General features: G+C 45.4%; 2 protein-coding genes and 5 long non-coding RNA genes across 19 annotated transcripts; 4 read left to right on the forward strand and 3 right to left on the reverse strand.

Annotated features, from left to right (window-relative positions):
• Positions 1 to 4093: 4093 nt before the first annotated feature.
• Positions 4094 to 24345, reverse strand: LOC137479134 (uncharacterized). 2 transcript variants are annotated; one of them, XR_011001979.1, is made up of 4 exons: positions 24220 to 24345; positions 22857 to 22949; positions 4887 to 5009; positions 4094 to 4198 (listed from the first exon to the last, which is right to left on the reverse strand). It is a non-coding gene; the product is annotated as an uncharacterized lncRNA (long non-coding RNA). The 2 variants fall into 2 exon arrangements; XR_011001980.1 differs by lacking the exons at positions 4094 to 4198; positions 4887 to 5009 and adding an exon at positions 8424 to 8552.
• LOC137479136 (uncharacterized) lies at positions 6029 to 7920 on the forward strand. Its single transcript, XR_011001982.1, has 2 exons — positions 6029 to 6676; positions 7701 to 7920. It is a non-coding gene; the product is annotated as an uncharacterized lncRNA (long non-coding RNA).
• On the forward strand, positions 20880 to 25502 carry LOC137479135 (uncharacterized). Its single transcript, XR_011001981.1, has 3 exons — positions 20880 to 21931; positions 22884 to 23026; positions 25440 to 25502. It is a non-coding gene; the product is annotated as an uncharacterized lncRNA (long non-coding RNA).
• An 8593-nt stretch (positions 25503 to 34095) lies between these two features.
• Positions 34096 to 193628, reverse strand: RASAL2 (RAS protein activator like 2). Of its 12 annotated transcripts, XM_068199432.1 has the most exons (20): positions 135491 to 136383; positions 111855 to 111982; positions 105148 to 105271; positions 77233 to 77339; positions 66807 to 66916; positions 57987 to 58140; positions 56387 to 56485; positions 55059 to 55613; positions 53129 to 53273; positions 50325 to 50469; positions 49188 to 49424; positions 48353 to 48554; positions 45859 to 46058; positions 43759 to 44620; positions 40288 to 40422; positions 39031 to 39233; positions 38506 to 38593; positions 36609 to 36639; positions 34650 to 34709; positions 34096 to 34548 (listed from the first exon to the last, which is right to left on the reverse strand). In XM_068199432.1, the coding sequence occupies exons 1-20, from the start codon at positions 136083 to 136085 to the stop codon at positions 34484 to 34486; spliced, it is 4245 nt and encodes a 1414-aa protein (XP_068055533.1). In that variant the 5' UTR covers positions 136086 to 136383; the 3' UTR covers positions 34096 to 34483. The 12 variants fall into 12 exon arrangements, with proteins under 12 accessions (XP_068055533.1, XP_068055538.1, XP_068055541.1 ...); XM_068199437.1 differs by lacking the exon at positions 135491 to 136383 and adding an exon at positions 193385 to 193628 and having other exon boundaries at positions 34096 to 34709; XM_068199440.1 differs by lacking the exon at positions 135491 to 136383 and adding an exon at positions 192945 to 193023 and having other exon boundaries at positions 34096 to 34709.
• Positions 59544 to 67848, forward strand: LOC137479140 (uncharacterized). The gene is made up of 2 exons (XR_011001983.1): positions 59544 to 65861; positions 65955 to 67848. It is a non-coding gene; the product is annotated as an uncharacterized lncRNA (long non-coding RNA).
• A 2380-nt stretch (positions 193629 to 196008) lies between the features above and the next one.
• Positions 196009 to 201986, reverse strand: LOC137479141 (uncharacterized). The gene is made up of 2 exons (XR_011001984.1): positions 201438 to 201986; positions 196009 to 198370 (listed from the first exon to the last, which is right to left on the reverse strand). It is a non-coding gene; the product is annotated as an uncharacterized lncRNA (long non-coding RNA).
• A 16553-nt stretch (positions 201987 to 218539) lies between these two features.
• SEC16B (SEC16 homolog B, endoplasmic reticulum export factor) lies at positions 218540 to 240778 on the forward strand. The gene is given in 27 exon segments (XM_068199444.1): positions 218540 to 219317; positions 220601 to 220636; positions 220639 to 220925; positions 221883 to 221989; positions 222514 to 222610; positions 222726 to 222840; positions 223959 to 224100; positions 224442 to 224599; positions 225196 to 225257; positions 226879 to 227014; positions 227551 to 227781; positions 228409 to 228506; positions 229473 to 229554; positions 229670 to 229787; positions 230311 to 230422; positions 230608 to 230713; positions 231681 to 231821; positions 234689 to 234802; positions 235451 to 235523; positions 237583 to 237834; positions 238302 to 238372; positions 238668 to 238805; positions 238967 to 239074; positions 239896 to 239977; positions 240080 to 240177; positions 240278 to 240346; positions 240663 to 240778. Coding segments are annotated over 27 exon segments (3270 nt in total). The 5' UTR covers positions 218540 to 219143; the 3' UTR covers positions 240726 to 240778.
• Positions 240779 to 271362: the final 30584 nt, after the last annotated feature.

Raw genomic sequence — 271362 nt, forward strand, 5'->3', positions numbered from 1 at the left:
TGGCACAGAAGGAGACAACATTTGTAGGAGACACAACATTACTCCAAATTTTGGGGCAGATGGTGAAGATACTTGGAGTGACCCAGCTGCGTAGGAAGAAAACATAGTGGCATTCAATAGTGATAAATAATCATCAGTACAATGCAGTGGATACTGGAGGAAAGAATTCTGAGTAGGCATCACAGAGGGGTCTGAACCAAAGGAAATTGTTAAAGAAATGCTCAGGCATCCTAGGCAGTGCTTCAGTAGAAATCTCTCCTCAGTTTATGAACACAGTCATGCACACAACACGTAAGAGAGAAAATGAGAAAACAAGAAGATGTTGTCTGTCTTGCCATCGTTTCATATAAAAAAGTTTTACAGAATAAGCAAGGAGGAAAATGTACATTAGACTGTGAAACTGAAATGCCCAATTCCACTCAAGTTTTATACCAGAGCCCCACATTTAGCTGCTTTTCACCTACGATTCCAAATCTTTTCCAAGAAACCACCTTCCAATACTCATTTGCCAACTCTATACACATAGCTGATGTTCCTTATTACTTTATAGGTACAGATCTTCCCCATTTTCCTAAATATTCCATTTAAAATACATTAGTAGTTGAATGTTGCAGCCGTCAAAGCACAAGAAGCAGTGAGAAGAGGAAATGACTAGATGAAAATATGTGGCAAAAGAGTCAGTTATAATGAAGAAAGCTGCTGTCAAAAATAACAGAAAACCGCTGTCCCTTGTGACTGGCAGCTTGTGAGGGAATGGGTGCAGAGGGCCAAACCTGAACCAACACAGTCATGGGAATTGCTGCGAATGAACACAGCTGAAAATCTTACAGCCCACAGGACAGCACACTTGCCATCGCCAACTTTCACCCGAGGGAGCAAATTTGGGAATGGTATTTGTCTGGCCAACTTGCACTATTCTTCTGAATAATTATTTACTGTGGATCTCAGGAGTTCTTTTTTGGACACAAGTATCCTAGATTTTATTAGGAATGATTATTTTTATAATTCACTGCCCAACAAGCTGCATCTCCCTACACGACTGTAACCAGCTTCACTGTACCCAACCCTCCCAAATTATAGAGGATATAACATTTCCTTTTGAAAGCAACACCTTGCATCTTCAACATAATCTACCAATTGAGAGGAGGAAATTTATCTGGCTACTTTCAATTTCACACATGAAAACCATTTTTCCATTAGGCAGCACTAAAGGTGTGTGCTTCCATACACAAACTGCAATATGCCTGCAGGAGTGGCTGTAATGAAATGTTGACGTTGCAATCCAGGGCACTTGTTGATGTAAATTTTAAGTCTATAAAATGCCAGCCGAGTTTATTGTACCTTTTCATTAACAGAAGGTAGCATAAGCAATTTAGAATAGAACATTCCTAATGTAAGTTACTTTAATGTAATCAGCTTTACTTGTGTAGATTATAACGCAGATTATTCTATACTATTTAAGAAAAAAGGAGAAATAGTACTTTGAGTGGACAAACCATGCTCTGGGATTAAAACAACATTAATATAAAATCAAATTAATTTTGCTGCCTTTCATCCAAGCTTCCTCAGTACTGCAGAAAAGTACTCAGGAAGTACCTTTTTCATCTTGTAAGATATTATTTGAAAAAGTATGTCTTACATTTTGGTACCTAGTTCATTAATTACTAATTGCTTGGCACTAGGTAAAGTTCTTCTATCATTGCCTGAATCTAGAAACAGTTACTATCATAAAAAATCATCAGTTAAAATCAATTTGATAGAAGATGTCCCAATTGGATGTCTGCTGAAGTCTATAGTTCCCTAAGGATTGAGAATATAGTAGAAAATATTTTATTTATATAACCTGTAATTGTTATTTTCTATTCTTACTCTTTGACTAAGTTATTTAGTGAGTCTGACTGTACTTAATTCACACAAGTTCATCAGGGTGAGAAACACTAAAGAAATGCAAAATATTGCCAAATTTACTTGTCAACTTAAGAAAAGAAAATGGTATAATTTTTTGTTGGAAGTGTGTAATCATTTCTCACAATTGGAGCACAGTTGTGGTGCCTGGCACCTTAATTCTGTTATTTCCTGATTTTAGAGTGCTTACCTATACAGGTGTTTTATAAATGCAGTGCCATTAATATTAGTTGTGCAATTAATATCCAAGTTCTTGTAAGGTGCACAGTCTGTGACATTTACACCTACATACTCCTACTTTTTGACCAGTGATCCTCTGTGATGTCTTTGCCTTCGTTACAGGGGAAAATAGGAGTGAGAACTGGATAAAGATAACATTGCTGTAACTATCACCATCTTCATCTTTCCTTTTGAAGGATATTTTTGATTAATACATAATACACATATATTAGCTTCTATCCCTTAATAAGGAGGATGAGCTTCCTGCTTCAATCATAACCAAATGAAATTTTCAGTCCATTCAGTTAAATTTGAAACCAAGCATAAAAAAAAATAATTGATAAAAAATGTCTGTACCAGAGAAATCTAGTTCAAATAGACACTAGACACCCTATGTGTTTAGAGTTTAGAGCTGGAGGAGAAAAATATTACTAATAATGTGATGCTGAAGTGTAGATGGATGTCTCACAGCTTCTCTCACTCACTGTGTTCAAATGATGTGCTAATATTTGCTCCCAAAGGTGTTGTGATTAACGCTAGAACACCTCCTTGGGCTTACACCTCTGCTTGTTTCTCATTTCTGGTAATGATAAAATGAGGAGCTGGAATTAGAACAACACAAGAGCACTCCGAACCAGCTTGGGGTTTTTCTTAATATTCAAAAAAAAATCACAACTTTAAAAAGAGCCTATCCAAGCAGCAGCTTCTGAACTCACCCAAGCATACATGTAAATATATATATATTTACATGTAAAGTCAGTATAAACACACACAGCTGCTTTAAGAGGACTTCCTCTACATCTGCAAAACATTGTTTTCCCAAGGTCAGCAAAGGCTCTTCCACACGTCTCAGCAGCGAGGAAGCTGCCCACGGATAACATGTTATTTCCTCACTGTCTCTCACACAACCTATGGATTTTCCTCAGAAGGAGAAGGCTGTTCTTCCCTGTGCTGCCTTCCCACGCTGCAGATGTAGGGAACTCAAACCGTGCTTTGCGACAGGGACACTGCTGGCAGCACCGGGGAGGGAGCCAGAGGCAAAGCCCTGACTGGCAGCACAGAGGCTGAATGCAGATGTCCTTTTTCTGCTTCCCTGGTACATCACCAGAGACAGCACATCACTACTGGTAAACTGCTTAAAGGAAGCAAGCACCATTTTTTTATGTTGTATAAATATCTATCTACACATTTTCCAAAAAGGGTGGAGATGCTGGGATGCCTACATGATTTATGCACAGTATGGAAGTAGCACAAACATGATGATTTACAACAGGTTTTAATGGCCATCTGAAGGGGAAAGATACCAAATATGGACAACAGCAACTGTTAATTGAAACATGTCATATTTCATCTGTGTAAACAAAGTAATGATCACGTCTGCCACAAGATTTCAAGAGATTTATCTTCCAGGCTCCCTAATATGGTTACATCTGTCCCCTCCTTAAATCCTGTGTTCTTGCCATCTGCTCCTATGCACTTCTTTTCACCCTCAAGCAGTGATTAAACAGCTATCTGGAAAAGAAAAAAAGTATTTTTCAAATTTTGAGCAAAATGTTTAACAACTGGAAAACGAAACCCACAACCCCTTTGGCTCTCAATTGTTGTGGTTGGGAATGTTATGAGTGAGATGCTCAGGTAAACTTCCCAGGAATCTTTACATCTCACTGTACAACAGGAAACAGTGCACCCATAGATTAAAATAGTTTTGTTATGGAGTGTAATAAATTTGGAGCAGATTAAGCTACCATTCAGTTAATCAGTCAAATTGTCACTGAGAGGTAATGTTACACGGGGAGATCAGGAAGCATTTTGCTTTAAAAAGAAGGAAACTTCCTAGAATTCTTTATTTGCACTGTGGGAAGCCTTGATCGTTATGTTCCTTTGAGATGTGCTTTGTACTTACCTCTCCTTGTCCAAACATGGAGGAGCAGGAAGGACAGAGCCACAGCTCTTTTCTGTGTGAGGAGGACAAAGAAGAGCAATTCCACAAATCCTGTGCTCCTGCCTTCTGGGTAACACTGCAGCCTGCTGGTCCTCATGTTAGGGGAGCACTTTGCTCTGCATCCATCACCCTCTGTAGCCACAGAATGGGCAGTCATAATCCATCTCAGTGTTTATTTGGAGCCTTGAAATCCTTGAAAGGTATTAGAGATGCACTGAGCGTCTTCTTGCAGGAGAGGCTTGATGCAATGACAATACTGTCATGCTAAAAAATTGCCTCATCCCTTCTCTAAGAGTTTTGTTAAATTTATTTTCTTGGGTTGTTGCTTCCTCCTATATAGAAGAAATTATGGATATCACCTAATCATTCCCTTGAACTTCATAGGAAGTACCTGGACTTGGTAACTCTGCTTTTCAGTCTTTGCTCCCTTGGTTGGTTTACTCTGCTGCTTCTATCCCCTACCATTATAATTGTTACTGCTTGCAAAGATGGGAAACGAGATTTTTTTGTACTGTTTGTTAAACATTGTGAAATATTTTCAGAAATAATGCATAAGAAGGCAAATTTACCACGGCTTTTTTATCCACAGGTAATAATCCTTGTCTGAAAATCTAGGCCTATAATTTCTACTGGTATAAATAGATGCAGCTCCATTAAACGCCTTGCACTGCTGGAGGCCTTTGCTATGAAGGATGTGAGAGTTCAGGCAGTTCAGCTTTAGAGTCAATAAACACCATTGCTTAAATTACTAAGATAGACAAACCGCATTGTTTTACAGCCAGCGTTTTCAGAACAACTTACACTATTGTCTTGGGAATACCTTTGGGATAAGCAGAGCAGCCAGCCATCATCTGCTGCAGTCTGTGCATCTTGTCTGTCAGTCTGAGCTGCTGGTAATCCCTTTGGTACCATGCTGCTGCGTGCCCCAGGGCTTTGCTGGCAGCTGGAATTAGATGAATAGGTGGATGGATGGTGTTTTGCTCCATACCTTCCTCAGTGAAAGTTAGAAAGCCAGATTACAGTATACTCACTCATTTTCAAATGAACAAAAAAAGGTAATGCCTCAGCTACTCCAAATACTGTGTTTTTTCCTGTGTATCTCAGGTATTGTCAGGATGACTGGGTTCAGTTACAGAGTCAGGACATGGAGAAAATGTTGAATGTTAGGACTTAGCAAATACTGTTCTAGACAATTTACATTAAAAGGAAAAGAAAACATTTAGGAAAACACGTGCATAATGCTTCAGTATTCTCTACCCAAACTAAGAAATCCATGTATAAAATGAATCCAGGTTTCTAGAACCAAATTCTGTCTTAAGGCATGAAAGACTTTTCTTACCAATACAAATACAATGGGGAAAGTGGAGAGTTTTCAAAATTTCATTTTAATTAGAAACAATAATAATGACATTTTCATATTCTTATAATACCCATGCTGAAAAGTCACTTTAACATTCATCAGAATAGCTTCTGATAGATGAATAAAACCACACAAATATATATATTTTTTAAGTAAATAAGTCAGTGTGTATGGAAGCAAGGCTTGTTTCTTGAGAAAAAAATCATCTGACCTGGAGCATTTGGACTAAACAGTCCAGTGTTTATAAATGTGACTCAGCTGGAGATGGTTTCCGAACTTCTGAAATTTTGAAGAGATTTTTCCTGTATACTCTGGAAAGGCTTCAAAGTACACTCAGCAAGCAAATTTCAAAAATACAATGGCTGTACTTTAGCTGGTGTTCACCTTAAGTTTTACTGAAGTCTGATTGAGTCTGTGGCCAAACCTGACATGCATAAGCTAATTATCATTTGCATAGCATCCTTTCCCATTGCAATCCTTGGAAAGATTACAAGATTTATTTAAATATTGAAATCTGAGTCTTACAAACCTAAACAAGACTTATAATGACTCTGTGAAAGGATGAAATCTCTGTTTCCAGGGTTTTCTTTTACTTTTCAAGAGGACAAGGAACCTAATCTATGATACTGATTTCTATAGAGAGTTTCTCATAGTTTGTGGTTAATACTTTCTACAGTAAATACATTAGAAGTAAACATTCAACACTGCTACAATTTAAGTTCATCACTTTAAAATGTCCTCTCCAGCTACTTCTGCATGCTATGTAATATTAGAAAAAACACATACCTGAGACTCAAAGGAGCATTGTTACACCCTGAAAAACTAGACATTCATTATAAATAATCCTTTGAGAGCTGCAGGAGAAAATACTTTCCCACCAATTATTCTGACATAATGTAGGATTGGAGTAGTTTATTCTATACCACAGTTTATGACATCGCTTTTGCCAACACGTGATCTGGACACTTTTCAGCACATTATAAACAGCAACTAAAATTGGACCAATTTATTATCTTGTTCTCCCTGGAGAAGAAGGGTAAAGAAGCCCTGCAGTGCTTTGTGTTTTAGATGTACCTCAACACACTCTTAGTTTTCAGTAGAGAAGACAAGACTGAAGAGGCAAATCCTGAACTTGAGTCAGAAATTAGAGTTTTCCAACGGTCCTTCACAAGGACTATTCTTCTGGACTTCTGCATACTGTTCAAACAAACTGAATTTGGGAACCTCTGTCTCAATCAACAGCAGTTCAGGTGGGGTTTATTGAGATAAGAGAAGTATGATCTAATGTAGATTTGGTGTTGGGAGCAGATTTTAGAAGACGAACTTAAAATCAAGCAGTTTGCTTAATTATGGGCATATGACAATAAAAATTGAATAGGATACAAGTACTATATAATTAAACAGAGCATATGGAAAACATGAAAAATACGATAATATTTTTAGCAATAGGTCCTTAGCTTAAACACTATTTTGCATTTTGCCTTCTGGCTTAAAATCCATGTAAAAAATAAAAGAGGATTATGAAGAAGAATTTAAAAGAACTACAAGAAAAGACTGTAAAACAAGAGAAACTAGAAATAATGTATTTAAGTGTTTTGTCCTATTGATGTTACTGAGAATAAGAGACAAATTTCTTCCCTCCGTTAATCATCATCATCATCCTCCAGTGACACCAGGAGGCCAATGCACTTGTAGGTACACACATCTGCAGGTAGTGACAGTTTCTACTCTCTTTAGATGCATATTAATGCAACATACTTTGGCTCTGGATCTCTGTGCCAGAGAACAAATAGTTCAGCAAAGGAAACAAAGAGCTTGGAAGATTTTTTTAATGGTTAGACACATACATGTATAATAACAATGTGCTGACAGTGCAAGCCTTACTGTTGGTGATGCTTCACAGCATAAACTGATCACTCACTAGAGACATTTCTCTCCTTTATCTATTTTACATAAAGTTCAGGTTCATTATGCCTTGCTTTTAGTATTTGGGTTTTTTATGACCAGTTATTTATAACACATTATTAAAAAGTCAGACTGCATCAACTTTGCTTGGAGGCAGAGGGAATAAGCATGTGCATATGTGAAATTTATGTCACTGCATATTTGGAAAAAGAACGTATAGGATCTTAGAAAAAAGGTCATCTCTTTCTCCCTTGTATCCTCTAATCCCATTTAAGTGCTTATGTTTGGATCCCTACAGGTAGGAAACATCTTTCAAGACTTTTCCCTTTCAGTTTAATAAATCTCTTTTGCTGGTTTCTTTCTATTAAGTAACTGGAGACAGGTATTTCAAGCAATTGCTGCACAATGAGCCATGGAGGAAAGGCAGCAGGTTGGATGGATGCTTACAGAAGTACACTGAGAAGATATTACCCAGTTCCCAGCTCTTATCTTTTGTAAGCAGAACAGAATTAGGGCAATTTGACTTCCTAGCTGGTCTACTGACCTGTGAGAATAAAGGGAATAAAAATGCCACTGTGCGATAAAACAGGCAAGACTTGAAAAGCAGTAACAGAATATGCATAATAGCTTAGAAAACATCCTTAGGAAAACAATTAAGTTACTTTATGCTTCTCTTTTTATTAGGAAAAATATAAAGGGAGAGAACTACTAGTGGCTGTGTGGAACAGAGCTAGCTTTTCAGGAAAACACACAGGACCAGATCTTCCCTCCTACTTCTTCACATGTTTTCTGCTCTTCAGGCCCATGGAAACATGCCAGGAAAAATTAATTGGCAGGGGACCATATTATCTCTTCTGCACAGTTCCCATGTAGTGTCTCAGAGAAAGACCATGCAGCTAGGGAGCTGGCTGGAAAAGCTGCCTGCCTGGGGAAAACTGTCCTTGACTCCCACAGATCCCAGAGGATATGTCAGATTTCAGCAGGACCTCTCTCTCTTGTTGATCTGAGACAATCTGAAGAATTCTCTGAGATTTCCTTCTATAGATAAAAAGCTGGGGCTCATTCGAGCATTGGGGTTTTTCCATGGGGAGGTTTTGGCCAGAAAGATGAATGCTGATTTAAGGACAGCTCTCTTAAATCAAGCAGTACTGGTGGGTCACTGATTGAATGCAAGGTCAGTAAGTCTGCAGCTGCCTCAGAAATGTGGAAGAGGATTTGATCCTGGATAAATGAAACAAGGAGAGTATAAAGTGCTGGCTTGCTCCTACATAACCCACCCCCTCCCCAACCTTTCATATTTGGAGTTTCCAGGCTCTTGGAAGAGCCTGGAGGCCGCCTGGAAGCCTCCCAGGAAGGAGGATTGATATTGTTAAAAGCAGCTATTTCTCCACTTCAATATATTATGAACATAAAGCTGTGATCCAGCCTACTGATTTACACAAGAACTATCAACCAGCCAACCTTCATTTCAGTTTCCTATTAAGTACTACACACACTTCTCCTTCATGTCCAGTGGAAAATCCTATGAAGTAGGCAAAAAAGGAGTTCACATTGATAAATTTCTTAGGCTGCCTCTCCACTTGGGGTCTTGCGAGGCATATGGAAGGGTCAAAGCCTCCATGTCCTCAGCCCCTCATCTCCTCAAGGGATTTCTGCATCCCTTCCATTAAGTGTCATTGGAGCCCTGTCCCCTCCTCCATCATTTCCTGCTCCCTTTGCTCTCCACGGCTCCTGCAGCAGGGCTCAGTAAGAAACTGTTCTGCATGAGCTCCCTCCCATATGGCCATGCACTAATCCCCCCTCCCACACACAGGCAAAGAGGGAGGAAATTATGGATGTGGAAGAGATGCTTCCCAGAGCAGCAGTGTCTGCTATCCACATTATGTCAAGCAATTAAAAGGTGCAAAAGACTCCTGCTGAACAGTACTGCCGTTTTCTTTACCATTCTTTGCAACATCTGCAGAGCTTCCAAATTCAGGAAATTTGCAAATAAAGACTTTTTTTTTTGGGGGGGGGGGTAGTCTTAGAATTGTGAGGTAGCTTGCAATCATCTTTCCCCTCCACTTACAGTGTCAAGGTACTTTCCACAGGTTTTTTAATTATTAATTTTGCTCCCTTGTCTCTTCTGATTGATCAAAAGAAAAAATCCCTGGAAAACCCTGGAACTTACTGAAGAGTGAGATAAAATTGGAAAAAAAATCACTGACATTAAAATTTGTGAGAGTTTTTGAGAAAGCTCTGCTCCTGCCTATTTACATTGAAGCTTTTTTTATGTATACAGAGAAAGGCTGTCAGGAAACAGACCATTTGTCAGGTCGGGCTACCAGCACAGTGCCCAGCAACTCCCTGTGCCTGCACAGGGATATCCTGGCATTACAGCCACTGTCACATCTCATTGCCTAATGCTCGCCCTGACGCCGGCTCCTGCCTGAGAGCGTGTTCCATCAGGCTCTCCCTTGGAAAACACCGAGCGCCACTCGGTGTCACCCGCCCCGCTGAGCGCACCTAATGACACCAATAGGAACAGCAACAGAATGGTTTCTCCAGGTGGCAGATTTACGACACTACAGAAGTCACAAGGTATTAACACAGAGTTTTATGTTCAGCAGAAACTCGGCATCAGTGTAGCGTGAACATCCTTGAAATGTCAACAGGCATTTTAAAACTAACTTCTCAAAACCCTGTAGTGATTCCTGTGAAAGAAAGTCACAGTCTTCAAACTAGGAAAAAACAACCTCCAAGCACATAAACTCCTTTTGCTTTACCCACATCAGCAGCACGGCAGTGGGGTTTGGTGATTAAATGAGGTGATCAACATTTTGTCTTGAGAGGTCCTGGGTAGGAAATCTGAGGCTGGAGCCTCACCAGTGACAGCAAGTCACCCAAGGGACTTGGGGCCTCAACTGGCTGTCAATTGCCATCAACTGTCATCTTGCAGGCCTGTTCTCCAGAGCCTCTCTTGTAATACAGTGCAAAAGGAGAACAAAAGTGAGGATCAGAACCCTGTATTACTAAAACCCTTTAAGATATAAGAAACCTTGAATTGAACTCAGTAATAGCAGCCAGATCTCAGAGGTCACAAGAACACCAATTTTGCAAGTGAAGCCCTTTGAAAAAAACCTCTGTGCTGTTTTCAACACAGCTGTGTTGAGGCCTTTTATTCCCAGATCTCAAGCATTTCAGTGAGATTGGTAACTGTGTGACAAACAGCTAATGCTTTTTTGCTTAGGTCAAGAGTTTGGAAATACAGACTTTAATATGATACTGAAGAGAGAAATTACTTCAGTAAAAAGCATTCTAAGCAAAACAGAGGTGTGTGCCTCTTTCACCAAACATAAAATAAAGAAATATACTCTAAGCTTGTGGATTTTATGCATACATACAACTCAGTGCATGTACATTTTTAATTGACTACTCATTTCTATACAACCCTATGGAAAAGAAAAATACAGAACCTTTCAAACATGCATTGAGAACAGTATCAGGAGTCATCAGGACATGAAGCATCTCTAACCAAGAGACAAAATCTGCACATTAGAACAGAAGACTGTCTGAAATAAGTTCCTCCAAGTGGGACAGGGAAAATGACATAATTTTTAGGAAGTTAAAATCTATGGAATCTTAGTTCAAAGAAATCTTCCTTCACATTAACTCTTTTGGAAATTACCCAAATAATTTTCTCAGTAAGTTGTCTTTAATACAATTATTCTGATTAATACCCTTTTCACAAAAGGATTTCCCATAAGACAACTGCTAGTGATAACTGTAACTTTTGTATTATTCAATACAGTAAAATAAGATAGTCAGTGAGGTGGTTTAATCTAATCCATTTCATTTCAGTTTGGAACAAGGCACTTGGCTAGTTATACATTATATGTACCATCACATAAGTAGCAGTTGATGATCTGTATTGTGGCACTTCTGGAAGACATGTGGGCATACCCAACTACATTTGCAGGTCACTCTGTAAGCCACCACAATTTTTTTTTATAATTTTCATTTTCAGCTAGGGGTTTTGTGGTACAAATAAGCAAGGCAGACACATTTGAAACACTCAAATGGAAGAATTATCTATGACAATGTATAATGTTTGCCAGAAAATAAATGCAAATAGTACTTGGACTCCAAACAACAGAACTGTCTCACAGATAATGCATCATTTTGTTAACCCAATAATTTCCCAATTCCATAAGTGTTGATTGGTTTTGAGCTTATTAAAGAGACCATCAGATTTAGAGTGTCTCCAATCTGATGCAACTGCATTTCACTGGGCAACCCAATGAGCTGTCCCTTCAGTGTCACTTTCCTCTGCTCAGAGAAGCAGGCTGGACATCAAGGAAGTATTTTCCACCTCTGAACCCCTTGGCATTGTAGAGCCACCCTGCTGAGCAAAATCTGAGCACACCAAGTCCATTGGCAGCTCAGTGCTTGTCTAGACACTCCTGATCCAGCCCTGCCACGTTGCCCCATGTCTGTTGTATGTGCCCACACAACAGACAGGCCAGTCTCAATGATTACTTGATTCCTTGTGTCCTGGACAGCAGATGGGACCCAAGGAGCAAATTTAAATTGTTTTAGCTGCAGTGTCCACACGGCATCTGCAGAATGCAGCAGTTCTCCAGCCATGCCCTTTCCTGTGTCAGAGAAATGAGGGTAATCCCAGCTGTCTACACAGCTGTACCCTTTCCAAAGCTCCCCAGACACCTGGGGAATCCTTCTGCAGCCAAAAAGAACAACTATTTACAACTGCTTGGCTTTATCCTGTGGTACTCGAGGGTCTTGGGCAGGATTGCTGCTGCCAAACTCCACTTCCGACCTGGCATCTTTGCAGTGGTTGCAGTGGAAGTGAAAACACCTCCACCAGAAAGGAATTGCAGCTGGGATGTCTGCCATGGTCTGGGCAGCAGCTGACAGAGGAACAGCCCAGGCCTGATCTAAAGTGCTCTGCTGCTGTGCAAGAGCTCCAACACAGCTTTATTCCCAAGGTGTAAACACTGAGCTTTGGAGGCACGGCCAGGCTCCCAAGCAGGCCCAGACCTGTCCTGGGCTGAGCATGCACCCAGCTACAGAATGGATGTGGCCATTACACTGCCAAAACTGTGCAAAAACACCTGGCAACTCCTGGCTTCTTATTCTAGCGTTACCAGAAAGAAACAAAACCGTGCATGGATTTTGCAGCTTTTTTTTTGTGAAGTTATAAAATTTTCCAATATTTTCACAAAAGGGTCAGGAAAGAGGAATCTAAATGTTCTCAAGTCATACGACAGTGAAGACTGACACTCCTTGCAGTTTTGCCACAGAAGCTCACAACCAATGTCTTTTGCACTTGCCTCCTCTGACTGCTAACAGAGCCAACAGTTCAAATTTGGAAGGAATTTGCTGCTGTTTTTTTTTCTTCCAGACTCTGAGCCCTCATGTGGGTTACTATGCTTCATCTGGCTCAGGTTTCACAGACACCTGACTCCTAAGGATTTCCAAGGATCCAGTTGGTTCTTGAAGAATCCACACAACTGGGACTACACCATGTTTAACTTGGAAGGGCAGAATGAATTTTACATTATGTGGGTCACTCCTGTGAGTTTTCCAGTTTGGTTTAATCCAGATTTCAATGCTTATTATAGAGAAAAGTACAATCATGAATAATAGGAAGAAGATTCTTTATCTCATTTCTCCTGCATTTTTAAATCCAAATTAAAACTGCACAAAGTTCTGATTCACATACCTGGAATCTATAAAAACAGAAAAACATCCAAGCACCTCTAAACCTGATCCAAAAGTGGTGTTCCCTGGAGTTTCATCCATGACAGCTTGGCCCAAAATCAGGATGGGTATTGGGTCTTCTGACAGCACCAATCTCCCTTAGAAACACAAAGATTTCTTAATTGCACACTCTTTTTAAAAAATAAAATATGTTTTAAACAAAAGATAGATGAAACACAGCAACAAAGAAGACTCAGAACGTGGTATCATAACACAGTAAGACTAGGCCTTTAGATGACCTTAAACCTGCATGGTAATGCAAAGGCTTTGACCCAGCTGTATGGTATCAGCCCTTTTCTAGGTCTGCTATGCAGCTGCAGCTACAAACAGCCTTAGAGGATGTACTGGTGCTCAGGGAAAAAAAAGAGGATTTTTGTGTTGCAGAAAAGGATATTTGCTTGGCTAGTTCTGTATTTGCCATGAACTCAAATCTGGACCCCTTGCTTACAGGAGATAAAAATAATGACAGATAAAAGCTGCATAACCCAAAAAAGTCTCTGTTTCTACATTATCAGATCATTAATGTGAAGTCAACAATTTGTCTTAATTGTTTGCTGGATTTTATACATTTTAAAACACATGAACAGACCATGTTTGTTTATCTAACCTGAAGTACTGCCAGCAGTCACCACCTCAATACAAGATGTGTAAACTGCCAGCTGCATGCCCTTTGTATGACAGAGAGGAGTCTGACACCTCAAAAATATCACAGGACAGAGAATTTGATAAAATGGGTTATCTGAAAGTAATGAGACTTTAAAATGGATATTTTTCTCTTCCACTTTTCTCATTTATACAAGGTATTGTGCAAATTTAAACACATACATTCATGTTCCTTACACATTCATATCTTACAAGTTTCTTAATAAACAGGTTAAGGTCTCCAGGAATGTTCAAAGTACCACGTACAATGTCACATTTCCTGTTGGCTCTGATCCTGCCACAGACAGACTTCAGGAGAAACTGCTGATGCGGTGGCAAGCTGGACAATCAAACGTATCTAACGAGAACCAGGAGAAAGACAGTGTACCTGGCTAAAAACACATACCAGTGCATGCAGGCAGAATGTAAGGGTAGCTAAACAGAGGGAAAAGATCTTCTTTGCAGTGGAAGTCACAAAAATTTGGTCACGCATGGAAAAGGAGCAGTACAAGGGGTTCAGTGTCAGGCCTGCCAAGAGCCAGTAATGTGCAGTAATGCACTGCACTCACTACAAATTGGAAAGGAATTTAAGACCAAAACAAATACATTCAGAACAAGTTCTCTTTATAGTAAAAAGCATTTTTTCCTGGGTATCCTAAAGTGTTTACAAATTAAAAGAGTAAAAAAAAAAGCAAAAAAAAAGAAAGTTTTATAACTATGTAAAGAAATAAAGAGGAATGAACTGAAATCTGAAATACAGCTACTGAAATGCAAGGCAAAGTAATTGTATCAAGAGTATAAAATATTACTGGGGGTCTATTTTAAAACAAAAGAAACCCTAATAGTCTTTGGAATGTGAGCACGTGGCAAGCCACGTTCCCAAGAGCACATGTAACTCCCCGGGATTTGTAAGAGCAGAACAAATAGTCCCATATGTGCTCAGGTGAAAAGCACTCCCCAGATAAAGATGATCAAATTGGTATACAAACCTGCCTGCAGAAGAGGATGCACAAGATAATCCGAAGGAATTTGATTAAGTGCTTAAGAACCTATAATGAATTCAGGAAGTAAAACACAACATTATTACAGGTACCAGTGCATTTATGTATTATGTAAACACTGCTGGCACTGAAAGCTAACCTACGGAGTGAGGTTGACCAAATGCTAAAATGAGACTTTACTAAGAAAATATTGACATTGCCCAGATGAATTAATGGTTTGATTCCTATAATAAAACATAAATAATGTTTATAGTTTCACTGCAATAAAACCAGCCAATACTGGGTGTTCCTTCACAGGGCCAAGTGGGAATACTGATATTTCTGGATAAAGAGTAATTCCAGTACATCCTTCTCAACAGAGAAGCTGTAAAAGTTGAACTCTCTAGAAGCTTAAAAAAAGGCATCTCAGAATCATAAATTTTATACAAAAGCACTGAAATAACATTATGGTTAAAAAAAAAAAAAAAAAGAAAGCAACACTAAGATCTCTATCATTTTAAACACTCATGTGCTGGGACCCATCCAGCAGGAATCCTGCCCACCAGCTTTACATAAAACTGAGGTTTCTATAATGTAGAACACTTCCTGCTGCTCAGAACTGAGGCTGGAAAAGAATGTACCAGCTGTGGAAATACAGCAGCTTCTAACACCTTATAATCCCCCATTGAAAACCTAAAGCTGCAGGAAAAAAATGGGTGTTTTTAGAAATATGACTTAGAATATATCTTTCTGAAACACAAGGTGATACCATGAGCTCAAACATGACATATGAAGTGACCCAAGCTTATCAGTGCTGGGGAAAGTTACTCCTGATGCAGTTACGGATTGCACTGGTTTAGGTGATGGGATAGAGGGCAAAACCCTCTGTGATGTGCTCTTCTACCCCAGGAAAACTGTACCCTAGAAAGGAAAGATGATAGGACTTGGCCTACCTTCTGAGCCTGCTCTGTCTTCACACTTATTTGCATTTGAGCTCTCTAGTTACAGTCACTGTGCCATCCTTTTTTACATAAAGAGTAAAAACTTACTACATCAATACCACTCCTAACACCAGCTGTGTTTGGAGAAATACTCACCTCACACGCACCTAAATAAATACAAGCTTCACACTGCTCAGGTGTTGTGGGATTGAAAAAAGAGAAGTCACTTGTCAACACCTGAGGTGCATAAAAACAAATCCAACTGATCAGAAGATGAGTCTGCTGTGTCCTGTGAGGGGCTCCCAACTACTTTTCCAGAGATGGATGTGCTGCTCGTGCAGAGATGAATGCACAGTGAGGAAGGCATGTGGCTTCTGTTTTGGTAATAAGTTGTTTGGTAATACATGGTTTGACCACAACAGGCCCACGGGCACAAATCACTAATGGAACAGGTGCAGAGGTCCTCAAGCTATCCAGGAAAAAATTAGCACATAAGGCAGAGCAATTAATTGGCTGCTATATCCATATTGTGCTGCTGTATACTGGAAAATAATTGAGTGGTGTGACTTAAACATATTTAATATGAAAAGTGGTCTTTCCTTAGCTAGAATTGTAATATATTTTTACAAATGTAAGTTTTCCTTTCTAACAGGATCACTCTTGAGAGATGCACACCCAATGTCACAATTTAGTTTTGCATTTTAAATAGTACTCTTAAAGATAAACAATATAAATGCTCTGTTGAAAGCAACTTTGAATACCCACGATTCACACTGTCAGCCTGAAGGGAGATGGGGGAATTAAAAACCGAAAGAGAGAACTATTTCAGAGCTAATAAAAGCTGCAGCAGAACGGACAGCACGAACCACAGCACTCCAACCCTTTTCAGAGCTGTATCTCTCCCAGCCTTTACAACTGTGTATCAGCCCAAGCTCTCCATACAACTACCACACCCTTGTCTCATAGAGAGGATTATGTGAGAATTGCTCACATATTTTCTTTTTCAGAGAAAAAAATTATAAGAAATAGTGTTTTAAGACCTGGCTTGGGAAAATGACTCAGAAATGACACCAATCCATGGCAGACAGCCCTGTGGAACTGCAAACCCTCTGAGCCAAAAGGAGAAAATGAAGATGACTCTTGAAATCCTCACAGAGAGACTGCCAGCACAGGAACACACAGACCAGCTCCTGTGAGTGCTTGGGGAGATCATCAGCGACCTGTCAGGCCTGGAGCAATCCTGTGTGAGAAACCTCATCAGTTACGGGCACCTACTTGTGCTGCAGAGCCAGGAGAGAAAGCATTTTCTTCTTGCTAAAAATATTTCCTTCCTCTCTTCAAAATGATAAAAGTATAACTGCACCTGACCTATTTTTGTCCTTATTCATTCTGTGGAAATCCTGCAAAATTGACACCTAATTTCCAGGTGCTGTTGCTTAGCTTCCTAAATTATTAATGAATGTAATAATTATCCCTTTTCATCATCACCTGGGTCAGGGAATAGATGCAAAGATTACAATCCCATCAGCACCCTCACATCCAAGCATTTTTATGGTATTGGAAGATCCCTCCACCAGTTTCAATCCATAAGCTGTATTACACTTGCATTTGATACCATGGCCTAATGATACATTATGTTATATACCGGGGAAATAGGGACCAAAACCACGGATGTCTTACTCCTTTAATGTGTTCAAGAGTGGTGCCAGCTGGAGCCAGAAGCCATCAAGAGTAGGGGAGCACTGGGTGTGCGGATTCTGACATGGGTTTACACAGACAAAGCGAGGAGGAGAGGGGAGGTGGGACTGGTGATGGGGTCTGACAGGGAGCTACTGACTTACAGGAAAACTTCAGACATCTTAAAAATGTCCAGAAGTATTTCAAAAGTGAGAACAAGGGATATTTCCACAGCTGTATCTGTACCTGCAGAGCTGTGTCCGCTCCTATTAGAATGTGGCCAACAGGGAGAGCTTTTCTGCTGGATTAGCTGTCCAGTCTCCCGAGGCCAATGACAGACATCCTCATCCAGCACTTCTGGCTGAGCTGGCTCAAGATGTTCTGCTTCACAGGTGCCCATCAGCACCTGCCAGCTGGGAGCTATCCCCAGAAACATGTGAGCATTCTCACACTTCAGAAAAGGCTGGACGTGTGAGCTGCAACCACTTTCATCAGCACTTTAAATCTCACCTGGGGTGGGGCAGGGCACAGTCTCTGCTGCTGGCATGTAAAGGGGACTGCAGCCTCCAGTAGAACCATAACAAGTACAAGAGGAGAATAAGGTCTTCACTGGACACAGCTGTTTGCTATGGGAATGTCATCCATGGTCACAGCTGTTGGCAATGTGTCTTTCCATGGCCTGAACAAAATCGAGGTAGCAAAAGCACAGCTGGTCACCAGTGGTAGATCTACACCTACAACTTTTCCTGGCACAGCTGACCCTCACAAGACTAGAGCTTGGAGCCACAGGCCCGGCTGGATTCTGCTCTACCCACAGGAGATGGTTTTGCTCTCAGGGCTGTAGGCATGCAGACCTTCAGCCACCGTAGCTAAATTCAACGAGGATTATGAAATGGAGCTCCCAACCACCAAAATGCTCACTTCAGGAAGCTGCTCCTCAAGGAGATGCAAGAAACAGACACAGTGCCGCCTTGGCTGGGCATCGGGCACCCTCCAGGACAGGGCAGAAGGCTCTGAAACAGTCCCCAACACGTGGCCAGCCGTCAGGAGATCAGGCTCAGCTCCGAGCCAGCTGTGGGAAAAGGGCAGTCGAGAGGAGGAATCAGTGAGATAAGGGGAGTCTGGTTGCAGGTGGAAAACAGGGAACTGGAGCCCGAGTAAGCAGGACGGGACAAGGAACAAATAACGAGCACCAAGTGATTTGAACAACCGCGTTCTCCCTCCCGCTGCTCTGCCCATCTGCTTGGAATTTGTTTTCAAAACAAGTCCTACTTTCCCTAGCCTGCCCAGATCCAAGCTCCCATCTTGTCCTTTATGGATCCAGTGCTGTCACTCAAAATCAAAGGAACAAAGAAAACTTATTGACATGCACATTCTTCACCCCGATAAGTTCCTCTCAGCTGTGTTTTCCCTTCACTTATTCAGGTCAGAGCCTTTATTACAGGCACTCAGAGACAACGATGATCTCACATGACTGTGCTACAAATTCATCACGAGTCGTGCCTGTGTCTGCCACGGAGATCCAAGCAAGTGTGGTGCCGTGTTGGAGCACCCTCAGCCCCCGAAATGCATTCCCTGACCTCCCCTAGAGCGGAATGAGGTCACCGGGATAATGAGCGCTCCAAAGGGGCTGCGAGCGGCCCGGGCCGCGGCTTTCCTCCGCCAACGCCAAGTTACGACAGGAACGGCACGAACTAAAAGGGCTTCAGCTCCACCCTGTGGTCGTGAGCAGCTTCCCAAACCATTCCTCTGCCCCTGCTCCGGGACCAGGGAGGGACACCACACTGGATTTTTCAGCTGAAGCACCGGGCGCCTCTGCATGGGCACTGCCGTCTTACAGCTCGAGGTGTTCCAGGCCACAGTGGAACACTGTGGTCTGTGCCTTCATAAACTGGGGTTAATCGTTACTCTGAGATCATATGCACCAGCCATCGCCGTCCTCTTTGGGAACTGTGAATTTTGAACATTTCACTCACCATTTTACAACCAACCAGCTGGCTGGCCTTAGCACCATGACCGTGCAGTGATTTTTGGAGACGTTAGGATGTAAAACTTTTCTAACTCATGTTCCTGCCTGCCTTTAACCACTTTTCACATTTCTCTGATGAGACACTGCTTGCTGATATAACTCTTGCAAATAACTTTTAGAATTGGGGATGCTTTTAAGGAATGTTTTACTTGCCCAAGTTTTTAAGAAGGGAATGGCTCTTGAAATGAAGTTGCAATTTTAATGACAGGAACCTTGAGAAATTCAAAGCAAGCCCCAGCTCTGTTGGTTGGCCAATAATTAAATAGTTCATGTCTGACCTAATTAATGCTCAAATACACATCAACAACTTTCAGGCTGTAAGGCACAAATTTGTGACGAGTGAGGTTCAGGCAAATACCGTCTCTTCACCCACCACAAAACCCCCTCAGTATCCCTGTCATCCAGGATGCTTTGGGGTGGCACTGAAATGCCTCTTTGTGACTCTGGGGAGCAGGTTCTGGATTAGACAGACTCAAGTCCTGTGTAAAATGTTGGAGCCCTTTATTCTAGTTCTCATCATTGCTCTGGGCCTTCCTACCTGCCCCAGGTGCTCTTCCTCAACTTTTCAGAAGGTGTGTCATATTTTTACCTCTTTATTACCCTCATATCATACTGATCCTCCCATATCAGTATCTTTACTGTGGTTCTATTTACATTTCAAAGTGTTGAGCCTGTAGCATTTGTCTGTGAGTTTTGAGATTCTAATTAGATGCAGTGCCTCATTTTTAGCTAAATACTCAAAAACATATGCAAAAGTTGAAATATATTTTAACCAATGTGTGCTGCACGTAAGCAAAGCTGTGGGTTTTTTCCAGTCTGAAAAGCATCCAGACCTGTTCACTTCAAGCATTCCCTTGTGTGTACTCTCTCACCTACGTAGAGAGGCCCATATTTATTTTCATTTTAATAATATTTTCACCACAAAACTGGTTTGATATTTTTAGCTATCAAACTATATCACATTCATCAATTAAGGCTTGGAACTGATACACAAACAACATAAAAAAAATGCAGCCATCTTTCCTTCTCCCACGCAAAATCTATCTTGTAAAACCAGAATTTCACGGTATTTTGTAGCAGTTATTTAATTTTTCAGCTCATCCCAGATCAAACTAGTTTTATATGCAGCAACAACTTGTACAATGCATTGAGTAAAGCACAGCAATGGTTTCACTTGCAGGAGAAAGGGAAGTAGCCAATGCATGGAGGCTCTAGCATACACCTACCACTGCCAGTCTGGGAAGAGGGAGGAAAGTGAAGAAAAGGTGGTTGCTTCTGTTCCATATGAATTTAGCAGGCATTTTATCATCAAACCCCTCAAAATCTGACCCCTTGTTAGCACAAATGCAATGCCAATGGAGTTTGTGAACCCTCCCTCCATCTGTGCCCATCTCCCCACCTTCTGCGTAGTGTTGGTGGTGGTTTAGGAGATTTTTGTCAACTGAAAGTACTTCTATAGTGCAGGAATTTTATTTCTATGGAAGGTGTTTTTTTTTTCCCAGGCTGTGTAGGGAAAACAAAATCTGCAAGAGACATGACAAGCAAATTTCTAACAAAAAGGGTTCACTTTACAGCTAGAACAGTTATTATTTCAGTCTTCTCTTTGCTATGTCATATAGCAAAACCAGAAGATAAATATTTTGGGGTTTGCCATTTAGTCATTAGCACAAGCACCTCATTTCTGGCGTTTCATTAAATCTTTGGCCAACTACAGCCTGATGTACTTGGAGCTCCAAATATTGCTTTAGCACTCAGGGGAATTTTCAGGGAGAAAAAGCCATTTCAGAGCCCCTGACCTTCCAAAAGATTACCACACCCACAGTTCATATTTTAATAAAGTTCTATCAGGTAGATTAAACCCTGGGTAGAAACAAGCATCCAGCTGCCAAGCATGTAACTGTTAGACCACAACAAATGAGAAAAAAATCTCTGGCTTCTACCAAAATCATGGGCTGAGGGGCAGAAATGCTTTGATATTTTTATGAAACATTAACCTTCAAACATAATTACCACAGGCACTGAGGTTGCACCTGATTTTAGCTGCTCTGTTGGGGAGAATTACTGTAGAAACGGCCTGCAGGGCAGGAACGTGGCAGGTAAACACAAGGAATGTCTGCACAGAGATAATGGGATACAGGGCAGCAGGAAGAAGATAGCTTCAGGGGATGGAAGTGCTGCCACTGACACTTTCCACATGCCAGCAGAGGTGATGGTGACTTGGTTGACATTGCATGAACAGTAATCTTTGAAAACAGACACTCTGAAGCATGAAGCTGAACTGGGGAGCATGAAACCAATGCTGTCCTTGCTAAAATCTTGTACTGCTGAAACCATTTCAGTAGCAGAAAAAAAGAATTTAGCTAGATTCACTCTGAACATCTACATTCTAGTTCTACATCTGCATTCTACCTTGAGATCAGAGATAAAAGGAGCAGGTATTTCAGTCTTTGCAAGTTTTCCATCCCTATTTTGCAGATCCATGAGTTCAGGAAGAGGCATAAGCATCCAAAATCTGGTGTGGCTACATGATCCTTATCTCCTGCCTGCATTACCTGATGTCTGCAGAATGCAGTGACAGACTGTGTGGTGTGCCTTCTCAAATTACGGTGAGGGGAGTGACAAGACAGGACTGAAAATCACTTTTTGAAAATTTCTAGACCACTGCACTATTCAGTGCCAGCACACTTAGATGTGTATCAGGACAGTATCTAGCCCAGAGTGATTTCTTCTTCTTCAAACATCTGAGGTAGACTGATCTACTCAAATCCCCTGTACTTCACCACTCAGCCTGACATTTGCAATCAGCTCAAAAGCATTCAGAAGGTGTATGCAAGTATAAAGGATGTAATTGTTGGAGCTCGTGTTTCAGGGAATGCAAATAAGAGCGGCATGGAAGGGGGCCAGGCCTGTTTGGGGCATGATTTGCAGAAGCAATTGATGTGGAAGATCCCAGCTTTAGCAGGCAAAAGAGAAATTACACACAGCCAGTTTTGAAAGGCAGCAATTTCCAAGTTCTTCTGGCCTTTCAATTTTTTCTCCCTGGGATAGGTTTTAGGGGACGTGCTAGGGATGAAGGGCCCTGGCTCACACCACTTGTGTTGCACCCTGGACTGGGTTTCTGCCACCCTAAAGCAGAAGCAATGGATTGGCTTTAGTGTTTAGTGTCTCAGAGAGAATGTTACCAAAACAGCTTCTCCAACAGTCCACTGAACCAAACATAAAGGGTTTTGCTGCTAACAGGCAAGGCTATGTGTCCCAGGATAATGCAGGGATAGCACAGTATCCCTTGGGATTTGCTTACATCATCTCACAAATCTGCATGCTCTGATGACTCTGACAAATTTGTGCTTTAAACCACTAATGCTTCAGTCAGAGCTGAGCTCAGGGGATTTTACAGCACTATTCCTGTCTGCCTCCAGCTCCACAGGGGGCTTGTCTGGCTCCAGAACTGGGAGAGAAGCACCAACAGGGAACACAGGGAAGGGACATGTCTTACCTAACTTCTTGCCTCCACAATTCACAGCATACAATCCAGACAATCCCGAGTTTTGCCTCTCAGTTGGTTTTCTGTTCCTGGCAAACTGGGCGCCTGAAGAGGGAGAGAATACACCAAATTCCATGGTGGAAGTCATCGGTTGTGGTGTTGCAGCTCAGCGTGAAGCCAAGGTAAGCCCCACAAAGCCTCTGCTGGGAACACAGTATTAAGATCCTCACATGCAGATAAGCTTCCTTCATTCGGGGCTGGATCTGTCCTGCTTGCCTAGCACACATTTTAGAGCCACAAAGGCCAGTCCTCAGAGGATCCTGCCCTCTTGGAATAACACAATCAAATGTACAATTAGCACTCTCCAAAATGTTGCCTGAGATGGCACAAAAGTTGAGTCTCTTTTTTAGCCCTCTTTGCAGTAAGCAAAGCATCCAGCCCATGTGACAGCAGTTCATTCTCCTCAGGATTTCTATTGACACATGGGAGAAGTTAAAAACCCTGCCATGTGTAACAAACTTTGATTCCTGCAAAGGAGATGCAAACTGGCTGGTGCTGCCATGGCTCCAGTCTGGTTTGCATGGCTATGTGTGGAACAGCCTTTCTGTGCCTGCTGTCTGTCTGATAGGCCAGGTGGGATTCCCTCATGCATTTCTGCACAGTGAATCCTAATTACTACATCCAAACCCAGTCACAGTATTATCACTATATATAGTTGTACTCTAAATGTCTGTCCTTTCAGTACTTCCTTTCCTTTTTCCACAGCTGAACCCTGTTCTTTTCATTCCAGCCCATTCAGTTAGTTTTCCAAGATGCTCTGGTCCTCACATGTTTGAGGATAGCTCCCAAATTTGCATCCTCCACAGTTTTGTTAGCATATCCATGCTGTTTATCCTGAGGTCAAAAATCAGTAAATGCTAATGAGTGTCACAGCATATATCACCATTGAGACAGCCACAACACATACAGTATCACCATACAATTTCAGAAGGCTTTAAGCATTTGCCCAAACAGAATAACACCATACCACATCAGAAGGCTTCAAGCACGTGCCCATACAAACTAACAGCAAACCACTCCAGATGGCTTCAAGCATTAACCCTTCTGGCTCTTTAGCCCAACCTTTTATCCCCTCGTGTTCACACATTGCACCTGTGTGCCCTCTGTTCCCTTTGGTGGTTGCTGGGTGCACCTGGGCACTCCATGGCTCATTGCTGTCAGTGCTGCTCACCTGCTTCTCACAGCTGTGCCCACTGGGGATGAGGCTGGGCTGCAGCCCCACTCCCAATCACCACAAACTGTGTGCCTACAAATCAAGGTCTTGGAACTGCATTTTATGACATTTTACTGCCCTCCTTTCCAGAAAGATTCTTACCTTCCAGTCTGGTAGCAATCTTCTGACCTCCGCTTAAAGCAACAGTGTTCCATGTCTTATCCAGGATCTGTCCAAAGCTGAAGTAGCAAGATCTGCTGCATATCCTTCATGGGGAATGCCCCCAACTCCAAATACCACTCCTCGGTCACAGAAACTTGAGGCTCTTTACTCATAGTCTCAATGCTTGACCTTTTTTGTTGGGGTGAGAATTTGCCAAGGAGGAGTAGGTTCCATGGTGAAGAGCCTTCAGAAATACAAACATGGAGGCTACAGACACCAATATTGTCATCTTTTCCAGAATTAAGATCTGATTCCTTGAGAGCCCAGGTTCAGAGTGAACCACAGCATTCTGTGGCAGCTGCTTGACAGCCCAAGAGAGATCCTTCACCATGGTTCCTAGCAGCCAACTTCCCCTACATGAGGCCCTGCTGCTGAGATGGACTGTCCTGCTCTCTGTGAGCACAGACATGGGTTTCCAGCTCATCCCCATGGATACAAGCAAAGCCTGTGATTATTACTCTGTGTCCACTTCTCATGTCAGGTTCTTTATTTACATCAGCGTGTTATTGCACAGCCATTGATCATTAGCTCATTTTTCCTAGTAAATATCACTTCTGTAAGAGAAATATTGCAGCCCAGCCCTGTGGGTAGGAAGGACAGATTTGTTTAGCTGGGCAGCATCTGCTTTGTCCTGCTTTTTATGTTCCTAGTTCTTCAGTGGGGCACAAAAGAGTGGGAAGTCTCCATGGACACTGTCACAGCAACAGATTTTGATGTGGTCTCAGAGAGGTCTGGAGTTAGCAGGGGTAGCCTAGTGCTTTCGGGAAAGATGAGCATTCTACTGACAGCCATTCCAAGTGGATTGAATTGCAAATGTTACTGAACCCGTTTGCTGATAAGGCTTGTAGCTCTCCCAGCATCTGCACAAGTGTATTTGCCCAAGATACTCTACATACTTGTTTTTCATGCTGATAAGGGAGCAGTGGTTAAGGAAACACTTGCAGCAATGAGTGTGTTCATGTCATGCCTTCGTAGGAATCATTTATCAAATTCATTCCAGACTCACTCCAGTAGAGGCCCCTCTGATAGCTGTGACCCTTAGAAGCCGAAAAGTGCAGCAGGAACGTGAGAAATGAGGAAAAACTAGGTACCAGTGTGGTATGTACTCACCCACCACTCACACAGCTATTAGAGACTAAAATGAAATTAAAAACTTGCAGGTTCCCTGTGGAGCCCTGGCAATGAAAACACCAATCCTCACATGGAAGAACTACAGGTAGTTTGAAATAACGATGCCGAAACTTTTGATTCACTTAATTTTCTCCTTTCCCATGGGAAAGCAGCCAGCCTGCCACAAACTGGGCTGGGCCAGATGCGAGTTAAGCAGATTCCTGGTCACCGGGCTCCTCCAGGTTTTCTATTGGCTGATAAAAGCATCACCACTCTGATGAGCCCACCGGGATGGTCTCTTTATGATGATGCACATCTCACCTTCAAATCCCTGATCAAAGTCAACTGCAAATGTCATACTGGAAGGTATAAAAACTTCATTGTCGCTTAAAAACTTTCGAACTATTTGATTGCATCCTGCTTTGTGTCTGGGGGGTGGGCCGGCAGCCAAAGTACCGGCGCTGATGCTCCAAAGACTGTGGGAAAATAACCCCCTTTTACCCCGCGCCAAGGAGTGCAGTGAACGTATCTGGAGCAAAAATTGCTTTTAACGTTTAGGGCCAGGGACAGGCCAGGTTAGTATTTATTGCCCCAATCTGGAAGGGCATCTATTGTTGGGGAGCATGAGCATGAGACCAGGCCTGCCCCAGTGAGAGAATAAATCAGTACCAGCACAGTCCTACACCTGGGCAAACTGCAGGAAAGCTGTGAATCCAAGAGAGCTGCACAGAGCCAAGTCACCAGGGAAAAACCTGCCCAAATCTTCACATCCAGAACCAGCCAAATACTTGGATCCTAAAATCATCCTGAAATCAGATGCCTGTGTATTTTTGACCCAAGCACCGTCCGAGCTGCTCCCTGAGGACAAATCTGCCAAAGCAGCTCATTCCTGCCCCGCAGCATTGCAGCCATTCCTGCCCTGGGCTGAGGGCAGGGCAGCAGCTGTGCTGCCACCAGAGCTGGCTGACAGGACACCAACCCCGGCCTGGGACCCACCCAGCTCCTCTGGGACTGGAGTGGCTGCAGTCTGCAGCCAGGGGCCGGCAGCTATCAGCTGAGGAGGTCATTTCAGTAGTTTTGAAAGGCACTTGAAAAGCCACCGTCAGCACTGTTGACAGCAAATCGCTCTTTCCCCCAGGATTTCTGATCTCTGGGATAACCACTGCTGCTTGCTGTGAAGTCCCCAGGTGCCCCTGACAACCATGAGCCTCTGTGCCTGGCCAGGGCAGGAGAAACGCTGCAGCCAAGTGGGAGCAGCGACTGGGCCCATGGTGCCAGCTCTCCAGAGCACATCACCACAGCAAACACCCTCAGGAAAACCCCCCAGACAGCAGCACATGGGCAGAGCTCTCGCAACACCTGGGAGCCACGAGTGAGCAGAGCATCTCTCTGGTGAGCTGCGAGCAGGATCGAGGACACGGCTTCCTTCAGCCTTTCCTTCTTCCCCGTAGGCACACGGCTGATTCCAGCAGCACAGTTGTCAAGTCAGCAGCTGGGGCAGATGGACCTTCCATTTTAAGATCCCTGTTTTCCCAGAGCCACAATCTGGAATCTGCCCACAGGGAGAGTGTTTCTTTCACAAAACCCCCAAAATCAAAAATAAAAAACCCAATACAAAACAAAACAAAAGCCCAACAACAACAACAACAACAAAACCCACCAAAAACCCCCAAAAATCCAACAAAAAGCCCCAACAAAAACACATGACAAAAGATAGGTAACTGAGGGAGCAACAATCTCTCTGCCTTTCAGTCAACCGCAAAGGAGATGGCAAGTACTTTATCCACTTTTTTAGCCTTACTGGTTGCTGCAGCAATGACTTTCTAAATGCTCCCCAGTAGAGCACAGATCCTGGCATAACAGGGAGCTGCCACTCAGTTTCCCAAAGAATGAGAAAAATCTGAAAGGATTTACTTAATCCCAGTGATGACAGTCTCTATCAGGTCTAAGTTCTTCCGGCCTTCCTGATCCTAATAACCATCCAACAATACAAACAAAATTTTTGCAGTACCTTCTGGTACTGAGGAAAAGGGAAGTCAGTCCTCCACCAATCCTTCCCACCAGGGAAGTCTTGAGTCCTGGAAAAAGTCTTTTGGAAGTGCTGAGGGAACCAGTGCACACAGCGGTGTCACTCAGGAACAGAGCTTTGAACTGTGATTCACAGGCTGTGATGCACACCTGAGGTCCAGGGACAAGGGACTTGTTCTAGGTACAATCCCAAGGGCAAGGCCCCGTGCCCAAAGGGATGTGTGTTCCCAGGCACTGCAGCTGTCTGGGAGGCCACAGTAAATTCTCTCACTGGTAAGAACTGAAATCCACCCAGCATCTTTTCAAAGCCTTCAGAGAGCTGTTTTTTAATGGACATTCCTAGTTTGTGTCCCCGGTAAGGGCAGCTCCTCCTTTCAGAGATGCTGCTGGCTCTGCAGCAGGATGTTCTGCACAGCTCTGGAATGCTCATGGAGCCACAGCCCCACTGCCTGACAGGGCAGGGCACCCCCTGTCCTCTAAGGGAGGAAGGGCAGGTCCCCACAACAGCCTCTCCTACAAAAGTAACAAACCATAGAGGAGTTTCAGGTAGGGTCCAGCATGGATGTGGATGGTCCATGTCAGACCCTCGTGAAGGGAGGGAAGGGCTGAGTAACTGCATCCTGCAGCTCAGCTCTAACTCCTCCTCCCTCACTGCAGGCACAGCTTGCACCTTGCCACGCAGGGCAGGAACTACTCCCACCATCTGCACCCTGCTGCCAACAGAAGCCTGGACAGAGAAAAGGTGGTGAGAAATGTCACTCATCTCTGTGCAGGTCACTTTTCACTCCGAGTTAGATTCTGTCATCACTGTATCATCCTTCAGTGGGGTCAGCACTGGGTATTTGTCCCTTGTGATCCCCCTCCACTTGTGACACAACAGCTCTTTGGGTCCCATTACAGTGTGAAAGCTGGGAAAACCTGGAGTGTGCTGGGAACATCCATCCTGAGTGTCCTGCTCCTGCAGCCACCATGGAATCTGCAATATTAGTAATTATTCCTTCCATTTCAGCCCAGGCTGCTTTGCTACTGAGCTGGGCTGAGGAGGGTGCTGAAAAGTAGGCTCAGGTCCCCAGAACTCACATTTCCAATCGCATCAGCAGCACAGAGCTGAGTAAGGACATGGAATTCATGCTGGCTGCAGGAAGAACAGACAGGTAGCCAGGTTTCATGCCTACAACCAGGATACTTGATCTACCCCTACAGCAAAAAGCAGGAATTTAATACATCTTCTGAAGACATGAGGATATTTAATCTGTGGGACCAGGAGAAAGGTGAAGGGCAGCAATGTGAGATGGGTTCTAGCAAGACCAAGGACTCTCTTCTCCTGACACTCATATCTCAGCATAAGCAAATTGCTATTCCATCTGCTAATGGATCTAAACAGCAGCTGCTGCTGCTTAACATAAAGTGGCAGCACACATATTTGGAAATCAGTCAAGGTTGTACACTTGCATCCTTTGGGCAGGGGGACTCTTGGAGGGGCGCTTCTCCCAAGGAATTTCCCAAGTGAACTGCAAGAGTGGCAGGACAGGCTCCAGAGCCCTGTGCGCTCTGTCCAGAGTGGCTGGGAATGGGAGAAGAATTTGCACATTCACATAGAGTTTTACACAGTGGAGTAGAGTGGAATTCAAAGCCCTCTGCAGGATAGAACACCTGAGTTTGGGACAGAAAAGCCCAGACTTGCCCCAGTTGTCGCTGTGTTATCCCAGTGCCATGCTGGGGCTGGAGCAGAGCACACGGGGCATGCTGGCACCGTGGGTATGCCATGTGCATCCTGCAGGCTTCAAAACTATGGAGAAAGAATAATTCTGTGAAATGCAAATAAAGGGACTTTGCCAAAACCCCCCCTTGAGTATGGATTTTACACTCGGTAAGTTCACTGTGGAAGGTTTTCCCATTCACTATACACAAGATTTCATAGGCATATGAAGAATACATGTAAATATCCTAGAATCCAGCACCTGATGTGAACCTATAAGCAATATCCCTTTGCATGTCCATGCCTCCAACTCTGCAGCTTTGGGCTGCTGTGTGAGAAGGTGTAATTTAGGAATGGTCTGAACAGGAAAACCAGGCTGATCACATTCATGGGTCTGGTGTGAAGGGAATAACCACGGTAATTAATACACGGGAACTCTCTTCACCACTCAGTGAAAAACCCCACGGCTAAAGGAAGCAGAGAGCAGTTCTCTGTGCCTCCACAGCTTGTCGCTCTCTCACTCCACAATGCCAGATATTTCCCAGCCTCAGGACGCAGGAACTGATCCTGTTCCCCTGGGCCCTGGAGCCCTTGGTTTGCTCAGGCTGCTCCAGGCAGGAGCTGCTCTGTCCCAGACATTTTGTCACCGTGGGAATTCCTTCCCCTCCACCCTCTGCACGAACACACGAACACAACCTGAGCAAGAAAAGAGAGGGACTTTAAATCAGCATAAGTTTACTGAGTCCAGACTGTTTAAAGTTAAAGTTTATTTGTATTCTTTGTAGGAATATCAATAAAAGTCCTCAAATGTATCTATATCTGTACATATTACAAGAACCTTCAAAAATTATTCACAGAACAAAAATAAATCTTCTTTAGAACAAACCCAGGCAATGAAATGCAGAAATGGATCTCAGAGACCAAACAGTCCAGTGCTACAAGCATAAAAATACGGCTTGAAAAACAAGTTTATTCCTTTTTAAAGGTGTACTTTATTGAAATAAAAAATAAATTATTTAGAGCTATCACTGTAGAACAGTTCTGTGTAGTTACACTCTTATTAAGGCCCTTGAGACAGAAAATCTATTTTTGCAGGTAGGATTCCTGGCAGGCATGATCTGTAAGGACATGCTCGCTCTCCTGGAGGTTAACCTGCTGTGGAGAAGGAAACACCAAGAAACATCACCCTAAATGTAACCCTTTATCCTGTGGCAGACCATGCCCACCACCGATGGAAATGCACGTCATGATTCAACTGGGACAGGGATTGTTCTCCAGGAACAACACAGACATTTTTGCAGAACACAAGCAGAATTCATCCACACAAGTAAGTATTGCTGACACATTCCATGGCCATGGCTGTGAAATTCACGGACTTCCAAGTCAAAAGCTGGTGGGTTTACACAAGCATCAAAACATGAAATGAATATATCATGGGGGAAAAACTCACAGCCAAACCAAAGCAATTGCATGAATGCAAAATAAACCCCATTTCTTTGATGATTTATTAGATGGATAAATAATTTATTAGTGGATACACCTCATATTCTCTAACTAGAAAATACACGCATCCCTTTCCATGCTCCTGTAGATTCCCTGCCTGAGTTATGCCACTGAGGAGGAATGTGGCAAAATGTGTAGCTGTATGGATCTGTGCTTTTGTAAAAAGCTGCCCATTTTGGATACACCAGGGAAAGAACAGCTGGTAATTCCTAGATGTGAAATCTATTTCCCTTAAAAAAAAAAAAGGCCTGAATTCCTAGAGTTTTAAAGAACAGGGATTTTCAGGATGATGCCTAGGCCATGCTCCCTCTGTCCTCTCAGAGCCTTGTCACCCTGCTCACCTCACACTGCAGACACCACACACAACCTGCCAAGAGGCCACACAAGAGGCTGCTCCATCTCCCTGCCCTGCTGTGCTGGCCTCAAGCTTTTTCTGAGCACTCAAGAACCCCAGGTGGCTTTGAGGTTTGGACAGAACCCTCCTAGAACGGTACCAACGTGGCCAGCATGGACTGAGACACCAAGACGGTGTGACTTTCCTGTTCAGTCTGAGGAACATGAGTATTCCTCCTCCAGGCTATCCAATTTTTCCTGCACTGCTTCATCTGTTCCCCAGTGAGAGCAGCAGCTCCTTGCACAGCATTAGACACAGCCATCAGCCTTTGCTCAGTGTGAACCCAAAGCCAGCTCCCCATCACACGAGGCACCGTTTACTCCCTCAGAGCCCACTGGCCACGAGTCTAAACCCAAACGTGATCAGGCCCAGGCAGGGCTCCTGCTCCTGAACAGACACGTGGTTTAGTGCCACTTGGATTTTATCAGTCTGGATAAAATAGAAACTGGCATTTTCACATATTGTCAGCTTGAGGCGGCTGGAAGTTTTCTGGAAGGCTGCTTGGTAACAAACTAGGAGAGACAGCTGCCTGCAGGACTCAGGAGCAGTGTTTTGTGCTGCAGCAGATCAATTCCAGTCTTGCAGCACTGACTCTGCAACCTTCACCCCTCCAGGGTCTGCAGGCAGCGACCCCTCGGCGGCAGAGCTGGAGGAGCACGCCTGGCACCTAAGGGGAGAAACTGGAAAAGCAGAGAAACAACCAGCGTAGCAACGAGCTGTGAGACCACAGAGAGGGGTCAGGCTTTGAGAGAGCTGCTGCTTTTTCCTACAAGCATTCTTCAAGCTTGAGAAACACGCAGGAGAAGGTACGGTATTGGAATGATGCACTACCAAAGACCTCACCAGTACTGGGGCAGGCTCTAAAAGTGCAGGCTGAAATGCTGCTCCTATTGCAGAAACCAAAGTGGACACCTCAGAGCCCTCAGCATCAAACCACACAGGTCAGCCAGCGACCTCTGACATTACCAGAGCACTGGGGAGCTCCAGGGAAAGGTGTTTCCCAAAATAGTGCTGGAATAACTCTCCTAGAACACATCTGCTTGTGCCTTGTTGTGTCAGTGCAGCCCCACGGGCACTCACACCTTGCTCACAGCACACCCATATCACCTGCATGGTGCCACAAGGGAGCAGTTCACATGCCCATCCCAAAAGGGATGGGAACACGCTCCCCCATGCTACAGCCGTGCAATTACAGTACATGGCTACAGGGACATGCAGATCCCACAGAGAGAGCCCACAAAAAGGGTTTGTGTAAAAGAGGCCCTCACGTGACAGCTCAACACTAACTGGAGAAGTTGCTACGGCTGCGATGCCTGAAGGGAGGAAGGAGAAACTCAAAGGCACAGTTTGAGGAATAAAATATCAGAGGTCGGCAAGGATCTAGAGCTGGAAGACGCTTTGGAAAGTATGGAAAAGTAACCACTGCTGAGCCAGTGCAGAGCACAACCCCAGGTGTGTCAGTGCCGGCAGCACCGAGTCCTGGCCGAGCGGCCGGAGCAGCTCTGATCCCAAAGAGCCGAGCATTAATCCCAAATCCCAGCTCACTGCAGTGCTCCAGAAGGCCTGGCTAGGATCGATGCACACACATGCTACAGCACAGGGGTCTCTGCACTGATGCACAGAACACACGTGGGTAGTGATGGCAGCTTGAGCTTCATGACACCAGAGCACACACACTGCCCTGCCACCTCCTGCATCAGCCACAGGGCTGGGATGAACTCATTTCCAAAAACCAGGCAAACTTGGCACCAGCTTCGGGTCTTGGTATTGCCAATCATTCATGTGCAGAGAACTGGCTTAGATATCCCTGCATTTTTCATGAGACAATCCCACACTGAGGCACCTCTCAAGGTTTTGTCGCAAATTGAAGTAAACTTTTCCAATTTCCACAGCATGTGTGAATAGTTAATCACACTCCCTGTTATTGGTATGTTTCTGTAATTAACAATTTCAATCAATGCTGCAATAATTTCATTTACTGTAAGAGTCTGAGGGCTAGAAAAATGCACAGCAAAAGCTGGAAGTAAAAATTCACACTTGACTCCAGAATCTGGGATTAAAAAAAAAAAAAAAAACCTCTCTCAGATTAAATATTGTGGCACTTGATCAAATAATGAAAATTGACAATACCAAGCCATTTACTGTTCATCTGTTACAGGTTGTGAATGTCACTATCTCCCAGGAGAAGGTCACTTTGGAGCGATATCCCATTCACACACAGTCTGGAATCATGCTTCTATGAAAGGAATTGGAGACAAAAGCTTAGTCAAAACTCTTGAAAAGAACTGCAGTGTACAGAACTCAAAAAAAAAAAAAATCCCTTTAAATTATCCAGAGAAAGGAAAACTTCAGCAGAAATGGAAGATCTTTCAACAAAGGTGCAGAAAGCACCTTTCACTGGAACTACGCTGGCTAAGCAAGTGGCTGAAATAGTGAAAATAAGCAAGCATTAGAATACAGAAATCCTCTAGAAAAAGGGACTTTTGCATATGGAATTTCCTGTGCTGGGCATGGGCAGCCTTTGGTTAGCCCTTTCCCGAGAGGATTAACCTGTCTGTTCCTGATGGAGAGCAGAGAGGGAATTCAGGGTGCCTCTGCAGGGGGCCTGCGGTGGGGATTGGCTAGAAATCGTTAAAAAAGTATTTACAAGTCTGTAAATCCTCCAAACAGAAAATATAAAACTGCATCAGAACTGGGGTAAAAAAGAAAGAATCCTACCACAAAATCCTGCAGATTCCCTCTGCCTGACGGGAAGCCTGACTGTGCAAATTCCAGGATTCCAGCTTGCTGCTCCCACTTTGTACCCTCTTCAGAAAGACTGTTGGAAGTAGGTAGAGGACACAGCAAGAGCCAGTTCTCTTGCTAAAACCTTTGCTATCAAGTTTGCATTCACTAAAGACCAGCTGGGGAAGAGGGGAATGAACCCAGCTGGTGAGTTTTCCTATGGAATTCATTTCACTCCATTCATGTCCTTTTATCAGCCAGTGTCTGCCTCGGGTCACCCACTGCTCACCGCTCTCACCCACAACACACACGCACACACACTCCCCTCTTCCTCCTCCCAGGACTGCAGTGCTTTCAACAAGAGAAAAACAACAACAACAACAATAACAACAACAACATAATAATAATAATAAAAAAAATAGCAATAATTAAAAAATCTACAGTATTCACTTCCTTTTGGTATATTACATTGGCATTTTCTGTACACAACCCAAGAGCTCCCTCTATTTACACAGTGATCCACAAGGACGTATTCTGGGGAGCCTGGTTCTCCTGGCCCTGAGTGGGGAATTCAAGCCCACCCTCCAGAGTTGCTTTTTTAATTTTATTGAATGTACAATACTATCTTAAAACAATTTAAAATACAATTTTAAAATACAATTCTAAAACAATTTTAGAACAATCTTCAAACAATACAATCTTCAAACAATACAACTTTCCTTTTACAGAAGAACTATGTGCAACAATCAGTGACGGTGAGGGGTCTTGGCTCTGCTCCGTCGTGCTCTTCCACGGAGGTGGTTGGCAGCACCTGCAGAATTAGAAACTGCTGTTCTTAAATTCACCATTCTCCGTGATGGAAAGCTTGGGAGGGTTGCCATTCCGGACGTGCGTGGTGTAGCGCTCCTTTACCTGCGTCAGGGCACTCATCAGGCGCGTGTTGGCCGAGTCCAGGAACACGATCCGCTTCTCCTGCAAAGACACCCCACAGCGTCAGAGCTGCCGCACGCCCGGCGCCCTCGCTGGGAGCGGCCTGGGCTCTGGGCAGAGGCAGCTGGGCCAGCATTCCCTGGCGAGATGGGCTGTCTGCCTCTTTCTGTTTTCGGGTGCCACGGGCTCTTCTGCCGCCGCTCCGGCCCTCCGGGGCTTTTTGTGCGACAAATCCAAGTTACAGCGGGGAATCGATCCAGGCATGGAGGCTCCACCCAGCCAGGCAGGGTTTTGCCACAGGGGAGTGGGAGGGGGTCGGTGTTAATAACAATGGTAGCCAATTTCCATATTACATTTTAGAAGTACGTTAGAAAAACAGAAACAGGCAGCAGAAAATAAAAGTGGTGGGGGGTTTCATCTGGCAGAGAAAAGTGCAAGTGGTATCTGCCGACCATCGTCTCTGTGCTTTGGATGGAGTGTGCTCAGAGTAAACTCATGGGATGCTTGAAATAAATAAATAAATAAACAAACAACCAAATAAATAAAAATAATAAAAAAGCAGATAATGGCAGCCTGCGGTGACGGTGCAACAGCAACACAGAGAAGCAGCAGCCAAAGCTAACGCTGAGGGTTACTGGAGGTGAGGGGAGAGGGCACCGTGGGTGGAGGGGAGATGCCATCGACAGAACACAAAGAACAAACATGAAACACGCTGCTCCTAGACCCATTCCAGCTCGGGGGGCTCCTGGGCTCCACGAATGCACGTGCCTGGTTGATTGTCCTTGCACAGAACGTGCCAGCCTCCACTCGGAGCAGACAGCTCAGGGATGTGTGCTGCTGAATTGACATAACCCATCACCAGACCCAGCCTGCTAACAGTGGGATACAGCCCTGGAGGGGCAAGCCAAGGAGTTGTTGGCATAATCAGAGATGACAATTTCCATCTTTCCCCACAAAAATTAATAATAATGCAGCTGCAGAAGGCAGTGCTAGAGATAGCAGGAAGGTAACTGTGCTCTCCATGCCACCGGCTGATTGGCTTTTGTTCTTTGAGAAGGGAAAATGTTTAATTTGCTCAACCAAAACAAGTTGTATGTGGGAACTCTTCCCAGTCCAGCCCATTGAGAAACAATATAGAGGGAAAAACAATGCACAGAAGTCATAAACATTAAGGAACAGTTCAGACACTGCTCAGGAGACCCACGTGCTACCAGAGCCCCTTGGGATTCAGATCTCAGCACATCAGTGCGTGCCACAGCACTAATCAGCAGTGTCTGCTTTTCTCAGCAGGCTCCCCCACAGGGGTGAGTGCTCGGGTGCAAAAACAAAGCAGAATTTAAGTTCTGCTTCCGCTACAGCCCTCAAGATGCCGAGCTCTGTGTAACGCCAACAGAGGAGGAGGAGGCACGAGGCACAAGGCCTGCCTTAGCCCTCATCCCAGTCCAGCTGATGGGAGCAGGGAGAACACTGAGCCGAGGAGTTACAGGCCTTTCCTCCCATGCTGAAATGAACCTTGCAGAACACAACTGCCTCAGAAGGAATGTGCCCCTCAGCAGGCAAATCTCCTACTCCTCTGACTGTATTTCACCTGGAGCACGCCATTTAAAATTAAAATTTTCATTCTGAAACTTTTCCTGAAAAAATTCTAAAAAATCTTTCCAAAGAGTTGAAAATGAAGGGCTGGATGTTTCCAGACACTGCTGAGCACTCACTGAGGCAGTCTGCAAAACAGCTGGAAATCCACACTTGGAAAATTAATCTTAAAAGCACAAGCTTGGTGAGTAGAGGCATCTTCTCACTGAAAGGAAAATTGGATCTACCAGGCACGTCTCTAACACGCTCAGGGCACAGGGAGCAGGAGGAGCTGGAATGGGTAGGAGGCCAGTGTGCTGGGCCAGGACTGGGTACTGCTCAGCTAGAGAACTGATTGGGTTTACTTGCCTGTTGGAATTATCTCATCCCCATTTATGACCTGTAATTTAACACAGCGGAGATGTCACTTGCAATAGCAACCGGGCCAGTTCTCTTTGCAGCTGTGCTGCTCCGAGGAGAGAGTCTGGCCAGACCTATCCCTGCTCAGGCTCCAGAGCCAGGGGAACAGCTCGTGTCTGCGTGCGTGGGAGCAGTGCTGGGAGCTGCACTGCACCCCTCAAACCATCCCAGGCTGGTGTCCCTAAGCACAGGATCCAGGTCACTGCTGCTCCTGGCAGCCTTCAACTCTTCAGCCGGGCGCGACAAGCCGGGTTTCAGCCCCACTCGATGCATCTCGCATAAAAAACACCTTTCCTTTTCTAGCCACTGAAGGAATCAGACTAAATAAAACCTTCCAAGCGTGACTTCAAGGGATTGCTACAGAACCCAGCAGACACCTGGGCCCCCTGGTGAGTCTGTTCTGAACCTTTCACCAGTTTCCTGCTCTGCTCAGGTACTCGAGGAAGGTCGGTGACAACTGCACTTCCCCCATGCACTGCCTGACAGTGAAGCAGCTGAGGTTTGCCAGTGACCTTGCTTGACCAGGAAAAAGAGAAATCATTAATGCTGCTGTTTTGTTCCTGTTTTTTCACAGGTGATAAACGCTGCATCACTTGATGAAGTGTGCCAAGGACTACACCCTTCCTGCCCTGAGGGTCTGAAGGTCTCACAGGTCAGCAGTGGTACCCTCTGCCAGCTGGTGACACTGGGATCACAATGGTCCATGCTCCACCTTGCTAGCCCATAACCAACACCAAGGCTGAGAGCCTCCTGGCGCACACAGGTAACAGGCAAGTTTCTTACTCGGTCACAATCTCTCCCCTCCAAAAATCACTTTGCATGTTTACCCAGTGCCCTTCCACCTTCTTGAGGCAGATGGAAAATGCATCCATCCATTTCAGAATCCAGGCTGCTGCCTGGATGAGCTGCCATTCCATGCCGGTAACAGCGAGATGCCCTGACTGTGCCTATCTCCAAAAAACACAGCTCTTTGCTGCTTTACATTTTCCCTAGGGTTCCACAGGAGTTCAAATATTTCTAATTAACCATGTTCAGCTGAGACTCCCACCACCACTCTTTGTGAGGGAATAACTTAGGTTATTCAGGAAAAATTATTAAAGAAAATTTCCATATGGAACTACTGAAAAGCCCAGAAGCAGGAAAGAGACCTTCCAGATGCAAATACCACAAACATAACACGGCAGGCAGATACAAACCAGTCCCAGGTTCTGTTGTGGGATCAGCACAGACACAGAGGAAAAGCTGGAATGACCCCACAGGATACACCCACATGCACTTCCCACTGGGTTCCCCTCCCCACAGCTGCCCAGGGTGACCGAGGTGGGAGCTGCAGGTTTGTGGGAAATGGGCATTTCCCCAGGACTGCCGGGATGGCCAGTGGGGTGAAATGCCACACGTGACATTCCCAGGACAATGCTCTGTTGCGGCATTCTCTTTCCTGGACTCCACTGTCCAAAGCCATGCTATTGCTGGCACAGCTGAGATGCATGCACATGGCAGCTAAACTATGCTGGGGTGGGGCACAGCTTTCCCAGAGGTCCCAGGTCCACACTTGGAACAACATCTACACAATGCACTGCTATTCCTTTACTCCCTTGGGATCTCACAAAGCAGCAAAGGTTTTGAAGACATGGTCCGTCCTGGGATTTGTTGCCAGGCTGCCTCAAAGCCCAGGTCAGACAGTATTGAATAAAGCCCAAAGTTGTCTCCCAGAGGCAATAAGTGACACGTATCACACTGGGGGCTAATACAGCTTGGAAGATAGAGAACAGTGCTGGGGCAGGAGAGAGGGGCCAATAACAGGTTCTACACACAGGTTCTGGGAGATCCTGAGCTCTTTACCTACCTGTGCATCAATGATTTTCTGCTTTGCATCAATGACTGCTTGCATCTCAGCGTGATCCTTCTTCAGCTCCTCCTCAACAGCCATGAGTCTGATGAGCAAAGAGAGGGACAAATTAGGACAGGTTAATATTATTCCCAAATGTTTCAGGTACTCTGGCCTGTTGGTTTGATTTCTCCGCTTCTCCTGGCTCTCCAAGAGAAGAATTCTGCTGCTCTCAGGAAAGCTTCTCTCTCCATCTGACACGCCCAGTTGCCCAGCCTTGTTATTTTCAGAATGGACATTGCCAAAAATGGCACTGCTCTGAAAAACTCATTTCACGTACAGATTCCAAACAACAACAAAAATAAAGACCTAGACTCAGAGACCTAAGCTGAAAATTCCTAAGTATTTTCTTTTACCTTCCTGTCAACCTCAGGCAAGCTGCCACACCTGCATCCCCATTTCTTCAGCTCCAAGGATAGAGCGGCACAGGGGAGCCGCTTGTCTTGTTTGGAAAACCCAGTCCCGAGCTTTCCAAAGCCTCACCTGCTGATGATACTTTTCATCTGGCTGTCCTTCTCCTCCTGCTGCCTGCGCAGCCTGTCCTCACTGTCTTCCAGTCGAGATTTGTAGTCTGTGAGCAGCTTCTGCATCTGCTGCTCCTGCACCAGGAGCCGCCGCTCGTACTCCTCCAGCCGGCGGCTGGACACGCGCAGGCGCTCCTTCAGCTTGGCGATCTCCTGCTCGTACTGGGGGTGCCAGGTTGCCAGGTGCAAAGGGGAAAAAAGAAGAGATCAGATCCTTATACTGCTCTGCTGCTCTTTAGGGGAGTGTTGTTTTTTTTCTTTTTTTAATGAAAAATAAGCTGAGTGAAGTAAAGGAAGTGAGAAGCAGGGGCGACCATAGAAAAGGAGCATCCAGCTGCTCCCACGCTGTGGGTATCACTCTGCAGCACAATGCCAGCAGTCAGAGGGCTCTGACATGGCTCCTTATCCTTGACTGGTCACACCCTGCCTTACTCCAGACTCCAGCAGTTCTCAGGCAGACGCTGCTAAAAGTGCTCAACTGCAGAAATGGCCTGGGCTGCCCAAACTTACAAACCCCGACCTGTGTAGGACCCAAATAATTCACTCTTCAGGACCTAATCAGTCAGGGCGGGTCAGAGCAAACCAGTCACTGCAAACCAGAACCTGTCAGGTTACTTGGCTGAGCTTTTGTTCTTCTTGTCTCTCTGGGCAATCGTTTCTGCAATAGTGCCACGAATCTCAATATATTCCTTTGTTTTGGGTTCATTCACCTTTCCTAACAATCCTATGTTTCTGTTTCTTTGTCCACTAAATGTTCCCCTCACTCCTTGTGCTCTCAAAATACCAGACCTCTTACACAACTCCATCCCCACAGCAACACATGGCTGTAACTGTTTTTGGAAAAATGGCATCTATTCCGGAAAAAACATACACATTCAAAAACAGATCATGCGGATTTCTGCGCAGCTCAGAAACCTTGCAGTACCTGGGTGACAGGCATTTGCCTCAGGAGAGGCCCAAGACAAAATCTGACTGCTGCTACTGATGAAAGCTGAGCTGCAGCCCTGCATAGTCCCTGTACCTGTCCTAACCATGCTCGGTGTATGAAGTTAATAAATATAGTAAAATAAAGTAAATCCTGATTTACTTTACTTACAGAGTTAGTGATCGCTATAACCAATATAACCAGTGTGAGAATGTGTGCTGCTGTGACAGCAGGGCCTGAAAGTCCCTCTGAACTCGCTGTGGGGTGCACAGTACTCAGAATCAAATCTACCTTCTCAGCATGCTTGACTTCGTCCAGGTTCTGAGCCATGTCCTTCTTGGTGTCCTCGTACTGGCCGTTGTTGAACACCCACGCCGCCGTCCTCTCCACCGGGGACAGCGTGGCAGAGTCCACCGGTGACTGCACCTGGGGCAGAGACACCTGGGTGTTAGCCTCCACCAGAGGAACTGCACACACCAGCTCTGACATCCAGCTCAACTGGAGGAGAAAGATACCCGTGGATCTTGCAGCCTCAAAGGATCCCCGGAAGGTCTCCTGCAGGGATACTCCATCCTGCCTTGACTTTGGACCTACAGCACCTACCTGAATCCCTCTAAAACCAATTCACTTTAGAAATTTTTCTTCCTCTCCAAGTGAGCTTCTCCCTGGAAAAGTTCTTGTTTCCCAATCCTGTTCACATCCACCTCTTCCCTTTGCTACACTGTCAGCAAGGCTTTCTCGCCCTGCCACCTCTTGCACAGAGAACACACCGTGACAAAGCTCTGCTCGCAGCGTGCTCAGCTGAGACAGGCTGGTTTCCCTGGAGTGCTGAGGAGCTGAACTTGGGAGCAGCTTCCTCAGTCGGGCTGGGACAGACTGCAGTGGAGCATGGGACTGCACAGCCTGGATCTGGGACAGCGTGGCAGGACTTGATGTGGCAGGGAGGTGTGACATTACCACAGCAGTGCCTGCCAGGTTAGGATGGTCCATTGCAGCGTGGCTGCCCTGCCAGGGCCAGCTGTGCTGACTGAGAGAAGTGTCCAACCTCTTTGGAGGCTCCGTCTCTCCTCTTCAAGGGAATCCAAAAAGGGAGCCAAGAAAAAAGACAAGAAACTCTCCGCCTGGCTGGGGAAAACATGGCTTGCTATAAATTCCAAGCAATTTTCATGGACAAAGACAAGTTTATAAGCGCAGGAATTAGCATAATTACTCCTGAAAGAGCAACATTGTCTTATGTTTTTGAGAAATGCAAAAGATCAACTTCTCCCCAGCTGCAGCTTTCTTTTTGTGCCCAGGCAGCTCTTCAGCCCGCTGCCTAGCGCAGTGGTGCACCCAAGTGCACTGTGCTCCCTGGCTGGAGCTTCTCAAGTCTCAGCCAGGAGCTCTCCGTGGGGGAGGAAGAGCTTCTTTAGGAGTCAGGGATCATGTCACCCTCCTGCTGTGTTTCTCCTGCTCAGGAAGACAGGGCTGGTGCTGGGTCTGCTCCCACAGCTCAGCTGTCCTGAGCAGCCATGGGCACTTCCAGCACGGGAAGAAGCCTCAACAGAGTGCAAAGGCAAAGAAAAGGCATAGGAATTAGGCAAAAAATCTTGGATTTAGGCAAAGGCCTTTTGCCTAGAAGGAAGTCTTCACAACAAGAAAGCTAACAGCCCCCTAGGTGTAGTGTGGCAGCCTGGCAAAGCTCATTAATTCCCATTTTTTTGATGGCGTTTGCTGTCAGGCAGCCAGAGCAAGGGAGACCATGGACCATGCAAGGCTGTGAATGGCTGGAGAAATCAGGAACAGGACGGATGAACACTGTCACCAGCCACTGGAGCTACAGGGGACTCAGAGAGCAGAAAGGTGACTACAAAGTACATCCCCTGCCCTGCACCAGACTGCTGAGCAGCAGCAAACCTGGCCAAACAAGCTTCCAAGTGTAGGACAGAATATTTCCAGCAGCCAAATTGTGGAAGCTGTCAAAGCTCAAGCGGATGGCAAGCTAATGGTTTACAAGTTATTCTCTCATAAAGGGCAAAGAAAGAATTAGTCTGCTAGGATCATGTATTAATTCCCCTCTTTGCCTCTCTTCCAGAGGAACACACTGACATTTCTGTTCCCACCTACCTCCTAAATGGAAATGGAAGGCAAAAAGTGACCTCTCCCAGCAAACAAAGGGCCCAGCTCTATATTCAGAAACAAATGGGACTTGTGGAGAACAGAGTCTAATAATTATAACGCCCACAAAACATGCCTAGAAAGAACATGCCCAGAAAGAACATGCCCAGCTTCTCTTTTCTCTTTCTCTTTTTTAAACAAGAACAGAATTCCAGAACAAGATTTGCAATTAAAAGGACACAATGGAATTTGCCTTGAAAAAAAATGTTGGCCACTCGATTTGGCACCATTCAAGTCGTTGTTCATGGGTGTGGGGAAGGAGAGAACAAATTGATTTCTCTGAATAAAGCAGGAGCAAGTACTCTAATGAATCCAGTGAAAACAATCAGTATAGAAAGTACAGCGGGAAAACAAGTGGATGCACATCCCCTTCACGTTTACCCTTGTTACTGGCATAAAGTGTGCTACCAGAACCACACAAGGTCTGTTAGTATTCCACAAAAAACCCTTCAGCTAGCCATGCCCCGATGCCCCACACTTCAAATAACAAACAATTACTTCTTTGGGTGCCACTAACTTGGCATACTGAGCTTTGGCTTGTGATTCAGTGTTTCTGGTCTCATACTTCAATGAACTTGAGGTATCAAAGTAGTTTTGAAGCCCTGATTGCTCTTGGGTTCCCAGGCATCACCCAGGTTTTCCTGTAACATTCAGGAGTTTGCCAAGAAAGCTCCACTGTCAGGGAACACCAAGAAAACCTTGGGCACAGCAGAGGTTGTTCTGCCAGCTTCACCTCACGGCCCAAAGCCTTCCCCCCGCAAGAGCTCTGACCTGCAGATCATGTTTTCCACCCTCACTGTAGCATTGAAATATTCACTTCCTCTGTAAAATTAAACTAATTTAGGAAAATATTTTCATACACAGCAAATCACAACAGTATCGTTATTATTTAAAAAAAAGATAAAGGAATATTGGCTTTTTGACAGGAAAACCTTGATTTATAGTTGCCTATGAGCAACTGATAATGTGCATTAGGAATTGGTAGATATAAGCACTCCTTTCCACAAAAAAATTGCATTATTCATAGTTTGGGATGATAAATGAAAAAGCAGCAATTTTCTGAGGAACAGCAAGAGATTGCTTCATCATGGTGAAATATGGATTTCTCCACACTTTAGACAACTGTGCTTATTTGTTATTTTGGCAGCAGTTATTCTGTGATGTTTTATCTTTGTTCAATTCCCTGTTTTGAGGTAGCTCTGCTTTTAAATTAGCACCACAGGGCAAACACAGTCTCACGTGGCGATCTGAACTACCACTACAAAGCTGCTCCTGGCTTTTTTTTTCTTTTTGTATTCAGGGAAATTTTCCAGTTCTGTTTCTTTCAGCAGGTTTGCTGCTACCTTAGTAAATGGAAAACAGTTCTTTTTTTTTTTTTCCTTTAAATTTAGTAAAAAAGTATCCCAGTGGCACAGATAAGGTGGCTTGCCAAGCTCGTGAGGGTGACAAGCACTCTATTCCTTACACTTGCTACTGGCCGCTGGCGTAAGTGCTGCTACTCTGGATTCAGCTTAGATTCTGAGAGTCAAGGTCAAGAAAGCTTTGGAGGCCAAGGAGCAATGGGCTGAACACCAAAGCAGAGGCCTGGAGGCAGGACTCCCTTACCTGCTGCGTTTGCTGCCGCTGAATGGCCCGCACCTTGGGGACGGGGCTTTCCCTGGAGGACGAGGACTGGTGCCGGGAGCGGCTGCCGTTCTGGATGGGCTCCGTGCCCAGGGCCCCCGAGGCTCCGGACACGCTGCCCGTGCTGCGCAGGGAAGGGCTGTGCGTCAGCGTGTGCAGCGTTTTGGCCCTGGTGCCCAGCACGGCTTGGTCCATCTTGCGGATCTGCGCCTGGCTGCTGCTGTTCTGGCGGGGCAGCACCACCGGCACGTGCTTGTCCGGACCCGCGGGGCGCCGCGCCGAGTCCTCGCTCTGCGAGCTGCGCTTGGCAGACTCCTCCAGGCTGCTGTTGCTGCGCCCGCTGGGCTTGAAGTCCTCGCTGTTGCTGCGGCTCCGGGAGCTGGCAGTGCTCAGGTTCTCCGGGCTGGAGTCCACAGAGGCCTTGGCCGTGGGGGGGCTGGGGTTGTTGAGCTGGTAAACCGGGTTTTGGAATGAGAGAGGCCGGAGGCTGCCTTGCTGGTTCCACGCCGGGTGCAGCGGCCTCCGGACCTGGGGAGCGCTCTGGGGGGTGCTCTGGGTGTCCCACAGCTGTTTGATGTTGGCCACCTGGGTGACGGAGAGCTGGCTGCCCGCCAGGCGCAAAGGCACGTCGTGCATCATGGAAGCGGTGTCACCGTGAGCTGTGTGAGGGTCCTGCAGGTCCATGAGAGAGATGCTACGTCCGTTGGGCAGGACGCTTACCTTCTCATCCTTATCTGAGCAAGTCATGCTCTGGGTGGACGCCTGCTGAACCAGCAGTAAGGTCTTGCCCCTAAAATGTCCATCTACATTTTCCTGGGTTGGAGACTTCATCTTGTTTATGTCACTGTGGAGTGGAAAGGAAGTTGGTTAATTTTTGAGCAGCCAAGACCCCGAGAGGTCCCAGAGAAGTCTTTCTACCTCACTTAACCTCCCCCCACTGAAAGCTTCAAGGAGCCAGACTTCCTTTTATGAGCTCTTTGTGTGCAAGTCAGAACACACTCTTCCTTAATTACCACTTATCTTGGAGAATTGTGTTTGATTCAAAATGTCCTTCATCTTTATTTTATTTTTTACAGGTGAAATCTAAACCATTCCCACTAAATCCTCCCCCCCTTAGTCACTTCTGTCTCTAGCAACACTTCAGATGCCATTTAACCCTTTGTCATTACGTAACAAGAGATGGGACAAAAGGAAGTCGCCTCAAGTAAGTGCCAGCAGGGATGGTTTAAATTGGATGCCAGGAAACATTTCTGCACCCAAAGGATTGTCAACAGTGGCTCAGGCTGCCCAGGCAGTGGTGGAGTCACCGTCCTTGGAAGGTGTTTAAATATGGCACATGAGGACACGGTTTAGTGGTGGCCTTGGCAGTGCAGGGCTAACGGTAGGACTTGATACTCTTAGAGGGCTTTTCCAACCTTAATGATTCTATGAGTCTGTGTATTATGGAGGTCTTAAAATTCAGCAGGAGTTTGTGTGAATGCTCCTTCAGAGCTGGATGTAAGCTCAGGGGGCACGTGACAAACTGGCCCTTGTACCTGACAGCACAGGTACTGCTCTGGGCCGGCAGCAGCCGAGCCCTTAGGCAGCTCTGCCATGTCTCAGCTCCAGATTAACAGCTCTTACAGTGTGAGAAATGCTGCATGAAACACAGGAGGTACTATCTCTGCTTTCCACAGCTAATAAGTTTCACCTACAGCCCAGTTTTTCCATTAGCAGCCTGATGGCCAGAAGGAAACACGATGGCTGACCGTGCACTCAGGCTGCCAGTAAATCACAGAACTGCTTTTTCATCAGCTCAAGTCACTGACTCCCAGAGATGTGGTTGAGTCCTGGGTAAGCCCAAGCTCCAGGTGCCCAGTGCCACCATGTGCACCTCTTACTGGGATGGTCTATTCCCCATGAGAGAGGGCAGAGCTCCCCATTCCACAGCGGGGCCGGGCAGCCAGCTCAGGTGATGAAGCCCCCAACCCTTGGAATCACAGAATGGTTTGGGCTGGAAGGAGACCTCAAAGATCATCTCGTTCCAACTCTTCACAGCTTTAACAACTCCACAGCTGCCCTCGAACCCTGGCTGGGACCTACCCATCGGTGGGGTCCTCAGTTATCTTCTGAAGTCCCGAGGAGAGACTTCCAGCGACGTTTGGGCTGGAGCTGTGCTCCGTGAAACGCTTCAGCTGCTGCTGCGTGGGTGTAGGGCTGGTCATGGATTTTGTGATATCCGCAAGAATACGAGGGAGAGGTCCCAGTTTTGCCACGGTTGCCTGTAGGAAGGAATTTTCACCCTAATTGGATACAAGCACCACGACATCCGCCAGGTTTGGGTTTTTTTGGTACCGATGCACAGAGGCGGAGGGATGGAGTGGAAGGAAGGAGGGTGGGTGGTTGTGTGCGGGTGTGCCAGGATCGCAATGCAGTGTTATGGAGCAGCGCAACGACGGCGACGAGATGGATGGAGGAGACGAAACGGGGTGCAGCAGACATTGAGGAAAGAAAAGGAAATAGAAAAGAAATTAGGATTGACCCCCAAAAATAAAAATCATGCTCAATAAAACAAAACTACTGGCATTCCAATGCAAAACTATCATGCAAAGCACACTGGGTCCCGGGTGGGTGAGGTCAAAGTGAAAACTACAGCATCTGCTCATTGAAGGGCATTCAAAGGCTACAGATTCAGGTGGTGGGGGGAACTTTCCAGGCAAAGGGTGTCATGTGGTAAAGGAAACGCATGCCAACAGACGAGGGAGATCATGAGAGGATCGCAGGCGTTGAGGGTGATGGGGAAAGGGAAGGTTTTTGTTTCAAAAGCCTTTCAGTTTTGGTATCCTACATGGACGCCATCTCCTTTCGCAGCGTTATCAACAATTAATTAAGCCATTCTTCCCTACCCAAACACGAAAAATAACTGCACGAGAGCATCAGTGATCCTCATCCCAATACCACCCCATCAGCATGGGATGAAATGTGTGGCTCCAATTACAGGTTAGCTCAGTGCTGGCCAGGCTGAGGGTAAGAGCAGCTGGCCTTCAGCAAGGAAGGCTGCTCCTCCAGGCCCTGGCTTCTCACCCCTTTGGGCCACTGCTGGGAGATCAGCTACAGGGCATCTCCAGGCTCCTGGGAAGAAGGTGAAGGAACTGCAGATTTATTAAAAAATCAGAATTCTGCTACAAAACCAATGTTCTTCTCAAAGATACCTTTGTTTTCCCCATAAGCAGGCATTCAGCCAGTTTGGCTCCAGAGAAGGGTCTCGTTACAGATGCTTTCATACAGCACTGTGGCTATTAAAATCTCCAAGGTGGCTCCTCTCATTATTTCCCAGTCATTCCCTACAGTAAAGCTATAATGCATGTAACTTTACCCCTGAATTCTCTTTTCAGGAAACCACTGTACCAGCTCCCAAGGGCGGCTAGGATAGATCCATACATCTAACCTACAGAAAGGGCCATGCAGATCCATACATTTGGAATCTACACTGTGTATATGTATGAGGTAAACTAAAAAACAACATCATAACTTATTATCAAACTAAGATTAATATACAGACTGTCTTCTTGAGTCAAGGGCATTTCAATTTACTCTGATGCAACAAGCTCAGATTTTTGTTTTTTCTTTTAAATAATGTACAGTGAAAAAATAGATACACAACCAGTAACTACTTTGGCAAACCCTAATGCAATAAAAATTGAGTGCATTGCTATTCACCTTACTTCTCCAGTTTCAAAAGAAAGAGTAGTATACATGGAGCATGGACAAAATAATGCACCCTAAAAATTGAAGTATGGAACAGTTCCAAGCACTTAAAAAAAAAAAAAAAAAAAAGACTCACAATTCAGCTTTTCTGGGCCTTATCAACTACCTTTGCTACCAAGATTATAATGATTTTTGGTTCCTGCAAACCCACATAGCTAAGGAAGAGCAAAGCTCTGCCTTTCCTCCTTCTATAGCTAAATGGAAGCACTGTTGGTGGTGTCTGCTGGGATCAGAAGAACAGAACCTGGACACTGCCCATGAGCTCAGCTCAGGGCACAGCAGAAAGCCTCTTGCTCTGCTACAGGATGGCGCTCGGAGCAGATCCAGCTTCTTACACGGCGTTCCTTGTTTGCCAAAATCAAAGGCTACGGAAATGAGAGCATCTCAGCAGGCTTTGGATCGGGTTGTTGATGAGAACAGCTCCACAGGGCCAACTCATTCCTCCATCAGAACCGGGGGAGGGCTGGTGTGCAGCAAAGCACCTCCCTTAGCACCACAAGGGCACAGCAACACGGCCTTTTCCTGTCCAAATGCCTCACTTACGAGACAGGACTGGCTGCCCAGGGGATTTCAGGTCCACTTCCAAGCAATGCCTTCAGCACCTGACCTTCCTAAAGGCTCTGCAAAGTGTCTGCAGTGCTGCTGCAGCCCAGCCACCTCACACACCCTGCTGCAGCCCTGATCCAAAATCATGGAAGGAGCAGTTGTGAAACAGCACCATCACCCATTCCCCTCCAAAGCTCCTGGCTTCCCTTGATATTCCCTAATGTTTACTGTAGCTATGGCAGCATCCCTGGATTTGCCCTCCCGGGCCTCCAAACAGCTTTACCTTATCAAGCTGGGACACAACCTCCCACAGGAGGGAATGCAGCACCGAGAGCTCTTTGCCCAGGTCGATGTAGCCGTCGTATCCAGGCATGTTGGAGATGGTATCTGGGTTAGAGAGCTCCCTCAGAAAACGCTGCATTCCTCCCCACTCATGTTCCAAAAATTCATTCATGAAGGCCATGTACTCTTCCTTAATACCAAACCTGCAGGAAAGGGAGGTGGGGGGAAACCCAGTCAATAACCTCCACACAATATACAGAGTACAAGTGCTTACAGATAATTACTTAAACACTTTACTTTAGACCTGCCTTTCTGAAGATTTGGAGTTAAAAAAAAAATTTAAAATCTGAAGATTTTGAAGTCTTGGAGGAAAAAAACCACATGGACAATTTAAGAGCTTTGTTGTACTTACTTGAATACTACTACCTCACTGTTTATATTACAAATCACACCTCTCCCTGCTCCCTCCCACAGATACTCTTTCTCTCCTCCCATGTAGGAGACGTGCCATGCCCTTTGTATCATTCAGCTGAGAATTCTGGAGGGAGAAAACATGAAAATCATGATCCTTAAAACAGCAAGGATCATTTTTCCCTTTGAAACAGCACATACACTAACATGCCAGTGGCATGACTCTTCTTGGTTTTATGCTGTGTCCCCTCCACAGAATTCAATACAGCTCCAGTCTGCATGTAAGGAGAATCTATCTGAGGTGTCTCAAGTGCTCACATCTAAGTGAGAAGATTCCCCCTTTCCTAAAGCTGGCTTCAGTTTCCCTGTGAGCACAACTAGGAATCGGGCACGCCGCAGGTTTGGGTTTCCCTGGCAGCACCTACTTGGCAAAGTTGGCGAGGTTCTGGATGACTTTAGCAATGAGGGTGAGCGTGCGAGAGGTCTGGTCATCAGGATACTCCTGCATGAGGTTGAAGAGGCTGGGGGACATGATGGCAGGGCACAGGAAGCGCAGGAAGAGAGAGGCACTGATCAGGCGCTCACTGATGTCCTGCTTGCCCCTGTTCAGGCACTGCTGCTTCCAAGATGCAAACACTTCCTTCAGCTCACGAGGGAACACGCTGAAAAGAAAAAAAAAAAAAAAAAGAAAAAAAGGAAATAAAATTGCACTGGCAATGAGATGCAAAAAGTTGAACGGGTGATCAGTCACCCAAAATACTTCTCTGTGAGAAAACATCAGCTCTTTTTTTACCTCCCTATTTTTTTCTCTTTCTCTCTAGGCTAGGTAACGTCATGAAGCCTCTATTCATAGATCCCCATTTAATCTGGTGGCACTTAAGTAGTCTTTAAAGCACCCCTTGTTCCTGTGTGTTAAGTGAAGCCATTTCCAGACACGCTGATTTGCAAGCTAGGAACTACTTATCCATTGCTACCCTGGAGCAAACAGGGTGTTAGAATACTGAAAACAAACGAGGCAAACTGAGCTCATCTCCACATCTGACAGTTTTACCTTGCTTGTTAGGCTCTCAATACTATGCCTTTGCTTCATGCCAAAGCAGAAAGGCCCCTCTTCTTCCACTGCTACTCAGAAACAGAGATCAATAGAAATCTCTCTGCCAGTGCTTCCTCCCTGTGATTTCCTGTTCAATTCCACATATCTGAAGGGTCTAAAAGTCTTCTGTACACATCAAAACTCGCAGCTTTTTATGCCAAGTCCAAGCTAAGCTATTATCTCCTGACTTTATTCCCTCCTTATCCAGTCACACTCAGTATGTGCTCCCTTGGCGGAGGATTTGGGGAGGTGTGGTTTGTGGCTTGGGACCCCTCAGTCTGGGCACAGGTTCCACCTGCAATCTGGAGTCACACACAGGAAGGCAGTGAGGAAAGGGGACAGAGGCAGCCTGGGAAGATGGAAGGGGCTGTGCTCCTTCCCTGTCCCACTGCTGCTCCCTCACCCTCAGAGGAGGAACAGGCACCCCCGAGCAAACAGGGGACAAAGGGAGGGAAGGAAGATGCCTTACCAGTAAGAATTGATAATCTTGCAGAAGACCAGCTCACAACACATTTTCAGGTTGCACTGATGATCTGCTAATTCACTCTGTGAGCACCTGCTGGGATCTGCTTCACAGTTTTCATCTGACTCATACACAGCCTTGATAAATTCCCCTGGAAAAAAGGAAGAGGATGAGGAACCAGGGTAGTTACAGGAAAAGCCTACTTGACACACCTTTAAATCCTGCTTATGTCTTTCCCTGGCAACTGCCTGTGCTGCTCTGGGTGTCTGCAGCTCAGCCTCCAGACACCAGCTGTTGGAGACACGACTCCTCCCAGCCCTTTCCCAACAGAGCACAGCCTGGGCTCTGATGCTTCAGCCTCCCGTGCCCTTGCTGTCCCCAAGCACAGGTGCAAAAACAGGATGGCTCTGCTTAGCAACCCTGCAGGCACCTCCCTTATGGCCTAGAGAGGAGGATTTGACTTGGTATTCAAACTGTGTTATCAACTGTGAAATTATCCACAGTCCTAGGAATGAAGCTGTGTGCTATTTGTTTTCATCATTCCCCCAGAAAATGCACTGGCAATGATATTTATTTATATTATTTCTAAATCTGCCTATCTGCCTCTTTTTTTTAGTTTTAAAAAGTGTCACCTTGCCCTTGGAATTTGAGTAATACCCAAGCACTAGCTAGATGCTGCTAATTTTCTCAACCTCTTATATCAACACCTTACAGCGTTTTTATGGCCTGCATCTTTCAAGCTCCTTGGCAATTCTGTCACCCTTTTCCCTTTCAGCATCACAACAGAAACTGCTCACATACAAACCACATGAAGTTGGCTTTGTCTGCCAGACTGGAATGAACTACTCAGTGGTTTCCCTCCTCTATATGCAGGCATTCCAAGTGATTTTTAAGCTGTTGGGTGTTCACTAGGAAAAACCCTTTATTCATTGGTTTAATGATTCAACGTCTTTCAAGTTCATCTCCTCAGATGATCTCACTGGCTCTGAGCTAACACAAGGCTTATTTGTGGAAAAAGGTCTTGTTTTTATCTTTTGCTTTCCTAAAACCCCTTAAACACCTCTCAGCCCCTTCCCAAATCTCAGCTTGGTGTTGTTGCAAGCAAAGCAGACACCACATTTTCTTAATTTTTGCTGAGGGCATCTAAATCTCTTACTTGCAAAACTGTTGGCATCACTTTTGTTGAGCCAATTCTGTTTTAACTTTTGTTTACTGGATAATATTTTTTTATCCTTAAACACATTTGAAGCTTACTCTTTGTGGCCCACAAGATTCAGATATAAGATTCCCTTACAGACATGTTACATTGCTAACACCAACCACAGTGTTGTTAATCCTTTCAAAGAACAAGGCAGCTGAGTAAAATGACATTTAAAACCTGACAAAGAATTAGATGGGGATATTGTCATGAGTGAAGTTGTCCTGAGCTGCAGACAAGCTGGACAGCCTTAGGGGCATTTTCCATCTCTCCTGCCTATGATTTACCATCTTATCACTCAGTGCTAAATGATGTATTGGAAGTCATTAATGTTAAAATATTTAATGCAATTACTGCACATTAAGGAGCTTGCAGTCAGCTGTAATGGAGTGGTCCCACAGCTGATGTCCAGCCTGCTGGGAAGCACAGCACAAAGTACCAGGCTGCTCGTTTCTCCGTACCAGGTGAGAGCCTACAACTGTGACTTCCACTGGTCCCACCCAGGAGAACAGGACTACCAGAACAGGCTCATTACACTTCAGAAATGGCCACACTGGATGTAATTCCAGAGCTGACTACACTGACCCTTGGAGCACTAATTCAGCCAGCTATCTCCTTGATGCCTTGCCAGCATCTGGAATTGCTGAGGACAAGTGAGACTGCTGGGAAAGCAGGCAGCTTGGCTTTTTTTTTCCTCCTTTTTGTGAAAGGATGTGGTGTGGGACTTGGCTTTGGCCTGATCTTGTTTCTCTTGTATCAATTTCCAAAGCTTTCTTCATCCCAGAAACAACAGGGGGCGGGTGGCTCATTGTGCAATTGTGGAGAAGGAAGATTGTGTGGAGCTGCTAAAAGCTGACTGTGGTGAGCCTGCGGAAGCCAGCCAGCCTGGGTTTGGTCCCCTTTACTGCTAACTTTGTGTGGCCAGGAATTCCCCAGGCACTGGGTTAGGACTAGAGCAGAACCTTTTGGTGGAGGGGGGACAATAACAAAGTTACCAGAGTCCACCCTGGCATGTAACAGTGGGCATGAAGACCCTGGTGGGGAAGAGTAGGAGATCCCAGGATGGCCAGGCAGTTTTAATGAGCCAGTGAATAACGAGCACTCAGGAAAAACACAGGCAAGAGGCTTCCCAGAGAGGATGCATCTTGATCTCCTGCCCTGGGATGCTTGGCAGCCATGCAGCCTCACTCCCTGCCCTTGTCTCTCTAAGGACTATGTGTCAAAACCCCTTTTCCAGGCCTTTTTATATATCAGATCAAACAAGCACCATTGCTCACAAAGAAATTGCAGTGTTATACCTATTTATCACGCTAGAGACCCAAAAGAAAGTTGCCCAGAAAAACAGAACATGGTAATACAAACTTGAAGAGGGACCCAGCTACATCAAATCTTGCCTTGCCTTGGGTGCTACTGCTGCAGGTACCCAAGAGCACCCTTCTCCCCGTGGAGGAAGGGCATCGAGAGCAAGACAGTGCTATCCGTGTATGAGACACTCAGGCTGAGTGCTGAGGCTGTTCCTTCCCATCCACGTTCCCAGCTGCAGCCATGCTGCAGACACAGCTCGGGGTCAGCCCTTGCTGTGTAAACAGCTGGCACACAGTGGGTTTCTTACCCAGTGCATCCTGGAGGTACTTCTGTCCCACCAGCTTGAGGTATTCCTCAATAGCTTTGGTAGCAAGTGTGTTCTCCCTGAAGATCAGGACATCATGTTCTGCACAACGATCTACCTCAGCCATCACCAGATCTGTCAAGAAGTCCTGAGGGAAAAAGGTCAAATGGCAAAGGTGATTTTAACCAGCTCAGTTGTGCCAGGCTAACTGCAGAAGCCAAGAAGGAAGGATATTTTAGGATAATAAATGATTTCTCAGCCTGGGACAAGGGGTGCAGCAGGTACATGAAGTAAGGGCCGAGGAAATAGCCAGGTCTCCTCTTGGGTTTATTATATTTGTAGAGTGGCATAGATTACAAATTATAAAGGGTGAAGCCAAAGTCTCTTAAAAAAAACCTTTACAGCCAAGCTTGTGTTTCAGTTTAGCTCCAGAACAGCAGCTTGTTTATCAGAGGCTTTGTCTGCTGAAAAAAACTGTGCTATTAAATGTATCCTTTTTTTAATATGTATTTCTTATATTTATTCCTTATCTTTATAAGGAATATTCCATATAAACATGGATGTAAAAATCCAAATTAGAAGTGACTTACAAGTTATTACAGCTTGATGACATTTAAATAAGAAGAATGGCTTAATAAATTAAATTTACGAACTAAGAGTGCTTTAGGATTTGGGAAAAAAGAAGTTAACATTCAACTTGCTGGTTATCTACATGGCTTAACTTGAACTGTATTTGATTGTCCAGGCAGGAACTGTCAGCAAGCCTTGATACAGAGAATAATCTCTTGATAGAGGATCTAATTCTACAGTAATACTTATTTCCTGAAGTGGTAACTTTATGTGAGTAAACAACATTTAGTACTCTTGGTTTTCAGTCCATTATTGCTGTTTCTTTTCAACAAAATCCACGAGAATTCTTTTCACCTGGTGCAAACTGGGAACATCCAGCTGTATCCCCATCAGCAGAAGTACGAGTTGGAAACACCCTCTTAGGAGCTTTATGGCAGCCTGAGCCACCTGGTGCCTCCCATAAAAAGAGGTTCAAAACTTCACACACCAGGAATGCAAAGTTATAACACTAATTTATCTACTTGTTGCAGCAGGCACTGCAGCAATCCAGAGCCTGTTTTCTAGCAGGGTTTCAACATAATAGCTACCAGCTTCTCTCATCAGATCACTTAAGGAACGTATTCCTGTCACACACACTGTCACAGGGCACCAGCCATCCCGAGCTGTTTTCAAGGGGCAAGCAGAAAAGGACCTTTTCTGGAATAGTTAGGTGAGGCTGTCCCTTGGATGTTGTTTACAGCCATCCTTCCAGATCTCTATCTTTCTGATTTGTGCTTTACTTGCTCTCGCTGGATTCAGCGGCAGGAGCTGCCTCCAGCGTGGCACTACTCACACAGCAGCTGGCAGGCAGCAGCCAGATAGATCGATGCACGCTAATGCTTCCCAGAGCTTCCCACGACCTGCAGGATACTCTCCCACAACTCATTTGAAGAAACCAGTGTGCACCCACAAGTCCTAAGAGCATGCCTGGGGCAGGTGGGATCACCATGAACTCGGTATGGATCCCCCAAATGGCTGCTCAAACGCTGACCAAATCGATGCTGGCATCGATCAGCTGACTCAGCGCTGACTCAGCGCCGGCACCCGCTGCTCACTGTATCACAGGCTTGTTTATAGAAGCACTTCTCCAGTTCACCAGCCCCCTGTCCACTTATCTCTTAACCTACATCCTGATTGCAGAAATGCAAGGGACACTCAAAGGCAGGTGCTGATTTACAGATTAGCATGAAGTTATAGAGTCCTCCCGCTTACACTTTGTACACCACATCTGCTGCTGCTGCTTACTGTCATGGGCCCCCCAGTTTCCAGCAGGAACCCCTTATCAGTAGCCACAGTCACTCCAACAGGAGCCACCTGCGCTTACCTTGGCTCTCCCAGTGCTCTGAAGAATGTGCACCAAGGCAGAAGCCATCTCTTCCTTGTTCTTGACACTGATCACAGGTTCCAGCACGGAGCACAGCAGGGCGTAATTGCTGGTAACATACTCCCCAAATTCCTTGTACTGCTCCATGGGCAAGATGGTGATGGTCTGGTAGCGGGATTTGATCCGGATGGAAGGCCCCCCTGACTTGCCTTTGTTGGCTGTAGGGGTGCTGACTGGGTACCATTTCTCCACAAACTGGCGACCGGTCACGCTGGCCGTGGGAATGTTGACCAGGCCTACGTAATTGTTCTTGTCCTTTTTCTTCTTCTTCTCCACGTCCTTGTAGATGTGAACCGTGATGCTCTGAATGTGTGGGAGGCTGTAGAACTCAAAGTGCTCCCCCCAGAAAATGTTGTCTGCTTTTGCTTTGCTGGTGGTGCGGGCAAAGAGGGTGTCATCAAGGCACAGCTCACAGAAGTATTTCTTCTTAGGGGTCAGGTCCTTGGCCTCTATGATCCAGAGGCGAAGCACGTTTTCAGCTCGACGGCAATTGTCCTGTGCGGAAGAAAGAGATCAGTTTTGATTCAAAACCCCTAAAAGTTGAATATTTCATCTTCTGAAGCGGCAGCAAAGGTGCTGCCTTTTCTGTCTGAGGTAAGGACAGAGTCAGAATTCAGAATCAGATTGTCTGATCCAGAGAGAACTGGAATCTCTGGAAAACTGGACATTTTCTTAAACAGAGGCAAAGGGCTGTGTTTTTGTATGTCAAGAGTGTTGGAATATTTTTCTTCTTCAAAAGCTGTATTTGAAATGCTTTAGAAAACAAACACTCTGCACAAGAGCCTGTCCAAAGCTGCCACACTGGTGAGGAATCCCAGAGCACTGTTAGCCTGTCCCTGGGAGGCAGGACTGCAGCTATGGAGTGACTTATCAGACATTTCCAGCTGATCTGTAACTCGATTCCCTGTCTCACTCCAGCTCCAGTTGGTTTAATGGTGGTTTTTTTGAGGTCCTAGATTAAAACATGACCCTTATGAAGCCATGCCCCATCTTTCCCAGGTGCATGGCCTCAGAAATCCAGCCTGCATCCCAGGCTGGCTCTGGGGCAGGGATCAGGAAGCATGCTGGTGTGTATTTACTCATTAAAGGTCTGACCTACTGCACTCCCTGGAATAGCACACGGCAGCTTTAGATACACGGATGAGCGGACGGCTCCCCAGACTAAATTAATTGAGGATGCATCTGTGGGAAGCCCTGGTACACTGGACTAAAATCCAATCATACCACCTCCATTCCCCCACTAATCTTATTTTTGCAGTTTCTATTACCTTCATTGGCTGCGATAGTCTGCGTATGTTTTCCATCCACCAGTCCCTCTCGGCTGCAGAGGAACAACTGAAGCATTTACTGCCCTTGGAGTAGGTTACCTGGAATGAATAAATGACAGACTGAGCTCAGGCAAGCCTAGGAGACATGAAAGAGGCTGCAAAAAGCAAGGAGGAAGATAAACAATGCTTGAGTAACAAAGTAAATATGAAAAAGGGAGGTAAAAATACAGCAGCCTAGAAGGCAGAGAGGATGAAAAGCCCACAAAATGCAGAGAGCAAAAGAAGTTTGAGGTTATATGAAACTAGAGAAACAAAAGAATTTATATAAAATTAAGAGCACCAGAGGCTCCTCTTAAATACTTTTAAACAAAGCTTTAATCAGCTAGTTAATCTTCCTTTTTTTTAAACAGTTGTTAATTGATCTGTGGCTATTAAAGCTTGCCGATTTCCCTGATAGGGCCCAGGGCCACATGATTTGGTTACTAGCCCTGACCATGCATTAGCATAAGGCAAAACACACTGGACATACAAAATATTTCCAGGAGTCCACATAGACAACAACAGCCTGAACAAACCGAGGGAGCTGTGCTCTGCTCCAGCCCTGACAGCTCTGCTCTCCCACACCAGGGAACTGCCACGGTTTCCGTGGCCTGACAAGCCTCATTTACTCTTTCCATTCATTTGTGCTCACAATTACAAAGAAGTTTGAGGCAACAGCCTCAGAGCGAAGCTGTTGCCAGTGTTTTCCACCCAACCCCCCACGCCTAAGCAAGCTGCAAAGTGCTTCCAACCAGAAGAATGAGGCTGAAGCAAACAGGAACAGTTCCTGGATGCATCATGAGGGACCAGAGCCTGATATGCTGGATTACTGCCAGAATTTTCCAGGTTGTAAACAGATCTTTGTCCCAGAAGTTTAGACCATCTGACTAATCCTGCTGAAGACAAGTGACCTACGCCTGCCACGACAGGTGACGTGGCCTCCGCTGTATCCAAACACACAGGGCTCCACTGCTGGAGCTGTGATAGCAGGGCTGTGCTCGCACACAGAGTTTCTGCCTGTTCCTGGAGCAGAGCTCGGAGCCACAGCCTGCAGCCTCTGCTGAAACAGCAAAGGGATCTTTGGATCCTGCTTCACGGTGCAATGGACACGTGCACAGCCACGCAGGCTTCTCCTTTGGCAACTTGAAAGCACTGAGCTAATGGACTGGGGCTCTGACTGTAAAACTAATTTCTTGGTTACAGTAATTTTTCTAAATTCAATTTTAGGTGAATTTGGAGAGGGTGAGCACACAGCTAATGTACATACTACGGCATATCCATTGTGCTGTATATATATCAACCACACATTTGCATGCACACTACAAATGCTTATCAAACTGAAGAGATTTTTCAATTAGAAAAAGACTTCTCTCTGTTGGCATCAGTGACTGATACCATTAGCCTCAAGGACTTCAAAAGTCACATGAAGGCTCAACAGCCCCCACCCAAACCTCAGCAAGGCAGTGGCAGCTGCTCTGTTTTCCAGTCCCTCAGTCCTGGAGCAGCATTTCCCCAGGGTTCAGGGGCACTGGCAGCTGCCTGTTTTGGAGCCTATCCCTACCTCAAAGCAGAAGTCTCGTCCAAGGATACTGTTGTGAAGTGGTTTGACAAAGACTGCTTCTTCTGCTGCAAAGTCCAGAGTCTCTATGGTGCTGGCTTGGTTCAGTAAAGACTCATGGGAACGGGACTCCTTCAGCTTGGGCAGCTCACGTGGTCTGTAGGACAAGGAGGAAAGGAAATGTCTTTTTTTTTCCTCACAGTTACCAAAAAGAGCTGGCAAGATCCCAGACAAAGCTGCAGCTTGTCTCGGTGCTTATTCAGAGCAACTTCCACAATTAGTCTGCAAACCTTATGAAAATAACATTAGGCCAGTAACCCCAGACTCCCAAGGCAATATCCAGCCTAGGAAGTCCATTCCCACTGACCCAGAAATTACAGCTGCCAAGTTGTCAGTGAAAGAACAGCAGCAAAAAATTCAGAACTTAACCGCTGAAATTTTAAAAAAGCCCATATAGGTAGCTTTGGATGTAATCTGAAAATACTTGTTACTAGCTAGATTAGTAGACAGATGTTGTGTATTAGCAGCAAAGAGCACATGGATCCCTAAATCTGTAACCAATGCAGAATGAGGATTACTCATTAGAGCAGATGACCCTTCACAATATACTTGATTTTTAACATACAGAGCCTTTACACTGAAGTTAAATACACAAATTCCATCCCACTTCCCAATTGCTCAAATCAGTCATTTTGCATTTTCTTTTTCAGCTGCTTCTTCCAGCTTGAATTGCCATTTTTTTTGATACTTTCTTTCTCTTTTAACTTCTCACTGACACATACTGCTTCTCCTTTCCAGCTGCTTGTCCTGTAAATCCCTGAGCTCCACCAGAGCTGAAATCTCCGAAATTCACAGCACCTTTTTATCAAGGCAGTTTTCTCTTTGGCCCCACCAGTTCTTGAACACTTCTCAAAGGCATTTTCCCTCTCTCCACTACGCCACAGCTTTTGGCAATCAACAGTGACATTATCAAGTGTATTTTAACCCTTTCTGTACCTCCCAATATGGTTTAATGCAACATTTGTGCATAGTGGGGAGCTCTGCTGTCAAACAGCACTGCAAAATGTGCCCAATTTAGAGATGTAGCTTCTCCTTCTGCCTCCAAACTGACACCTGCCCTGGAGGCTTCTGCAACAGTCATATAACACCTGAGGCACAGCTTGCATCTCAAGGTAAACATCATGTGCAGACACATCTTATTTTTCCTGTGGCAGGAATTCAGTCACATCCTTCACAGCTGACCAACAAGGAGGAAGAGCACAGAGTCCCAGCTTAGCAGAGAAGGAGCTGTTGAGCTGGCAGGTCTGGCTTTTGTTAAGATCTTGAAGTCCCTGTGCTCAGTGATCCCTGAAGGCGAGTCCATAAATGTGGCTGCCCATCTAGCAAGTGTGACTTGGCACAAGGAACAGATGTGCAAGTAGAGAGGCATCAGTTCTCTACACATCCCTCAGAGAAAGACAGTGCTCCTGTGTTCATCCTCACAGTATTTCCTCCTTGATTCAATTCCCAGTATCAAATGGAAAAGGTTAAAAAATGTTATTTATAGAGCAAAGAAAAAGCACAGCTACCTCTAACAGCTTCCTTAATTTTGAAAAGTAATTAGTGTCTGTACATTTCCCTCACATATACAAAAAAAAAAATAAATGTTCCTCACATTGTTTATCCTTAGCAAAATCAAACTCCTCCTACCTGTGAGTAATTCTATAGGGGAACTCAGAGGCAAAAAACCCCAGACATTTGGAAAAGGCATCTTAACGAAGGCTGCTTAACAAAACCTTGGGCACCACAAAGGATGCAGGCAATGCAACAAGCAGAGCTCACCCAGCTGCTCTTTTGTACGGAATGAAACGCTGAAGGTTTTGGAGCAGATTCACACACGATAAGATTTATGAAACAGGGAGGGAGAACTTTGTTCCCATTTAATATACTGAATGACCTAAGTGCAGGCAGCAAAACCCTTTGATGGGAGGAATATTCCAAAGACACTGATTTCAGATGCAAAGCAGCAGCCCCAGTAGGAGCGGTGCCTGTGCTGTGCTTTGTTCTAACAGGTTCCAGCAGCAGCTGAACCAACGCAAACCCAAACCTCAGCCATGTATAATTGAGCACTTGCTGCAGTTAAGGTAGGGCAAGTCTAAAATAAACACACCACAATACGCCACTTTAATGTCATCTCTGCAAAATCCTCTCTAATTTCTCCTCTCAAGAAAGCACTGCTGAGGTCACTTGGCTTCTGTCCCTGCCTCAAACTCTGAGCAATTCCTGTCCTTACAAAGTACTGAGAGCCTGCAGCCAGCGCCCGGTCAGTGGAGGAAAGCATGGAGTGAGCACAAAGAGGGGGAAGAGGAGGGAAAGAGAAATAATTACCAAACAAAGGAGGAAAAAAAGAAAAAAAAGATATGTAGCAAATTCCAGTTAAGCAGAGGCTGCACTTGGAGCAAGACAAGGCAAGCAGACCTACACAAAACAACTGTAGAGCCACTTAGCAGAGCATCTCCAGATCATAGCGGTGCCACATGCCACAGCCCTTCCCTCCAAACTTCCTGCTCTCTGCTACATCTCAGACAGCAAATCCTGCCTGGAGAGGAAGAAAGGCACAAACAAATCCAAGAGGAGTTCTTCCTCAAGCCTCAGGTTACAGATTTCGGAGGAACACCGTGCCAGGCAGATAGGCTGGGGCCAGGAGAGCAGCCACAGCTATGGTGAGGAAAGCTCCCTCCTTGGTGAGGAAAGCTCCCTCCCCACAGGGCCACGAGAGGCTCCTGCCTGCTCCTGGGTTGCCAAGGCACAGCATCCCCTAAGGAGATTAGGGGGGGCTGGCAGCCAGCAGAGGCAGCAGGCGAGGGGAGGCAGGCGTGGCTAAGGTGACCTTCCCAGAGAGAGAAGTTCCTCCTTGTCCTTTCCTATGAGTTTGATGAGACCCAGACATTAAAGGGCAACATGAGAGAGCAAGAAATATTCCAAGAAAGCCGCCAAACAGCCTCTGGGAACAGGGCAGGAGCAAAGACAGGTATGCACAGCAGATGTACTCCAAGGCTGCACATCCCATCTTGCAAGTCACACCTTTTAGGAGCATCTCTTCTGCTCCACTGCTCTTCTGACTAGTGGGCTGTGAGCATTTGGGTTTGTTGCAGAGCAGCTGGAGCACTGGTAGTTTTGTTGACTCAGGGTCCCGTGGCAGACAAATGTCAGTCTATTCCAGCAATCCTTTGAAGTTACCATATTTAAAACAGGTCAATAAACTGATGAAGTGGCTTAAAATTGGCACTTTATCTTCCACAAACATCAGAACATCCTAAAGCTGTTGGCTAGATGCAACCACATGCATTTACAAACACAAGTACATGCATTTGTGAGCACCACAGTATAGATTTCATCTATTGATAGATCTGCAAAGCAAATCTTTGACTTGTGCCTCTATCAGCAGCATCCCAATCAATACAGGCAGTAATTATATAGAAATAATACTTCTCTGCTGCTTTAAAGCCTCATCTGATATGCTGAATCTGTAACAAGGAAAGAAAATTGCTTGCTGGCTTCCTTTTGCCATAGATACCACTAATTCATGTCCCAGTGTCCAGCAAAGGGGCTGGATTAACAGGGTCCTTCCTGCATTAGGTAGGAAGCTACTGGAAAAATGAGTATTGCTCAGACTCTGTCAGCAGAGAGGTAATCCCAGGGAAGCAGATTACTGTAAACAGGAAGATCACACATGCAAAACGTGGGGGAGGGGTTGTTTGTACAAATCTGTTTCTGTTAAACAGCTCCATTAACAACACAAATCCTGTTTTAAATTACAACTAACCTCCCATGATCAACTTTTTATCCTGTTGCCTTTTCTATCTATGTCTGTAAACCACAGAGATTGCCAAGCAACTACACGGGAGTTCAAACAGTTACCAAAGCACCAAATAATTCTTATACATTCTCCATAATTTCTTTCCCATAGGAAAAACCGACAGAAGAGGAGCATGTCAGGGAACTTTTTAAACTTCTCACCTCTTTTCATATGTTTTGGAGTACTGGTCTTCAGAGCTGCATCACTTCCTTGTAAATCAGAGCCCAGACAATGCCCTAAACCACTGACCTGGCAGCAGCATGCAACTGCCACTGAAAAAGAGCTCTGCAACCACCCCATCTTGCTGGCCCAGCCCCAAGCTGACCCCTTCTCCTTGCACACCATAATTCAGTAATTTTCCATGACAGGAAGATCTCGGTTGTAAGCTGGGAACTGGAAACCTCTGGCTTTCAGAGGCTGCCCATGGCACACAGCAGCCTATTAGCAAAGTTCTATTATATTCTACTGTCTATAAGGCACGTAGAATAAAGGGTTAAAATCCTAATTGCTCTGGTTATGAAGCTCTCCTGCTGATTTTGACCTATTTAAAAGCCAACCTACAAGGCACAAAAGACTTCCAATTACCGAGCTTACCAGGGAGAGCTCTATATTACTTGTAAAACAAGCCTGTGGACATCAATAATCCAAAAGATTTGAAAAAAAAAAAAGTTTATAAATGAACTTTCCTTTACCAAAATGGTGTGAAAGGAAAGAACTCAGCCCAAGCACCCAGCTACAGCCAAGTCTCCAAACTGCCTTAAAGCAAGCTGCTCGTCTGCATGCTTCAAATAATTCCAGCAATCCCCATGTGCTGGGAGACACTCCCCGAGAGCAGAAAGTTGAATTCAATACTTAGCCACTCTGCAAAGTCACAGGAGAGAGCCTGGACTGTAATGCAGTGAACTCTCTGCTGTTATCCCAGCTCCCAGCCCTGTGGAACGGGACCCTACCGTCTCCAGCATCACCTGCAATTCACCCGTGCTCTGCCTGTGCTGCAGCACCAGGCTTTTCCCTGTCCAAATGCTCATTTTGTAGGCACCACACCCCTCTTCATTTTCCAACTGCCAATTATCTGAACATCCTATTACTTGGTCAACAATTCTACAAGTCTAACCAGTTTTATTATTAATTTTTTTTTTTGAAAAATCAGAAACTTAGGATAACTTATTTATCTGCAAGTTACACTCAGGTGTGATTAAATGCTGGGTTTTTCTGAGTATCTTGTTCTGGTCTTCCACTGATATTCTGGTCTTTTCTGGCAAGGTCTGACCCAAAGCCTCATTGTTTGAATCCTGGATTTGCAAAGCCCTTCCCTGTCTGCCTGCTCTCCCTGCAGATCACAGCTTGTCTAACAGATACCTCTCAGGGTTCAGCCAAGCAGGCTGCTGAATTTCACAGCAGGAGAGTTCTCCTCTCTCCTCTGGTCTCTGCTATTAACGCTTCCAATTGGTTTGTTTTGATGGACCAGAAATGCTTAATTGATGCAGTTTCATTTCCCTGCTAAACTCAAGGTGAATGCTTCATGGAGGAGCCTGGGCTTTGCAGAGAATCATCAGCCATTAAAAAAATATGTATTTATAAAGGGGTCAAGTGAGCTTGCAGGTGGGAGAGAGCAGCCAAGCACTAAGGGGAAGGTCTGTGACAAGCACTGGGGTCTTGATCAGTTTTCAATGAAAAACCAAACAACTGCAGAAAGAACTATGTTCACCAAACCAGGAGTAAGGAGTCCCTCCAGAAACAAACCACTCCTCCCTCCCCTTTCCCCACACTCCAGTGTGCTGATAGCTACAGATATGCTGAATGAATGCAAGCTGGGAGTGAGTCAAGCCTTAATAACGCATTGTGTAACACAGATTTCCATCCTGACAGCTAAATCAGGGTGAAAATCCCCCACCCTTTTTTTCCAAAACCGGCATGAAATTAGAACGGACCTGAAAAACACGGCAGGTTCTGCTTCTATGATTGACACGACCCGCGCTATTTTCTCACTGCAAAGAGGCCAGGAGGGAGGAACAGGAACTTACCGAAAGTAGAAGAAGCTGTGGCTGGAGGAGTGGTACCGTTTGACCATGAAGCCCAGAGCCATGGCTACCTGCTTCCCTGTGCCCCGCCGGAGCCCATTCCGAGCCCCACTACCCCTGGCTCATAATGCCATAAAATGACTTTTAGCAAAGCAGGAGGATTCCCACGTGGCTGTAAATCCCAACAGGGCAAAGCCCTCCCAGCTGTCTGCAGAGCTTTGCTGCAGTCACCGAGACCATATGCAGCCAGTCACAATCATCTTTGCTCCCTCTCTGTAAACAAAACTGCTGGTCCTCTTGGAGATACTCTCAAATTCCTGGCCACAAACTGGAAATATTAATTTTGTCTCTCCTTCCAAACAAAATTTTCCTTAAGTCTTTTCTCATGTTTTTTTAACATGCTTTATATATCATGGACACTGAGAAAACATTACAGATGAATGTGTGAGTTGAAAAGCTCAAAGGATGCAGGAGGAAACAGGCTGGAAAAGCTGTGGAAGATGCCACAGTGACACGGTGCCAGGCTGCCTCATGGTGAGAGCTGTTGGCAACCTGGTGAGATGCTGCACTGGCCACGCATTGAAAGGCCTCATTCCCACCTGCCCTGGCTCACAAAGGAGCACAGTCTGAGTCCTGCCACATCAGTGTCTTGTAAAGACAATATATTCAAGTACAAAAAACCACCAGCAAACGACCTGAGCCTGAGTAACAGGGGGGATGCAAATTACAGACTGAGAAATTATAGATTTATTCCTACAGGACACCGGGATGCTGACCCATGATTCTAGAGGGGCACCAGAACCCTCTCCTCTCCTCTCCCTATCCACTAACCCAGACACACTGAAATAAAGCTAAAATCAGAAAAGGTACATTGGCCAATTGCTTTCTGCTGAAACAGAAAATCTGATTACAAAAAAATCTGCAACTCATCTCCATCCCTGCTCCCTACAGCATTCCTGACTCCTTTCTGGTTTAGATCAACTCTGTACAGACAGCATCCATCCTCTGTCATCATCCAGCATGGCATGCAATGTTACAGTATCCCAAATCTTGATGTGCACCAGGATAACTAATCTTCCTTAGTCCAGAATTTTAGAGGTATTTATCTGTAAAATCTCCACTTTCTTGTCAGGTCCCAAACACCCCATGAAAAGGCAATATGACAGCAGCCTCTATTTCCTTCTAATCCATGCAGGGTTTTAATTTATGAAGCTGTATAACACTTTCTTTGAAGCCAGGGCTCTTGTGTTTGTCAGAGCAAGAAAAGGGAGATGCTATCAGTCATCCTGGCCCTGAAAACCTGTGTAACACCATGACATCACCTAGAATCACCTGCTTGAAACGGGAAAGGCCTGATTCACCAGGGCAGGACAGGAAAGTTCTCACTGCTACAGATTGAGAGGCTCACACAGAATGGGGGAGAACAGAAGGTGAGAGAGTGGCAATTCCTTCTCATGAATTTAGAGTCAGCTCTATGTTCAATAATGTCACCATGTGATCAAGTACCTGGATTTTATGCTTTTGTGCTTTCAGGCCATCACAGAAAATTCACATTTCATTTAAGTCTAGTTGAAAATTTGTGCCTACACTGGCAGGGAGTAGAAGGGGATCTGCTTTTTAAGAGAAGGCAGCTTTGCTGTGTGCAACATCATATCTTAAACCAAAAATGTAGGAATTAATTACAGCTACATTTATTAGCTTTCCCAGAACAACAGTGCTTCCCTGAGACTACAAAAGCAAGTATCCAGCATGAGTACCAAGCTCAGGAAAGGCAACCAGATTATTTATGGCAAAGAAATTTTCGCATTTCAAAAATTCAATCAAAGCTGCTTTCAAACAATGGTAAAAATAACAGGTACTTGATTACCTGGTGGCATTATTTAAGATGCTTATGCTCACTAAGTCGCTTTTATAGCCACGTTGCAACACCCTGAAAATAGAGATTTGTAAGAAAACTTGCATCAAGGCAGCCTGGGTGGACTACAGAAGCAAGGCCATCTAGATGGTTAGTCACATCTGGTAAGCAGCAGGCTTTTCTGTAACTCCTGATGTTAACAGACCTCCAACATCCACAGCCTTGCTATCTCTGTGATTTTATGGTCTGCCTTTCAGATGGAGAAGGCAGCACCATTGATTGAAGCAGCACAGCATGACAGATACAACTAATGAATTCAGCTCAGCTAAAGGAAAAGGGAAAATGCACTGAACAATGTCAAATCACAGAAGCCTGCCGTGGCCTCGAGTACAGGCCAACTTATTTTTCATTCTATCTACTTCTCCTGCTGGGCTACTGTGGAATGTAACACAGAATATGTTTAATAAAAACAATCAAGAGACTTTGCAAACAGTTAGGAAACACTGTGTGTAAGAGCCTTTGCTTGCCTCATATACAATCCATTCCAGCCTGGTTCTCCAGCAGAAAGCTAAACAAGCAAAGATAAACCAAATGGAGTACTAAGATGGTCAGAAATTGAGTTTTCCAGTTTTCTGAAAAACAGATCATCTGTTCTTTGTGGTAACACTGCAATAACCAAAACACCAACACTGCAAGGGTCCTCAGTGTGCGAATTGCACTGCACAGCTCTGGGCTGTGCCAGCGCTGGTGGAACCACCCTGCTCACACCAACACAACTCCTCATCTCACTACAGCACTGGCCTGCAGCAAGGCAAATTTCTCTCCAGCTGATCAATCCCATAGTTTTGTATCATAAAATTGGAAGTCTGCAGCTTATTTGAAACAGATGTAGGAAAAGGTACTAGAGTCCATCTGTTTAACCTGAGCTTTTTGACAGCTGTGGACAGCAGCAGTCTCCCATCCTGTATCAGCAGCACACTGCACTCTAAACTTCTGACATGCCAGAGGCAGTCCCACAACCCCACCTGGTGCCAGCTGGACAATAAATCCCCTTCCTGGCTCTCCTCCCTGAGTGCACTCACGTGCTGGGTGTCAGCCCTGCAGCTTACCTGTCCTCGGAACTGTTGGGAGAGGGCAGACGGAAACTTATGTTCCTGTCCAGCTTGGATTGACTCTTTGTCCTCTTGATGGATCCTTTCAGGCGCTTACTGAAGAAGCCCTAAAATGAGAAGGTGCAGAAGTGAAACAGGGAAACTGATGCCAGTAATGAATCACTCAATGCACTGCCACTGAGTCCAAACACACAGGTTTGATGCCAGTCACAGGACGGGCTGGACTGGGATTGCTCTGAGCAGGAAGAAAGGCAGGGCTGGATTGTCAGTGACAGCTCCAGGAGGTGAGCGCCTCAATTGCAATAATTAGCACTACTCACATTACTGGGGCACTTCAATGGATTCCAACTATTATACCAAGAGACCCAAAGCCTACAATTATCATTTTAAAAGGAGCCATCTTCAATATCAGTATTTGTTCCTACTTCCCCTCTACATGCCACGTTTTTAATTCTTGGTCAGCTTAAAAGTACAGAGGTCTTATATTATAAGCTTCTATTGAGCCCACAATTGCAGTCAGGTTTGCCTTTTTAATTGAGATATAGCACATTAAATCTTAAAATAATTCATAAATTCAATAATCTGGCTAGCCAGAATAGAAAATTTCAAAGCATTTCACACACCAGTGGCTTCAGATATCAGTTATAATATTGGTAAAAGCAAAGTTCAATTCAAAAGTCTACTTAGGATCTAAAAATAAAATAAATTTTCGAAGAATCTGTCTTCAAACTACAGTTGTTCACCCAACAATCACAGCCCAAAGCCATGTTAGTTGGAGGGAGCCTCTGGGATCATCTCCTGCTCGATGGGGGTGCTGCCAACACTAGGCCAGCCTAATTCTGATTTGGTCTAGCCAAGTACTGAAAACCTCTGGAGTCAGAGGGAACAAAGGAAGGAGAATCTGCTTCCTGCATCTGAAGGCAGTGCTACATTTAAGACTGCTCTTCAGTTTCAGTTTCTGAGCCAGAGGCTCCTCAGGGATGAAAGCTGCTACATTCTCCTGATAAAGTGGACAAGAAGAGGTCTGATATCTAAATACTGACCCCTTCCCCCCAAACAAAAACCCAAACACCAACCAACCAAAAACCCGAAACAAAAAAAAAAAAATCCACAAAAAACAAACCTCACAAATGTATACAATGTGCTGAGGGAAAAGGTACTGTCAAAAGGGAAGAAGTGTTTTCAGCTGTGTGTGCCACAGCACACCCATGATGCTGCAATTCTCTTGGTCCTAGTATTGAAAAAGTGCCTTTGAAAAAACCCTGTAATCAATAGATGCTCCTGGGCTTCTCTTGGGGCAGTTGCTGGAATTCCAGTAGAGGATGTACAGCACTTTCAAAGGCACTTTTGTATATTCTGACCTCTCAGCATAAAAGGTAACAAACCCAGCCACAGGGATTCAGATCAGGGATTCAGACTGGCTTCAGTCCAGTACCTCTCAGTCTACTCCAACTGCAAACATGAAATACCATGGCTTTCTCCCCTTAAGGGCAAATAAGACAAAGCTGACCCAATTCAGCAGGGTTCCAGAAGTATTTATATTGAATAATTTCAAATCCCACTCAGAGAAGGATGGTGAATATTCATTTTTGTGTGCATGTACAGTTTGAAATTGGTACTGCTTTAACATAGAACATGCTCTTGGTGTAATTGAACATAATCTATACCCCAATGAAACAAATGTTCTATCTGGGGTTGAATAAGGCTAGCCAGAGTTGACTATACAAAAAACAAACAAACAAAACACAGGGTAAGAACATATTTAAAGACAAAAATTTATTCAAACAAAGGGTGTGCTTACTGGTCATCCTCAAGAGTTGAAAACATTTGCAATATTTGCTCTGTGTTGGCAGTTCATGCAGGGCCAGTGCTTACAGATGGACAACCTGGGAGCAGCATGAAAAATTCACACGTGCCAGAACTGAGCAGAGTTTTGATTTCCATTTGCCAAAGGAAATGCTTTTAAATACTGAATGCAGATATAAAAAAGATGTAGTGATGAAAAATAAACTTCTATCTGCACCAATACCATCTAACTGAAAGTTTTATTTCCCTTTAGTCCTATAGACAAGACATCCCTGCCAATGTTTATAAATTGGCTTGCACCATTAAAAAGACAAAAACACCTTTACTGCTTTTTTTATTTTCTAGGTATTTCTCCTATATACTTATTTCAACACAAAAGAGACTGTTGTTTGGTCCTTATATCTAAATGTAATGGAATGTCTGAGTTTTAAGAATCATCATAGGACGTCTTTAAAAACAGTGAGAATTCTACTGCTTAAACAAACACCCTCAGACAAAAAGATGTAAATTATTACATCAACTGCCTGAATTGACGAGACTATGTTCTTAGTCAAAAAAGTACAAAATATTTGGTAGGATAAACTAGCTAGGATGAAATTTGAAAAGAGACAGATTTGAGGTTCACACTTAATGAGATGGAGCTCAGTACAAGTTGCCCTCAGAATCACAGGTTTAGGGGAACAGGGATGGAAAAGAGATGGGGAGAGAGTGATAGTGCACAACCACACACACAATCAGGAATAGGTCAGGGCAGGTTTGTCACCTCATCCAAAAGCACTAAACACTGGCCTAAGAAAACCCAATGATAACAACCTCTAAAAATAATTCAATCCCACTGAGAATTCTATTCATGTCATTTGGAAGTTAAGCCACTCGACTCTCCCGCTCTGCCAAGAAGCAATGTCCACAGGAGAAGGGATAATTCGGCTGTTGGAAACTTCCCCTCGTAGCTGCACAGGGAAAGCACAGAAACTCTCACCCCCAAGTATTTCCAACCCAGGGGTGGTGGTTGTTGAGGGCAGTTTTGACTTTAGGAAAAGATGACTTTGTGCCAAAGATGCCAAGTGGCTGTTTGTCCTTAACCCGAGCAGGGCAGCACAGGAACTGACAAATTCAAAGGCAGCCCAAGTATGAGCTACTCAGCTCCTGAACTGCTGCTCCCTATGGACATGATGATTCTCCACTCCGGGGAAAGCAGCCCATGCATAATAAATAATGATTGTCCTGGCTGTTTGGAAAGGGAAAGGTGAATTCAGCCATGAACAAATGAAACAGTGTATAACCACAACACAAATCAGCCAATACCGATAAAATGCAATGGTATCAGTGGAAGTTTCAAAGCACTAAAAGTAGTGTAAAAAGGCAAGAAAAAAGGTCTGTCTTACACACAGTGCTATTACCTACATTAGCTCTTTTTGGGGACAAACACACTGCATCTGAGCCTTGCAACACTTCTTGAACATCTGTAATTCTTGATGAGGAGCACCAATGCATTATTAATAACACCAGGTGGGTAACTTCATTTACAGAGCCATGAGACTCATCTTCTGTGAGAGGAAGGACTGGATGGGTACAAAGATAACCCTCAAGTGACTGTGGATGACAGCAGAACTGCCTCCTCACTAACGTGCGTGGTGAGGACATGAAGCATTTTATTCCTTAAGCTGTTCACAAGCAGCTATCAAGGAAAAAATAGTGTCAGAGCCAAGTGAAAACACTGTCCTGTGCCAGTAATGTTGTAGAGCTATGGGAAGGCAAAGAAGCAGGGGAAGATGGGCAGGTGGTAAAATGGAAAGATCAAACTAGAAAGCTATTCCAGGAATGAGCAGCAAAATGGTGAAGTTTACTATTCCTTGCAGAACAACAGCAAAAGGCCAATTTAACTAGCAAGGAGGTGAAGTTTGCTTATGAGCAGTAACACCCAGCATTAAAATATTAGCAGTGACTCCCTTTGAAAAGACTCTGAACCACTCATACAGTAGAAAAGCAGATGAAAACAACCCTAGATATACTTTGGAGGTGATATACAGAACAAGACAGGGACCTACAACAGCCATGTTCCACCATCTATCCATCAAAAATCCTGGCACTACGTCACTGGAGAGGAGGTTTGTGCACAGGCACAAAACAATAAAAAGCATGTTTGAATGTCCAAACAGAGGATAAAGCCCAATAAAAGCAGAGTGGTGTTATGTAAATCTGCCGTAGCTTTCACACTAATGCATCACTCTTCTGATTTTCTCATCTCAGCAAGAAAGCTAGAACAAAACAGAACTCCAGAAGTATAAACTGATTAAAGGCAGACAAGAGAGGGATTTACAAATGATATATTTTAAAGACCAACTATTTATTTTAGGAACAAAGGCAAGACGGGATTATAGATGTATAAAACAAATAGAATGGAAATTACCTAAGCTCCTCATGCACCCTGTTACATAAGAAAACCAAAGGGCAATTTAACATGAGAGGCAGCACGTTTCGCTGATTGTCAGGAGACTTTTCCTAATGCTATCTATAAATGAGCCCATCCAATTCACCACCACAAGATATTATACAGACAAATTTTTTTTTCAGCAAGATTAAAAAAGGATTATGTGTTTATATAAGGAAGAATAACATATGTAGCTGCATTAGTCAGGTTTAAAAATAACAAGAGTGAGCAATAATCATGCTTCAGGACACAAGCTGATCAACAGCAAGGATCAGGAAAGATATTTTTCCCCTGATGGGACAGCACTGCAGATTTGGCCAGATAACAATTTCAACTTTCCAATGAAAGATGGTCTACAGCCACAGGAGGGATGCAGAATAGGAGGAACAAGTTTAGGAACAGTAATAAGAAACCCAAGGAAATGCAGATGACACTGTAACAAGGGTACATTGATAATACACCTGTTAATAAAATGCATCGTAGGATTGTGTGCACTCTGCATGATGTGCAGCCAAAAGTCCTGCAGGAGTCGAATTTCCAAGTCACTGGGAATTATACTGAAAAATGCATGAAGAAGCAAGAGCTACCTGATAGCCAAGAGGGCCACATCAGCTTTTCAGATCCCAGTTCAGCAAGGACTGTTTAGTATGGACACAACTGGGAGCAGCACCTGGCTGCCTTTGTGGGAGCTGCCCACAGCAGGGACAGCAGATGGAAGGAGCATCCTAAAAAGCTCCTATCCAGGAATTGAGGAATAAAGGTAAAAAGGCTGTCTGGAGAACAACTAAAAAACAGTGATAAAAAATTAGCATGATATGAAAACAGGTCACCTAAGCCTGTCAGGAAGGACAGGCAATGATTTCCTGGCTCTTTCCCTGGCATGCAGCCACTAAGCAGCCCAACACTTCAGAACATCTTTTGATAACGCAGCACACATGCCAATTACAAAAAAGTTATTAAAAATGAGCTTTGTTAAAGCTCGTAACATGAACCGGAGGAATGGCTGCAGGAATATCTAAAAAGAGTAATTACAACAAGTGATAAGGTATCAAGGCAGAAGAAAGGGTCCAATGGGATGTGGTGGGGATAGTGGCCTGACTGCTTCTGCTTAACATCCTTGTTAATCATCCGGAAGAAAAGTTAAACAGCACATTAATTACACTGAGCTATATTAAATTAGGAGGTGAAGCGAGGGCCAGGGAGGACAGAGAAATAACACAAAGGGTTAGGAGCAATCAGAAACTGGTAACACACATTCCTGTGAACTTCAGTACCAGAACCTGGAGAATCAATTGAAGGGAATTAAAAATACAAGAGCAAGAAAACTGATAAAAAGGCCAGAAGGATTCATTTGCAAAGGATGCATTAATTAAACTTTGCATAACTTGACTAAGTCATGATTTGGAGGTGAAGAATAAAATGAGTCGGCGCATATTTAAATACTATGGAGCCAAGGACAACTGGAATGTGAGCAGTGCTTAAAGCTATGTACATTCATAGCTCCCCCCCTACATTAACTAAGGAATAAAAGGGATTGGATAAAGTCAGGTTTACACCAAACATGAGAATAATGTTCATGCTGTTGAGGTCCACCAGACAGTGTCAGAGCCTGGATATCCCCATCATCTGATCCAACACTAAAGTTTGTTGTAATGAACAAATCTGCTGTGGCAGCAAGACACTGTGAAGGTTACAGAGCCTATGAGCAGCACTATCCCAGAATAAAGATACGGATGCAAGTATGGTGAGCACCCTGGAGATAGTCAGTCACCCTTTTATGCTTTCTGACACAGAATTCATGGAATAGCCAGCATATCTAAGGCATCACAGCACAGGCAAGTGATAAAAACTGGAGAAGATTTAAACAAACATGTCACAAAAAGTAAAGAGTAGAAAGTGGAAGGAAAAATATAAATTTCTATTGAGGGGACAGATTTGAGCACAGTGTTCTTCATAGGGGATGCTGTGGTGCCTCACACTAATGCAAACCAACAATTCCATCTCTGCATTGGTGCTGATGCAGAATTAAAAATATGTATTTGTATGCCACGGGGTCACACGGGCAGCACAGCTCAGACTTGTCCTACCCTGGCAGCACAGCGGGAGTGGAGCAGGGCTCTGGAGAAGCAACAATCTTGCTGACTGCATAAAAGATGAGGCTGGGCAGCCACGAGATCTCATCAAGCTTTGACCTTCACTCAGGCTGGCTGCATTGTCTTTTGTTCCATTTAGCAGTACTCTTAAAGAGCAAAGAGGCAGACAGCACTTCTATAGATCCAATTATACCCTCAGCCAGAAACAAACCAAGGAAGGCAATCTGCAAGTATCCTACATCAAGGTTCCTATAAAAATCATTTTATTTACTTCAAGGATTGTGCTCTGGCTTTCCTGTCTCATTCACACTTGTTCCTTTGCCTCTTTCTCATCTTTCTTTCCCCATTAGCCAGCAGACATGGATGAATCATATCATTTGTAATAACAACTCTGAGCCAAAACTGGAGAGCGCAGCGAGAGTCTGAAGGGTGAGTTTAGATATCCCTCTCCATCCTCCCACTGCAGGAGGTCTGAGGATGTGGATAGTCCCGTATTTACCCAATTCCAACTGCAGAGCAATGAGGGAATGTGTCAGGCTGCAGCAGTGCTGCTGGGGCTCCACAGTGCCACAGTAGGGGACAGGATGCACGGAGACCGAGGCGCTGCCAGGACATGGTGAGTGTGGGAAGGGAAAAGCTGGTTTCTCGCCCACCTATGCGTCACGGTGCCTACTTGGAGCCAGTTCCCTCTGCCTCCCTATTTGTTCAGTCAAGTAATATCCATTATTAAAAATATGACTTTTTCTATATATGTAACTATAAACAGCATGCATCTGTCTATATGTGAGTAGACGCATTCCTTCATCTCCTTTTTGCTACCTTCTGTGCCCTTCCCTTCTCTCTCAATATTTCTTCCTGACACACCTGGAAATCATCAAACTTCAATGTACACAGCTGAACTTAGATGGAAACTAATGTTTCAAGTGCAGACAAGAAAATCTGGGGCAATGGGGAAGAAAAAGAAAGGACAAACACCAAGAGCTCTTCTCTCTGTATGTGTTGCGCAGTGTCAGCATTTGCAGAATCACTCTTTACTCCCCTTGGTGGGAGATAACCGGAACAAATCATGGAATCACAGAATGGTTTGGCTTGGGAAGGACCTTAAAGATCATCTCATTCCAACCCCCTGCCATGGGCAGTGACACCTTCCACTACCCCAAGTTGCTCCATCCAGCCTAGCCTTGGCCACTGCCAGGGATGGGGCAGCCACAGCTTTTCTGGGCAACCTGTGCCAGGACCTCACCACCCTCACAAACACATAGGATATGCTGGTCCATGTAGTGGCTCATCCTAGGAAAGAGTGTAACTACTGAAATTCTGCTTTTCACACACTAGTAAATTTAAATATACATATTTTCCTCCAGTGCCCATGCAGGAGGTAAAAAGGCAAATTTTCCAAACTTTACGTATCAGCCCTTAAAAATAAACCCCTCACTGACCACCACCACTGAAGAGACTACTTAAAAAATGCATTGTCAAGGAAATGTTTGCTTAAAGGCAATTATGCTGTTATGAATCAAAATTCCAGATGCTAAAGCAATGCCAATTAGCAGTATTAAAAAAACAGATGCCTTGCTCTGAGTGAGTACCACTGCCTGTGCTCAAAAGGAAAAAACCTGCACAGAACATGCTGGAAGCTACTGTCCTATTGAGAAAACAGCTTTTAAATAGCTGTTCTGACAGACAAACTTAAAAAGCTGTAAAAGCAACTTATTATGAAAGTCTCAGCATAATTTTCCATCAGGATGGAAGAAGGTTAAGCTGTCCCCTGCCTTAGAAATCCAAGCAGTGAGTAGACGAGGTATGGCACAGAGTCGGGGCCATGGGAAGAATCACTGAGACAGCACTATGCTGCAGCTGCCCGTAGCCCTCCAACCTGCACTGTAGGTGACAAAGTCTGGAAAAACAAAAAAGCGAGTCCTCTTACTGTTAACCTCCTTTATATGCAGAATAAATCCCTGTCAACTAGGGACAACCTCCCAGACACAAATTTGAAGCCATGTTTTGCATCCTTCACTATCAGCTCTTCTCAGATCAGTGATCCAAGACTGAGACTTTCATGAGGCATCCAAGTCACCTTTCCTCCTTCTGAGACCTGGGAAATTCTTATTACCAGTCAAAGGCAGGAACATGATTCCTCCCCATGTTCTCAGCCACCTATTAGAAGTGTGCCAATCTACCAAGTTAACAGTGGGTTTGGTTTCAGCAGTTTTGGCTTGAGCTCATCTGTATTGTTAAGAAAGCTGACTTCTAACTGCAGCTTGCTCTTTTAAATGGCTCACAAGCTGCCATGCTTTAAAACAGGGTGATCTCAGCCCCCACTTAGGAGTAACAGGGTATAAATGGGTTACTCAGAACAAAACCTCCAAAGCCAGAAGCCTTGTCCCCATGAGGAGGACAGGAGGGTGCATTATGCTCCCGGGTGTACAGGTGGTCAGGCAGACAAAGCAGCAGAATCCAGCTCCACGTGGCACAAATAGCTTCTAGCTCTCTGCTGGTTTATGCCCAAGAAAAGCAGCCAGGTACTGCTTCCTGAGCCTATTTGCCAGAGTCCTACAAGCCCAACATACCACCAGGGGAAATGAGAAACATTCTGCAGGGTTCTTGTTTTGAAAGGGAGCAGGGGATAAGAAGAATCAGAGAACTATTAGAGAAGAATTAGAGAAGCATTAAAACATCACTTAAGAGACAGGATCATCATTAAAAGGAATGGTACAAAAACGATGAAAAAAGGAGGCATATCAAATAAACAATACAGGTAGTCATCAAACACTTCTGGTACACAGCTTGCAGTTGTTAGACAAAGGCTACTACAAAGCACATATTCATCTGAAGGCTTGGCCAATTACTTATAGATGAAGGCAAAGAAAATAGAATTTCTTATAAATGAAGACATGGATAGGACTTTGGAAGGCTCTCGGAGTTCAGAAATCTTCCTGGAACTCTGTGGATAATGGACTTGGTATCAAATTCTCAGAACTTGACATAACAGAATATTCTTGGATCAACTTCACATACAACTAGACCAAGGCCCTTCTTTCCCAAGTACCATCCAGAAAACAGATCTCTGAAGTGACAGAGGATCGTTCATAGAACACAAAATCCCTCAGGTGGGAAAGCACCTCTCAAGATTGTCTAGTCCCTTCCAATTTGTGTTATTCTATGACTCTGAAAAGGGCCCAAGTAAGGATACCCACTATATTCACTGCTGCCTTGGTCCCTTTCTGCATTCCAATATATCATGAATTCACAGGTTGCTTTAAACACCATGTATTCTATACACTCTGACCAACCTTAATCCTTGAATAGTTTAAATAACTCTCATTAAATCTTTTGGCTGTTTTTTAAATTTTATTTTTAAAATGATACAATGCAAGACTTATTCTGAAGTATTACTTGCCAAAAGTACAGGAGGGCATGAAAACATTCACAGTATTCAAGTTAGATACTTTAAAACATTGTTGAAAATTGCTGGGCACCTCATTTTAACTTGATGATTTGTCCTCAGTCTAATAATAGAAATGCCTTTGTGCTCCTGGACACACTGACCAAAGATTGCCCAAGCAAAAATCCAGGCTGTAGCTGAACAACTCTCATGAAGACTCACAGCCAACCAAACTCAGGACAAAACCCAAAGAGCTCAAGAGGAATTACCACACCTGCAGAAATTTCATCAGCTTCTGAATAAACTATAAAACCATTTCAATTTTCTATGTACTTCACTGGCAAGAGGGAAAAATAACATGCTATCACCAACTTAAAGGAACTTGTTTCCTTGTCAAGACTGAGTATGGAATGCAATCCCTGGAGGCGACTTCAAAAGTATTTATATAGGTCGCTGCCTACATTAACACTGATGTTTCTCTATCTGCAACTTTACATCAAGGCAACGAAAAGGAGCAAGTTAGGGATACACCAGGAATCTTACTGATAATATATGACACTTGATAGCAAAACCTCTTGGTCAACTGGAAATATTAACCAAATATTCCTCTGTCCCCAGGCTCCCCCAGCCTGGCTGTACACTGTGATATTTGAATTCCTCCTCCCATCCAATGAGACAAATGCCCCTTTGCAGGGACGGCACACTTACTGGTACTCTGAAAGGAGAAGTGTTCGGAACATCCATGGAGGTGGTTTTCTCAGAGGTGCTGGTCCCCGAGATGCTCCGTCTGCGAGGAGATCTCTCTGCTGGGACCTCTGAGGAAGAGAAGAAGAAGGTGGTGAATGGGTGCCCGGGGGTGGGGAATGGTCAGGCTTTGTGCTCTTTAGGAGAGAAGCCTCGGGAAAGTTTTGAGTGCATTACTAAACTGCTGAATTAACCCACCTCTATTTACCTGTACTTTATTCACTTACTAACCTACAATGGCATGTTCACTGGCAGATTCAAGGTTGTGAATCTGATTTAACTGTGGGAGATTAAAATAAAAAGTGTTGCTAAAGATCAATGCCTGGAAATACTTAATATTCTGTTACTGTTTGAGAGACAGTATTCTGAGAACTTAAATCTATTTCGGTTTAGATTTATTTTTTTTATGTAAGCAGTGCAGTAATTAAGAGATAACGACAATCAAGACCCAGGGAAGCTCAGTTTTAGTCCCAGCTGAATGTAATTCGGCAAAGGTCAAAGTTCGGTCATGTATGATCCCACTACTTGCTCAAAGCATGCAGCCAGCAGAAGACTTGTAAGTGCCTGGGTAATATGACATATATATCTCTGCAGATTAAAAAAAAAAATAGGTCAACTTCTCGTTCTGGCAGTATGACCTTACTAAGACACGACTTTGGCATCTTAAATCCATGCGGCTGATCTGGTGAGCACGAATATTCATAAAAGCTGCACTGATGTCTTTGACTAGTACAAATACTAGAATAATAGCATAATAAAGTACACACAGCATGAAAAATCTCTCCACAAACACACATATATGCATTTTTATATAGAGCTAGATATGCATATGTATGCATACAGATACCTTTATCACAAGTGCTGCCCATCTCCAGCTCAATTGCCAGACTTTAAGGAATCCAGCTTCACAAAACACCCCCCGACACGGGGAGGGAAAAAATCACTTCCTAGCAGAAAGTCCATTGTTATCTTCTGAACCTTAAGGAACAGGAGCAAGCCGTGACTCCAGGCAGGGACTCCTGCTGTTCTCCTTTCAAGATGCAGCTTAAACTTCCACTCCTGGCCGGCCGGCCCTGGGGATCCGTGACTTCCACTGGAGGGAACGCCGGGTGTCTCCGTCCGCCCTCCCTGCCTGCCTGCCTCCCCGGCCGGGGCTGGCGGGGAGCGAGCGAGCAGCAGCAGCACACAGGACTGCAGCTCCTCAATCAATCGCTCCGGCTGCACGTCCTCATCAGTTACTTTCGGGCTATTAACAGACGCCCAACTGCCGGCTTCCCTCCGCTAACGAAAATCTCCCCGTGCATCCTGATTCACAGCAGCAAAAAACAGCGTTTATGGGGAGAGACAGCCAGCTGGTGCCACGAGAGCGGCGTTTTCCTCCAAAGAGCCGGAGGAAAAAAAAGGAGAGAAGCCTTCTTCAGGGATAGCATTACTTGCGATGTCTTTGCATGCCGGATTTTGATCTCAGCAGAGTTATAATACGTCTCTCCCATGGATGCTTGGAGACTGACAAAATGGAGCATAGAGGAGGAGAGGCGAAGGAATCCGGACCCTGCAGTATTAGTGTCTCACTCGGTAGATATTTATCTTTTAACAAAAGCAAACTGCTGACGCTGAGCCCCTCAGTCTGCCTGGGGAAAGGACTGCTAGGAGGGAGAGCAGCCTGGTGAACTGGGCAGAGTCCAGCACACGGTGTGGTGCTCCACCGAGGAACGGGCAGGGCACAGCCGGCTGAGGGGGCGATGCCCCAGCCCTGCCCGCACCCACCGAGCCCATCCCGGCCTGCCAGAGCCAGCGGGAGAGCCCTCCTCCTCCGGAGCAGCACCAGCTCTCCTCCAGCATCACCTGCTCCAGAGCTGCAGGGTAAGTCCCATCAGGGCACCTTTAGAGAACAAAGCACTTGGAGCAGGGCCAGCGCTAGCCCAAGGTTTTTGAGTCCATCAGTCCCACCACCTCAGGAGCCTTTGCAGTGCTGCCAGTTTTACCTGACGGTGCACTTTCGTATCACCAGCTGCCTCCCTGGCCTAGATGAAGGGAAACTTTATTTTCTGCAGCACCTGTAAGTACTGCTCTGCCCAGAGCTGTGCTAGGTAGGATATAAAGAACTGTCTCTGCCATTCCCTGCCATTCCCATGTCCATACAACAATGGCAAACGGGATTGATGTATTCCACTGGAACAGGGCTAGAGTGAGCACCTTTGATCTTACACTGACTAGTAAGGAGTAACGTAATAGGTTTGGCTTCCTCCACTTCTCACGCGCAGGAAATCACATCAAAGCTGCCCCGGTAATTGAAAACAGTCTGTTAACTTTGCTGAGTCACAAATGGAAACACGAGCGCAAATTCCCCACTATTTTCCACAACACGTTCTGCAGGAGGGGCACTTAGGGAAAGAGCTTAACTTTAAACTGAAAGGAGTTGAAAAGCTACCACAAGGAATGTGCCTGGCTCCCCTTGCCTTCCCTCTCCTCCCCAGCATCTCCCCAGCAGCAATCCAACTCTTCTGCAAATAAAGTGTTGGCATTTCATCAGTAAAATGAGTTTCTTTTTTTCTCACACCATCACCACAGAAGTGTACTGAATGGGGAAGGGAAAATGAAATATTCACTAGGTGCCTGCAGTGAACTAAAAATAAAAACTACCTTTCCCTCTCTTCTCCTTCTAAAAAATAAGAGCAAATAGACACGCTTAGTCCTTAGGAAAAGGAAGACCCAGATCCAGCAAAATTGTCGGGATATATTAACTGGAAATCAAAAGCTGAAGCAACTTGCTGTGACGCCTGTAGAACAGTATTTTTGCTGAATCTTGAGAAAGAAATCTATACTGTCACCACCAGGCAAAAAATTAGACAGTTCCCTCCCCTGCTCCACTAGTAATGCCTGAGGCTACTCTTGCATAATCTTCACCTGCTGCAAAAATCAATGCACCTCTCATCAGCTTAGTATTAAATTACACGTGCTTTCTGCATTGCTCACTCTCAGGGACCAAGGCTACAGATAGATCACATTGTTTATCCATCAAAACAATCTGAAAGCCTCTTCAGCCGTCTGTTCTGAGAAGAAAAAAAAAAAAGGCAAAAGGAAAGAAAATCCACCTGACAGATCCACCCCATTTGAACCTTCAACAAAAAATTGCAGAATCCTACAATGGTTTGGGACTGAACGGGCCTTAAAGATCATCCAGGCAGGGACACTTTCCACTATACCATCAGACAAATGAGTTGTAAACATCCCAATGGGTCCCTTTTATCATCTGATATCTTGGTGATATGCAATAATACTTATGTAAATAAGTATTTATCCAAATAAGTGCAACAGTCATGTCCAAATTAGCTGAGCCAATTACTCTGCAGTGGCAGATGCCTCTGAGGAGGGAACTGCCCAAGGATACAATGCAGACAGGTCTCTCCTCCCATCCTGTTGAGCCACTCTCTACCCTCAGCAACACCAAAGCTTGTTCTGTAGGCCAGGAGGAAGGTTTGTGTAAGCCAGGTGCCACTTACTACACGGAGTAGTGGTGAGGGTTGCCCTCCTTTGAAGGGAACCCTCTCTGCCACAGTGGTGTAGCCTCAGTGCCCTCTGGTCACCGCAGGGCTCTGGGGGCTGCCCTAAATGTCCTATTGCTGGGTGCTGTGGCTACTCGAAACACTTGCTGTGGTAGAAATTTGTATTTTCACCATGAAGAGGTTTTTCTCCAGGTGGAAGAGGCAGACACTAAACAAACCTCCCAGCTTTGTGGGATAGCCACACCAGGTAGGAATTATTTGCAGGTAGAGAAGGAAGAACAAGAAGAGGAAGAAGTGTCTCAACAGCATTTTTCTGATGGGTATTACCTAGTGAAACAGGAAGCTTCATATCAAAATAAATAAAAATGTTAATGTTTTATCTTGCAAAAAGCATTCTCTCTCATTTTGCTCACTTGGGGAGAATTCAGTCTTGGGCCCAATTCACAGATTGTCATAAAAATTTCATTAAATGCCTGTACAAGAAACCTAAGGTAAAAGCAAACTCAAAGCCCCCTAATCTGTTTTAAGTCCTGAAGTCCAAGTTTGTGTTCTAAAATACATTATGCAAATCCTGCAAGGTATAATTTAAAGCAAAAAATGGAAATTTGCAGAGATAGCTTTTCCACATTTATCAAGGTAACCACACAGGGAAAAAAAAAATCACAAGAAGATACATCAGAGTGAATGCAACCAAGTTTCAGGACACTGAAGTGCACAAAAGCTGCCAAGCCTGGAAAGGAAAATACAAAGGGAACCCAACAAAGCTCACTGGCTGTAGAACTCCAGCATCAAACAACTGCTAGATATAAACTATGATCAAGAACTCTCCCAGTCCATTAGCAGGGGTTTGAAAAGAAGTTACTGTGCTTTACTAGGGATTGAGTCGATAAGATAAGTCTTGGAAGATGATCCAAGTAACTATAAAATATTTTAAATTTAAAGACAGGCAATTCTGTTAGTGTTAAGACACCTGCATTGTGCTGGCATATAAAATGGATGTAATTGAATTAGTGCCCAGTAGAGAGGGTGCATAGAAAGCAACATAAATGACACATTAACTCACTTAAAAGATTCTTAAGTCATTGATTCCTAAATTACTTTAGGACTTTTCAGACTTTACAGTCTGAAAGACAAAGACCTGACATGCAAAGCAGATGAATACTAGAGGAGGCTGGAAAAAAGGGTACAGATATCACAGGAGAGAATAATTTTGGGGTTTCAAGTACAAACTCCCACAATTTATTTTCCCTGAAAGTTTGGAGGAAACTGTATATGGCATTGAGTACAACATCAGATGTTCTTTGACTGATGCATGAACTTTGAAGCAGAAGAACAAATCCTCCAGCTCTGCAAACCAAGTCAGAAATGGAGCAGATGCACGTCCCTAAACTGCTCAACATATCCTCTGCCTGGTTGTACAAAATTTGGGATAGTTGCTCCTTTTTGACCTCCCCATGCAGCAACGTCTAAAACTCCCCTTAATGGTTGACTCCACACACAGCTAAACAAATTGCCTGGACAACAGTGCCAACACAAAAGCAGAGACAAGGAGCTGCTGCCCATGACCTGGAGATGCTGATGTCCTCGTTACTTCCTAATGATCTTGGACTGCCCCTGCTAATTCAAATTACCTTGTGTAGAGATTGCACACAGACAATTAACAGCGATCAGCTGATGCATGGTAACTTGTTCCTGCAGCCTAATTTGTTTAGAGGCTTATGATTTAAACACACATTAGTATGATATCAATATTTATTGTCCTCATTACTAAACAACAGCCTTGAGCCACAGCTTTCCAAACCAATCTTTTTACTGTCTGCAAAAGGGCTGTGAATAGAGGCATTCTCTAGAAAGCAATCCTTTGGGACTGCCTCACTGGCTCTTGAACACACCAAAGCTCAACAGCTCCTGCCTGTTCCCCTCCATGGCCCGGAAAGCTGCTCTGAGCCTCAGCACTTCTTGCTCACTGTGGCAGGATTTTGTCCCTGAGCAGTAGGAATTATTGTTATGGACACAATAACAATAAGACCCAATGTACTGCAGACATCCAAGAGGTGTCAGTGAACCCTAAACGTGGTCCCTGAGTTAAGACAACACTTGGGAATTTGCACATTTCTCTTAAGAAGAAAAATTTCGAGCAGTCTCCCCTGATTTATCTTCCTACCATCACACAGTTCAGAAGTCAGGCAAGCTGACAGAAATGAGAGGAAGTGGACTGAACCCGGTGATCAGCTTGTCAAAAGGCACAGAGAAGAAAACCAGAGCAGTAAGTAACATTGTTTAGTCCAGTTAAGTTCATTTGCTGCAGGGCACATGCCCATTTACAAGGTAACCCTCGCCCAGTGCGTTTGTAACTATTTCAAACAGGCTGTAACTAAGTTTAATTAAAACTGCAAACCACTTAAAAGCTTTTAAAAAGAAATAAGGTCAGGGAGCTGAAAGACTGAAGAAATTAAGCACCAAAGTCGTAAAGGTTTCCCGGTAAACTGTTAAAACCCCAAAAATACAGTTTGTACCCTACCGTACCAAGGAACGAGAGAAGGCTTTTCTCATCTTCTGTGTTGCTATCCAGCCATTCGGCCACATGCCCAGGAGAAAGCAGACTTATTCTCCAGCCAGAAAACTTTTCCATACAGAACACAGTAAGTGAACGAAGCAGGGCAGGAAGGATGGGGAGGAGCTGATGGTCTTGGGATTCCAGTACTCCAGTTACTGTCTATGCTGGCAAACATGAGAGTGTGATCTTGCCCTGTTCTCTCAACCCTACCTCTGACACGGCAGGCACGGGTGGGAGCAGTAACTGGGATTTGTACTTGTTCCTTTGTGTCAGGTTTCAGTCCAAGCAGGAACAGAAAGAAGGCAAAAAAGGGAAGCAGGGGACACTGAGGTCTCAAAATCCAGAAGAGGCAGCAGGTTATAACAGAATCAACTTAAGTAAAAACTAGAAACACATCAGTGCTGAAGAAGCTCAAATAAGTCAGCACAATAGCTCATCAGCTAAGTGCAATATAGCCCTACCATTCCTCACAGTGTTGGCTTTGTTTGAAGGCTCAGGTATTGTGCTTTATGCTAGGAAAAAAAAAAAAAAACAACAACCCAGCAAGCTCAGAGGCAATTTAAATCCCCTCCCCACTACTAACGAGCCTGCATTCCCCTGTATACAAGCCCTTTCCTGCTCCAGCTATTATCCCAGCATCCCAGCCTTCTTTGCAATGAATTTGTTCATGCAACGGCAGGTTGATCAATCTGTGAATAGGAAGCTCCCACCCCTCCCTCTCCCCTCCTCCTGCATGGCGGCGGCATTGATCGGCAATAATGGAATCTGCTGCTGGCTGCCAACAGCAGCAGAGACAGGGAACTGCTCCTCTTCCTCAGCCCCGAGCAGCAGGACAGGGGGAATGCCTCATCTTCCTCAGCCCCAAGCAGCAGGACTGGGGGAATTCCTCCTCTTCTTCAGCCCCGAGCAGCAGAGACAGGGTGCATGCCTCATCTTCCTCAGCTCGGAGCAGCAGGACAGGGGGAATTCCTCCTCTTCCTCAGCCCCGAGCACCAGGACAGGGAGAATTCCTCCTCTTCCTCAGCCCCGAGCAGCAGGACAGGGAGAATTCCTCCTCTTCCTCAGCCCCGAGCAGCAGGACAGGGGGAATGCCTCATCTTCCTCAGCTCCGAGCAGCAGGACAGGGAGAATTCCTCCTCTTCCTCAGCCCCGAGCAGCAGGACAGGGGGAATTCCTCCTCTTCCTCAGCCCCGAGCAGCAGGACAGGGAGAATTCCTCCTCTTCCTCAGCTCTGAGCAGCAGGACAGGGAGAATTCCTCCTCTTCCTCAGCTCTGAGCAGCAGGACAGGGTGAATTCCTCCTCTTCCTCAGCTCCGAGCACCAGGACAGGAGGAATTCCTCCTCTTCCTCAGCCCCGAGCACCAGGACAGGGGGAATTCCTCCTCCTCCTCAGCCCCGAGCAGCAGGACAGGGAGAATGCCTCCTCTTCCTCAGCCCCGAGCAGCAGGACAGGGAGAATTCCTCCTCTTCCTCAGCCCCGAGCAGCAGGACAGGGAGAATTTCTCCTCTTCCTCAGCCCCGAGCAGCAGGACAGGGGGAATGCCTCCTCTTCCTCAGCCCCGAGCAGCAGGACAGGGGGAATTCCTCCTCTTCCTCAGCTCTGAGCAGCAGGACAGGGGGAATTCATCCTCTTCCTCAGCTCTGAGCAGCAGGACAGGGAGAATTCCTCCTCTTCCTCAGCTCGGAGCAGCAGGACAGGGAGAATTCCTCCTCTTCCTCAGCTCGGAGCAGCAGGACAGGGAGAATTCCTCCTCTTCCTCAGCCCCGAGCAGCAGGACAGGGGGAATTCCTCCTCTTCCTCAGCCCCGAGCAGCAGGACAGGGGGAATTTCTCCTCTTCCTCAGCCTGGAGCAGCAGGACAGGGGGAATTCCTCCTCTTCCTCAGCTCTGAGCAGCAGGACAGGGGGAATGCCTCCTCTTCCTCAGCCCCGAGCACAACCACAGCCCTGCTGGATTCAGCCCCCACTGCCACGGGCAAAGCAGAGAGAGGTAAGGACACAGCAGCAATCCTGGGGGCTCAAAGAAGCCATCAGCACTGATGGGTGGTTATTTATCTAAAAAAAAAAAAAAAAATATAACCAAGCTAAATGGGAAGAAATTCTGTCCTGCCTGGACAGCGAGCTTGCTCTGCAGTGAAGCCTCGTCGCCGTGACTTTATGAAGGGTCACATTTAATTGTACGGGATTTACAGCGTAAGATTTATTCTGCACAAAAGAGCGTTTTACAGGTTTACACATGCACGGGCAGTGAGGAATCCTGGTAAGTGAGGGACTCCTGGGCCCCACAAATCAAAACTGCCTTTGTCCTCAGGGGATGGGGCTGATGCTCTGATCAAACTGCACTCTTTAAAGAGACAGCTGCCTTTTGCACACCAGTTTCTGAACCTGTCTTTATTTTAAATAATTTATACACTTGCCAGTCCCTATTACAAACAAGGATATTTGCTGACCACTGACTAAAACCCAAGCTACACCAAAAAGCCATTAGATCAGCAAAGCAAAAAATTAGATACCAACCAACAAATGAATTAAAAAAAAGAGCTATCAAGTCCCAGCAGGGAGGAAAATTCCAATTACTAAGACAAACTGTAGCAAGTATTGTTTGCGCAGGACAGATATTTTCATAAAACACCTGCCAAGCTGGGCAGATGCTCCACAGAATTCCCAGTTAATGAGGGAACATGGGACAGGCGGTTCAGGAGCGAGGTACCCCAGCAGCGTGCCAGACCGAGCAGAGCTGTCCTCCTGTTCCCACTGAACAAGTGCATCGGTATCCCATATCTGGGAGGAAAACCCAGAAACATTCCCTACATCATATAAAATCCTGTGATAGATAGATTTCGCATCTATGCAAAAAGAGCTGATTTTTTTTTATTAACTGTTCCAACAAATTTCCCTGTGTGTGTGGGAGGATCACATTTTGTCCAACTTCCACAAGTAGAACATTTTCTTTAAAAGACTGTGCAAACTGATGATGTAAATCTACTTGCAATAAGAATGGAATTTAAGAACTTTTAGAGAAAGGATTAGATAGTTATTTTGGTCTATCTGGTTAGTCAATATGAAATGAAAATTTTATATGGAAATTATTTTTAGTTCCCTAATCAAATACTGTACTCACAATCACCTGGGTGTCTTTCCATTAAAAACTTGCAATATTAACTATTAACTATAAATTAAAGGTTCTAGAGAAAACAGAGATATAAGTATTGATTCCCCATGACTGCTTACCAATTTTGTATCCTTTCTAGGAGTACAAATCACATACAGATCCTGCTTGCCTCCCTAGCTGCCGCATCTTGTGTAATAATTTAGCTTTAATAATTCCTTCCAATATTTTAAAATGTTCATGATAGCAGGGGAAGTATATTGCATACCAAATGCAAAACTGGGTTACTGGAGTATTTTAAAATATGGGAAGATAAAAAAAAACTTCATTAAAAACGGAGCTAGAACTGGCAAAGACTTCAGCCAAGAGGATGTAACTAGGAACTGAAAGGACAGTCAAGTTTTTGATAAGCAGATTTCTCCTGTGAATTAACATTCCACAGAGGGGAAAACCCTGCACAAATACATCCCTATTACTTATCTTCATTTTGTGTGGTTTAAAACGTCACACTAACATGCAGGTCACCTGCCTGCAAGGGACTGTCAGGAGGTGGAGACAGACATCAGAACAAAAAGCAAGAATTTAAAAATCCTTGTAAGAAAGTAAGTCATGAAGACAATCCCCCTAGAAATCCTGGAAATTTGAAGTGATAGAAAAGATGTAGAAGAGACACCAGATCCTTCTAACCTGACTTGAAACACTTTTAGAACATCCCCCAGTGACTTCATCCACATGCTGAATTATTTCTGAACAAAGACCTGTCTTCCAGAAAAAGGGACATCCAGTTGTCACCACCCTCACAAAGACACAAAGAGCCTGTCTGATCCCCTGTAAGCTGTTCCAATGGTTAACTCCACTCTGCTTAGCAAATTGCTCCTTAGTTCCAAGACAGAATTTATCAAGCCTCATCTCCCAACCACTGGGCTCTGGCTGATGTTTGGATGCTTTGACAGACCATTATCAAACACTGCTATCAGAAATGTCCTCTCTGCTTACATCCTTTGAATACTTAGTTTCAAACAATCCCATCAAATATATCTTCAGACTCCTCTGGAGCATTGATTTTGATTTTTAAACCTTTGCTGTGCAAGAAAGCGAGAGACACAGCTCCACAGCTGCAGGAGGGATGTAGTGCTGGTCACAGCAGAAGTTATATTGTGAACAGCTTCTTCAATTTGTCTTAAGGGAGGTCTTGTGCTCTAAAGTTTTTCAAAAACCATAAAAAAGTCTTGTCCAAATTTTCCAGGACAGCCAGATTGTAAGATAAAATGCAAATCAGCATGAGAAGACTATTCAAAATATGACTAACTTATTTTCATGCTGTGGGACCTACCTACACTGGGAGTTTGTTGAACCAATGCAAATCCAGATACAAATGGCTCTATTGACCAGAGTAGAAGTATGGAAAATATGAAAATAGAGAGAGGTGGGAAGGGTCAGCAAAGTAGGAGAAAAAAAAAAAAAAAAACCAATCAAAAAGCAGGGACAAGAAGAAGCTAATATCTGTATTGAGAGACTGATTTCCAAAATTAGCATCAGTAGCTGTACAGAATAGCAGGTGAGAACATGAGAAAACCTGTTCAAAGTGTTTGGGTTTATCTCCCTCACCCCTGAGTTCTAAAAGCAGATGAGTTCTCAAACCTGGAAATTAAACCAAGCCCTTCTGCTTTGGAGCATCTTACAAAAAACAATAATTTAAAACTTGTATACATCCCTCCCTGGTAATTCCTGCATTACAGCCACTGACTGAACTCTGCAGTTGTCACAAATGTCACTCTCCTGAAGTTATGAGTCTGAAACCCGTGAAGCTAAGCAGCTTTGCCATCCTGTGAATTTAAAAATTAACCTTCTTGATCAGTGAAACTACCCAGAAGCATGAGTCTCAGAGTTTTCTACAGGAATTTTTAGTAAATGAAAATTCATAATATATGCAAATAATAGAGCAAAGATGCCTTGTGATGCAGATGCTTTGTAAGCACAGTGTGGTATTATAAATCATAATGTATTAATGTTCTCTGCATGAAGCATTTTCAAGGGGAGGAAAAATGGGTCTTACATGCACTAGGGACAGGTGCTGACAGACTGATTGATGGATATTGCTTTAGTCAGTAGATGATGTCCTCACAAGAATATAGGTTAGATACTGTACACCCAAGTCATTCGTAATAAAATGTCTTACAGATAATTTAGGAGGGAACAGGAAACAATGAATGTTTGTTTCTCCAACCCCTGGAACAATGTCATGTGTCAGGCAAAACTACTCACCTTCATACGTGTCCATCAGGAAATAACAGGAGTTATCTGAGGCACTTTGCCCCAGAAAAATGCAAAGCAGTACTAACTTTCCAATCCTATTTTCAATGCCACAGCAAGGAACAAGCAGCTGGCTTGAAAATAAGTTTCCTTGACACCTAAAAATGTCAATTCTATATGCACAAGTCTCTGTTTCCTTCATTCAATCATTTTAAATGCCCATCTATAATGAAAGCAATTTTGCTTTGAGGAGCAGCATTACAATATAACAGCCTCCTAACCAAGCTGTGATCTAGTTCAAGAAGATCCCAGTGGACAAGGCTGAGTAACTCAATCTGTATTAGGAAACCATGATGGGAGTATTCACAGTTATTTTGGAACATGGGTAACTTTTTTGGCTTAAGTGACCTAAGAGAAAGCAGTGTGTAGTGCTGTGACAGAAATCCTGTGAACAAGCTACAAGCAGAGTAATTCTGTTGCAGTGTAAATCAATAGCAGATTTATGTCAGACATGAGAAGATGTGGTCAGCCCCACTGGAGCATGGCAAAGCACCCAGAAAGTTCTTTTTAATCAGAAAAAAAAAAAAAAAAAGGGATGGACACTCAAGTGTCTCTTCAAGCCATTTATTGTGGAAAGCGAAACCCTGCTGATGAAGTGCCAGCCCACACATGCACATTATAGTCTAGTGTTTTATCCTTTCAGATTGCTTAATTAAGTGATTTTAGCACAGTCACTGATCCCTACACTTACTCTCAACAGCTCTTATCCAGCTGCAGATGACAACCTCTGCACGCTGATGTAATATTGTCACTTAGCTGGGTAATTGTTCTCCTCACTTCCAGACTGAGCACCACCAGCCTTCCCAGCCCAGCTGAGATCAGAGACCTTAACCAGTGGTTACTCAGGAGGGGAGCAGAAAAAAAAGAATTCCCTAAACAACAATTTCTGGAGCACAGAGGAATCCAGGGGCAGTGAAAGCTGTGCCTGCTGACAGCCTGGAAAGATAAATAGGGACAGAAAGGCTCAAAATAAAGGTGAAAAAAACAACAAACCTTGAAGTTCTGTCGTATATAATAATACAGGTAATTCAGCCGGGCAGAACTGTTGGATTTTCAGAACTTCACTGATGAACAACCATGGGGTATTTTCTTCCCCCCTTCCACACCAACTTAATTACATTTTTGTACTCAATCCAACTTCCTTGGTATCCTCAGAATAGCCAAGGGATTCAGCTAAGTTACACTTCTAACAGGACAGCAAGTTTATAAGTACCTATTAATGACCACTCCAAAAATATTACGCTAATTTAATTCCAAATTAGGGCCAAGAAGTTATTTACAGAGCCATTCACTGTGGAGTGCCTTTCCAGACTGTGAACCATAAGCCTCATGTCAACAGACATCTTGTATTAAAGTATGAATACACCCAGCTATATATTTAAGGGGCAGAATGTAAAGTGTACTTCATTTCTGATGCTGGCACTCACAAGATGACATTTTTCCCAGGAGTTTTTCTTGCTCACCTTGCAGGCCACATAGTTTGCACAATTCATGTCTTCACAAGTGCTGTATTTTGTGAAAATAATTAAGGCAGTTTTGTTGGCATGCTTCCACCATTCATGTTGGTCTCTACTATTATTTCCTGACCTACTGTTTTTCCATGGGCATACAAGGCTCAACCAGAGCTGGGAAACACCCAGGACAGATTTCTCTTATTTAGACTCATTTGGATGACATCTCCAACAAGCAAACAAATTAAAGAACAAGTTAGTGAGGGCTGGGGTTTGGGTGATGGTTGGTTTGGGGTCTTTTGTCCTATGACTCAACATCATCACACAGATAACAGAACTAGAATTTTGAGAAAAACAGTTCACATGACAGAGAACTAAACAGGAGAGAGAAATAAGTATCATTCAGTCTGCAACATTCTAGTTCCATCAGAATGCCTGACACCCACACTTGGCTTCCAAGTGTTGTGAGATGCCATTCACCATGACCAATGTGATGATTTACTGACCATGACACTTAAGCTTCTGGCCAGATCACACAGGAACTGCCCCATCAACTTAAGCATTATTTACCTTCTTCCTACAACATTTGGCTCCAGGTAACAGCACTCCCACAACGAGTTCAACTTGTTGCTTTCAGCACAACCCAAATACCAGCGATTCCTGCAGAGCAGGGTTGAGGGTGCCGTGCCAGCAGGGAGCTTTACTCCACCCTGAGGTCACTGCTTGCTCTCTTTATGCATCAAGAAACCACAGCTTTGCCAACACCATCAGGTGGGAGCTGAACTTTCCATGACTGGCACAGACTTTAAAAAAAAAATTACCAGCACTTCTAACACCACATAAGGAGACAGAAAAGCACCACCAAAAAGCTCTCAGTGTGCAGCGGCCCGAAAGCACGCGGCTGGCACTCACCAGGTAGGCAGCAGAAAAGCAGGAGCATTCCAGAGAACCAGTGGCTGTGACCAGCAACATGACTCCCTACCCCTGCCCATGAATCATGCGGTCTCCCTCCCTCTCACCACTCAGTTCCACCTGTGTTTATAGGAAAACTATGTTAATCTCTGCATAAGCACCAAAATACAGCAACTGCCAAAGCCCAAGGCCCTGCCAAACACTCAAGATTGGTGCAAGAAAGGCAGCATATGGAGGGGTTTTTTAATCTGTTCCCAAATTAGGGACCAGATTTGGTAGTGAAGCAAGGAAGCACAGCAAGGGAAGAGACTGCACAGTTTAAGGAATTTTTACAAGGACATACCAAATCCTCCATCTTGTGGATATGACCTTAATTTCTGACTGATGCATTATCTTAGAGCTTCCTCCTGGACGCTCTGGTGGGAGTTTCCCTGGAGAAAATACAGCTGACATTTTGGGAGTGATCTTGGGACATACTAGGCCAGGGCTTTAGGAGCATGAATGCTATGAAAGCTGGCATTAGAATTATGCTTTATTTTGTATAGTTGGCATTTTTCTGTAGCCATTACCCCTGGAACCAAACAGATGTAGAGACAATTACAACATCTATTCTAGAAAAAGGACCTGTCTGTAACAGTTTCAGTGAGATTGAGCTTGGAAATCTAACTGAAGCCTATTCCAAAACAAATCAAAACAGGAAAATGGATAAATAAATAGAAAAAAAAAATAGTTTCAATCCCCTCTTTTTAAGCCAGACATTGATTTTTCAATGCTTGTGGGGTGGTGCCACTTTTGAAGGTTGTCCAGAGACTCGACTCTAAGGAAACATGTTGGCAGAGATGTTTCACTTCTCTGGCAGGTGTGCACATCACAACATTGCCCTTCTAAAGTCCCTGCTCAGCACACTGCAGGTGCAGAAGAAAACTGCAATATCACATATTACCACAGCAGACCCACAGCCCAAGGATCAACACTGTTCTGCTAGGCAAGAATGCATCAGGAACAATTTCTTCACTGAAACAGTGGTCTAGCGTTGAACAGGCTGCCCAGGGAAGTGGTGGAGTCACCTGGAAGTGATAAAAAATGTGTGCATGTGGCTTTTAGGGACATTGTTCAGTGGTGGCCACGGAGGTGCCAGGGTAACGGTTGGAGCTGATGATCTTGGAGATCATTTCCAACCTTAATGATTCTATGGTTCCACACAGACTCACCACAGCCATTCGTAGCTCCCATCACCTGCTCAGAGAAGCAGCCATTACTCTGTAACCCAATTTTTGCAGTCATGTGTACCACGACAATTTCACCATCGTTGCCCATTAAATCCATAACATACATATTCCTAGCCTGTAGACAACTTCACATGTGGAGGTGATAGTGCTGAAACCATAAGCTCTGCCTGTAGTTGCATCATTTGCTTGCTGACTTCCTGTGCAGATTTCCCTCTCCCTTACCAGAAGCAGTCACCCATAGCTGAAGAAAATTAAATGGAAGGGGATCATTAGGTCTCCCTTCTGCCACTGGCCCAGTTTCAAATCCCACCATTATTAGGCCTCCTAAAAAACATTTGTGCTGTCTGATGCCAATTAGCCAAGAAATCTAGATAAAAGGAAGCTCTCCCTTTGCAGAGAATTAAAGCTTGGACAAGGTACATACCTCTACAAGCTGGAAAATGAATCTGTCTCTTGATGCCAAGGAGCCATTAACAAATGCCATCCACACCCTGTAATTTGCTGCATCCCCAAATTCTTTGACTTCCAATATTACACATTATACTGACTCCCAGATATCAGAAAATGGCAAGGTTAAGGCTCAGTGTAGCAGAATGTCCCTTCCTCCTGCTCATGCACAAACGAAGCTGATTTGTTCCCATGAGCTTTACAGAGCCATGACAGATCTTTCTGACACAAGTCACCTCAAGCATTCATTGCAATTACACTTTTTTCCCCTCCCCGGAGATTTTAAAGAGAGAAAGAGGAGAGTACCCACAGAGTATGAGATAAAGCTGGGCAACAACATGAAGAATTTGCAGGAATGTAAGTTGCTGCTCACATCTGCCTTCCACAACTCCCCGGTATTGTACTCTTAATTCTCTACCCTATTAACATGTTAATCGTATGAAAGAGTCCCAAAAAGAGACAAGAAATTCTAAAGGCAGCCTCGTGGTAACTACCCCAAAAATCACCTAAATGAAATTTGGAAGGAATAGGCATTGTGATGCCTTGAACTTTTCTGAGCAGTTTGCCAAAAGTTTGCTTGTTTTTCAAAGGAACACGTATTTATCACAAAAAAAAAAGCTGAGGCAGAAGGTTTTCATTTTCTGATCATGTAATTCAAAAGCAGCTGCAGAACAAGCCCATTGGTTCAGGCTAACAAAAACAGTCTCTCCAAGTTAGTAAATTAGTATTCACCCTGTCTACGGATGAGGAGGAAAATGACTAAGGAGGACGTCCTAATCAGCACCTATTAAAGGAGATTTCCAAGGCAGAAAACATTTGACTCAGGAGATTCCATTCCCCAGTTCCTTAGACAACATTTATTGGTTTTGTATCTACTGGGAACTGTTCAACCATATCAAAAGGCAGGAAACTTAAATGCTTTCTAGCCTGCTATCATTTAATACATTTTAGGACAAAAGCTGCTGGAAAAGCAAGTGGCATTGCTAAGGCAGTGTCCTTTATAGTGAAAGGAAACCAAATCTTGTTTTTTTATGTGCAACCTGTAGGATTCCCTGAACCGCTTTGATTTACCATCACTTTCTGGAGGACAGGAAGCGAGGTTGGCAACATCCTTCCTCTGCTGGAAACATCACACAATGCCCGCCACAAGTAAACACTGACAAATATTCCCACAGGGTGCCCTTGAATGACGATGGCTGGCCTTATCTAGAAATCCAATGTAATTTAAGAACGTACGGACTTAGGTAAGGGCTTTCAGTGAGAAGGAGAAAAATAAATCTCATTATTTAAGTGGCAATAAAACAGATTTTTAGCTCTGAAAGCTGTTTACAAAAACCTGTTCTTCATCTTTGCATCTACATGTTATTCTAATACTAACACTTAATTCTGTACCAGCGAGCAGAAAAGTACCAATGTAAACATCTCTTTAAAGACCTTTGCATAAAGCTGAAATGACGAATAAAAGAGTTGGTACACACATGCCACGCGGACAAAACCCCGGCAAGTTTCTAGTCGCTTTGAGCCAAGTCCTTTTAAACCTCCAGCAGAACACCTCTGTGCCTCCCAGCCAGCCCCGCCCCGCTGGAATCCCCGCAGGAATCACCGCTGGAATCCACGCTGGAATCCCCGCAGCAGCGGCGCGTCCGGAGGGACCCGTCTCACCTGTGCACTGCATTCTGTGGGAATCCTATCAGCTCCACCATGGTCCTGCCAGGATGGCGAGCAGGGGCAGCGGAGCCTCCGCGCTCTCCTCTCCCCTCCCCGGCCGGGCAGGAATGCAGCGCAGCCGGAGCCGAGCAGCGCCAGCCTCCCTACTCAGCTCCCAGGCTCGGGCTGGGCGAGAGCCGCCCCCCGAGAGCCGCCTGCCCTCCCAGCGCCACGGGTGCTCCCCCAGAGCGGCGACACCGTCCAGCCGGCACGGGCACACGCTCCATTCCTCCTGTCCCGAGGCAGCGTGCGGAGCCGAGAGGCAGCGCAAGCACTCGGGGTGGGGTGGAAGGGGTGTGGGCAGGAGGAGACGCCCCTGTGAAAACCCGTCCGATGCTGAGAAAACGCAGGGATTTCAAGCAGCTGACTCCGAGGCTAAAATCAGCTACAGGGAAACTTAAGAGGGTGATATGACTGCAGACGCTGTCCAGAGTGCAAGAAGCCAGGTTACGCGAAAACATCTCATGAGCTGCACCAGGAAATATATCTGATTCTGTCTGAAAAACTGCGCTTCCTCTGAAGATGCTTCTCCACTTCAAATGCTTCTACAGCTTAGGAAATACACAGCACCAAAAAAGCCCCAAGAGTCACTTAAGCAAACAATGAACTTCCCTCCCCCCTCTTTGTTTTCTGCACTGCCTTTTATTCTTGTCTTTAAATTCAAAGATTTGTGGCTTTGGGAGTGAAATGGTGAAGTCTGATACCAACTGCCTTTTTAATTTTACAAGTGCTGAACTTCCAGGCATAGCATTTTTATTCATTTATAGCTCTTTAAAGCACAGAAGCCAAAGCCCACACAGTTTGGTTGCTGCTGCCACCATACTGTCCCCTTCACACGTTGTGACACCCCCGACAAAAGAGCGTGTCAGGTTTAAAAGCCCATTTTTAAAGTCTGCCCTCCAGCAGGTCCCACCTGCCAGCCAGGGGCACAGAGCACACACACACACACAAGAATGTGAAGTTGCTCAGCCTGCTGCTAAACAAGCTAAAATTGCTCACCAAGAACTGAGGGGCTGCCTTTTGCTGTTGTCAAGAGCAAATGTTCTGTTTATTTTTAATTTTCTTCAGTTTTTTCCTAATTTTGCCATTTGATTGCAATACCTCTGATTCAGCCCTTTTTTCTTGTAGGGTTACTTAAAACGAGCTTCTGCACATTGTCTCAGGTAACAATTTCCCACACCCTCAGTGTTTTCCCCTGGAAGAAAAAGCTTTGGTCACCCCTACCCCCTGCCAAGGCTCAGGTGGAAAATCGGTGGAAAAAATAAGCCTAACCCTTGGGAAAGAAAGTTACTGAATGTGTTACAACCAATACTGGCTGCAAAACAAATAATAACAATTTGTTACTGCTCTGTTGTTCTACAAAACCAATCACTAAACTACACCCAGGGATCCTGCACCAAGAGTAGCACTGGAACAGAAGCGAAGCTCCAAAATAAAGGCATTCTCCCCCAAAAATCTGTCACTAACAGCAGAGCAACATAATATACAGTCCCTCCAAAGGACAAATTGGTTCGACCTGCTGCTTGGAAATGCCCAGTCACTGGAAGCAGGAGGGAAAACTTGGGATCACGGTGGAGCCAGACTGTGGAAGAGCAGCAAGAGCTCCTAAGGGCCCATGAGCTCCTGCCTGCCCGCCCCGGCAAGGCAGAGAGCCAGGAATGCTCGGGAAATTGCACAGCACTCCCCAGTGCAGAGCTCGGAGCAGCGGCATCCGCAGCACCACAGAAAAGCATCTCTCCGGAGGGTGGGGCAGCACCACACAATGCATGTGTACCACAGGGCACGAGAGAAAAGATGGAAAAATTCAGGACTGGGACATGAAAGTCAGCCTGTACATCTCTTCAAAGGGTTCTTGTGCTTTTATGGGCAAATCATGGCTTCTTGCTTTTTTTCTTTACTATTATTTTTTTAAAATTTTTATTATTTTGATTGATTTATTTATTCATAATTTGGATTTGTTTCCATGTTTTGCCTTTTCTTTTTCCATTATTTAGGAACCCTCTGTTTTAAAATCAGGTTCTAACAGAAGGGTTAACACTTTAGATTCATCTCTAAAATATGGCCATAATCTGCCCATTTCTCCCAGCGAAGCCATTTTTAGTGATGCAGGAAGGTTCAGTCCTGGTAGCTATTTTTGTCAATCCTACAACTTGCTGTGTGGACCTCAATAAAAAGTTTTCTGAAATGCTGAAGAATCTGTCTGACTCAAGCAAAGACATCTGCTGAAGACTTAGGTAGAAAGAGTGAATGGGGCAATTAATAAATACATAAATTAGGGGTGGGAAAAGCAGATTATACAAGTACTTAGAATTATTCTAGAAATCTACCCAGATTCAGATATTCAAAATGCAATTTGCAAAGTCTAGGGATAAATGTTGTTTCCAAAGACTGTGACATTGAATAAAAATTATTAGAAACCCCTGATAATATTACATGACTTCTGTTCAAATAATAGGACTTTTATGCTACTGCTTTAGCTTGTCCATGCCACAGAGCAGTGGGAAAAGACCATTGGTGAGTAGGAACAAGTGAGATGACTGGAGTTTTCAATGGTCACATCCTCACCTAAACTGCATCCAGCTCACTGAAAGGTCAAGAAAACATCTGCAGTTTCAACTGAGACACAAAAAAAAAAAAAAAAAAAAAAAAAAAAAAAAAAAAAAAGGCAGAAAAACCCTTCAGTTCTTCACTGGCTGATGCACGAGATCAAGCAGCCTCAAACATGCATCAATAATTATTACTCTGTAGGCAAAAGCACTTTATGGACACCAACTGTACCTTAATGGGCACTAATCACTGCTAGAATGTATAGTCCTCTCCAGCTCCAAGGCTGCTTTTGGGAATCCAGGATTAGCTTGCAGCACAGAGGTGCCTGGTGGAAGAGTTCCTGATGAACTCCAGTGGAGTTCAATAGCCCAATTTCCTCTTGGAGGACTTCCATTTTCCTCTGTGGCTTTATTATTTTTTCCTTTAAGTAAATTATCTCTCTCTGCTGAGCTGCTAAAACATTTTTCATCCATTTTGCAGATAAAAATCACAGTTCCTAGTTCTTTCCTCCCCTTGTGCCTTTAAAGAGGGATCACTGACAAAGGGTGGCAGGTTAATAAAACCCTCACTACATGCATGGCTCCACTCCTACTGTGAGATCACTGGCTCCATCAAAGGCAACACAGAGAGCAGCTCTGTATTACACCCAAGCTCCTCTAACTCCAGGCTGCTGCCGGGGGTAATTTGGAACATCTCCCAGGTCAGATTCAAAGCCAACCCACCACCACAACAAGGATGTGAGCATGACTGCGCTGCGTGAAGCCGAATCGATTGCCTTGGCAAGCGACAGAAGCAGCACCAAGGAGGGTGGGAGAGCAGGGAGACAGGAACATGCACATCCCTGCACAGCAGACACAGCTTTGTACACTGAATTGCAAACCAGATGCACCTAATCCAATCGCATAAATACCTGCATTTTTGAGAATCAATTTATACTAAAGCAATAAACTGATCAACAGCTAATTCTGTAAACTAATACCGAACTCTGAACCAGATCAGCATGTTTAAGTTTAGCTCAACAGTCCAAACTAACTCCAGACAAGACAAGGAAATTCAGGCAGTAGGAAGGAAGGCTGATTTTCCATTAAGTGTGAAGCCAGTTGTTACTGATGGGAAAAAGGTAAGTACACATGGTTGGCTGAAGTGTAATTACTTTTTGTCACAAGATAAACAAATAGAAAAGAGAAGCTACAAAACTGAACAATCCACAATGAGTTCAAGTATGATTTAAGGTAGATTACTCTAAAGAATTTCATAAACTTTTTTTTTTTTTAACTCTTCTTGAGAAAACAAAGGAAAATCACAGGGTCCTTCATAACAAACCAAGGTTTGGTTAAAACACAGGCAACAAATCTTGGGCCCCAGATGGCCCAAGAGCCACCAGTTCTGAGAAATTACTACCTTAAACAACATGCTCTCCTTAAAGAGTGTTCTTTATGCTCTTAACATAAAATTAAAAAATCTCTAAAGTGATTTTTTTGTGTGTGCTCTGGAAGCAGTGGGTAGGGATGTAATACACATTTCCAAGGGAAAAAAATGTCCTAATGGATTATGTGTCAATATTAGAAAGCTGAGATTATGTGTTCTTACCCTTTATCTCTGCCCTAAAAAGGTTTAAGATCTAAACAGATAAAATTTGCTTCATGATGAAACTCAGCTTTCAGCACAGATGATCTATGTGCAGGGGAATAGTTTCAGCAGCATTCCGAAGAAACCAAAATCCTCTGGCTTCGTTTGCGTTATAGAAGAAGAAAGATAGCAGCTTGGCAATTTTCTGTATACAAATAAGTCCAATTGCCCAGGGGAATGTCACTGAGATCCAGTCGTCCTGTTTGTTAACATCCAGCCTCCCTGGAGTCAGCTTTAATTTCAAGCAGAATTGTCTAAACTCTTCATCCTTCCAAGGCAGGCAAATTGCACTGTACATTGTCCAAATTTCACATCACTTCAGGGCTTTTCCCAAAGTTTCCTAACCTCCTTTGTGGATGCAAAAGATAGCAAGGCACTTTTCACACAGTAGATGTTTCCCTCTGTAGCCTGTAAAGATGTCCTGGATTTCACAGGAGGTTTTTTAAAAGGCAATTCACGGTTTGTATGCATTTGCATTTTGGGATAGACCATGATGGGTAAACAATACCATCTAAAGACTTAAAAGTTTTAGAATTTCAATTGATCTTGGCATGGTTACACTCCCTACTCCTCATACCCAAGTCACAGCACAAAGAGATCGTGACCCAAGGCACCAGACAGTGAAGCAGGCAAAGGCTGTGGTTGTCAGTAAAGCCTTGTTTGTGTAATTACATGAGCCAAAGGCTTCAGATCCCAGCTTGCTAACGGCTCCCACACACGGGTTCTGGCAACTCTGGCAGGTCTGGGCTGAAGGGAAGCAGAGAACAGAGCCATGGAGCTCAAAATGCATGGGACCACCTGCAGCCTGTGGAAACACCACGTGGTGTCACATCCCACACGTGCAGAACCCTGCTCCCTGTCCCAGCCTCAGTCCAGCATCACCTTGCAGCTGCTGGAGGCACTGCAATTGAGGCTTGTGATACAAAGCACAGGTCAAAAAGAAAAACCCCAACCACTCACTGAGGCTTGCTAAATTACATGATAAAGGGAACTGGCAGCAAGGCATCTTGATTCTCCTGGGTCTGCAGAAAGGAGGATGGGAATCTCTCGCAGGTACACATACACAAACAGGCTCCTGCAAGCCCAGGTTGGGCAAACCCAGAGAGCTGCAAACATGTCAAGTCAGCACATCTGAATCCATCTTCCTGCCAGAGGTACTGTCAAACACACCCCTCAGTCTGAGGGCTAAACCCAAGCCCTGTTTTGTATCCCTGCCATGCATAACAGTTGACAATAGATGGGTATTTTGCACATGGCAGCAGGGTGAAACAGCAGACAGTGCTACTGGGAGAATTACTTCACCAGGACACATCATAAATCCCTACAGATGAGGTACAGGGAGCTGTGAAGTGCATTTTTTCATCCCTACTTTCTAACAGATATTCTTTGTAGGCCAAGCTGAGTGGTAGAAGGTGAAGGACAGCCCTCTTGCTGGCACACAGTTTTCTTAGAAGTTACAGGACTTCCATTGTATCAAATTCCTGCATATCCCCTAAATAAACCTTTGCTGAACATAAAAATCTTTACTGAGTATAAAAACTGGTGCATTGCTGATTCTTCCAGTGAGCAGGTCACAAACAATCCTTTTTGTTCCAAACCAAACTGTCTCCCTCTCCCCACCTCTAAAACTAGTAACCCTTTCCAGGTATTTATCTTAGCTGCTACTGTACAAGGATCTTAATTATATGGAGAGCACAGAGTAAATTTATTTTTTCTTTCATCACAAATACTCATTCCAGCTGGAATATACAGAAAGCAAAGCTCAGCTTTGATAGTTTTAGTTGTAAACAACTTTGTCTTAGAAAAAGAAGTTATTATAATCACCCCAGGAATCTTTTTAGCTCTTGTCTGCTCTCTCCTGCCAGGTTTTTACCTGAAGGAAGAGCATGGGCTGGGTATTGGAGCAATCCTCCCCAGGCAGGAGGGCTCAGCAGAGACTTGCAGGAGCTGTTCTAAGAGGTACACAGCATGCAGCAATGAAACCAGATGCTGCTTAACTCATCTTCTGTTGCTCACTCCAAATCCAAACCCTCTGGATTTTCAGAAGAGTACAGAGGCAGGGTTTCTGCCCAGCTAACTGCTCACCTGGTAGCAATGCAATTTGGGCCTGTCATCAAAACAGATCAGAGCTTCATTCTCAATGCTAGTGACTCAGGGTGAGGACAAAACTAAAATTTGCAAGGGGCAGCTTCACCTCTGACCTCCTTTCAGCAACCTTTTATCAAGAGATGCATATTCAGACTGAGAAAAAGCAGGGTTAACTTGTTTCAACAAGTAAAACAGTCTTTTTTTTCTTCTTGATTTCACTTCCGAATATAAAAAGAAGATTTATTTGTATCACTAATAGCCTAAGCATCAGAGAATCTCAAAAACACTCTCTGATGATGCTCTTTCCTAATACTTGAAAATTTAAAAAAACAACAGCAACAAAGACCAGACCCCCCAGCCCTTCCTCACTTTCAGTTCCTCCAGATATTTTCACATATGCAGGCAAAAAAATCTCTTACTAGTGCCACAAAGCTGCCAGAATCCAAACTTTTGCTGTGTAGCCTCCTTAACAACTCTCATTTAGAGTGAGCAGGTGGCAAGAAGGAAGCAGAGCAAGAGAAAAGACAATTATTTTGGGAAAGGAAGTGGTAACTGCTACTAGCCTGTCAAACAGCATGAATGGTGGAAATCTGAATCATGCTTTTACTGGATGAATGGGCTAATTCCAACACACTGCTATAAACAACGATCCTTTAAAAGGATGTAATCTCCCTAACAGGAAAAAATACACCTGTTAGAAAAAGAGCAGGATCTGAAGCAGAAATGGAGGCAAAACAGAGATGGGCCAGCTTGAGTTCCTCTTCCTGTGACATTTAGGTGCTGGTCTCCAGGGCCCGCATCACACTTTGTAACAGAATTACCCCATTGCAAATAACACTGGAAAGAAGGTTAGAAGCTGCCAAGCTGGAGTTAGGAAGAAATTACAGCTACATTTTTAGCTTTCTTGAATGGAGGCTCCTCTGAGTAAGTGCTGCCAAGATGAAATCCTAGCAAGTAAATGACATATTTAGAGTGAGCCTGTTCACTCACAGAGGTATTTCTACAATGATAGGGATTATGCACCAAGGACATTTTATGGCATATATTTAACGGATGGCTTGCTGACACAACTTAGTGTACAGTGGATCTTCCAGACAGGAATTAAGAATCTCAGCATTAGCAACAACCTCTCCACTGCCTGCAAGCAGAGGGCAAGCTTCTAAGCTAGCAGCAGATGCTGAGTGCCTGTGAAGTTACAGTTTTTAAATGATCTTATTAGTTTTCAGTGTTTAAACAAGTCACTTTCTATCCTGTGTTTTTTTTTTCCTGTGTCTGCTCCTCTGGCCCTCGTTTGAGGGTGACCACAGTGGTTTCTGCCTGCGCAGAAGGGATGGCTCAGCTGCTCTTCTGGCAGCTGCTGAACCATCACAAATTACAGCTTGCTGTACTGAAGTATGTGGAAATTGGTGTCTATCTTAGTACATGGGACTGCAACCACAGTGGTGCAGCAGCTGCCTCCCAAACAGCTGAGCCAACCCTGCAGCAAGGGGGAAAAATGAAAGAGACGGCGAGAATGACTTCAGCAGCCCTTGGGTGAAGCACACTTGACTTTATGCTGAACTTTGTGGAGCTACACATCTCTGGCTTCCATTTCTCAGATGTAACGTGGGTAGTTTCTCTCCCACACACTTCCCAGGAATGGTGCTACACGGATGTGTGCATAATTCTGTAAAGAATGCCACAGAAATCTGCAGAATGGGTTCTACAGCTGATTATGCAAAGCCCTTGAAGAACACACACTGTTCCATTTGCTCCGTTAACAAAAAGATTCTCATACAAGTTATAACTTTACTGCTACAAATGAAAAAGAGCCCCATCACCTTACACCTTTTTCATTTTTAATAAATAAATCTATTAATTAGTTAATCACAAGAGAGGTATGGCAACCTTACTTAGGGAAAAGAGCAAACACTTGCTATGCCTTCACCTCTGCACTAGAGCCATTCCTAAGGAGCTCTTCTGCAAAGAGTAATTTCAGATATCACTGTCAGATGGGAGGCCTGCAGCTGCCATGTTATTCACATGCTTCCCTGGGACAAGCTTGATATTCTTATCAGCTCTGCATAGCAATTTCTCTACCAGATACTGTAGCTGCCTCTGCTGTGCCTTTGAGCTTTTGGTGTCCACTCCAAAGCTATTTTAGTGCAGTTGTTATCTGTACTGCTTGTGATACATCCTGGCTGCCACCATCTGCTTCTTTCTCTGTATAAAGATGGGCAATGGTTCCCTTCACTAATGTGTCCTCTGGCTCAGCATCTTGACATAAAACTATTCCCACTGCTTGCTATCAACCCACTTTTTTCATTAGCAGGAATTCTGTAATCATGACAAGAGACATTTTTAACCAGGATGTGAGAACAAGGGAACTGCCTAGAGAACTGCAATCTGAGATTATCTATGACCTTCCCCCCCCACTCATCCATACTCACAGAAAGGGCACTGCTCAATTTTTCCCTTCCCATTGCATGCCCAGTTCCTTTGCCTACACACTCTGCAACATCTGTATTCACTACAGTTGTAGCTCTCACATGGAGAAGACCATGCAGATATGTTGTACTTATATAATACATTCCTATGTACTATTATATTATTATTTCTGTTATTATTATATTATACTATTATATAATACTTATATAATATATTCTTGTCAGGCATATATCAAATAACACACTACAAGACGCCACTTGCATCTAAAACTGAAGCAAAATACACAGCAAGGCAGATACCAAATAGCAGAGTCACCCATTCTCGATGGCCCTCAAGAAAAATCAAGAATGTTACAAGGTTCCATTTAAAAATATAACACTGGGATTTCCAGCTATTGAGATGCTCATAGAAGTCTAGAAAATCTTCTTATTTTTGCACATGGTAGAGAAGAAGAAGGTATTTAAATCTTAGATTTTTAAAGGTCTTTCTAGCTTGTGAAGCTGTAAATAATATTCACTGCCTAGTGCAGACTGGCTGCAATATAATTCTTTATTCATCTCACTAGCCACATACCTGGAGTAAGTATTTTGCCTACAACACAATGTAAACATGATAAGTATCAGGTTTAGTTCCAAACAAGAATGAACATTTATTCATATGGCAAAACAAAATGATCATTTAGAGGTGCATTTGGAACGCCACAAAAAAACCCAGTCAGGTCTCTTTCCATGTTGCTCATCTCAAAGTATTTTGCAGTTTTTCCTCCTAAATCCCCAATTTTGCCCTGTTTATTTTCAGACTTCCAATCTGTAATCTAAGATATGAAAAAAGAGCCTTATCTACCTTCCTCAAATAAGGAAGAGTTAAACAGTCCTATTGACAACTACAAATAAATAAGCTGTGCAGTTCAATGTGTTAATTAACTGTCTACAAGGGTGGGATTTTCCTTACTTGTGTGCAATATACTCGCAAAATAAAATACTTAGTACAAGAAAAAAAACCTAGCTGAGTCTGTGAAATGAAAAAAAAATTATCTGCTCTTTACTTTGGATAGCAGCTATCAAGGCTGCTTTACTATTTACAGATGCATGTTTATTCCTCAGAGCTCACTCTCCCAGGAGTGCCATTTTTCACAGCTGAACCAGGGAAGAGCTGCTCCTAAGTCTCACCAGCCTAGGTGAAGGAAAGCTTCTTGCATAGGCTGGGAAGAGAAAGAAGAGATCATTTGTGTGTGGTTGCTGCCTCTTCCTTTTTTTTTTTTTTTATAGAAGAGCTGGAATGGTGCTCTTTATGCAGCCACAGGTGGGGTGGAAAAGAGGGGGGAACTGGGCCAAACCTGGACTTGGGGAACCACTGCAACAGAGCCTTTGTCTGTCCTTTTTAATACCTATCTTTTATTTTCCTTTGCCTAAATTTCAACATGGATAATTACAGCCAACACCAGGTAGATGGCTGTTTCTTTTAGGAATGGCACCCTGAACAGGCATGAGATCAGCTAGAGAAAAACCTGTTATTCGGTGCTTGTTGTGAAAATATGAAGCCAAGGAAATTCCAGAGGTGAGGTAAAACATAACCAACTAACAGTTCCAAACCAGCAGGAACCACTTAGAGCCATCCACAAGAGCTGCATTCCTACTGACCCGCATCCAGCAGCTCTCACCTTTTAATCCCAGGGCTACCTAGTCAGTTGAAAAACACAGCCACAAAGCTCCCTGTGGGCCATGCTCCTCCAGCATCCCATAACCATCTCCCTGATATTTGGATAAATCCTGGCGTTTGGCAGTCGCTTTGCTGGAGGCATTTACACACAGCGCCTGGGCTGCGCGACCTCCACATCGCGCGGTGGTACCCACCTAGGCAGGCTGCTCTGGCAGGGTGCTGCCCTCGGAGAGCTCGCAGCTCAACGGATTGATTGATTGATTGATTGATTGATTTCCCGTGGCCAAGGTGTCTCTTACCTAGTTGGGCGGCCCCCTCTGCCGGGTACTCGGGGAACTGGCCCTCGGAGGGGACGCTGACCGTGCGGCGCAGGCAGCGCCCGCGGGAGGCATCCTGCGGCTCCGGGATCCCTTCCGTAGGCACCTGCGGAAAAACCATGCCAACAGCTGTTAACTCGGCACCAGGCCACGCTGTTAATATGCCACCTTGACAGGGGACTTCATTACCTGCTGACAGCTCTCGGGCATAATCTGGCACGTGTGGCCTGAACACAAAATTCCGGAGGCTTCCCGGGGAAAGCGCGGGTGCGCTCGGCCCAGCGATGGCCACGGAAGGTCCAGCGGCCAGTGCACTTTTGATGAGGACTTTGGTTCCAAGAGGACCACTGCAGCACATGTAGCATGGCAATTTCTTTTCATATGGCTACATAACACACAGCTGGCACCTAAAGAAATAGAAGCCCCTGCCTATTTCCTGTGCTGCTTATCCTTTCATATCTTCCATCAACTCTGAAAAATGAGTATTAATAGCAAACAAAAAGCTATCATTCATTTGCACTGAAGGCTGTAAAAGATCTCAGAGACACTGCGTTTTTTAGAAATAGGCTGCACACTACAATGGCTCTCAAAAATAGTTCAGGCATTTCCTGATTTCTAAGCACTTAACATTCTCTTAAGGTCATTTTTTAATGCTTTACTATCCTGGACTATTTGTCTCCTTCAAACTGCCCATTTTTCAAAACAAGTTTCCCAAACTCCTGGTCCTTATTCTGATCAGACTATTGTCTTCTCTGGTGGTTTTTACAGCTGTATAAGCTCTTCTGCAAAAGCACGTTGGTAAATTAAACAGAGACTAATTTTGTTAGTTTATGCCACATATGTTCAACCAAATTCACATATTAAACTTTCAGTTCTCATCTGGAGGCTCCATTTAGTCTTACTCCCTTCTAAACACTCTCCTAATCCTCTGCCTCTCCTGATTTCCTTCAGAGAATTTTTTGGTGGGATGCTGCGAGCCAGATTTCCAGGTCAGCTATTACCAGTCATCCCACACACCTGCTTCAGCACCCCTTAAACCCCTGCCACACTCCTGTCACAGTGAACTCATTGCATCTACACCCACCTGCTTGCTCTAGACCAATACAGCTACTGCAGCATTGATTTCCCCACTAAAGTAACTCAGAAAGTTACCCTTAAGTCTGACTTAAAAATGCTTTGTTATTTACAGTAAAACTTCTCCAAAACCACAGCCTCAACTTATACTGACAAAAAGAACTAACTCCAAGACTGCAGGAGCAGTGTTTATTGCTTAGCATGAGACCAGCCTGCTCTAAAAAAAGTACAGCTTTGTGAACAAGTAAAACAAGCTTGGTCAGCAGCTCTGCATCTCTTGGGACTGAGCACATTTTAAACAGTTCTATAAAGCACTCTGTGGTCAGACAACGGATTCATGGATGGGGAGGCACCAAAACATAAGGAAGTGCACAAATAAATACCACGTGAAGGCCAAGGCAGACATCTGCAACCTTCCCAACCCTCCTGTAGCCCTCACCGCTCCAGCAGGCAGTTCAGCAAAAGATTGAAGGGAATGACACAGCCCTGCAGAGTCAGGACTCCAATGGTGATTCAGTCTTCCAGCAATTTTTTTCCCCCATCCAGCTTTATCCTCTTTTTCCCTGTTGAGACTTCACCAACCTGTGAATTGTTTGACCCTGAGCTGACATGCTGAAGCTGCTGGTTCAGGACTGGGATCTGAGCAGTGTTAACTCTGTGATAAAAAGGTACATAGGGACACTCCAGATGCTGATCATTTCAGCAATCTTAACAATTTTCATCACAGGTCACATTTCCATGACAGATTTCACAATTTAATGAGGATGAGTTCAGAGCTCAGACTCTAAATCCTTGAACAGTATCCCAGTTCACCTGCCACTGAACCCACTTTTTAAGAATAAAAAGTCGGTATTGGGGATTTCTAGCAGTTTGATGAGGAGGGGATTTCAGAAGAAATAGGAGTAAGAGCTTTCCAAGCATTTAATGCCTTTAAAGGCAAGCTAAGATAGTCTCTTTTTAAAAAAGCAGATTAAAAAAATGTCTTCATTGCAGGTAGGATTTTTCAAGATTGGAAAGAGTGGATCAAGACAAACTTGAGAATTTGCAGACTCTTCTGATCTAACAGTTAGGAAGTTTGGAATCATGTCAAAATCATGTCAAGTTAAATAATTAATTTTAATTTTTACCTTCCTTCAGGAAGTTAGAAGCTAGCTAAAATTTTGACATGGGAATCCACTTTAAAAATGTTGACAGCAAACATTTCTCTGGGCTTTTGGAAATTAAATAATTAAATTTGCTTGGGAATTAAGGCAAATCTTACCTTATGGCTGGGTTCAGCTTTGACAAACTCTTATTTACAGGTGAAACATGTTTGTTTTAAGACCCCCAACTGTGACAACTCCTTTGAGGAGGGCAGTGAGATCTGGGAAGAGCTTCCCCTAGGGCCCCATGCAGCAATGTTTGCTCCCTTGGGATCACCACTGTCATACCATGCTGGTGTCAGCCACAGGAGATGGAAGAGTGGGAAAATATCCCAGGTGTGCTGCAGCTGCTGCTGGCCTCTGTCACCAGCACCAGTGAGCAGTAGATCTTGTCATAGTGCATGTGGGTCTTTGCTATCCTTTGCCCTTGATTAAAACTCACCTCTAAATCCAAGAAGAAAGATGAGGTATGGGTGCAGGGAGGGGAAAGAGAAGAGTCTAACACAGTGAAAAATGTTGTTCATCTTCATTTCCAAGTGAACACCAGACTAAAACACTCTGCAGGACTGCGGCCAAGTTGCTGACAAAGCCCAACTAAAAAGCAGCCCAAAGCCAGGTGCAGCCATTTGTCACTTCCCTCCAAGTGGAAGTGCTGTGCACAGTGTTGTGTGTCTGGAACCACTCTTCATCAACACTCATTCCCTTTCCCTGCTTTAAATGGCTCTGATTTTACAGACATGTCTACTGTGCCCTCACAGCTCTTCCCACCTGGTGGAACAGGTTACCCAGAGCAGATGAAAACATCTACACCTTCCAGATAGGAGAAACTCTTCCTTGTAGAAGAAATACCTGATTTCTAGGGGCATCAATCTAGGCCTGTTTTCCTTGTCTTGGAAAATGCTGTTAAATATTATCACACTGTGTAATAATTGCACACCTCCTGTCACTTAGGACTCCTTATTTGCTAAGTCATCTCCCACGGTCCTACAGGGATTAATTTTCTTTCTACTTACTTTTTAGACATTGAACTCTTCCTTTCATTAATAATTTTCATTCTTCACTCTCACCTATTCTCATTTTATAAAGTTGACAAGGTGTCAAGTAATTAATGTTTTTCTACACTACACAAGGTGATACTGCCAGACTATTTTTGTCTAAGTAATTACAGATATTTTTGGATCAAGTTGCACTTCAAAAGGCCTCTGATTTTCAACCTACTCTTGCACAGCACAAAATTTCTCTTGCATATACTTCATTCAAACTGCCTTGACAATAAATCCATAGTGGTGGGACACTATGAGAAATGAGTTTTCTCTACTACACTATATATTTCTGTACTGTTCCCTTGGTCTTAAAAATCTGCAATTCATAATGCTGTATTTTAGCAGCACTAACTGAATAAACCCCAAATTTAGCATTATAATTGAAACAGTGAAGAATTCTTCCATGTACCTGTTTACATTTTGTATATATTTTTCACTTTCTAACTTGGACACACATACTTGCGGAAAGATTTTACAAAGCAGTATAAACACACATTTCTGTTCCCTTCCAGACTCACACAGGCCAAGCTTCTTGGATTTTATTCCACAAAGCAACAAAGCAGATGGACAGAGAATAAAATGAGAAGTTTCAGACTTACGCCTTTCAAGTTATGTCAGCCTTGCAATGAAACAGGTGCTCCTGATGCCTTAAGTTTGAGCTTTCATATTTTCCAGATTCTGTTCTGCATTAATAGGTAATTCTGAACTTCATATAAAGTGTTAGCAAGTTCTCCTCACAATTTAATCAGACAAAACAATCCTCTTCCAGCCCCAGAACGAAGGACACCATTGCAGCTTCAGGCCCAAAAATTGCAAACAGTGAATTGAGGAGAGCAAACTGGGAGGATGGAACTGCATAACCTGGCGCTGTAACTGGACAATCAACCCCAACATGGAAATGAACCAAAACTTATAAAAGTGCGAAAACTCATGACCTGGGGTCCAGCTTGGGTGTAGCCTCAGGCAGGTTCTGGTACTGCCCAAGGTGTGTCCCGTGAAGGCCTTTTGATAAATCCCCACTTTATTCCATAACACTGCCTAGCCTCTGTTCCAGGGAGCCTCTCAAGGCATCCATCACTCCCTCTGGGCTGCAAGGGCACTCTGCTGTTGCCATCTCTTCCTTCTTCCCCCACACCCTCTCACTCACTGGTGGATATCCCTCTGTCCTGAACATGGTTTCTAAGATCGTCCTCAGCCCCCCAAAGGAATTCTTCCCTACTCACTCTATCAGTAATGACCATGTTTGGAGCAGGAATCTCTCCTGCTCCTCTTGCCTATTGCCTGGTTTGAGTCAACAAAACGTTTCCTCCAGCACCACCTTTCCAATAATTTTACTCTGAACATAATCTTCACTTTTTTCTTAAAGTAACCTCCCTCTTCTTTGTTCACCTGGTCTTTGCTTAGGCTCCCTGCACCAGTGGTCCCACCCAGGTTCTTTTTATGATTCCCCTTATACAGACTTTTCCATCATCATGCTCTTAACAAGCATTTCACCCCACTGCTGCCTTAGGCCCCTGTGCACTCCTGTTTCTAGATCACATTTCATGGAGCCTCTTTCAACTCTGAATGACTTGCCAAGAAAAATTTAACTGTGTTGCCTCCCCTCCCTTTTCTCAGGAAGGCTGCAAAGGGATACTCCTAGCTCAGAAAAATTAGAATAAAGTGTAAATCCAGAGTATCAGCCCTGTGTCTCTCTCCTGACTGGCAGCTCTACATGTTGTGTGTTTCTGTAAGGGACTGTGTGTCCAGACTCAGAAGCCAGACTAAACCAACCTCTTATTTTCCTGCTGAACACTCATGGCTCTGCAAGGAGCTTCCTTTTTCCTTTAATTTCACAGTAGTCACAAATTACTTGAAAATCAGAATGGCAAATCTGACTCGAGCTACAGGCTTCTGAAACAAATCCCATTATCAGCATGTGGAGTCACACCTGCACCAAAGGCATTTCTGCTTGGCCCATCTGTGAGCAGCATTTCCCAAAACAAGCTATTTCCCACTGTGGTAGGGCAGGAAGATTCCTTTGAAAGCACACTGCAAGAATTTACACTACTGCTTGCTTTCTTGAGGTTATTGCTACACTTAAACCTCAGGCCCTCTATAGCCTATATTGAATTTCCTCAGCTTCTGACAAAAACCAGAGTGTATTTAAACATAGAATATAACGATGTGATACAGTGGACTTCGCACATTTACTCCTCAGGATCTAGTCAAAAGCCTCATCTTACTCCCAGCAAAATGCTTTCAGCTGTCTGTGGTAGGGGAAATAAGAACCCCTAAGTGCATGATTCCCACCTTCAAGTAACTATTTGTGATATGAGCCAGTGTTGTTTCAATTACATTTCCTAATGAGATGCATCCTTTTGGCCCAGCTATGCTGGTACAGCACTGTTTTAGAAATTATTCTCACATCTCCTTAAGTTTCTTCAGTGTATACTTCGATTCCTCAGGTGTCAGTCCTGTCAGACTAGAAAAGGAATTACATAGTAAACAAATACCATTAAATGGGCCTTCCATTTTGCCTGCGTTTGATCACCTCTCCCACACATCAGCATTAAAGCTGCTCCCTTCTCATAACTCAAGTCCTTCTCTAAACCATTTACTCCCACTCTCCCTATGCAAGGCAATATTTCATTGCAAATAAACCTGAGGACAGCTGACTAATATTCTGTTCCACACCAGAAACAGGTCTCACTCTCAGGCTGTAACAGCCATATACAGAAGCTTCAAAAGAATCAAGAAAAACCACAAAAATTGGGGTCATTGCCAAATATAGGAAACGATGGTATTAGACTAAAACTCATGGGTAAAAAGCCTTCACTTTTCCCCACCTTTATGTCTGCACTGACATAAAGAGGCAGGTTTACATACCTGTGGTGGCTCTAAGTACCATTAAAAGAAGTAGTAACATAGGAAGACACATATTGGCGGACAAACACAGGCTGCAGAACTCCAGGAGGGAGTTTGCACTTTGGCTGCTGTCACCTCTTCTGTGCCACCAGCATCTGGGCCAGCTGGATTGTAACTGTGTGCACCACCCCATTCCCACACAGGATAGCTTAGCTCCCCTTTTCATAGAATGGGAAGGGCTTGGAAGGGACCTTAAAGATCACCTAGTCCCAAGCCCCTGCTATGGGCAGGGACACCTCCCACTAAACCGGATTGCTCAAGGCCTTATCCAACTTGGCCCTGAACACCTACAAGGATGGGGCATCCACAATCTCCCTGGGCAACCTGTTCCAGTGTCTCATCACTCTGGATTTAAAATTTCATTCTTCAATTTAAAATTCCTTTTTAAATTCCCTTTGCCCCGTCGCACATGTTTCCAAGGATTCCTGAGTGAAGTAAAGGGGAGATGAAGAAAGCTGCCTTCTCCTTTTACCAATAAGGGCCAAAGGGCAGGTACTGAGGCACCCACATGAGCTTGTCTCACCTCCTTCTCCCTGTTGAGCAGCACCAGCTGGCTGTCTGTCAGGATGCAGTATTTCCTCTCCCATGTTGTCATCTCGGTGTAGGGGGACTGGCCACAGGACAGTCTGTGGGTGGGTGGTCCTTTCACATCTGGGAACAGAAAACCACAACGTTGTTAGCACATGGCATTAACCACCTTCTTTGCTTTCACAGTTCTGCAGGGAGATCTGAACCAAAACTGCACTCTGTGCTGAGTGGGGTCTGTATCAGCATTTTAAAAGGTGAGATGGGAGTCCTGGGAGGCACCCATATGCTACGAATATTTATTTACTTATAGCATGACTTACAAAAATGGCAATACCAGAGATGAATATGAATGTCTTTGTCAAAGGCTGAAATATATTGAAAAGACCAAGAGCTCTTATGAAAACTTAATCTTCCTTTCACTCCCTTCTCAAAGGGGTACAGCCCCAAATGTACTCTAAATCTTAATAAAGTGGATTATTTGAGACTAAGGATAAAGAGATACAGTTAGGAAGACAGGGATCAAGGAAGGCAGGCTTGAAGAAGGGAAGGAAAAATTCAAAGGGATGGGCATTTAATTGAGAAGGGCTTACTAGCACCTTTAGGTGGGGAACCTACTTGATGAAATTGTGCATTTTCATTTAGCCACGGACACTACAGCGACAAAACCTCATACTTAAAAAAACCCAAAACAACAAACCAAATCATAACCCATCTTGTTTGGTTCCCAGTCCTGATCTATTAAAATTTATTTTAAAATCATTTTCCCACAGGTTTCTCACAATTGAGCGGCATATGACATTGTGCCTGTCACAACAAGGTCCCTTCCAACCCAAACCCTTCTAGGATTCTATGATTCATCTCTTTACAAAGTTTTGATATTAACTTCTGATTGCTTTACAAGATTAAGTTTCATTTTTGTCTCGCACTCTAGTTCTATACAATTTGCTTGCAATGATCAAAAAATCATCCATTCTCAATGTAGACACTGTAGATCCCTCAAGTCCCAAGGGTCTAAGACACTGCAAAAATCAAGGGACTTCCTGCACAGGAGTCCAGGACCTCCTTGAACTGTTTCAGGAGCAAAGCGAGTGCTCAAACCCGAAATGTTTTGTAGCACTACCTGCCTTTTAGCACCCCTAGTAGCATGCACAGAGATAACCCAGCTGCTTCTCGTAGCTTCTCCCCAGCGTCACCACTAGAGGCCAGCGAATCCTCAATCACCCAGCACCTTCCAGGGAGAGCCAGCCCAAAGGCCAGCGTTAAACCCGGACTGAGGAACCCTTCCAACTTACTTCCCTCCTTGCAGCCCCTGCTCGTGCCCCCTCTTTATCAAAAACGCTGCAGCATCTTCATGCTCTCTTCCTGCAGCTTTGCCACTGCATTGCAAGGCATGTGTCAGCTTCTAGAGCCAGACTTGGAAGATGGCTTTCAGTGCCTTGTTCAACCTCATACTGCATCAGGAGTTTTGTGATCATTCAGGAAAGTGCTTGGAACAGGCAACCTTTAAGCAACAAGAAGGCTACATGGCTCCTACTGCTCTGAATAACAAAGAAGGGCACCTTTGTGCCCTTAATTTCAGGTAAAATAATTCAGGGAAGAAGCTGAGATGCAGAATCAGATTACACAGTTACTTATGATCCAGCTCAGTTTCTGAGAGTGACAACGAATGCTGTCTGTCTCAAAATTGCCCAAAACTCTATTTAAGCATAAAGATAATGAAGGGAAAACACCGTAAGCTCTGTGAAGCAAAAGTGCATTTGTGCAAACTCCTGGAGCACAGCAGACTCTACCACGAGTTATGTATTAGTCCATTTTACAGACATGAACCTGAAGCTTTCCCCCCTGTCAGCCCCCCTGATCTGCTAAGCTAGCCCAGCCTTGGGGGACCTGTAGGGGATACAAAGCTTCAGAAACCAGGCGAGATATTTGCAGAGGCTCAGTTTCCAGGTGTTTATTCTCTGGGGAGAAGGAGGAAAAAGAGGATGGACAATGGCTGTGGGGTTTTTTATCTAGGGTCTGGGAGGTCTGGGTTATCTGGCTCTGGGCCAATGGGGTACAAAGAAGAAGTAAGGATCATTCTAACAGTCACAGCTATAGGATTCTTCCAGGAGGCTGATACCATTCCACAGGGAAATGCAGCATGAACCCTCCAGGTAGATTTTTGGCATAACCGCAACTCACATTTATCATGGTGTCCAACCAAAAACCAAACCAGATGTAAAATAAAACCACTGCTGCTCCTGCTTTGACCTTGGCTTCCCAAGCAGCACATGAGCCCCACCCCTACCTAAGCATGACAAACCTGACAGAGAGTAGACAAGGATGAAGCCATGAGCCCCCAGTATGAGTCTGCAACAGAACCGGGAAGATGAGAGCTCTGGGGATCTGGTCTCCTGGGTAAGGAAAGCACGTGATAAATCAGCAGGGGGAGAAAAAGATGCAGGCTGCGTGCCCTGTCCTGCTGATGTGGGTGGGCTGGCAGCGAGAGTGCCTCCAGCTGCTGCACTGAGCAGTAACCAAGGAAGCTGCATTTGGAACTGCTGGTAAACTTTCTGATGGCAAAAGAAAGCCCTCCTGGGCCATCAGCTCCAACGCAGAATCTACAGTCACGACTTGCCCAGCCCCAAAAGATCTTTGTGTTATAATTTCTTCTAACTACAGGCCTTGGCAGGATACCATCCGACTGATCCATGGGCTGCACAAAGGAATTAAAGAACAGAACGACTTCTTCCACTGCAATAACAACTCCAGGACTTAACTGAGTCATCAGGCACTGTGAGCCAGCCATGGCTCTGTTGCCAAGTGGGTTGGCTACGTCAGAAAAGCTTTCCACAGGCTGCTGGCAGAGTGACATGCCATGCCGGTGTCTGGAGCTGTCAGTCACCCCCAGAGAACACCACAGTGGTAACATTTTGTGCTTGCACTGGTGTCCTTTTGAACACAAGTCGGGGTACAGCCCAGCACCCCTGCAAGCCTGACCATGTGCTCTCTTCAGCGAGCTGGTTTTCCAGAGCATTGGACTCTGTAACTCCAGTTCTCTCCTCAGGCTGACGCTGCAAGCACATCACAAACTCCACGGATGTGGAACGCGTGGTCCCAGAAAACTCACAGCAACAAGAACTCCAGAGTAGCTTTGGTGCATCAGTCCCACCTATTTAAATTATTTCTCAGCTCGCCCTCCTGCATGGCTGATATCCTTTGGAGCCTCTCACAACAGCTGTGACTTCAAAATTTATTCTGAAGTATGTTACCAGTTTAGACAGAAGACTCTTTGGGACTTTGCACAGTATCACATACACGCTTGGTCGCCTCACAAACCCTGTTCTGCTTTCCGGTGCTCTTCATCTTCGGTTTTCATTTTACATTCTTGGCTCCAACTTTTCACGTGAATGTAATAAAAGCCACCGACCTCCATCACGAAAGCCCCATAAAACGAATTAAGCACCATGCATTGAATTGCTATAGAAGTGAATTGCACGAAGTCCATGTGTAACGAGGAACACTGAAACTTTTGGGAAAGACTGCAGGTCAGGACTGTCCTTTTATACTGTGGGGCTACTCTCTGACAGCTCACATAGCAAGGCTTGAGCTTTGGAGATGAACGGTCACTCACTGATGAATACAACTTCAGATAGGAGCTAGAGAAGAGATCAGGAAGGTGCATCTGAAAGCTCTGAATTTGCAGGTGTTACATGTGGCTCATGCAGCCACACACCTAAATAGTCAAGTTCTGGTCACAGAAGATTTCTCTCGGGTCTGATGCAACCCCTTCATTCTGCAGCACTACAATGAGGCATTCAAGTAAGCAGATCAGCAAGTCTACACACAGGATTAAAGGTCAGGCCTTATGTGCCTTCAAATGCTAATATCAGTTAAGTAACAGCTTGGAAAAAATCCCCTTCTTGGTACAACCCTGCCACTGCCTCCTGACACATCCAACACTGCTGAAGACTGGAAACTGTGTTGTTTCTCCTCAGGGCTCTGACATGCCACTAGCCATGTTATAAATATCCACAAAGCTCCCTTTCTTTCAGTCAGATGACAACTTGTACCTTATTATTCTTGAAGTATAGGGCTTATTTTTAAAGAAAGGGAAAAATAGAGGGGCAGCGATTCCATAATCAGGTATCAACAACAGAAGTGTTGAGTGGTGCAGGGCGAGGAAATGTGGAAAGCAGCAGCAGACAGTGCCAAGCTAATTCCCACAGACAGGGTATGACATCTCAGGAAAACTCATGGCAGTTTAGTAGTATTTATGGAGCAGAGCAGTCCTATCAGATGGGAACATTTCTGAAAGCTTCCATTGCAAATATGCAACAATTATTTTCCTTAAAATTCCAAATGTGCTCATGAGTGGAGAATATTTTCCAAAAAGCAGGCAATGGGCAGAATCATAAAATTATTTCCAAGAGATAATGGGTGCTTCAGTGTCATTAGTCCCCAACAGCTCTCCTACAATCAGAAAAGCAGCATCTTCTCTCCTCAGAGCTAGTGAAAAGGATAGAATTACCAGAAACCAAGCCAACAAAACTACATTAAAGGCAAATTCATGCCTTCAGTCTCTGCCAAAAAGCACTCTCTACTTACTATCAATAAAAACACAGAAATAACCCTCCATCCCAGTGATGACAAGAGCACCCCTGGCACGCCTCAGAGCTCCTTTTTCTGAACTGCACTATTCCTATGGTGAAATCAAGGGCTAACTGAAGTACTTGCCAAATTTTCCTCCACTTTATTAGGGTCCATATTCTGTTCCTAGTATTTCCAACAAGGAGCTGCCAAGCAGCTGAGTAACTAATGTGGTGGCCAAGTTTGTATGCTGGGAGGAATTTTTTTCCCCTGAAGAGAGATTAGTAGGAGCCCTAACACCTTTTGACAACAGGTCTGCTTGCCCAATGTCAATGTTTCCATAGTGTTTTATGTACTTACCATAGAGACAGGATGAGAGAAAAGTGTTTTAGGTAAGTGCTGTCATCTGAGAGCTTGTCAGAACCTCAACCTACCCAGCTGTGCATGACCACACAGTCCAGTTTGAATAATCATCAGTTCCAACCTTGATAAAGCAAGTTGAAACAAGCCTTACTACTGACAGGAAGCTTCAAAGATAAATAACTACCACTCCTTCCACCGAACTTCCATCATCTCAAAGCTCATGAAGGGATTCAAGGGAAAGATGTGGCAGAAAAGGAAATACACAGTATCTCAACATGCTCCATTCCCTCAAATCTTGGAACAAGGCAGGATTTCTGCAAAAGAAGTCACTAATGTGAGTGAAAATAAACAGCAACAGCAGCTCTGTGACACACAGCTGGGTGGGGATGTGCACCTAGTTCAGACAGATGTTGACGCTCCGGTGAAGATCTGCACAGGCATTGGAGCAATCCTGGCTCAGCTGCAAGAGGGGCAATCTCGGAACATCTGCACAGGGCAGAGGATGAGAGAGGTCAGCCACTGAGGGGCTGCTAGGGAAAACACAACCAAGGCAACTTCTATTTTCTCTCATGCTGATATACAGAGCTTTTGTTTGTATTTCTTGTTTCTCCAACCAACCCCCTGCCATGGGCAATGGTTTCTGATCCAACCCAGACCAGAACCGTGCAGACAGACACTATCAAGACCAACTGTTCAAAGAGAAACCTATCACAATGCCCAAATTCACTTGGAAGAGGAAGGGACACCCATCCTCCAAGTTTGTACAGACAACTACCACACTGCCCCAACACAGAAAACACAATGCTCATGGGATAATATTAAGAAAATTCAGCATACACTGTATGTGGCAATGCAGAGACTCCCATGCTACAGAGAAAACATGATGCTCTCAGGGTTGATTAATCTTTCTCTGAATCACAATATACTTAGAAATACGACCAGCACACATTAGAAACAACACCACTAATTTTGCCATTTTGTTTCAAAGCATAGCGTGGGCTTCCTTTCTAGGAAACTTCTCATAGCTACTGTGAGATCCAGCAGTGCTCACTTGCCCCTCTAAATCACTCTGTGGCATGGCTCCATTTCAGCTAAGAGGTGCCTACGTTTTCGTGGTCAGCAATAGATCCCTGGTGCAGCAGGTGGCATTTTAAGTGTACAAAGTGTGAGCAGATCCTTTGGGATGAGAGGCATGCCATTCATGTAGGATGTTATTACAGAGGTAAGTATCTGGTGTGAATTCTTCCCGTTACATATAATAGCCACACTCAACAAGGTCCAGTCCACATGCAATGAGCAGCCCTCAATTCAGCTGAATCCAGTTGCTCTCCTCCAGCAGCTGCATGCAATGATAACCAAATTCTCAGATGGAAATCTAATATCCTGGGTAGGAGGTAAAAAAGGCTTAGTCAAACCATCAGGTTTCAGAGATCTCAGAAGCTCTCACGCCAACCGCTTACAGCCAAAACACTACCTGGAAAATCCATTCTGCACAGAATAAAGTCATAAAAGGTTTAAGTAGGTGAAAACAGTATTTTAGAAGCTGGCAGAAGCCATGACCAGTGCCATGACTTTCTCAGATTCCAATGTATTTGGCATTGTAACACACGTTCTTCACAAGATCTTTAATTTTTCTAGTACAGGCCAATCTTGCCAATCTAATCTATTAACTTTCCACTGCTCTTTTATTGAGTGGCTGTGATCAGACACAGTCTCAAGACTGGTTTTCCACTCTTGCAGTGAAGAATCTCATGAGCCACAGGGAGATTAAAGTAAAAACTGTTCAGTCAGGTGCAGTTTTCATGCCCTATATCTTCAAAGAAATGTGACTCTGGCAATTTTCATGCTTGCTGTGTGTGCTTCCATTTCCCTACCATCAGTATGTCAGCTCTGGGAGAAAGAATGTCTTAAAATTTAGAGATAGGAAGTCTGAAGGAATCTGCTGTTCACTGCTTACGGGTGAGGTTTGAAGGATTTTCCCTTCCTCTGAATGAGGACTGTGTGTCTCTTCTGCCCTCAGCTAAAGGCACAGCTTTTCCCCAGCAGCTGCTGGGAAGCTTTGCTGAGATGTGTGACGGGGTGGGAGAAGGGTCACCTTGTTGCTCAGGATTTCTCACATGCAGCAGTCTCACCTCAACACCAAGGAGCAAAGAGTAACCTTTCAAACTCAAAGAGTGAAAATCAACATTTTGTCCACTACCAGAGCTGCCAGCCAGATTCTTACATTTCCTACAATTTTCTGCACTAAGAAAACACGTCAGGAGCAATTTTTAAGTGGGGAGGAATAAACCATCAGATGAGCGAATGCTTTAGCAACCAAGGGCTGTCTCCTCTGCAACCAGCAGGAGACAAAATACAGAATGCTACTGTTCAACAAGCCTGGCATCTCCCAGCAGGACGGCATCTCTCGCTGACATCATTCCCACCCCTTCAATTCCTTCCCGAGGAGAGATCTGACTTGTTTGTACAAGAGTCAGCCGGCAGCGAGCAAGGTACGGCAGCGTCACTCCTGCAGCTGAGCTCCCAGACGGCTCTGCCAACTTCCCCTGGGCCCAAGTCCATACATCTGCCCTGTTCTTGCAACGTCACCACTGTGCCTATCTACAGCTCAGGAGTTTTCGCACCAGGGCTGAGACTAAGGCAGAGATCAGCCAAGATTTCCCTTCTCACTTCCTCGTAACACACGCAATTCCAAACCCAAACCTTTCCCAAGGCCTGTGCTAACACATTTGCCACCCTCAGCCCCTGACATTTCCTAAAAGGCCTCAATGTTCCCTGGTACCCAGGGGCTCTGCAGAAGCTCGAGAGCACAAATTCAGTTAGGCCACAACCATGTAAGCAGTTTCACCAAGATTTTATTTTCAAAAGGAAAAATTATGGAGCTGTTCCAAAAAAGAAACCGCAAGTCTTAAAATCTTACGACTAGTTTAGTGAGCAGATGCTGAGTGTGCCAACAGTCTCAAGCTTTCTTGCAAAAGTCCTAAAAAATGAGAGCTAAGGAGCTAACGGCTGAGGCAAAAATTAGGCATAAAGCACACATTGGCCTGGCAGGGTAATTCTGACTAGAAAGCACAAAGTTGCACCAGCTTGCTGTCACCAAGCAGCTTCTTTGAGCAAAAGGTGTGGGAGCTCTTAATAGCAGTTTAAAGCTACCCATTAGCTTGAATACTACTGAGCTCCTCTAAGCTTCTTACTTGCTGCATAGCCGATTGCTAAATGTTAAACTTACAAAGGGTAATTGATCCTCGGCTGCGCCTTGCTCTCTGTGCCCGGTTCGGGGGACACAGCGTGCAAGATGTGCCTGTCAGGAGACATCGGCACCTTCTCAGATGGACCAGTGCCAGCAGCTTCCAATCAGGCAATCACCGTGTACTCGGTGGCTCAACAAGTGGAACCAGAAATCACAACCCGATCAAGGTGGGGACCTTACAAAACACGCAGGTGCGCCCTGTGCTGGGCCAGCCTCCCTGCGTGCCCGCAAACAAGGGGCTCATTGTGCAGCCTCGTAAATCTCATGACATCACCACCACAGAAGCTGCTGTCCCTGTAAAAAAACAATTTAATTCCTGGGATAACTAAGATTTCAAATAACCCGCAGTTGCTTGAAGCCATTGCTGTGACCCTTCCTTCAGTACTCAAGCAGGTTTCCTTTCCTTCTTATTCAGGTCTCGTTCCCTGCCCAGGACCACTCATCTTTGCTCCTGAATATTAAGTACATTTTTCTCTCACAGTTAAATTCCCACTTGGCCTACAAAATACTTTGGAATCTCAAAACAGAAATGGTTATTACAAACCTGTAGAAAGGATTATAAAAGATTACATGTCCCTATTACATAGCTGCCAAGTTCTGAGAAGGTTCTCAAGTGACACTTCTCTCCAAAGCAAGAAGAGGCTTTCGTGAGAGGTTTAGAAGGCAGAAAATGGAGAATAGCAGAAAAGTTAATTATTCGTGGGAGAAAAAAAAAGTCTGCAGTTTTTCCTCCTAATTTATGCATGGTCCTTTTCTTATCCAGCTCTATGCCCTTCACCTTGTTCTGTCCTCTGCAGTGCTTGCTCTCACCAACCCCTAATCTCCATCTCACAGCCTCTTCAGCACCAGGCATCCAGAGTGGGCCGTTCCCTCTTCATTCTTTATTTTTTGCAGCAGTGCAGGAAGAGAACAAAAGAAAAAACCTCCTGAACTTTAAAAGGACCTTGGCTCAAGGCAGCTGTGCAAAAAAAAAAAAAAAAAAAAACCCAAAACCAAACAAAACAATTTAAAAGCAAAAGCTGCTCAGTTCCAGCATACATTTTTGGTGCACACACACAAAAATGTGCCAGTGTACTCGGGCTCAAAATTAAAGATGTGTGGCACAAGCAGTGCACAGAGCTTGGCAAAAGCACCAACACTAAAGTACAAAGACTGCTTTACCACCACCCCTGCCAAGAAGGCATCAGCCAGATGACATTCATCTGTCACAGACCACTTTCAAAAGAGCAGGACCCTTCTGCTTTTCCTGTCAAAGAGGGAGGTATGGGAAGTACAAAGGTACGGAAGCATTTCTGCAGAGACAGGAGCCACAGGAACAGAGCAGGTGATGAGATAGTGCCCACAAGTTCCAGATGAACGACTGAAAACCAAACAGGCTGTCTTTCAGTGCAGCCTGAACTACACCGTGCAGCCTGCCTCTTTAAGAAGCTTTCACCTCTGCCTTTATTTCCAGAAAGCAGGTACTTTCATTGTCACTGATGTCACCCTTTAAACTTCATTTCCCAGAGCAACAGCAGGATTGCTGAACTCCCCACCTCTGAAACCCACCCTATGTTATCTCAAACCAACCCTCCCTGTGGGTGGTGGTGTTCATGACAAGAAAGAATAAGGTAAAAACAAAGAATAATATATAAAACAATCCCCCACAAAGATCTCACATGATGCTTTAAACGCTTGCTCACCATGCCACCACTGCACAGCCAGTTGCTGATGTACAATTTTAGCTACTTTCAGTCTGAATGTTTCTTGAATATTTCTGGGTAGACACACAAGCAATGAGGTGCTTCTTTTGGGTTTGGGTTTTTTCTTGCCACAACAGACTATGGGGAAAAGAGGACCTGTGAGCACTGCTGATGTCTCATAGAGGGGAATTTATTTCCCTTGTCAAAGGGAGAATTCACAGGACACTAAAATCTGCTGCAATAATGTGCATGTTTTTGCATATTAAGCAGGTCATTCAGGCATATAGGCTAAAGTTAGCTTTTGTATTTTAACCACTTAAAACAAATAACTTAGTAAGGGACCCCCTCAAGGGATTTAAATATAATGCACAAGAAGCCCTGTAGTACTCCCCCTGCTATTTAGACAGACCCATTCTGCTTCCTTCTGGCATCTTCAAAATGTTTTCAGAAGAACCTGGAACCACCAGGTTATTACACACGAATCTGTTGATTTGGCCTACTTAAAAACAAAAGCACCAGAAAGCTCCTCATTCCATTTTCCTCATTAACATCTGAAAAGTCTTCCTGTATCTCAGTAAATCAACACTAATGTTCAAAAGATGGGACTTTTTTTATCATTTAATGATAACAACACAAAACTTTAGAGGAAGGAGACTGCAACAGGGATCCTGAGCCATATTTAGATTTATGCCAAGAGAAGTCTTGTGGCAAATAAACTGAATCCCACATTTAATGCAGTATGGCAATGACCTGTAGTACCTCTTTCATCAGCTCTACCCTTTAACCTTCAGTTAAAGGTTATGTGAGGTTGGTTTCCCTGTGTCATTTAACCCAGCTATCACACCTGGTTTAGGGAGGGAAGCTGGCTTGGGGAAAAAAATCCCCTCTGGTTAAGCATAAGGAGGTCACCACCAAGATGGTCAAAGCAGGGCACTGAGCTGCAAGCTGGCATCAAGGCTCAGGAGCCTCCTGACTCAGAGTGCTTTGCTCTCCTCATTACCACACAGCGTCATGATTGGCAAATCAAGCTTCATTTTGTTCCAAAATTTCAGAATATAGTGGGTGATTTCTTTCTTCTTGCTTACTCTGCATGAGATTACCCAGAGAAGCTGTGTGGAAGTTTCAAAAACCAGGCTGGGCAGGGCTTGGAGCAATCAAGTCTAGAGGAAGATGTCCTTGCAGAGGACAGAGGGTAGGGACTTGAAGATCCTTAAGATCCCATCCAACCCCAACCACTTTGGGATTCTGCACTGTGGGAAACCAGCTGTGAAAGAAAGAGGCAACTCAGGAAGAAGTAACAGTGCCAGGCAGAGAATTGCAAGTGCTGAGCTAACCCTGTGCCAGGGGAAGGATGTTTCTTGCGGGCCAGCTTGCTTTGGACATTTTGCCCTGCCGAGCTCCAGGCTCCTGAGGTACCACCTGAACAGGTGGAGCAGGTTCCCCATGCTTTTGGCAAACCCCAAGCAACATGATTAATGTATCCTTTGAGGATGGGCTGGCTAATTAAAAGGATCTGGAGGTAGGGTGCAGTATTTCAGGTATTCTTCAGCTGGGTTTTCCCTCTACTTAATGTTTCCTTCTCCTTCCAGTAGCTTAGGCTCTGACAAATAAAGGCCACATCCTCATCTCAAATACTCACTACCCTTGAGCCCTCACCTTCTCACTTTCTTCCTCCTTACTCCTGCTCTGTTCCTCAAAACTTGTAAAATATAAAGCTCATGAAGGCCAAACCTTTTGTTCTTCATTACACTGCTTTCTAGCTGATTGTATTTTCAAGACAGATTTTTACACAAAAAAAAACCTGTATTTAAAATTGTATTTTAATTTATATTTACATCTAATGCCTAAGCACAAACATGCACTTGTTCCCAAATGTCCTCCCTTCTGTCTGCTTTGCAAACTGACAGCACAAAGCTCCCAGGGCAAATCCAAACCCCCTTCTATCCGAAGGGTAAAGCCACAGGTACTCGTCTCCAAAATCCTAGAAGGAGAACACATGAACTCAGCAAGGATAAATAATAACCAGTGGAGAGAAAATGTCTGTCCTACAGCAATGCTAAACAGAAATTTATAGGTCACAACCTTGCAGAAACAGGCCTGGTAACATCTAATTAGCAGTCCTGCTGAGCAATTGCATCTCATAACAGTAAACCCAACCAGACCAGGGGGAAAGGGAGAGGGGATTTTTTATAGAAACACAATAATTACAATATTTTGAAGAGATTTGCTTTATGTTGCTGTTTTGTGGGGATCCCCTCCCCAGTAGGAATGATCAACCCACACAAGTGATTTAATGAGTTATTACTGAAGTACATTTCACTCCTATTGGGATATAATTTAGAAGGGCAGCACAGATTTTTTACTAATTATTTTATTTTTAAATTGAAATGCTAAGAATTCTGTTTGCTGCCAGAAGATGGGTGGAGAAGCCAAGGAAAGTTCACATACCCAGGAGACTATTAACTAGAACCAACTTGGACAATACATTTGAGAAGCATTTCCTTCCAGCTACTGTAGAGAGCTGTCCTCAACATGCCGTTATTTAAGCAGCCAATTTTCCACCACTGAGTACAATGAGATTTCAAAACACACAAGAAATCAGAGTATAAACAGACACAAACATCCCACTTAGTGACATAACAAAAGAAAATCCGGGTCAAAAAGCTTGAGCTTCTCTATTTTGTGCCCTTCATAAAACAGCTTGGCATTTTATACAAACTCTGCTCCCTTTTTTTTATGTTGTATTAGCACAACATATCTGGCTTAGCTGCCTTAGCAATGGTGTTCCTGAACAAAAAATGATTTCTGGGGGTTGAGGGATAAATCTCACCCAATATGGAATTGGAGGAATGGAGCTCCAGAGGAAACAAGCAGCTGACAAAGCAGGAATGAGGCAGCAGCAGGGCCAGCAGGAAGGAGTGAACTGGGCAGAGCTGGTCCCTGCCAGCAGCACAAAGCAAGAACGTTTACAATACGTATGAAGATCATGTCACAGACAGCAGGAATGGCAAACAGATGAGAGGGCAGCACCAAAGAGTGAAAGATGAAGGAACAACTCCCTTTTTTCAAGAATTTTAGTTCACCAGAGACAGATGGTGCTGCTTCCACATGGTTAGAGCTGGATGGTACCCTATCCCCCAACCCTTGAGGGATGCCAAGCTTATTTTTGTAAATCTCTGGTGATAAAAACCATCTATGGCATCTTGCTCATTTCCCCCTCACTACTTTGCCAAAAACTTCAAGCTCTGTTTTCCTTGCCACATCTACAGACCAGTACTATTGTCCTTCTCTCAGTGACTAATGATGATTGTGCACGTCCCTTGTCTTTGCAAAAGTCTTTTTAAACAAGAGCACAAGAACTGAAAACGGTATCTCAGTACCTGGGACCACTTTTGTTAGCCCTGATGCAATCAGGCACAATGATGAGAAGAAAGAAAAAAAAAATCTATTTTTCCCCCCAAACTCTCATGTGATTAAAATCCATTAAAATGCAAACAGACATGAATTTTATTTTATCCATCAGTGACCACACTTCACTGTCCCTGGGCTATGGCTGTCTCTTTGTGAATTCTCTGCACGTAAGAGCAGCCAAGCTCTAGGTTTAGGAGCAATCAATCTAGCAAACCTCACTAAATATATATGTGTGTGTATGTTTTATAATGATTTCCATTTTTCACGTTGATTTACATTGATCATTGGAAAGTACATTCAGCTTCATGTTTGCTTAGCTCTGAATAAACAAAGCAAAGGCTGTTGGGTATCCAAAGACAAATGAGACATTACAGATGTAGACAAAACCTATCATCACCCTGAAAGCATTTCTCTTTGAAATTATATAGCCATGCAGAAGTTATTCCGAGTGGAGATTGCTGTATGTGTTTTTAATTCAGGCCGGGCCTGTTGGGGGAGGGAGGGAGTCTGATGAGCCTCTCTGCTGTCACTTTGTTCCTCCTGCATACCTGATAATTCAGAAATGTCTGACTCTCTAAGGATGTTTTTTCTTTCCCTTGTGTTCCCTAGTTTCCACTCCTCAGGATAAGTCTCCTTAGGTCCATATGTCTCAGTGCATTTACAACACACCCACCTGGATTTTTACCATTAAAATTACAAAAAGCACATCAACATCCATTTGAACGTGCAATTCCACATCAAGCACAACCATGCAAATCCAGCACAGTTAGTGCCCCAGCTAGCTTCCCACTGCACAGGAGTATTTCTTTCTCATCTGCAGACCTTGTCCCCTTTTACAGATAAAAACCCCCTGTTGCAGGGCTGTGTTGGAAATTATAGTTTCCACAGTAACAGTAGGAAGGTGTCAGAAGCCTGGGTACATATGCTGCACAGCACAGCCAGGCTCCTGCATTTTGTGGCTGCTGGCTCTACAAGATGCTACATATGCACCCAATAAATTGTTTTGGTTCCTGTGCAAACAGAAATTTTTCAATTAGTACGTTTGAGCCATTCATGTCTTTTGTCAAAGTAACTCAAAACTCCTGCTCTACATGTGTAATTCCCCCCTAGAAAAAATAACAATGCATTTTACAATTATATTTAAGGGCCTTCACTTCTGTTTATAGGCATGAAGCATCCACAGAAAGCTCAAAAGAAACGCCACAATGAAGAAGGGAAAATAGATTTCTTGGAAAGAAGTCTTCCCCTTTTAGAGAATATCCAAGCAGGAGCTAAGGAACTGCCATTCTAAGGAGCTCCTGGGCAGGTTTTGTGGCAGCCTCCTCCGTGCTGCTGTGGGTACAGCAGCCAAGAGCCCCTTGTTAGCACAGCTGAAGCAGTGAACACAGCAGCCACGTGTCTGTGTGAGGAGGGGGACTACATCATTAGCAGTGCTGTCTTGGGTCTGGGCACACCCCACAGCAGTCCCAGCTCCCCAGTCCTGGCCTGTGCTCACCAGCACTCGAGTGTGTAGGAGGGTACCAGCCTGATTTTGGATTTTTCAGGATTTGTCTCTGTACGGCCAAGATGCAGAAAGCTTTGCACCACCTTTTCATGACATGTTGTTTGCTCTTTCCTTAGTATTAACCACATAGACTGACTGTGCTGAAGCACCAGGGTGACTGCCCCAGACATTTTCTTGAGATTATGTAGTAACAGTAAAAGATACAAAAAAGACATATAAAACAAACCAACCTCTTGATGCCCAACCACACAAAGGCACAAGGGCCTCACCTGCTCCCCTGCCAGGGTACTCTGTACTTTCCTAGATGCCCTGTGCTGTCAACCAGCTCTTCTGGACTGGAAGGCTTTTACCAACACAGGCCAGCCCTAACACTCTTTTACCATAAAGAAGAGCCAAATCACCACATGACAGCTGCATATGCAAGTGGGAGGGGAAGGCACAGTTGGAAATAATGAAAACCAACATCAAGACAATGATTTGTCTCTGCCACAAAAGACTGAACACTTATCCCTTCCTTCCCCACTCCTTTTCAAAACTTCATCGCAATTTCTGTAAAGAGTAAGTCTCAGTGTCATTTAAGTACTATCTCAATAAAGGAAAAGGCTATCATACAAGACATCAGTGGCTTGAACCACACTCGTTTTATCAGCTACAGGAGGGCTGACAGGAAACCTACAAATAAACCACAGTGCAGCCAGAATCCTCCCCTTGCTGAGCACCACACGCTCAGCCAGCCCAGCCTGCAAAAGCAGCACCACGGCACATCAGGCATGCAAGGATTCACTGCTTCACAAAGCTGGCAGAGGAAGTGGTTACTGAGAGAGGCTATTTATACAGGACACAGCCAAAATACCCCATCAGTAATGTTAAAAAAAGCACTGTGTGAGTGGAGATAACTGAAGGCAACTGGGAGCTGTTTGGATCTGTGTGTTCACCTTCCTCCTTTCACAGGCAGTTCTCTCAGTGGCACTGCCTGGATCTGTGCTGCCAACAAAGCCTCTTCTTGTGTACAAGTGCAGCCAGAACTAAGAGGAGAGAGAAGGTAGATGGAGACACACTGCAAGAGTTTGGAGTTCGGCAGATTTTTTGTAGTACTGTGTCAAAACCTGCCAAGCCTGCCTGCCAAAGCATCTGTGTCACTAAATGACTGTTAGAGGAAAACTGCTTTTAGGAGTATCTACATCAAAAGGGCTACTGTTTTTTCTATGAAAATAGATTGTAAATTCATAGGTGTAAGGAGAAGAAAATCAACAGCAACTCATCTTAGGATGAGTGAGATGCAGCTAAAACTCTGACCATACTATCATCACAGAAATACGTGATAGTCTCAGAAGATTGTACTTGGGAGTAGTCAGAATATGGGGTGCAGAAAAGCTCTTCAATACCTATAAAACATGCAAAAGCAGCTGAAGTTAGACATAAAATGAGTAAGCAGGTCTGCTTACAACTTGCCATTGGACTTGACAGAGTACTTTCTTGCACCTTTTAGAAAGAGACATTTGTCTTTGGCAAGGAAGGGCAAGAAGAATCAGAGATCTTTGCACAATTAACAAATCTCAAGAACTAGAATTCAAACCTCAAAAAACCCACATAATTCTGATCCCCTAAGTCTCAAACCTATAGACAGCAATGTGTGGTGACAGTTGAAAAAAATGCATTTGACTGCAGCAGTGGGTTTGCTCACTCCTGCTCTCACACATCACTGTCACTCATCTGGCTCATCCCTACAGCAGTTTCCAGACAAGTGGTTTTTCACAGTACCACAGAATCCCAGAATGGCTTGGATTGAAAGGGACCTTAAAGATTATTTTGTTCCACCCCTTGCCATGGGCAGGGACACCTTTGACCAGACCAGGTTGCTGCAAGCCTTGTTTGATCTAGCCATGAATGCTTCAAGGGATGAGGCAGCCACAGCTTCTCTGGGCACCCTGTGCCAGAGCCTCACCACCCTCACAGGGAAAAATCTCTTCTGAATATGGAAACTAAACCCCCCCTCTTTCAGTTTAAAACCTTAACCTCATATTCTATCACTACATGTCCTTACTAAATTCCCATGTTCTGAGAAAGATCTTCTATACCAAATGCACCGATTAAAATGACCAGCTTATTCCCTGCAAGGCACAAAGACAGGGAATGCCTACTCTCTAAAACATGAGCTTCTTTAAGAAGCTATTTTGGTAATTTTTTTTTCTATCACCTTCTCTGTAGGAAATATTTTTTAACTTCATTTGAACAAGTGGTCCCGTAACTTGTAAAAAGCTCTCTCGCCCACAGAAGACCAGATGCCGAGCTTCAGCTTTCCTCAGAGTAAGAGCAAAACCACTTGGGAGACAGTTGGTTTCAATGCTAACATGTCAAGAGTTTCATGCATTAGTCTATTGTTTACATAAACAGCTTCCTTTAAACAAGTGATGTTTTACAGGATTATGAAGTATTTATTTCAAAAGAGTCTAAAGAGTCTCTTGAGGAACTACCACAGAGAAAGTATCACCACAGAAAGCATAAGGCTAAATGATAATACAAGTTAATTAGTTAAAGCAATCAAGTAACTCTATAGCAAAGTAATGGGATAAATAAGTGCATAGAGATAATCTTGCACATGTTTACTTCTAAAATGCCATTGCTTTGAGTGCTAAATCACATACTGTTAGCACTGCAAAATCTGCACCATTCGTTATTTGGAAAAAAACCAAAGGCCTAAAACCCAAATACTTTCCTCTGCATTTGTTATTTTAAGGAAAAAAGGGTCAATGTGCCTCGGAAGCGCTCGTTGTGTAAGCATGCAGGCAAATTTCATCTCGCGCCAAGTTCCATTACGGGCAGCGTTTGTGGAAATGCAAACCAGGGAGCTTTGCCTGAAGAAAATTTTACCATGGCAGAAGTTACCCTCTCACTACAGGCCCCAAATGTATGTGTGTCAGGAAGAGTTAAGGCTCCCATTTCCAGTGTCAAATAAGCTTAGCAGTAACTGAACCACTGGGTACACTTCCCTTTTCTGTACCCTCTGGCAGCTGCGATTTAGGCCTGTCTTTAAGAGGAACACAGAATTTTGAGAAGAGTCTAACACGGTTTCTTTCACACTTCCCAAGCCTGGGCTTGCTGACCCCTCAAGGGGATTGGCAAGGACCAGTCTGGGCCCCTCCTGGGCTGTGGGGCAGGTGTTGACATCCCGCAGACAGCCCTGGGCTGTGAGCATCTCCCACTGCCCTCCAGAACGTCCTTCCCTGTTGGGTCTCAGAGCCCAAGGTTCTCTTTCTGGAGACTCCACAGCTGGAACACAGAGCTTTGTCACAGACTCCAAATCCGCCTGCTCCAGACACAGCTTCTCCTTTGGAAAGCAAAGACTGTTTTTTCCTCCTCCAGCCACCTCTTTTTGACCCTGTCTGGCCTGTTATCAAAGGAAAAGCTTCTCCCACCAAAACCCCAGAGCTTTACTTCACCGGGAGCCCTTTCTCCTAATCTCCACACTTCCACTCTTTGGCTGCCTCTAAGAAAGCTGAATCTCTTCAAACCCCTCTCTCCCTGCTAAGAAAACACAGGAGACAAGACGTCTCCAGGACACGATTACCCTCTCCTCAGATAATTCCCATGCAATAATTTCTCACCATCAAGGTAATCACAGATAATATTCCTGCATGCACCAGCTGTCAGACTCCTGTGCATAAGCAGCATAAAGTACAACATCCCGACAGTCCCACGGATACCGACCACAAAAATGGCAAAAAGGAACATAACACCTGCCAGTCACTTACTATGATTTCATGAGTCAGAAAACAGCTCTTACAAATATAAGCATCCTCATTCATCCCACTGAATGTGAATTTTTGGATTCTGACAAAGTGGTCTGGGGATTAAATGCATGAAAATCACCAGTGAACACTGAAATTACTGCAACTACATGCATAGAGATACTGTCCATTAAGTGGAATTAAAATCAGATAAGCGTAATTTTATTGGCTTCAGATATTACAGCTAATTATCTTGTGCTGTGTTCATAAATATTCAGCTGCATAGTATTAGCCTATAGCCCACATTAAACGTTACAATGCCTGGGATGAACCAGGCAGAAGGAAGTAGTGGGGAGGGATGTTTAAGTGATACTTAAAGCTGTCAAATGCCAGAAATGTTTCCTGTGCATCCCCAGATCCCTGTAAGTTCAAATATACCATGTTAACATTTGCTACCACGAGACCACACTACAGCTTAAAAAAGAGAGAGAAACTGGGCAGCAATGTGCTATTTTCATATTTATAACTACACAAAACTACAGCTTAATACAATGAGGGATTTTGTACAAGCAGCTATCTTGAATCTGCTCTGATAATTAAAGGTGAAGGAGCTTGAACACTAAGACTACACCTTTCCACGGCAACATCAGGTTTCACAGCACAAGGCATTTGCACAGCACTTAAAGGAACACATGAATAAGCTCAATTGTGTAAAACTTCCCTATTAAAAACCCCACCAAAAATAAACTACATAAGAGCAAAAGAGATTTGGGAGTGGAGGAACATGAGTCAGTAGAAGGGCTTCTAAAATGAGCAAGTGGTTTTAAAAACATGAATACAGAAAAGCTGCTCCAATGAGTAGTAAATACTAAATTCCTTTTGTATTTTGGGAATTGCTGAAAGAAACCAAATGGGGAACTGCCTTGGTTTTGAGCTGTAAATGGGAAAATACAAATCTCTAGACAAATTTGTATGGAAATATGTATGAAATGTAATTTAATAAACCTACAGTGTAAAGATCTTAAAGAGGGCATAGAGTTCAAATTACTTTAGTGAATTATAGGAAACCCAAGCACTTCTGGAAAAGCAAGGATATAAAATATTCTCTCATTCAAGGCACAAAAAATCCTCTATAAAATGAATGAAAGCTTGAAATCAAAATTAAAAGACTGAAGAAACATATCTTTATCCAGGTGACAAAAGAGAAGGAAGGAATTCTGAAGAACTGTCTTTATAAAAACATTAACAAGAGAGCGATTGTGAAAACCAAACACACACTAAGTAAAAGAAACCAGTGTTTACCCTCACCCCCTCAAACCAAACCAGAGATACCCAGGGAAGATATAGGTAAGGCATTCTACTGAAGGATTATTTTGTCATCAGTCTACAATTAAACACACACCACCCTGAGATCCAGATAAGCAACAGTGAAATAAATGTTATCTGAGAACTCTCTCACAAACCCATTCTCAAGAGTGTGAAAGGGTCACTGGTATTGCTCAGAAATAATAAGAACAGGTGCAGCTGCTCACCCACAACCCTGGATCCAAGGCTTTGTCTGCATAGCTCCTTATCTTCTTTCTACCCATATCATGGCATGTTCTCAATAAATAATGTTCTCTGACAAAGTTGTTACTTTATCAGAACCACACTTCTCCTTCCTCAAGCTAACATATTTACTAGAAATTAATATGTTCTTAGAATTCTTAAGTAGCAAATTAATAATAATAATAATAATAATAGTGAGTATAAGACCTTTTACCTTCAGGCTTTGCACATGCCAGTGGAAATGCTGGTTCCAAATGCTTGGCTCTAGGAGTGGTTAGAAATCAGCAGATATGCACCAAAAGCACTCCATTCACACCCAAACCCGGCCCAGGCTGCTCCTGGGAAGACCCACGCAGCACACCAGGAAAGAGCTCTGCTATTCCTGCTGATTGTCCACTCCATCTGTGCCCCTCTCCCCAAAGCCACGCTGCAGTGGGATGCAGAAAGCCTGCCATGCATTCTGGGGAGGCTCTGCATCCAGCCAAGGCTCTGGGCAGAGCCAAAGGACACAGCTCTCCTGGGGTTCAGCATCCTTTCATCGCCTAAGAGGAATGAGTCCATCCAGGAGGGATTTGCTGAGCCAAGAACCGATGAAACAGTGTCTGAACATGCTTCCTAGACTGTGAGACCAACTGGAAAATATTTATCCAGATCTTGTTTTTTCTTTTCTTTTTAAATCCCACTTCCCTCTTCAAGCTGTCATAAAAACAACTGGTCCTCTTTTGGGAGTTAAGCATTTCCTGAAGAAGGGAACCATTCTGCCATTCTGGCACAGAGATGAAGCAAAACACAAGAGGTCAGGCAAGCATTAGAAGGAAGACAAACTTTTAAAAAAGTTGATAATCTCCAAGTATTTCAGAGGAAAGTGGAAATACTTTTAATTGAGTGAGGCTGTGGAAGTAGAGCACTTGGCTTTGTGGACAGAAGAGAGACGGAACATGCACCCCTGGGTTCTCCTGGTTCAAGTCCAAAGTGTGCCTCTCCCACTGTGTATTTCACAACACAGAAAAGGTCTCTTGGGTTTCAGTCATTGTGACAAGAATTTCTGTCCAAACAGACATTTCCTGGGGCACTTTTGATCAAGCTTTTCAGTGTAAAGCTGTTTGCATATTTTGGAGAAACCCCACGTCTCACACCATCCTGTGGTTAGTTCGAGTGCCTGAGCACTTTTACCACAGATGTCAGCTACATGAGGATTACCAAGTTCTGCTTCTTGGGGAGAGGAAAACATCAATTTTCTTGGATTTTTCCTTGAACAGTAAACAGGACTATAGGCATGGAAAGACACCCTCTGCCCATCCAAGCACTTAAACAGTCCGAGAACAATTCAGTGACTCCCACTGAATTAAACTCGTGGAAGAACACAAGATTTGATCCCTTCTGAGCATTGAGATTGTGGCTGAAGAACATGACAGATGTACATTTCTCTCATCCCTTTTATCTTCGAGTCAGCTCCCTCAGACCTCAGCTCTAAACCCCAGGAGCTCACAAGTTTTACCACTGTTTTAGCAGGTCTCAGCCTGCAGTCTTGCACAGGGCAGGAGCCTCTGCCCAGCAGCTCCAGCTAATTATGGCACAGGCAGCACTTTAAGGAAAAATAAAACTTGTGGAGGGCAATTAGTTGTCCTCTGACTGTATATCCCACACAGCTGCACCTCTTACAGGGTGAACTAGTTCTGTTAAACACAAGCTGTCATCTACCTGAGGGATCAGAGACAGAATGTTTGTGATGGCAAAGGGTGAAAAGAAGCCCCATGGAGGTCCATCCCACCAAAAGCTCTGTTTTCCTGCGAAGTGGTGCAAGCAGGACCTGGCTGTTGCAAGTGATTTTACAGGTGACTTCATCAAATTTATTTCCCCAAACACCTTCTCAGCTATAATTTCCTCCCTCGAGAGAGTTTGACTTTTAATCTAGAGACCCATTGTTTTTCTCTCAGTTCCTGAATTGTGATTCCATTTGCAAAACCAGTTTTGGCAGGCTCAGACAGAGGTTTGGCCCACCCAAAAAAGAGCCAAAAGGCTCTGTCACTATCCCATAACTGGCATGAAGTATTTACCAAGTGGTGCCTTCTCTCAAATAATCCCTTTCCTTTGTTTACTTCACATGCTGCTAAAAAGCAAAACATCCCAAAACACAGAGACCGGCTATACTTGTGAATTATGAAAGAACCAGTTGGTATCAAAGAGCACCAGAACAGAGGAAAGAAGGATGCTCAGCCCTTCACAGACTGTGGCATTTTTATCCAAATGCTCATATCACATAGAATACCTTCCCAGAAGATCTCAACAACAGTGAGAGTCTGTAGTAGAAACCTTTGTTCCTAATCTGAATAAATACAGACGAGAGAAAAAACCCAACCAACTCCTTAATTAGAAGGCTTCAACAGAAAAGGAAAAGAAGAAAAGTAGTCCTGTTACTTTCTTTTTCCCTCCATGTGTTCCACACAATTCATTAAGCATCATCGTGCCAAATTTCTATTGAAAAAGGTCTTGGAGAAATGAACCAGTGACTGCAAATAAATAGGCTTGAACAGATATAATCCTTCTTAGTTATTTCTTCGTTTTGGTCATTTGTTTTTGTTTTAAAGCAACGTGAAAGCTTCCAATAGCAAGCACAAGCCTGTCAGGGACATTTCACTGTGACTGAAAGACTGAACACCCCTGTAGACATAGTATATTCTTCTTTCACTACTACTACTACTGAATTTTTTGGAATATTGATGACTTGTCCAGCAGCCTCAAACATACCCAGATGTTATCAGGTTTTTAATATGATAATCTGGAGGAGTCTGAAAAGTGCTGAGGTTTGGGGGAGAAGGAAGGTTTATTTTTAGTTTTATTACAAATTTAAACTTAATGGATTTGTTTCCAGGCATCATCAGTCAGAGGGTTCAAACTGGGTAGGCCCACTAGAAAGTTTCAGAAAAGCCTGAGAAAAAAGGCAAGCTTATCCTCTTTACCTCCCATTTTTTCTCTCTCTGCCTTAAGAGTGTTGTTATCAGCAGGGTAGATTTAAATGAAATCTCAGACTGGCATCTTGCTGACCTCAATCTCAGCTGGCTAAACCCTTGCAACATGCCTGTCCTTGGCATCTACCAGAGAGCAGACACCAATCGAGCTGCTTGATTACGAAATGGAGAATCTGGTATGAGGAACTAGATCCATTCCACTGTCTGGAACTCTGTTTAAAAGACAGCTTAATTTCTCTCTCTGCCTGGTACTTCATTGACAGGAGCAGGCTTGATATCTCAATCAGGGCAGCACAACACCACAAAGAATACGGTGCCTGCAGGACTGTGTATACCACACACTTGAGGTGGTACCACTACTGCTACCACCAGGTGATGCTTGCTTTAAAGGGACCTCTAAGTCTTAAAGCACACACCAAAATATCTCATACCACTTCCTTATCAGAAAAGGACCTTTTTTCAATTGCTTTTTAAAAGTTAAGACAGAACATTAGAGCATCACTGCCACATTAATAAAAACAAGTTACAAAACAGTTTAAACAATACTATGTGCCTCGCTACACTCACCTGTTACACAAACAGAACAAAACAAAAGAGAGCTAATTACCTGTACTCAAAACAATTTGATTCTCCTCTGTCTTCCCTTCAGTTATGGACTCACTGACAGGCTCCCCTTTCCGACTCATGATCTTTGAAAAGCCACTTGAGAGAGAGGAGAAGATGCCCCGGATGAAGTAGCCCTGCTGCTCGGCGTCCAGCGAGCGCACGGCTTGCAGGAACGGCCGCGCATTCCCGCTCCTGGCGTGCGGCACGGGCTCCGACAGGGAGCGGCTGAAGGGAACCCGCAACGGCCTGCTCCTTGTCGGGAAGGGTGGCTCAGGTGGGTCTTCCTGGAGACTGTCAGCACTGGTAGCATCCATGCTTGCAGGACTTTTGGCAAGACTTGGATCATTGCACTCCCCTTTCAAACTGGAGGAGCTCGCTCTTTTGCTTACCCTCCAGAGAGGCCAAGGATGTGTTTGCCACCTGTATGCTCCGAAAGGTTTCTCTGAGTCAATACTCATCTGTTTATTCAACTTCTTGCTTTTCATTTGGTGGTACCAATGATAGTCCTTCAAGGTAGCTGTGCCAGCATCTTGTTCAGACAAAGATCTTCTGAAGGTCCTGGGAGAAAGACTATGATGCTTTTTGAAAGCACTCATCTTCCACCCTTTGGATTCCAGCGCTTCACTTACATTCCTTGTTGCTTAGTAGTCACGTAGCTGTAGTTCCTCACTCACCATTTTACATCCCCAGTTACTTTGTTCATGGCTGTGAACTGCAAAACAGCAGAGGTTCTTCCTGAAGACCTTGAGCACCAATCCCAGAACCAGGCATTCCTACATCTCCACAAGAAGGACGTGCCCTCACCTGTAGTACACCAACTTCTAATGGCACACGAAGCCTTGCTGAGCTTGCGATCACTTCCTGGGCTGTCACATTTCTGCACCAAGCTCTCAGGAAATGACTAAAAGAGCCTAGCAATGAAAACCCACAGTGCTGTTCTGTACCAATCACACTTCGCTTTTTTCAGTCTACATTAAAGATTTGGCTAAAAAAAAAAAAAAGGAATGCAAAAGTACTTTGCTCTAAAGACGAAGCAATGTCTCAGAAAAGTGTTGAAAATTACAGTACTCAACTAAGAGTCATGCACATGTTCTTCAGTTAAATAGCAAAGTATATTACTATATATAGTTAAAAAAAGAATTTCTATTTACCACAGGTATATTGTATCACTTAAGAGTACCTCAGAGCTGCCTTTCAGAGAAAGTTAATACAGGCAGATTTATCAGAATCGAGTGCTGGAAGCACGAGACAGGAAAGCAAAGAGGAGGAATGGAGGAAGGAGAACAAACCCTGCAACTCAATGCAGTGTAAATACACTGAAGGGAAATAAGTAAAGAGGAGGAGAGAAGGGACTGAGAGGGTGGGTGGGACTTCAAACACAGACCAAAGGGAAGGGTTTGAGGCATGGCAAACAGAACCGGGCAGCAGGAAGATACTCCTTTTTCTCCTCCCCTTTTCTTCCCTTTTTAAACAGCAGAATAGGGGATTATTTTTTACAAATCTAGTTGCAATAAATGAGATGGAAAAAATAGTCCTATCTGCTTAACCAAGAGGAAAAAACCCTCTTGCCTTCACTACAATTTAAGAAACAGCTGACTGTTCTAAAATCTCATAAAGAAAATATCCGCTGGTGAACGAAGAACACGCTTGCCAAGTTTTAGACCAGAACACTTAAATCTCAAGTCTACTTAAATCCCTGAAAATAGGGGGTTTATAATGGAAATGCTGACACACCCTTGGCAATAAAGTAACAATGAAAACTACTCCTCTAGTTAAATAAAATGATAATCTGGTCTGGCAGACCAATAAAGCTTAACTGACCCACTATGGGATCTCGCCTTTAAGCTAGGCTGCATTCATCAGCCAAAACACATTCCTGTCAGCTGCAGATGCACAAACCTCCTTACTTATGTGTATATGTGGGAAAGGGTATCACTGCTCCCTAGAACAGTGGGGGAGTTACTGTAAAACCTCCTTCAAATCAAAAAATAATTTCTCTACTCAGTAGCAAGTTAGACTTTTCAATTATAAATGACAGAAGCAACTATCTAAAAATGACCATGTTTAAGAAGTCACAACAAATAACCAGAAACAGCTCAGACACTGCAATGCAATTTCTCATCAAATAATGAAGCTGCCTCTTGTGCTTTGTCAACATCACGCGGCTCAGAACATAAGTCTAGAATGACAAAATTTACCTAAACCACAACTCTGCTACAATTTCCATCCAGAGCAATGAAGTTTCAAAGAAGCACAAGCAGTGAACAGAGATACTGGTACTCCTGTAAAAATGAGACACAGTCTCCAATGGAAAAAAAGTTAGCTGGCTTTTGTCTTCTGCTTCTTGATCCCAGGGGTTGCTGATCACCTTTGATTGCAGCCCATCTGGCCCCATGGACTCACACAGGTTCTTTAAAGTAACTCCTGACTTGACCCTCATCTCTTGCTGGTGGCTGTTCTCCTCCTCGATCCCTTTCACCAAGCACAAAGGCCACAGGTGTCCATGTCTTCAAGACTGAGGCAAAACCAGAAGCACTGAGAAGCCCAGTTTTAACTGGGTCTGCTGTTACTGGGTCTCCTACCCCTTCCAGCAACGGGTCCTCCTCCTCCTCCTTGTTGAGCCTTTTGCTGCTAATGTGGCAGCAGTGCTTTGGTGAAATGCTTTGAATTAGGCAGGCTGGTAAAGCAGGCTTTATGGAACATCAGGAGTATGAATAAATCCAACAGATGATTCATCCCATGGATGGCTCCAGTGGCACAAGCCATAATCAGCAGGGAAAGCTGAGAATGTGAGGCAGGCTTCTGGTCAGCTCTGCAAGCTGTGTTTGCACAAGTTTCCACTAACACATTGCCACCTCTTTTTGGGTTGGGAGCATGGAAGGGCAGGAGAGGACAGAAAACGCAGACAGTGCAGGAGCTGAAATCCGCGTGGGGGTGCTTGTTATTGGGTTTCTTGTGCGCTTTGTAACTCCTGCTGATCTCTGCCAGGCTGGGCACCCACACACACTCTTGAAACAGCCCTTGGAGAGCCCTTACCTGTCCTATTGGAACACTTGGTACCCCTGAGGAATGACTCAGCTTGGATAATACAACCCTAGCAGCACCAAGGCAGGGATTTAGCACAGCAGCACTTTGGACAGGACAGATCTTTAGGCAAGACACCAGTCTCTGCATGAGGACAGAGATGATCACCAGGATTCTCCCCTCCTTTTTCACCACCATCCTGTGGACACCTGACTGTACAGAAACATCCCTCCACCCCCTTCCAAATACAGCCGGCGTTGCATTGATCACAGACTCACACAGACCCCCATTTCAGCAAGGGAACACACAAAGGTTAACCACGCCTCAAGTTACAGCACAAAGCAACGTGCAAAACCAGTTATGGGTTAACTGCTACTCAAAACTATTTTTAGTGGTGTGGCAGGGCTTGGACCACAGCTCTGTACAGACTTAACAGTACAGAGAAAGGCTTCAATAAGCACTCTACGTGAAGCCCAAGAACATCAAAGTCACAGTTTACTTTAAGTTGGAATAATATTGAGAAGGCCTTTTACTTTTTTTTTACTTCTGGTTTCACTTTTTATTTCATGTTACCACTGCTCAGAAGAACACATTTTGTGATCAAAGGAACGTTATCCTTGGCCTAGCTGAGGCTTCACAGTGTACTCTAGAGAGGGTCTTTCTCAAAGTGCTTCTAAAAAGGCAGACAAGGTTTACATGTTTGTTAACATAACAACACTGATACAAGTTTGCTTAGTCTACCAATAAGACAATTCTTTTTAATAGCTAACTCAAAAACTTTAGCCTGGGCTTTGAGTCAAACTGATCTCTCCCCTCCTTACACACATCAGCAGCAGCAATGATGATGTTCAAAAAACGCCTTTGTCTACACTAATTCAGTGCCACTGAGTTAAAATTTGTCTCAAGTGGCTCCAGCATTTCTTGTGTCCACAGAACATGCAGGCAAGTAATCCAGAAGGCAGAACTTTCTCCTTGATCCCCAGTCCAGTTACTCAGGCTCCAGTCCAGTCCTTCCAGAGCAGCAGTTTATCCTGGGAAGCATTTCACAGTCTCAGTATCACAAAGAAATCAGCTTACAGCAGTGACTGTATTAGTGATGTGAGATCCCCAGCCATACTGAGCCACCCACGCAGCTGTCAGCAGGTAAAATAATGTCAGGGGGAGAAATGAGTTTGTCAATTAAGTTGAGAAAATCTGAAATATTTTCACTCTTGTTTTTAATACCAACTGCCTACAAACGTGATCTTCCACCAGCAAATTTTTCTCAGTTTTCTTCTTTTTTGGTAGTGTTTGCACTTCATTGTGCCAAATCATTCATTTAGCTTTTCAGAAAATTACTATTTTCTTCCGAACAATCCAGTCACTTAATCATCACATTTGACATGTTTAACAGCATTACATTTCACTACTCCTAGATATTTAAGTAATTTATGCATAAAATGCAGATTTGCTATGTTGGAATGTGGCTGTATTTCAGCTTTAAGATTGTATTGGGAAAATGATATTTCTTAACTTTATAACATTTCACAGAAGATATACACAAGCAGCCTTACATTTGCACTGAGCATATGAAGATAAATCTTTGCCAAGGGCCTCCTGTGTGGGAATTCTACTCTCCACCATTGAGCTCTCCAGAAAAACTATCCAGATCTACTGCAAGGAGCTTCAGCAATTTCTCAAGAGTATGTTGTTTAATAAATACTACCAGCCAATTAAAAAAGTAAAAAAGCAATACCACAGAAAACCCCAAGTACACCACTGCCAAGCAGCTGGAAGAAGGAGAACCTGGCTCTGATGTTGCAAATTAGTGTTTAATGCCTGCATGCTCTCTGGAAGCTGTCTAGTGCTTCAGTAAAGGCACTACAAAGTGTAAAATTTGAGTTAATATTTTATATTGTAAAAAAAGGATGAACTGCAATCTCCCATGACCGTACTGCTCCATTCTAATTTAGTTTTGGACCAACCAAAATTACCAGCTTCCCATTTTAAACAAGATATGGACAGAAAAGGGGAAAAAAAGATAGTTAAAAGAGGAAAAAAATGAAAACCAAAATGCCACACAACCACCAACATCCATGATAACCCTTAACATTTATTCACCACACTTGGTTTCAATCAAATCCTCTCTTTTAATTGAGAAAAATTAGCAGGCTAAGCAAATACCACTTCTGAAAAGATCCCAGCTTAAGTCCCCAACAACCAGACATCAAATGAGCTTTAACCTGTAGAAAAGTAAATCAAATTGCACCCTGTATCCTCCCTAGAGAAAGCATAAAGAATACAGAGGGTCAGGGACCCTGGATTTAGCAGTCTAGCTCCCCTTAGCTCTTCTCCCTTTTAAAACTAGCCCAGTGCTCAGTGCATTGGAACAGTTCATGGAGAAGTAATCAATATATAAAGCAGGAATGAACACAAAAGTTTTCCAATTGACCCAACTTGACATGTAGTTAAATAGCATAGAAGATGAAAGATTTTTCCTTCCCTTTAAATTAGAGACTTTTCAAAATATTAAGTTTTGTTTATGCAAGGCTAAGTAATTAATGACCTAACATCCCCTTCCCATCTCCTATCACCAAGATGCATCTGTTTCCCTCTGCAACATTTCCTGCAGGTGGATATGACTTTTCCTCAGCTCAGGGCAGACCAGTGCACCTGACTTGCTCAACCTCTTCATATTTAGTGTTAATTAACGTTTCGAAGTTACACAGAGGACGAATGAAACAGCACCTTAGAAATTGCTGCACTGGGGGTTAGAGTGACTGGGAGAGGGAGGCTTGGAATTGGTGTGGCTGGAAGACAGAGATCCCTGACTGAGCCCAGAGCAGAGCTCTGGAGAGCAAAGCTGCCCCGTGTGCCTCTCACAAGCCCGCAGCTGCCCAAGCCTTCAGTGACCACACTGCAAGCTCACTTGTCCCACGTAAATCAAGATACGCTGTTTCCACTATCACTATGCCGAGACTGAAGTGCCTCTGAACAAGCTAAATGGTGACAGGAGATCATTTAAATGTCACAGAGCGCCTCACCTAAATTTTGGTGTCAAGGCAGGCTGTAACTGCTGTCCCCACAACTCCAAGCCCAACCTGTCACTACAGCTACAGCAAGCCAGCCTGACTCAGCTCTGCTTTTGCCATGGTCTAGTTTCTGAAGGCAGGTACTGAAAACTCTTCAAGACACACAGGAATTTCCACCCGAATACGAGGAAGAACTTCTTCACTGTGCACCGACCACACACTGGAAGAGATTGTCCAGAGAGGCTGTGGAGTCTCCCTCACTGGAGATACCCCAGACATGTCTGGATAGAATCCTCTGCTCTGTGCTCTGGGATGACCCTGCTTGAGCAGGAAGGCAGGATCAGATGACCCCCTGTGCTCCCTTCCAACCTGACTCATTCAATGATTCTGTGATTTCTGCCCTCTAATTCCTTGGCAAAACCACTAAAATTGCTCTGCTGATACAAACTCCAGGAGACTTTCACGTGGGGTTTCATTTTTCCATGCTGTTCCCATGATCTGCATGAGAAGCTGCTACAGGCCTGTCAACTGAGCAGAGCAGAGAGAGATAATATAAATTTATGAGATGCTGGGCTTTGGATGAGTGCCAGGAAACGTAAGCAAGAAAATCCCATTTCAATACATCACGAATAAACCTGCAGAGCGGCGATGCCAGGTTTTAATTTCACTAGCAATCTTTTGTTGTTGTTGTTGACGACCAAACACAGCTCGTGCCAAGTTTCAAGGGCCATAAAAATGTACATTTAAGAGCCAGCCAGACACAGGCAGTGGCTGAGCCCACACGCAGCTGCGAGCCACGCCAGCCAGCCAAGGATTTTAGCAAATAAATAAATGCATGACCTGGAGGTAAACTCGCCGGCAACTGGGGAGATGTAGGGATTTCTGTAAGGAAGGAGAGCCCTCAGCCCTGGCCTGTGACACAGCTGCTGCCACAGGTCTGGCTCTTCTGTGGCCTTAACACTGAGCTGGGACGCACCCAGGGAGCTCAGGCTGGGGGGAAACCCTCTGGAGCCACAGGTCACCAACCAGAGCCCCTGGAGAACGACAGCTGCACTGACCTACCTCACTGTCAACTTCTGCACCTCTACAAATAAATCACTATGTTTATATAAATGTATTAGCTTCAACTGCATAAAGAAAAAAGCTCTCATGCCCAGTCTGACGTCCATGTTTTAATGATTACAGGTTGGGCTTAGTACCATCAGAAATATCATACACAAGCTGCTCATTTCAGTTTGTAATAGCCTTGTTTTTCAGCAGGCAAAATTAACTTCCCATCACCCCTCTTCATTCCCAACTGAAGTGTTTGGGATTTTTGTGGAGAGAGTGGGGAAAAAATCATTACTGCTGCAATTTTAAAGCAAAGGTTTCACCAGCAAAACACACTTTTATTGCTAGAAGTGATCCCTGTGTTCATCAAACCAATCCCAGCCTAAGCTGCTAGGGGAGGAAATACAGTTATAGTATATAGGCAACTTCATGGATAAAGATCCCAAAATGGTCTTGGTAACTATGCCCAAATAGCACGTGCATTTATTTGAACTTTCCAGCCTTTATTTTTATGTAACTAGAAAGGAACATATCCTCACTGCAGACTGCTGCAAAAATAAGACCTATCAACTCTCCACCAAGGATGTTAGGAGTTGGGTTTGTAATTTCATTCTGGATATTTTTTTAATCAGTTGCTGTAACTGTTATTTTATTTATAATTTATTTATTATCTTATTTTATCCTTTTTTTAGAGTGAATAAACTATCTTTATCTCAACAACTCCTTCACACAATACTAGTTTTGTAAATAAATTTTAAAATGTAAATATATTTTAAAAGCTTCTCAAACCCTGGAAATCCCACTGTAAGAGTCAACTGGCAGCAAAAGATAACCACCAGCAAACTGACAACACCCTTCAAAATCACTGGAGAGTGTACTCTTGCAGTGTATATAAACAAAGAACTTTAGCAACATGCATAATTAAATTCTTGCATTTATCATCTAAACACCACCAGTAACAGAAATACTCTGTCTGCTGTGACGACCTTTCAGACTGAATCCAACCATGAGCCCAAAACTGCCAAGTGCACCACTAAGCCATGTCCCTGGACAGCAAAACACAAGGAAGAGTTTACAGATTCAGAATTATTTTAGGCTCTGAATTTAGGCAGGGAAATTCCTTGAGCTGGATGAGAACTATGCTAACACCCACCTTGCAGCCCCATCGGAATGTTGTGTTAATATCAGCAAATTAAAGTGCAACAACTGACAACAAATCAGTGACAGCTGGAATTCAGGATCAAACCTTCATCTAAATGGAGAAATAAACTCCAGAGAGGAAAGATTAAACATCCTAGTATGTCAAAATTCCAAAAGTCTGAAATTAAAACACTTAGGAGCAGCACAGAAAAAGGGTCTGTGTAAAATTCCAGGTGCTATAGCACTGCATTGAGAAAGTAGTAAAAGAAACAACCAAAAAAAAAAAAAGATTGGGGGGGATGAAAAAGAGCATTTCTTAAATGTAAATGACCTTCTAAGCAGCAGAGTTTTCTCTCCACAGGCTGTCTGCCAGAACAGCCTTGACTCGGCAGAAGCCACGTGTCAGGGACAGTGATGAAGATGTACCTGCTGCCAGGCCTGGAGGAGATTCCAGCACTGCCAACAGAGCCAAGGGATGAAGCAAGGTGACCTGCAGGCACCAAACCAGCACAGAGAGAAGAGAGCACACCCTCTTTGGCTGAACCTCTGTGCTTGCAATTTAAGGAATGATTAAAGATGTGCAGTGTAGGACACGGCTGGTGACACAGCGCCTGATCTCCGAGAGATGAACCTGTGTGTCCTAGCAGTGGCCTGGGAATTTCAATGTACAAAAAGAGTCTCTCCCCAAAAGGGAGAGATACAGGAGAATTTCAAGCTTTGAAGGGACAGGAAGGAGGGAGGAAGAGAAAAAGCTCATTTTTCTTCCACAGACTGTTCAAGGAACTAATTTGTGACACTTCCTCACCGCAGCACAAAACGAAGAAGTGGACATTGTGGAAAAGGATCTGCATGAAGCACGAGTCATTACATCCCAGGCAGGGTCCCAGGCCACCAAGGCCACCCTCAGCACTGCTGTGGGTGTCAGCTGCATGTGGAGCCCCATCCTTCAGCAAGCCATGCACAAGCACTTCATCTCTTTTGTGTCCTTTCATTCACTATTATGGTACCAGAGATCACTTCTGTTTCAAGTTCCAAAACGACTGGTTTTGTTTCATTAGGTGTGAACACCAGATGACTGGAACTGCCTCTCTCTGAGGTCAATCCTTCCCAAACTGAGCACAATCCCATTTGTAAGTCTGTGCGAGCAGGACTTTCGGGAGGCAGCCACTGGTTAGCAATCTCTTAAAAAAAAACACATTCTCAATGATTTCCATGGCAAAAAAATGGAATTGTAACCAAAGGGTTTAACAGAACCATGAAAAAAATTAAGGAAACAATCCCCTTAGAACTGCATACTCTTGCTTAGAGCAAAATCCTCTCCAGTTGACATTTCTAAAATACCTTTTTTTTGTTTTCTCACTGCATGGGTAAAAGGGAAAATGAGCTGATATTTGCTATTTTTTCCCTAACCACATTAGCAGTGTTAGTAAACCATGCTCCATCCTCATCAAGCAGCATGGAACTGCTGTGAACAATAAAGTCTGACTTTGAAATTGTACCTCGAAGTCTCAAACCAACCTGCCAACAAGTCCAAAATATTTGCTCTAAATGTAAAACACAAAGGCACTCTGGGTTTTATAAAGACACAAGCAACCACCAGAGTTAGACTAAATTAATGAGCATGTGTACTCCAATTCCAACAGGCAGGACAGCACCCGTCTGGCTTCACTTAGGAACTTGTTATAATCTCTGCCTTATAAAAAGGTTTTTACACATATGAAACACTCATATACCAGTGAGACATAAAATCAGGATGTAATCAAATCTCTACAGTTTTATGTACAAATCCCTCAGGACTTTAAGCTGCAAAACCAAACATGAATAATTGCATCTATTTTCTAATAAGGACCATGTGCTCTGGGGCACAGGAACACAAGTTTTCAAGAGCTCTGCATAATATTTTTGGAGGTATTTCTACACCAAATAAGCAATCCAGTTAAGCAGAGATAAACACGCACACACATCGGTGACCTTGTTTAAACAATGCACCAATCACTGTGATAAATCTGGTTGCCAAATCTAAATATAGACTTTCAGGAAAAAACAATGGAGTTTGAGCAGAAGAGGCCTTCTCCTATTTACTGTTTACCTAATTATCCAAATGAATGTGCAGTTTGGCCTCTCTCCCCCTTCGGAGCAGCGTGAGCACGTTCCCACTGGGAGCCAGGAGAGCTCTGGCTGTTACTGGAATCGCAGCGTGATCCGGCACATTTGATGCTCCGAGTGCACTTGGTGCAATTTCAAAGTTTGTCTCACAGTTTGGGTATGTGCACACTCTGCTTCCCCCAGACAGCCCCATGCCTGACACAAGGCAGATAGGCACTGCAGGACTGAGTCACTGCAACAGAAACAGGCTTTTAAAAAAACTTCTTAAAATTCTTTTTTCAAATGGGAGGAGGAAGAAAAATCCCATTCAAAACCCACTCTTAAGTTTCCAACTTCGGGTGCCCAAGCAGGAAACGAGGGGAGGAGGGAGCACAGGGCAAAAGGAGGAGGAGAAAGTTCTATTCAGGGTTGTATTTTTAGACTATTACTAATTTTGTTTTGTCACTGTGCTACAGAAGCTAGACCTGGGTGAATTAATGCAGCATTATCCTTTCTAATTTTTGCTCAGTCCAGGCTGCAGTCTAAACCTAATCTCCTTACATGGGACATGGCAGGGCATTTGCTCCCCCTGCCCTGCTGTGGCTCACATCTTTCCACCAGATATTCCTGCCTGCAGCACACATCCAGCCATGTATTCCCTCCCTTCCCCAAATCATTTAAAAAACAAAGAGAAAAGGAGAATTCCCCCCTTTTGTGTTTGGAAACAAAAATCTACATACTGAGGACACCAAACCTGAAATCCTGATTTGTTGTGAAGTACACCAAGATAATGGGATTTATAACCACAATGTATGGGAAGGAACACCACTGAAATGCTTTTCCTTCTTGCTAAAAATACTCAGATCTTAAAGTGCCTTTGCCCTTCTTGATTTATGGATATTTATAAGCTAAATTTTGCTGGGCAGGCTGAGGCCTGAGGAGAGAAATCTGTGCCCTCTATTCCCTGCTCTATTTTAGTCCATAACAGTTATGCATCCCATTTATTTTTATTGTTTCAAAGCAAGTTAGTTTTAACTTGTATTTTTTTAACAAGTTTCTGTCCCCAGCTGTCATTATCAGGGTTATTGTCAACCTATTTTTTTATTTCCTTTCTCCACATTTGCACAGCACAGACCCAACCCAATTGTGACTTCCCTCCCTAGATGCAAGTTGCCACACGTAGATCAATTACACAGAAATACAATGACTTACAGTAAAGAAATCATTGGGGAAAAAACAAACATATGGACCTCAACTTATTTATAAATACCTTCAAAAAGGAGCCTGGAAACATCCCACCCCAGGCTCGCAGTGCACAGGGCAGAAGTGGCGGGGAGTGGCAAGGGAAGAGGCAGACAGACAAGGATTTTATTTTTTGTCTTATTAAAGTTTTGTTTTATTCTTTCCAGAAAAACAAGAAAGGCCAGGAAATCCTCAGAATGTAGCATTCCCTACACCACCTCTTTAGATGAACACAAGGTCCTCGCTTCCTGTTCCCTCCTCATTTCACAGCAAGTGAGGACAGAGCAGGACAATGCCAACGTCAGAAGTGCTACAAACAGAGAAGGAGCTCTGTAAGTCAACCCTGTGCCAAATTGGGGTTATTCTATTTATTTCTATTCCATGCTAATGCATCCAGGGTTTTTTAACTATGAAAACCCAAACCCAGATCAGGTCTTAAGAGTCACTAAAGCTTCTTCTACAGTTCTCATCTCTGGACCGAAGATTATCTGGCCCAGCTTCCTGAAAAATAGTGTTTTCTCTGACCATCAGCAGCCAGAAGAATTTGGGGCTAGAGATGGTTAAACAGAAAGGAAAGAGGAAAGGAAAAGATCCCAAAGCTCAGAACAACCCTCTCCCCACTGCTGCAGGGGAAAGGAGGGGACAGAGGGACCCAGTTAGTGCTTCTGCTCACACCAGGCATGGAAAAGTAGGAAAGGTGATGGAACACACATAAAAGTCTCCTTTGCAACCCGCGCCTCAGGCTACAGCTTTGGAGCAGCTGTGCCATCCTGCATCTCAACCAGAGTGCCAGGCACAAACAGCTCTAGACTAAAAGGTGCTCGTGCTCAGGGTTGACACACAATTTTGAGACCCATGAGAAGCTGCTGTGGTTTCACCATCGCGCAGCTGGCATGATGTCCAGCAAGAGGGGCCAAATCTCACCTCCCTGTACAAACACACATTTAGGGACAACTGAGACCAAAACAAAATCAAGTTCTTCCTGTCTGAAAAGCTGTCAAGCATATCAAGTCCTTCTTTTACCTTCTTGACTGTCTAGAAAACTGACATAACAAAACTGATTATTACTCTGGAATAAACTGTAGTAGAAGACAAGAAAAAAAAAAGGCAAATCTGAGTTTATCTTCTTAAAATATAAACCCCTCAAGGATATTCCTTAATATGCTGCAATTAAATACAAAAAGCCAATCCTCAAGGTAAGCCTTAACAAATCACCTTGAGAGTTTAATAAATTGTGGTTTGGTTTGGGGGATTTTTCAGTGGATCTGTTAACACATTTACCTAGCCTGTCAAACATACTGCTGAAGTTCTCACACCAGATGAACACAGCAGCCAGAACAGACAGTCTGGGACAACTGAGAGAACTGTTTCACTAAAGAGGGTTTGAATATTTAATCATTAAACTAGAAAGAAGTCTCAGGTCTCAGCTTGTATCATATAAAATTTCACTGAACTTAAATGCACAAAGAGAGTAGGTTTAGATTAGATATTGGGAAGAAATCCTTCCCTGTGAGGGTGGGGAGGCCCTGGCACAGACTGTCCAGAAAAGCTGTGGCTGCTCCATCCCTGGAAGCATGCAAAGCCAGGTTGGACAGGGCTTGGAGGAACCTGGGATATTTGAAGGTGTCCTGCACATGGCAGGGGGGTGGAACAAGATAAGCCTTAAGGTCCTTCCAACACAAACCTTCTGGGATCCTATGATAAATTCATCTACCAGATGCAGCAACGTCACCGTGGGAAGCTGCACATCTGCCATCTAACTTTTGGATTATTTTAATTCTCATAGATGAGCAAGAAATTACTGATACCAAAGTGCTTGAAAAGAGCTGATAATGCTACAGATATTTACTGTCCTACAGTAAATATACATTTGCTTTTACTCTTTAAAAATTTTTAGTTGTTGATATCTAAACTCTTATTCAGTCTTTATATCTAAAGAATTATCTTAACAAGCTGTCTTTAGAGTCTGCATTTCAAGTCTTTCCTTTCTGGATCCCTAAAGATTAGGTGCTGGCCATATTTCTGATGCACAGAAGGCATGAGCTCCTCTTTATCTTCTTATTTATTTTGTTCCTCATCATCCACAGATGATGTTCCCCAAGCAGACGAGAAGTGGAATGCTCTGTTCCCAGAGCCAACACCATGAGTCACTGTGTACTCACAAGTCAGGGTACAAGATCTCCCAACACTTTCCCCCCAAATCCCAACCACTCTGCAAACCTCTATTGTGCCTAAATTAAACAGCTTTTGTTATCAAGTGAATAAAAATTCACATTTCCTGCCAAGCCACTAAACCACATTTAAATGGCAGAATGTACACCCAGTTTAGCCTTTCTTAGTGGTTTAGGTGAAAATTCAGGTATGCAGGGAATGACTTTGCAAAGCTGCAGTGGTCATCTTGATGGAAGGAGGATAACTAAGCCTGTGAAGTCCACAGAGAATCAACAACTCAACATTTACTGGATCTCAGAAGTACAGGCAAAGGCCAGCAAATCCAAAACTCACTGCTCCCACCGGGTTCCTGCACCCTGCAGGAGCTCTGGCTGTGAGCTGACCTTGTAGGAGCACTTTGTTCTTCTGAGCTGTTTAAAACCTTGCACTTTGGTGCTTGTGGTTTTACAATTCCACAGTTTCAAGTGGCTCAAAGGAATCTGTAAGCAAAGGTGGGAGGACACAAACACCTCTTAAACCGGCTCTCTTAACTAATCGGTCTGCAGTGGGATTTGAGGTCTGCAAGAAGTTTTCCAGAAATAGTGCATGATTTATGCAGAGATGACTGTACATCAATTTGTTATTCAGGATCTTTGTCACATTCACTGGGAAAGAAGTTGGGTTTATTTCTGTCCTTCATTCTTCTACCCTACTGGGTTCTTTCAGTTACTTTTCCCACTTACTCTCCTCTGCCCTTCCCAGGCAACAAACTATCAAACACAGCCAACAAATGGATTAAATCCCACAAGCTTTCTGGCTGTAGTCACTGTGCTTTTTCACAGCTGAATAGTCCATAACCATTCAATTCCCATTTATAGGGATTGATCATTGAATTGAACAGGAGAGTTCATCAACCTGCACCTCTGCTTTCAGCCTGTTTTTGCAAGTCCTTCTTATAATCACAACTCTAGACTATCAAATGAATCATAGTTCAACAGATCCAATATTGCAAAAAATTTCTATTCCAACACCAACTTACATTTTCTCTTTTTAAAGCTGGCAATGAAAGAATATTAAAATAGAAGCTGCAGCTTTTTTATCATTAAGACATCTAAATTTTGTACTACATAGATATGAAGGGAACTTCTGAATGAACCAGAAGGTTGCAATTTCTGGGTAATCCCACCAAAGCCAGGAAAAGGCAGGGGGAAGGGAAATCACTGCTCTCACATTCTTTTCCTATTATTAAATTCAGTACAATTAAATGCAAGGGCTCCCTGTAAAATAACTGAAGCCTATCACCACAAACTACACTACAGGGAAAATTAGGCAGAATTTATGTAGCAATAAGGAAGAGAATAGTGACACACAACACAACGCTTCACTAAAGGATGAATAAATGTGCATTTAAAGCTCAGAAACTTAGAGCCAGAAATAAGAGGCAAAACAAGACAGAGAGAGGAAGGGCAAGGGAAGAGAAGGAAGAAACATGTGTTCATTATCTCAAGAGCTTAACTCCAGAGATTCCAGGAGGAGTGAAGAAGCAGCAAAGAGACTCCAGTGCAACAGCTTCTGACACAGACAGGTCTAATGCTGCCATTAGCTCGCCATACACATTTGAGGATTGATGTGGAGCTCTTGAAATCTGACAGGTAGAAAGCTGCAATTTAGCAAGAATAGTTATTTAAAGCACTTACTCAGGAAAAAGCTGAATTTAGCTCAAAGAAGAGGCCACTGCCTGTGACTGGCCCAGAAAGTACCTGGCCATGGCAAAAATTTCATACACTTTGAAATCTACAGAGACTTGAAATCTACAGAGACTTAAAGACTTTTAAGACTTTAAAATCTACAGACACAATCAGGAAATTAATGTTTTTATTTTTTTCTGACTAGCCTAATTATAATTTTCAGCCCCAGAGTTACTTTCAGTATTCACAAAACTCAGTTTAAATTCACTCTTCCTACTACCTAAGCTATCATCTAATTTGTTATCTCCTCTCAGGCCCTACTAAAACTGAAACTGGAAACCTCATTTTCAAAACTAATTCTCTTACTGTTACCTGATAACAACCCACAGGATTACAAATTTAATCACAATAATACTACTAATATTAACAGAATATACTGACAGGTGAACCCAAATACTTCCAGTTTTACTCCAGCAGCAATAATTAGTATTTTGTCATGTCAGAAGGTGACTGCAAATTTACCTCCACAAGGAAAGTGACTGGAACAATACAAGTAGCAGTCCCTTACTGAAGAGAAGACACGGAGATCCAAGAACAGGAAAAAGGATACTTTTAATATAAGGTACCTTCAGAGACATTACAATTTATTGCTAAAGTGATTTACTACTAATCAAACTTTTTTTTAGAGCCCCAAATGTTTTCATTATTTAAAAAAATATTAAAAGAAAAATATATAGTAAGTTCCCAGTAAACAGAAATAGGAACTTGCTAAGATTTTTTACTTTACATGGCTCAATTTCCTCTCCCTCCTGCAATTATCTGTCTGCAGAGGAAATAGCACACAACATTCTGTGCCTGGCTAGGAGGTTCATAAGGACAATGAACATACAAGGTAATACCATGTTATTTTTTAACAGATTCTTTTCTTTCTTGGTTTTTTGCTGTTTGTTTTTAAAGTATTAAAAGCCTTTCTGCAGACAGGATTCTGATGGTTCCGAGACAGAAGAATGCAGCACTGCTAAATGCAAAACAGATTTAGAATATTTCTGCCACCCGTGCTGCAAGACTGTCATTAAAGGAGATGCTTTTCTGAGCAAATATGTTCTATAACGTGTTCACTTGAAGGGGCAGCATAAATGTCACTGCACTCAGGTGATTAAATCCCTACTGAAACTCCCCTAGCCATGGGTCCTGATATGAGAGCTCAGGGGCTACCACCCCTAAAAGCCATCCTGCTCCATGGAAAGGTAAAGGTCCCCGATGTATCATCCTCAGCACTCTCAGACAGAAGATATTCTGATGCTTAAATAAAATCACCCGAGATCCCTGTTATTACCATTATTTACCTGCCAACAGCCAGAAATGTAAAGATGGTGCAACCATTAAGGCTGTTACTTTTCTGCTATTTGAGAGCTTTGATGTGACAACATCATTTAACAGCTTCTTGCATCCCCTGTCATCCTGCAGAACCTCCAGGTGATCTGGCAGCATCAGCTGTGGTGATGCAGCTGAAATAAGGGCTGTCATACTTAGAAAACAAAGGATACTGCTTAGCTAAGTCATTCTCCATAAGTTTTTGTTGCTTTGCTGTTCTTCCATGTGTTGAGTTTTCGTTCCGTTTGTATTTTTATATAAGAAAAACAATAATGTTCAAGATCAACCAATTTCAGTTGACTTAAAAGTCTCTTCAGCTAGGGCACAGCTCAAGCTTATTTCAGTTTACCCCAAATCCAAACAACAGTTTGCATTTTTTCTGCAGCTGTACACCAGCAGACAGGCAAATTAAAGAGTATTTAAAACTAGCAGGGATCTCAAGAGAGGAGAAATAAATCCAGCAGCATTTTTAGTCTGGCAAAATGCCACTTGTTGATTTTGACCATGACATTTTATAACCTTTTTGTTTTAAATAAAGATCAAAACCTTAGGATGTTCAGTTTCACCACCACTTCACGAAGTGCTCACAAGTTCTCTGCCATAACCAACCTTAAACATATTTATACATTAATAGGAGTCATTAAAAATATTTCATTATAATTAAATACTGCATTCTAAAGGGGTCACTATAAGACCTACTCTCCCAAAGTATGTGGAATACAAATCTTGCTGAAATAGTATCTGACCACATCTTATGGTCATGTTCTTATACAAAAGTCACCACTTAGAAGTCCCTTTTAAAGTCTGATATTTCATGTACTTCATTAATCCTGAAATCTCAAAGCTGCTGTGAGTTCTTAGTGGCTAATCAAATGCGTAAATTCGGACCACACAAACCCATGATCACTTTCAGATCTCCTTCAAGTAAATCTCTCCCTAACAACTAAGAATGAAAGAAAATACTATTTTTAATGACATCAGAAGCGCTAAATAAAGAAGAACAGTCATCAAAGGCTCTACTTAGTAAAGACTAAAATCAGCATCTTTTGCAGCAGACCTTTTCTACCAAAATTAAATGTGGCAACACAGAATAAGGTGTAGATCTGTATTTTTGCTGCTCCCCACACCATAAACACTGGAAAATAAATACTGTTAAGTGTCATTTGCGCTTCTTTGTAATAGTTCCTTCCTGTGCCATTTCTTTTTCCATCTGACTGCTAATTGCAGTGGTCCTGTTATCCATGGGCTGGTTTGGAGACGTGGGCAGCAGGCTGGGATTACAAACCAGAACTGAGGTCCCAGCACATGCAGAAACCAGACTGGCTTCAAGCACCAGCCTTCCCTGGGGCAGAATGAACGCCTGTATTTACACACCCTATCCAAGTGCTTTTTCAATGGGTACACTTGTTCCAGGATCACATTCCCTTCACCTCATTCTCCCAGCATCCTCAACTTCCTGATGTCCTGCAGGCATTTAAAAAAAAAAACATTTAACACACCTCCCCACATGTAAACAGTGAGATTTAAGAAAAAAAAAAACCAAAAAAACCCAAAACAACGCAGCTCTCCAGGGGTTCTGAAACCATGCTGAAAGTTATCAAAGCCAAGGCTTTTTACATGTTGCCCTATTGGCTGTGTTTCCCTCAACAAAGAATCGTGCTTTCAAACACTGATGGACTGTAACTTCTCTGAAGAAATGTACACAAGGTACGTACACAAAGTACACTTTACACAAAGTAAATGTGTACTCCAGTCAATAGCTGCTAGACTTGCCTATAAAAAACCCCTCTATGTTAATTCTCAGACTGACTTTAAGTGAAATTTCAAGTAGATTAATTCCATTCTCCTTATTCCTGAAGCAAGTAAAAGGGGCCTAGAAGAGGGAGTCCCACCTGGAAAGGGACTTTTGACAAGAGCATGGAGTGACAGGACAAGGGGAATGGCTTCACACTGACAGAGGGCAGGGTCAGATCAGATATTGGGAAGAAATTCTGCCCTGTGCAAGTGGTGAGGCACTGGCACAGGTTTCCCAGAAGCTGTGGCTGCCCCAGAAGGATTCAAGATCAGGTTGGAGGGCACTTGGAGCAACCTGGTCTAGTGGAAGCTGTCCCTGTCCATGGCAGGGAGGTTGGAATGAGATGATCTTTAAGGTCCCTTCCTACCAAACCATTCCATGGTTCTATGACATTTATTTTCACTCAGCTTCTTTTTGTAAAGACTGGTTAATTTACCCAAAGTCCCAAGCTATTTATAGAGAGATCAAGGATATCTCCTCTACAGTTTCCTGTATTTGTCACACCACATCTGTCACAATGCAATCAAGGAGACTGCTCTGTTTCAAGTCATATTTTAAAGCAGAAAGTCATGGATTCTGAGAAGTCCTGAGTGAGTAGGGAGAAACCAGTAAGTTTGGGTTAGAAGGGAATTGCATTTGCCAACAAGATCTCCTTCCCAGCAAAAGGCAACACAATACTTGGCACACCCAGTCTGTAACTTCTGCACAAGAGAAGAGCTTGTGCCTGCACTGGCCCCTCCACACTCTCAGCTACAGCCCTGGGAAAGACTGGCAGCAGCCAATAACTCACACAAAAGTCCTAATTTCAAAGAACAGCTTTTCATTAAAATTCACACACTGATAAAATTGGCACTTGGATAAACTTTACCACATGTGGCTCAGGTTGTGCCCTCCTATCCTTACCCCAGCCTGGAGCAAAGAAGTTGTCCTGCTTCAGGAGGGCCGTTTCAGTCCTGGATAACTCACCTCATCAGTCCTAATTAGTCAGAGCCATTGAAGAGCCTTCTGCCCTACTAAAGAATCATTCCCTCAGATATGGCACTGCAGAAATTGTTTCCTGCTGAGGCACTTTGGAATGTCTGCTTTGCAGAACAGCAGCATGAAGAAAGGTGCTTGCACCAGAAAGCCACAAGGCTAACAAAATCAATTCTTGACATTTGAGACAGCCTCTTAAAAACAGTCACTGGGTATGCATATAATCACACTCTATAATTACACTAATTTGCACAATTAAGAGCTGGATAAACACCATAAATTTAAATGAAAAAGCCCAGGCACAGGCTGGTGCTGCTACTGGAATATTTTAAAATCCAAAATATCCACCATTGCTGATGACAATTTCTGTAACCATGCAACACGAGAGCACCTTACTGTAATCCAGAGAGATACTTGCCACCAAATCAAAAGAAAAGGGACAAAGCAATAAAATGGTTTCTTTTACAGCTCGTCAGTGTTGTTTTCTTCTCGACCTCATCTTTTGGTGCAGTCACAACTGACACAACAGTTTAAATGCTCCTGAGATGCCTGTCTCCTCCAAACTCCCTACTCCCTCCAAAACTTCCAAATTAGACAGACTGGTGCTGTTACAGAGCCAAGCTAAGGCAGAAATCCCAGGGCAGGCTAAAAAACAGACTTTAAACACAGTCACCTGGTTAACCATCTTCTCCATGGACAAAGGCTTTGGTATTTTCAGATGCAAGTGCACACTGGTGTGCCATCTCACACTGGAGATGAAAGATGAAAACAACAGCAATGCCCAGCAGCTCTCTGGCACATTTCTCCTCCCAGGCACCTAAACCCTTCTGAGCAGTTATCTTTCCCATCAGACAAGATGCTTCCCGTACTCACCACTCCATGTCTTTGCCTGCATCAGCATCTTCCTCATCAGGCTTGCCATACTGGAATTTTTACCCGTGTTGCCTAAACCTGCTCAGGCCCAAACCAGGTGGAAGAGGTAAAAAAAAGACACCTGCATCTTGTGTCTGCCAGCGCCGTGGCTTTTCCTGCAGAGGCTGCCCGGCGACTGGAGGAGCAGGGCTGAGCCCACACGCGTGCACGCACACGCACAGGAAGCCTGGGACTGGATCAGTGCTAAACTGACCGACTTCCTTCTTCATGCTCCAGTATCTCGGCCGTAAACAAGCACTGCACATTAGCTGAGCGAAGCCGAAAGGTCCAGCAGTGAAGGACAAAAGAAGGGAGTGGCTCCAGCAAGGAATAACTATTTTAAATACACAAACATCTTCCCATCAGATTAAAACTAGCTTTTAAATTAGGCAGATTCTGAAGCCATTGTTGTGACAGGGTAACTCAAGACAAACAGGAGATGCTGCTTCCTCCTCTGGAGAGGTCTCCTGGATTTCCAGGACGAAGCGTCCCTTAAGCATTCCAAGTGCCTGGTCAAAAAGTGTTCATGAAAAGAGTTCCACTCACTCCAGGGATAGAAGGCAAAGAAGGGGGAAGCAGATGTAGAAACAAGCTCCCAGAAGAGGTACCACCGGCTACAGCTGCTGCACCTTGCAGTGCACGAGCAATGGAGGAGCAGAGGAGGATGCTGAGCTTGTGTACGGGTCAGAGCATATGGCTTTGGCTACCAGCCCGCCCCACAAGCCAGCCCCCACCCCAGCTCTCCAGGAACAAGGTCAGCCTTGGCAGAAATGAGTGTGTGCAGGGATTTGGCAGGAGTCAAACATCTTCCCCAACAGCATTTCAAGCACAGCCTGCTTGTGTTCTGGGAGATCCCCACCTCACCACACAAAGCCTCAGGCTCCTTCAGCTTCCAGTGGCTCTTCCTCACCATTTTGTGCCATTTCCCTCACAGCAGCTCTACCTCTGAGCAAAGAGCACACCACCAGCATGCACCAAATCCTTTTGCACTGATCCAGAGGGCTCGAACATTTGCTCCACTGCTGGCAAAAAAAGATCTGTTGACAGAGAAGAGAGCAGACAGGTCAAGTTCTACTGACTCAAGATGCTCCAAAGGAAGATACTGATTTCTTTGACAATTCCACTGGCTCCCCAGCAGGTCTGTGCACTTGGCAGGCACGATGAGCAAGGGCAAGCAGAGCCCATGAGAGAGACAGCAGCAGCCACTCCTGCCCAGCAGTGTGCTCACAGACACCCTGCTGCAGACTGTGACAAGCTGGGTGGCTCTGGACAGTGCCCTACCTGGTGTGTGAAGGGAGAGAGACACACACACACTCTGCCCATTTGCTCTGTCCAGCAGCAGCTCTGCAAACCTGCAGGTCTGCTGCCACCAGGGAAGCCTGCCACATCCTCTTGGAAGGAAGAGAAGAGGGAGGATGGACAGCAGAGTCTTGGTCCATCCCTGAGGGGCAGCCAAACAGTGACCATTCTCACCTTGGCTGGGACACAGACACAGCAAGCCCTTCTGCTCACAGTAATCCAGTGCTTGGAAAATGCCAGTCCAGTCCAAAGGTGGACGTCCCCCAGCCACCTGGGGTGGTAAAGGTTTTGCAGCACTAGAGACTCTTCCTGTCTCTGAAAGCACACCAGAGTTACAGCAGTTCTTGGTCTGGAGCCTTCAGCCGGCAGTGTCTTCACTGATAACACCAATGAAAACGTGCCTGACCTCTGTGTGGTTTCTGGAGCCAAGCCACACTGTGGCTGGTATGAAAGGCTGAGTGAGGAGAAAGCCAGGAGCTGGGCAATCCTCAGCCTCAAGATGATGACAAGTGCCTGTCTGAAAGAGCTGCCATCCTATGCATTTTCAGATGTGCTTTTTATTTGTCTTTCTCTCAAAGACCACTTATCTCATAAAAGACCTTTTTAACATCTAAACTAAAACACTGAGAGATCTGCAACTATTCAAAGACCCTTTTTTATTACCATCTTGCAAAGCTGGCTACTGAAGACCCCCATTTTCTCTTACTCTCTTCATGAGGCAACAGCAGATTCTTCTCCCCTCCTCTTTTCACCTTGTCATTCAGGAAATTAAATTCTTATAAAAATAAAGTACAATTAAATTGCTGATATCCCTTAAGGTTAACTGCAAGATCAAGGGGTTGGAGTAAAAATAAAAAACAGTGCTGCTCTCAAAACCAGAGAATTCACATGAATCTTTCCAGGTGCAGTGGAGAAGTTTCACAACAACCCTCCACATAAGAGAAGCACAGCTGCAGAGAGGCAAGGGAGCACAGGGCAAGCAGTGTGAAAGAAGAGTAAAAGCCCAGCAGCCTTTTGCTGAAGGGCTCCTCCTCATTCCACCATCCAAGCCTGAAAAGCAACACCTCATTATGGAAGAACTGCACACAGTTTCAAACCTTCATTTCCATTTCAGCAGGAAAAACTTGTAAGAGTTGGACTGAGCAAACATCCCTCCACCTTTGTTCCCCTTCACTCGACCGGGTTTGGGTTGGAAGGGCCCTTAAAGATCATCTCATTCCAACTCCCTGCCATGGGCAGGGACATCTTCCACTAGGTCAGGTTGCTCCCATCTGGCCTTGGACAATTCCAGAGACTCGGGGCAGCCACAGCTTCTCTGGGCACCCTGTGCCAGGGCCTCACCACCCCCACAGTGAAGAATTTCTTGCCAATATCCCATCTAACCCTGCCCTCTGTCAGCCATTCCCCCCTGTCCTGTCACTGCACACTTTGTAAAAATTCCCTCACAGCTCTCTTGAAGCCCCTTCAGGTATCAGAAGGTGATGTAAGATCATCCTGGAACCTTTTCTACTCCAGCCTGTACAACCCCAACTCTGTCAGCCTTTCTTCACAGGAGAGGTGCTCCAGCCTTTTCTTCTCCAGATAATTTCCACGGCCCTTCTCTGGGCTTGTACCAACAGGTCCTCATCCTTCTTATGAGGGAGAGGTTGGTGTGGTCCAAGATGCCAGCTAACTGCCTCAATACATATTTTTATGTACATATCTACCAAAAGACATTCAGAATTTAATTCTTCAAGTGTAATGAAATCACTGCTACAGTACAAAACATAAATAATTTCTTTAATCAGCCAAAGTAGGCTTCACATTAACGCCCTTATCTCTGCCAAGAACCAAAACAATTGCCACATAAATATTAACAGGGTTCTTTGGCAGGGTGATGTGATTATCACAGGGAATCTCAGGAGATACTGCAGGACACTTCAGATTTGCACCAATGTACAGATCAATCACTTCAGGCAGCAGAGGCTTCTCAGCCTGGTTATTGAGGGGTTCCATGTAGTAAAAAAAAAAAAAAAAAAAAGCCCTGGGATGAGACTGCTTGGGAGCAAAGGAGAGAAAACATTTTGAGGAAGCAAAGCCCTTCATGCTTCAGAAAGGGAAATCTGATAGCTCTGCAGCTTCTCACACCCCCATAAGAGGAAGAAAAAGGGTCTTGAATTTGTGATCCATTTAAAGTCATGTAGACAGATGCGTTTGGTCAGTTAACTCCTTGAAGAACTTTTCTGGGATAGACCAACACTAACATAAGAGATGGCAATAGGAGAATGGAGAGTAGCATACAGCCTTCAGACCAGCAAAGCTGTGCTCAAACTCTTCTACCCACTTCCACTTTCAATGCCACTTCCCCACTGCTTGGGGCATTCACCTGTTACACACCAACTGAACAGAACGTTCTGCACTTCACTGGTGAAAAGCCAATTACAGCTCCTCACCTGGATCCAGAAGCACCAGGAATCATGCAATTCCCTGAGCTGAGCCCAGGCTTTCTTGGCTGCCAAGGCTTTCAAACAGTCTCCAAAGACTTAAGGTTTAGACTAAAGCTTCACCAGCAGCACTTCAAACCTGTGCATTTCCCATCTGCTTCCCATGTGGTTACAGAGGGTTTTAGTGAAGGCTGGTTCCAAACAGAAATATAAGACCAAACATATTTTTAATATTACACACAAAAACAGCAACTCAAATTTTTGTTTCAGTTACAACTATACTCAAAACTATAAAACTTATCACCTTGGGGAGGTAGAATCACAGGGCATATTTTAAAGTTGGGATCTCACATATACGTGATTCTGGACCACGACAAAGCGGGTGCTGCGATTTCAGATCACATTTGTACTAAGGATGCACCAGCTCCTCTAATTTTACAGGCTTTAAAAGGAAGGACATCCTCTCCACACCCTTAGATACTGCTCCTTCTACAGACTCTACAAAAAAAGAAGAAGAAAAAAAAAAAAAACAACCAACCAACAAGTTGACACCCAGCACAGTGACCTGATGTTTTCCACGCATTTGCCCTGTGATAAGCACAAAAATGCCTTCTGCTGGGCGTTTTCCCTGTTAACCTTCCTGAGCAAAAACATTAATGCTCGGAAGAAAACGGAACCTAATGCAGTAGGTAATTATACTAAATATAAGCAGTGAGTCAAATCACTTTGTTTCTCAGGCATGCAGCTCAACAAGTTGTTTCAGAACAGCAAAAACAGAGTCCCTGTGCAGACCCCGGAACAGCGCTGATCATTCCTCATTTTTATGGGTTTTTTGGGGTTAAGAGGGATGTATTCTTAGAAACAGAGTTTCACAGAACTCTGCAGAACAGATGCAGTAGCAATTTTTTACAGCAGCTGCTACTATTAAAAACCCTCATCACCGGTGACCATCTAACAAAACATTCTTACAACTGGCCCGAGAAAAATGAGGGACAGCAGAAAGCAGACAGGACAGGGGAGTATCCAGGGCACTGCTGAGATTTGTTTCAGATTGCTCCTGCCAACAAAACCACAGAATCATAGCTAGAACTGCTCAGGCAGGACAGATTAAACTGCCTTGGGTGGCCATGCCATGAGTGCATCTGCTCCACAGCTCCTCCAGCTCCAGCAGAAAGGCAGGATAAGTCCAAAGTGTTCAAGCCAAGTCTCAAGGCTGGCACGGTGACAGAAAGCCAGCAGGACATGCTTCCCACTATGCAAGGGACAGTGGGAGGCTGCTTTTGAAACAGAAAAATACACACTTGTTAAAAAGAAGAGATTAAATATCTAATGGACAAGTCAATGGAGGAAATCAATGATGCATTAATAGCTTCGATCATTCTCAAAGTATTTGCACAGTCTGCATTCAAAGACTCTCTTTGGGGAAAAAAACAACCAAACAAAAAAACCCCAAAGCATACCACAGATCAAAGTATTATTTAAAAAATTAATAAGTTATTTATTTAAAGTCTACCTCTACAGATACTCACCAATTCACCACCTCCCATCCCCACAAATTGCATCCAATCTGGAAAAAGCTATCTAATTTAAAAAAATCCATGTTTTAAGCTTCTCCAATACCACGTCTCTCTGTACATTGACTAGGGATTAAGATAGGCAAGGAAAAGAACATTGAGACTACATGGGAGACCACTATAAATATGTCTCCAGAGACAGTCTTTATTTAGGAGCAGAAGTATATTTATTTACTATGTTTAAATGCCAGTTGCAATTCCATGTCTGTTTTGTTTCAGCAAAATTTAAAACAGAGTGAAAATTATCAGAAACTGCAGGCAGCACTAGCACTGCTGTGATTGATAGAACAATCAGGCTTTACAGGCCATGGAAAGCAAGGATAGGGGGTGTGAGGACACATCACATACCCTTCCAGAAATGTGCTAATAAAATGACATATTGCCTTATTGAATCCAAGACATCAAAACCAAGTGTCTCTAATAACTCTTGATAAGACAAAAAACCAAAATAAGTCACAAGCATGGAGTCACTGTTTTCTGCAGCATGAATTCTCTAAAATGCAGCTCATTACTATATCCAAGTCTCTGCAAAAATCAGAAGTTCCCAGGAGCTGCTCTGCACATTCTCAGTGCAGGGCTGAGGTTCACCCTCCTCTCAACAATAACATCCACCTTGGCTGTGGAGGTCTGAGCACGCGGTACAGCCTTCACCAAGAGAGATGTTTTATCTCAACTTTTTCAAACCTCAGACTCCTTCCTTGAGTCAGGTGTCCCCTTCTTCCCCAGCAATGCACAGCCTCTGGAAGAAGTTCCCTTCCCCCTGCAGCTTCTCTTACCCAGAATTCCCAGTGAAAAACAAGAGAAGGAGAGAGGAGGACAGGGAGATAAAGTCAGGTCCTTCCACAGAGGGATGTGCAAGTCTCATGTCCATAGGTGGGAAGGGACCTTAAAGCCCAGCTCATTCCACCCTCCTGCCATGGGCAGGGACAGCTTCCACTAGATCAGGTGACTCCAAGCCCTGTCCAGCCTGGCCTTGGACACTTCCAGGGATGGGGCAGCCACAGCTCCTCTGGGCAACCTGTGCCAGGGCCTCACTACCTTCACAGGGAAGAATTTCTTCCTAATACACAATTTAAATCCATCCTCCTCCAGCATGAAGCCATTTTCCCATGTCCTGTCAGCAGCTACAGGTGGTGGCAGAACAAGACAGGCAGTCCACGACTGCCTGCAATTGTCTGTTCTACCTCACAAAACCTGCAAGGATAAGGCAAAAAATTCTCCCAAAATACGAGCTATATACAGTGACAATTATTTCTCACTTCTTGCACAACGTTCTTGATGAACAAATTAAGTTTGTTGGAGTTCATAAGTTCATACAGTACTTTAAAGTGCACTCCAAAAAAGCAAAGTGAATTTCCATTTCTGTCAAAGGGTTTTGATAAGGAAGAATTTGTAGATTGTTCTGTCTTCTCCCACTGCTCTCCCTCCCTCAGGACACAGGCAAATTTTCTACATAAACGTGCAAGGAAAGACATACTAAAGACTGCTAAGACATACTAAAGACTGCTTTTGAGCTGCAGTTTGTCCAGACAAAAAGAAAAAAAAAAAAAAAAAGAAAAAGACAAAAAGAAGAAAGAAAAAAAAATACAAGAAGCTAAATTCAGAAGATGGGAAATCTGAACCCAAAGATGCAAAAGAACTGCACAAATGATGCCATTGCCAGTAAGGGGTAAAGCCTTTGTGGCTGAGCCACAGCAGCGAGTGCCAGCCTGGCAGATCTCAGCCACAAGGAGCTTTCAGCAGCCTAATTGCCTCCCTTAACTGGTGAGTGAATAACTCAGCATCCAGACAAACAGGAAATTCATTGGAAATGGAACAAGAGACAGCCAGTGGCTCATTCTGCAGGTTAATGTGCTTTTAAATGAAATGAACTATAAAAAGATTACAGCTTCCTAATCAAACCACACATTTTAAAGATGAAAGGGAAGGAAAAAAGGGGAAGTCACGGAGACTGAGGATGGGAAGCTAAAATAAGATGAGGTATCTACAACAGATTAAATGGGGTAAAACCAGAAGAAATATGCACTTGGGTTAGTCTTTACATACTCTCCTGCATCCTCACACAGGACTTTGCAGTCCTTCACCCAGTGTGAGCAAAGCTGGGAATGCACATGGCATTTCTCTAGAACAAAAATTCTGGGCTGCATATCAGAGACAAGTGCATTTCTATAACGCTGTGTTCAGCACAAGGAGGAAATGCTGTTTGCACCTGCAGAACATCCATCGCACTTCTGATCACTGTTAGCACTGCACTGCTCCCAGTGTTTGCCACCAGCTCTGCTGGGACTTGAGATAAATGATTTTCTTATCAGCAGCAGTGCAAAGAAAAGCACATCAGATTTCAGGCTCCCCTGCACCTCTTGTTTTAGAGGAGGATTTCTAGCCAAATTATGCTAAAAAGACAAAAAAAACCCCAATGTCTCCTCACACAGTTTACGTGCTGGTGCACCACAGAAAGAAAGAGTACATGATTCATTAGTATGCTAAATAAATTTTCTGTTTTATTGTAGGATGCTGCCAAGTGAAAATAACAAAATACTGCTATTACTCTGTTAGTGAACTATCTTATCTTTGTAAGTAACAGAACATACAGTTAACTGACAGTAATTGCAGCTTTGGCTACTCTGCAAGGTACAAGAGACTCAAAGGTACCCATTTCCCTCATTCTCACTCACCCCCTGGTGCTATAAAATTTATTCATTGTGACTCTAGTGATAATTCTTGAAGTCTGAGATATATTTATTGCATGTGCCAACATGATAAGGATGCAGATATTAATCTTTAACTAAAGGTATTCTTTACCAAGAAGGTCAGCCATCCAAAATGACCACTTTAAAAAACAAAACAAACAACCCACCAGCTTTCTCTGGGACAGTGCTGGCAGTGAGAGGTCATACTGCTTTCAGTGGGAGGTGATACTGCTTTAGGAATATTATGAAACCAACCCAGCACAAAATAAACAGAACCAACTGTTCTGTCTGTGGACTGGTGGGAGAGGACAGTGCAGAGCTACCCTCCACCTGGAGTGATCCTCCCAGCAGGAATTTGTACTCTTAGAGGCCAGACTGCTGAGGTCCTGCTTGACAACAGCAGAAGAAATTTGCTGGTCTCTTCTTTTCTCCTCCTGGAATCTCCCTTTTCCCCCACCACAGACCAGACATGCTTAATGGCTGTAACTGCATACAAGGTCCTACTTTTGCTGCTGGCAGACAGCTGCCAGAAACCTACTCTTAATCCCTAAACTTGGGCACATCAGTAAGGAAAACAAGGGTTCAGAACCACAGGAGAATCTTGTAATTTGCTCTCTGAAATAACCCTGAAAGCCCACTGCAATCCACGTGCAAAAGAATGTGTTTTCCCTCACAAAACCTCAAATGAGCATTTCAGTCCCATGTCATCGTGGGAATCAAAACTGCCCCTTTTGATAACTCATGGATTTCCACGTTGGCTGTGTGAAAGTCTGAATAGGCAGTCTAGTGAAGCAACTGCTTTTCCTTTAGCAGAACAGAAAGGCAGTTGTTTTCAATTCTTTTGCACAATGCTTCCTCATGGCCCTTGTATTGTAGACTTGATGAGAGGGAAAAAAAAAAAGCTACAAGATATGGTAGTCCCAAAAAGCAAATCACATCTCCACACCAGATGCCAGGTGTGTTGCTACTAAATGGTACTTTGTGAATTTTCCCTCCTATGTGCTGGTAATCCTGGGCTTTGTTTGAACTACAATTAGAGGCTACCAAGCAGGAAAAAAATCCACCGACCTTCATCTCTTTCCTTGTTTCAGATGTTTGTCTGGAGAGGAGGAAAACATGAAGCAGCATTTATGAGATGCCAATTTTACTGCAGAAATCAGGAATACCTGCAAGCACAAGCAACAGTTGCCTTGTTTATTGGAGCAGAGTTGACCCAACCACTCCTTGCTTTCTTGTGAGTGGGACTGTGAGTCACCAGTCGGCTGCAGAACGTCAGCTGAGGGTTATGCCAAAGCTGCTCAAGTTTTTCTGAGAGGGGGTAAGTCAGACATTTGACAGGCTGCTGGACTGCAACCAGTGCAAGCAATAGGCAGACAAAAATGTAGGTCCCAAGAGAGAAGCCCTCCCCACCAGCACAGAATAGCTCTGGGATACCATTTTTGTGCAAGGCAAAAGGCACTCTGGACCCCCAGAGCATGGTTTCACATGCTAACTCACCACTGGCATGTCAATAACTGCCTAGAATAATCTCTGCAAAATGGTTTTATGTAAAAGGACTGCTTTATGGGACCAGGGGTAGGGTGAGTGATGCACACAAATCCTGTGGGATTTACACTCCCAAATAAAAGGACAAACATGGAATTTCAGTGAGGGGACAGGGATTTTCCCCTTGGCATGGAGAGAAGAGAAGGCTTGGCCTCTTTGGGGCAGCTCCTGCAAACCTTTCTAATTCTCCTACAACCTGAAAAAGCAAGCAGATAAAAGATAGGCTAAAAAACACCCCTTGCAAAAGGGTTAGGAATTTTAAACTAAAAATGAGCAAGATGGCACTACTGATGCACTTGGGGCAGCAGTAAGGAAGGGAAGCACACAGACAAAAGAGACAGGATGAGAAATACCATGAACTACAGAAGAAGGAAATGAGAGAGAAGGAAGAAGAGAAACTATAAACCCGACCGGTTGTTTGGGGAGTGGAAGAAAATATGAAATATAGGAAGTAACATAATCAAAGTGCATATTATTGCTTCTTTCCTATAAAACCACAGGGGACAAGATCATACAGGTATTTTCCACTCATCTAATAACCACACATCCCCCAGCTAGTGAGTGCCAGGTGTATTTTTTCTATGACTTGAGGAAGCGCTTGTATTAAAATTAAAAATAAAAGGGAATGCTCATTTAATCTGCTTTGCAACCTGAGTCCCCACTTATAAATGGCAGGGGCTGGAGACAATGAGAAATTGCTAGATTACAGAGGCCTCTGCAATGCAGAGCAACAGCTGAGGGGTAAAGTTGGAACACCACCAGCGGGCTTCAGAATGCCAAATTAAGTTTGCTTGCACAGTTGTTGCTAATAAAAACCACAAAGCCTTTCTCCCTGTCTCTGCACCACCTCATTCATCCCGCTCCATAATAATGAAACACAACTAAAATCAACAGAAGAGCCTCAGGAAAAAATCCTGTCACCAACACCTTCCAGTATTCCCTGCAGTCAAGGGAACAGAGGTGCTGCAAAGCCAGGTATGGCTTCACTGAGGATCCTTCACCATGGAAGTTAGGATCCTTCACAGTGGCAGACTCCATGACTGACACAGGCGGGAGTTGTCACTCCAAAGACAAAGCATCCCAGCAGGAGAGGCACTTCCAAAAGGTGTCATTTCAAGCCAGTGAAGTCACGACGCACAATCAGACAGGCAAATATTTTCCTACTATGTCACGGATAAGCAGAACTTGCTGATGTTTATTGAGAGGCCTGCTGGGAGCTACAAAACAATTTCTTCATTTTTTAAAGGCACAAACTCCTCACCAAGCAGGAAGGGCTGTCCTGCGACTCAGAGAGCAAATGGAAAGCAATAATGTGCACTGAGCTGCTCTGTCAGAGCTCGGTAATTACATGAAGGAGCTGATCTGTTAGCAGCCAGTCTAAATACAGCCCCTCAAGGGGCTACAACTCCATCACTGGCACTTTGAAAGGCACTCTGCTGCTCCAAGGGAACTGCAACAGCAGAAGGGAAGACCAGACGTGTGGTTATCAGCAAAGAGGAATTACCTACTTATGGAATAATAAATTGTGCTATTAAAAAAAAAAAAAAAAAAGAAGAAAACCCCATTATGCTGCAAGGAACTTCATTTCACACAGGCCACATTTAGAAGCACATCAGTTAACTCTAATTTGCCTTAATATAGCAGATTAGCAATAGAAATTCTCAGCTTGCCTCTAAACCGAAGGGTTTCCCAGCTGCATTAGCAGAGTGAAAATCACAGCACTGCACTTCCTAACAGTTTTATTGTTGGGAAAATGACTTTGACTTCAGAAGGGAGCTTCTCCTGCAGTAAGGAAGATGTGTCAGGGAATTATTCTGCCCAACAGCTCTTTGACACTCAACCCTACCGGCCATCCTCCTTCAGACAGAGAGAATAACTACCAGAGTACAATGCATTTTGCAGAGCAAACTGATCCCAAGAGCCCCCAATAAAATTGTGTTGTAGCCAAAAGAGTCATCTTTCAAAGAAACACGTGTTCCTGTCCGCTTTCTTGTGTAAACAACACTGTACAACAGGAGTTTACTTTCACAGGTCAAGCTTACCAAAATTAATCACATATAGTATGTGCATATTTTCTACAACTTCAGATTATTTCCATTTTATCATAGTCCTACACAAAGACAACGATTCTGTAGAACAGAAGACATTTGGGGAAATACTTAACTTTGCTAAACAACATCACAGTTCCTTCTTTTTGCAAGTAGCCACTAAAATGTCATCGAATCCATGCATGGCTCTCAGCCCTGTTCAAACCCTCCCTCCACGGCACAACATACTGTTCTTCACAAAAAGCAGCCCTACTTGCATCCTAGACTTGTTAAAGATTGTTCTGATTTTTTAACCATGGTTAGAAAAAAGGAAATGCTTCTCCATCACTCACCTCTCCCCATTACAACAGGGAGAAAGCACAGAGCAGAAGCTGCTCTTTTTTTTTTTTTTTTCCAGTCTGTATTATATGCAACACACAGGAAAAGCCCTTTAAAAGAGGAGGATTATTTGCATGTAGCAGAGCCCAAAAAGCCAAAGAGCAAACATGAGGAAGGCTGCCCAGTCAGATGTGATGCTGCATTCCTTAGAAATACTATCATTTTATTACATTCCTCTTCAAGGAATTAGGCAAAGCTGCAGTACTTCTGAAGATGAATGAAAGGAAAAAGGGATAATGAAATGAAGGTGTGGCAAACCCTAGTCAGAAAGCAAAATTACAAAGACGCTCTTGTAAATAAACATGCTTTGTTGCCTGCCTTTTATTTTGCATCTTTGACATACTTCTCTGCTTATATTCGAGCATATGTTTGTTTTTTTCTTTAGGAAAAAAAAAAAAAAAAAGAAAACTGCACACAGCTTGGACTGTGTCTGTGAAAGTGTAATTCTGTATGAGCAGGGAACAGCCACAGGCCAAGTCAGCAACTTTCAACACAGCTGGCATCAGGGATTCCACAGACTATGGTCCTTTTGTTACCAGAGCTGAAGGATGTCAAATATTTTGCTCATTTGACTAGCACATGTTGCTCTATCCTACTTGGATTTTATGCAGTCTAAGCCTTCAGTCTGAAATAGAGAAGAAGTTTTTAAAGTTTGCAGTTTTATATTTCCAAATGTGACTGAAGGATCAAACATTAGTCCACCACAGAAAGCAAACTGAAATGATTGCTCTTACAAGATGTTCATGTTCTAAAAATTTTTATCATCAGGTCTGTAGCAAAGCAGGATACTTTAATTAAAATTTTTAATCAGCCATTTTTATGAGGTTTTCTTCAACAGAAAACAGAGAAGATGGAAAAGCCACACACAAATATGTTTAGAAGATCAGATATAAAAGGCACAGCAGCAGATCTTAAAGGGAAAACTTCTAATTGAGCAATGCTGATTGTAAATGACAACAAAAGTTGAAAGAAAAACTTTGCCGTACACTGTCAAGTGTTACTTCATCAATAAGAGACCTGCTGAAATGTCAAACTTGGGGCTGTGCTCAGACACCTCAATGCCCCATGGCAGCAGGTGCTTGCAAAGGAAGAAGCTCCTACTTATTTCTGCCTTTGTGTTTTCAGGTGGAAAACCCACGCTAAAATCACTTCCTTTCTAATACACTCAGTGTCAATTAGTGTTTGGAGTAAATAATATCATAAACACAAAGACCACTCCTTATGTTCCTGAGAACAAGAGTCTCCACACGCAGTTACTTGGCACAAGAAGTCACCACCATAAATCAAACTTTCATGACCTGTGGTTTTCCCTTTATCTTCAGTTATACTGCACCACCACCCAGGGTTCTTTGGGAGACTCACACTCCAAGATCCCAGGGACTCTGTTACAGTCCATTAGGCTTTTTTTCTGCATAATGCAATTCTCAGGTTTTCCACTAGTCATCTTTGGGCCACGTCCAGCTATCTTGTTCAGTATCCAGCATCTCTCCAGGAGGAACATACACACCACACTTACACCAGAGATACTTCAGACCCCATCCATGGGCAAAAGTCACAAAACAGGACACAGGTGTGCACGAACATCCAGTCAGAAACCTTCTGGGACTGCTGCCAGTAAAGAAATAATCATAAGAACAGGTTTATTCAGCAAGAGAAACGATACCAGTTATGCAGGAGGCCTTCTTGCTCCTGTTTCCTGGTTATGCAGTAAATCTAGACTGGGTTTAAGGTACAAAGCTGACTCCTGCATGGCACTGCATTCATAAAATGAATAAGGAAAATCCCAGCTTGCTAACTAAAAATGAAATTCAAGACAGCGATGAGCATGAGTGTGAAACAATGAGGAGCTGGAAGAAGGATAAGGACATTTCTCTGAGGCCAAGTATTGAAGCAACTTTTGAGGGAAGTTCTCCTTTTGCAATCCCTCCTTGGTGCAGAGGAACACTTCTAAGCTAAGCTACTGCTCACTGAAATTCATCAATTAAATTACAGCAGATAATTTGAAATGAGCTTCAAATTACAGAGAGTGGCCCTGAAGGCTCCTTGTAAAATTTATTTATTTAGGTAATCAAGAAAATAATAAAGACTGGAGACAAAGGGGCAAGACCAGCACAAATATCATACTTGAAAAAAATAAAATCCACAAAAAAGGACACCCACAGTAAAAATAACTACCAAACCCCTCACTTCAGCCTTCAGAAGTCATCTTTCTGCTGCCCTGAAACAATAGGGCTGTGTTCTCTTTGGGAGATGTTTTATTTCAGCCACCACACCCAGTTCTGGGAAGGGCAGGACGATAGCCGCTGATTTGTTTGCAAGATGGTGCAAGGTGAAGTCAAAGTTACTGTTCCTGTATCCTGTTCAATTTTTTTTTCTTTAATTTCACACTAGTAAATATGGAGACAAAATTCACTCATATGCTAAAAGGAAAAGGGTGCAGAGCTTCGACCACCTCACCAGCTCAGCCTTAATTAGCACAAGTTTCAAAGCAAGGAAAAATTCTTCCCTCCATACATTCAAGCCTCAACCTCTGCAAAATCAACACCCTGCACAGAACTCTTCTTCAGGAGGGAAGAAGTCAAAAAATGAGATTTGTTTTGCATATAATACCCTGAGCTTATTTTCACTTATGACCTAGATAGACAAATTGTACAAATCCAGACTAAATCAAAATAAACCAGCACATGCACTGGGGGCGAGTGTGTGTCTAATGTTTAAGTTGTACATCCCATGGTACATCAGGTCCTTTATCCAGACTGAGGACCTGAAGAGGACAAGCAGAAACCTTTTTTAAAAGCCCGTTGTGTTAACCATCACCAAGCTGGCCACTTGGCTAAAACAATAAAGGGATTTCAGCCAAGGCAGCATTACTTCCTCTAGACTGTCTTTTAAAAATTAAACTCTGGAAAGATAACAGTCATGCTCAGAGCTAATTATAGCAGAAATATTGCAGCAGCTAAAAATGCTAAAAAGAAGTGGTGGGAAAGGAAGGAAGGTAGCTTAAAGGGAAAAAAAAAAAAGCAGGGAATGGCAAACCTGTCATATGTGTGACACTTGGCCTTGGTGCAGTGCTCAGAGAGAGAGGGAAGGTAGAAAGCTCATAAGGTCTGTGGACAACCAAAGTCCCAACCTCGGAGAAAGTCAAAGACATACAGAAGACCCAAAAATGCTGCAAGAAGCCAAGAAATGTATGAGTAATGTGCAAATTAAGTGGAAAAATTAAGAAAGGATTCTCACCCTGTTTTTTATCCCAGCTGAGAGCACAGCTCAAAAAAACTGTGCTGCTCCCATGCTCACACCCAACTCTCAAAGCCCAGCCTGGGCAGAGCACAGGCTGTATTTATTTTAGTGATTTTAGCAAGAGACCTGAAGAAAGCCTGAAGAAATCCCAAGGCCATGGAGCCTCATGAGGAGCAGCAGAGTGTGCTGCCAGGCTCCCAGAGCAGCCGATGAAGGATCTTGCTCTCATGTGTAATCTGTACTTGCATTTTCTTGTCATATTATTTTCTTTCTAACCCTATAATCAACCGTTTAGAAGCTACTTCGACAGCACACATACTACTTTGTCCTTCTATTCCTAAACTTTGGCTAGGAATCAGGTGATCCAAATGAGGGCAGACTACTCATTTGTTTGGGCGAGGCAAATCAATGAATGGAGGAAATTCACAACACCCTTTGCCCAGCACTAAAGCAGATCAGTAGACCCTTTCCTTCTAGCAGGACTGGCTGTGCCTTGGGCTGTGTCTTTGGGGAACCACCTCCCCCTGAGATCAGCAAGTGTGAGAGCAGTAAAATATCACGGAGAAAATGAGAAGCCTCTAATTAATGAAGCTTTCAAATACAGCAGAGGATGTGCATAAACTGCCTTCCAACACTGACCTACAGTCATAAACCCACCAGAAAATCCAACACAGGATGCAGAGGGATCCACCAGCATGAAATTACTGTAGAAATAACTGATGCTTCCTTGCCCTCCCCCAAGAATCCTCAAATCATTAAGGCTGGAAAAAGAAGGCTATTTCTTTCTGCACATTCAAGTAGCTGTGAATTCATAACTTCTCAAACCCACACACACTAACAACTGTCCTTATTTAAAAGATTTCTCACAGTTGCTACAAGCCAGGAATAAAATAGATATGAAAGCACTGCAAAAGGCACCGTAACAAGAAAAAACGTCAGCAGAAAAGATACTGGAAAGAGACGGAAAAGTTTTGATGCTTACTCATGCTAGTTACACGGCAGGATGATTTTCCCCAAATATCTGTAAAATCAGCTTGTAAAATTGGAAAATAAAGTTTTACCATCTGTGAAATCAGAACAAATACAAGGGATTCTGATCTGAAACAAAGTTCAGCTCCATGCTAGGTGGGTTAAAAAATCAGTGGGTTTGGTTCACTGAGGATGCCTAATCAAATGGGACAGAGCTCAAACAAATGTGCCCTAAACTGCAGCATGTTATCATTCTTTATTCTGCATGGGGGAAAAAAAATCCTTGAGATTGATCAGGAAAAGGAGCTGGGGCAATGTTTCATCACAAAAATAAAATTCAAAATTTAAACAGACAGCTGAAATTAGGAAAAAAAAGTCATTTATAATCAGTTTTGACAGAGGGTTCCAGTCTCCTCTGAGCCTGGAAGTCACTTTTTCCTGTACTTTGTCTCCAGCAGCAGGTGCAGCCAGGTAGGATATTGCTATGAGTCCATGATAAAATGCCATTTATCCCTGCAAACAGTAATATTCATCAATTCTGCCAGCAGATAAAACAATAAATGTTTGCTTCCACAAATGGAGGCGATGTTATTTAAACCATGGTACTATTCTAGTAAATCCGAGACAGATGGGCCAGGATTCAGGGATAACTGAAGTTGCTGTGGTTATGATAAGGGAATTAGATTGACAGAAAGCCTCGTGCTGGGAAATGTGGGATCGGGTAGATCTGCATTTGCTTCATGAAGATGAATGTTCCACAAATCCACTGTTCAAGGTCAGTGAGCCAGAACAGTTTGGAGGTAATGGGTCCATCCTAAAAGAGGGGACCCAAATTCCTAGGTAGCTGTTATACCAAGAAATATTCACAGAGTCTGGCAGGTCACTACAAACAAACCTGATCTAAGTTTTGGACATATCCTGTTTCTTCCTCTGTCTGGAAACACTAAATAATAATTTGGGGAAAAGGGGGAAAGTAGGAGAGAAAATACTCCCATCTCTCAGATCACAAGCATAAGAAATAGAGGAAAAATGTATTCTAAGTTAAATTTGAATAATATTTTTCTTTATAAAGTTAACAGTGATACAGTGTCTGTGATTTACTGATACCGAGTAGGCACAGAGTAACTTCAACTTTTCCATCTCATGTAATCAAAATACTGTTGAAATGAAGACAGGATTAAAATATACTGTAACTCCAGCTCCACCTTGGCTACTTAAGCTGTTGGGGTTAAACTTACTTAAACTGTTGGGGATTTTTTAAGCCAGCAAAGAAAGAGTCAAAGGTGTTAACAGAAAAGTCAGACTAATACTCTGTGACCAGGAAAGCCAAATTTATCCCCTCCAGCAAAGGCTGACAGAGCCATTACTCAGGCAAGGCTTCAGATAAGGCACCACTGAAGTCAAGTCCCAACATAATGCAGGGGTCCCTGCTCTCGGTTCATCTACCACAGCTGTTAATATAGTGGGGGAAAGAGAAACAAAAGAATATAAAAGAAAAAAAAAGGTAAGCTTGCATGCACTATTGCTACAAAAAGATAAATGCACAAGGCTACATTAAGATGATGTTAAAAACCTGGCATTTTTCTAATGAGCCAGTATTTTCATGATGCTATCTGAAAGAAGGATCAGACTAACAAGGCTGCAGGGTAAAAATGAAGACATGAAGAAACCAATCACATGTATATTATCTAAGGCAGCTGCCAAAATTTACTTTAAAAGTTTAATTGGACAGGTAAAACTAGGGTAAAATTTAAGTGACCAGGTTCACTGAAGAGAATCTGTACAATTTCAGGCATGACAGATGCTGTGCTTCTTTGTATCCTACTGCCAGTCTGCTTTCTAATTGTGTACCTTCAAACCCCAACATTGGTGACTGGAATTGCTGAACTCCTAACAAGGAGTTTTATTTTCCCCCTTGAGAAAAGTCTGAGTACAATAACAAAGTAATTCCTTTACACTCTGTATTTCTCACTTCAGCATCACCCTATGTATGAACTTCAGCCTGCTGATAATATTAATATCAGTGTTACTAAAGGCTTAGAGCCTGCAGGAGGAAAGACAGCCCTTTTTTTTGGATGGGTTTGGAGTAAATGAGGAAAGAGCTGAGATACTACAAGTTGAAGCCAAGGACAGAAAAAGCATGGAATGAATATGTGTTGCATAGCTTAAAATAAGCAAAAAATATTGCTTCCTGATGGTCAACCTTCAAATCCAAGGAGAAGGAGGAAAATAAAAGTCTCATTCCAACAGGAAATGAAGGTCAAAACTACTGAAATCAACAACTTAACATTTGAGATGGGGAAAAATAAACATATTGTTATTGATGTTCAGAGGGATAGGGTCAACAGGCAGCAGCAGTTTCCTACACCACTTGTTAGAAACATGGCAAGTTTAAAAGGCCATCCTATTTTTATGCATTTATGCCTTCACTGATTTTACATGACAAAATTGCAACTAAACTAAAATGGAAAAACAATGAACAGCTCAGGCTTAGCAAAACAACCTTCTAAACCTGTTTTCATCACATCTCCTGATTTAATGGTTGGCGTGACATGTAGAAGTAAACGAGCTTCGTGTAATTATCATGTCTCCTGCTTGATCTCTGTCTTCCTCAAACACTTTTAAAAGAGCAAAACATCGCTTAAAATACAAATGCAAGGAGTATTTCATCTTTACAGCAAAACCTGTTTCTTCTGGTCTTATCATGAGAGGTGCTTTTACCCCTATCTTCCATCTTTACTACTTTTATCCACACTGATGTTGAAACACTGTAAAAGTGTGCAGCAGGTCACAGGCTTAAGCACTGCTCTTTTCTTCCTCCTTTTTTTCCAAAAGTTTCTTGGAAACCATTTCTTCCTGCAGCAATGAATCTGTTCCTCTGCAGCAGACTGGAATTCCAAAGCCTCTTTGCTTACTCCCTCATTTGCACACTATCCCCAACCCCCTATTTTTAAAATAGTGCAGTTCTGAGAGTATTCAATTTCTTAATAAGCTGTCACTGGAAAAGCCTCAAGACAGCAATAATGCTGACACTTACCAGCAACCCAGGTAGTTTCAAAAAAGAAAAAGAATAAAATCAAACAACATCTAGACTTTGCTGTCTCTCCTCAGTACTAAAGGATGCAATCACTTCAAAAATGTCATACATTTTATCCATGCTTTATTTCTGTTACAGAGGTTTTGACAATTATTACATTATTTTTGTGCTGTTTTCTTAGCTCAGTAAATTTAGCTAGTGCATTTAATGCATCTTTCAAAACTGGTCTCCCACCCCCAAAGCCCAAAGAGCAGGGGAAGCAAAAAAAAAAGGAGGAGAGGGGGAACCATATGCAGAAAAGGGATAGGTTAGATAAAAACAGCTTTACACACTATAATTGTTGATTATGCAACTATTTTGCTGGGAGATTTTATTTTGATTTCAAATGCTTGCCGAGCCTTCCCATACAGAGCTTTCAGATCTCCTAACTGGTGTGCTGCAATTCTTCTACTTGCTTGACGAGCTTGGGAGATTGTGAGACACAGAAGAAATGCTCAAGACACGAGGATGGATATTCAAAGCTACTGATGGGAAACAAACTAGGGAAGCAGGAGCTTTGGAGTAATCGTGGACAACATACAGAACAGGAGATTGTCATAAAAACTGAGCCAAGGCAGGTCTTGGATGCAAATGAGGGATCCCAGAGGATGTATGCTGTGACCATGCCTAGAGCAGTATGACATTTTTTGACATTTCTGGTGCTACTGAGAGTGAAGAAAAGCAATATCAGAATGCTGAGCTGCAAGACTCAAACCTATGTGGTGCAACAGCCTGAAACTCCACCAGTTTCAAGAAGCTAGCAGTAGTCTTAAGTTTAAAATAGAATGGTTTGGGCTGGAAGGGACCTTGAAGGTCATCCACTTACAGCCCCTTGCCATGGGCAGGGACACCTTCAAATATCCCAGGTTGCTGCAATCCCTGTCCCATCTGGCCTTGAACACTTCCAGGGATAGAGCAGCCACAGCTTCTCTGGGCAACCTGTGCCAGGACCTCACCACCCTCACAGGCAAGGATTTTTTCTTTACATCTAATCTAAACCTACTCTCATTTTGAGTCCATTTCTCCTTGTCCTATCATTCCATGCTCTTGTAAATAGTCTCTCTCCATCTGTCTCGTGGGCTCCCTTCAGGTACTGAAAGGCCACCTTGAGGTCACCCCAAAGCCTTCTCTTCTCCAGGCTGAACAATCCCAACTCCCTCAGCCTTTCCTCAGAGCAGAGCTGCCCCATCCCCCTGACTATGGTGCCTCCTCTGGATACTCCAACAGGTCCTTGTCCTTCCTGCGCTGGGACCTCCTGACCATGGTGCCTCCTCTGGATACTCCAACAGGTCCTTGTCCTTCCTGCGCTGGGACCCTACAGCAGGAGGCAGCTCTGCACAGATCCCTAATCCCAACAAATCTCTGCCATTTAACAGTGCTCTACTCCTACTTTCTAGATTCCCTCAACCTTTCAGTCACAGCATGAGCAGAACACGAGGCTTTACTTATTATTGTCAGCAAATAACACACGTACCAAACCAAACGCTGCAGCACCAGCCTCGCTGTTCAAGGTGTTGGGTGTTTGCTACAGCAAATTGTTTTCCAGACAGTTGAAAGATTTAAATAGAATATGATGTGACTTCTTTACATTGACTACCAAATAAAATTAGAAATTCAAAGTTCTCAAAACTCCCTGAGTGTTTTCTGGGAACACCCCAAATGCACTGAGAGAAGCTGCTGAAGCAGCATAACCTGGAACATGAAATTATAGTGGAAATACTTATAAGCATTCTTGTAAACAGATCATGCATGGCTGATTGGGATAAAAGCTGCTGTGAACGACCAGATAACCTACTAAAATATTCAGCTGCTGAGGATATGAGGGAAAGAAAGGCTATTAAAATGTTTATTATGGTAATCATAGAAATTAATTTGAAAAAAAAATCAGCTCCCACTATACAAGCCTCATAATGAGCTTATAGCCTAAACACTGATGCTTTGTCAGATTAGGCAGACTTTCTTCCTTTGTATTTTTTGATGTGACACAGCTACATGCTGGGTTTTTTCTTTAAAAGACATCTTCAAGATTCTATTACCAGAGAAATAGGGCCGAAATACAGAAGTGTCAGCCTTTGAAAGGCAACAGGATTTAAAAATGAACTGAGGGGGGGAAAATGTCCTGTTATCTGTTAATATGAGACCTTTTAAAAATTTTTAAGCAAGTTATGTCATTTTACAGTTCAAAACTCAAGTTACAGAGATAACAGGATTTACATGATCATGACAATTTTTAAAATATCCCATCACTGTTACTAAATTTTACTTGTCCTGCAGACAAGTCAAAGTAATTTTCTACTTGTCAGAGATGATAAATCAGTTGATGGGTGATACTGCCAGGTGGATTTGTCAAATCTCCCATGAAGAACTTTGGTCTCTGCTTTCAGGCTGCCTGTAAACTCCTGAGAGTGAAGTAACACAATTGATTAAGAGACAGATTAGGAAGAGTTTGGATTTTTAGGGCTGCTGCCCCTTTCCCCAGCTTCCCTGGTATTTTTCTTTCTGCTTTACCATCCAAGTGGGTGCACAGTATAAAGCTGCTGTTGGGTTTTTTCCTAGAACTTCACCCACAGAATTCCAGTTTAAAAACCTCCAAACCACACACTGCATTTGAAAATACAATATTTGGTTTATAAATAATGATTTCTCTTCAAGACAAAGGCACACCTTCAGAAAGATAAAAACCAAACCCCATTTTTTTCTACCTGTTCCCTTTGCCGCTATACAAGTGACTCAAAAGAAACAACTGGTATTTCAGTGGGAGCAAAGAAGCTACGGCAAAGATGTGTGAATGGAAGTTCATACCTTGTGTGTACCAGGCACAAAAAACATCCACTTACTAAGAGTAAAGGTGGAAATGTTCTAGTGAAATACTTCATGTACTGACATTAAACAAGTTTGACAAGACAACTGAGGCAAGCTGTTCCCTTTTTAGCCCTTTCTTCAAAAATTAAATGAGAATGGTGTTAATATTCTATCTGGGCTGCACTTCTAAATTTTGTTTAGGAGCCATGGCAGGTGTAGCAGAGAGACTAATTCGGAAAAATAAAAAGCTACAGATTGCATACAAGAAATTAGAAAATGCAGAAGAAATGTTTTTTTCCTAGTACCCTTGGGAGTCACACTCCTTGGGCACAGGGGTGATCCTCCAGTGCTCTGCAGAGACTTTCCTGATGCAAAGACCAGACAAATACAAGTAGCAGCTGACACTGGTCCAGCAGATAAGAAAAGATGGGAAGCCTCAAAGTGAAGCCCAGAGGTAGCATTTCAAATGGAAACCTCCTCCCAGGCAAGGGAGTCTGTCTGTGAGGCCTCTCCAGGAACCATAAAGCCACACCTCATCTTTCAGATCTTTCATATGGACCTTGGAGTTGAGTTTGACCTCTAAGACTTGCTCTGCTCCATCTCCAGGACACTGCAGGCATGGCTTCCCTGGGATTGCACAAAACTCTGCTGTGTTTGGCATGTAGTTCTACTGCTCTGAAGTTCAGAGAACCAGAAGAAGCAGCAAGGAATTTCCATCCTGCCATACAAAATGTGAGCTACTTCCCAACTGAAAGAAGGCAACTCCCTACTCATAAGCCTGTTCACTGGAACACCTGACAAGAGTAAGGTTTTTAATTTTATTTTCTGTCAGCAAGGAATGCCAAAAAATTTGCAGGTTTTGCTGTGTCCTCGGATAACATTTGTACTGTCCTCTAAATATCCACATTAAATCCTCAAGCTTAAGGACTTTTTGCTATCATTTTGACAGAAAGGCAGTTCATCCTTATTCCTGAGCTGTTGTAAAGCAGGTCTTCTTCCTGCATGTTATGCTCAACATTGCAGTAAGTGGGGAGAAAGACATTTCTAGCCACTGACAAAGCCTGAACAAATTGCCTGGCAGCAGCACTCAGTTCCCTGTATTCCCATTTATCCAGAGGCTGAGTCAGAGCTGTCTTCCCCCACTGTAAGGAGGCAGTGTGGAAATGATGACAATCTGTTTCAGAGGCTACAAGATGAACTAAGACCTTTGGTATTAGTGTAATGCTGACACAATTCTAATTCTAATAAAGTCATTTATTGGAGCTGCTAAGTGCAGCTGTTCTTCCCTCACTGTACTATGAGCAGCAGGAGTGAAGCTGAGGGGTGAGGCAAAGAAACCAAGGGGGAAAATGAAATAAATCTTTTGCAAAACAGCTGGACAATAAAATGGCCAGCCCTTAGGCTGGAGAGCTACTCTAGATTTACATTACCATTAAGATTAATCTAATTGCCATCTGGGTAAGCAAGATACATTGTAAAAGACGTGTGTCTTTTAAAATTAATCTGCAGTTATTTCTAAAGATAAACTGTAACTGGAAAAATACTCTTGCCAGAGAATCCAGAGCAGAGTTGCTCAGTGTCTTTAGAGGTAAAAAGTGTTTCCTTGGAAGTGCTGTGATTCCCCAAGACAAAAATCTGAGGATTTCTTCCTTGTATGAATAATTTATGTGCTTTGGTAGGCATAGTATTAGAGAGACACAATTATGAACAGGAGATAACTCTTCAATTTTAAAAGTTGTTTCTAATTCAGGCTTCATTTGTACTACTGTGGAGGAAAGAGAATCCTACTATCCACTCTCCCTCTTTCTGCTGCCACAGGAAAATTGTGCAAAGCACAGAGCCAGCCAGCATCTCTTTTAATCCTAAACCAACAGCATTCAGACTGCAATATGAGTTTCAGGAAAAAAAAAAGAAAAAAAAAACCTCAGAGGAATAATACCCATGGTGGCTCATCAGAATATTAAGGAGATTGCAGATTGTCAAAGCTCTGGAATCAGATGCTGATAATTCAGAGCTCCTGCCCAGTTCAGATTCTGAGCAACAAATACATCTGCACGTGTTGGGGAAGAGATTTGCATTCATTGTTTCCTATATGCTGATAAAAGGAAAGATTAAAAAAAAACCCCAAGGTATGAAATTCAGTAGCTATCCCTCATGAGTGCCGATGTTTCACTTGCTTTGCTGGATATTTCATCCAGAGAAAAAGAACATCCTAAAAAGCTCCAAACCACTAACAGCTCTCACATGCCATGCCTCTGGACCAGCATGGCCTCTTGTACCAAGCTTCCTTCCAACAAAAACAGCACCACCCCGTTTTCACCCAGCATCCTGCTGGCAAGAGACGTGGAGAAATGGATGGTGTACCCAGAAAACCACTGGGTCTCTCCAGCTGGCACCCCCACACTTGCTGAATTCTGCATTTTCTCCCCAATCACACAGAGCTCCTTTAACCTCAGAGCCCTGGTAACGCTCAGCACAATGCCAGAGGTTGCCTTTTGAGGCAAATTACTCCACTGCAGCTACTTTCAGCTGTATTTTTAGCCCCCAGACTCTTCCAGCACTCCATTTACAAGCAGAACTCCACCTCATGTTTATACCAGTACACAAGCCCACAGCTGGTTAGACACAAGGCAGCAAGGGAGGCAGTGAGGATTCTTACAGCAGTGGGCTACCAGAATGTGTTTCTCCTCCAGTACCTTGCTGCCTGCAGCACTGGTGAACATCTCTTGTAGTTCATGCTCTCCATTCACCTTCTGGTAAAGGTTTTTCTAAGGGGCTTAAGGGCACTCTGCACCCAACCCCAGATGAGCAAAGACAAGTTCAACTCCAGACCCCAATGGGAGCTGAATGTCACCTTTGCTGAAATTCCTTTGACATCGACACACACAAAAACAATTTCCCTCATGGTTTGAATTGCTGTTTCAAGCAAAAACTGTGCAGTTAAAATTAATAACATGCTCATTTTATAACAGGGACACACACACAAAGCTGGCTAATCTTTGCTGGAAACCAAAAAGCCACCAAGGTTCCAGAAAAAGGACTGGAGTAGATTTTTCTTTTGGGTAACCAGTGTTTATACCAACTTGACACCAGAGTGAAATGGAGCAGCGAAAAAAGCAGCCAGTTTTATAAGATGATGACTACAAATGCTACATCAGCTTTGTGAAATTACAGGAGTGAATTATTTTTTTTTTCCAATGAAGTATTAATCCCCCCATAAGACTTAGCTAAATGTTACATATCTGCTGAAAACTGCATATCTGCATCACACTAACTGTTTTTTAAGTGTCCCCACAAAGCAGCAGACACACACCTCCTGCCCCAGATAAAAAGCAAAGGCACCACTAATTGAAGAGAGATACAGCTCAGTCTCAAACTGAATCACCACCAGTGGAAACTACAGAGAAAACCACAAGGAGCAACACAAATGAAAAACACCCCAGAATAAGAACTGGGATGTTGCTTCCTCCAGCTGTGCAAGTGCTTAAGTAATAAGCACATGACATACTGTAGGCCCCTGCGAGGACAAGAGGCCAACACCATGCCCCTAAAAGTCACAGGGCTGGCCAGTTCCATCACAAGTAATGAGAGCTCCAAGGAAACACAGGCATTTCCTTCCCTAATTCTCCAAACACCCAGCTCCAGGGTCTCAAAATGGTCAGCAACACAACTTAGGAAGGAAAGCACCCAAAAGTCAATTACATCATCTACCCAGGGTGTAAGCACAAGGCCACTCAGGCTGGTCCAAGTTTTCATCTACCAGTACTAAAAACTGGTTAGTGAGCTTCCAGCATTTCTCATGGAAGGCACTTCCTTCTGGAAGGGAATGAAGAAAAGAAACCTTAAAGCAGAGAAAGTAGGTCACAAAGAAGCCACATCAATAAAGTCTGGAAACAAAACAGGGAGGGATACTGTGTCACCTAGAGAATTGGCTGATTATTATAAATGGAAATCAAAAGTACAGCTAGAACATCTCAGCCGGTAACCTGATGAAACAGATTAATTACCCTCCAAGTGATACATTACAGCTTTTCCTCTGTAAGTCTCCTGCAAAGCTACTCCAAGTTTTAAACTTAATTGCATGCTTTTTAGACTGAACTCATGATAACCCTTCTGAACTCCATCAACAACGATAGCAGTCTTGACAGCAAAGATTTATGTTGTTGGGTGCCAACGTCCCAACACCCCTCTGTCACCACAGCTTTCATTTGAGATTCAGCCCAAAGCTTTTTTAGAGCCATCCAGGTAGAGACTGATCTGCAAACAGATGTGGTGGTTATGTTTTACAGTTTTACACATGTCAGCCAAGAGATGTCATGGCCTGGCCAGCAGACACCTGTGGTAATCCCACAACGATGGCTGTAAAGTCAGCCTGAACACACAGAAAGCCAGGGCCCAGCAGTCCATTCTCGCCTTTTTTTTCTCCCCAGAATTAAGTGAAACATCAAAGCTAATATAACCTGTAATCAGAGCAAGTATTTTCTCAGCTTGGAAGAAGCAGGTTGATTTAATTCTTGGCACCTTTTTATAGGAACACCTACCTGCTCAAAGGGGAAACTACCTTAACTCCTACCAGAGCACTTGCTGTGTCCCAGGCTATCTGGTTTCCAACCTATTCTGAGAAGAGATTTGTACCACTGCAAAGAAAACAGTTACTGTATTTTGATACTAACAGCTATTGCTCTTCAAATTATTCATAAAGAAAGGGATTATAATCTGTTTTTATAAAAATGTGTAAATCAAAATATAGGACTAAGGAAAAAGCCTCTTCGAGTTGCTTATGTACAATTCATAATTGCTTATTGCCTCACAAATGTAATAACTAGAGATGACCAGTATTATAAAAGATGACCAGTATTATATCACTATTATATATAAGCAGCAGGTTAAAGGTGCCAAGAGAGCCATGAAATCCAAATTACCAAAAATGTACAATTTAACTGGCCAAACACCCTGCTGAAGTCTGGATCCAGATAAATTTGAGACATGATGATTCAGGTAAATGCTGCTCTCACAGCAAACATATATTTATCACTGACAGCCATGCTGCATTTTCAGATACTTGTGTATTTTCACCCTTTTCTGGTTTCTAACACAGAAAATGCAATGTATTCTGACAAAATAAAATAGCAGAAAGCAAGTTGTGCCAGAATTGCAAAGATTAATGCCCTTCCATATCACTTAGATTTTCAACTATTATTACTGCATTCCTCTCTTTTTTCTTTTTCTGGCAAAGTTTCAGACATATTTTGACTTTTACAATATGCAAACTCCCCATTTCCAGCACTGGTCTGGAATAAAAAAAAAAATATTTGCTTCCTTCTTATCATCCTTCCTTTTATCCTGCACATTCATCATTTCTGCAAACAGAGGCCGTTTACTTCACATTCCCGACTTCCCTATTAGTAAGTCCAAAATAAAGAAAAAAAAAAAAAAGAAATTAGAGCGGAAAATGCTTCACTTCTGTCTGTAAAGCTTGTATAGGCTGACAAAAAAAAAGGAGGCTTTCTTCCTAATTTGATTTAATGGTTATAATGATTTAATGGGTATAAATTGAGAAATTAGCAACCACTGGCATCAAAATGAGGAGAGTTGAATTAGAAATGGCCTCAGTTCACACTGCTCTGACAGTACTTACAGAATTGGACATGAACAGCTACAGGAGCTTCTTTAAGCAGAGGAGTCACCAGCCAATGGTATGTGGAAGCAAACTGACAAATATTTATGGCAAGACCATAAAACTTTTTTTGCTACTTCACTACATGGGATATAAAACTCATTATCTCTAGGGAGTTGAGGCTGTTTGAAAACTTCAGTGAGCAAGGTATGAGCTAATGGAAGGAGTTAAGGAAGGACCCCATGAAATCTATTCAACAGGGTAATTAATCACCCCACACCTCACTGACATCCTAAGCAAGTGCTGCCAGAGAGCATGAGAGAAAGGGACCCCATAAACCAATGCCATTTAGAAGATAAATCTTCTCAAACCTGGTTTAGAAGGATGCTGGTTTCTCTCCTGACTTCTTATTTTCCAGGATACCTATCAACTACCCACCATGCTGAACAAAAAAAAAGGATGGAAAATAATTACAGAAATATACCTCAAAATAGGAAACACTTAGTATTATTTGACAAGGAAGTCTAATGATTTCCTAGCAAGTGTGAGCACATTGTGTTTCTGGTGCGTGAGGTACGTGTTCCAGTATATTTAAGCAAGTAGGAAATGCAGTGAAGGCAGCAGCTTGTCTGTACAGCTTGAGGTTATAACCTCAATGTAAATAAACATCTTTTCAGGAAGCATTTTGTCTCCTCTTCTTTCTTAGAGTCTGCACTGCACTGTACTCCTATGATAAAGTACCTAACATGGAAAACTGCTATGGATCAGTCAAGTGTTGGCAAAGCCAACTTGTGTTATCCACTCCCACCGGGTCCCAAATGCCACAGGAAGGATGCTGGAGTTCAAAGTGGTTTAACCATTGTTCTATGGTTTTCCAGGTTTGATCTGTGATGTATTTGCTTCCCCCAGTCAGCGGTGAAGAGTTACCTACCTGAAATTAATGATTTAGGCACCACCCAGCCTGCTTACAAAACACAAAAAGCTAATGAGTGCTGGCTATCCAACACCTTCATACCAGTGATCCAGCCTGCTATCACTGTAATGAGACACGTTTATTCTATATGGAAGGTCAACAAAGCTTTACCTTTGGCTTTTCGGGGAGTAAGAAAAAAAAAGGAATAAAAGGAGCAAGCAGATGTAATCACCTGAATGGAAGTCCCTCTCTCTGAGGGCATCTCGCCCTGCTGACCTACAGATCTGACAGGTAAAAGGGTATTTGAGGGGATTATTAATAGGTACAGCGGTTCCAAGTAAAGCAGCAGGCTTAGAGGCACCCCAACACAAAGCAGTGCTACACAAGGCATGCAAGCAAAGCACTCGAGGTGTCTCAGGAGATCTGGCTTCTGTTGCCAAGTTTCTTGTATGTCCTCGGACAAGTTATCTGACCTATTTGTGCCTCATTTCCTCACCTTCTCAGCTCAGAGCAGCCCTCTCAAATAAAACCATTAATGCTTTGGATGCACTCATACAGCAAGGCAATGAATGGTGCAAGTCAGTGAAACTGATCTTTCATCCTTTAACCCTGATGGAATTGTTAATAAAGCAGTCACCATTTGTCAAGGCAAAATGGAACAGAAAACTGAAGCAAAGCGATCGCTTAATTTCCAAATGAGATTCAAGGACTGCATTGAGTCCTCCCAGCCACTGCTGCTTTGCACACATTTTCCTGGAACCCTCATAGCACACACTGTGCTGAGTAGCGCAGCATCTGTCCCCTATCTTGTTGAGACCAGTATCAGTGCACTAAAGAGTCAGCTAAATGAGGGTGTGAATTACCTCTGCTTATCTCAAGCCAATCCACTGACTCAAGTAATGAGATCCTGAAAAAAGCAAGCAGGTTTTTAACTCTGTCATGCAAGTATCAAACGGGGAGCAGAAATCCCTCCAGAAGTGCCAAACCCACCTATATTTCCTCCAAGCCCTTACTAGCAAAGGATGATGTATATCCCAAGAGGAGAATTGTAGTTGCACTGTTGTGTTCCACGCAGTAACTTCGAGTTCCTCTGTGAGGGATCTCCCAAAAAGCAGATGTGTCAAATTTCCAGGTTTTCCAGCTTTCTCAGCCTAACCCTGAGGACTGCTATTCCAGAGCTGGGGAACATCAGAGCTCTCAGGAGAGCATGAAGCTGTTGTTGGTACAGTTGGGCTCACTGCCATGCGGTGCCTGAACCAGAGACCCTGCTACTTTAAGTTTGCTCCCTTTCCTGAAACAAAACATCTCCTCCTGAAGCCCTAGGAAAAAAACCAAAACATCATCTCCTGAAGCCCTAGAAGGTGGTAGCGGGCATCCAGCATCTCTTACATCATGTTACGTGGATACAATGGACACAAAATGCTTGTTCCAAGGAAGTTTTGTCTCCTTGTTGGAAATTTCAAGTCAAAACCCAAGTAATGTTCCTCTTTTTCAATACCCTGCCTCCCAGTACCTTGGTTCAATTCCCTGCTACCAGAGTAAAGACCGCTTTCTCAGACTGAATGCTACAGTCTACCTGAAGGAATTTCCCACACTCTTTTCGTGCCATCCAGACTGAGAACAGGACCAAGGTGAAGAGGTTCTGCTGATTCTCTTGGACTGTTACTGTGAAACCCTGATGCTGGGAGGGATTAAGTCTGAGATCACTTTTAGTCACAGATTCCTCAACACTTCTCTTCCTCTCATCACAGTACTGATTTCCATTCCCACACCGCCTTGGAAGCTGGGACTGAATACACACAATCCCCTCCCAGCTCCTGATACTCCACCGTGTAATCCTCCATCCACTTTCAAACACATTTGCCATTTTTCATGTTTGCTACATCCTTTATTCTCCGGTCCTGGCTACAAATTCCAAAAGACAAGCAAAGCAGCCTCTGTCTATACGGCACCAAGCGCATCTACAGTGCAGCACTGTGTAAATAAAATGAATTATCTTAAGACAGAAAAAACCGGGGTATTTTCAATTAAACCATTAATAGCCAAGAATGCAGACACAGCACTAGAGGAAGAGAAAAGGTGCCTGCAAGTTTTAATCAAGCCAGAAACTCACAGAGAAGCATATGCATTCTTATGCAAATCTACACCAGACGCATCGAACATCTGCTGAAATGGGTGTCGTTTTCCCACAGTTTGCAGAATTAATGTGTTTAACTAAGTGCCTGCCAGTGCTTGCACTGTAAGAGCTAATTTCTAATGGGGTATTCCCAGTTGGAAAAAAAAAAATCTCTTTAGATAATAAAGGATCTAAATCCAGGACTTGGTTTTACATTTACTTAAGTGCAAAGACCCCTTCACCTCCAAGAGCTCCTTACTTGCACTGCTCCAGCTCGCTTTACAATTAAAAATAATCCCGACTCTTGGAGAAGAGCCTTTCTACATTTTTGTGACCTTTCGAAACCCTATTAAAGAGAATTAACAAATGCTATTCCCTCCTGATCAATTTTATAAAGGTTTGCTGAGATAGGAAGGTGTCAAAACACACAAAGGGTTTTGAGAGAATTATGCAAACCAAAATGCAGCAATATTTCACTTGGTTACTTTCCTTGCAAATACAATTTGTATTTCCATGATTACTGTGTGTCTTCACAGAGGATTTTGAAAGAATTCAGATGAGATCTTAACTTCTGACCCTGAGGCTAAAAAGGCATACATCTCAAAAAATACCGAAGGCTCAGCTATTTTTTATAAAAATCTATAAATATCAGTTAAAAGGAATCCATGATCTCATAATAAGTCAACAGGTCACAGTTATGCTCTTCTTATCTTCCCTTTTTTTTCCCCTATTGTTTAAAAATAGGAAACAGCACCACATGAAAATGTTCAGCCAGAGATAAATCGTGTGACTGAAATACAGGAGTCAGGAAACCAGTGTTCTAAAATAATGGCATCCTCATTTTCCCCAGCATACTCTAGTATTGTTGATGCCTCCAAATATTTAAGTGACTTAATAAATTAGTAACCTAGGCAACACTTACAACAACACAGCCAGCTGAAGGAGTCCAGCTAAAAACTCCCCCCAAAAAATTTAAAACTTAATTTATGTATAAATTCCTGTCAGTGTTCCTTAAAAAGAGGAAAGGCAAACCCTTTTAACGTCAAAGGGCCGATTATGCAACAAGATTTCGGAGTAAAGCAACCAAGGAGAAAACAGGCTGTGTCCAGCTCTCAGCTCCACTCCAAGTCACCTCTGCCAGTGCACAGGAGAATGAGCAGAATAATTCACCCCCTGCATGCTTGTAAGAATTCCCCGGGGTCAAAAAGGGCTATTAGAGGAGCTGTCACAGACCAGGCATGAGCAGATCACCTGTAAGAAAACCTCACTCATCTTCTGATATCCCCTGCTGCTGGCTGGCAAGGGAAAGCAGCATCTCTGCCCACAGCACACCAGACTGTTTTTCATCTGTAGCAAATGCAGTCACTTAAAACCTTGGTTTTGATTAAACTCTGCCTTTTACAATAGGGCTCCAACTAAAATTCATTGTTGCTTATCATCTCAACAAAACTAACAAAAGCTTTATGCTGTCAGTATTCAATGTCTGTCCCTCATTCGGTACCTGAAGGCTACGATAAGGTCACATATCACCACAGCAGGCATTGTCCAAACACTCAGGAAATGACATTTCCCGGCCCAACAAGGTTTATCTTCCAAGCCTGCTTTTGCACCAACTTTCTGGGCGAGTTAAAAATAAGCCTATTGATCAGAAGGGAAAGAAGAGCTGGTGAAAACTGACCTTCTCTCCTTTCCAACACAAGACTGGCTGCACAGACGCCGTGCAGCTCTCCAGCTCCCTTGCAGCTTTCCAGGGGTCTCTGCACCCTCACCATATCTCCTGTTAAGCCCTTCCTAAAAGCAAATGTTCTCCTGCAAGGAATTGCAGCTCCACAGCCACTCAGAAAGGCAGCAGATACAAACCCCAGCCCAGGTGACTATCCGCACACATCTCTAGGAGGAGATCCCTCACTAACATCCATCTCACCTAGCAGATTACCTCGCTGCCTGGCTACGAGGGGTTGGGGTTTTTTATTTGGTTTTTATATTAACTACACCATTCCCACCTCCCCCCTGTTAGACGGCCTCTAGAGTACTTCGTAACTCGGCTTGTGGAGATGAGCGATAAGGTTTGGGAGCGGAGAGGACGGGATCCCCCAGCGTTTCAGGCATCCTCGGCAGGTCCTGCACCACCGCAATGAAGATGCCGCCACCTGGTGGGACCTCCTCGGGCTCGGCTGGAGGCTGGGGGGCAGGCGGGACCCCGGGCAGGGAGGGTGGCGGCTCACACTCCCCATCCCCGCACGCCCATCTCGGAAAAAAGCCGGCCAGCAGCATGAGCAGGGCTGGAAGGAAAGGATCTGCTGACAACAAGATGCTACTCGTTACCAAAGCCTGTTGGTACTCATCCAAAGCAAGACGGTTTGGAAGTGGATAATCTTTGCGACTGCAAACAGCGGAATAAAACAAGAATATAAAAAGAAAAGGTAGATATAAAAAGCTACTTTCAAAGTCATAGTGAGGCAGGCTGTAAAGAACCAGAAACCCCCCAGAACAGAGCTGAAACCATTGATATAAAAGAGCTAAGCAAGACAGACAACAAACTGCTGGAATAGATAGCTCACAGAAATTGGGCTTTTGAACTGAATTTCACATGATTAGGAGATGCTTCTGCTCAGTGCCCAAGCCACAGCTATTTTTTAATCTCTGCATGACACCACGTATATTACCATGGCTTCAGTCCTGAGCATGAGTCTGGTATTTTCTGAGAGCCAATACTTAAAAGCCTGGAACTCAGATTTGAGGCAGCCAAGAGATGTTTCTGTCTGGTTGCACAGGGTCTAGGGCTTTTTCTGGAGTTAGCAGCCCTGTCTGCAGATTGATATCCATGAAAAGGCATGGAGCCCTTCTAGCCCATGCTTAGAGAGCCTTTTCCTTCTGCCAGGAGAAAAGGGGGCGAGGAGGGTCATTCCAGCAGTGAGGAATGTCTCCAGACTGCCCGCAGGATTAGAGGACAAGGTGATGAAAGAGTCCACATCCTATCTTCACTCGAGTTTGTACAGCTACCATCAGCTTTTAGCACTGCTGCTAAAAGAGAAAGACATTTCCTACTCCAGATAAGGCCCCAGAGCAACAATGTCTGTTCACGGGATGAGCACTCAAGAACAGACTCTTCCCTGTCCTATTTTTTAGGTGTTTCAGCAACTCTTCTTTTGCAATTTTAGCACAGGAGCTTTTGCAGCGAGCTTAGAGCAGGCACATCAACAATGAATCTGACAACTCCGTCACAAGTTTGCAACCTGTTTAGACTGTACATCAGGCAAAAACCGATTCTACCCCCATCACATGCAACATTTAACACCAATACTGCGATGCTGGCTTTAGAATTCATTCCTGCAAAATCCATGGATGTTCAGTCAGCCACGCCAGGCAACGTAATTGCTCTGTTTCCACAGTTAGCACTGAAAATGCTGTCTATTCAGTTATTGCCCTGCCTCCTCCTCACAAAACCTGTTTCAAAGAGCAGAGAAAAAGACCTTGAAACATGGGTGGATGCTTTCAAAGTCAGTTATCACTTTTGGAGAGCAGAAAAAAAGTTTAAAAATCATAGCATTAATCCAGGCAAAACACCTCCCCCTCCTACCCCTTGCACACATGCCATGAGTCTGAATGGAAGCCATCACCCAGAACACATGTCGATACATATTTTACAGAAACATTAGTTGTGTGTCAAAACCAGTTCTTGGAAACATCATCTAACAGCACTCACATGATTTGTGTTTCACGAGCAATTAAACCTATCACTCTGACAAGCAAATCTGCTGCTCCCGTCCACTATTCAAACATCAGGTTAGAGGAAACTAATTATATTTCAAACTCCGTCCATGGGTGAGGAAACTGTATTTCCATAATAATGTCCTGGCTAATTCACTTAAGCAGAAGCTGCTGAACCTCCAGAACGCAGAATGAAACAGCCACCCTTGGAACTAGTGCAGCTATGGCAGGAAATGCAAAAATAGCCAGACTGTGATTTAGATCTTGTAGTGAAGTCAGACAAGACCTCAGTGTCACACTGAAATCACATCCCAGACATTGTAAAGTCCTACTGTATTCACATCACTGTCATACTGCTGGCAAGCCGCAGAGACCAGCAATGATGGGACTTTACTGCTAAATTCTTTTCTCTCTGCTAACAGATGAAGTTTTACAGGCTCTGCAACCAGACCAGCTCCCCTCATGGCAGTAATTACTCCTTTGGACAGAGACAAAGTAGATGGCACACCACTGCCAAGTAGAGATGCACAGAAATAAACAGCTGTCCATCTTTAAGTGGCTGCTGAGCTCTTTTTCTTCAAAATACACGCTTCCACTACTAGGGACACTTTTCAGGCAGTCACCTTTCATTTGGAACAACACCCCTACACAGGGGTTCACGTTCACAGAGACACGTGGAAAAGAAATGCAGTGACATCAAAAGCTGTATTTCTCACCATGCAGAAAACGCTTCTCCACTTTTCTTGTGCTCGATATTCCTTCCCTCCCCCAGCCATTCATGGTGAAATAATTAGTGTTAGTGTTCTCTTTGTTTATCAGACAATACAGACAATAAGGCTAAGCTTTCTGCTCCTGTTTTCTTTCGCTATGCTGCTGTGGTTCCTCAAACAACTGTGCAAGGCTTTACTTTTAATCCTATGAATAACACTTGTCACTCATAGGTTTGTAACCCATATTTAGTTGTGCACAAACATGGCACAGTTTCAGCTTGATTCATTGTCCACAAACTTCTCCAGATGTGCTCATGCAAGAAAAAAAATAAAGGCTAATAAGCAGGAGGAAACAAACAAATACTAGCTAATCCGACTGCAATTTCTTAGGGAAAGGACAGAAGACACTACCACATCAGATTCTTTATGAGGGAGAGGGATAATGAGTTGTTTTTAAACACAGACTAGGAATAATTAGTTATTGTCCTTGGGCTACGAGATGTATTTTCACATGCTTGAAGTGTATGCTGATTTTTATAGCCTGTGAGCTAGCTGGGCCCCGTCACAGTGGATTTTCCCCCATTTATCTACACGTTAATGTCAAACTACAAGCACATCACAACATATGACTTTATCAACAAGCAATGTTCCTCACTGTGGCTAATTTTGAAACCACATTCCTGCTTCCACTCATGGAAGATACAACCTTGGGTAACAATCAGATAGGCTGGTGCCAGACATCCCCTTCTTAAGTACATTCTCATTTTACTTTTAGGAAGTATTCTCAACAAACAAACAATCCGAAGGCAAATGGCTTTCTTTGGAATGCCTCTCGACAACAGCAGAGAGTTATTTTTGCATAAGGCTGCATTTTATAGTCTCAGCTCTAGGCTGGGATTAACAAAAGCAAGGTAAGCAAGAAGCAGCAAGCTAAACACAGTGCAAACTACTAAAAATCCCAAACTTCTACTGCAATTAATTCTGCTAAGTATAACTTTGCTCATTGATGCACCAGACAGAAAGCAGACAGACAACCTCATCCCAGGTGAGGGATGAGGGACCAGCTTTTCAAGCTTCCAAAATAAACACAAAGGTCTTTGAACAGACCATGCTCTCCAGAAAACCTGCAGCCTGATCTTCCTCATTTGATATGTGTGAAGGCTCAGGCTGGTGGTACTCACAAAAATTACCTGCGATCAGCCAAGAAATGCAGCAGAGGTGTTGCAGATAACTTATTCATGTCATCATTGTGTTTCAGGAATAACACAACCAGTAACAGATCAATGACACAGGTAACAGAGACCATTTGCTTCTAGTTTGCAGGTCAGGGAGAACCTGGACAATCTCGTTGGGATTCAGGACAGGTGAGGGAGTTGAAAGGGATAATCACCAGCATAAAACGTGTTAAAAAATCCCAATAAAAAAGTGTTTTTACAGGTTCTCCATCATCATAGAAACATGGAATGGTTTGGGTTGGAAGGGACCTTAAAGATGGTTTTGTTCCAACTTCTCTGCCATGGCCAGGGACATTTTCCAGTAGACCAGGTTGCTCCAAACCTGGCCTAAACACTTGCAGGGAAAGGGCAACAATAATAATATCAGACAAAGGTAACATGTGCACACTCTGCAACTGGTGCCTTTTTGAGGCTGGACCATCAAATTTGTTACAGGAGGGAAAACAAAATAATGCCTGCAGTACTCTTCACTCCGAAACGTGGGAGTAATTATCCTCAGATTACCAAGACAAACAAGAGGGAGAGACAAGGAAAAGATAAAACAGAATTTCCACTATTTAGGTGCTGATCGAGAGATAAAACCCGACTGCACTTCAGCTGGGAGCCTAAACAAACCAGAGGCCCGGCCACATAAATCAAGCTAATTTTAAAAGGTTACATACCAGGGAGAGTTTGACAAAGAAGGGGAAAGAACCCCGCGTCCTGCACCGCTGAAGATCCTAACATCCTTTTTATAAAGGTGCCAATGTAACACAGACCAGTAAGTCTGGGGCGACGGGACCCACGGTATCAGCACCTCCCAGGCCTTTAGCTGCTCATTAATACTAATTAGATCCGGGAGCGCTCAGCCCTGCCGGCACCCGCATCCCGGGCACACACGCTGGGACTCCGGGCACACAAAAGCTTTGGACGCGGACCCCAGCACCGGAGCATCCTGCACCTCGGGAGAGGGGAAGGCGTGGCGCGGGGCGAACCCGGGCTCCGGGAACCCGGCGGGGAGGGGGAAGGCAAGGAGCCGTGGGGAATTGGGAGCTTCGGCAGCGGGGAGAAAGAAGTTGGGGCCGGGAAGTTTTCCGCCGCTCCCCGGCCCGGCGCCCCTTACCGTAGACGCGGACCCAGCCCTGCTGCTGGCAGACCGACTCCCGCAGGACGCGGTCCAGCGCGCTGCCCGCCTCCAGCTCCTCCGAGCCCGGCTCCGGCTCCGCGAAGGGCTCTGCCGCCCATGCCGCCGGCTCTGCCGCCGCTCCCGCGGCCGCCTCCATGCTGCCGTGGGGACGAGGAGGCGCCGCCACCGCCCGCGCTGCGCCCCGGCCCCGCTTCGCCTCAGTGCGGCTCCATCCCTCCCTTCCTCCCGCCCCCGGCCCGCCTCTTCCCCGCCCTTGGCGTCAGCGCGGGCGGAGCCGCGGCGCCCCGCCCCAGGCCTGAGGGGAGGCGGGCGACGGCGGGAGGCCGTGCCCCTGCTGCCCTCGGAGCCGCCGGCAGCCCCTTCCCCGGCCCCCGCCTGCCCCCGAGGCCGCCTCGCTGCGCGGGGCTTCGAGTGGCAGCCCGGGGGGGACTCAAGATGGTTCCTCCCCTCAGCGGGAAGGGGAGTGGCGGCTCGGGAAGGCGTCCCGAAGGAATACAACTCGGGATAATCCGGCTGGGGCCGCGCGCCTCTCCCAGCGGCCCGTTCTCCCGGTAGCGCCGCGGCAACGCCAGGGTGATGGGGTTGGTCTCAGACAGCGGTGCCGTGGGGTTCCCCAGGCTCAGAGCTGCGCTGGCACGCCTGACCGACACTGATAAATCTTTCATGCGCTCACACAGGCTGTTTCTCTCAGGTACATGAGGAAATGTGCTGCCGGGAAAGGAGGGCAACTCATTAAGTGCATTTCATTTAGGGGATTTGCGGGCTGGTTTGTCCTGAATGTCTATTTACTGACCTCCCCCAGTACACCATGTTTCAGTTTTCTATTTCCCTTTTGTATTTTGGTGAATTTCCCAGTGCTTAAGGTACATGCTCTTTAAAAGTCTAGAATAAAACAGCTGTGAATAAAGCATGCATCCTACAGTGTCTTTTAGATCATGGCATTGTGACTTGAATTTTCAGGGAAGGTGGGCAAAGGGGTTCAGCGTACTTTGGGTTCCATCCCTGTAATCTCCTGGACTGAGCCTGCACCTGTCCACGATCGATATGAACTGTGTGGGTTCACCCAGGCACTCAGATCCAGTGATTATCTCCACTAGCACAGGCTGCTTCCAAGGGCTCACCTCTGTACACAACTTAGAGGCACTAACAGTTTTTTCTTTATTGAAAGAGCAGTTGATTTAGTGTGGACCTGTAGCAGTTATGCTGCCATAAAGCTGCTTTAAAGTAGATAACAGCTCCCACACCTTCTAACCAACACTTCTGTCATCTTGTTTTGTTTTGCAGCAGAGCAGAATAAGAGGGTTTACATAGCAAGTTGTGGCTGAAGAACAGCAACTTCACTTAGAAAGGAAGGACCATAACTCTGTGAGCTCTGCAGCTTGACAGGTCCCGATCCATTGCCGGAACATGAAGGTTTGTCTTAGGAATTCCCAAAAGCTCCTCCTGGGAGCTGAGGACTTGCAAAGTGGCAGTGACCATTGCCCTCCTGATCCAAGTGAGTTGGAGTACCCTCACATCACACAGCTGTGTCTGTGATGGAAGCTCAGTTTCCTCCTCAGTGGAGGAAAAAAGTCCTGCCAGCCCCATGATTAATTGATGAAACCTAATTTCTGTGAGTTTCTGTCTCATGCTTGACTGAGAGCTTGACCTGAATCTTGCCCTACAATTGGGTCATTCTCTGCCCAGCTGGGAGAGAGCAGGATGGGTGGGCAATATGCACCCTGCTGCGATTCCCAGGCTGAGTTGGAAAATGAAGAAACCTGCTTCCAAATGTTAGGCTGTTTCATGACTGGCAGAACAAATGTAGTCCAGTTTCCTACAGATTCATATCTGTAGGCAGAGGGTGGACACCCTCAGTGAAGAGGCTTGTAGGATCTCACTGAGCCAGGATTGGCTCTTGGACCTTTATCCGTCTGTTTTGTTTAAAACAAAACAGTGAGTTCAGCACTTCCTGAGGTTGTAAGAGGTAAGAGACAGGACCAGGGGAAAGAAAGATCCAGTGAGTTTAATGGTGTCAGCTTCAATTCTCTGGGAAAAAAAAAGGTCTTTAAAACTACCCTTTTAACCAGGAAGAGTTAAACCAGGATGGAATCTGGTGGGGATTTGGCCCTCCACCACTGTGACAGGGGTGATTCTGCAAAGAAACAGCACAACTAGGACACCCAGTAACATTTCCTTGCTCCTTCCCACCCTAAAACATGTTCTGCAGCGTGGTTTCCAAAGTTCTGGGAGTTGAGGATGTGCAGGAAACTCCTTCCAGAGCAGACATCTGCATAAATTGCCATAATAATACCATAAAGCAGTAGGAAAAGCAGTTTTTCCCTCCTACGTGCTCTCTACCCTTGCTCATTCCCAATGCTTCTGATAATATAAAATGTACATATTCTTCCAGCTTATCATTTAGTGGCCACAACCCAACAAACTCCTCAAGGTTTTCCCCTCCTACTCTCCCCACAGCCCCCTTCTTGCCGCCAGCCTCCCAGAGACATCCCCATCCCTCACACAAGCCTGGGCTCTTTCCCTGCTGCAGGAAACTCGCACAAGCGGACACGGGGGAAAGGGGGATGGAGCTGCTTTGAGAAGCAGGAGAGGAGCTGGCGTGTAGTGAGGGAAGGATGTGGCTGCTAAGCTTCTGCCAAAAGTGGAGCTTTAAAAAGCTGCCACACAATCCTGGGACAGCGTTTACGCAGGAGCGGCGCAAGACAGCAGCAACTGGTTCCCATCAAGTGAGGACTGGTTGTATCTGCAAGTGTGATCAAGCCATGCTAACAGCAAGGTCTGGAAGGACTGGCTAGTGTGGTTTCTGAAATTCACATGGCAGCAGAAGACAAAATCCATTCTCCAGCCTTTATTCATGGGGTTCAGGGCAACATAAACAATAATAAAGAGCAGGGATGACTAAAATAGGAAGGCTGGTTTTGCGGGCATGACAGGAGCAAAAATAGACATATTTTATAAATAAAGATGTCCTGGAAATCAGAGACTCCCAAGTTTCATGCTCACCAGTTCAGCTGTTCTGGCTGGGGGTCTTCTCCACCAGTAGTGCTCAGGGGATTTGTGAAGGCATAAATGAGCAGTAATATAAGCACATGCATGAAATTCCCTTCGTGTAAATCAGCCCCTTTAGTTGATCGACTTGTGGATATCATTTTAACCCATAGACTCTAGTTAAATTAGGGCTGGGGGTTTGCTCAGAATAGATTAAATCCAAGTATTTGAAAAGAGCTGCACATGTATTTTCATTAAGCCCAAGACTGCTGTATGTGTTATTAAAGAACTGAAAGTACACCAGTGTGGCTTGAGAAAAGAAAGCTTTTGAGCTGACCTTCTTCCAGGAGAATGAACTATGTCTTCAGAAGTGAGCAAGTCTCACTTCAGTGATCTTATCTCAAAAAAAAAAAGGCAATAAGAAAATGAGAAGAGACATGGAGGAGGGCGGTAAGGGCAGTAGAAATGATGGGATAGATACCATATGAGGAGGAAAGACTAGAAAAACAAGGAGACTCCAGTTTGGAAGAACAAAACCTTGGGGCAAATAAAGACAGAGAAGTCTGAAGAGGTCAAGAGAGGTCTGGTATGGACCTGGAATTCTTTTTCCCTTTTCTTCACAACACAAGAACATGGAGTGAAATGTTCAGGAGCCAGGTCTGAAGCAGACAAAAGGAAGTACTTTTTCACACAACACATAATTACGTTGTGGAACTTACTGCCACAGGATGTCATGGAGGCCAAAAGTATAAATGAATGAAAAAAAAAAAAAAAACAAAAGGGATTACACAAATTCATGCAACCTCCGGCTTAGGAAGTCCCTCAACTGCTGATTACCAGGAGCCAGGAGGAAATGCCGGAGGAAGGATCACTTTATACTCTCCCTCTTCCGATATCCCTTCCTAAGCATCTGCAGCTGGCCACAGCCAGGCCAAAGTTGTTGCCCAAGGTGGACGTTTATTCTGAGACAGTCTGATGATGTTTAGATCCTCCTGGCAGCTCCCTTACAGATGGAGCCTTAGGGACCAGAGGTATCTCCTGGAGAGATAGAGGACTGACCCCCAGTTTTGTTACCTGCAGCCCGATGCGGTCACAGCGAAGTCCGTGGTGGCCACTCTTTGCTGATTTAGGCTGGTGTAATTGAGGCCAGAATGAGCCCTGGAACCTTCAGAGAGACTCTTCCACTTTCCCTGCCCCTCGGATTAAGCACTGAAATCTCTGTGCTAAAACCCTCTTTGAACGGGATGGCAGATAATGCACAAACTGATTAAAAAAAAAAAAGACCCAGCACTGGGGAAAGTTAAATATTAAAGAGCCAAGGCCCAGTTTTAACTGCTGCTGCCGTCCCTCCTTCATCTCGTGCCAACTGCCTCCAGGATACATGTGCTGACACTGAATTTCTACCTCACAAAAGCGGCCGCAGCATGGGCTTTAAAACTCAGCCCATTAATACTGGGATATGAAGCAGAGAAATAGAACAAAGGCAGCAAGGGATTCCTCTGGTTCCCACTCTGACCATGCCCAATCCATCCCTGCAGCATCACAGGGCATGGTACCCCTACCCCAGTGAGGCATTTTGCCCCTTTGACTTCCCAACATCAGTTGGTTGGAAATATTTTGCTGCCTGCTTTGACTGCTGTAACTAAACTATAATTTTCACTAGCAGAGAGGAGGGATTTGGGAGAAACATCTGGTCTCATTTCATCAGGATAACAGCTCTGTCTCTATTTATACACGCGCCGGGATCGTTGTGGCTCTCAGCTGTTCTTCTCCCGACAGTCCCTTTCAAGCTGCTGTGTCCTGCTCTGTTGGGGCAGGCACCGGGTCGAGGCCAACCTGCTGCCACATGAAACAGGAACCAGGTCCAAAAATGTGAGCTTGTGAGAGCTTGTCCCCTCCACACCTGGGGCTTGCTGTCTGCCACGCTGGTGACAATGTGCTTTGATGGATGGTTGCTCCTGTCCTTGTATCCTGCTGGGAAGAAAACAGGGAAAACCCATCTGACTAGACAGTTTGCTGGATGTTCTTTAAGGTCCCTTCTGACCCAAACCATCCTTTAAGTGGAAAATAATTTTCTTGGTAATCCCAGAGACTTTGCTGGTCAGGGATCAGGCCTGCAATGAGTCAGCCTTATTGGTCTGAATAGACCAACCTCAATAGTCTGAATTTTTCTCCGAAATCACAATGTGGATTTTGGAGGAAAGCTCAGACCGCTGAGGAAAGACCAGCTGGCTCTGGCTTTTCTGTAAGGTGTTAGCAAATAAACTGTGACCCTACAGAGACACGGGAAGGTCAGGGACTCTGCTTGGGAAGGCAGCACGTCCTACTTAATTCACCACAGTGGGAAAAATCCGCTCTGCTGCCTCCCCTCCAGTGCTCACGAGACATCACATCTCATCCAGCATGTTTTAAAAAACCCTCAAGTCAAATGGCCAAGTACCTGGAAAATTACCACGTAGCGCATTCGGCAGCGCAAGTCTCCGTCTGAAAGGAGTGCTCATACCCTGAATGATGATGGGGTGTGGGTCAGCATTAATCATCTCAGGCGAGTCTATCCCACTGCCCTGCTTTTCCCTCAAACAGGCCGTGCCTCTGCTCCCATCCCAATCCACTTACAGCTCCACGTGCCCCTGACACTCAGCTATTTCAGCATCACTCCCCCTCCTCTTTTCAGCAGCTCTGGACTGTTCATTAATTATTTTCTTACACTCAGCTGCTAAAGGAGGAACCACACAGAGACACGGGGTTTTTGTAACCCAAATGAGACCAGCATTTTCAGATGCTCCTATTGATTGCACTAAGGTTGCAAACTCCCTGGAGCAGGGTTGAATTTCATCCTGCATTTATACCTTCTGATGTTATCCAGCCCCTTTCAATATGCTCCTTCAGAACACTCTTCTCAGCTGTGACCCGAGGTTGAGTAGATCAATATTTGTTTACTCAGCTTGGGTCTAATTTTCACATGTGCTGGGTAATCCAAGTCCACCCAAAAGCAGCAGAAAGGGCCACTCCGGCCTGTTGTGTGACTCAGACTGAAATGTGGACCCTGCCTGATACATCAGCCTTTTGGAGCAACTCGAAGGAAATATGACTCAGTCTGGGGAGAACATCATCCAAATATAGACCCTGGTGATGCTGTGGACAGTTCGGCCTGAGGGGTCACCAGATGAACCCTTGTGAGCTCTTCACTTCCGTGACTTTTCCGGCTGAGAAACATTTTTCTTCCTCATTTGAGTCCTTTTGCGGCACATCAAGTATTTTTGCAAAATGTGTCAGAAGTGCACCAAACCAGACAATTTCTATGTAATTGCTGAGAAATGTTCTCTCAAGCTAAGCAAAACTATTCAGAGGAGACTAAGGGATAACAGGTGCTGAGATAACAGCACCTTATCCTTCCAATGGGATGTTCTTAGGGTGAAATGTGCCTTCATGCCAAGCCCTTATGAAAAGCAAATGTAAAGGCATATGCAGCACTAAATGTATCTTTTTCTGTCCTCATAGGAGTTAGGGAGGAGGGAAATGAAGAAAGGCTGGAGCTGGCATAGAAAGGTCTGATTTTTGAACTTTTCTTTGGAAACAAAGCTCAAGGGATGGCTGGATGTGGCCATGCCAGGGTACCTGAAGTCTGATTAAAGGCTCTCACAAGTCAGCACAGAACCCTTGTTAAAGAAGGTGGAGGATCCTCTCTGTCTGCTGGAGCTGCTCAAATCCTCGTCCATGACAACACATCCCCTCACCTTGCAGGTCAGGAATATCCAGACATAAAAAATCCTTCAGCCTGTCAAAAGCAGCTGGCTTTTTAAAGCCCAAATGACTTTTTTAAATTCCACCTTTTAATAGTGGATGCCAGTCTGCTGCTGTCCTGACTTTAAAACAAAATAACCAGCCTCCAGCAACCTTCAGAACAGATCTGTAAAACTCTCCAACTGACTATAACAAGCAAAGGCAAGACTGTAACAAACCTGCCAGCTTTCTCTTCATGGGCTGGATCATCTTCAGGGAGCCCAGGACTGGCATTTTAAAATGTAGCCTTTGAACAGGTCCTTTTTTTGGTCCCCAGGACACTGTGGAGGTGACAGCAGCAGATGCTGTGATGAGTCAGTGCAGAAAAGGTCGTGGGATGGACATAGGGTCAGTGAAAGGCTGCAGTTACTGGACTGTAACTCAGCCAAAGAGGTTTGGGTTTTGTCTTTGAGCAAGAAATGAGAGCAGTAAGGAAGGAATGATGTATTTGTCTCTATTTTTCTTGTCAGGCTCCTGGTTAGATGACTTGGCTTGAACTTAGAGCAAAGAGTAATCACTAGATTTATCTACGTCTCTACAATCATGGGCTTCTTTCTTTGGGCTGCCTGTATTACAAATGTAACCAGCTTCCCTCTGCTGTATTTTTGTTCTCCCTTTCCCAAACAGATGGGTTCCCTTCCTTCACTCTTGTGAGCAGAGGCAGATGCAAATAAATAGGCACTTGTGCTCTGTTGTGCGGTTACCTAGAGAGGCCGTTGTTTGCAAACAAAGGCTGTACCAGGACGCAAATAACCTCGCTTGGTATAGCCTGGAGATGGCTCTTCATTACAAACATAGCCCTGGGGTTCTCCACGCTGCTTTTCCACATTTACCACGGGATCATTCACCAAACAGGAGCGATCAAGAGCACTGGGAGATGCTGAGACTTTGGAAGAAAGGAGGAGCAAACTCCTCCTCTCCCCTCCCAGTCCAGCAACCTATCTTCCTTGAGATGTTCGAATAAATAAAGGAAGAACTCTACTCTGGAGCTTTTAACAGCTCACACACAAATACAACATCCAGCCTTCTCCTCTGTCCTCTGAGCAGACCCTGACAGTTGATGTACATTCCCTTGCACCACAAACAGGAGCTTCTCCTGGTTTTACAGGGGATGGATGCCAGTTTGGGGAATTTCCTCCTGGACTACACAAAAGTGCTTGACTGGAGCTGCCAGCTCTCAAAGCCAAATCCAGCCCTTTGTCCCACGAGGAGGGCACCTGCAAAGATGCTGGGTTGGAGATGCATCCCTGCCATTCACCTGTGAACCTCCCGGCAGCTGAGCTTATCCCACGGGCCATGGTGGGTCCTGGTCCAGGAGCAAGCATCACAGTGATGTGGATGAGATACTCAGTCCCTGTTAAAAGCACAGAGATCATTAAAGGTTTCTGCTGATGCTTGTGGTTGTTCAGGCCACCTTTAAAATAAGATGTAGGAACCCCAGAAGTGGGCTGCACAAACCAAAACTGAGTCTCAGTGCAGGAATGGTGGAAAACGGCTGTGTGGTGCTGGTCACAGCAGCCCTGCAGCCCTAAGAGTGCAATCAAGATGTAGGGTTGTGAGGAGGAGATTTGGGTCAGTGGTACAGAGGCAGGCTGAAAATCACAGAGACATCTTGGGCACTTGAGAAGAAGCACCTGAACAGCTACACCTCCACTGAACACAAGGATTTAAGCACATGACAACAGCCACAATGAGAGCTGTGATGTAGCTTTGTTTCTGAGCAATGTTCTCTCCTGAGGAGAAGGTCTGGGCTCCCTTAGTTACCATGTGAGCCTCAGGTCTCACTTCTCAGGCCTTCATTTTTCCTGCCAGGGTCTCTGCAAGGATTTTGATGCTCTCTGTTACTGGGTGAGAGAGTATTAACCTACCTGGGTGTTTATTTGAAGAGATGAGCAGCAATCCCTCCAGGAGGCACCCGCTACTCATGCTGTGCCTACAGGGTGTTTGGGGCATCAGATATTCTACCCAAGTCAATTAGAAGTGTCCCAGGAAAAAAAAATACAGCCGTGCTTTTCCAGGAATATAGCAGGCAATTTGGAGCATAGGTGACGGGGGGGAGAGAGTCCTGAAGGTGTTGAGCAGACTGGAGCAACACTCAGCTGCTGCAGCACAGGAGAAGACCAGCAGCATAGGATGGTACTCTTTTTACAGTCCCTATTCTTCCCTTAATTACAAGCTTAAGCGATGGCTAATAAAGATGATCCAAAACAAATAAATTGAGATGCTGCTGTAATTAAGTGGCTTTTGCTGCATGCAGTGAGCCAGACCCATCTGTGTTGCAGTTCAGCAGAAGCCAGGAGGGTTCCACAAGGGATTAATTTCAATTGCATCTGAGCTGCTTCAAAGGTGGAGCTGACCATCCTGTTTGCTACACTGCCAGCCAAGAAACACCTGCCTGTCCCCCAGACAGTGATCCTGGGCATGGGCACGGTCACTCAGACATTCAAGTTGGTTGCATCTGCCTTCATGGCAGGTACATTCAGGTGAGACCTTCCTTGCTTATGGGAGGGAAGCTGGAAGCTGGTGGGAAGCAGCATTTGTTCCTCTGGGCAGGAAATACCACAGCGATGACACTTGGTGGCTGTGGCCCTGTTTTTAATCAGGGCTGTGCAGCAGAGACCAGGAGCAATTACTGCTGGCTGTGTGCTTATTTGATGGATGAAACGAGCTGACAGACTCCCTGTGGCAAAGTGCAGCAAAAGGCTTTTCAAGTTGTCCACTTGAGCTCACAGGTAAGGGCTGATGCCTGGCAAGGGCAGATGTGAAGGACAGTGTGCACAGAGCCCACGTTGTGACTGCCCTGCAGAGGTACAGCTTGAATTCCAGGAGCCTGAGCTCCCAACCCACAGCTAATGCTCCACAAACCTCCACTGTCCAGATGTGCAGTGCCCAGTCCTCTCTGCAGGTACAGTCCAAAATGTTTAGGGCTTTCTGTGCATGAGGGCAGATTTTTGCCTGAGAAATACTGAGTGTCTGGGCGCTGCATTGGGTATTTTTCCTCCCACCTCTGCATTTTCTATGGGAGTGTAGTCTCAGCACTTCTATGACCACAGCTGATATTTTAAAATCCACTTGGCCCCGAGAAGAGCCAGTTCATGGTCCTTTTGCAGGATTCCAATCCAAGTTGTGCATGATGTCTAGTAACAACCTGGTATATCTAAAAATGGTACCAGCACTCAGCGTGAGCCTGCTCCCCTTCTCCTTCACGTCACCACAAGGCACCAGGGCTAGAGGTCATGACCCTAGTAAGAGAGGCACTCTCTCCCTAAGCTACTAAAATACCAGCTATTGGAGCCAATCCGAGAAGGAAAAAGAGGATACACAGAAAATCTCACACCCATTCAGTTACACTGCATCCTGCCCTGTGGCACATCCGCTGGAGCGCTGCTCAGGGCACAGATCCTCTCAGTCCCACTTGCTCTTTAGAGCTCTTGCAGGGTTTTATGAGAGGAATTCACCTCTCTTCCTGATCCTGGGTGCCAGACAAAAGGGTGCTCACATGCAAATGCCGTGCTTCACTCCAGATAAAGATGCACAGGTGGTGTGATCACCACTGCCAACTAGGAGTTACCTCCAGAACAATCAGCCAGCCAAGTTTATCCCACACCTGGCATGACATGGGCTGGACAGCCACGTTGGCACAGCCACACCTAACCCCAGCCCTGGGTCTCTGGCAGGTAGCTGCTGTGTGGGCTCTGGTCTTCCTCTTAGGAAGCTGTAACAAACAGCCACACTGATTTCTCCACTCCCAAACTTTTTGTCTCATCATCCCTCCCCCACATGCATTCCCATCTGCCTTCTGGACAGAGAGTTATTATAAGATGTTTCAGCCCAAGAAGCACATTATTTTCTCTGAAAATAGTTTTCTCCAAAAATCATGCGCAAGCGGCAGTGCAGCTCTGGAGTGTGGGATCCCCGAGTGGAAGGGACAAAGCTGTGGTTAAGGCATGGGGTGGAGACTCAGCAGATCAGGGCTCTCATGCCCTGGCTCTGCAAGCTCTGACTCAACCCATGGCCCCTGAATGTTTTGTTTCCCCATTGGGAAAAGCAGTGTGATGGCACACTGTGATAGCATCACACAGCCTTTTTTTACAGCTGGGAACCACCACAGGCTTCTGCAAAGGCACCTTCTCTCAAAAAATACCAAAAAAAATTAAAATAATTCTAAAAAATCAAACTTTTGGAAGCCAAAATGCTCTTCTGCAAAGTTTTCATCTGGTGTGGGTCACTGAAGCTGCAAAGATCTACTTAGATACTCTAAATATCAGCATTTTTCTATTTACCCAGTATTGAAAGCACCAGTCAGTGCTCAATGCCCAGTCCCCCGGGGATGCACAGCTGTGCCCTGGGGTGCTGTGCTGGGAGCAGGACTGTGAGGAGCTGCAGTGGCCCTGTTACCTCTCAAGTCCCCCCAAGCTGGGACAGGGCATCCTTTCTTTTTTCCCTAGTCTCTTTTCCCCATCATTCATCTCTCCCCTTCAGCACCCTCTGGCTCCCCAAGGTGTTCCTGCAGCTTGGCCCCACTGCAGGGCTTCCTTTGCTTTCCCCCCAGGCCCAGCACTGAAGATCTTTGCTCCCATACCAACATTTGGAGCACTCCAAAGATGCTCCTGGGCTTCAGTTGTAAGAGCTTTATGAAACAGTGCCCTGGCAAAAGCATGGTGGAGTCTTTCCTCTTGTGGGCTCTGGTGTTCATCCTGGGACAAGCCTCCTGAAGAGGAGGTGCTCAAGGCTACCAAACTGGCAAAGCTTCTGGTCATGTGGGATGCCCCATGCCCTCCTCTGCAGCCCCACAAAGTACGGTGATCACTGCAAAGGCTTGTGTGGCACTTATTGGGTCACTGAGAATAATCTAATACCCTTACACTGGGGAAGTAAATCAAGTCATGCTCCTCAAGGGAGCTTGTACCTGCCCTGCCTGTTTTGCTGCTCCTCTGCTCCAATCATCTCCCTCTCCAGCACCCCCTTCACTTTGGATTTCTCCTTGTCCCCTCTACAAACACTGACAGGGTAGTGGCACCAGCTTCACACCCTGGAGAAAGCCCTGCTCTGGGAATTGGATTGTGCCTCCAGGCCCCCTCTTCAAACCCTCTGCCCTGTCCATTTGTCCTGCAAACCTCCTTAACATGAGAACCTGCTTATTTTTTATAGTATTTGACAACACCTTACAACGGCATAAGCCCTGTTTTCAAATCAGCCCCTTTGAATGCTGCATTAATAAGAAAAAGTTCCCTCTCTTCACTGATACATCTCCAGGCTCTTTTCCAAGAAGAGTCTTTGTCTCCCTTTAACAAATGTGGACACTGAATTTACACAGGTGACTCGGCCAAGATCTTCCACAGGAGAAACAGCAGCACAGCTGAAAGATGTTTTAAGTCCCATCCCAGTGAGCCTTCCTAAGAACAGGAATAAACAAAAGTTAGGTGCATGTTGCAAAAAGTGTACAAGATGGAGGAAAAGAGGAAGGTTAAATCCAGGATGCAAGGCAGTGTGATGTTCACATCTCCCTCCTCTCCCACATGTCACTTCCAGTGTCTGCCAGCCCATCCCAACCTACACCCCCACTACAGTGGACTGTTCAGGATCTACTTGCCACATTTCTTGAAAAAGCAGAGCATTAAAAAAGTGAGTTTCTAATTGTTCCTAAATATTTCCACTGGGGAAAGGGGATGTCGAGCTTAAAATCCACAAGGCCTTGTGTACCTGCACCCAGGAGCTAAAATCCACGCAAGCCTCCTGCAATGATCAAAGACTAAAAGAAAAAAAAAACATCCAAAACTGTCCTAGCACTGCTGCTCCTCAATGCTTGCTGCCCATTTCCCACCACTTCCCACGGGACAGTATCACTTGTATCAGGACAATGATGCAGAAAATTTATCTGCACTAAGGATCTAAATCCATGGAAGTCTCCTGTAATGATCCACCCAGGCTGGAAGAACACCTTTCAATGCCTGGGTAATGCTTCCATGGTCCTTCTCACACCAAGCTCTTCATGCTGAGCCGTCTCCTTTGGTTTTCCAGTCCAGGTGTCTCTTGTGCCTTGATCACAACCCTGAAGTCCAAAGGGGTGAAAATGTCTCCTCTCCTCTGGAAAACCACACCGGTATTCCCGAAGAAAGGAAATCCCTAGCCAGGGAAGCAGAGCTGTTGCTGGGCTGTTGCTGCCATCTTCTGCCCACCTGGAATTTTGCTGCTCACAACTTCCCCAGCCTTTGGCCCATGTGAAGGGAAAGGAGGGAAGGAAAATGCAGGGATGCAAGGGTTTAGGAACGGGCTCGTGTTCCCTCATCGGTCAGTGTGGGGGCGGAGATCCAGGGGTGGGCCATGGAGGGTGCCCCCTTCAAGCCTTGGCACCGTGGTTGTGGGTGAGGGATGCCGAGCTCTGCCGATGGAGAAGGCACAGGCTCTGCCTGAGGAGTCACATTCAGGAGATGAAGGGGGTACATACACTCACTTAATGCAATTGCTAAGTGGACTGTTACTAGACACAGCATGAGCTGTTCACGGTTCTTCCTGAAAACACAGGGAAACCAAATGTTTAATTCAGAGAGAGCAGCAGGACTATGTGATTTCTCTCCTGACCACCCATCCAATAAGGGATTTTTGGCAGGGAAGCAGAGTGAGTGGTGTGACTGGCACTAAAACTGTGGCAGCAGAGCATGTCGTTGATCAGAAGGTGAGGATACAGAACTATTGTTTTCCAAAACTGCAAAGACTTTTGTCCATTTGTTCAGAGCTTTAGTTCTGCCTGAACTGCTGCCTTACAACCCTCAGATTACGTTTTTTCCCTTACCCTGTCATTTTTGGCAGAGTGTGATGCTTGGGGGAAGTTTATCCTAACAGTGGGCTGTTAAAAGATGTAAAAAACCCTACTAAATACCAAGTATTTTTACATCTTTTAACGGGCTCAAATACCAAGCCCCACCATGTGTTCAGCTCAACAGATCTTTGGCCCCATAACTCTTTGGGATTACTCATGGCTTGAAGCTGGTGCTGTAGCAGGTCCCTGGAGGTGTAGTATGAGGACATGGTGCAATTGCCAACCACCTGTGGCACAATCTCACTGGTTCTTGGCCATGGGACATGGACTTAATTAGTGTAAACAGCAGCAGCAGCTGCTCAGGGGGCAGCACATGAAGCATAACCCTACGCCTGGGTATTTCAGCTGTCAAAAATTTGTCAAAAAAACTGGCATCCTGTCTCTTTGGCACCTATCTGTATAAGCTGAGGTGATCATTTTAGGTTTGCATCTTGATTTTCTCTCCCTCTAAGCAGGGGAAAGCATGCAGTCCCCACGGAGGTGAGGATTGCACATGGTCCAGCTGGGATGCTGCCAGTGAGAGATTCAGTCAGCAGCCCCAGCCTTTTGAATTTCAACAGTCTGAAGTGTCAGGGGCTGCAGAAATGGCCACTCTTACAAACTAAGTCCACACAGATACACTGCAAACTTCAGAACTGTTCAGCACAAACTTTCTATCCAGAATGTGACATTCCTGGTGAACCTGTTCAGTGCTGAAACACCACAGGCCAGGTGCAGTGATGAGTTAATTCCCCATTCCCCTCAGTGGGGAGCATCCTGTCACAAAGCTGTCTCACCAAAGAGGAGCTCAGTGGCCCTTGAAGGGCTCCAGGGCAGCAGCTCTGGTCGTGAGCAGCAGTGGCTGTGCCACTCAGCCTTCACCAGGGAGCTGCAGTGGGGGTGTCCAACTCCTGCAATTTTCAGCAGCAGCTACCAGCTGAAATGCCAAGTTCTCCGCTCCTCTGAAAGATGGGAACATCCTGAGACAAAGCATTGAAATGAAGCAATGTCCTCAGGTTCATACAGAGAGACAGCAGCAGAGGAGGGGACAGGCTGCAGGAATCATTTCTATACCATGATCCATGCCACCCTCCTCCTCCTGCTCCACAGCAATTACATGAGCTGTGTGAATGGTACAGCAGTGACATTTTCCACGCAGCCTGGAGTTAATGTACTCCTGCTTGTAAAGCTGACATCAAATACTGGTCCTTGTTTAGCAGAACGTTTCACTTCACCACAATCAAAGCTTTGTGCTGGGGAAGAGGGGAGGGCATGGGACCCCTTTCTGTAGAGGTCTTCCTTGGATGGCAGTACCCAGCACATCCCTGATGGCAGGGGGGTTCCCCTGGCCTGGAATCACCGCACCTTTCAGAAATCAGTGATGTGTTTTTTCCACTGTGCCATATACACATTTAAATATATACAGAGGAAGAGTTGGTCACACCCCAGCTTCCCACTTGCTTGAAAAAACCTCACGTGTGCAGCCTGAGGTTCTCAGTGCTTCTCTGAGCAGAGCAGAGCAGCTTTTGCACGGGGTGGTGGCTGTTCCTTCAGTCTCAGGCCATAGTGGCAGGGGGAACGACCCCAAATGGGAGCTGGCTCTCAAGGGCAGCACCAGCCACAGCATGAACTGCAGCTGGAGCAGAGAGGAGCTGAAGCGTCACACGGCCATCGAGGCCATCAGTGGGGACAGAATCACACAGAGGGCTGGGTTGGGAGGCACCTTAAAGCTCATCTTATTTCAACCCCATGCCATGGGCAGGGACACCTTCCACTCTCTCAAGTTGCTCCTGTCTAACCTGGCCTTGAACACTCCCAGAGATGAGGCATCTGCAGTTTCCCTGGGCAAGCTGTTCCACAGCTTCACCACCCTCACAGTAAAGGATTTTTTCCCCATTATCCCATCCATCATCTTCAAGGAAGCTCTGGAAAGTTGCTCTGAAGTAAAAACCCTCCTCAGTACATAGGTCATGCCTCAAGACTACATGCAAGACCTCCAGTGGATCGTCTTTCCTCACTCCCCTTGCAGGTGGGAGGGCAGGATTGTGAGAGTGGGTTTTGCAAGAAGAAAAATCCTCCTCTTCCCCCCTAATCTGCTGTTTCTGAAGAACCTTTTGTGCCATGGGAACATTCCAAGTCCCTGCCAGGAAGATGTATTTTCCACTTTTTTGTTTATCTTCTCAATTTCTTAGTAATACTCATTCCCATGTTCGAGCACTCTCCAAACTAGAAGAGGTAAGTATTGGGAAGACTCCTCAGAATTATTCTAGCAAATAGCCTTTTTTTTTCTTTTTTGTAGAAAGAGTTTTGTGAGCAGTTAGGCCCCTGGCACAGGAACTCCAGAGTTCTTGTTCTCTAAGAAACAAAAATATTAAATCAAGAAATCCCATTTTCCCCTCATCCTTTTAAATCTTCTTTCACTGAGTTGGAGCCAAGGAGTCATTAACTCCTGGTTGGGTACTGCAAGGCCAGAATTGCTTAGTGGCAATGTCATAAAAACCCACTCATTCCCATACCAAAGGGCTTGTGTTCTTAAAGAATAATGTGTTGGGATAATGCCTTAGAAGTGGATTAGTGGATCCTGATGCTCCTTCATTTGCATTTCCCCCCTGGAGCACGTTAAGGTGTTCAGATATTTTTTTTAACTTATTCGATGGCATTTTAATCTTTAGGTAATGGCTGAGCTCCACAGAAATATTTACATAGCCACCATCCAGCACACTCAAGGATGTAGAGCAGAGGAATAGCCAGGAGCTGGTCTGGTCCTGCATTATTTCGATCCCAGGAGTGGAAAGCCCAGGCTCAGATGCAGCCTCTCATTCTGCCCCTCCCTTCCTTCCCTGCAAAGCCTCATGGCCATCACCATAAATACCTCTGACTGAATTTGCAGCTAGATGAAGCCTCCAACCACCTGCTCAGCACAAGGCTACAGGAAAGGTCAACATCTCCAGGTGTAAGCTGGCTCCTCACACTGCTTTTCCAACCCCATCAGAAGGCTGGGGCCGCTTTTCCCCCCTGACAGCAGCCTGATTCTGTGTCTGGGCTGCAGTCAGTGGCTATGGCAGCAGAGCATCATAGCTTGCTTCCAGCTGCTTCTTCCAGTTTGAGCTGTACAAAGAGCAGCTGAGGCTAATCAGGGTGCCACTGGTGCCCATTTGGGAGCCACTGCCATAGTGGGGGGTGAAGCACAGGGTGCCCAGAGCAGCTGTGGCTGCCCCTGGATCCCTGGAAGTGTCCAAGGCCAGGTTGGACAGGGCTTGGAGCAACCTGGGCTGGTGGAAGGTGTCCCTGCCCATGGCAGAGGGGTAGGACAAGATGAGCCTTAAGGTCCCTTCTGAGGCGAACCACTCCGTGATTCTGTATCAGAGCAGTACCCCCATCAGCAGCTGCACAGAGAGGTCTGAGCTGAAACGAGACCCAAAATCAGAAAGACTTTGGGCAGGGGACAAGTTTGTGTGCTTTGAACAGGGAATGAAGTCCATCCAGCCGCCAGCAGTGGCCAGCAAGGAGGGGACACTGCTCTCCTGCCCTCCCTCCACACAGCCTGCCACGTTCCCAGGCATTTTTGCCTGGGGAGAACGAATGTGCTCCTGACCCTGCACCAGCCCGGCTTGGTCCCAGAGGGGCCATTACAGACACTGTTACCTTTATAAGAGCCACTGCAAACAAAGGGACCCTGAGACGCCACCAACGAGCTGGCTGCTTTCTTTGAAGCTTAACGAGAGAAACTTGAGCTACAAGGGGCTGCGGAGTCACAACAGGCAGACCATTTCATCCGTCAGTGCTTCAATTTGTCTGTGCTGTGCCCTGCTGTTCCAGCATCGCAGCAGCTCTGGCTCCGTGAGCCTCTTCAGCACTGCTGGTGCTGCAGTACCCCTCCCGGCTTCCTTTTGCAACTCCAGTCCTGCTTGGCAGTGTCTTAGACCCTGGAGGAAGTTTTTAAACTCCCATCCGTCCTTTCAAAGCTTTGCAAATTTATCACATCATGCACAGCTTCTCATTGTGGAAGAAAAGAAGTGGGTGTTTAGCTTATTTCACTGGTAATAGCAGAAAATGGTCTATTGCAGCAAAGAATTTGTCCAAATAAGCTGTGAGCCATAGCCTTCCTGCAGATAAAATCCAGCTCATTTTAGTGCCCTGGAAGCACTCTACAGGTATCCACTATTGAAGCATCATTGTACTTTAGATAAATGTGCTGCTTAAAGATAGCTGTCAGCACAGGCTGCTGAATAATGCCTTCATTTTATACACTTAAATTGTTCCCCAAGTTATTGGCAACACCTAAAGTTGGTAGTCTGACAGTAGAAAAATAGTCAGCATGATGGTGGAAGAGCAGGACTCTGACCCTGTGGCACCCACTGAGCTTCCAGCAGTGTTGAAGGGCTTTAATAGGTTACACCCAAGTTACTGCATTTATCGGTTCTCAGCCATCACCCTTCCATCAATCAGCTCTGGTGCAGTCGTGTCTTTGCCGTGCTCAGGTCACACCACTGGAGGTTCCACACTTCAGTTACACACTGTACATTAACAGAAATCCCAAATAAGCAGATTTTAAGCCTGCCTAATAGCATATATTCTTATATAGTATTACAGTTACAACAAGTATTTATCACAGAGGGAATGTTGCTTCCCTCTAGCATTTTTTCTTTTGCTCTTCCTTTACTCACCTAAAACAATCTTTGAGCCTTGAGAGACTACTACATGTTATAGGCTTACCTCTTCGAGGACAGGGAAGCCTTTCCAAGGCTTCTATTCTTCTATCACACATATTTATTTAAATTAAAGTTATAAGCACCTTTATTGGCTCATAACTCTCGATTTTTTTCAGGTTTTAGTCCCTACTTCTTAATCTGATATATAACTTCAATAATAATTTCAGTTCAGCCCTTTCTTCAACAGCCAGCCCTACAGCACAGCAGCCTTTAGCTGCTCTACCTCTCCCTAAGTGCCTCTGGTGCATCCCCACCCTTGGGCTGGGGCTCTAAATAAGCTCAGCCTGGGGGCTTTTCTGCTTTCTAAGCCTTGACTAGCAACACTAATCTCTAGCTCAGCTCAGCATAGTCAGCCTGGCCTTAGACCCTGCTGCTCTGGGCCTGGCCAAGCATGTTTGTTTCCCTGGACCTGATTCCAGCCTGGGGACTGACTGACCACCTGGACTTAAGACTTATTTCATCCCTACAGAGGTGCATGATGCCTGGATCCTCAGGGGGTGCTCAGCACTCTCTCCTCCAGCTCCAAGAGGAGGTAAAACCTTGGCTACTTATTTTATATTCTAATGTCGGCAATTTATCACAATTTGTTGCTCTTGCTGAATATTTTCCACTGTCCAGGTGGTTCCTGGGTGGCATCCTCCCTGGAGCAGTGCTGTTTGTCCCAGTGCTTTTTCCACTGAGGGCAGCAGGGGCTGTGGTAGAGCTGGGTGGCTCCTGGAGGGGCTCTGTGGGATCTGATGCTCCTCTTCCCCCACATCTGGATGGCAGGAGGCACCCTTGGGATCTGTTTCCCATTTGAGCTCCTGCAGCTGAGCCCTGGCACCCCACGTGGAAGCTCCTGAGTGCTGTGGGAAGGCTGTGCCTCCCACGCAGGCTTCCCTCACCAGCATCAGGGGTGCAGTGCTGGCTGTCTGTTCCTGCCTGCTGAGCAGTTTGGTGTTGCTCCTCCTGAACAGCTGCTCCTCAGCCTCACGCTGGGGTCGCTGAGCAATTGGGGAAAGGAGGGGGCATCGTTGGCCCGGGTGTTTCACACCCCTGCTAGGTAGAGTTAACTGAGGGGGGGGGAAATTGTGACTCCCACAGGGTGTTGCCTTTCTCATCAATTGTGAAGGATTTCTTTAGTTCCTCAAAATGTCTGGAGTTTTAGTACTTACAATCAGCAAAAATTGGCGTGGAATATCAACGGAGCACAGCTTTCAGAAACTCATTTTCTTTTTCCTTTCAAACTGACAATAGGATTTTAAGAAAAACTTTGAATAATGGATATACTTTTGAATAATGGATGTTTCGCAGCCAAAGTCCCTTGACTTTTCTTTCTGTGCCTGAATGAGAAGCCTTTTAATTGCACAACACGTGGCAAGGAGGTACAAAACGCTTTGTGTCTTGTGCTGCTGATTAACTGATGCATACACTCCCATTAAACATTCAGAGAGGGCTAAGTGTATCGCAGCCCAAAGCTGTGTGCTATGCACGTTGGGTTTTTATCAGCTAAGACTGGCTGGAGATGTTTTGTGATTTTCCTTGTCTCTGTCATGGCTGCTCATTATTTTCCTCTTTTTTTTGTGTGTGTGTGTGTGTACTTTGGATCTTTTCTCTTTCTGGGGAGGCATTCTTCCACCTGGAGAGCTTGTACCGCGTACTCTGGGCTCCTGCAATGGGCTGTGAGGTCACCTTGTGAAGTGAAGAAGACTCCTGAGCTGAGACTGTGGAATAAACTGTTTTCCAAAATAGCAGTGGGGTTTTTTTGTTGTTGTTGTTGTTTTTTTTTTTTTCCAAGGGTTTTTCTGAGAAATGGTGAAAGAGGTGCCTGGTGCCTTTGCAAGGCTGGATGTTCTGTCATGGTGAGAAGGAGAAGCTGCAGTGCATGGAGCAATTTGAGCCCCCTGGATATTACTAGTATGGGATGCAGGCAGGGGAATTAGCAGGAACAGCAGTGGTCTGGGTCTTTGTTGCTCTCATTCTATCATGTTGCTGTCTGTCCCTGGAGCTGGCTCTTCTCCAAGTTAATCCAGCTTTCATGAAAGTTTAACTGCTGCAGAAGGGAAAAGACAAGTCACTATGCCCCTGAAAAATGTAAAGGGTGGTTTGGGGTCAAGTTTTTTTGTCCTCAGTTTCCCCAGGTCTTGGTGCAGGGCCCAGCACTTTGAGTGAGCCCAGATGGGCTCAGCAGAGTGAAACCCTGCTGTGTTAGTATTTCTATAACTTCTGTTTGCACAAAAAACCCCAACAACCCCCAAAACTTTAAACAATGACCCCATCAGATCCCCAGTTTTCTTTCCAAGCCCAAGTTCAGGCTGAGGACCGAGCCTCAATGAATAAATGCTGCTGGAGCCTGGCTCTGTCCTGCTCCCAGCCCTCTGTGTCCTGGCTGTGAGGGAATTCAGCTCAGTTTCTAAAGTGAAATCCTCTGAGCTTGGACTATTTAAACTCTTGGGATTACCCCACAGAAGACCTACAGAGGCAGCCTGGGGTGGCCCAGAGGGTCCTGTGGCTCACTGCTATCAGGATTTTCTCTTTCACCGAGGGGTTTTTGTGGTCCTTGCCTCTTCAAGCCATGGGAGGCTGCCAGCTGGGTTTCTGGCTTTAAACAGAGCTTGTTCTCTCTCAATTTTGCAGCTTCTCGCCTTAGAGTGCAACTGCAATTTAGCATTATTTCACAGAATTTGACATGACTTGAGACCATGATTTACTGGCCTTGGAGGATACGGTGTATGTAACTGTGGAGGGCATAAGTGGCTTTTCATGGCAGAGGAGTCATAAATTGAGATAAAAAAATGCGAGAAATGGGTTACTGTCCAACTTTACATGGCAGCAATAGGAACAGGACACAGCCAGGCGATCTGTAACTGTCACGGGTCTTTATTGCCCCTGATTGCCGGTAATAAAGCTCCTGGAGCAGTGTTCGGGTGTCTGAAGAGACACAAGATGGCAATGTTTTCAAAAGGACACCCTGCAACTTCCCGGGGCTAAAGATGTCCAGCTGATCGGCTTTCCCTGCTCTGGCACTCGATGGAGACCTCGGGGAAGGCTCTGTCTGGGCACTCCCTCCATGGCCACCAGGAAAGGAGCCTGGGGGTGGTGGGGTGATGTGGGAGTCTCGGGGGGCACCAGCTCGACGAGGGCTGCTGTTGCCCTGGCCTCCCAGAGCCCTGCTTCTGCATGGCACACACATCAGGAGCTGTTGAGGCAGCAGCTGTGGCCCCTGGGGTTTCTTCTTTTAACATCTGCATCTCCCTCTTTGCCTTCTGTGCCCTCCACACCTTCCAACACACCCAGATCCAGAAGGACCTTTTAGAGCAAGGAGATTTTAGACACAGAATAACAACCTTCTCTTGGCTGTTGTTTTTTTTTTTTTTTTTTTTTTGTTTTTGTTTTTGTCTTGGTCTTACTTAATGCCACAGGAATAGCTGCAGGATTTGTCCCAATTAAAAATTAAATTTCCCTGACTGAGCAGGGGGTGGTGTGGAAGAATTGCCTCTGCTTCGTTGTTTTTTTTTTTTTTCTTTTTGCCTGACAAATATTTCTGTGTCCCTTGGTATTCTATGTTAATTTTCAGCTTAAAGGTTGTAAGGCATTGCAGTGTGGCACGGGAAGGGGTGGTGTGACAGTCTCCAGGCTGCCTGTGCTCGTTTTATCCGCAAATGGCTGCATTTGCAATGTGTAATGATCTCTGTAAGGCAGTTAGAAGTGAGATAAACATCAATTTTATGGCTGGGAAAACATAAGGGGTGTTGCACAGGAAAACGAGAGGACCTGAATACTGAAAACTCTCTGGCCTCCTCACTGCTGTTGGGTTTAGCTCTGCTCCCTCCGTGGGTCCCTGTGCATCCCAGTCCCTCCATGGGTCCCTGTGCATCCCAGTCCCTCCCCGTGGTGGGTCCAGGCAGGTGAGGTGCTGCAAGCCAGCCTGGAAGGAATGCAGGAGCTGCACAGCCTCTTCTTTAAGGGTGGGGGATGCAGGTAACCAGGACTTAGTATTCACAGCCAAGAGTTAAGGAGGGTCGGCTGAAGTGGGAATGAAGTAAGAGAAAGATTAGGAAGTTTTTTGGGATTTGTTCTGTAACAGGAGCTCACGCAGAAGGCTGAGGTCACGGTTCTGGTGCATCCAGACTGGGGATGTATTTTGAGTTTCACAAATAACAGCTTTTTACAGCTCTGCTTCTTCACCAGATACAATGCAGGGTATAAAATGCTTTTTCTAATATGCTGAATGCCTCTGAAATGCAATTAATATTCTTGCCTAAGTCTCCAAAAATTAATAGGCGTGTCTGGAAGCTGCTGAACGTGGCTGTGTGTGCAGGGTGGTGGTGGGGAGGGACAGCTGTATCCATCCAAACTGGAAACGACCTCACGTGGGGAAGAAGGTGCAAAACCATGGGTGGGAACTGGAGCTCACAGAGTGGCTGCAGGAGTGGGGCCATGATGGCCAGATCACACCCACAGGATGGTGCTGAGGCGGTGCCTTGTAGGTGGGAGCAGACCCCATCTCAGCTGCTTCAGGAGACACCACCTTCCTCCCGCCAGCATGCCCGTGGCCTGGGAAGCTCCAAATGCCACCCCCTAGCAGGAGCAAGGGCTCTCACAGCTCCTTCCCTTTGAGCCTGAGAGGGGTGATCAAGCTAATTATTAATTAGCTGCCATTGAGACTGACTGGGGGTGAGGGCTCTCCCCATGTGATGCAGGTGCTCAGCCTGTCTGGGAACCTGAGGCCTGGGTGGTTTTTGTTTTCTTGCTCTGTGTGACATGAAATAGGCTGCCAAATGCCTCAAAAGCTGGCAGCGCGCTCGGGGCTGGTGTTTTTTGCTGTGTAGAATATTTAAGATGAGTTTTCACATTTTATGTAGCTCATTTTCTACTTGCATTTCTGCCCTGCATGATGCTCAAGACATCTCCACACAAAAAAAGAAGAAAAGAAAAAAGAGCACATTTGTTACCATATATATATTTTCACATTTATAGGGGGCTGAAGCTCAGAGATTAACAAAGCTTCCTATCAATTCTGCTTTAAAAAAAATAAACCTTATCTCAGAACCAAGTAGAAACAATATAAATCACCTCAAAATAGCTTCAAGTACTGAAGCCACCTGAATTTCTTCTCTTGGGTCACAAAGGTTTCAGATGAGGTTGGGTTTGCTGTGGGTGACTGACCTGAGAGCCTGGGGCTGTCCATGATCAGTGCCCCAAGGAGCTGCACAAACACACTGAGGGCATGAAGAAAAATGTTTTCCACCTAATCTTGTTAGTGTAACAACACCAGTGAAATCTTTTAAAGCAGAAAAATGTGATGTTTTAACATGATAGCGGTGTCCCTTCAGCTCTGTGACAAATGCTATCTGCTGCCTGCATTGCAAGTGTCCTGTAAGCTTCATGGCAGTCCTAGGGCACAGCTATGACTCCTTTAAAATAGTAATTCCTTGGCTAGATGTGATGATGTTGAAAGGTTATCATTTTCTTCGCCTCTTTGTAGCCCATCTGAGACTTTTTTCTCTGTTTTTTCTTCTGTCACTTTTCATTCCCCAGCTCCTTTCCTTGGCTCTTTCTTTTTCCAACACACTTTCCTGCTTTTGCCTTAAAGGTGGTGTTCCCCATCCATTTTAAACCACTTCTGTTCGAAGCTTTACGTTGGTGGTGGAGTTTCTCACCTCTTCTTCCCTAGCAAGAACAGGAACAGTTTCCACATATCTCAAACACAAGCATCACAAGCTGCAGCTGCTTTTATGCAAGACAAGCTCCCAAATCTTCCTTGTAATCCAAGCCTCCCAGGTTAGGCTGGCAACAGCAGCCTGAGGATGATAGAGATGGAGTAGTTTGGGTTGGAAAGGATTTTAAAGGTCATCCAGTCCAACTCCCCTTGCAGTGAGCAGGAACATCTTCAGCAAGATCAGCTTGAACCATCCAACCTGACATTCAATACTTCCAGGGATGGGGCAGCCACAGTTTCTGTGGGCAGCCTGTGCCAGGGCCTCACCACCCTCACTGTAAAAAACTCCTTCCTTATATCTAATTTAAATTGACTCCCCTTTTCAGCATCTTTATGTGATGCTGATTGAGCCCTGCAGACTCCCAGTATAGATTTGTGTTGTTGCTAGAAAACAGGTTGGAAACATCTAGCAGTCACCTCTTGGCTAAAAAACCATAAAATTATTAGCAAGAAACCAAGTGGAATTATGTTATTTATATTAGTGAAATATCCTATCAATTTGTGTATTTTTAAAGTGTGACTCTCATAGTTCCTAGGGATCCTTTCTTGCATCCCCTGAGCCCTGATCTGTCCATAACAGACCTTTTCCTTCAAAACCTCCTGAAGTTTTGAAAGGCAGCTGTGAAATAAGAGGAGATGCTTAATTTCATTCTACTGCAGCAGCTCAGCAGCACGAAGACAGCGCTGCCCTGGTTTGTGTTTCTCCCAGTCGGATTTCTGTACGGCTGAGTGCTAAGGATATTTTTTTACTTGAAATCTTGAATTCTGCAGAGACCGAGTGCTTATTTCTCAGGATCACCAGGGAAAATTTCTTACTCTCCCAGCAGGGTGGAAATTTCAAGGTCTGAAGCTATAATATATGTAGTCTTTCAACATCATTAAAGGAGGGGGTTTCTGACAGTGCCACCATGATGCAAAGCAAACTCTCCTGCCTGTGAATCCCAAATCAGTCAGTGCTGTCATGTTAAAGTGGAGGTAATTTGGAGGCTCTGGGAATGGGGGAGAAGGTGAGACATCACTGCACTGCTGGGTGGTAGATGATGGACCTTATATGTCACTTTTAATGTCGTTTTCTATGACATCATTTGATTTAATTTGCTAATTTTCCAGATTTTAAGGTGCCATGGGGAGTTCAGAATAGGGTCTCCAGGCAGGAATCTCTGGTCACTTAGAGAACAAGGCCATTATAGTGTTGTAATGACTGAGATGAAGCTGTGCTGGGGTGGAGCCCAGCTCCATCCTGCCCAAATTCTGCCCTGGGCAGGACATGGTGGGATGGATGTTATTTGCTTGACCTGTGGCTGGGTCTGAATGAAACCAATCAGGTTTTATTTATTATTATTATTTAGGAGATGTGAGGATATATTGAAAGAGACATTTCATAGTATCCTGGAATGCCTGGGGTGGGAAAGGACCTTAAAGATCATCTCATTCCACCCCCAGGGACACCTTCCACCGTCCCAGGCTGCTCCAAGCCCCATCCAACTTGGCCTTGGACACATCCAGGGATCCAGGGACAGCCACAGCTTCCCTGGGCACCCTGTGCCAGGGCCTCCCCACCCTCACAGGGAAGAATTCCCTCCTAACATCTAATCTAAATCTCTGCTTTTACAGCTTAAAGCTGTTCACCTTTGTCCTATCACTATCAGCCCCTACTTACTTCATTTAAAAACTCCCCAGGAGAAAGATCTGGCTTTTTTTGAGCTTGTAGGACTGCGTGCTCCTTACCTTGGGTGGGAGGAGACCCAAGAGATGGGAGAGGTGACCCTCAGGATGCAGAGAGCAGCAGGAATCCCCCGGGAGCCGAGCGAGCGGCGGCGCAGGGCGGAGGAGCAGAGGCTGCCCTTTGCCCACTGGCCCATGTGGAAGTGGACTTTGGAAGTGGCAACAGGGAGCAGAGGAAGGGCCCCGGCGGCCTCTGAGCAGGTGTGTGTGGCTGCTGAGGGGGGAGGATGGTGGTGGGAGCCCCTGGCCAAAAATTGGGGTGGGCCCTTGGTGGGATTGGAATAATGGCTACCTGGATGTTTGTGGCTGGGGGCTATTTAAGGCAAGGGTTTATTTGGATATCACCTAGAAAGCCACAAACTGAGCCACCTCTGTTCAGACCTGTGTGTTTTCCAGTCCTGAAATCACGCCAAAGTGCCCTAAACTTTGAGGGGGAGGAGTGAGGAGGGGTTCAGACAGCATCTGGCCATCTCCCTCCGTTGGGGATGCCTGTAGTGGTGGGGGCACTTTGGGTACAGATGCTGCAAGAGGAGACATGGGGGGCTTGAGGGTGACATCCCCCTGGCACCTGGGGCTTCACCCATGTGCCGCCCTGGGCTCTCCTCAGGATTTCCTCTTCTGCATGGGGCTGCTATTACCAAATCTGCTGCCCGCTTGGGATTCTTGCTGGAGCTGAAAGGCAGGAGGAAATCCCTGTTTCCACCCCATCCCATAGCTCACAACAACAAACCTCCATTTCTCCCTGCTTGCTCATTTCTTAGAACAAAACTCCTTGTCCTGCCCAAAGCTTTGCCAATGCCCCCTCCCGTACTGCACATCAAATGGGGTTTCACTGCCATGTCACAGAGGGGAGGATGATTTCTCAGCCTCTCACAGCTTGAGGGGGCTGTGAGCGCTGGTGCTTTGAAGTTGGGAGGATCCTACCTGGGTATAAGAGAGCTTTTTAAGGTAAGGACAAATTTTATAGCAGGGCCCGTAGCAATAGGGCAAGGGGGGATGGTTTTAAACTGAAAGAGGAGAGATTTAGGTTAGGTATTGGGAAGAAATTCTTTCCTGTGAGGAAGGTGAGGCCCTGGCACAGGCTGCCCAGAGGAACTCCTCATCTCTGGAAGTGTTCAACATCAGGTTGGATGGGGCTTTGGGCACCCTGGTCTAATGGAAGGTGTCCCTGCCCATGGCAGGGGGCTGGAACTTGATGATTTTTAAGGTGACTTTCAACCCAAACCATTCTGAGATTCTTGTTCTGGGAAGAGATGGATGTGTGCTGCTTTCAAAGGCAGACCATTTCATCCTGGAGTTTTAAGGGGAGCTTCAAGTTAAGGAAGATGTAGCACTGACTTTTCCTTGCCTCTGGGTATTTTGGAAAGGATCCTGGGTTTCCAGGATGCTCCTAAAAAGCAGTAGTTGGCTATAGGCTTCAAAAAGGGGGCTTTGAGGGGGTTGAAAAGCTGCTGATCAAAGACACTGTGACTTATCATTTGCAGGCCACTAAAGCCATTTGGGGCTTAAGCTCCCCAAAACCAGAGAGGATTTTGCTGGCAAGTTTGTGATGGAGCCCTGGGCCCCTGCCCAGACGCCCCAGCCCTGGGAGAGGCCGGCAGCTCGGGGCTCATGGGCAGAGGGGCACCACGGCCCCCCGGCACCGCTCCGGCGGCACCTCCTGCAGTCAGGGCAGGCTCCTCGGCCCGGCTCCTGGCACGGGAGACACCTCCCTGGTCACCCCTGGGACGAGGGCCACCACTCCCGGAGTGACACCCGCCGGCCGGCTTCCCGTGCCGACAGCAGCTACCCCAGCCAGCCCCACTCCAGGTGAGATCCCTTTGGTCCCTCTTTATGGAAACCTCCTTAAAATAAGAACTGCCCATTTCACTGCTCACAGGTCCTGCCCTCGTGACTGCACAGGGACACAGTGGGTCAGTAGGTGATGTCCAGCTATTCAAGCAGCCCCATGACTTCTGTATTTAAGGCTGCATAGCGTTTGCAGCTCTGATTTCTTCTTAAACTGTGACTTCTGTGGTTGCTGTTTAACAAGCTCTGTCACAGCCCTGAGGTGCATTTTTCTTACAGGTTTGATTAAATGCAGTTCTTTTTTTCTAAGTGCAAGGTGAACAATAAAAATACAAGTGGTAATATAGGAGCAAGAGGCAGCCTGCAAGCTCAGCTGCTGAAACAGTGAAGAGTGGATGGATAAAATGTGGGCTGGAGGATGCTCTCAGTGCTGAGAAAGAGATTCCAGCAAATCTGGGATGATTTGCCTGAGTTATTGCCCTCAGTGAATTATGGGGTCAGTACATGGGGTTTTGTGCTGAGGTCGTATGATGCAGATGGGATATTAGGAAGTAAATTTTCTCTCTAAGTGTGGTGAGGCTCTGGCACAGGTTGCCCCATCCCTGGAAGTATTCCAGGCCAGGTTAGACAGGGCTTGGAGCACCCTGGTCTAGTGGAAGGTGTCCCTGCCCATGGCAGGGGTTGAAATGAGATGACCATTAAAGGTCCCTTTGAACCCCAACCATTCTTGGATTCTATAAAACTGGGCATCACCTGAAACTGCAGTGCACAGCTTTCTCAGAGGTGGGGGCAGCAAAGCATCCAAACCTCCTCCTGCTCCTTCCAGGTGTGATGCTGGACCAGTTCCTGGCCCTGCCACCGAGCAGGGGACCTGGCTTTATTTCCATCCCCTTTGCTGCCTCAAAGGTCCCAAGCAGGAGAGACCCTAGATGTGACCCTGGAACCCTTTCTTCCCCAGATCAGTGTGTTGTTTTCCAGGCAGGGCTATGAAGACCTCCAGTGGCAGTATCCTGCAGCTGGCAACAGAGATGGCTACCCCTACCAAAGCCACCAGTGGCAGCCGGTGCCATGGCAGGATGACAGAGGTATGGGCTCCTCCTTTGGCTCTGGGGATGGAGGCAGCTTGCAGGAGAAGTGATGCTTTCCCCAGGAAGGGTTCTTCTCCCAGGGCTTGCACACATCCAGGGCTCTCTCCTGCCCACACTCCTGGGTGGTGGTGGGTGCTCTGTGCAGCACTGGCTCCCTGTCTGCATTTAGGAAATGTGAGCAGGAGCTGGGTGCACCCAAGGGAGGTCTGATCTTCATTACCATGGCTAAAAACCTGTGTCACTCCTGGTTCCAGCCCAAGTTTGATGGTGCTGTGTGAGCAGGATGGCCAGGGCCTCTTCTTAGGTGTTTCTGGACTGAACAGAAGGGGAGGGAGGAAAGAGAAAAGGACATCAGTGCTGTGTTGGCAAATGTGCACAAGGCATTATTATCATATCTCCAATGTGTTGGGATAATTTGGAAGCAAACTGAGTGGGCATGGCAAATTGCCTGACTCGTGTTTTTTCTTTTGAAACTTCATTGTTGCTCTGGAGGGATAATGCTGAATCTTGATTGTCTCTAGATCTGAGACAAGGATCTTATGGCAAGAGTTACCGGGACCAGCACTACTACAGGGGCTACCACCCCAACCTGGCCACGGGCCCCCCAGGGCAGGACAGGTAAAGCTGGCAAGTCTGTGCAGCCTTGTGAAACCACCTGCTGCAAAATGAGTGGGTTTGTGGGTGGTTCAAAAATCCCAGACCTTCAGCAAGTCTTCCTTTGCTCCCACTGCAGGACACAGACCTACAACTCCTATGAGGAGAGCTCCACCTCAGCTGCCAGGAGGGAAGGGACAGGGGAAGGAACCCTTGGCAGTGATTCGGAGGAGGCTGGTGGCCAGCCCAAAGAGGTGACCTCAAGATGGGCAGGGGTGGAGGACAAGAATCTCTGAGATTTGGGAAAATCCATGTGTCCCCCTCCAGCTGAGAAAAGGGGCCCTTTGTTATTTAGCACTTGGTGCCTGACAGTCCCTGGGGATTATGCAGCAGGTTTTTAGTGTTCCTGTTCTCTCCCTCTGCTGGGCTGTCCCTCCCCCAGGTGCAGGGCTGTATGCTCAGCACAGGAGCAGGACAGAAATCCAGGCTTAGTGGGATGTTCTGCAACAGAGCTGCGGAAGGGTCTGGAGCACAAGCCTGATGAGGAGAGGCAGAGAGGACTGTGGGGGCTCAGCCTGGAGGAGAGGAGGCTCAGGGATGACCTTGTTACTCTCTGCAACTCCCTGATAGGAGGCTGTAGCCACATGGGGATCAGGCTCCTCTCCCATGGAACAAGTGACAGAACACCAGGAAACAGCCTGAAGTTGTGCCAGGGAAGGTTTAGGTTGGATACTAGGAAAAAAATTCTTTAACAAAAGAGTTGCCAAACCCTGGCATAGGCTGCCCAGGAGGTACTAGAGGCATCCCTGGTGAATTTTAAAGACATGTAGATGTGGCAGTTGGGGACATGGTTTGGTGGTGAACATGGCAGTGTTGGATTAATGGTAGGACTTAATCTTAGAGGGCTTTTCCAACCTTAATGATGCCACGATTCTAGCCTTCCTAGGTGGCTGACAGCTGTTTGTCATTGTCAGCTCTGTCCACCGAGTCATGCTCCAGCACACTTGTGTCCTGACTGCTGGGTTTTGCCAAGAGAAAATTGTAAGATCAAATCAAAGCTGCTCTGGTGATTTTGCTCCTGGGTGGTGCTTTTTTGGGTTTCCAAGTCCCATCTCCTTGACTGTGGTGAGGAGCTCATGTTAGTGCTAGGAAAGCTGTTGGACTACAGCTGTGGCTGATGTAAATTACTTTTCTAAGTTATTGGGTGAACTCAAGCTGGTGTAGGTCTTGAGCTGCTCAGATAGGAATTGGCTGTGCTGTTCCTGCTGGGCACTTTCCTGGAGCAGCAGAGCCTGCCCCACTGCCTGGGAGCAGGAAATCAGCAGTGTCCCTAGTTTTTGAGCCAGGTTTGTGTGTTCTCCCTCCCTCACAGCCCTCAGGCCAGCCCAGCCAGCTCCTGCAGTACCAAGAGTCAGGACTCAGCTCCAGCAGCCATGAGCTCAGCCTGTACATCCGTGACAGTGCCGACCACGACGACCCTGTGCTTCCAGGGTCCTGGACCGTGGGACAAACAGGTGAGGTGTAATGGGGGGCTCTGACAAGGGGGAAGCAAGGGAATAAATGGCTGGTGGTAGGATATTGGCTGTCTCTCAGCTGGGTCCTCTCCTAGAGGAGGTTGTGCAGGCACAAGGCATGACTGGGGGCTGTGGGGTGGGTGAATGGTCTGGGGGCTCTGCCTGGGTAGGTATAGGAGCTGCTGTGCACATCTGCTGCTTTGGGGGACAATTCTTGCATACGGGGTCAGTGGAGGGCCCCTCAAGTTGGGGGACAAGGTTGGGACCTGGTCAAGTCCTCCACAGTGGATGTGGAGTGTGATCAGTGTGAGTGGCTCACAGTGGCCTATGTGTCATTGCAGGGGGGCCCTCGGTGTCCACCCCAACCCCAGCAGTCCCCCTCAAGTTCCCACAGCTGCACACGGCGCTGTGCTTTGGAGCCGGGGGTCACCTGGTGCTGGCGTGTCCCCACCACCCTGCTGAGAGACAGCTGCCTCGTGTCGAGCTGCACAGCCTCGAGGTAGGACACAGCTGGCCCTCTAGGCCCCCTGTCCCCTCCCTGGAGTGGCTCCTGTCACCCTGAGGGATGCAAACATGGTTCATAACCCAAGCAGCCTCCTCAGCAGCCTTCCCATTCCTTGTTCCTATCTTCTGTCCATCCCATGTGGGCTTTTGAGCCTCCATCGTGCCAGCCTGTGCCTGGGTGGTGCTTTCAGCCTTCACCTCTGTAACCCTTGGTACCTGTGACTGCTCACAGTGATCCCTTCTCATGGGGACAGATGTGGTTTGTTCCTCTCCAAAGGACAACTCGACTCATCTTCATGAGGTGCTCCAAAACAGGGCCCTTGTCCATGCCCCGAGTCTACCACAGCATTCCAGCCTCCTATTTTACCTCCAGAAGGAGGCAGATACCATCTCAGCAGACATTTCTTTACTGAACCTTAGCACTGAAGTCCATGTGATAGCTCAGGGTCTGTGATCTGTGATTACCTTAAGACAGCACAGGGTTCAGTGGCACTGTTGAATCCTTGGCCAAGGCACTGGCTTTCCAATAGCCCAGCTGGGGCTGGTCTGATTGCTGGAGGCCAGCTGCTGAATTTACTTTTGTTTTTTTAGGCGATCCTTCATGGCACAGAAGAGTTAGAGGAGCTGCAAGCCTTCCCTGGGCCCCTGGCCAGGTATGGCAGCACAGGCAAGTCCAGAAGCTGTGTCCTCCTGGCTGTCTCCTTTATGAGGAGACGTGAGCTCAAGGCAGACTCGAAGGGTCCCTGTGGTTTTGAGTTATCTACAAAGGCCATGTCTAAGTTCAGGCTGGGAGCTCAGCCCCTTTGATGGAGTGTGGGTTGGTTTGGGTTGTGGGACATGGTGTTTTTGAATATTCATGGGATGTGGGTTTAGTGTGGTTTGTATATCTGACCTTATTTTGTACTCATTTTGTCTCAGAAAAAATGATTTTTTGGGTTTCTTTGGATGTCTAAAGCCCTGGGTCAACCTGTGGCTTAGCTCTTCCTAAAGTTTTTGTCCCCTGAGATGGATGAGCCACAGCAGGGTCAGACCCAGTATGTACCTTCTTCCAGTGTGAGCCTGGGGATGAATCAGGGTGTGCTGCATCAGGCTGTCTCTATTTCTGGCCACTCTCAACCAAAGCAGGGAGAGAAAGGGAAAAAGCATTTACCAAGCAAAAGGGCTGTGCATACACAGAAGCTGGGTGGAATATCTGGAGCTTCCCTTGTGAGCTCTTGTGAGACCCACCTGGAGTGCTGCAAACAGTTCTGGTGCCACCAGCATAAGAAGGACATGGAACTGTTGGAGCAAGTCCAGAGGAGGATAAAGGGACTGGAGCAGCCTCCCTGTGGAGACAGGCTGAGGAAGTTGGGTTTGGAGAAGAGAAGGTTGTGTGGAGACATCACAGCACCTTCCAGTATCTGAAATGGCAACAAGGAAGCCAGAGAGGGTCTCATTGTCAGGAACTGTAGAGACAGGACAAAGGGCAGTAAGTGCAAATTGAAAGAGGGGAACTTTAGGTTGGATATATGGAAGAAATTCTTCCCTGTGAGGGTAGTAAGGCCTCAGGTTGCCCAGAGAAATGGTGGATGCTCTACCCCTGGAAGTGTTCAAGGCCAGATTGGACAGGGCTTGGTCTGGTGGAAGGTGTCCCTGCCCATGGCAGGGAGGGTAGGACTAGATGAGCTTTAAGCTCCCTTTCAACCCCCAGACCATTCTGTGATTCTGGGTTACCACTTGTGCCAAAGGGTACATCAGGAATTTCCATATAATATGTTGGAATGACCGAGTCAGGATCAACATCTCCACCTGCAGTTTCCCTCTCTGTTTCATCCACTCTTTCTTTCTAACTGTATGGTTATTTTATTGCATGGCAGCACTTCCGCCTGGCTTGCACATAGCTTAAGGGTTTCTGTGGTCACACAAGTGACCCTCCACTCTGCCTCCACAACAGATTGTGCCTGCTTCTGCAGCCTTGGACATCCATAGATGTAATGGCAGCACAGCAAATCCAAACTGTTTCTTTGCAGATGGATTGAGGAAAACATTATCAGGAGGGCAAAGAGTGGGTTTGAAATGTACTTTGCATCCCTGAAACACAGAGATCTGCTAAGAGTCACAATAATTTGAGCATGTTTGAACTTAAAAGTAGTCACTGGTACTGGAGATCTTCTTTTCTCTAGCTCTTGCTTGGAATCTTTGGCATCCTCATCAGTGAACCTGGGGACTGAGCCTGAATGATGCCCTAGGTTGCTTTGCCTTGGCTTTCTTTGATGCTTCTTTCTGCTACTGTAGGGAAGATCTGCACAAGGTGGATGTGATGACATTTTGCCAGCAGAAGATAACCACGGGCTGTGATCTCTCAACACAGAGGGGCAGAGATTCCTCTCTCCTCTGGAAACTCCTGGTCCTCCTCTGTCGACAGAATGGAGTAGGTATCCCGTGGAAGGGGATGACCCTTTTGATCTTGGAAATGAGACAAGTAATATGTCCCTTAGGTGCCTCTTGATGCAGTTGCTATTTTTGGGGGGGGAGGGGTGTACCTTAAGAGGATCTGATTTTCATTCCTCAGTTTCATGCTGCCTGGATATTTGGAGCAAATCACTCTCCATGATTGCTTTTTATCCTTGGGAACTGCCAACAGCCCAGTGGAGGGAGACTGGTGTCACTTTCATGGAGATGCCTAAAAGGGGGCCATTCCCTTAATCCACTGAAATCCACCCAATCCAGTCTGCAGCTGCTTGTTGGAAGCAGGTGGATAGCTAAGTTTGTCAGAGGGAGTGTTGTGAAGGTCTTCCTAATTATGCTGAGTTCTTTTCCTTCCAACTCCACGTGCTGGTGGCCAAAGCTGGTCTTGTTTGGGGCATGCGCTGGGACAAGGATGCAGGTGTAAGGGGGCAGACAGGAAGTGCCGTCAGCCTTTGCTGGTGGGGCAGCCTCCAGGTGGCTCATCCTTCCCTTTTCCAGTCCATGGTGGGCTCGGACACGGCCGAGCTGCTGATGCAGGACTGCAGGTGCCAGGACAAGTACAAGAGGCAGGAGCCTGCGGCCAACCTGATGGGCCTGACGGACGACGAGTGGGCGTCGCGCCAGCCGGGCACGCTGGACCTCATCACCGGCGAGGTCCCTCCCGTCGTGGAGACACAGGCACAGATAGTGGAGAAGTTCACCAAGCTCCTCTACTATGGCAGAAAGAAAGTAAGTGGTGAGTGGGATGCAGGACGTGGGGCTGTAGATTTTTTTTCTTGGACTTGTTGGCCTCTTCAGGCAGGTTTTAAAGGGAAGGGTGGTCAAGAAGTGACTTGTGGTTGTGGGATCAACCCTCCAAGCTGTGTTTGTACAATGGGGCTTATGGCAGTGATTTCCCACCACTGGGATGGGAGACCCAAGTGAAGATGAGATGTGGAGGCTTTTACCAGCACTTCTACCACATTTAGTTTCATAGAGTCCTAGAATGGTTTGCTTTGGAAGGGACCTTAAAGGTCATCTTGTTCCAAACCCATTTGCAGCTATGGTATGTCACAGGATACTAAGGCACAAGGAGAAGAGAGGAGGGTTGCAGATTGGGTGCCCAGACTGGGATCCCACGATATTGAGAGCTAACAGGCAGCAGAGACCTGGAAATCTAAGGGACACAACATTGCTTTGAAGGTCTAAGTTATGGCAAATTTTCAAGGTAGAAAGACAAATGGACCTGGAAGAGATTTTTATAGAATGCTAATTAAAGCCAGAGCAGTTACTGGGACTCTTCTCTGAGCTGGGAGAGCAGAGGAGGGGGGAAGCAGAGTTGGTGCAAACCCTATTTCTTCTCCCCCTCAACTGCAGGATGCTCTGGTCTGGGCCATGAGAAACCAGCTGTGGGGCCATGCCCTGTTCCTCTCTAGCAAGATGGACCCTCGGACGTACAGCTGGGTCCTCACTGGGTAAGTTGGAGAAGCTAAAGCAGGGTATGATGTTCCATGGCTGACTTTCCAAGCCTCCTATCCTTTCACTGCTTCCTGAATTGGAAAAGAGCATTGATTCCAGCTGGAGCCTTTCCAGAGGGGGAAAAGGGGACAGAAGACATCCATTCAAACAGGCCTGAGTACTTCAGGATTCCCAATGGACAGGAGAAACCAAGTGGGGGGCTGGAAAGCAGGAGGAAAGCCATTCCCTGGAGATGGAGGCTTAATTTATTCTGAGTCTTTGGCTTTGCCCATGCTGCCCTAGCAAAGACAGGCATGAGGCAGGGGGAGCTGAGCCATTTTCACTGTGATCCAGTCTAGTCCCAGCTTGTTCATCCCACTCGTATGAGCATTTTCTGGTGGAATTTAATGTATTTAGTCTGGATTGGGTTGATCCCTTCAGGGAGAGTTAAGCAGAATTTTTCTGTCTTGTGGAACCCAAATCCTTTTAAGGAGGTTTTATGCAGTGTTGTCCTGGAGACCTGCTTTCTCTGAAGGTAATACAGATCATCACCCCCAGGGGCTGGTGATCCTCTCTGCCTCCTATTTACAAGGGCAGGGAGTGATAGGATAGGGAAGAATGGCTTCAGCTGAAGGAGGGTAGATTTAGATTAGATGTTACAAAGAAATTCTTCCCTCTGAGGGTAGGCAGGCCCTGGCACAGGTTGTCCAGAGCAACCCCAGAGCATCCCCAGAGGTTTCCCATCTCTGGAAGTGTCCAAGGCCAGGTTGGACTGGGCTTGGAGCACCCTGGTCTGGTGGAAGGTGTCCCTGCCTATGGCAAGGGAGGCTGGACTAGAAAGTGCCCTCCAACTCAATCCATTCTTGGATTCTCTGGGAAACCCCTCAACACATCAGTTTCCTGGGACATTTGGGCTGTGTTCCGGGAGGTGAATGAAGGTTTGGGGTCCTGGTCTGCAGCCCTTCTCTGCTGTCTCCTCACAGGTTCACCAGCACACTGGCCACCAATGACCCACTGCAGACCCTCTTCCAGCTGATGTCAGGAAGGATCCCTCAGGCAGCACTGGTCCGTGAGCGAGAGGCTGGCCCTGGCAGCTGTTCCCCTGTGCTGTCACCTGCCTGTGACACACACCTCTTGGTGACCATCTCTGCTCACCTTTGCTCTCCTCCTCTCCCTCCAGTGCTGCGGGGATGCCACGTGGGGGGACTGGAGGCCTCACCTGGCTGTGATGTTGTCCAACAAGGTTGGAGACATGGAGCTGAACCACCGAGCCATTGTCACCATGGGAGACACTCTGGGTGAGCTGAGATCAGTGGGAGCAGCCATAACAGGGGTGGGCACTGCAGTGTCACCGTGCACGTCCACACTGAGACGGTTGTGCCTGTACCCCTGGAGCTGCAGTGCCTGAGAGGTGGAAGGGGTGAGGTGCCAGTGGATCCTCAGATGAATCGGGCCCAGGCACATCCATTAGTTGCTCTTGTGGAGACACCTGGAGCAGGTGGGCCCAGGGAAGCTGTAGGTAACTGCAGGGACTGAGCCTTGCTCCCAGTGGTGGGATTTTATGAACACTGCAAGAGTTGGAGCTGGACCTGCTCACCCTCAGGCTCACCCAGTTCTACCATTAAACCAAAACCTCCTGGAAACAAAAGCAGCAGTTGGGGAAAACAGACAAACAAGAGGGTCACGGGAGGGATCAGGGTCTGCGTGGGCAGGAAAGTGAGGCAGCTGGGTTTGTAATTTTGGGTGAGCTTGAGGGCCTCCAAAGCAAAGCAGACCATGTGGTGATGTCTCAGGACTAATTGTTTGCCTTTTTCCATCCAGCCAGCAAGGGAGCAGTCGAAGCAGCTCATTTCTGCTACCTGATGGCAGAAATTCCTTTTGGTTACTTCGGAGCAAAGGCAGATCGCATGGCCCTGCTGGGCAGCAGCCACCGGTGAGCAAGGCTGGGGTTCTTGCCAGAGTCACCTGTCCCACGTTTTCCCCATCCCTGGGATCTCACTTTGATGCAGAAGCAATCCCTGGTCGGGGTTTTTCCTGCTGCTAAGGCGTGCTCTGTGCGGGGCTGTTTGGGGAGGGAGCTCTGCTCCTGCTCGCTGACCCCGCCCTTCTCCTCTGCAGCCAGGCGTTTTCCCGGTTTGCCAGGACAGAGGCCATCCAGAGGATGGAAATCCATGAGTACTGCCAGCAGCTACGACAGCCCGAATCCTTCCTGCTCCCCTTCCAGGTAATGGATATGCTCACCTATATCTTGTGCAGAGCTCAGACTTGCCCCAAAACATGCACCCATCTCCCTGAAGCCTGGAATTCAAGCTTTTCCTGAGGCTTGTCCCCTTACTGGGCTTTGGGAATGATGGGGAGGTTGCCTTGGCCAAGGGACTCATGCAGAGCAGATTTTGGGGTGCACAGTGTGCCTGATCAGTGCTGCCTCAGCTCTCATTGCCTTCTTGCTCTCTGCATAACAGGTGAGCTTTTCCTATTGCAAAGCAGCACTCAGCTGTTGCTGCCTTGGGCACTATGGATTTGGATGGACACATCCCTGGAAGTGTTCAAGGCCAGGCTGGATGGGGCTTGGAACAACCTGGTCTAGTGGGAGGTGTCCCTGGCCATGGCAGGGGACTGGAACTAGATAAGCTGTAGTGTCCCTTCCAACCCAAACCATTCCAGGATTCTATGAAGCTGCCTGGTGACGCTGTTGAGCCAGGGATGGGAGAAATGACTCCCACGATTTCAGAAGGCAAATGAGCGTTCATTCAAAAGCACTTCTCTCTTTCACAGAGAACATCGTGAACATTAATTCCATTGATCTTAGAGTAAAAACATTTCACCTGATTGGTACACTGGATTTAGGTCAGCGTGGTAGAACATACCTATAAACAATATGAACGGAAAACAAGATAATAGATTGTTTACATTCCTCTCGGACTTTTCCCCAGGTTTAGTCTGGCAGAAATCTTTCTCTTTTTCTCTCTGACTGAACTGAGAATATCCACAGCCTGGTTCAAGGAGAGGGGGGGGGGGCTGGATGCTTCCATGGGGATGGGTGGAAGTGGCCTCAAGCTGCAAGTGACCTCTGGGTGCGTGATCCTTTCTGCTCTGAGTCACGCCGGGGCGATGTGCCACGGCACAGGGCACCCACAGACCTGTCCATCTCCCTGCTCCCACCCGTGGCTGCTCTGCTTCCCTCTCCCAAGGTGTACAAGCTGCTCTACGCCTCCCGCCTGGCTGACCACGGGCTGCCAGCCCAGGCCCTGCAGTACTGTGAGCTCATCGGCACCGCGCTCCTGCGCCAGGACCCGGCTGCACACCCCGTCCTGGCCCAGCAAGTGGTGAGGGTGAGTCTGGACCTCCTGCACCCCCACCTGGGTGTGATACCCGCTCAGGACCTGCTGGGGTGGGAGTGGTTGGCAGCTCTGAGCAGCCCCCCAGGGTTTGCTGCCAAGTACAGCGAAGCCTACGCTTCCACAGGGTTTCTAATCCCCGTGGATTTAGGGTAGAAAACAAAGGTGTTATGTTGACTGCCAAGGAGGAGCAGAGTTATTTGGAAACAAAGGATGTTTTTAAGTCTGGTGGGGTTTTCTAAACTTCTAAATGTCACAGACTTAAGAAGTGAAGTCTAAGTGCACATTTCTCCTCCAGCACATCTACAGTTCTCTTTACCTCCTGAGGGGTGTGTTCTGGGGGGGCACTGAGAGGGAGCATGGCCCAACTTGTAGCACCAAGTGCAGCCCCTCTACTTCCTGAGCAGGGGGCTGGGCCAGGGAGGGGCGAGGCCAAGTGTCCCAGGTCCCCTGGGAAGGTGGCTATCTCACAAGACCAGGGCAGTGCTGAGGCTGCTGGTCACCTTCCTCCAGCCTTTAGGACCAGATTGGATGGGGCTTTGAGCAACCTGGTCTAGTGGAAGGTGTCTGCAAATGGCAGGTGGGTTAGAACAAGATGAGCTAAAGGTCCCTTCCAACCCCAAACCATTCTGTGAGTCTATGAAAGGCGCTAAAGCCGTGGTGCTGTGAGGGGAGGGGCAGCAAGACGCTTGTCTGAAGTGGGTGCTGCTGAGTTCACCCAAAAGTTGGCTGGCACTGCTTCCTCACCCCGTCATCGAAGCCTATTTGCTGTCTAACAGCCTTTTAGATCTGCCATTCTGCTGGGGATAATGCTTCTCCTGGGAGAAAACACTTTCATCTGAAAAACTAGTGCATTCGTAGATGCTCTTGTCTTTGATGTTCTAGACTGTGTTACAAATTATGATACACATTAGTGTTTGATTAAGACTTCCCCTCTTTTGAAGCTGGGGACGATATACAACCAGGTGCTGGTTCATTAATACTGGATCAAAGTGCACATAAGCTTTTAGATTAAACATTCCTCCCGTTTAGGAGTAATCATGCTTATAATTTCCTTTTTCCTGTGATTGATTTAGGATGAGCATAGGTGTGTTTGTAAAGAGAAGGGACAGTAGGTAGTGCAGGCTCCTGGTTGGCTTCTGGGTTACTTTGCTCTCGTGGCCAGTCCCAGTCCCAAGCTGGGGTCCCGTTGTGCAGCTCCTGTCTTGCTGTAAACTCACAGACTTGGGAAGTGTGCTTTGTGCTGGTTTAGAGTTTGTGTTTTAAAAGTTCAGGAATAGAAAGAAATGGCTGCTTGGGACTGTTGCAAGAAGGAACAGCTGAGTCTTGTGTAGCTGAGCTGCAAAGTCACCTCTGGGTGGCTTTTGGTGGCCCTCAAGGTGGCAGCCTTGTAGCAAAGCATTGAAGATAAGGCAGCATGAAGTAGCCAGAGGAAACTTGAGAAATCCCCAAGAATTCTAGAATGGTTTGGGTTGGACGGGACCTTAGAGATCATCTAGTTCCAACTCTCCTGCCATGGGGGACACCTTCCACTAGATCAGGGACTGATATCAGCAAGAGAAAATTCAGTAAAGATGTGGATGAAGAGCAGTGCTTTGAGTGCCATCTTCCCTCACCCAGCTGTCTTAACACTGGATCCTTGTCTTAACCACTCATTCAGACAGGGAATTAGCTCTGCAGAGAGCCCTGCATCTCACCTTGGAACTCTGGGTCACCCCAGAAGAGCCTCTTGCTCCATTGATGGGAGCTGGAGCCCCAAGTCACTGAGATGGCTGCAGCCAGGGTAGCACAGACCCCTCTTCTGCAGGAGAAATTAAACACACAGCAGCAGTACTGCAGAGAGGGAGCTGGGGGAGATAGTGGAGCATGGAAAAAATACCGAGCAGCAGCATAACAGGATGCTGTTACAAAAGAAAAAAAAACCACCAATGTTATAGTGTTATTCTGGGTTGTGAGAGTACAACTGGCATATCTGAGACAAGGAGGTGATAATCCCCCTGTGCTGGGGTCGCAGGGGTCTTGGCTGGGGCCTGTTTGGGCTGCTGCATGTGGAGACATGGCTAAATTGGAGTGAGTGTGGGAGTGGAGAGCTGGGGTGATAAGAGATTGAGGGGAAAATGACCTCTGAAGAAGGCCTGAGGGTTATTTCTTCTAGGCAAGATATGGTGGGGGAGAAAGGGGTATGAGGGATGTGATAACAGCCCTCCAGCATGCAGGAGGCTGCTCGTGGGGGATGCTGCCTGGCTCCTCTCTCAGCTTCCATGGGAGCAGGGATAGAGAGGCTTAATTTGCAGTAGGGAAGATTTCACTTAGATATTAAGAAAATACTCTTTAGCTCTAAGGACATCAAGCATCAGGACAAGCCTGGGAGGCTGTGAAATCTTCTCAGAGATTTGTAAATGCAGATCAGAAAAACACCAGCTACCATGCATCCTCATGGGGTAGGTGAGGAGCTTATGAACTGCCCTGGGAGCAGGGCTCTTTCCAGGGCTTCTGGTGGCATGTCCTGCAAACCTGCCAGTGCCCCAGGATGGCTGTTAGGGGGGATTAAAGCCACTCATTTTCCTCAGGGGGGAAAAGGATGGTAATATTTACCTGTCTCTTTGATGTGAGGAGCATCTTTGACACAGTATTTTGGCATCTCTGTGGAGGTGCTGAGCCAGCCCTGCAGAGTCTGTGGGGCAGGGCCAGCACCTCTGTGGTGGTGTGGGAGAGGGAATAAATCCTGCACAAGAGGCTGGTGTTATTTTACCCCTGTATTACAAAATGATGCCGTTTTCCCGAGCCCGTGTGCCCAGCCACGACGGATCCCTGTGGATCTGACACAAGTGCTAATCCCTGCTGTCCCCCTGGCCCTGCAGCTGGCTGAGAGGCTGAAGCTCTGTGACCCCCTGCTCCTGGAGATGCCAGAGCAGGAGCAGGAATTGGAGCCCGACTGGCTGGAGCAGCTCCGAGCCTGCTGCCGGGAGTGGGAGGTAAGGAGGATGTAGTGGGACAGCTGGTTTGTGTTGTGGTTTGTCTGCAGGAGCATCCTCCTCCTCTTCCTTTCCCAATCCGAGGGGATGGAGGTTCAAAAGCTGTTATTCTTCTCTGGCTTGTGAGCTCTGAGATGTGGTCTCTGCTCTGGGACCTGCAGATTCAGTGGGAGCAAGGGGCTTGCAGTGCCTGAGGGCTGCAGAGCTTCACATAGGGCAAAACTCTCTTTGTTTTTGCTCCAGGAGGGCAGGCAGGGGCTGGTGGGTGAGTGATGGTCTCCCTTTGCAGGGAGGACATTGCAGAGGTCACTGGTGGGTGTCACCTTGTGGGTGTACTCTGGGGTCTTTTAACTATGGTCTGGTGCTTGGATTAATGCTCTTCATTCAGATTTCACATCTGCTTTTGGTTTTGTGGCCTTTTCCATCTCATTTCCCCTCCTGCCTGCTCTCAGGGGTGCTGCACCCCCTCTTGCTTACTGGGAAAGAGCTGTGTCCATGCTGGTGTGGGTCTCTCCTGCAGCCTGGGGTAGGCTATGAGCCCAAATCCATGAGCACTGTGCTTTCCTTTGCATTGGCCTCACGGTTTTCTTAGTTTTTGTCCCGTGCCACCCTTTTTCCTATCCATTTTACCGTGTTTTCCCTCTGCAGGTGGAAGATGATCTTCCTCCAGAGATGGCACCCGCTCAGCTGGAGCTGCCCTGTGCTGTTCTACCGACAGCAGGTAAATAAAACAAAGCAGCATCTTGTGGTCTCTCCAGTGGGCTCTCCCTGCATGGAATTGTGCTGCCATGGGCTGGGAAGCAGCTTCCCAATCCCTGGAGTTTTTTACCAGCAGCAGATCCTTGCTCCTTGCATCCCCCCGGAGCTGAAAGGCTGCTCCTGCCTGGATGCATCCCTCAGGCATGGGCTGCAAAGTGAGGACTCGATGCTCATGTCCTCATACAAAGTCTGAGTAATTGGGCCTCATTACCACAGCTTCGGGGTCCCTCTGGGTGCCGTGGGAGGAAAAGAGGAGCTGGGGGTGGGTGCTGGATGAGCCTCCCAGCTGAGCCTCGGGGGAGACGGCCCCATTCCCAGGCAGTCCTCTGAGGGTGCAAACTGGAGCTGAACTAAAGGGATTTCACACTTAGAGAGCAAAGGATTCAGGAAGGAGCTCATCCTGCTGTGTGCCAGGCTGCAGGATGCCTGTTGCTGAAGTGCCAGCATTTCTGCTTCCCTGCTGCCTCTTTGATCCCTTTGCTTCACCCTTTGGTGACCCCAAGAGTCCTGTGCCAGCCCACCCAGAAGGCCCAGAGACATCAAGAGGAGGGACGCAACCATCCCCTGGTGGCAAGGGAAGTGCACGGGGGCTTTTCTTTCCCAGCTGGGCAGTCATCCATCAGGATGTCCCATTGAGGAGAAGTCAGGGGCAGGTGTTGTTTCACATCCACCTCCATCAGCAGGATGCTTCTACACAGTCCCCTGCTCCTTGGATCTGCCTTTTACGGGGAATGCTGGCACTGAAGTGTGGAGAGCAGAGGCTGGTGCAGACAGGATGAAACACAGCTAATTCCTTCAAGCCGTTTCTTCCTATCAGCTTTGCCTGCTGCTGCCAAATTCCTTTTCAAAGGGCTCTCCCAGGCAGTAAAAAGGATCATCAATCCTGATTGCCTTCTGCTGCTATCAGGGCTGAGACTATGATCTTCCTTCCCTGGAAGGAAGTTGCAGGTATGATGATCCCATTGGCTTGGCTTCTCTGAGCAGCTAGGTCTGCTCCATGTGGTCTCCACAGCTCACCTTCCCTGTGCTTGGCCCTTTCCTTCATTGTGAAGGTCATCCAGAGCCACCACTGGAGGGACCTGCATGCAGAGAAAGCTGGCTTGGTGCTGAATCCATCCATCTTGGAAAGACAAAGCCCAAATCAGGTGCCAAGCTGGAATCCACGTGGTCCTCCCTAACTTGTTCCAGCTGAGCTTGCCAGGCAGCATGAGTTTGAGCATCCATCCTCCTCCTCCTTGTGGATCTTGTGCACCTCCAGGCCATGTGGGAGCAGCTCATGGATGTGAAGCCAATCCTGAGTGGGCTGGAGGTGATGCTGGCAGCAAAGCAAAGGGTTTGATAGCACTGCATCAAGAGGTGCTGTAATCCTTCCCTATGGGATCTGGGTCCTGCCTGCCATGTCTCACAGCAATGGGAGAGGAATTTCCCAGTGCCCAGTGTTTCTGGCAGGAGGCTGTTGAGCTGGAATGAGCAGGACACACACCTGGGACCAATGTGTGTGTTAAATAAAATAAATCCTGCTCGCTCAACTTGCCTTTCAAACAAAAAAATCCCAACCCTGAATAAATCTGCCTAAAGCAAGGAACTCATCCGTGGGTGCTGCTGTGGAAAAGGAATGGAAGCTACCTGGTGAAACTTTCATGCTCAGGGTGTGCAGCAGGAGAGCAGGAGTGGGGGAAAAGGCTGGAGACCTCAGCCTCCTTTGAGCTGCTGATGCATGCTGCTTGTGGGCCCTTTGCTTCCATAGCATTCCCCTTCTGAGTTCATTTAGAGCCTCAGGTACATTCCCAAGATTAAAAAAAAAATTCCCCCCGGTCTTTCCCAGCCCACCTTCCTTGAAACCTCTGGAAGGTTCCTATTGCTGTGCTGTCCTACCTCCTCCCTTGCCTGGTCCCTGGAGTCTTTCCTCACTCCCCCAGCTCCTGCTGATGTTTAATGGAAAAGGGGAGAAATCTGTGCAACAATAGAATTATAAACATCACAAACACCGTAAACTCCAGAGGTGTGGTTTTTTTTGGCAGATGAAGAGCCTGGCAATGAGATTCCCCAGAGTGAAAGCTACCAGTATGACCAGTGGTTTGAGCCTGTGCCATCCCAGGGACCGAGCTCCCAGGAGGACATGTCCCTCAGGTCCCCAGCACCTGCTCGGGTCGTGGCGTCGCCGCTGCCCAGCGTGGAGAGAGACCTGCAGCCCCCTGTTCTCGGCCAAGAGACACGTACCCCTCAGGGAGGGGATTTTGCTGAGCCCCCTGCACAGCCAGTGCTGCCAGAAGGTAAGTGCTGCAGCCTTGTTTCCCTGCAAAAATCACAGAATCCCAGAATGGTTTGTGTTGGGAAAGGGCGTTAAAGATCATCTAGTTCCAACCCCCTGCTAAGGGCAGGGACACCTTCCACTAGACCAGGCCCCATCCAACCTGGCCTCGGACGCTTCCAGGGATGGTGGGCAGCCACAGCTTCTCTGGGCAATCTGTGCCAGGGCTTTACCACCCTCACAGCAAGGAATTTCTTCCTTAGAAGTTGTCTTTGAGATGTACCAGTTCAGCCTCACCGCTTACTCCCTGGTGCTGGCAGGGACAGGGACCAGAATGGCCTTTTGCATCTCTTGGGGGACATCTTGGCCACCACATGGATGGCTGTGCTCTGGAGAGGGGCATGGTAGAAGCTCTGGAAATACCTCTGATGGATAAATCCATAGCTCCACAGATCAAACCTTGACTGTGTCCTTCCCTCTGCTCCACAGGAGAAGCTGGGGAGCCCTGGGGTGCCAGGCTGTCCCCTGGAGGGGTGCAGCCAGCCCTCCCCTCAGAGCAGGTGAGTCAGAGGGGCCGGAGAGACCATCCCATTGAGGGTCTTGGCTGGATCTGGGATGTCTTGGCCCATCCTTCCATGCACTGAACTCGCATGGAATCCCCCCATCATGGTGCCAGTTGTTCCCTTGGGTGAAAGCTGTGCCCTGCTCTGGGTGCTCATGCTGTGTAAGGCATGTGGGGGTCCCTGGGGATGCTTCCCACTAATCTGGGTGTGGAGCAGGCCCAGGGGGGCTCTGACCATGCTCGGTGCAGCTCCTGTGGGAACAGCACGTGGCAGCTTCCACGTCTGATGGCAGGAGGAGTTACGGACCAGGATTCGGACTCTCTCGGAGACCTCCACTGTCTCCCTGGGGGACAGCCGGCCCTCCTTGGACAGCGCAGATGAGGACCCTGCTGAGGAGCAGGCAGAGGCCATGAAGCCAGGGGAGGACAAGGTGAGCATGCCAGAGCCATCATGAGCCTCATGCACTGAGCTTGCCTGTCCCTGATGCCAGCACTGCCCCTGGAAAAATGGTGTCCACTCCCAGCAGGCACCTGGAGGACCCTGGCATCCACCCTTTCTTATCCCTTTCCACTCTCCTCCTTTGTTTCCCAGAGCTCTGGATTCAGGTGGTTTGGCTGGTTTCGGTCGAAACCCACCAAGGAAATTTCCCCCAAAGCTGAGTCTGAGACAGGCTCAGACTCTCCCACATCAGGACCACAGGTAGGGGACAAAACACCATCCTGTCCCTGGTGACATGCAGGGTGCAGCTGTGAGAATGGGTGACACATCTCCCCATCACCCACTGTTTCTTCCTCTGTCCTCATGCAGGGGCCATGGCCATTCCGTGTGGGGGCAGATCAGGACTGGGAGCCCTTTTAGCCTGGAAGTGAATCCTTGATTAATAATGACTGTAAATTCGTATAGCCTCTTTCACCCATGAGGTCATCCAAGCCCTTGGCAAACTCTGCAGGGATCCCTTGCCCTCCGCTGGAGCGGAACACCGCAGCTGTGAGCAGCACTGCTCCGGCAGGTTTTAGGAGATGCAGGGAAGGGAAAACCTCTTTAATTGGAAGTGCACCAGAGAGGGGGAAGCAGCCATGCGTGGTTATCCCAGACCTAGCCGGCTCCTAAGGGCATCCACATCCCTGATAGCTTGGAGCAAGAACCTCCCCTGGAAATTTCTTCCTGGTAGAGAATGATCTACAGTCCCAGAGAAAAAAAATGTTGGGATATTCTTCTAAAACTAGCAGGAGATGACGAACAGAAGGGGACCCATGGACTTTGGCCCCTCACACTGTACCCAGGCTTGGTGTCCAGCCTCCTGCCTGATTTTGAGCCCTCGGGCTGGTTTAGCTTTGTGCCCGAGTTGCTTGCCCTGACCCTGTAGCCCCTCCTTAGCCATGTTTCCTGCAGCTCCTGGGGTACCTGTGCAGCAGGACGGGTGCAGAATGGGTACCCCAAAAGCCTGATGTGATATCTGGTGCAGAGGTCTTCTCCCAACTCAAGGAGCTTCTGCTCTAAACGGGTGGATGTGATTTCAGGAGCGGACATCACCATCCCCCCCCATAGCCCCTCTGGCAGCTGGGACAAACCCTTTGGCTCAGCCTCTCTCCAGAAATCCCGGTAAATACCGCATGGTTCCCCTCACCTCTTTCCCCCATCACCCTTTTGCAAGTTTCTCCTCTTAATTTTAAGTTGGCTTTTGTTTTTGGTTGCTGGCCCTAGGAGGAATGCAAGGTGAAAGTACCTTTGCTGTTAGTCCAGTGTCTGCAGAGGTGAAAGGCTCATGGGAGAAGGATGGAAGGCAGTCAGCAGGACAGCAGGTGAGGAGAGGAGGGAAGTGTGTCCGTGTGTGATGGGGGTGTCCAGGACACCTCTCTGCTCAGGGTGGCTGTTAACTTTCTCTCACTTTGGTCCTTCCAGGCCGGCTACCCCGGACCTCTTCCACCATTAGCTTCAATTCCTCTCTTCAACCCTGCCCAGGTTGCTCAGGTGAGAGCATTTTCCTGAGGGAGTGGTGCTGCATGGACCCGGGGTGGCTCCTGATTTTGGGGAGGAGAAGTGTCCTGGATTTTGGGGTGGTGCCAGATTTCAGGTGATCTGCTATGGGCAGGGGGGTTTAGATAATACCAGTTTTGGGAATAAGGGTTTTTTATAAGTAAATCAGTTGTGGGAGGACAGCGATAGGAAGGTGTGATGAATGAGCAAAACGTAGGGAGGATGGTTGTGGCTGCATGCTGATGATGGCAAATCAACATTTTGGGGTACAGCCCATCGCTCACACCGCCTCTGTCTCTGTGTTTCCCAGCTTCCTGCCCGACCCACCCAACCCAGGCTGCTTTCCCGACATCGCTACCCCAACCCACTGTGAGGTGGTGGGTAGGGATGGCAGAGACCAATTGCACAACGTTTTTTTAACCAGAATGGTGTTTGTGGTTATTTTGGATGGGGTTACAGTGGTTGGGCCTGCTTGGTGGAGGGTGTTGTAAAATAAGGGGGAGGTTTCTGGGTTTAAAAGTCAATAAATGGGGGGCATGAGGCTGGGAGGGAGGTGAATAATTTGGCAATCCAGGTGGGAACGCATGCCTCTACCTTCCTCTTTCATAAAATTTAGGTCTGGTTTGCATAATTCATTGTTCTCGTCCCTTATGTGTAGTTCCTGAATGCCAGTGCAACATTTCTGTTTAGCTTTCTTTGCTAACATTTAGGTATTTATACGTAGATATTTTAATGAAGTCCCCTCTCTTCACTCACTCAGCCTTTCCTCATAAGCGAGATGCTCCTTAATGATCTTTGTTGCCGGGCTCCAGGTTTGGGGTGTTGAAGTCAGTAATAAATAGGGGGAGGAGTGGAACACTGAGGTGTCTGCGGGAGGTAAGGAGAGTAGAAGAAGGGGAAGGTAAAGAGGGTAGAAATGGGGGTGGAAGTGTTAAAAATAGGTTAGAAACTGCTGTAAAACAGTTGATAATTTTTAAGCATGTACTGTTGTAAAGGTTGAAAGAGTAGTTATAAGAAATACGGTATTCAACGTACCAAATTACACCTAAATAAAGTGCACCACCTTCCCAGCGGAACGAGCCAGCCTGGACAGAACTGGGCCAAGCAAGGCCTTAAACCTTCATACAAATGAGGGATCCAAACAGAAACCAATCCAAAGGGACAAAAAACAGGATAAAAGGGGCATCTGACCCAGTGAATTTGTGCCGCTCCACCTGGAACATCGGGGACATCGCTGCTCAGCAGACCCGGCGCTGGCGCTGCAGCATCCTCGACGGGAACGCTGCTGCTCGGCTTGCGAGACCCTTTGTTTTAGGCCTTTCTTTTTATTATAATAAGTGCTGCAATCACTTTTAGTACCGGGGAGCGTGGTCCCGTTTATCACAGGATGGTGAAAAAGTGAAAACGCAAAAGGTGTCCGGGGGAGAGTAGTCTGAATTGGGTTATGGGGCAGTGCCCCACCTCACCCATTGGACTCAGCACGCCGGCCGTGAGTCTGTCTCAAAGCACCGCGGGGCCACGAGCATCCGCCGGGCTCCGCGGAGGAACCGCCGCGGCTTCTCCTGCCCGGGCCGGCCCGCGCGGCGCCCCCCCTTGCTGGTGGCTCACCCGCCCGGCGCGGGCGGGGCCCTGCTGGGGCCGCGGGCGGCCCTTCCCTCAGACCTTCCCCGAGGCGGGGCCGGGTGACGCGCACCCCGTGGCTGGCCTCGGCAGTGAGCTTCCCCCGGACGCTGCCCAGCGCGCTTCCGCTTCTATATACAGGCTGATCGGCTCGGCTTCTTCCAGCTTAGGGCGAGGCGCCGGCTCTGCCCGGCGTGCACCGCGGTGTATGCTGATTTAGAGTCGCCCATTGGTCGGAAGGGGCTGGCGGCGTGTCCCGCTGTGAGGGTTAAAGCGCATGGCGGGGTGTGGTGCCGCTGCCTGAGGGGCTGCGCTGGGAGCGGCGGGCACGAACCTTTGGGGTGGGCGGTGGGGCTGGACCCTGCCCCTGACGGGCCGTGGGGTCCCGATCTCGAACTGAAGGACTGCGAGGCTAAACCTTGCCTGGGATGGGCTGCGGGGTGGGGCGTCCCCTGGTGAAGGGATGTGAGGTTGTGGCCACTCGTGGCAGGCTGTGGGGTTCGTGCTGGGGCCCGAGCCCCGTGGGTAGCAGCCTGCCCTGGGCAGCAGCCTGCCCTGGGCAGCTCCGCCGAGGTGCTGTGAGGGCTGGCGGTGGCAGCCGAGTGTGTGGATGGCTTTAACCAGGGCCACAGTGCAGGGACTGCTGCCTTGTAATGTATCAGGGTGTCAAGGCCGAGGTAAACTCGGGGCACCTGCGTGGGCCGATCCACGATCCACGTGCCGTCACCTGGCTGTTCCTTCTTCCAGGGCTGCTTGGCTCCCAGGACCTGTAAGGGACTGGCCGAGCCCAGGATGCTGCCCTGGGGTGAGTGGCTAACTGTAGCACACAATTCCAGTGGGGTTCCTGAGGATGGGCACCTAATTCTGGGATTAGGAATCCTGGGATGGAATTTCTGCCTCTGTGGGTGCAGGGGGAGGGACCCCCATGTTGCTGGGTGTCCTCACAGCTCTGTGTCCTGCAGGTGTGCACCCACACACCTTCATGTCCCTCAGTCTCAGCTGGAGGATGCTTTGGGCAGCTCTTTGGGTGGTCAGTATTTTGCTTTTTTGCCTGGCAGAGGCTTTTTACTGCCCTACGGTCCTTTGAGTTGGTTTAAAGGGGTGTGAGTGTGCAAATTTCTTGCTCAGGACTTAGACATCCTGCTCTTCCAAGACTGAACGTGGTCTATCCTGTTGCTCAGGCAATCTCTTTTTCAGAGGAAAATTATAAATACAGGGGACTTCTTGCTTGTAGAAGTTGCAGATCTGGCAAATAATTTTAGAAATAAATCCTGTGATTTTAGATTTGCTCCTCAGATTTTTAGTTTCTGATTCTGCACTTCATCCCCTGAGGTTGTAAGGAGTCAAATAGCAAAACTTTTCTGAAGTAGAGTGTGCTGCAAATCCCCTTAGACTCAGTGAGCAGCCATGCACGTGAGGTACAGGAGGTTCTTTGCTTGCCTGTGTTCTCTTGATACCAAGTTTGGACATTTGGAGCAAGGCTTACAGAAGCGTTTAGAGGCTGAATCAGCCTTAATTGATGCACCTGAGTTGGGTATCAACATCAGTTAAAGAACTAAGAAAAAAGAGTCTGTGGCATCTTCCACTCAAGGTTGTCTCATTTTTGGTGAGGGGTGATTTTCTGTCAGCTACTCTTTTATGTGGGAACATGGAGGTAGGGCAGCTGTCTGCTTGGATTAGGAGGGCTGGAGGAAGCTGATTTTTTTTCCTGTGGGGCTTTGGTTTTTTCAAGAGGTTGGGAATATCGCAAGGAACCTGTGTATGTGGAAAGTTTGCCTGGGAGTTGCTTTCTTGTGGCCTCCCAGTGAACTCGAGGTAAACTGGGACTAAGACTCCCTTTTCCTTCTCCATCCTCTCCTGAGAGCAGTGGAAATGCATTAACATGATGCTAATTGTTAACGTGATGGATGGCAGCAATTAGGGTCTGTCTCTGCATGTGGAGTGCAGTAGTGCAGCCTGGGGAAGCTCTCTGCTAAACACCCTGAGCTGGGATGCAGCATTCCAGGAAGCCCTGGGGTGCTCCTAAATGCTACTGCTCTTGGGGGGAGTTGTGTGTATTCCCTGCACTGGGCTAACTGTGCCCGAAACAGCAATTTAATTCAGATTTACAGCCCTGTTTTGCTGGCTGTTGCTTCCTCCATCAGCATCCCCCTGGTCAGGGTTGCTGAGAGGAGGCACTGCTATGCCTGACATTGCAGTTTGGGCATCTTTGTCCCTGATGCTTCCAGTTGCACGTGGATCCCGCTGGGCATGGCAAGGCCATGCTCATTTAGAGCTGTTATTTATTAAAAGAAGTGCTGGGTGATGACCCTGTCTCTGTCCCTTCAGCTCCTGGTGACATCAGTGACGCAGCTGGTCTTGCGAGGTCACTCGTTTCCCTTTGTTTAATGATCTGCTGGTGAAAACAGTTCCATTGCTCTCTGGAGTGTCACTGGGACATGAATATTGATGAAACCTCAGTGGTCCTGGTGCTGTCACAGCGTGGAGGGCTCATTTGGAGCTGCCAGGCAGTGTGGGGAACTCTGTGATGGAGCGATAATAAAGTGTTGCTGAACTCTGCTCCGAGGTGCTGCTCGACACTTGGAACTTGCAGGCTCCTGGCACAGCAGCAAGAGGCTGGGCTGGTGTTTTCCAAAGCAGGGACACAGCACTGAGAGCATTATCAGGGGAGGGATTCATCCCTCAAACATCCATGGGGGTGCTGCAGGTGTGGGAGTTTGTTGGTTGCAGCTTCAGGTGGTAAATGGTCCAGTTAATGAACCTAATATTTTCCTAACCTAAATATTTTCCAAGGTGGAACTGGGGAGAGGGCAGATGCAATGCAACATCTCTTGAAATGGTCATTTTGGGCTGTGGGTATGGAAATCACTATAAGAAATGGGATGTGGCTGTTATAGATACGCAAAGAAAGAGCATGATTTTAAATTTGCAGACTGCATTAGTCCAGGTGAGTCCCTTCCAGCTTCTGCTACCCTGTGTAGAAAAGTCAAGGTGACAACTGAGTTATGGTAAACAAAACAGTTTTTTTCTTTGAAAAATGAGGTATTTTACATGCTAATTTAGAATAGATCATGCAGTATGCTGTGCCTTTAAAAAGAGTATATTTAATATACATGCTTGAATGGCAGAGACAACCCCAGGTCTTGCTCTGAACCCTGATGTAGGTCCTGCAGTGAGAGTCCTGGGTCAAAGTGTATGGTGTAGTTGGTTGGTGACCTTTATTTTCCTAACTGTGAAGAGGGATCTGCTTCACTCAGTGTAATGCAGATCTGACCTGCTTTTGCTTAGAGCAGTATCTTTCCTTCTTGCCTCAGGTGTTCTCTGTCTAGAGGGGTTGCAAGAGAGCCCTTCTGCAGGGTTTTCTGCTGGATTGAGGCCATAGGGTGTTGGCAGTGTCTGGTTTTAGTATTGGACTCTAAAAGATACACATTCTCCCTCAAAACCTTCATATAACAGTGCCTGTGGGAGCTGCCTCTTGCTGATCAGGTTTTTGCACAGTGTTATTTTGCTGTGCAGCCCCTTGCTACACTGAGGGACTGTACCAAACTCCTCTGATCAAACAGAGCATTGCCTTTCTTGCAGGTCCTGTCAGATGTGGTACAATTGATCTCATTTAGTTTTTGGGGTTTTTTTGGTTTTTTTTGTTTTTTTTTTTCCCAAAATGTGGATATTGGCTTGTGTGATCTCCAAGCCAATGGTCAGTGCCAGCTGTTGTGTCTTAGCAGTGTGGAAAACCTACAGTAGTAGAAAGACTAGTGGGCTGCCTTTGGAAAGGGTGCAAATGGAAACAGATACAGCTGGACTCAATAGTCTTAGAGGTCTTTTCCAACTTTAATGATTCCATGATTCATATTTCCTCATCTTTGCTAGGACACGTTGGAAATCTTCAGCCCTCTAAGGATTTTAGGAAAGACTGTCCCATTAAATCCTTTCAGAGCTTGTGCCCATGCACCAGTGTTTCTGGAGCATAATGTGTATGAGTAAGAAGTAGGAGGGGCTGTGAACCCTGAGGGATCTCTGCCACTGCTCTTGGACATTTAAGGGTCTGAATAGCACTGTGAGGATGTGGATTATATTCATGCTGGGGGGAAGGAAGCAAAAAAAAATTATTACGCTTTTGGCAGCATAGGGTAGAAGCATCACCTTTCCTGACATGTTTGTCTTGAGAGGAGATGCTATCCAGTGGTAGGATGAAGAGAGGTTGCATGCTGTCTGGTGTTAATTACAAAGGGAAAACCACAGGAAAATCAAACGAAATTGAATCCCACTGCATTTGATATTCCCAGAGTTGAAGGCCTCAGTACGTCTCATTAGTTTAAAACCCCTGATGGAGGGAGCTCAGCTTCGAATGGGAAAATTGATATGACATTGAGACCTGGGAGAGGATTAGCTGCCTGCCTCAGAACTTGTCCAGAGGAGTCGAACATGCAAATGTTTCCAGAGAGCAGCTCCCTGCAAGAAGGATCCTGGATAATTAAGGCCCCTGGGACGACACAGTTGCAGCGAGGGAGGGATGAGGTCTGTGTGTCTGAAAAGTCCTTCCACTGCATTCTCTCTGTGGGGGAAATAATGCCTGGGTAGTACTGACAAGCCCAAAGCTTTGTGTGCTTGACTGCTGGTGACAGAGATGCTGTGTTCCACTTCTCAGTGGGATTTGCAGGTGCTGGATTAGGATTGAACCACACAGGGTATGGCATTCTTGGACTGATGAATTGCCTTATCTGGCATAGATGTCTGTGGAAGGTGTGTGGCTGAGATGTAAGCCTGGGTTTCACCCACAGGTGACTTGAGCTTTTGTGGCAAAGAGTTTGATTCCATTTTGCAGCCCTGCAGCAGTGCTGAAGGCTCAAACACACCTGGCTGCTACAACCCACTGTCCTTAGTGGTATGAAAATCACAACACCGAGGCAATGTGTATAGAAAGGTGTAACTGCTTTTCCAGCTCTTGACTGATAGGTGTTTGCTGGGGAATGCAGACCGTGGGATGCACTGTGCCTGTCAGTTTGTACCTGTGAGTCTTTGCTTTGGGCCCTGCTGGGTTTCCTGTTGTGATGAAGTGTTCTCTAACAGCCATATGTGGAGAGAGGATATTTCCCATTTTCTCCTGCAAACCCCAGCTGTGCTATGTGTGCTCTTAGGCAAGGTGCTAATGATGAAGCATCCATGACTTGGCAGCACACCAGGGTTTTCAGCTTCTGAAAACAAAATGTGTTGGTGGACTGGCTGTGATCTCTGTGGCAGGTGGAGCTTGCAGACCATACCAGCATCACTGTGCTTCTTGTGTACTCTGAGGGTTGTTTCTGGCTGGGACATTGCAGTCCTCAGGCAGGATTACTGGAAAAGAGCTGGCGGGACCCCCTTCTTCCAGCAGGCTGATGGAGGCTGTGGAAGCCTGCAGGAATCTGGCCATCAGCATGATGCCTCTTCTCTGGACAGAAACTCCTGCCCAAGTAGCCAGGAGGTGACAATCTGTGCATCCCTCTGGCACAGGCTTTTTCGGAGGAAAGTCTTGTCTCTTGTTGAAGCAGTGACCTGAGGCAGGGATCCTCCTCCACCATCTTCTGCCTGTGTCTCTCTCTAGCCTGCTTAAAATAAACAGATCTTCAGATTCTTCACTGGAAGAGCAGCTCCAGGGAGGAGCCCCAGAGGAGAACACTTGTCCCAGCACAGGGCATTGCTCATGCTTGATGTTGCTGCTGAAGAAGATGTTGGCAAGAACAAGGAGCCATGCTTTATATAACTTGGTGTCACAGCTTCCATCTGAGGGTAGCCTAGGTCAGGACTCACCAGCTTGGGAAAAGCATCAACAAGGAAGACTTGAGACATGGATAAAATCACCCAAGAATATGATTAGAAGGCAATTGTTGTTTCCTGCAGGGTAAGAAAATAATGGACTTCAGGTTTAAATCAAACAGTTTTACATGCTGGGGGGTGGGGAGGAGGAGGGGGACACTAATTCAGCCTTGGAAATGTGTTGTCCTGGGATGTTGTGGCGGACAAAAAAATATCATGAGCCTTTAAAAAGGAACTTGGCAATTTCATGGCAGATAACTCTTGATGATGGGCCTAAACACAGCCCTGAAGCAATTTACAGCTTGAGAGTTTGTAAGTGCTGAGCTACTAGGAGCTGGAGAATCATCCGGGGAAAACACCTCCACCTTCTCTTCAGTTCTCACCATTAGCATCAAGCCCAGTTCCTGTGGGAGACAGGAGGCTGAATTAGAGGGACCTACAGTCTCTTGGCTGATGGCTTTCACAAGTGGACGAAGGTGGGTGAGTGACCCTGTCACACATCTTCTGAAGTGAGAGCCACCTTTTTTGAGAGACTGGGATCAAAAGAGCCATTTTGTGTCTAACACTGGTGCCACGTGTTCCTCCGTACAGGCAGATGCTTGAGTGACTCTTGCGGTGCCTGTGCCTGCCTGTGCAGAAGTGGAAGTTGTGTTTAGGGAGTTGCTTGGTGATGGTTCTTCTGGGAAGGTTTAGAGAACCAAACAGTTAAGAAGGTTTAATAAAAATGTATCAAAATTTGTAAACATATGTATCACATCTCTTTGATAATGAAGGAGCAGTTAATAAGTATTTGCAATCAATGTTCCTACCTGGAAGCTTTCTCTGAAAGCATTTCAGAGGCTGCTCAAACAACCCATTTATTTCTATCATTTTAACAGCCTGTTTTCTCAAGGCAATTGAAATTACTTGCTCAAAAAGCTGTCTCCCCTCCTCTCCACCTACAACACACTCTGTTTTACAAAACCTTGGCTCAGTCTCTGCCTTCTGGCTGTTTCCTGAACGGCTGGGGAAGATCCTGGAACTGGTGCTGGCTGGGATCCTGCTCTGCTGGAGGTGTTGGCAGGGCAAGTGAGCAGCTTTGGGTGACAGTGATAAGCTGGGCTGTAATCACTCACGAGAAGATCCCTACCTAAAAACGAACTTATGTGGGAAGTCAGGAGCTGCCTTGATGCGTGGCTTGGGTATATGTGTGCACTGGAAATACTTGCCCTGGCTGGAGGAGTGTTGGTTTGGCAATGTGGGGAGCAGGGCACTTCTTTAGAATAAAATGTGACATCCTACTGATGTGTTCTGAGGACTTGTACTACAATTCTTAGTCATCTGACCTCTGTGCCTTGTGCTTTCAGCATCTTGATGAGCTGTTGTTGTGATGTATGAAAACCATATATCCCGGTTTTCCTCCAGCACAGAGCTCCAGGTCCCTACCTGCTGCTTCCAGGATGTGTGGGCATCACGTAGGTTTGGAGGACTTCTTTGGGCTGTTGGATCAGTGTTTCTTTCTCTTCATATCAGTGTGTGTGAGTGGGTGGCTGGTTCCCAGAGCAATGATGTGCCTTCTTTAAGACTGCAGGAGTGGTTTAGGTCTCCCAGCCTGGGCACATCCCAGGATGAGGCTTCAAAGGTCAGTGTTGAAAGTGGGGATGACCCCTGCCTGTTACAGAAGCAACTTAATTTTGGCTAAGGAAAGATGACAGGTGATGAGTGAAAGCTTCAGCTTCCAGGTTTCTTCCCCACATACTTCTTGCAAGGATTCCATTTCTCAGGCTGTACTGGTGCTTTGCCTTTCCCTGGGAAACTGGGAGCTATGTGGTTCTGACATTCTCTTATTCCCTGGGGTTATTCCATGTCCTCCTATCTGAGGATGTGTTAGGGCTCTGCTTTGTGAGATAACTAATAGGGCTGTCAGCCCCCTTGTCCCAAGAACATGAGAAGACAAATAGTCCAACGTGTAGCCACCTTTGCAGGTCCTGAGGCCCTGGCAGGAGCCAGCAGGGTGACGGATGGGTGGACGAGCGAGGCTGACACAACTGGGTCAGTGCCAATGTCAAAGGGGTGGAAGCCATGCCTCCTTCTCCCCTCTGCTTGGCACCCCAGCGCCTCTGGGCCAGACGGTGGCCACTTATCACCCCTTCCTTCAGTGCCTGCTGTAAGCTGGCAGCACCAGAGCCTTGTCTAGAAGAAAGACACGAGTCATGGTCCTAATGCTCTGCTGTGGAGCTGCCATCTGTCCTCTCCTTGGGTGTTGCTGCCAGGGCAGCCTGGGAACATAACCCAGTGCTGAGGCTCTGTCAGGCAAACATCTGGTTAGACTGTGCTCTATGCCTCTCCCTTCCCAGCACACTGTGCTGCTGTGTTTCCTCAAAATGGTGAGCTTCATGTACCTGCACATACAGATGTGTATATATATAGCTTTCTTTTTAGAATTCCAACCCTGTGCTTTGCATCTTAATGCTGCTTTCCTTGCCCAGCCTCCTACAGTCTCTCCTCTCTCATCTGGAGCCAGCTTCCGTACTGTGAGAAGGGTTGCTTGTTTGGAGAGGACCGTGCAAATAATCTCATTAATTTCTCCCTTTATGGATGGGTGAGGAAAATTTGGCAAAGTGGCTGCAAGTGAATCTTGTGAGCATTCTTGGAGGGATGAGCTGAGAGCCCTGAGCCGGTCTCACTGTGCAAAATCCATTAGCCACGAGCAGAGATGCTTCTGGACTCGGCATTCAGTACCTGTTACGGCCTGAATTAGTCCCTAATTTCTGTCCCTTACAGTTAAAATTACTCAGACATTTCTTTTTGAGACAGGATATTGCTTCTGACTAAATACCCTAAAGCCATGGCTCTACTGACTATTAAATTGTTCTCAGGAATGCACTGATCCTCTTGTCTCCGGGTCAATGTAGGCTGGTGCTGTTATCTACATGCTGCTGTGGGGCTGGAAGAGGTACTTTGCTTTGCTGGAGGCAAGCAAATACTGAGACACATTTGAGGACTCGATGGCTACAGGTTTAATAAGATCAATACTACCTCTGCAAAAGATTATATGGTATACTAGGCAGCAAATAGAGCACTTCTGCTGGATTTGGAAACTGTTTATTGAGTCTATTAGGGATAGTGAGGTAGAAGGGATGTATCGGGATTGAATTGCCCAGCTGCAGTAGTTGAGACTCTGCAGCACATTAAGGGTTTTGCAGTCTATTAAATAATGGAATTAAAATCAAAATGAATGAGGAAGTTTTGTCCAAGAAGTCCTGCCCACAGCCACATCATCAGCCAAAGAACAGCGGAGAAACATGCTGCCCAGAAGATGAGTGCTTGCTCCTGTATCCATTGGCCTGTGCCGCCTCCTTGAAGCCTTGAAAGATGTCAGGAAGAGGGCAGAGTTGTCTGTCAGGCTTCTGTCAGGACAAAGAGCCAGCCAAGGTGAAAGCTTGGAGATCCTCTTTGCACCCAGCAGGCTGTTGGCTCTTCCACACACATCTGGCAGGTCAGAATTGTTTTGTGCTGTGGAACATCCCTTGTGCCACACTGTGCTCTACAGCCAGGGTTAATGCTGCTGCCTAACGTAGCCCACAGTGGGTTGGCTTGAGTTAAGGAGCAGCTTTTGGGAGCTCTGTTGGCCTTGTTTGAGCTGTCCTTGTGCTGCCATCACCTCCTGCGGTGTGACCTGGAACAATTAGCTCTAATCACACATGAGCAATAGCCTGCCTGGTCACCCTCTCTGCTCCTGGGGAGCATGGCAGGGCATCTGACTCCTGTCATTTCTCTGGTGCTCTGTCCGATCTCATTTGAAATGCCTTGCAGGATGAATTACGGTGCTCTAAGGGAATCTGCAAAATAGGATCACAGGCCAATTGAATCCATCTGTAAAATGCAGGAGGATGATGTATCGCCCTATGGATGGATTCTGCTCAGCCCTTAATTTTTTTTTTATTTTATTTTAGAACTCTTGGTGAGAGTAAGAACAACAAATGCTTGAGGAATGAGGAGCTGGATCAGGCCATGCTGACTAAAGGTGGGTGTTGCATAAGAGAAGTAGGGAAGCAAGGAGAGATTCACACTGATTCACCAGACTGCCCAGTCTGGTCCCTCTGAAAGCAGACTAATGTATGGGAGTGTTTCATGGCATAAAATGTGCTGGGACAGGCTGGAATTACCATCCATGGGGAGGCTTTAGGGACAAATAACAACCTGCCCAAGTCAATCAAAGCAGCTTCTAGTAGGAGCCGTGCAGGTGCTGTGACCCACGTGGATGTTGCAGGTACCCCAGAGCATCTCAGGGCACAAGGGCAGCTGCATGCAGCCCTCAGGATCCGATTTAGCAATTCCTGGCTGGCTGGCCTGGCCATGCTCCCTTGGGAATGTGGCCAAGTTCACCCATCTTGGCCCTGATGTGGTTGGACTGCCAAGGAAGAAGTTAACCCCCTTGCACTTTGAGTGGATTGAGGTTGGGCTGGTGTTACGGAGCTTCCTCCTCCTCTGGCTGGGATGCTCCAGCCATGGCCTGAGGGGGAAGGGAAATGAATTAAACCCATCTTCAGACACGTTTGTATTGATTCTGTCACTTTCTTGCTGCTTGCTGACAGGTGATGGATGGCTCATAATGCGACCGGCACAGTACATTACGTTTCCCATCCAGGGACTCCTAAATCATTTCAAATTTTCAAATTCCCTAATCAATATTTTATCAGTAGCAGAAGAAAGCGGAACAGACCCATTTCTCAAGAGGTAGAAGAATGAGCGTGTGTGGATGCGTGCCTGCACATACATAGGCATGGGAGTTTGGGTATTTATAATCACAACTAAGGCACCGTTAGTATAACAATTATATCTGCAACCTGAAAATAAATACAGAAGTAGGACCAGGAGTGATGCTTACATTTAAGTGACTTCAGGATGAAGTAAATTAGAGATTTGGATTTCTGATATGAACGTGGAGGATTAATGCCATGTGGGCTTTGCACTCATTGCTGGTCATTCCACCCTTATGCAGGGTGCAGGGGGGTTGAGGCAGGTGCAAACATCCTCTTTTTTTGGGGAAGGAAATTGGATTTTCAACCGCCTGTAATGCAGCAGGACTCAGATCTCTCACATGGCACTGAGGCAGTAATGGGGAAATATCCCCAGCAAGCCTGTCTGGAGATGGATTGTGTGGCCTGGATGGTTGTTTGTCTGGCACTTTAACCAAGCACGGTGGTGCTTTCTTGGGACTGGGTGGGCAGAGAAGCATCCTGTTGCTGCCATGGTGTGGTGACTCCTGGGGCACTGGAAGAGTAGATGGGAATGTGCCTGCAGTGATGTGTGCTTGAACTGGTCCTGAGCAAACAGCATGTGCCTTTCTACTCCAGTGCTGGCGCTTCCTGCCACGCTAGGATGTGATTCAGGTGGGGCTGAGTGAGGCTAGAGACTGGGGCATTTCAGAGGAGGTACAGGTGGACTCTGAGATGTTAGGATATTGTTTGGAGTGGCTGGCTCCAAAATGAGACCCAGATTCAGTGACTTTCCATGTCTTTCACACTGGGCTTCCTTCACCAGTAGCTCCCAGTTCCTGCCTGGCATCTGGCTTTCTGCTGAGCTTTGGGATGGAAGAGCCCAGGGAAGAATAAAGCTGGTTCCCCCTGTTGTAGGAAGGTGGTCTGTGCAAAGTGGGGGCAGCACAGGTCTTTGTTCTTTCGCCTCCAAAATATGATCCTGGTGAGACGGCTGGAGCATGCATGTCTGCCCCAAAGATGGCTGCTTTCCCCAAATCCTTCCTGTGCTGGTGGTCCTTCATTTGTTCTTCTTGCATCCCCTGACCTCACCTACTCAATAATCTTTCTCTATCCAATTATTCATTCTCTTAGAGTCTTGGTTTTTATTCCAAGAGACTGGATGTTTTCCAAGTAAAAGATTTATTCTTAAGCTATTTTTTCTTTCCCTGTAAAGAGAGCTTCCAAACAGCACAGATGTGAGGCTAAACATAACCTTCCTTGTTACTGTCACCTCTCCTCAGCGTTTGCCTGGCTGATCTGGTGTTGCCTTTGCTTCCGAGTGTTGTTTCACAGCTCAGTTGTAGCTTGCTGCTGGAATACACAAGGAAAGCTTGCAGGGGAGATCAGGGCTACTGCTCTTGGGAGCACAAGGTGGAGCTCAAGGGTGGCACTTAAACCCATGGTGACCTCCTGGCCCTTTCCCAGGCTGTGTGGGGACCCTTAGCCCTTTGGGCTGGTGTGGTGGCATGGGCCAAATGACAGGAGAGTCAGACTCTCTAGAGGTAGTTTAAAAAACAGTTTTTTTTCTCATAGAAGAAACTTCTGTGCCTTTCCATCCTGACCTCTCTGCAGTTTAGGGGAGACACACAATGCTCTTTCCCCAAGGCAAGAGTGGCCTCACCACCAGCAGGGAGGTCTTATGCTACAACACTTCTGTGCCAACATTTTTCCTCTAGGTTCAAAGTTTTCTGTGGGCTTGGCTTCAGAGACTTGATCCCTGCTGTGCTCATGTGGAGGTGAAGCTTGCAGCTATACCCTTTTCTCTCTATTATCACATGCTCAGGGTTTGTCAGGGATGGGGGAGGCCTCTGGTTTGTGCTGTCCATGCTGCTTCCTCCCCCAAGGCACTATGTGTAACAGGAACCTGGTTGAACATTGCAACAAGATGTGTGGAAATAACTGATTTATTTTTTTTCCTGAAAGCCTGTGCCTGATCTACAGGAGCAGGAATCCTTTTGAAGAGCTCCTGCATACTTCATGTGTTCCTGAGGCAGGTTGCAAGGCTGTTTTCCTTTTTCCTTGGTTAAAGATAAGGTTTAATTGAACCAGGGAGAAGTCAGTGTTTGCTGTGTCATTTACTGATCTGATGGCAGTTTGGAGTTGGGTCTGAAAGTGTCTGGAAGTGGAGTTCCTTCAACCAGGCTGCTCTGGGCACTGTGTCCATGATTCCTGGGGCACAGCAGGAGAGAGGAAAGAAGCCACTGAGGTACCTCCTGGAGAGACAAGGTATTTGTCATGTAGCTGTCACCAACCACTCTTCAAAGAAAACTTGGTCACCCAGACTGCCTGCTGCTTTCCCTCTTTTAAGTACAGTAGCAGGAATTGCCTTTTCCCTCCTGCTTTGGTGTTAACCTCCTCTTGTACTTATGGTTTTTGAGGACACATCACGTGTTTCACTGTGAGCAGGACAAGAGTCAGACCCAGACCTTTGCAAAACATGTGTGAGTCCCTGTCAATGACTGCATTTGGCTGATAAACTCAGTCCTTCTGCACAAGAGGTGAAGCCCATTGTTTGGGTACAGATAGCCATAAATACTGTTTCCCTGGATTAAAGATGTTCTGAAAACCTCTGTACCTGGGAGAGAAATGTGCCCTTATCATCTGAAAAAGTTTGCTGCAGTATTGTGTGTTGCAGTTCTCATCTTTGTGGTTGCTGTGCCTGGGAAAGAGCAGAGAAACTGGGAAACTATCTGCAAGCAGTATTAGGATTAGTTCATACAAGAGGGGATGGGGTGAACTTGCTCCCCAAAGGCAGTGCTTAACCCCCATTTGTCCTTAGGGCAAGGAATGTGTTCAACCCTAAAGCTCCGGGACGCTGCTCCACCTTACATCTTAAGAGGTCTTTTTCAACCTAAATGATTCTGTGATTCTGTATCTTACGTGCTTTAAAATATACTTGGGTGTCCTGAAAGGATCTCAGGTTAGGAGCTGGGATTTATGTCCCTCAGGATAGAGCCTGTGACAAACAGATCTCAGCTTGGCTTGTCCCCTCTCTCAACTGGCAGTACCAGGGTTTTCTGCCCCTTTGGAGTGGGACAGAGCTGGTCATGGTGGCACAGATGCTGTAAGGACAAGGAGTTGCTTGGGCAAGGAGGATGTGGGCTGAAGATGCCTTGAGACTTCATGTCAGAGCTGTCACTTGCCAGCCTGACCAGAATACCGTTCAGGAGAGTGAAATTTGGGTAACTTAGCAAAACAACACAAAAGCTCTGCAGGGTTTTCAAATGAGCTGTGGTGGCATGAAGGGGAAATGCCCAGCTGGTTTTAATATCCAGCTTAAGGGAAGTCCTTTTGTTCATTTAGTCTTGATTTAAAGTGGCCTGAGGAGGTGAAATCCTCTTGCCTCATCTGGGTCTAAGCTGGATGCTGATAAGCAAAGAGCTGTTTTTCCCTGACAACCGCTTCTGCCAAGCCAGAAATAGCCTGCCCAAGTAAGCTCACCATAGCAGCATTTCTCATCCAAAAGTTAATAAGCTTTGAAATTGGATTTTAATCAACTAATCTTTGATCCTAGGCACTACAGCTCGATTAGGAGCGTCCAGTAAACCAAGTTACATCTCTCTTCTCTGCTGTCTTTTTTCCTCCTGCCAAAATCTGGCAAAGAAAAGGTTGAGAAATGTTTCAGCATTTGAGGACCTGTGCATTTTAGGGTTTGTGTTGTCCCTGTTCTTTTGATCTGATCTGTTCCATGGATGAACGGAAAAAACTGATCTCTGGTGGACATTTGCTCTTCCAAGGCTGTAAATGTCTTTTATCAGCTCCTTTAGGGAACGGGGATGGACCTCTTTGTTAAAAAAGGTTTGGATTCAATCAGATGAGGTGGGATGAGGGATAGAAGATCTGCTGGGGCCCTAACCATATCCCTCCTATTCCTAGCATCAAGATAGAGTACCATAAATTCTGCATCCCACAGAATTATGAAATAGCTGAGGTTGAAGGGACCTCTGGCATTTTGCCAGGCTGCAGAGGAAATTATACTTGGACTTCAGGGTTATGTAGTTACACTTCCGCTCAAGGGATGTATTCAGTTGAGATCTCTCTAACTCACTCCCCCTCCCCATAAATCTGAGCAAACTCCTGTCTCAATTTGCCCTCCAAACACTTTTCTCTTGATCAGATAGAGGCTGTTTTTATTTTTTTTAAAGCTATATTTAGATTTGGAACGAGCTTCTGTTTCCTACAGAAATACTGGCTTAGTGAGCTCCCCAAGGACCACACAGTTCATCCCTGTGCTTGTGGAATGGTCAAATCAAATGGGGGAAGATTTGTTTGGGCAGCAGAGTAAGCACATAGAGGCACCGCACTGCTGACATGCTGAGTTGTTATCTTGAGTCATCCCTGACACTGCTATGGTGTCCAGGGTCAGGGTGAGCTCTCTAATGGGCACCTCTTTCCCTAACACCACACACTTGGGATGCTGGGAGAGTGGCACAGAGGCCCTGGAGTGGGCTTTGCCACGGGTGGTTTGGGTTTGATGGGATGCTGGGGAAGCCGGTCACGCTGGCTCCAAGCAGAGTCTCTGCTCTCCGGTGCTTCTGCTCGCTCTTCCAGAGGATGTTGTATTTCCCTTGCCCTGGGCTATGAACATCCGTCTGGACATTTATCTTCTTTCCTCTGAGGAAAGGTAGCTGAGGGAGTGTAATGATCCCTCCGAACACACTTTACAACCTAGAATATCTATTCCATATAAAACTACCCTAATGGCCAGCTTTTACCGTTTCCAATACTTTACAGGGATTTAAGCTCTGCGATGATACTTGCCAGGAATATGAACTGTGGTGTGTCAGCTTTTGGGGACTGTGGAGCCTCTGCTGGACTGACAGGTAGCGTGAAGGGGAGTTGATCTAGTGGGCAGGATTGGCTGAAAACTGTTCAGAAAACAGTGTGCTTAGGGTGAGTCACCTTCCTCTGGAGGTGATGCTTCCAGCCAGCCACAGCCACATGATAAATTAAAAGTGACATTAATCTACTAACCCTTAGGCCAATACCGTTAGCAGAGCTGATTGTACGAAGAGGGGGATGAAGTTAGCCTGGTCAGCATTCTCTGAGGCCTCTGGATTTTAGAGATCTTGGGGGGTGCTGATCCCCCAAACATCTCCAAGCTGTGAGTGAAATTCAGAAGCCCTCACTGGGCTGATCCTTAGAAGGAGTCCAGAGCAGGTCTGATGCCCCACAGAATGGCTTTTTCCAGGCCACACTGAAAACAGAGGTCTTTCCTTGTGTAACTCTAGCTGTGAAGAGATGATGGCCTTGCACAGGGAAATCTGCAGAGCTTTTCAATTTTTCCTCATGTTTTCCATTCCTACTTGAGATTTCTAGCTGGGGCTAATTTTCTTCTTTATAAGTTCAGATAAAGAGCTGCCTCCCCCAAAAAAACTCAGTCCTTTCTTGGGTAACCAAAGACCAAACTGTTCTCGCTCTGGTGGCATTTGGTGTTCATTTATTTTGTGAAGCTTTTTGGAGTGAAGTTGCTCAATCCCATAACAGAACAGCAAGTCTGGTGTAGCCAAACAGCATTGCAGGCCTCAACTTGTCCTCCAGGCTCCATGAAATGTGTGAACAAGCTGCCAGCAGCCATGGTGAGTGTGAAGAGCAGATCCTGCTTACTTTGGGATGTGTGAATATTTTGACCTTCTTAGGGCTTCCCATTGCTATGTTTTAGGGCCTGATTTCTGACATGGCTCTGCATCTCCCACCTTGTGCCCAGTTCTCTTGCCCAGTTGACTCCAAATCTGAACATGAGATCAGGTTTGGACACTTCTCCATGTGCTGTGGTATATGTTTGTGTGGCTGAAGAGAACAGGCATAGCTCAAAATATCTACGAGAGAGTAACTCATACTATTCCTTCCTCCTGATCATCTTTTCAAGGTGATTCCTCCTTGTTGCTTCCAGCAAGTCACTGGAAGGACTAGAATCTCTGGAGATGTCCCTTCTGGAGAGCCACCCAAGTTAGAGCCAGCTGGTGAACTACAACTTTCACATTTGTGAATTTTTTTCAATGGTGTTTGAATGAAAAGGCTGCATGTCCAGTGAGTTGTGCTTATGTTTGGTTTTGGTTGGGTTTTTTGGCGGGGAAAAAAATGAAGGTTAAATAAATTATGCTGTGCAGGTAGAAGTAAGCAGCTGATGGTCATGGAAGCAGATGGTTGTGGAAGTTCAAGGTCTTGGAGACCTGCATGAGTTGAGAATACAGGAGAACCAATTTTGAGTCCATGTTCAGCTTGATTTAGAGCAATGTTGAGCTTTTCCCTTCTCTTAGGCTCATGGCCTAAGGAACCTCTATTTTGATCTGTGCTTAAACTCACCCAACATTATGGATCCACCTCCTTGAAGAAGGTTGGAAACATTGAAATAGCACTTTTGACTGTCTTTTTCATGGTTGTGTTGTGTTGGGGCAGGTTTGGTTATGACTGAGGGAGCTAGTAGGAAGATGCTATGGAAATGCAAGCCTGGGCAAGGAGGAGGAAGAGGAATGGAAATTTACTGTAAAACCATTGCTCCAATGGGAGGGGGGGTTTGCCTAGAAATGTTTTGAAGGACTGGTGCTCACTGGGCTGACAGAAGCCAGTCTGTGACAAGCTACTTGGAAGATTTGATGGTGCTTAGAAGTTTAGACTGGGGACCCACCAGTGACACTATTCTTTCCTTTTAATGAGGGCAGAGTTTGTCATTATCCTTAAGGAGGAGGACCAGATCCTGGGCTCGGGTAGGGATGGTAGTGACCAGCTCTCCCCTGGAAGGCTGGGACTGGCCTGGGTGAACTACAGATTTTATTGTCTGCCCTTCTCCCTGTCCCAGCACACAGTCACCTCTAGCTCAGCCCAGGATCTGTGGCTCATCCCTCGTGAAGGACACAATGAGATCTTGCCCAGGTGACAATCTCCAGGGTCTGATTTGCAAAGACTTGCCAGAGATGTGGCAACCACAGACTCACTTAAATTCCAACAGCGAGCTAGTTGGTGCCAAATCCCATTTGTATCACTGAGAAAAATGGTAAAATCATTGTTAGGTGTTCACTAAAATACTCTAAATTTTAGAGAACACGAAGCATGAGTCAGGCATTGAAACCAGCATCCAAAGGAGGGAGGGAGTGGCGAGAGGCAGCAGGAGTGCTTATGAAATATTTTGTTTCACTGGCAAGAGGACAAGAAATAATTGGGCTTTAAATCAAGGAAATGGGAGAATAGGAACAGCAAATCAAGGGAAATGGTGGAAAATTAGGTCTTAGAGTAGAGAAATGTGTACACATGATCACCTGGTGGTTCTGGCAGAGATATATGCCCATAAATCTTCTCTTTTAACCTCTTCCCTGTTGCTTTATGGGGAATAGTGTCAGGCTTGCTGGCCCCATCCATCCTTTCTAGAGACTACTGGTTTTGGTTTCAACTTGCTTGGTGCTGAGCACCCACTGAGTGGCCTGAATCTGCTTTAGAGCTGGAGAGGGAGCTCCCAGCCTGTCTGGACTCCTTGGGGACTGTGACCCCCACAAAGGGAAGATCCATCCTGTATGTGGATGGGGTTGGATGGTTGGGATGAGCCACAGAGGACTCTCTCCTAGAGCTGTAGTGTGTGGGTACACACTCACAGATGTTAAAACCTAGAAGAGTAAGGTAACCTCTCTGGAGACCCCAGCACCTCCTTGATATTTAGGCACAGGACATCTCAGCAGGTCCTTCCAGCTGCAAATTCTGCTATTAAAAAAAAAAAAATAAAAATCCCCTTTATACCTCCCTTAAGGTCCCAGGCTTGTTTTTATTATAAAAATAATGAAATGTGAAAATAAAGCTTCCTCTGTTTGCTTTCTGCCAGGCATCCCTCCCTTTGCACAGTGCTCATTAACTCCCCTAACGCTCAAGTCAGACACGGCCTCTGGTTAAAAACAGCAACCGCCCTCATGCCTTGCCTGTTTCCCAGGAGCTGACAGCCAGACAATAACACCAATGGGATCATCTTCATCAGAAGATGTCAGCCCCCTCTGTAAAATTTACATAACTTGAATTTGGAGTCGGGGGGAGGAGGGAAGCAGATTGAAGAATAGGTAAAGAATGTTGGAAAAAGAAGTAGAAAGAGAGAGGCTGCTGGAGAAGCTGCCTCTCTGCATGTCCCTGCTGAGGGATCTTTTGGGCAGGTAAGAATTTCTGCTCCAGGATCACAGGTGATGTGAGTTATGTTGCTGCATCAGTGGTTGGACTTGATCTTGCAGGTGTTTTCCAACCTTAATAATTCTGTGGTTTTCCCCAGCACAGCCCTCCTGATCCACTCTGATGCCTGGGGTGAGAGTACTCAGCAAGAGTGAGGTGTTAAATTATTCTGTCAGAAACAAAAGTCTTTGCTGAACGTTGTTTTAAAATAGCCAGCCTGGGCCACATGGTTTGAGGAGCTCTATTAGTCAGATAAAAACATTGTCTTCTGGTATTCAGGCAGAATGGGGGTGTCCAAAAATGTCTTAACACAAAAACTGCTCCTGCAAAGCCTTTAATCTGATTTTCTTTGGCTGTTGGTACATCCTGGTGGGAATCTGGTGTTGGCCCACCTTTGGCTGCTCTAGGGCAGCTGCCTAATGAAGACAAGTCCAAGCCCAGGGTGTAAGGACTGTTAGGGTGACAGTACTCATCTCCAATTCCTGCTTGAAATGGCTGCATACCCAGGGGCAGCCTTCCCCAGAGGGAAGGGGAGAAAGCCATCACTCACTGCTTTGGTGTGGGAGGAATTGTATCCTATAGGGCATCTGGTATGAGGCTCCTGAGCTACCTGGAGGAAGCTCCTTCACCTGTGGCTGTCAACACAGCCCAGTCTGGCGTTACATGACCTTGGGGTTCTGTGCTTAATGCTATCGTGGACCCCCTTTCAAGGCTTGGACATTGGGGTATTGTTTCTTTAGTTATGATTACTCCAAAGAGATGCAGAGTAGTGAACATTTGTGCCAGCAGCTGAGGGTATCAGCAGCTGTCCGGGGCCATTATGCAAAAGTTCAAGTCCTGGCCAGCATGCTGAGTCCTAATGATCCTTGACTGAAGGCACGTCTGAGATGTCAGGCAAAAACTTATTCTTTATTAGTTTATGCTTTTTTGGATGTGGGAGATGCTGTTTGAAATGAGTGTCTGAGCACAACAGCTATTCCTGCCTGCTTGTCCATCACCTCGCTCTCTCTGCCTGTTTGTTTGCTATTGTGCCTGTATTATTTTTTTCTCTCTCCCTTGTTTCATCTCTGGCATAAGAAGTTATTCAGCCCCCGAGTGCGCGGGAGCCTATTGTGCACAGAGAGCTGCAGCACAAAGGGTTCCACAGACAATCTTGTTCCCTCTCACCAGCACAAGCTGCCCAGCCAGATTCAGAAACACATCTGCAAGTCTTAAAAGGAGTTATGCTCTGTTTGACTGCAGCTTAAAGCACAGGGAATAGGGGAGGGAGAGGCCTTTCAGGAGCCTGGTGGGTTTTATCAGGCCACTCATGTCCTGTGGCACAGCTGCAGTCCAGCCCATGCAGATGTTAGTGAATGCCTGTGTTTGAGATGGAGATTTACTTTGCAGCTGGTCTGAAGACAAGCAATGGACACACTCTCCCCGTGAGAACCTCTGGTTTTGGGGTATGGAGATGCCCCCCCCCCACCCCCGGCAGGCTGCAGTTTTAGCACCAGAATGGCTGCCTTGGTGGTGTGTGAATGCTCATTAGTCCTGATCTTCAGCAGGGCTCAAATGTGGATGCAGACCTCCTTAACTGCTTTCCTGCAGTGGTAGTTCTGAATGGCACTGTGCTGTAGGCATGGATCTACCTCCTCAGCAGTAGCTTCATGTTTTCCAGGGCTCCCATTGCCCAGAGAAGTGCCTGTGCAAGGATACCAGAGGGTGTGTTGCCAGCCCTGGCACATGCTGGCTGTCAAGGGCACTGAAGCACAAGAGATGAGTTCAGGACACTTGGGTTCCTACATCTCCCAGAGCTGTTACAGGTTAGCCTGCCTGAATGCTGTCTTGACACTTGGCATAACCCCAGCTTCCGTAGCAGGGGTGGGAGCAGCTCTAAGCTTGGGTTCTGCAGATCAGTTTAGTCACTGGTCTGTTGGAGTACAGCTCTGGTCCAGCTGGGGCAAAATGGGGTTTTTCTGACCACAGAATAACAGGATGGTTGGGATTGGAAGGGGCCTTCCAGATCTTCCCATTCCATGGGAATTCCAGTGGGTAATTTCATGTCCTTGCCAATGGGCAAGGACACCGCCCACTAGACCAAGTTGCTCTGAATCCTGTCCTGCCTGGCCTGGAACACTTCCAGGGGTAGGGCAGCCACAGCTTTTCTGGGCAACCTGTGCCAGGGCCTCAGCACCCTCACAGGGAAGAATGTTTTGCAAATATCTTATCTAACCTCCTCTCTTTCAGTTTAGAGCCATTCCTCCTCTTCCTGCTCCAGAACCTTGTCCAAAGTCCCTTTCCAGCTCTCTTGTAGCCTCTCTCAGCATGGGAAGGGGCTCTAACATCTCCCTGGGGCCTTTTCTTCTTCAGGCTTGACAGCTCCAACTCTCCCCCACTGTCTCCATTGGAGAGGTGTTCATCCCTCTGAGCATCTTTGTGACCTTCCTCTGGACTCGCTTCAAGAGGTTCACATAAACCTGTGGAAAACCAGGGAAACCCCTCATCTCTAGATCTGCACAGCTGGGGAGGTTGGTTAAACCCATGCCACTAATCTTTCCTTGCTCCAGTCTTGTGAGACAAAGAATTCCCAAGCTCATGGATCAACCTTCAAGCTGAGATGTGCTCTGTGAAATGTCAGGATTTGGGTGACCTCTTCCATTTCACCTCGGATGCTGCTGGAGTTCAGTGCTGCACCAAAATAGGAGAAGAGGAGGTGTCCAAGCAAGTGGCAGGGACAAACAGCTTTAAAAAAGCTCTGTCTTTGCAGAGTGCTGTTTCTTTTAACCTTTAAAGACTCTGCCTTGATTCTTTTCAAAGCCTCCTGCTTTGATTTCCTGTTCACAGTTGTCTTTCTGGCAACCCATGGAAGAAAGGAGACATGGATGAGGGTTAAAGAACAGCTGCAGGAACATAATTAATGCTTTGCAACATTTCTGAAGGCCTTTAGCACCTTGCCGTGACCCAGCCTGTAACATCTGTGCTTTGGCATCAGCCAAGCTGTAAAACTCCCCTCCTCCAAGTACTGCACAGAGCAACTGTCTCCTGCCTGAGGCGCACAATCAGGGCGAAAACGTAACAAATCAGTACAAAAGGCAGGCTGGAACACAGATGGCAGGTCCTTGGGTGCTGGGCTTGGCAGTGGTAAGGGGCCTCCAGCTGTTGATCCTTGTTAGGTTTCCAAGGGGGGAGGTGGAAGAATGCTGCTTTAGTAGAGATTTGATAGGAGAAATAGGACACAGCCGAATCTGAGCATCTCTGCATTCTCCTGTGTTCTCCCCCACAGAATGGGTGTGGGCCAAAGGCAGAGCCACAGCTCTGCCCAGCGCTGTCAGGATGATTGCCTGTGCAGCTGTCACCTACCCCAAGGGATGCCAAATGTGTCCCCATTTGGATCATGTTTTATCAAGGTTTGTCTTTTGCAGCACTTTTCTCTTTATGTGGCTAAAGGGCACCTTCAGGGCTTGCCACCCTCATTTTTATGTGAGCTGTAACTCAGTACAAAGGAGACACATAAGTGACTCCAATTCCCTAGGGATCCAGCTAGTGTTCTCCTTTCAGTTCCAGACCCAAGGCACAGCTGGAGCTAACTTGGTGACCAAAGAGAAGATGAACAAAACCATTTTGTTTTTGAAGATTAACTTTTTTTCTTCTTCCATATCTCCCGTTTCTTCCCTGTTTTGCTGCAGCCAGCCCCGCTGAGTTTCCAACCTTCAAAGCCCGTCATACCCAGCTGGACAGGAGCGAGCTTGCCAAGGGGAACTGTTTGTCCTTTGCTCTTTTTGGTTTTCTGAGAGGCCTGTGACTGTAGTGGATGCCAAGCAACCCTGACCTTCACCTGACTGGAGTTCCCAGCTGCTACAGTATTATTACACCATCTCTGCCTGATAAAAATTCAGCTTTGTTTCTTGTACCTGGAAATTTTATATGACAAATGTGTCTAATTTCTAATTCTAGCCTCCTTTAGGTGGACCAGAATGTCTGCTGCCTGAGAGAGGTTTGTAGATCCAAAAGGCTGGAAGGAGGCACTACATTTCTCTCCTTTGCCTCCTGTTAGAAATGTGCCAGAGACACTAATCCAGCACTTGAATTTCAGCCAGGTAGCTGGAAGGGACTGCATCTCCTGAGCACCTTCCTCTGATGGACTACCCAACTTTGCTTCTTGTCATGCTTCCCTGTGTTTCTCTTCCTTAGGGCAGGAGGGAGGTGTTGCTGGAGAGACCAACTTTCTTTAAAGAGAAATCTCTTGCTTCACAAGTCACATGGGGATGTTTTGCTGCATCTCTGATGAATTTTCTCCCCTTTGGAAGAAAAAGTGGCTGGGTTTGCAATAGGCTCCCTCCTGGTAATAAAAATGATGGGATTTCTTTAGGGACAGCAGCTGGGGAATTAGTCCTGAGCAATAGCATATTATAACATCTCAGACATCTTTGTTTATGCAGTTTAAACAATGCCTGAGCCACAACATCCCTGTGGGCTTGGTGAGCCCCATCAGGTCTGTGGGCTCCTAGGGCACTTCGGAGGCAGATCTCTGGTTTTGCAGCAGCTGTGGGTTTAACTGCATGTCTGTAGCTACATGCCTGTGCACTACTTCCTGTAATCAGGGTGTTTTTTTAAGGGGACTGGAAGAAGCCATAGAGCATTATTTTCATTTGGGAATTGCAGCTGAAATAGAAAGTGCCTTGCTCTGGTGGTCAGTTCAGTGTCAGATGTGTCCAGCTGTGCTGGCTGGAAAATGGTAAGCGAGTTGTTACAGGCTACATAAAGGAGAAAAGGAGAGAGAATAATCATGGGGGAGCAAAAACTGAAATGCTCTGAAGATCTGGTATCAACAGTCAGGGGTATGGGGGGACACTTTGGGCTCTGCAGGCACATCAGAGGCAAAGAGGAAATAAATGGCATGCCAGAGAAGAAAGGGCAGTGGATTAATAAGTTGCATAAATAGGATTGCCATCACTCCTACTCTTGGTTTTATTCCTCTCAGCTCCAAAACAGTGATTTTAAAAAGAATATTAATGCCAAGATTGTGTGTGGAATGTACATAAAATCCCAAGCGTTTGGTTAGGAAGCCTCTTGTTTCTCTCAAGAATATTCTTTCTCTCTGTGCAAATGTATATGCTCTGGGCAAATCCCCTTAAAGTTACTCTGTGGTGAAGGCCCTTGAATACTGGTGGTTGAATGAGAGCATATTTCACTTTTGCACTGGAATTTGTAATTGTATGGGGAAAAACCTCACGTTTCTACCCAATTCTCCTGAAGCAAGGAAGCATTGCATTCTTCTGTTTTGCCTCTTATTAACAGAGTTTCTAGAGGTGCTGAGCTCCTGCAGTTCCCAGTGACGTGAGCAGGGCAAAGCAACCTTGGAAACTAGATGTGAGAGCTCTCCAGAGAGCGCTTTCCTTCCAATCCCAGTGCATCCTGTAAGATCCCAGATGTGGGACGTGGTGTGTTTGCTGCATGTCAGTTTGCCTTAGGATTCTCACCTGCTTTATAGCCCTGTGTGGTGGGATACTCAAACCAGTGAGTCACTGGTCAGGCAAGATGATGGGGACCTGATCTGAGCACTATTACTTCTGAGTGGTGGTTGTTTCCCTTTGATTGCTAGGCATAAATCTCCTGGGGGTTTATAATAAATATGTCAGTGAGAGCCAGGCTGTAGAGTCAGAGTGAGTGTCTGAGGCGCTGCCCGTGTGTTTGTCCCCAGTCCTGTTGATGTGTCAGGGTGCAAAGGACTAGTTAATCAAACTGCAGAAATTAGGTGCCACCTGGCCATTTTTCAGTTGTCACCTGGTAATCAGACAGAGCAGCTGCTTCGACAGCCCTGAGCACTCAGCCTGTGGTGTTTGACAGTGAATTAAACAGCAGGCTGTACTTTCTGCTCCTTTGCTCTTACAAACTGGGACCGAGTCCTCAAAGCAACTGTTCACCTGTGGAGGGGAGGAGGAAGAACAGGGATTGTAAAATAAAATGAAACAGACCAGTCAAGTAATTTAATTCTTAAATCTAGTCTCCCTTGGGCTAATCTCCTCCAAGCCATTCTTTGCTCAGGTCAACTGCTTTTAATTAGCAAGCTTCATTGATCAGGGCAGGAGTGGGAGCTGATGGGTTGCTGTCCAGGTCTTTTTAATTAGAGGCTTTTCTTCCTTGCTGGAGGAATGGTATTACCCAGAGAGGAACCTGGCAAGAAGGCCTGCAATTGTTTGAAGAAGGCTGACCTACGATCGCCTTCACGGCATCTCTCCTGGCAGTGTCAGGGGTTAGCAAATTTTCAAGTGGAGAAAGAGGGAGGAAAAAGAAACAAGCCTGAAAGAAAGTTGTGGTAGCACTGGGAATTACTGTAGAGATACAGTTGCAGGCAGGAGTGTGGGAGTGTTTTTCGTCCTTCCTAGGGAAAAGCAGAAAAAACCAAAGGTCATTGCACACACCTCCAGTTTCCCCAGCATCTTCAGTCTGCTTTCTGAAATGTTGCTGCCCAGCAACAGGAGCAGTGGAGCATCTTTGGAAAAGAGAGTGAAGAATACTTGCTCCCTGCCTTGGGGAGGAATGCCCTGCAGTCTAACAAGGTAGAGGTTGCTATCACATTTTTCCCCTCTTACAGTGGTTCTCTGGGGCATTAATAGTAGTGGGGTTTTTTTCCCCCTTTTACTGTCGTTCTCTGGGGCAATAATAGTAGGGATGGGGCTCACCATGTGACTGCAGCTTTGGGCAGGGATGGTGGTGGTGTTGCTTACTGGCTTCTCTAGCTGGTGTCCTTTTAGGGTACAAGACTGAAAGTGAACCCCTAAAATCTTCCATCCTCCTGAAGGATGACACTTTACTCCTCTTTCCTGTAAATGGAAAACCACTGATATTACCTGATAGTATTCCTTCTTTACTCCATTACCAGAAGTGGTAATTTCTATTAAGTGTAGATGCCCACACTTCAAGGATGTGGATGCACCTGCATCTCTGTTCTCTGCCAGGTCTCCTCGTGGTACAGTTGTCCTGAATTTTGGATGAAATCTGGCACAGGTACTTTGTGGTGACTGTAGGTGCAAATCTATGGGCTGTCATGATGTGGTTCCTGGGTGACAATGCTCTCAGCTCCTGGGCCTCTGCAATTCATGGTTAAGGAAAATACATCTAATATTAATTAATTAGCACAAATTTGCTATTTTATGTATTTGATCAACTCAGCCATTAAACCTCTGAAATGCAGTTAAATCAAACAGAACGGAAGTGGCTTTGTATCAAACGATTGAATTAATATAATTATCTTAATGATTAAATCATCAAATCAACCTACAGCTCCTTTATCTGCTTTACTTGGCCATTTGGGAAAGTATCAGCTCTCAATCCCTGAAGCACCATTCTCAGTGTCAATGCCTGCCTTTATATTCCAGTCAGACAGCTGATCTGCAGGTGATCTCCAACCGACTCTCCCCTGGAGAGCAAGGCTCTGATGTCCATTACAGCTGTCAACCAAAATTATATATATTTGGGCAAGGGGTGATCTCTTGTATACCCGCTCTGTTGTGAATCATAGAATGGTTTGTGTTTCAAGGGACCTTAAATATCATCTAGTTTGTTGTTCCAGGGGTGGAAAGGCTGGTGAGTCATGACTTTGTAGGGTTCCACGTGCCATAGGAACACAGGTACCTGACTTGCAGGCCAAGGGTTACTTCAGGGGCTGCTTTTGGAGCTGGGAAGGTGCCCTTGAAATGTCTTACCTTTGTGTGGCTCTTTCTTGCAATGGGTTTCCTGTTCTTGTATCCTGAGGAAAAATTGTGCCAGTTGAATGATATTGGTATTATAATTAATAAATACTAACATGGGTTAGCTTAGGGAGACCTCCCCACAGGACTGATGTTCTGCTGCAATTAATTTTAGCCAGTGGAATTAGTTGCTCAGCTATTTAATGTATCACACTGGTTTCCTGGCTGGAGGTTGCTGTCTTAGTCCTGTCAACTATGAGACCTTGCTAATGGCACTGATTCTTGGTGCCTCACCAGAAGTGTGAGAGGAAACAGCAATGTCATAAAGAAGTTATGTCAGGGAGAGCCTGGCAGCTGCAACTTGAAGCTGTAAAATGTGGGTTTAAGTTTAAATGAGGGTCAGCTTCCCATTGGAGTAATCCAAGTTTTAACCAGGCAGCCAGCCAAGAGCTGGCAGTGATTAGTCAGAGCCATTATGATCTGTGAACACACTTCTGTTGACCCTGCAGGACTCCCAACTTGAGAACAATAAAAACTTGACACAATTTGGTCCCAAAATTATCATTGAGCCCCTCAAAGTTTTATCTTCCATAGGCATGTGCATGAGCCAGTTGCTGTCTCTGCAAGCAGATAAGTTTAAGTTGGTTTTAGGCTTTGAAGCAATGCTGAGCTTTGTGTAGGAGTTGGACAAAAGGTTAGGTCTTTTGAGAAAGTCCCGGCTTTGGGCTCTGTTTCCTAGTCCCAGTCTGTGACTGTCTCCGTGGTCCTGCAGCCACCTCATTGCTGATAAGCAGTGCCACTTCATCCTTAATCGTTCCAGCTGACAGCAGCGAGGATGACTCATGCACAGCACTGTTGTTGGAGTGTGAGTTTAGCCTCCAATTGTGCTGTGAGGAGAGAACAAGCCGGAAGGGTTCCCGAAGAGGCTGTGTTGTTCCTGCCAGCTCAGGGCTGCTGGCAGGGGGCTCAGGCACTGACAATATTGCTGGTCTCTCTGCAGTCTCACTCCTCACATGCCTCAGTAGGGGGTGAAAGGGTAAAAAAAAAAAAAAAAAAAAAAAAAAAAAAGGACACAATCCAGGTTTGGTTTTGTGTTGTGCTCAAACTCTCAAACTTCTGCATAGTTCCTCCTTCTACAGGAAACAATCACTCTGCAGGTGAGGCGTGAATACATCCACTGAAGAAATTGAAAGAGACTGTCTCAGCAGGGGAGGGATTTGAATTCTGTCAGATTTGGGGGGGAGGTTTCCAGCCTTCCTTGGATGCCGATTTCCCAGGGGTGGTGCTTTTCGTCCTGCATGTGATTTTTGGTTTTGGCAAGCTGCCCTTTGGTGCTGTGTGTTGCTTGAGATGAAAGGCTGGAGCAAAGCATGTTCTTAACACTTAGGAAACCAGCTGTGTTGTCAGATTCACCTTGAAATACTGAAGAACAGCTTTGCAGGGGCCAGCCCTTGCGTTACCCTGGCTTAACCAGGCTGTTGCCTTGGCTGTCATCCATAGATGTGAGGAAGACCATGGTCTCCCTTTCTGGTGGAAACAGCAACAGGAGAGACAAGTTGATTGAGGACACAAGGAATGGTTTGGTTCTAGCCTCCAATTCTGGAAGTCTTGTTCAGCCTTTGAGCTTGCACCCTGTGCTGATGTCCCCTCTGTGATAAGCGAGCCCTACCTGGGCTGTCCCTGAGCAGCACCATTTCTCCTGGTTCCCTCCTGGAGAACTGTCACATTCACCCATCGGTGTCAACTGATGGGACCTTCCTCTTGTTGTCAGGATTTGCTTTCCTCTGATAATGCTGAGACATGGGAGCTTCAGCTTGGGGAGATACTTTCAAGTGGATGGTATTAATAATTTCTAGGTGGATGGAAATAGCTGAAGAAACATCACTTGGAAAGGTGTGCAGGTCAGGCACTGAGAGCATCCTTGGCCTGGCATTAAAGTCAACATTTCTGGCTGTGTACAGCAAAGTGATGATGGGTTGTTATTACAAGTATCTGCTAGAGAAGGGAGAACCCTCTGCTAGAGAAGGTCTCTCTGTAGCAGGTGTGTGTGATTCTGATGGTGCCTGGTGTGATCCATACAGTCAGTCTGGTGTCAGCACTCTGATTTACAACCCTTACAGTGCTCTGGCACCTGCACTGCAGTGTCAGAGACCTCACCTCCCCTTCTCTGATGCCTTGTTTGCTTTGTGCTGGTAAATTTTAGGAGCAGCTCCTGCAGATTTGTGTAAGGTCAGATGCCTTCTCTTCTTCCTCTTCCTCTTTCCTGCCAGCATGCCTGAACAGTGTACATCTGACAGGTGGTTATGCCCCAGGAAGATCTGTCTGTTCCCTGTTGAACATCACAACCCTTTCCCTCTTTGCTTCTATCAACCAGTCAAGGTTTGTGACAGGGGAATGCTCTGACTTGCAGGTGGGAGGGTGCCCCAGGTGCTTGATGCCTTCATTTCCCCTGTTTGTCCAAATGTGGCATCTCAGGAGGATGCAATGGGGGTTTGCTCCCCTTCCCCATCTGTATTCCGTCACCTGAGAGTAGATGCTCCAGCACAGGATTTGGTGTCAGTGCTGGCACGTCTCATGGTAGCAATTCCAAGCTGTTCAAGCCCTGCAGCATCTCCCTTCTATTTCCCTTCCTTGCCCTCCTTGGGCTGCCCACATGTCTGCATAGAGACATGGTCATTCACCCTGTGGACAACTCTGAGTCTGGACTCCTCTTTTTTGGCAGAACAACAGTCTGTGCTTAGGTCAGCTGTAAATTTAATCGAGTGGCACAAAGGATTTAGTGCACCTTGTGTATGAAAATTGCCTTGGGCTGGACTAAAGAAACACACGTGGCATTCCCTTTCTCTCTTCCTGTGACTGCTTAGGCTGTGGTTGTTTTTTTTTTTCCCTTTTGTCTCCCACTCCATGACATACAACGCAGATGTTATTTGCATCTTGGTGTGTCTCAAAACACTGTGAGGCTTCTCACTAGCAATGATGAATTCAGTGTATGCAGCACAGAACTGTGATTTCCCTCAGGGTCCTTTGTAGCAATAATTTC

The sequence above is a fragment of the Anomalospiza imberbis genome, chromosome 9, assembly GCF_031753505.1.
Source record: "Anomalospiza imberbis isolate Cuckoo-Finch-1a 21T00152 chromosome 9, ASM3175350v1, whole genome shotgun sequence".
NCBI lineage: Eukaryota > Metazoa > Chordata > Aves > Passeriformes > Viduidae > Anomalospiza > Anomalospiza imberbis.

Excerpts from the sequence above, each read along its gene's own strand:
- RASAL2 (XM_068199431.1), bottom strand. The coding sequence starts at position 136,085 with ATGAGTGCTTTCAAAAAGCATCATAGTCTTTCTCCCAGGACCTTCAGA. Across the intron at positions 53,274-55,058 it reads AGAGCACTGGGAGAGCCAAG|GACTTCTTGACAGATCTGGT; the intron begins GTAAGCGCAGGT and ends TTTTTCCCTCAG. Across the intron at positions 38,594-39,030 it reads ATGAAAAGTATCATCAGCAG|ACTCATGGCTGTTGAGGAGG; the intron begins GTGAGGCTTTGG and ends TTTGCTCATCAG.